Source organism: Sus scrofa, chromosome 1 (genome assembly GCF_054392235.1).
Source record: "Sus scrofa isolate SSC_HxYL_T2T_F1_AM1 chromosome 1, Sscrofa_HxYL_maternal_Yorkshire_Landrace_v2.0, whole genome shotgun sequence".
In the NCBI taxonomy this organism is placed as follows: domain Eukaryota; kingdom Metazoa; phylum Chordata; class Mammalia; order Artiodactyla; family Suidae; genus Sus; species Sus scrofa.
In genome coordinates this window covers 263,615,567-263,821,710 of record NC_139383.1, presented here as the reverse complement: position 1 = coordinate 263,821,710, position 206,144 = coordinate 263,615,567, and the positions used below count along the sequence as shown (strand labels likewise).

The 206,144-nt window shown below is 43.8% G+C and overlaps 1 protein-coding gene across 8 annotated transcripts; it reads left to right on the top strand.

Moving 5' to 3' along the window:
- Window positions 1-8,130: 8,130 nt before the first annotated feature.
- On the top strand, window positions 8,131-157,245 carry SUSD1 (sushi domain containing 1). Of its 8 annotated transcripts, none has more exons than XM_084992207.1 (17): window positions 8,131-8,287; window positions 21,017-21,130; window positions 24,413-24,568; window positions 37,226-37,378; window positions 38,045-38,224; window positions 53,777-53,956; window positions 68,362-68,459; window positions 69,079-69,265; window positions 77,204-77,310; window positions 79,205-79,397; window positions 103,350-103,441; window positions 104,919-105,105; window positions 118,832-118,928; window positions 123,612-123,870; window positions 130,645-130,684; window positions 138,847-138,940; window positions 139,290-141,132. In XM_084992207.1, coding segments are annotated over exons 1-17 (2,256 nt in total). In that variant the 5' UTR covers window positions 8,131-8,169; the 3' UTR covers window positions 139,291-141,132. The 8 variants fall into 8 exon arrangements, 7 of the variants coding, with proteins under 7 accessions (XP_084848333.1, XP_005660388.2, XP_084848323.1 ...); XM_005660331.4 differs by having other exon boundaries at window positions 77,201-77,310; XR_002337296.2 differs by lacking the exon at window positions 130,645-130,684 and having other exon boundaries at window positions 77,201-77,310.
- Window positions 157,246-206,144: the final 48,899 nt, after the last annotated feature.

The window sequence follows — 206,144 nt, the reverse complement described above, 5'->3', positions numbered from 1 at the left end:
ATTAGCATGGCTTCTAGCCCAGCCATATGCAGGAGCCAAGAGTCTGTCTGCTACACAAGCTCCCCAAACTGTCTCCAGGCACAGTGTTTGTTTTGTGTGTGTGTTTGGGAGGAGGGAGAGGCATGTCGAGGAAGGCAGAAGAGTCCTGCTGTTTCCCACATGGCAACAAAGTCCCTGAGAGTCGTTGAGCTTTTAAGAATGACAAGTCTACCTGTACTTGACTTAGAGACAGTCGTCGGCAGGGCATTCCTCCACAGAGGGGGGTCTCTTATCAGTCTGGACAAATCTGCTTCAGATGGTGACTCCATTCCAGGGGGGTCAATGTGGCCCCTTTCAGGTGGCCTCGTGGTGTTCTCAGATGTCTCGATGTGTGACAAATATGTGTGAGTGTAGCATGGGGTGTTATGGGGGACTCTCCTTTTTAGCCACACCCCTGGCACACAGAAGACCAGGGATCAAACCCTTGCCAAAGCAGTGACAACGCTGAGTCCCCAACCACTAGGCCACCAGGGTACTCCCAGGGGGACTCACTTTTATCTGTTTTATGCACAGTTTTTCAACCAACATCATTCAAAGGCTTCAAACATTTAAGTCATGCCTGTTAATGCAAACTTCAAGCAACACCAGAGTATATCAAACTTATTACAATTAGATATTCAAACTGTTCCCGAAATACCCACACACAAGCAATTTATTTACAATTTGCAAGCCTGCTAGTGGTATTCCCAAGCCAGCCTCTGGGAAAAGCAGTATGTCATTTCTGGTCAGGAGTGTGATGACCAAGCAAGGGATTTTTCCAGGAAAGTTCCAGGATATTCGGTGGCCAGACTCTCTGTTCCCTCTTCCTTTCAGCTTTATATTATATCCAGATGGCAAATCCCAAACTGTACATTGTAAGCAGACGCACTGACGGGCAGCCTGGGAGAGACCCCTAGAGATACTGGACCAGAGTTCACCTTCTATCCACCCCCCTTCTCCCCCTACCCCGCACATACCCCTGGCTGCCTCATAGCCCACTCAGGGCTCTCATGGAATCCCATCCACATAGGTCTCAGGAACTGGGGAATGGGGCTTTCCAAAGGACCTCTCCTATAATTCTGGTTCTCCAAGGACCCAAAATTGATTTGAGGAGTCCGATATGTTAATAACTGCCTAGTAAAATAAAAATTGGTATCCACATTTTTTTTCTCATTGAATTTTTTTTCTGGCCACGCTTGTGATATGCAGGAGTTCGCGGGCCAGGGATCAAACCCACACCACAACAGTGACAATGCCAAGTCCTTAACCACTAGGCCACTAGTGAATTCCCTCATTGATTTTCTATAATCAGTTTTAAGTGCCCAGTTCAGTGGCATTAAATACATTCATCTTGTTTTATCACCGTTACCACCATCCAACCTCAGAATTGTTTCATCTTGCAAAACTGAAACTCTTCCCATTAAACATCAAATCCCCATTCTCCTCTTCCCCCAGTTCCTGGCAACCACACTTCTATTTTCTGTCTTTATGAAATTTTTTTTTTTTGGGTCTTTTTGTCTTTTCTATGGTCACACCTGTGGCATACGGAGGTTCCCAGGCTAAGAGTCTAATTGGAGTTGTAGCCACCAGCCTAACACCACAGCCACAGCAACACCAGATCTGAGTGATGTCTGCAACCTACACCACGGCTCATGGCAACGCCAGATCCTTAACCCACTGAAAGAGGCCCAGGATCGAACCCTCAATCTCATGGTTCCTGGCTGCATTCGTTAACCACTGAGCCACAATGCGAACTCCTGTCTTTATGAATTTGACCACTTGATGTTCCACATATAAGTGGAAACTTACTGTACTTGTTCTTTTTTAACTAGCTTATTTCACTTAGCATAATGCCCTCAAGGTTCATCTACAGCGTGGCATGTGCCAGAATTTACTTCCTTTTTCAAGTGGAATAATATTCCATTGTGTGGCTCTACAAATTTTTGTTTATCCATTCATCCTTTGATAAATATTTGGGCTGTTTCCACCCTCTGGCTCTATTTTTTTTTTTTTTTTTTTTTGCTTTTTAGGGCCACACCTGCAGCATATGGAAGTTTGAAGGCTAGGGGTCAAATGAGAGCTGCAGCTGCCGGCCTACACCACAGCCACAGCAATGTGGGATCTGAGCCGAGCTGTGACTACACCACAGCTCATGGCTATGATTTAGTTGGATCCTTAACCCAGTGATCGAGGCCAGGGATCAAACCTGAATCTTCATGGATACTAGTTGGGTTTGTTACCACTGAGCCACAACAGGAACTCTCACCCTCTGGCTCTTGTAAATAATGTGGCTATGAGCAGGGCTGTTTGTTGTTGTTGAATGTTTTGGTTGGTGCAGGAAGATGCATTAAGATAGACCTCAACATTTCCTAACCTCTGACAATGGGCAACAGGAATGAATCAGGAGACTCTGGATTAGATACACCTGCTCAATGGCGTTTAGGGTTCCTTCCATGATATTGGTAATATCAATATTTTAGGTAGGATTTAAATATTTTGTCTAACCACATGAAGGTCCACTAATGAGAAAATTACTATAAAAACTTTTTAAAAAGAAGTCGAGAGTTTTTTTTTTTTTTTTTTTTGGAAAGTGTGGAAATTAAAAACTTTTTCTGGAGAGTCAGGAAACGCATTTGGTGGCCCAAAGCCTGGCGAAGGATCAGATTGGAGTAAACAGTCTGTACACCGATGAGGAAAATAAAATGTTTTGAACTGGTAAGAAGTGCCCTTTGCATTTTTCTCAACAATTCCTACAAGGTGGTTCTGGAGCCAATTTGAAAACATTATGAAAGTTGTGCATTGTTGTAATATGTATAACCTGAAGTGTGCATGTAATTTTTAAAACGTTTAAATGATGTGTGTTTGTATTTTCTATTTTTTTTTTAACCCTTTCTCCCACCTCTTTTAGTGAACATTTTTGGGAAGGGCATGTATGTGGTAAATCTAATTCAATGCAGTTCTCAAAGCTGTCTGGTTCACTGATGTCATTCTTTCCTGTTTGAAAGCACTGTTGCATCCTTAATTGGGCATTTGTATGTCTGTATTTCTGGCCATTTTCCTGGGATTTGGGAAGCAGGGGAAAGAGAACTTTCTGGGCTTATGATGTCATCTTGAACCCAAAAGTCAATTTTTTCTTTGATGAAGTCATGAAAATATTGCTTTCTTGGGAAAAAAAAAAGAAATCTGTCTAAATTCTCTTTTAGAAGATGCTGGTGTATTGGTAGTGCTCTCTTTTTTTTTTTTTGTCTTTTTGCCATTTCTTGGGCCGCTCCCACGGCATATGGAGATTCCCAGTCTAGGGGTCGAATCAGAGCTGTAGCCACCAGCCTACGCCAGAGCCACAGCAATGGGGGATCCGAGCCGTGTCTGCAACCTACACAACAGCTCAGGGCAACGCTGGATCCTTAACCCACTGAGCAAGGCCAGGGCCCGACAACCTCATGGTTCCTAGTCGGATTCATTAACCACTGCGCCACGACGGGAACTCCTGGTAGTGCTCTCTTAAAAGAATAACATTTTTCTTTTTTTTCTTTGTACTTCTTCCTTTTTTTTATTACTCGAATGAATTTATCACATGTGTAGTTGCATAATGATCATAACAATCTGATTTCACAGGATTTCCATCCCACAACTCAAGCACATTCCCCCACCCCCCAAACTGTGTCCTCCGGAGACCATAAGTTTTTCACTGTCTGTGAGTCAGCATCTGTTCTTCTAAGAAGTTCCGTCTGTCCTTTTTTCAGATTCCACATGTCAGTGAAAGTAATAATGTTGATGTCTCATTGTATGGCCGACTTCACTTAGCATGATAGTTTCTAGGTCTATCCATGTTGCTAAAAATGCTGGTATTTCGTTCCTTTTAATGGCTGAGTAATATTCCATTGTGTATATGTACCACATCTTCTTGATCCACTCCTCTGTTGATGGACATTTAGGTTGTTTCCATGTCTTGTCTATTATAAATAGTGCTGCAATGAACATTGGAGTACATGTGTCTTTGCGAGGCATGGTTTTTCTCTGGATAGATGCCCAGGAGTGGGATTGCTGGATCAAATGGTAGTTCTATTTTTAGTTTTCTGAGGAATCTCCATATTGTTTTCCACAGTGGTTGCACCAATTTGCAATACCACCCACAGTGTCATAGGGTTCCCTTTTCTTCACACCCTCTCCAGCACTTATTAAGTTTGTAGACGTTTTGATGATGGCCATTCTGGCTGGTGTACGGTGATACCTCAGAGTGGTTTTGATTTGCATTCCTCTAATACTGAGTGATGTTGAACATCTTTTCATGTGTTTCTTGGCCATCTGTATGTCTTCTTTGGAGAATTGTCTGTTTAGATCTTCTGCCCATTTTTTGATGGGGTTTGTTTTTTTTTTTGGTATGGAGCTGCAGAAGGTGTTTGTAAATTTTGGAGATTAATCCGTTGTCAGTTGATTCACTTGCAAAGATTTTCTCCCATTCTGTGGGTCGTCTTTTCATTTTGTTTAGGGTTTCCTTTGCTGTGCAGAAACTTTTAAGTTTGAGTAGGTCCCATTTGTTTATTTTTGTTTTTATTGTCAAAACTCTAAGAGGTGGATCTGAGAAGATGTTGCTGTGGTTTATGTCAGAGAGTGTTCAGCCTATGTTTTCCTCTAAGAGTTTTATGGTGTCTGGTCTTATACCTAGGTCTTTAATCCATTTTGAGTTTATTTTTGTGTATGGTGTTAGGGAGTGTTCTAATTTCATTCTTTTCCATGAAAAAAGAAGAACATTTTTCTTAAGCTAACTATTTTCTCGGCAAAAATCTCACTGCTCCAATTTTTTTTTGGGTTTTTAGGGCCACACCCATGGCATATGAAGGTTCCCAGTCTAGGGGTCCAGTCAGAGCTACAGCAGCCAGCCTACACCAGAGCCACAGCAACTCGGGACCCAAACAGTGTCTGCAACCTACACCACAGCTCACGGCAACGCCGGATTGTTAACCCACTGAGCAAGGGCAGGGACCGAACCCGAAACCTCATGGTTCCTAGTCGGATTCGTTAACCACTGCGCCACGACGGGAACTCCAATACTCCCTTTTGATTCTAGTGACAAATATTGATGAGGAGATAATTTTTTCTTTCTGTGATTCCATGAACTCACCATTGGGTAGGAGGTGATTTTTTTTTTTAAACAAAAAAAATTAGTTTGAAAGCAAAAAATGAGCCAATAAAAAAAAACTGATGTAGTCACACAACCTAATGTAGAATATAAGAGTCTCATGGATCATACGAATGTAAAATTTTCAAAATATTAAAAACATGGTTTGTGCAAACCTAAGATTTTTTCAACTGATTAATTCATGAGGGACTCAGCAAAATGTTGATTTCAGAGGAGAACTAGTAATAAGGTTCAAAGGACAATTTAAAGAACAGATATATAGGAGTTCCCGTCGTGGCTCAGTGGTTAACGAATCCAACTAGGTACCATGAGGTTGAGGGTTTGATCCCTGGCCTTGCTCAGTGGGTTAAGGATCCAGCATTGCCGTGAGCTGTGGTGTAGGTCGCAGATGTGGCTCGGATCCCGCGTTGCTGTGGCTCTGGCGTAGGCCGGGGGCTGCAGCTCTGATTCGACCCTAGCCTGGGAACCTCCATATGCCGCGGGAGCAGCCCTAGAAAAGGCAAAAAGACAAACAAACAAAACAACAACAAAAAAACAGCTATACAATATAATATATAATATGTACATATGTTTTTATATATATCAGTTAAGAATGAAAAAATGAATTTGCTAATAGATGCAAACCTGGTTACCTGGTTAATATCACATAAGACAAAATCTAATTAGGTTTATCTTACTTTTACCTGGCAGAAATCACCATTATCTGTATTGGAAAAATTAATTTCCATTGCTATGGATAAGCATTTTTTGCATTACCATCAACTTTCTGCAAATTAGCTTTACTACTATAGAGTTATAAATAGCCTATTCAATAGAAAGTCTATCAAAGGTGCAGGACCCTGTAGAATCAGATAATCTCCAGAAGGGCTACTACACAACTGAAAGGACAACCAGTAGTCTCTTTTGCCCATTTCCAGTTTGGGGATATTTTTCCCTGACATCATCGATTTTATTTTTTAATATTTATTTTTTTATTTATTTATCTATCTATCTATGGCTGAAGTTCCCAGGCCAGGAATCGAACCTGCGCCTCAGCATTGACCCAAACCACGGCATGGAGCATGGTAATGTATGAAAATAGAATGTGTACATGTATATGTAACTGAGTTGCCATGCTGTACCATAGAAAAAAAATTGTATTGGGGAAATAACAATAAAAACAAATAATATATGTACATGTACATATTTATATACTTATTTTAATCAATTAATTGATTCTGCAGGGAGGCAAGGCAGAGAAGGAGAGGTATATAGGTGGGCTTAAAAATGTCTTTTTTTTTTTTTTTTTTTTTTTTGACTGTGCCCAATGCATGTGGAAGTTCCTGGGTTAGGGATCAAACTCTTTCCAGAGCAGTGAGCAGTGACCAAGGTGGATCCTTAACCCACTGCGCCACAAGAGAACCCTAACAATGTCTTAAATGAATGTATTTTTGTTGAAACAATTACATTATTTCAAAGTTCATGAAGGTTAACCAAAAACTGTCTAAATACTAGGAGACAGGCTGCAGTCCTGGAACTGTCTATCTCCTGCTCCCCTAAGCAGGCTCCTATCTTTGCTGAGCAAAAAACAATTAGCAAGAAACCTGCTGCAAAAGGGCTTAGGAATTTTATTTTTAACTACTTCTTTTTAAGGCTGCACAACAAGTTTAGCCCTTATATGGGTGTGTTCATGGGTGGTTAGGGTTAGAGCAGGGGGGTGGGTGGCACAGAGAGAAAGCAAGTGAGGATGGGAGTGAAGCAGTGGGGGGCCCTGTTTTGAGGGATCCCCAAGACATCCCAAGCTGAAAGCCTTCAACCTGGAACTTATTTTTCTTCCCCTTGCAGCCTCTCCCTACCTCCTTTGTGTTTCTATTTCAGTGACTATTTCACCATCAACCCAGTTGCCCAAATCAAACGTTTAGGTGACATCTGTAATTTCTCCTTCCTTGTCTACCACATTCTACTGGTCATAAAAGCCAGTGGAGTCCACCCAGTACCACTCTCATTTGTCACTTCTCTTCCCACTCATGGCCAGTGCCCTGCTCCCAGACAAGTGCTCCCTTGCCTGGATCTCTGCAGAAGCTCCAGGCCGACCCCCTGCCTCCCCAACCCAACCCCGATCCCACACAGTGGACCCTGGGAGCCTTTTCTGATGAGGTCACTCTGCTTAAAGCCCCGTGACAGCTTCTCCGCAACCTCCTTTACTTGGTACATGAGGTCTTTATTTCCACAGCTCACTGCCTCTCTCCAAGGGTCCTTCGCACTTTGAGGAGGTCCTGCTCCCCATTTCTAGAATCGCCTTTCACCGCTTAGATTCCTCTCCCGCTCTTCTCACCCTCAGGTCTTCGCTTACTTCTTCCTAAGGCCTCCCTGAGTCCCCAAGCTCAGTGGCCTCTGAGCAGCAGGAACTCCTGCCAGCTCTGTCGCCTCTGACAGTCTTGTCGCTTGGTCGTGCCTGTCGCCCCTGGGTGGCCTGGACCGGCGGCTTCTTGCCCTCTCACTTTGCTCTTCTAGCTCCAGTCACTTCACCTTAGTTCTCTTCCAGCTCCTGGAAAATTCCTCCTCTTTCTGCCCCTCACCCCTCTTCGTTTGCCCCCCAGGGGGTACCTCCCTGAGCCCCCGACCAGCTGGGATCCCTCGATCGTTCCGCACGCTTAGAGTACGGGGCATCTCCTCCTAACACAGTCCGGGACTCTATATTCAGCTGTGTCATTAGGTTGGACCTGCTGGGTGTCCCCGGGCCCCCAGCGCGCCAGACGCGCAGCAGGTGCACTGCCGCCGGGTGTAGGAGTGAGGGAGCCGAACGAGCGTTCCCCCGGCGCGCAGCCTTGGTGGGGGTAGGAAGGCCGCACTCGCAGTCGCCGCCCCCCACCCCCACCCCCACCCCCGGGACCCCGCGGCGCCCTCCGCTCCCCCACGCGGCGCCGGAAGCGGCCCGCCCGTCCCCCTCCCCGGGGCGCCCGCCGCCTTATCTCGGCGCCTCCGGGCCGCAGGAGGAGTCGCGGGCGCGCGGAGTGGGAAGTGGCGGTGGTATGGCCCGGGGGCCCCGGGGCGCGGGCTTCCCGCCTGGCCGCCTGCTGTCGCTCCTGCTGCTGCTGCTGCTGCTGCTCTGCCTGGCCCGCGGCGCGCCCCGGACGCCGGGCGCAGACGGTGAGTGCTGACAGGGAGCGCGCGCGGCGCCGGGGGCGCCCTCGGCCTGGCCCCAGACCAAGCCGGGCGCGCCCCGGACGCTCCTCCGCCCCTGGGCTGGGCGGGCTTGGAGCCTGGGCTTGGGGCGCAGGTCGGGGATCGAGAGGGCGGGGCTCCGACAAGCGGGAGGGCCTCCCGGGCGACTTCCCCGCCCCCGTCCCGGGGCCTCGGGGCCACTGTGGACGACAAGGGCGCGGCGGCCCGGCCTGCTGCCCCGGGAGGACCTGGCTGCCCCGGGACCTGCCCCGGGAGGAACTGGGGCTGGGCGCGAGCTGGGGGCCCCGGGAGAGCCGCACCCACTCAGCGAGGGCGTGGAAGGGCGTTCCGCTTGCACTGTCACGCTTCCGGCCCCGCTGTGGCTTTGAGGGACAAATTCTTGACCCGAAGCAATTTTCTTTCTACCTTTTAAGTTTTTACCTTTGATGAAGAACCAGATGCTAATATGGTGAGAAAGAAGTGTAAGGAACTTTAGGGGAATAAAGCATTCATTAATTAGTTCATGTATTCAACAGATGAATGATCCTTGAATAGTTTCTGTGTGAGGGATGTGAGGTCGCGGTGCTGGCCCTATTCTGGGGAAAACAGACAAGCAAATAATCCATTTCCTGGCAGTTGACGTAGGTTTTTTTTTTTTTTTTTTTTTTTTTTTCCCTCTTTTTAGGACCGCACCCGTGGCATATGGAGATTCCCAGGCTGGAGGTCGAATCCCAGCTGTAGCTGCCGACCTACGCCACAGCCACAGCAACGCAGGAATCCGAGCAGCGTCTGTGACCTACACCATAGGTCTCCTTATGACCAGATCCTTAACCCATTGAGCAAGGCCAGGGATCGAACCTGCGTCCTCATGGATGCTTGTCAGGCTCGTTAACCACTGAGCTACCAGGGGAACTCCTTGATGTAGTTTTTAATGCCCCCTGCAGAATGCAGTGTGGAATGTGGTAGGAGTTACACGGAGGATTTAGACATGGAGGGGAGGTGGCATTTACTTGAATAACTGTGATAAGGGCAGAATGCCAGAAGTGCTCTGAGAAGGTGGGTGGTCACAGGAGGGAAAGGCTACATCTAACTCAGGGAGTCTGGTGGCCTCATGAATGTGGTGACCCTTGAACTGGGCTAGCAAGGATTGGTAATATTTGGATATGGGAAGATGAGGAACGGAATTCTAGCTCATAGCAGAGGGCACAGTCAGCTCTCCACAAATATGTGTAGAATGAATGAATTCCAGATGGAGGGGACAAAGTGAGGAAGCACGCGGAGGCACCAAAGCATGGGCCTGTGGTTCAGTTTGATGGGTATGTAGGAATGAAAGGGAAATGAGGGCAGAAAAGCAGATTGGAATTAACCAGAAGGCAGAATGCTGTGATTGGCAGATCAAGGCATTTAGATCTCACTGTTTCTGGGCAGTGAGTAGCCACGGGAAGTCACTGCAAGTTTTAGTACAGGGAGTTATCCCAGAAAGTGGTTATAAGAAAGCTCTCCAGCTTCCTTGATAAGACCAAGTACTCATCCCGTAGTAGATGGCAAATTTCATGGAGGGAGCTATGGGGGGACTTTGTGGCTCAGACTGCTGTTCCCCCCAATTCTCTTCAGCTCGGAAATTTTACCATCACTGGCAGGTAGTTCTTTTGATGGCTGAACCTTCTAGAGCAGCCAGTACATCAGGTGCTCTGGTGATCTAACTTCCTTCTCTAACTCGGTCTCCCATGGCTGTGCTTAAAATCTTGTAGACACTTGGAGCCTATTTCAAAATCTTTGTGTTAAGACTGTAGCCTAGGAAACTGTCCACTGTGGTCTCACTGACTTGCTGGGCTAAGGTGGTTGAACAAAGTAACTGCCTAGGGTCACCCATCTGCACCTGCTTAAATGCTATGGGGTGAATTTTGGGAAATGGAAGCCAGGGTTGCCTGGCTGAGCCTCCTCTCCCCATGTAGGCATCCTCCCACCATTTACAACCATGGAGAATCTGGTTTGATTAGAGGCACGTTTCCTTGCAGTGGACGCAATGTGGGGACTGACTAGAGGCTTAGGGGCCTTTGAGGAAGTTGTAATATCTCTTCTTGAAGTTCTGAGGCTTGGCAGAAGGACCTAAGAGCTGCATGTAGATGATAAGGTAGAAATGGATTAGAAGGACTTAATGACAAATATTAAGGTGCAAGGAAACAGAAGAGGGAAGATGGAACCCTAAGGGTTTGGGGCTGAAGGATGACTTGGGTAGATGGTTCTAGAGGAGCAGAAAAAAAGATTTGGGAAGAAAAATGACTAGTTGTTTTGGAGATCCTGCTGTTGAACTGCTGTTAGGACTTTTGCAGAAATGAAATCAACAGGGAGTTGAGACTATGGACAAGAAGTGTGTGCAAATGATGGAGACTTGATTGTCACTTGAAGCCTTGAGGTTCATGAGTATGAGGAACAAGGACAGATTTCTTGGAAAGACCATGTTCAGATGGTAGGTGCAAGTAGAGGATAAAGAGCCATGGCCACATAGGTCAGAGGAGGACTGGGCTAGTATAGCATCAAGGAAACCAGGGGAAGGGGAGCCAAGAGAGTAGAGGTTGAGAACAAGGCTTTGGGTTTGGTGACTGGTCAGTGGGAGCCAGAGCCAGCAGAGCAATGAGGGTGAGAGCCAGATGCAGAGAGCTCTGGTGAGTGCAGGACTTTGGCTGCAGAGTAGATGCTCTTTAAAGAAGATAGAAGGATGGAGTTCCCTGGTGGCTTAGCAGCTGAAGGATCTGGCAGTGTCACTGCTGTGACTCAGATTTGATCCCTTGCCTGGGAACTTCTGCATGCCTCTGGTATAACCAAAAAAAAAAAAAAAAAAAAAAAAGAAGATAAAAGGAAAGAGAAGATAGTGTGTAGTTGGTCTGGTCAGGTCAGTGCAAGAATTTTTTTTCCTTTTTAGGGCTGCACCTGCAGCATTTAGAAGTTCTGTGCGAGGGATCGAATTGGAGCTGCAGCGGCTGGCCTGTGCCACGGCTTGTGGCAATGCCAGATCCTTAACCCTCTGAGCAAGGCCAGGGATCCAATCCTCACAGACACTATGTTGGGTTCTTTATCCACTGAGCCACAACGGGAACTCCTAGAATTTTTTTTTTTTTGCTGAAGGTGGTGAGAAAGCAGACTCTGGCACTTTTTAGAATGAGGGGAATTATTTAGTAGAGGGAGAAACTGAAAATGCAAAAATGAGTGAGTTATTTAGTGGAGCAGGTCAAAAGGCAAAGTTGTTTTACAAGTGGGAAAGCTTGGTAGGGAAGAGCGGGGAGGGAGAAGAATGGGGAACGGCTCTGCCCTTCCCCCACAGCTAGCTGCTCAGTGCTGTTTATTTTTCAAAACCAGCCCAATTGCCCTCCCTCCTGGAGGCCCCTTGGAGTTATCCAACACCAGCGACACCACACCCACACTTCTGTACCATATTGTATGGAACCTTACACTCTTACTTATATCCATATATATTTATATGGTACTCTTGCCCTATACACTCACACCATACTGAAATGTAATTGTTTACTAGACCAAGAGCTCCTTGGGAGTAGGGAGCTTATATTAGGCATCTGGTGTGGAACTAAAACAAAGACCACCAAATGAGGAGTTCCTGTTGTGGCTCCGTGGTCAATGAACCCAGCTAGTATCCATGATGATGAGGGTTCGATCCCTGGCCTTGCTCAGTAGGTTAAGGAGCCAGCAGTGCCATGAACTGTGGTGTAGATCACTGATGTGTCTTGGTTGGATCCCACATTGCTGTGGCTGTGGGGTTGGCCAGCAGCTGCAGCTCAGATTCAACCCCTATCCTGGGACCTTCCATATGCTGCAGGTGCGGCCTGAAAAGACACACACGCACAAAAAGACAAAAAAAAGGCCACGAAGCCCATCAAATGAGAATAGGCACAGGCTGTTTATTCAGAGCTCACTCTGTCAATCGGGTCAGCCATCATCACTTACATTTATCAGGGACTTGAAGGCAGGCCTTTGAGTGTGAAAACTTTACAGTGGAACAAAAGGGAAGGCTTCAGGTGTGCCCTGTTGGAGGATGTTGGCGGGGGAAGCTGGAGGTAGCCTCCCTCGAACAGCAGGCATCCCGTGTGATTGGTTAGGGCCGCTTGTTTGGCTTTCACTGATTGGTCCTTAGTTTGAAGCTTGGGGGAAAAATGACAGAAGCTGATGTGGGAAGAGAATAAGAGAAGAAGGAGTGGGTCATTTTGTTGTACAGCAGAAATTATCACAGCCTTGTAAGTCCGCTATACTTCAGTAAAACTCACCAACAACAACACTGCCGAAGCTGCCCGACATGGGCTAAGTCCCGACCTTTTGGGGCTTATTGCTGTAGAGGTTGTGGTTGACTTCCTAGACCGATGCTGCCAAGAGTCCTGGGTTTTTTTTTGTATGGTCTGACCATTGTCTGTTTGGATCTTCAGTCTCTCAGTGGTAACATTGCTGAATTACATGTAATTGTTATCAGAGATGTTTCAGGGAGGAGAGCGTGGAGGAGCTGAAGTCAGATGGAGGAAGGTGTGCGATGGTAGTTGGTGGAGCAGGAAGGTGCTGGTGGGTGGGTGGGGTGCCCAGCCCTAGGGGAATAGAGAGGTTAGGAATGGGCTGGAACCAGTCAGTCCTGTTTCTTAGCCTTTCCCCGGCATGGCTCGGAGTCTGGGAGTGGCTGGGAAACCTGTTGGCCCAGGCCTGGCTGGGGTTTGGGAAGAGGAGAGGATGGGCAGAGGCCTTGAGAGGGATGGTGGGGTGGGTCAGGGAAGTTGTTCCTGTATCAAGTGCACCTGACCTCACAAATCCTGCCTCCCACAGGCGTGGTGTTCACGCTCTCATCATGAGTCACAGCAGTATATTCCCGGTTGAGAGTGAGGAAGAGGAAGAAAGAGGGTGAACTGAGGGAGTGGATTGTTTGGGGGTGACTTGCAGTTGCTCAAAGTAATAGGGCAGGATTAGAGCCGATGAAGACAATCCCTAACCCCTACCGTGGCCTAGGTCTTCCCTCTCTAGGAACTGGGCCCTGGGCACATCCTCAGCTTCGGATCGAATCCTGAAATGGGCTTCTAGGTCTCTGCAGCCCAAGGGAGCAAGTGGCCTATTGGCCTTAGCTCTGCCGAGGAGACAGGGGGGAACAAATTTGCATGGATTAAAAAAAAAGCAAATGGCTTACTCGAGAATGTGAGGCAGCCTGTCAGCGGGTGGCAAGCAGGATAGGAACCTAGGGCATGGCCGCTTTGCTCAGCATGGGTTGCTCCCTGGTCTGAAGGTTAGATGTGGGGGCCCTACTGCAGTGTGGTCTTGGCCACACAGGAAGTGGACAGAAGAGGACAAAAGGGCAAAAACAGCTGGGAGCCCAGTAACTTTTGCACAAGGAAAGGTTATGGGTTCTTTTTTTTTTTGTCTTTTTGCTATTTCTTGGGCTGCTCCCTCGGCATATGGAGGTTCCCAGGCTAGGGGTCGAATCGGAGCTGAAGCCACCAGCCTACGCCAGAGCCACAGCAACGCGGGATCCGAGCCGCGTCTGCAACCTACACCACAGCTCACGGCAACGCCGGATCGTTAACCCACTGAGCAAGGGCAGGGACCGAACCCGCAACCTCATGGTTCCTAGTCGGATTCATTAACCACTGCGCTACTATGGGAACTCCTGGTTATGGGTCCTTGATGGGGATTGGCAACGCTGGGTGGGGGCAGGAAGGGGTGTGGACAGTGGTTCCCACTGCCCCCCAAGGATTATGCTTGAAAGAGTAGAGTGCTCTCTGTCTTAGGGGATTTTTAAAGCAGAGGCTATGTTTTGCTTTCCTATCCGGGTGTTGGAGAGGAGAGACTATGAGGTCTCTCAGGTTCCTTCTGTCCCTGGAATTTGATGCAGTCTCTTACGAGCAGTGCAATTTTCCGTGGTGTTTTGGAAGACGTGGGCATCTTTTCTCTTCCTGAGTTTGGGCCTCCTTTGCTTATTTCCTCGGGTCATTTGATCTGTTTCCATGTGTCTTCATGAGTTTGAGAGGCAGGATCTCATGAGGGTTGTGCGGTGGGTTTGTTTGGTCTGACCGTGAATGGCTGGTGTTAGATTAAGATTTAAATCCAAGCACTCCGAGTGTGCTTTTATTTTTAAATTTTTTTATAGGGCTGCACCATGGCATATGGAAGTTCCCAGGCTAGGGGTCAACTTAGAGCTGTTGCTGCTGACCTACACCACAGCCACAGCAGTGCCAGATCCAAGCCACGTCTGTGACCTACACCACCACTCATGGCAACACCGGATCCTTAACCCCCTGAGCAAGGCTGGGGATCGAACCTGCGTCCTCATGGACACTAATCAGATTTGTTTCTGCTGTGCCACAACAAGAGTGCACATAAGTTGCTGTTTGAATGTTGAAATAATGAGCCAGATGAGCTGGCTCAGGCTGGCAGCCTGCTCCATCCGAAGGTCTCGTTTGCCTTGGTGTGAGGTGGAGAGGAGCGAGGATTGAGCAAGCCTGAGGAAGCTGAACTTCCTACTTCTGAGTAAAGTGTTACCCAGCGGGCTCGGAAGGGTGGGTGAGGCAGGGAGGCAGGGAGTGATCATGGAAATGAGGATATTGGGTACTGTTCCCAGAAATCAGCCCCGTGAAGAGGTTGGCATCTGTCCACACAAAGATAGTGCTTTGGGCTTTCGCATCAATTCAGCTCCCCATCACTCTCTTCATTAGTATAATTGGGAGCTGGCTAGCTGTCAGTACCTTCATGTGTTCATTAACAAAGGGCTGTTGAGTGGTTGTTATAATAATATCTGTCATGTTCTAATTGCTTGCCATGTATTAACCCATTTACTCTTTAATCCTCGAAACCACCATAAAAAGTAGGTTTACTGTTATCCTCCTATTACAGATCGATGGGAAACTGAGGCACAGAAATCATCAAGGGTCACCCAGCGAGCCAGCAGCCGAGCTAGGATCGTGGGCGCAAGTGGTCTCTTAACCCTGCTCTGAAGCACCACGTCTGATACCAGGCGCTGCATCATGCGTGCCTTGTTTTTAACAGCAGTGACCATATCTATGAAGACAGACATAAATATTCATGTAAATTAGCTCTTTGCCTAGCGCTCTGTGGAGCTCATGCATATAGTTCTCATTTAATCCTCGCAACACGATCTCCATTGTACAGCTTAGAACCAGGGTGCTGACCGTTTAACTCGCCTTAGGTCACATAACCGAGGAGCCAGAGAGAAGACTCCAACCCAGAAATGAGACACCAGAACCTGTCTGGTCGCCTCATGGATGGATGTGGTTTTAGCTCGTTTGTCACCGCAGAATAGAGAAGGGAAGTGAATCTAGGGTGGCAGCCCTCAGCTGGGGACACAGTAATAGTTACAGAGGGTACTTGTCAGGCTTTTCCTCTTAGGTTTTTGGTATCCCCACTCTCCTGTTGCTCTCCAGTCATTCTAGGCATCCCTGGGGCCTGCGGAAGGCGGCGGTTGAGGGGGTGGGGTCCCCTCACCCCTATGTAGCCCCCTCAGTTACTGCATGGCAGTCATTTCTCTGCCCTCCCGAACAGAATCACCGAAGACAGAAGTCAGATCATCTTTGACATGGATGGGATGTTGTCCCCTGACACTGTGCCTCCCAGATTACAGTGAGGGCACAGTGATCTCGGCACAGGCTTGGAGAATTCTTCTCCCTTGGGTTATTCTCTCTGACACGTTGGTCCCAAGGCCATGCTGTGCCTCAGTCTAGACTTGGGGAAAGACACCGTTCGTGTGGCCTTTTCTTTCCCCAGGGTGCTGACCCTCGTCCTTGAGATTGAGCTAGACGTTCAGTGCTGCTAGTAGTGTGGTCCCCCTGGGAGCTTCTTAAAAACACAGATTCTCTGGCTGGGCCCACAGCTACTGAAGCAGACTCTCTGGCGATTCTGTTTTAACAAGCTCTTCAAGTCGCCTATCTTGGTTTGCACCAAATTGAGGGGTTTCCTGGGACACGGGACTTTATTAAAGACAAAAATGAAATGTCATGGAGTTCCTGTCATGGTGCAGTGGTTAACGAATCCGACTAGGAACCATGAGGTTGCGGGTTCGGTCCCTGCCCTTGCTCAGTGGGTTAATGATCCGGCGTTGCCGTGAGCTGTGGTGTAGGTTGCAGACGCGGCTCGGATCCCGCGTTGCTGTGGCTCTGGTGTAGGCCAGCGGCTGCAGCTCCGATTCGACCCCTAGCCTGGGAACCTCCATATGCCGAGGGAGCGGCCCAAGAAATAGCAAAAAGACAAAAAGACAAAAAAAAAAAAAAAAAAAAAAAGAAGAGTCAGAACTTGAGAGGGAAGGGATTTTAAGGGCCCTTTAATCCCTGTTACTCAAAATGTGCTCCACCTGGCAGCTTGTTAGAAATGCAAAATGTAGGCCCCACCCCAGACCTACTGAATCAGAGCCTGCGGTTTAGCAAGAGCCCCAGGTAATTTGAATGGACTTTAAACTTTGAGAAGCCTGAAGCCCTTACTTTACAGATGAAAAACTGAAACCCAGAGAGGTTAAAAGATTTGCTAAAAGTCACCATGACTTAGACTTAACTAAAGTTAGGATCAATTCTGACTCAAGTGCAGTGCTTTCCTGTGCCTGGCTGACTTCCTCCAAGGCCATATATTGTTGGTCTGGTTCTATTTATTGCATGAACTTGAACTTAGTTCTATTTATTGAATGAATTTGAACTTAGTTCTGTTTATTTAAAACCTCTTTAGATTCTGTCCCTCACTAATTCAGATTGGACTTTCCTTAGTTTATCTGAGTGGTTGGCACTACTTTGCTTCTTGTTTTGTGTGTGTTTATTAGATTCACTCAACTGTTGACTCACAAAAAAGAAGTCATTTTCTATCTAATGTAAGTTTCTGGAAATGGATGGATGTAAAAATGCTGCCATCTTTATAAAGACAAATATTTTTTGAAACAAAAATCAAACATCTTACCATTTCCTCCTTTATTTCATTACTATAGTGTTTATGTCAATCATATATATACATATATATATATCTGAAACTAAGACAATATTGTTAATCAACTATACTTCCAAAAAAAGCATAGCATTTGATCTATTATGGCTTTTGTGCTACACACACACTGGGCTGAGTGTTCATCATTATACAGGTGACCACAGCTAGCTTTGTGGATGTGCCCCAGGATTTATTATTTAAAGGGTATTTCCAGGATGTGATTATGAATTGGCTGTATCCTTATGGCACTGTTTTAAAATGTTAAAATGTTTAAATAGATCTAGCCCATGTTGATGGACTTTTAGTAGGGGGATTCAGTCTCACTTCAGCTCTGCCTGTTGCCCTTGTAATCAGGTGCCTTCCTGCTCTGTTTTCTCTAGGTTGTAAAACTCCATCTTATGCCAGGATTAGTAAAGGCATCTAACTACTCTGTATTCTCAACCAGTTCCTTGAACGCCCAGCTGCTACCCCTTATGCTTGCCTTCTGAGGCACTCAGTGACCCCATTCCTGAGCCTTTCTAATTTTAATTTTAATTTTAATTACTTTTACTTTGTTCTTCTTTTCTCTCTCTCCCTCTCTCTCTTTTTTTTTTTTTGCAGTTGGCTTTTATTCTTATTATTATTTTCGGCAGTGCCTGCAGCATGTGGAAGTTCCCTGGTCAGGGATTGAACCAGGCCACAGCAGTTACACTGCTGGGTCCTTAACCCACTGAGCCCCTGCGAACTCCTAGACTGGCTTTTAGTTCCTCCTCTCAGGTATTCCCGTATGTCCATCGCTTCCATCTTCTGAAATATTGTCAATACTCTTATTTGCTATCATCTTCTCTCTATGAGTTTATACCTTTCCGGTTCTTAATGTCATTTTAAAATTTGGGGGCTGGGGAGGTTGTGCATGTATTAAATCTGCTATGTTTAACTGAAACTCTTTCATTTATAATTTAAAATTAATCACTTATGTACTTTCTGTTACAAGCTCTTTCTTATTCTTGATGTTGTATGTTTGTGTATGCTCTGTTTTTCCTTCTCTGGTCTTGAGTTTTGACTGTTGGTCTTTATGATGCACTGATTTTGGCAAAAGTTTTTTTTTTCAATGAATTTGAATATATTTTCTAATTCTTTTTTTTTTGTCTTTTTAGGGCCGCACCCATGGCATATGGAGGTTCCCAGGCTAGGGGTCTAATCGGAGCTGTAGCTGCTGGCCTATACCACAGCCACAGCAACACAGGATCTGAGCCGTGTCTGTGACCTACAGCACAGCTCACAGCAATGCTGGATCCTTAACCCACTGAGCGAGGCCACGGATCGAATCTGTGTCCTCATGGTTGCTGGTCGGGTTTGTTAGCCCCTGAGCCATTAAAAAATTTTTTTTTTTTTTGTCTTTTTGGCTTTTTCCAGGGCCGCTCCCACTCGGCATATGGAGGTTCCCAGGCTAGGGGTCCAATCGGAGCCGTAGCCACCGGCCTACGCCAGAGCCACAGCAACGCAGGATCCGAGCCATGTCCGCAACCTACTCCACAGCTCATACAACGCCGGATCCTTGACCCACTGAGCAAGGGCAGGGATCGAACCCGCCACCTCATGGTTCCTAGTCGATTTGTTAACCACTGCGCCACGATGGGAACTCCTAGTCACTGAGCCATGATGGGAACTCCTATATTTGCTAACTCTTTAACATCTTTTTAATCTTTACTGAGCCCTAACGACTGACCCCCTTGCCGTAAACTCCAATTTTGTTTTTTCCTTTTTCAAACTTCTTGCATTAAAATTCTAGTCCCCTTCCCCAGCTGCCTGCTTTTCTTTTTCTCTTTTAAAGTATAACGGCATGTCAAACTCAAGTTTTCTGAGGTAGATAAGATTTTTTTTTTTTTTTTTTTTTTTTTTTTTAGCCGGCCTATGGAGTTCCCAGTCTGTGGATCAGATCCGAGCGACTTTCAACCTTTGGCCGGCTCCTTAACCCACCGTGCTGGGCCAGTGATCCTGTCGCACCACAATGGGAACTCCTAGGGCAGAGAAGCTTTTATGTCTGGTATTAAACATTTCAATGTTGGTATCCTCTTTGCCCTAAGAATTATTTAAGAGAGTGTCCTATAGTTTACAAGTAGGCTTTCTTTTTGAGGATGCAAGTCTTGGGTTTAAATCTTGTTTAATTACATTAGTATTACATGGTAATCAGGTATGACCAACACAATTTCTACTTTTTTTGAAATTTGTTGCATTTTCCTTTCTGGTGTAGGATATAATAAATTTTGTAAATATCCTATGGTTAATTTAGTATTACTTAGTGATTAGCAGGGCTCGTCTCATTTTTGTGTTCTATTTTGTTAAAAAAAAATAAAAAGCAAGCTTAGTTAAGAGTATTTTTATATCTCCCTTTCTCAGTTGGGCTCATGCCTCAAGCAGCCTGAGGGCTAAATCTTTATTACCTGGGCAGTACGGGGGCCAAGAGTAAGATGAAATTCCATGCCGAAATGCTCTCCTTACTAGTCCACTCCTGATATTACGGACACTGGCAGTGCAACACAATATCCCACACAGCCTTGGGTCAAAATTCTTTGATCTTGAGCCATACGTCACTATCTGGTAGATTTGCATGTTTCAGGAATTTTAGCCCCAAACATTTTTGCTGCTTATCTAAGTAATTGGGATCTGGTCATCCTGTTGGGACCTGGCTGTTATCTCACTGACATTTTAAACACATTCACCACCTTTTCCCTAAAAGGAAAGGGGATAGGGCCATAAGCGAGTTCTTCTCCTTTCCATTTGCTTGTTAAGTCCCAGCCACTAGGATTGCAGTTTCTTTTATCCAGTTGGTCCATAAACATATAGCGAATGTTTCTATCGTGCCATAATGATATATGAGCAGATGACATAATCCCTGTCTTTGAGAAGCTCATCCACCATAGCAAGCTGGGAGGACAGAGGTGGAATGGGATATAATGACAGATTAGCATGGCTGATATGGGGATATACAAGGGTTGGGGAGCACAAAGGAAGATTCATTTTCCTTAAGGATGAAGGAATGGGGAAGACCGCAGGGAGAATGTGATGGCTAAGCTGGGTCTTGAAATAGAAACAGGTGCTAGTTGGACAGAGAAGGATAGACATTCTAGATGAAGGGAACAGGGTGAGTATGACATGAAATAAGACAGTGGGGAGTTCCCGTTTCGGCTCAGTGGTAACGAATCTGACTAGCATCCATGAGGATGAAGGTTCAATCCCCGGCCTCGATCAGTGGGTTAAGGATCCGACGTTGCCGTGAGCTGTGGGGTAGGTCACAGATGCGGCTCAGATCTGGTGTGGCTGTGGCTGTGGTATAGGCCGGCGGGGACAGCTCTGATTCAACCCCTAGCCTGGGAACCTCCGTGTGCCGCAGGTGTGGCCCTAAAAAGACAAAAATTAAAATAAAATAAAAAAGAAAGAAAGAAAAAAAGAAATCAAACGGTGGTAGCATGTCAGGGGAAAAGGAGTCGGCCTCTTGCCTGGAGAACACTTGGGTGTGGGAGCAGTGAGGCTGCAGGGGTTAATCCAGGGGCAGACTGTTCAGAGCTTCCATCGCCAGGTAGGGGAATTTGCGCTTTACTCCATGAACAAGGACTGGCCATCGCAGGTTTCTAAGGATAGGATAAGTTCTACCCTTTATAGTTTTGGTATTCAGATTTTGGTTTTCCATTTGAAATGTCTACCACCCAAAATGTGACTCATCTAGAGCAGGTGATTGGAGTATTCTTTTCCTGATATGTGCAATTTATGATTCAGATTCCGATGTCTGTGCCAGTTGCCATAAACATGCTACGTGTGAGCAAAGAGAAGGAAAGAAGATGTGTATTTGCAAATACGGATTTGTGGGCAATGGGAGGACTCACTGTATTGGTAAGTTCTGAATCCTGGGTTCAGTGAAAAAGTTGAATCAAGAAACGAGGTGCTCTAATATTAAAGAATTGTTCTTGGGGGAAAATACTGTTATTTTGTTCACATGTCTTTATCACAAGAAGTTTTATCAGTTATAATAAGTCCTTGTTTTACTGTTTGGATGTATCCATTCTCTAGCATTTCCAAGGAATTATCCCTCACGTTGAGGTCCTTGAACTTGAATGTTTGGACACTATCCTAACACAGATTTGAAATCTGTTTCAAGTCTTGAGTTAACTTAATTCGAGTGAGTATTGCATTTTTAAATTTCTCTGGTTGATAGAAAACTGAAGTTGAGGAAAAGCAAAACACAAATTGCCTATTGAACTTTTTGGCTAATTGGTGAAATACTGTTGCTTTGAGTCTTATGTTTCCCAGATTCCATCTTCCATATTTTTGGTAGTTGTACCCTTTGGGGTCTTGGGTGGCTTAGAGAAATACAGCAACTTTTAGGCTAGAGGCATTTGGGATTTCTTTTTGCCTCATGGCATCCACTGTGCAGTGACAACAGTCAGACAATATCCAGGTTCAAGCCTGATGCAGAGAGAGGGAGAGTTTCATATCAACTTTAGAATAGTGAATGTTAGGATAATCAGCTTCCTCCGAGCAACTGTGGTGCTTGCAATAATACTGTGGATAGTTCTGCCTTGTGGCCGTGGGTTGACAGTATATACAACTTTGTGGTGATATCTTCTTTTTTTCTCCTTAAAGAAAAATAACAATTAAGTCCTGATTTTAAAAAGTCATATTCTGCCTCACAGATAGAAGTTTTTACAACCACACACCATTGCCCATTCCTGCAGGTTGGAGCTGGATCTTCTTGACCCTCTTTCAGATTCTGCCCGTAAGATTCTCCCCCGACTATTTGCCAGCAGGTGTTTGAAAATGAAGTTGGGACTGGGGAGCGTGGACAAGCTTCTTCCACTTCCTCCCCTAGGAAGTCTTCCTCCCCTGAATGCTTACTGCAATTTTTTTTTTTTTTTTTGTCTTTTGTCTTTTTAGGGCCGCACCCGAGACATATGGAGGTTCCCAGGCTAGGGGTTGAATTGGAGCTGTAGCTGCTGGCCTCCACCACAGCAATAGCAACGTGGGATCTGAGCGGTATCTGCAACCTATACCACAGCTCACGGCAATGCCAGATCCTTAACCCACTGAGCAAGGCCAGGGATTGAACCTGCAACCTCGTGGTTCCTAGTCGGATTTGTTTCCGTTGCACCACGACGGGAACTCCCCGCTTGCTGCATCTTGATTGTCCTTTGACTTCTAAACAATAGAAACTTCTCTTAATGGGCAGAAGAGGTTTTATTAATTTATGGGGTACTTGCTCCCAAACACCAGACACTGCATATCCCAGTATGTGGCCTCCAGAGACCATGCCGTAGGTTACAGGTGAGGTCATAGGTGTGCCAGAGATGCTATTACACGGTCAAGGAACCTAGGAATTCTAGAATCTTCCACAAACCCAAATGTCCCTTCTGATGAGGTCTGCAGGGATGACATGCCTCAGAAACAATAGCAAAGGACAGGAATATTGCATCTTTGGGACAGGTGGACTTGTATCTGAAACCCCTGTGCCCTGCTTAGTAATCTGGATGGACCCTGGCCTGGCTATGGCTTGGGGGCCTGTTCTGCCTCTCTGAGCTCTCATGCACATCTTACCACAGATGGTTTTATCAATGACTAGTGTTTCAGGTTTGATCAAATTAAAAAAAAAGATAATAAGAGAAAAATGAAAAACAAAACAAAACAAAACCCCACCAGATTTTGAACGAGGAGGGGTCCTTTTGAGTTAACAGGAGTTGAATGTAATTGTGGGAGGCAGCTGAACTGCTTTGAAAGAACCAGTAGTGTGATAAAACACTGAATAACAGACAGGAAAACTCTGGCTCATGAATTGATGATTTCCTCCTGCCAAAAAACTAGCTGGACAGATCAGCCATTAAAGGCTGCAAAAGAAATAGGTCAGAGGAGTTTCCTGTGATGGTCAAGGCTAGGGCAGAGCCAGCAAACTCTAGCCTGGGGACCAAACCACCACAGTCTGTTTTAATAGTTTTCTCCTTGTTTTGGCCCTACCCACAGTATGCAGAAGTTCCGGGGCCAGGGATTGAACCTGTGCCACAGCTGTAACAGAGCCACAGAAGTGACAATGCCAGGTCCTTAACCCACTGAGCTCCCAGGGAACTCCTGTAATAGAGTTTTACTAGAACACAGCTTGGCTAATTTGTTTACCTATTGCCTGTGGCTGCTATTGGGCGCCGAAGGTAGGGATGAGCGTGTGTTCCCTTGGTGGTTCACTGGGTTATGAATTGGACTAGTATCCATGAGGATGCAGGTTAGATCCCCGTCTTTGCTCAGTGGGTTAAGGATCTGGCATTGCTGTGGCTGTGGTGTAAGCCGGAAGCTGCAGCTCTGATTTGACCCCTAAGGAACTTCCATATGCCATGAGTGGGGCCCTGAAAAGCAAAACAACCCCCCCAAAAAACAAAAGTATTGATGAGCAGTAGTCACCAGAGACTTGTGACTGGCCTTTGACAGAAAAAGTTTGCCAACCCCTGGCCTGGAAGACAGATATGTGCGGGAGATTTACCTTCATTTCACATTGTTATAAAATTATTGAATTAAAAAATACTCAAGGCAGGTTCTGTGGACTCATCAAGCATCCCCTGTCCCAGCCTCTCCTCCCTGGGTGACTAATATTATTCACATGGATCACTGACGATTAGCAGGAGCTGCTTCTGCCACAATATTAGCCCTGCCCCCCCGGATGAAGCTTAAGCACTAATTCCATTGTGTTTCCTGGTAACTCAGAAGTAACAAATTTTCCAGTTAATCACTGGATGTAAAATCATCCTGCTCTGGTTTTCGAGAAAAGCAAGAGAATGGCTGGGCCCGAAAAGTGGGCTTCTGCCCAGTTTGTTCCCCCAGGGCCATGACAAGATCTTTTTAAGTGTGGAGACGTTCAAAAAGCATCTCCTTCTCCCAGTCTTCAAATGAGGTGCAATTATCAGATGGAGATGTTGGGTTTCTCTTGTGGGTTTTGTCTGTACCTGGTGCAAGACCAGGATCTGCCTCTGCCTGTAGTCCAAGAAGCCTCGTGAGAAGGGAAGATGCTGGGGAAATGGATCTTTCAGCTGTTGTCACCGAATATTGATTCCCAGGAGCGCAGGAGAACAGTCTGGGTGGTTGTTCGAGGTTTGGATGGAGGGATAGCCCTTACTGTGCCTTGTCTTAATGTATCGACAGATAAAAACGAGTGCCAGTTTGGAGCCACCGTGGTCTGTGGGAACCACACATCTTGCCACAATACACTTGGAGGCTTTTACTGCATTTGCTTAGAAGGATATCGAGCCACCAACAACAACAAGACGTTCATCCCCAATGATGGCACCTTTTGCACAGGTACTCAAGAAGGGGGATGCAGTGAGGGCAACATGATGATGGCAGAATGGTACTCGGGATGGGGAGGAGGGAGAAGGTGAGGCCCGGGCAGGGTGTGATTTAAGGGAGGGACTCTCCTTTTTTTTTTTTTTTTTTGTCTTTTTGCCTTTTCTAGGGCTGCTTCCCGCGGCATATGGAGGTTCCCAGGCTAGGGGTAGAATCAGAGCTGCAGCTGCTGGCCTACACCACAGCCACAGCAACGCACGATCCAAGCCACATCTGCAACCTACACCACAGCTCACGGCAACGCCAGATCCTTAACGCACTGAGCAAGGCCAGGGATTGAACCTGCAACCTCATGGTTCCTAGTCGGATTCGTTAACCACTGAGCCACGATGGGAACTCCGGGACTCTCCTTTATCTACGAGCGACATGTGGACATGGATCGAATATTAGTTAATATTAGGAAATTATTGTTAATTTTGTTAGGTGGATTACCTATATGGTGGTATTTAGGATAATATTCTTATTTTGGGACATGTGTGCTAAAGTATCTAGGGGTGTTATTATGGAATATCTGGTACTACTTTATCTGTAAGACACCTTAAATGGCAAAATGTGACCAATTGTTGTATCTCGGAAGCAGGCAGGAGTGGGACTAGGGGAGGTTGTAATTATTCTTTTTCTTGTTCTGTGTGTTTGAACATTTTTATAACAAACAACAAGAAGGGACTCTTGGAGATGGTGTGCCATCCGCATTTTCCTTGGAGTGACTCTGGTACTAGCCAGCTCTGTGCACACTGCCCCCCACCCCCTGGGGATGGGAGGAGGGGCCATGGCACTGCACCTGTTAGAGATGTGGGCTTGTCTCCTGGAGGAATAAGCCAAGTGAGGAGTGCAACCTTTTTTTTTTTTTTTTCTTCTTTTTTTGGCTGTACCCTTGGCATATGGAAGTTCCCGGGCCAGGGATGGAATCCAAGCCACAGCTGTGATCTGTGCCACAGCCGTGGTAACTCAAAATCCTTAACCCATTATACCACAGCAGGAACTCTGTGAGGAGTGCAACTTTTAGGGCCTCAGGAGCTTTGAAGGTCAGATGTGGGGGCATATCTTGGTCAAATACTAGAGGTGGGCAAAACCCTCCTCATTTTCAGTGGCTCTGAACCCTGTTTACAGCTTTTGATGACAGTATAGCTCTTAGGTTTTCTAAGAAAAATCTTTGAACAGTAATGAAGGAGAAAGGCAGAAAAAGACGCCTGGTTCTAAGATGGCTTCACATAGACTTACTGACTCTCCTTGAAAGCTTTGCAATATTTAAAGGTTCGGAGGGAAAAGAAAAAGAGAGAAGAGCATGTTTTATCCACTTGGAACCATAGGTTCCGAGGCTCTGATTCATTCTCCCTCTTGACCTTTTCCAGGTAAAAATCCCTCAAAGGGTATATTTGATTTATCCTTGGCATGAATGAACACATTCCCTCTGAGAAAATGTTTTATGATATCTTGTTGTTTTAGGGAGCAAATTACTAGCTATGTGATTGCAGAAGTGCAATGTTGCAGAATTAAATTAGGTGCCTTAAAAAAGATACCAATTTTTTTTTGTTTGTTAGTTTTTTGTATTTTGTCTTTTTTTAGGGCCGCACCCAAAGCATATGGAGATTCCCAGGCTAGGGGTCTAATCGGAGCTGTTGCTGCTGGCCTACGCCAGAGCCACAGCAATGCCAGATCCGAGCTGTGTCTGTGACCTACACCACAACACGAGGCAACACCCACTGGGCAAGGCCAGGGATCGAACCCGAAACCTCATGGTTCCTAGTCGTATTTGTTTCCACTGCGCCATGACAGGAACTCCCAGGATACCAATTTTTAAGAAAAAAAACCTTACAAGATGAAGATCTGGTGTTAAGGTCATTCAAAACTCATTTTTCATGCACTTCCTCTGCCAAGGCTGTGCTAGTGGGAGGTGACGGCAGACAGCTAATTTCAGTGTAAAGTGTCAGCCACAAGTAAGCCAAGCGCGCTTACCAGAATCCGGAGTCTATGGGGGCACTTACCTTGAAGTGGGTGAAGGATGGGGGTACTTTTTGAGGGTGTGATACCTGAAATTGTGTTTTCAAAGTTGTGGGAGTTTGACAGGAAACACTTTTGTAACTGTATAGATGAGTATAGTTTCCAAGGATGGATTCTGTTCATAAGAAGATAGGAAGAAGAAGAAAAAGAGAAAGAAATATTTTATGCAAGGCCCCAGTAGATGTCAGCCTATGAAGAACCAATCTTTCTGCAACAAAATCCTGATCTAGGCTCTGCTTCTATTTATTCTACCCTTTGGAAATATTTAGTGACCTTTCTCTCTCTCTCTCTTTTTTTAAGTTGAACTGTAATTCATATACCATAAATTCGCCCCTTTGAAGGGTACAATTCAGTCATTTTTAGTGTAATTCACAAAGTTATGCAACCATCACCACTATCTAATTTTATTTTATTTATTTGTTGACTTTTGGCTGTGCCCAAGGCATGTGGAAGTTCCCAGGCCAGGGATCAAAACCGAGCCATAGCAGTGGTAATGCCAGATCCTTCACCTGCTGAGCCATCAGGGGACTCCATCCTAATTTTAGAACTTCTCTCTCACCTCAAAAAGGAGCCCCATATCCATTGGTAGCCATTCCCATGAACTTTTTCTCTCTCTCTTTTTTTGAGGTCTCCATTTATCACTTTGCAAAAGTGCATTGATGACTTGTCTTGATGACACTGGGTTTCTTTCAGAAACACAGTTGCTACAGAAACTCTTGACCTTTTCCAGGTAAAAATCCCTCAAAGGGTATATTTGATTTATCCTTGGCATGAATGAACACATTCCCTCTGAGAAAATGTTTTATGATGTCTTGTTGTTTTAGGGAGCAAATTACTAGCTATGTGATTGCAGAAGTGCAATGTTGCAGAATTAAATTAGGTGCCTTAAAAAAGATACCAATTTTTTTTTGTTTGTTAGTTTTTTGTATTTTGTCTTTTTTTAGGGACTTTAGCTGGGGCAGAAACATAGCAAGTTCCGGGGTATCAGTAGTTATCTAGTGTTTGCCTGGAACCAGAAGATTGTAAATCCCAGTTCTTGAATTCGGAGAAATCCCGTGACCTGATGTTTATTGTACTTTGCAGAGTTAAGTCCAGGCGCTGGTTGCAGGTAGGTGCCTGGATGTCAGTGTGTATAGATGAGGAATGCATTGCAGGGGGTCTAGTGCTGAGAGCCTGCAGATGTTCTGGTGCCCAGGCTGCCCCCGGGATGACTCCTGGGCATCATGGAAACTTTGCCACGAGTCACAACCCAGAGGAAGAAGCTCCGTGGCACTTCCAGTGTGGCCTTCACAAAGGCGTGTTGTCCCTCTTCGGAAGTGACGGGGCCGTGCCTGAGTTCCTCCAGCAGTTGATGGTCTGCCGTACTTTCCTCCCGCCGCTTACCTGCCTTTTGACTGAAGTGGTTCAAGAGTACGTGGAGAGAGGAGTTCCTGCTGGGGCACAATGGGATCGGCGGTGGCTCAGGAGCACTGGGACACAGGTTCGATCCATGGCCTGGTGAAGTGGTGCTAAGGATCTGGTGTTGCCGCAGCTTAGTCACAACTGCGGCTCAGATCTGACCCCTGGACCGGGTACTCTGTGTGCCTCAGGGCAGCCAAAAAGGAAAAAGGAAAAAGAAAAAAAAAAAAAAAAAAAAAAAGAGCAAGTGGAGAGATATGAGACTGATGTGGAAATAAGGCCCAGGGCTGTCATCTTCCTCCCAACTCCCAGTGGTCATGGCCCTCGTGGGGTCTGCTGAAAACTGCAAAATACTTTTTCTGTGCTCTTCAACTCAGGACTCCATCCTGACTCTATGGACAACAGCAGCGTTCATTTCCATTAAACTCATTTCCTGCCAGATCAGGGCCTGATGCAGTTTCTTCTAGAGACATGTAGCCACCCTTTAGTTTGGGCGGAGAAACGGGGAAGATGGGGAGTGGGGAAGAGAACCTGGAGGGAGTGGGTGCTTCGCATTCATCTGTTCCTGGGAGCCGCTGCTCAGTACCTGCATCCCGTAGGTCTGCCTGTGGGGACTAAACACCTTCCTTCCCAGATGTCCACCCCTGTCTCAGTGTCGTCTGCCCGTGTCCCTCCCAGGCCAGGGGCCTTGTCCTCCATGTGAACCTTTGCCCACAGGCTTCTCGGCTGCCCTGCTGCTTCAGGTCCTGGGGCAGCCCGCCGTGGCTTCCGACACAAATGCGCAGCTCCCCTGAGATTCTGCTTGCTCTACACCCAGCTGTTGCTCCCTAGGCTGCCTTGCAGCTGTCCTGAGCTTTCTCCCAGTGCTCTCCCCAAGGAGAACTTCGCTGCCCAACCCCCCGTCCTTTGGTTTAGCTGGAGGTATTCCTAGGGTCCTGTTTTACTGCTCTGGAAGAAGGAAGAAGCAAGGAAGGATAAACCCAGGGAAAATCACCCTGAAAGGTTATTGCTCCCGACCGCCCAGAGCAGCGCTCATAACCTTGGGCTCCTTGCCTCGCTTCCCCGGGGAATCCCCTTGACTCCTGCTTAGGTCTCCAACTGTGGTGGGTGATGGCTTCAGACACCTGCTGCCGCCCAAGAGCCTAGGAAGGAGAGAGAGGCCAAAGAGTCTGAATCAAAAGATGGTTAAACCAAAGCTCCATCCCCTCAAATGCCAGAGGCCTTGACGAAGATGCTTCATTGTTGCTCTTGGGGACTGCTGGGGCCATGCCTGAGCTCCCCCTGCAGGTTAACCTCTTCCACCCTTTACTCCTGCCTCCTGCTTGCTCAAGCCCCAGGATATAGATAAGGATATCCTGGTTCTGTCCAGCGGCCCTGTTGAGTATAATAAAATACACACTCAGGGTTCTTTTTGACTCCACTAAATTAAAGTTTGGGGAGAAGTACAAGGGACAGGAGCTGGGCTTAAATTTATTTTTGAACTATCTGTAAAGCAGGCTTTCCTAAGAAAACTATCAATTTATGCAAGAAAGGAAATGTTTAGCCCTTTGAGGTTAGGATCTTTGCTCACGGCCACTGCATCTCCGAACATGAAAATGGTTTGAAAATGGTTCTCCATTTATTCAGCTATTGTCATATGTGAAAAAGGATGGAGCTGTTACCCTAGAATGAAACTCTGGAATAAGGATGAATGGGTCCTTTACTTCTGGTTGTAGTGATTCATGATTGTTCTTCCTCAAAGGAGAGAGAAGACTAAGTCAGTATTTTTCCTCCATAGAAGGAATATAGCTTTATTTTTTCCATTTATTAAAAAAAAGTACTCATGTAGAAACGTCAAACAGTTATGGATAGGTATAAAAAAGAAAGAAAGAAAAAAAATCACCTAACATTAACCCAGGAACAACAACTCAATATTTTGGTTAATCTCTTTTAAGATGCCTCCATGCATATGTAGTGCAACCATAATTTTAGATTAATAACATATATATGTTGTTCCACAACATGATATTTCACTTCTTTAACACATGTTATTTCTCCATATTTGACTTCATAAAGTAAGAGAAGATTTAACCTCACTCCCAACACATGATCTTTTCAATAAAAATAAATATAAAACCTAAGAGAAATGAAAATATATGTTTACAAAAGTCTTATACACACATGTTCGAAATAGCCCAAACCGGAAACACCCCAAATGTCCATCAACGAGAGGATGGATAAATAAATTCCTATAGCAGACTATTAATTGGCAATAAAAATGACTATCTATTGATGTACAACATAGAAGAGTATTGAAAACAGGGAGTTCCCATTGTGGCGCAGTGGAAACAAATCCGCCTAATATCCATATAGGTGCGGGTTTGATCCCTGGCCTTGCTTAGTGGGTCAGGGATCTGGTGTTGCCATGAGCTGTGGTGTAGGTCTCAGATGCAGCTCAGATCCCGAGTTGCTGTGGCTGTGGTGTAAGCCAGCATCTGTAGCTCCAGTTTGATCCCTAGCCTGGGAACTTCCATATGCCATGGGTGTGGCCCTAAAATGCAAAAAAAAAAAAAAAAAAAAAAAAAAAAAAAATTGAAAACATTATGATGAATAAAAGATACCATAAACAAGACATGTATTATAAGAGAGTCCATTTAGGAGTTCCCATCGTGGCACAGTGGAAACAAATCCGACTAGGAACCATGAGCTTGTGGGTTCGATCCCTGGCCTTGCTCCAGTGGGTTAAGGAGCCTGCATTTTGGTGAGCTGTGGTGTAGATCACAGATGCGGCTCGGATCTGGCGTTGCCATGGCTGTGGTGTAGGCCGGCAGCTGTAGCTTCGATTAGACCCCTAGCTTGGGAACCTCCACATGCCACGGTGTGGCTCTAAAAAGACGAAAAAAAAAAGAGTCCATTTATATTAAGTTTGGGCAAAACTAATCATAGAGTGATAGAAATCAAAAAGTGGTTGTTTAGGGGTGGGGTGGGGATCGCCTAAAAGAAACATGAGGGAACTTCTGGGTGGATGGAAATGTTCTGAATCTTGTTTTGATGTTGGCCGCACGGTTGTATGTGACTTTCTCAACTCATGAACCGAGCACTTAAGGTCAATACATTGTATTGGGTCTAAATGATAACTCATTTATAAATTACTATAGGGATAGATATATAATGCCTTTTATTTATTTTATTTTATTTTTTGCTGTGCCCATGGCATGAGGAAGTTCCCAGGGCCAGGGATGGAATTTGAGCCACAGCAGCGACAGTCCAGAACCGTGTGGACCCTACCACTGTGCGGCCACCAGGGAACTCCTATGATATCTTTTAAATTAACTGCATAGAATTTATTAAATGGCTGTATTATGTTACTTAACTGATTATTTTCTCCCCATTGTGATTGTTTTTCTGGCTTTTTGCTATTATAAGAAATGCTGTAATGAACATCCTTGTACTTATATGCTTACACGTAATTATCTCCTTGTTATAAATTCATGGTCAGGTGTGGGTTATGAAGGAGTGGCTTGTGCTCCAGGGAGAACCGAGGCAGTAGAGAGGCGAGGCCCATTCATGTATTAGCTAACTCGCATTGAGGACCAGGGTTCAGTCAAGCACTATGCTAAGTGCTTTCTGCATGTTTTATTTAATCTCCACCAAAAAACCTACTGTAATTAACTTCATTTTACAGAAGTGGTTTGGAAAGGTTAAGGAACAGATATTAGTACAACTAGTGAGTAGCAGCATCAGTTCTCAAACCTGGCTCTGTTTGATTTTCAAATCCATGTTATTAGTTGAAAGGATTAAATATAGAACACCAGGGCCCTGGGACCCAGGTCAGAGTGTCCTGCTCTGTTTTGCTTCTTTCTTTCTTTCTTTCTTTTTTTTTTTTTTTTTTTTTTTTTGCCTTTTTTAGGGCCGCTTCCCGCAGCATATGGAGGTTCCTAGGCTAGGGGTCGAATCAGAGCTGTAGCTACCGGCCTATGCCAGAGCCACAGCAACACCAAATCCGAGCTGCATCTGCAACCCACACCACAGCTCACGGCAACGATGGATCCTTAACCCATTGAGCAAGGTCAGGGATCGAACCTGCCACCTCATGGTTCCTCGTCGGATTCATTAACCACTGAGCCACAATGGGAACTCCCTGTTTTTCTATTTTCTATGATAATAATCCTATATATAGACTGGGGCATAGGGAATTTTCCCCCTTGATTAGTTAAGTATGTTAATAAGGTTGCTCAGAATGTTTTTGATTCCCAAGCAAACAGGTTATAAACTTTGAGACCCCCGTGGAACCTACCACTACGTGGAGTTGTTCTGATGAACTTAACATGTTTATCCAGCCAAGATTCTAGAACTAGAAAAGGGATGGTTTGTGAGCATTCGGAGGTAGCAGGGGATTAAAGGTTGAAACCATGCTATACTATACTCTCAGGGATCCGCGGTAGATACATCCAGATTTTATTCAGGTAATTGATATCTTTGACAATCTCTGTGGACAAGATAGAGAATTATTGATTGGATGGTGGTATAATTCGATGATAAAGAGAGAAATAGTGTGGTGTAATGGTATCTTCTGATCCTGGCTTTTCTATTACTTAACCTGCATGACTTTTGTCTAGTTGCTTAACCATTTTTTAGTTACTCCATCTGTAAAATGGAGATAAGAGTAACATCAACCTCCCAGGATTATTGCGAGGATTAAGTAAGATGAAAATAATCGGTAATAAATAATGAGGTGTTTAGAACAGTGCTTGGCATGTGCATGATGACATGCAGGAGTTTTTGTTATTAACAGTCATTATAACAATTACTGTTATTAGGTTGCTGGATGACTGTGTGCAAAGCAAGCTGATTAATGCCTGTAGTGACCCATATAGAGCTACTCAGTATCTAGAAACCCGGAGTCTTCTCCATGCCGATGTGTTTTGGGCCCATAATACCTGGACTACTTACTTTCAGCAGTCTGCTGAACAATCCATTTATTCCCACTCACTGTCTTTTGAGGAGTCTGGGGCAGGTGGACAGGCTGGAAAATGATTTCTCTGTTAAAGGTGTAGAGATAAAGACATTTTACAAATTCCTCATTGGAATAAAAAAATCTTTTTTTTTTTTTTGGTTTTGTCTTTTTGCCATTTCTTGGGCCGCTCCCGCGGCATATGGAGGTTCCCCGGCTAGGGGTCTAATCGGAGCTGTAGCCACTGGCCTACACCAGAGCCACAGCAACGTGGGATCCGAGCCACATTTGCGACCTACGCCACAGCTCACGGCAACGCCAGATCCTTAACCCAGTGAGCAAGGTCAGGGATCGAACCCGCCACCTCATGGTTCCTAGTCGGATTCGTTAACCACTGCGCCACGACAGGAACTCCAAGGAATAAAAAAATCTTGATGAGCTATAAGGATGGGTTCCAGTTTGGGAACATACGTGGGATCCTATAGTGTTGAAATCATTTCTAAAGGTTTTACTAGATTGAGATTTTATTTATTTACTTATTTAAGGCCACACCCAGGGCATATGGAAGTTCCCAGGCTAGGAGTGGAATTGGAGCTGCAGCTGCAGGCCTACACCACAGCCACAGCAACATGGGATCCATGCCACATTCTGTGACCTACCCTGCAGCTCACGGCGATGGCAACGCCGGATCCTTAACCCACTGAGCAAGGCCCGGGATCGAACCTGCATCCTCATGGAGCCTAGTCGTGTTTGTTTCTGCTACTCCACGAGGGGAACTCCTGATTTTATTTTATTTTATTTTATTTTATATCTGGGATGACGTTTTCATTTTAATAATGCCATCAGGCCTCAAAGCTGGAATTTAAGGTCATGGATTACAGCATGCATTCCACTGTAGTTTTCATCGACATAGGGACATTTTGCTTTGTTGGCAAAGCCATATTCCTATGCCCTGGTGGGGGCAGTGCTAATTTTATAGGGTAAGAAACGAAATCTTTTTGAGGATTCTCATTCTGATTTTATTTTCTATTATTTTTATTTTAAGAATTCTCTCCTAACAATTACCAAAACTTCCATGATGCTGTTATCAACAGTTGTTGAAGTTTTACTGGTTTCATTTCCCACCACTCTTTGTTTTGTTTTATGATGTCTTCCTTCCCCTTTCTTGCCATTATTCATTCTGATGTTTTTCACCGGCTCAAGTATTTCCTCAAAATCTGTTTCAGAAAAGAAATGTCAGTAGTGGAATTCTTGAGATCATTCATATTCTCAAATGCCATTCCTTTGCTTCAATATAGCATGAGGTTTTGCTTCCTTGTCCTTAGAACCTTGGATGCATGACTCCAGTGCATTCAGTGTTTCAGATAAGAAGTTCCTAGATCAGATTGATTCTCTTTTCCTCATAAATTATCATTCCTTTCTTACAGGAGGTTTATAGATTTTTCTTTTATTCCATGAAATTTAGAATTACTCATTTTTCAGTATTCATGTCCATCCCCTCAAAAGACTTCTTTGGATCTGAATACATAAGCTGAGCAATTTTTCTTTTGATGTGAATTCTTATACATTTACTTCATTCTCCATTGAAATTTTTTCTGACCATGCCCACTGTATGCAGAAATTCACAGGCGAGGGGTTGAACCTGTACCATAGCAGTGACCCGAGCCACAGCAGTGACTCATGCCACAGCAGTGACAACACCTGCTTAACCCACTGTGCCCGGCCAGGGATTGAACCTGCATCCCAGTGCTCCAGAGATGCCACTGATTCCGTTGTGCCACAGTGGGAACTCCTTAAATTTTGTTCTTTAAGCCAGTTCCAAGGGGTAGAGTGCAGGGGGACCGCTAATGGACGGAGAGATTTCTTCCTCAGCATCTGAATTATTGTGTGGTTTTTACTCCTGGACCTACTACCACTGGCAATCTTCAGTCAAGGGGAAAAGTCTGCTCAGGAGCAGGTCTTGCCCTTCTTTTTTTTTTTGGTCTCTTTAGGGTCACACCCAGGGCACATGAAGTTTCCCATGCTAGGGGTCAAATTGGACCTGTCGCTGCTGGCCTACACCTCAGCCATAGTAATGCAGGATCTGAGCCGCGTCTGCAATCTACACCACAGCTCATGGCAACGCTGGATTCTTAACCCACTGAGCAAGGCCAGGGATCAAACCTGCGTCCTCATGGATGCTAGTCTGGTTCGTTAACTGCTGAGCCACGACGGGAACTCCAGTTCTCGTCCTTCTTGAAGGCTGTTTTAAGCCCTAATCTTTGTAAAATTAGTGAGACCCTTCTGAGATCTTTTCATTTTTAAAAAATATTTTTTAAATATTATTGAAGTATAGTTGATTTACAATTTTGTGTTAATTTTTGCTGTACAGCAAAGTGACTCAGCTATACACGTATATGTATATATATGTATATATGTATATTCTTTTTCATATTCTTTTCCCTGGTTTATCATAGAATATTGAATATAGTTCCCTGTTCTATGCAATGCGACCTAGTTGTTTATCCATTCTATATATAATAGTTTGCCTCTGCTAATCCCAAACTCCCACTCCTCCCCTCCCCTCCGACCCCCTTGGCAACCAAAAGCCTATTCCCTATGTCTGTGAATCTGCTTTCATTTCATAGATATGTTGATATGTGCGGTATTTTATTTTATTTATTTTTTTGGCATTGCTTTTGGCATGCATAAGTTCCCGGGCCAGGGACTGAACCCACGTCACAGCAGTGACCTGAGCCATAGCAGTGACAACACTGGATCCTTAACCTTCTGCGCCACAAGGGAACTCTTGTGTCAGATTCCACATGTAAGTTATATTGTATGGTATTTTTCTTTCTCTTTCTGATGTACTTCACTTGATGTGATCATCTCTAGGTCCATCCATGTTGCTGCAAGTGGCATTATTTTATGCTTTTTTATGGCTGAGTAATATTCCATATATATATATATATATATATATATATATATATCTCACTTCTTCTGCTGATGGACGTTTAGGTTGTTTCCACATTTTGGCTATTGTGAATAGTGCTGCATGGACATAAGGGTGCATGTATCTTTGAATTATCGCTTTATCTGGTTACATACCCAGGAGTGGGATTGCTGGATCATATGGCAACTCTATTTTCAGTTTTTTAAGGAACCTGCATACATTCTCCATAGTGGCTGCACCAATTTACATTCCCACCAACAGTGTAAGAGGGTTCGCTTTTCTCAACACCCTCTCCAGCGTTTATTATTTGTAAACTTATTATTGATAGCCATTCTGACTGATGTGAGGTGACATCTCATTGTAGTTTTGGTTTGCATTTCTCTAATAATTAGTGATGATGAGCATCTTTTCATGTGCCCATTGGCCATCTATGTCTTCTTTAGAGAAATGTCTATTTAGGTCTTCTGCCCATTTTTCAACTGATTTTTGTTGTCGTTGTTGTTGTTCCTGAATCGTATGAGCTGTTTGTATATTTTGGAAATTAAGCCCTTGTCGGTCATCTCATTTGCAAATATTTTCTCCCAGTCTGTAGGTTGTCTTTTCGTTTTGTTTATGGTTTCCTTTGCTGTGCAGAAGCTGAGTTTCTTAGGTCTAATATTTATTTTGTTTTCTCTCTCTTGTCTTGGGAGACTGATCTAAGAAGATGTTGGTACAATTTATGTCAGAGAATGTTTTGCCTGTCTTCTCTTCTAGAAGTTTTATGGTGTCTTATCTTATGTTTAAGTCTTTAAGCCACTTTGAGTTTATTTTTGTGTGTGGCGTGAGGGTGTGTTCTAACTTGATTTATGTGTGACTGCCCAACTTTCCCACACCACTTGCTACAGATGCTGGCTTCTCCCTGAGTTATCTTCTCTATATCATGTCTCATCATCTTGTACTCATGAGTTGGAAAGCATTTTTCACTGTGGTCTAAATTGTTTTGTGTTAGGAGTTCTACTTCGGCTATTTTAGTTGAGGTTGAAGCCATCCTTATCTTATGGTCATTGAATTTGCTAGCATACGTGTTGCGTTCATTTTGTTGGTGGTTAGAGAGCTGGTATTTTTATAAATTTTCAGAACCCATTGCCAAATATTTATTGAGCCCCTCTTAGTGTCCATGATGTGAAGGCTATAAGAGTAGAGCTCTTAAGGAGTAAAATAAACTTGAGGATGTGGTTGCAAACAAGTGCCATCCGCTTATAAGTGTAAATTGAGAATGTAAGAAATGGCTGTCACCATGTCCCACCTTTTTTTTTTTTTTCCTTTTGCTGTTTTTCTCTCCTGTCTGGCATTTGGGCTGGGTCTCAAGACATAGATGAGTGTGAGGTTTCCGGCCTGTGCAGGCACGGAGGACGGTGTGTGAACACTCATGGGAGCTTTGAATGCTACTGTATGGACGGACACCTGCCGAAGAGCGGGCCTGAGCCTTTCCATCCCACCCGAGATGCCACGTTATGCACAGGTGGGTTTCCGCCAAAGAAGGCAGCATCTGCAGGTGATATTCTGTGGGTGCTGACTCCCTTCTGCTCTGACCCTAGGTCTGTGGGTCTGTGTTGGGGATGTGGGTGGGATCTGTTCCTTTGCACATGTATAACCTATGAAATAAAGTAACCGTCCAGATAAAATGTTGTTAATGTGTAGCTGAGCTATATTAGAAAAGCTAAAATTAGTCAATTTCAGGGATTTTTAGTAGTTAGTAGACATTCAGATATTAACCATTATGGTTGACAGTAAACACAGCTGATCTGGTAAGGACCAGCATCTCAAAAGTGACCCTGAAAATTATAAAGGCCTATATAATTAAGGTATTGTGCAATTGCACTGGCTTAGGCTTCTCTGTAGTTAGCATGAATTAGTAAGGGTTGATTGCCAAGTTCTTTCAGTTTGGTGCATGTATAGATGCTATTACCTGTGGAAGGCCAGTTGATTGAATAGAGATAGTCATTGGAAAGATGCCCAGAAGTCATGTGGAAACAAACCCGCCTATTTAAAATGTGGCTTGTGTGTGTGTGTGTGTGTGTTTTGGGGGGGGGTGTGGGGTGAGGAGAGGGGATAAGGTAGAGGTGGAGAGAGAATATGAATTTTGAAAATTTACATAGTAATGGATTTGACATTCATTTATTTTCAGAAATAGACTGCGGCACCCCTCCTGAGGTCCCAGATGGCCATATCATAGGAAATTATACCTCCAGGTTTGGCAGCCAGGTTCGTTATGCTTGCAAGGAAGGATTTTTCAGTGATCCAGAAGATACAGTTTCAAGCTGCACAGCCTCGGGCACATGGGAGTCCCCAAAATTAAATTGCCAAGGTGAGTTCTCCAAAAGTTCAGATTCCCAGCTTATACCATCTTGAGATTGTTTGCATACTCTCCTCTAAGTCTCTCTTTGGGGTAGTGAATGAATTACCTGAGTCCAGTAAATTGCTATGGTTGCTGCTAGGTTTTCAGTTGACTCTCTGGGCATTTACAGAAATAATATCATCTGCAAATAATGATAACTCCATCTTTCATTTTTCTGTATTTATAAAAGTTACAGTTTTCTCTTGACTGACCACTTAGCTAATGTTTTCATAACAAAAATGTAAATAGTGGTATTGACTTTGAAAAGTCTTTTTTATGCCTGACTCTCATGAGAATGGTTTGTGTTTCATTACTCATTCATGATCTTGGCTTTTCGATGTTACATACATCTACTTATTCTTGCGTCAAGTGCTGTCAAGTGCTGTTCTAAGCACTTTATATATATGTCGACTCATTCAATCCTTGCAGTATCCCTATGAGTGTATAGTGTTATTATCACACCTGAAGTTAAGTAATTTGTTTGAGATTATACAACTAGTTGATGGAGTGAAATTTGAACGTAGAATACTGGTTTCTGAGGTTGTGTGCTTCATCACTCTGTTATACGGCTTCTGTTTTTGTGATGATGCTGACTTTTGGTTTGTTTTTTACATTTGGCTTTCTCTTTCTTCATAATTTACCAGTTTCAGGCTTCTCATATCTAATATTAAGTAAACATTCATCAGATCCCATTTTAAGAATTGCATTCTTTTTATTGTCTTTTGTCTTTTTAGGGCTGCACCTGAAGCATATGGAGGTTCCCAGGATAGGGGTCTAATCAGAGCTACTGCTGCCAGCCTACGCCACAGCCACAGCAACACCAGATCCGAGTCGCATCTGTGACCTACACTGTAGCTCACGGCAATGCCGGATCCTTAACCCACTGAGCAAGGCCAGGGATCGAACCTGCAACCTCATGGTTCCTAGTCGGATTCGTTAACCACTGCACCACGATGGGAACTCCCCGCTTGGGATATTTCTAAAAAAAATTAATACTCACAGGTCTAAATTTCCTGTCCTTTTTTGTAACCATTTTGATAATTTATATAATCTTAGAAAAATCATCTAAATTAAAATTTACTTTCAAATTTATTTGTAGAGAGAAGTGTATGGCACTCACATTTTTTTGTAGCTGTATTTGTTTATAACAGTGAAATATTGGACACAATTCCAAAAGTGTATCAGTAAGGAAATTGTTTAAATAAATAATAGCATATACATACAATGGAATATTTTGTAGCCAACAGCAATTATGTTGGAAAGAATGTTTTTTGACATAGGTAAGTATTAACAGTATATTACTGAATTACAAACTGTATGAATAACATGCTCTTACCTTTGAAAAAGTTCATATATATGTGTATGTTTATGAAAAAGCTTATAAATTTATATATTAAAATGTTAACCGTAGTAATTTCCACTGGGAGGGGTCTTGGGTGATTTTTATATTTTATATATTTTCTGTATTGAAATAATTTTTTACAATGAATTTTAGACAATGTACGAAAGTTGCTCCATTTTGGAAAAAAGCAAAATAATTAGTTTTCATGGATTTTTTTTTTTTTTTTTGCCTTTTCTAGGGGCCGCTCTTGCGGCATAAGGAGGTTCCTAGGCTAGGGGTTGAATCAGAGCTGTAGCCGCTGGCCTACACCACAGCCACAGCAACGCGGGATCCAAGCTGCGTCTCCAGCTCATGGCAACGCTGGATCCTTAACTCACTGAGCAAGGCCAGGGATCGAACCCACAACATCATGGTTTCTAGTCGGATTCGTTAACCACTGCGCCACGACGGGAACTCCTAGTTTTCATGGAATTTATTGCTGAGAAACTTCAGTGATGTGCTTGGCTAAGTTAATCCTTTTTTTTTTGTTTTTGTTTTTTAGGGCCGCACCCGTGACATATGGAGGTTCCCAGGCTAGGGGTCCAATCAGAACTACAGCTGCCAGCCTACACCACAGCCTATGCCACAGCAAGGCAGTTAATCCTTTTGATATTCTGAATTTCAATTCAGGCTCTAAACACATTTTGATAATTATCATTCTGGGGGTTAAGAAATTCTAAAAGTACATTTTAGTTCTAACATTATCTTTCAGTGGACCAGTTAAAATGCAGAACTTACATTAGAAGGCACCATGATGCATATCAAAGAACTCCCTAGAGATTCATATAGGAAACCCTATATAAGACAATTCGTATGCCTTTGAAAAATCAGTAGTCGGGGTGGGATTATTGACCTGAGAATGCAGCAAGTTCATTTAGAGGAGGGTAGGTGTTACATTCCCCGAAGAACTGTGATTTAGCAAGTCTTCACTTCTTTTTTCCCTCCTGTAATAACTGTTCCCCCCTTTGCCTGCTGACACCCTCCCCCTCCTTCTCCCCCGTATCACCACATGGCCACCGGCTTCTCCGGTCTGTGCCTGCTCCCTTTTAAGCACATCCCTTCTTATTTATCCTTCAGTCTTCTTTGGGGCTCCAGAATCTGGGCCACGTGCCAGCTGGCACTGTATTTTTAGCTCCGCGTTATAAAGCCACGGGAATCAGGAATTCCACTAGAAACACTAGCAAACTGTGAACTTGGACGCCGAGGAGCAGGTACTTGTGAAAGGAGCAGCTGTGTGATCCAGATGGCAGCGTATGTGTCCTATGACGGACTTCCCCATCAGAGAAGGGACAGTTGGTGGATCCTGCTGTTTGCCTTCTCCCAATTGCTGCGTCCCCAGAGGCTCTGCTGCTACTTTGGGGTGGGGTGGGGTGGGGGCTTCTCTACACTTTACATCTCCCATCTTTCTCTCCCAACCGGTATGTCAGTCTATCAGCTTCAGGGCCTTTTCTCTCTGCTTGAAATAATTGCCAGCCTGCTTTAAAAATTTGATTGTGGGAGTTCCTGCCATGGCTCAGCAGTTGACGTACCTGACTACTATCCCTGAGGATGCGGGTTTGATCCCTGGCCTCGCTCAGAGGGTTAAGGATCCGGTGTTGCCGTGAGCTATGGTGGAGGGTGCAGACGAGGCTGGGATCCCGCATTGCTGTGGCTCTGGCATAGGCCGGTGGCTACAGCTCCAGTTCCATCCCTAGCCTGGGAACCTCCATAGGCCGTGAATATGCTTCCAAAGAGAAAAAGGAAAAAAAAAAAAAAAAAAAAAAAACAATGTCTAAAACTTTAGTTGGTGTAAAATGCACACATTAATGTTCAGTGGCATTGAGTGCACTCGCCAGGTTGTGCAGCCATCACCGATGTCCGTTTCCAGAACATTTTCATGGTTCCAACTAGAAACACTGTACCTGTCAAATAATAGCTCCCCATGCCTTTCTCCCTCTACCCTGGGGAACCTCTGGTCTGCTTTCTGTCTCTGTGAATTTCTACTTTCGTTACCTCGTATGTGGCCTCCTACAATACTTATCATTTTATGTCTGGCTTATTTGACAGGGCATAATGTTTTCAAGGCTCATCTATGTTATAGCATTTTTAGATCTAAATTCTTTTTTTTCCTTTTAGTTTTATTGAGATGTATTTGACATACAACACTGTATAAGCCTAAGGTGTACAGCGTGATGATCTGACTTACACACACCATGAAATGATCATCGCAGTGAGTTTAGTGAGCATTCCTCATCTCATACTTGCAAAATTAAATAGAGAAACGATATTTCCTCCTTGTGATGAGACCTCTTGGGATTTACTCTTAAACGGTTTTCATATGTAATGTTCTGCCGTGTTGTGTTTACCATGTTGTACATCACATCCCTAGTTCTTATTTGTCTTATAAGTGGAAGTTTGCATCTTTTGAAGAACCTCACTTCTTTTTAAGGCTGAATAATTTTCTACTATATATAAATATATATAAACCCCCCACTATTTTATGTATATATACATACACACACATATATACACACATACCCACTATTATATATATATAGACACACACACACATATATATAAACACATATACACACACCGCATTTTACTTATTCATTCACCTGTTGAGGGAGTCTACTGCTTTTTGTACAGCAAGCTCTTTCAAGTTTCAGCTTCAAGTCGTCTCTGACCTTCTCCTGCTTAGTACCCAATGCATAAGTCTGTTAATTAGAATTATGTTCATAGTTTTTATCTGCCTGCCCTGTTGGCCTTGTCAGTCTGAGGACTCAGCGACCATATAGTCTTCAGCGTCACCTCTCCAGCACCTGCAACAGTGCCTAGCATACTTAAGGCCTATAGAAGCACCCGGAGTCCCCCGAAAGGTGGCACAGACAGTGGCGGGCATAGTGGAACTGGCTTCTGGACAGCGTCTCAGCTTATCCTGTGGCTCAGCCTTGCTGAGACGCTAGCCTCCTCTCTAGTTTCACCCCGCAAGCTTCATGTCCTTTCCAGATTCTATACCTTCTTACTCTGTCTTCTGCACCTTCCTGCTTACTTCTCACTTGGCATATGACATTTCCATGCTTCGATGCAATGGAAGCAAGACCCTGGGGCTGGCTTTTGGTTTCCCCATATCCATGCACGGGAGCCCTCCAGGATGGCTGGCCCAACCCTCTGGGCTGATTGCAGAGACAGTTTCCTCTTCTTCTTTTTAAAAAGATGTTTATTTATTTTAAGATTTTTATTTTTTCCATTATAGATGATTTACAATGTTCTGTCAATTTCTGCTGTATAGCAAAGTGACTCAGTCATACATACATATATATATATATATATATATGCACACACACACATTCTTTTTCTCACATTATCCTCTATCATGTTCCACCACAAGTGACTAGATACAGTTCCCTGTGCTATATAGCAGGATCTCATTGCGTATCCACTCCAAATGCAATTCCTCTTCTTTTAAAAATAATTTTTAAAATTTAATTTTATTTTTTGACCTTGCCTGCAGCATGTAGAAGTTCCTGGGCCAGGGGTCGAACCCCTACCACAGTAGCAACCCAAGCCACTGCAGTGACAATGCCAGATACTTAACCTGCTGAGCCACTCCCAGAGTGTCTTTTTTGAGTTGGCTAACAAGGGCGGGACATGGTTTCTCAAGTCTACTCATAGCAGAGCCTCATTCTCTAGAGTGACCAGCCCTTTAAGGTTTACAAGGTTTTCCATCAGCATTGTCTCATTTGCTCTTTATTTATTTATTTTCTTTTCAAGGCCACACCCTTGGCATACGGAGGTTTCCAGGCGAGGGGTCTAATAGAAGCTACAGCTGCCGGCCTGCACCACAGCCACAGCAATGCCAGATCTGAGCCACTTTTGTGACCTACACCACAGCTCACGGCAACACTGGATCCTTAACCCACTGAAGGAGGCCAGGGATTGAACCTGCAACCTCATGGTTATCAGTTGGATTCGTTTCCGCTGCAGCACAACAGGAACTCCTCATTTGCTCTATAGAAATGACTTTTGAGGTGATTAATAGGTTGGCATATTTCCCACTTCAAAAATATTCTATTTACAATGAATAATGGGTATTCTTCCCCATTAAGAACCAAAGCAAGGAAGTGACTTACCTTTTGTCAGTAGTTTATGTATCAAGTTGAGAACCCAAAGCACTTTTCTAGAAGACAAATTCCATGTAGAAGCAGGCCTGGTGAGCCCTAGAGGTGGGCAAGCTGGACGTGTGTAAGGAGAGGGACACTGGGCCAAACACGCCTTCCTGCACCACGGAATCTTAGAACCACCCAGAAGGATGTCTGTTGTTGCGGAGTCAACGAACCACCCAGAGGATGTCTGTTGTTGCGGAGAATCTTTTGAGATTTTCTCAGTGGAGCCCAGTCTCATCTCTACGGAGTTGGTTGAGGAGGGTTTGAAAAAGTTTTGACCAAAGTTGGAATACAAGAGTGCACTCGGGCAAGGGGCGGCAGGCACGTTTCATTGCCCTGCTGCCTCTGAATGTGCCGAGGCACGCGAAGGTTCTGAGCATACTCGGACTTAGCAGGGTTCAGTGCTGAGATCCGCCCACGGTGTCCACGTGGGTGAGGGAGCGTGGTGTGGCAGCACACTTACCTTGTGTTTCGCATCTGTGTTCCAGGTGATGGGACTTTTTGGTCCTTTGAAATAGATTTTCTGGCACTTCGCTACATACTGCTCTTTTAAAACTATCAACTTGTTGCATGCAACACATCTCTTGTGTCACCCTTTTGCCAAGTAAATGCCATTAAAATATCTTACTTGCAAATGGATTGGAACCACTTGAGTGGGTAAATGCATGGTGACATTGGTTTTAAGATTCAGGATGATGAGACATGCGTTTTAGAAGCAGCAAGCCTCATGTGAGTTTTGGCTGAGCTCACTAGTTCCATAACCCCCTCTAAACTTCTCTAAACTTCTCCAAACTCCAGTTCCTTCTGTGGAAGGGGATAAAATTGCCGCCAGCCTATAGAGTTATTGTGAAGCTTTAATGACATAATGATACAAAGCGCTTGGCATTGTGCTTGATGCAGAGTAGCTTCTGGAGAAGTGTTTGTCATCACCGTAGGAGAGTCAGAGTCTAGCGGGGAGTGGCAGGTAATATTTCTAATAAAAATTTAAGGTCTTTCTGAAACGCCCTACCATCAAGTGGGAAGGTCTAAAATTCTTCAGCTTTCTCTACCTTATTTATTAGTTTTTGACTCAAGTGTTATATTTACAACTAGAACATTACAATGAAGAGATTTTGTGTTTTTTCTTTTTTCTTTTCTTTTTTTGGCTGTCCACAGCATATGGAGTTCCCAGACCAGGGATCAGCTCTGAGCTGCAGTTGTGACCTATACCACAGCTGTGGCAACGCCAGATCCTTTAACCAACTCTGCCAGGCTGGGGATCAAACCTATATGTCCTGGCACTGCAGAGAGGCCGCTGATCCTGTTGTGCCACAGTGGCAACTCCACAATGAAGAGTTTTGAGTTTTAATGTTAGGGGGAAAAGAAAAAGATTCCTATGCAGCGCAAAGCATCAGAAACCATTATCACCTGTACAAATGGAAGATCCTTACAAGAGGTATATTGATATACTCTTTTTTTTCCTTCCAGCACTCATGGTTTTACCTGTCCTATCACTCCCTCTGCAATTTCTGAAGTGTTCAGATTCTACCTATTTCCCTATTAGACACTATTTGTTGACAGTAAATGTTGTTGTTTTTGGTTGTTTTTTTTTTTTGCCACCCCTGTGGCATGTGGAAGTTCCCCGGCCAGGGATTGAACCCGAGCCACAGCAGTGACAATGCCAGATCCTTACCCCACTGCACCACCAGGTGTTTTTATGTGAAACGGAAATTTTTCTTTTTCCTCCAAATGGCCTATGAATACAATCTGAAGGCAATGTATTGTTAGTCGAGGTTAAAGTTCATGGGAGACTTTAGAATACAAAATCCATCAAAAGTAATTTTTCTCTTTCTTCTGCCCTAAGGGCAAGTGGACCTTTTGGTCTTAATGAGCTCATTAGCCTGGTTACAGTAGTTCCTAAGCTGTCTTGTGAATGTGCTTCATGGACTACTCTAGCCCTCCGTTTCCCTCTGATGGTTGGGATAACATTTTTTAAATTCAAGTTGCCACCTTATGAGATGCTAGATTCCAGCCCCCACATCAGTGATGTGTGTAATGTAACATCCAAGGGATCCTGGATTGAGGGTCTGACTATATTTGGCCAAATTCAAAACATGCCATTAAAGTGCATGAAACTTTGTCCTAAGGCTGCACTTTTCAGCCTTGTTCCTGAGGTCATGTTTCTTACATAAGAACTTCACCAGAGTTAATGTTCGTAATAATATTAATAATTCACACAACTGCAGGGGATATTCTTAACATATAGGATATAGACACAGCCTACAAAGAGCTTCCTGTTAAGAGGGGAAGAGAGCGTTTTTACAGATAGAGAAAGTATAGGTATAAGTGCTGAATTATCCAATCTAGAACGTGGGGGTGTGGTGTAGACTCTGCCCTTCATCTGCCTAGATTGTTGGGCCCTTATGACCTACCAATTTCCAGATGTTATGTAAAGCTTCTGGTTTGATCCTAAGGCACAACAGAGATGTATGTCTATTGTTGTTGGGTAAAGATGAAAACTGACTGTAATTTGATTGTCTTCAGTTTTCATACTTGTATCTGCCCTTTTGCTAGAGCTTTCCTCTAGTAGTGAATTTTTCCAGGAAAATCTTTTTTCTTTTCTTTCTTTCTTTTCTTTTTTTTTTGTCAATGTCAATACGTGGAATAAGTCAATCATTCATTCCTCCAGCATTTGGCAAAATGTCTGCCTCAATTTGTAGACCTTATTAGTCATTTTTTTTTTCTTTCTCAGCTTGGTATTTATTGGGTCTCTGAAACAGTCTTAGATTAAGCCTTATGTTACTCTGTTATTTCTGTCATCAGTCACATTATTGTGCCTCTGTGTATAATAAACAGCAGTCGATGTAGCTGACATTGGTGATACAGCCAGTTGTTGATTAGATGCCATAAATTGCCTATACCTCATCAAACGGATTTCCTTCTGGAATATCTTCTTGGGTAGAATATTAAAGCTAGCAGTGCCTTTTGCCTTTGCGATAATAAAACATTTTTACCTTCAAGATATGAAACGGAGTTACAACATCAGGATGGTCCTTGAAACTGGCATGCCGCATTTCCCCCCAGGGAGACCTATTTTGAAGTTGATTATTTGAATAAAAATCACAGATAATAGGATAGGAAGGAAAAATTCCCAGTCACATTCATAATTAGTTGACTGTATTCCTGATGCAGATCCAAACGTTGTTCATAATATAATTAGCCAGAGAAAAGTGTGCTGTAATGAACACCCCTATGCACATGCAATACAAAATTTGTGCTGCTTATTTTTTTTTTTTGCTTTCCTTTAGATAGTAACTATTTTTAAATGGCTTATTTCCTTGTGTTAGCGGTATTTTTAGAACCTAATGCACCCTCTGTTGGATTGATTTTTAAATATATCTTAATAGGGGCCACCTGCTTTTTTGGATACCATTTGTTCTGAGTAGAAGTGGCAGTGGCTGCCAACTCTCTTAAACATGATGGGAAAACTGTGATGGGATTATGTTTCAGGCAAGATCTGGACCAGACCCCTGTATCATGGGGTTAGACATCAGTACTGAGAGGGCTTTGAGGCATCACACTGTCAGAGGGGAAGTCCATTTCCAGGAGCTCTCTTGTTCTGGTAAAGTTCTTGGAGACATGTGGGCGGAGGGAGTTGTCATAGAACTCCTCCAGACTGATCTAAATACTTTTTCATGCAATCTTTTCTTCTGAGGTTTTAGCTAACTGATAAGGTCAGTCCCAGCCAGAGCCTAGAGTGGACCCGTTCAGTGTGATCCTGCCCAGATTTAATGGACCTAGGTCCATTAAATAACAAATCTGTCTTGTTATTTGTACTTAACAATTTATCGATGTGTGTTTCCTTCCTGGTATCATATCAAAGTAATATTTATTACATCTTGATTTTGGGGTCACGCAAACCATGGTCTGAACACTGGTTTGAATGATCTGAATCTTTTAATGGTGGTGTAACTTTTGAAAGTGACAGACTCTTGGGACCTCCATTTTTATGTCTATAAAATACATGAGAAAAAAACCATCCACCTTGCACAGTTTTCTGTGAGAAATAAATGAGATAGTATATATAATAGTATATAGATAGAATTGTATGTATATAAATAATATATATATAATTGACTACCTTGTGTTAGTAGAATTTTGATGAATGCTATCATGATTAAAGTTATTATGATTTAAACAGCTTTCCCAGAATTCACTAGTGTAAGACTGATAGTAGTTTTGTGGGTCTTTTTATCAGCTTTCATCTACTTGGGTAAAAAATACAGATGTACTGTGTCCCTGTCTTGTTATTTGTACTTAACAATTTATCGATGTGTGTTTCCTTCCTGGTATCATATCAAAGTAATATTTATTACATCTTGAATGATGATAAAATAGTAGCAAGCTACCAATGAACAACTATTTATTTATTATTTACTATATAAAACATACTATTTTAAGCAGGCATTGTGGGGATGCAGAGATTATAAGATTCTATCCTTTAGCTGATAAAGGAACTGTCCATAAATTTGGGGAGACATATTCATTAAAAAAACCGCTAAATCTTCAAGCAGGAAACAAAGATGAAATGAATACAACAGATAATTGTTCTTGAGTCTGCCTCTTCTCTCACTCTCACATCTAGTCTATATCAACAAGAGCCTTGTTCTGCTTCCAGGATACGTCTCAAATCCATCCTTTTCTTTTCATCTCCACCGTCACCTCTCAAGTGCATCCAAGACCTCACCTCCCTGTGTTGGCTCCTGCTCTAGACCCTAACCGACCTCTCCTTTCACTCCTGTTCTCTCATCCATTTTCCACTCAACAGTCTAAATGGTCTTTTGAAAAGCAAAGTCAGGTAATTTCATTTCCTTGCTTAAAACCTTCCAGTGGTATTCACCTGCTTTTAAATGATATCCAAGCCCTTTCCTACTGCTTACAAGGCCCTCTTGATCAGGCTCTGCTCTTCTCTCCACCTTCATCTCATGCCACTCTCCCTCTTGCTAGCTATGCTCCAGCCAACAGGTTGCATTTCCCTTTCGGGAACACAAAAAAGAGCTTTGTCACCCCAGGGGCTTTGCTTTGGCTATTTCATTGGATTGAAAGGTTCTTCCTCTGGGTCCTAACATGACTGACCTTCAGGTCCTAACTCAGATGTTGCCTCCTCAGAGAGATCAAACCATTCCTGAGAACTCTAATTAAAAAGTCTTTCTCATTCTGTCACATTATCTTCCTATATTTACCACAATCTACAATTACCTTCTTTCTTTTTCTTGTCCTTCCTTTTTTAGGGCTGCACCTATGGCATATGGAATTTCCCAGGGTAGTGGTTGAATTGGAGCTGCACCTGCCGGCCTATGCCATAGCCACAGCAACCCAGATCTGAGCCAAATCTGTGATCTACACCACCGCTTGTGGCAATGCCAGATCCTTACCCCACTGAGTGAAGCCAGGGATCTAACCTGCATCCTTATGGATACTAGTTGGGTTCTTAACCTGCTGAGCCACAATGAGAACTCCTGCAATTACCTTATTGATTTTTTTTTTTTTTTTTGGGGACTATTCTCTCCTAAGTTCTGTAAGGGCAGTGATCTTACCCGTTTGTTCACTGCTGTGGTGTCTAACATAGTGTCTGGCTTATACTAGGTGCTCAGTAAATATATGAATAAATGAACAAAGGAATAAAGGCCATGAAAGTTCAGAGGAAGGAATCCCTTTATTAACCATGGGGCAGATTGGTCATTGGGAAGGATTTTGCTCAGTATGAGGGAGAAAGAGTATTCCTGGAGGAGAGAGAGTGTGAGCAAGGCAGAAGAGGGTAGGAAGGGGTGTCTACTGTAGGTTTTCAGAGATGGGAGCTGCTCTTGCGGCGCAGCGGGTAGAGGAGAAGGAATCTGACAGATGTGGACGCAGCTCTTCGCCTTCACATGTCACCTATGTGACTTTGGATGTTTTATTTAACCACGTTGAGCCATTTTATCTGTAAAATGGGAGAAATCCTCTCCATCACAGAGGGTTACTATGAGAATTAATGTTATACTCAAGACCCTCTTGGGATGCGTGCAATGATAAATGATAGCCATTCATACCAGTGTTTAATTTAGAGTCTCAGCTGTGGGTGTGCATACAAATCAAATTTTTCACTTTGTATAAATGTGGATGCCAAGAATCCAACTCAGTACTACACATTCAGAAGAGTTATCTCTGGGTAACGGCGGGTAGGTGTGTGGGAGACTCCAGTATGTGTTTTAGCAAAGGCTGCTCAGGTGATTCAGATGTATAGCTGCTGTTTAGAGCCATGGGTTTAATCCAAGCCTTGCTGGAATCTGCTCAAAATATCTCTTGCTAAGGGACTATTCCACTTAATTAGCTCTGTGATGGGAACTACCACCAAACATCTACCTGAGTCCCCAGAAACCAGGCTATTGAATTCTCATCTAGCCCCCAAAGTCATATTAATTAAAAGAAATCTTGTTATTCCAGCTAAAGCCACGATGCCTTTCATTATTCTAGGTCATGCCCAAGGTGGAAGCTGATTTAGTTACTGTCGCTACTCTTATTCTTTTAGTATCTATGCTTCTCCCCTAATCCAACTGTCACCGTGTTCCCTCCCAAACCTCTCCAATGCGTTGTTTAGAATTCCAACTTCAAGGTCCATAGACCTATGTAAACCTATATTCTCAATCATTTCACTGACAAGCCCTCTAATTTCCTGCTGTAACTGAATCCTGGCTTAAACTAGATGTTTTATATGTCAACAGTGACTGGGCAGTCTTATAAAACATTAACTACCTGTTTGGTTGGTTGCTCAGGTACACACAAATAGACTCATGTCTTGGAATGTTTGGGGCCAGTAAACATGTCTAAAGGTTTGATGCTGGGAAAACATGCAGAGGGCCAAGCATGTGTCTGGTAAACATGCCTGAGAAGGGACCAAATCCCTGGGAGCAAATATGGGACTTGAGAGGTAGACAGTGTTGGAAGATTTATTTTAATGACCACCTCATTTTGGTCCCATGATTACTCATGATTTGCATCTGTACTGACCAGAGACTAATCTTTTTAAAAAGAAATCTCAGAACAGGGGTTCCCTTTGTGGCTCAGCAGTTAACGAACCCGACTAGGATTCATGAGGATGCGGGTTCGATCCCTGGTCTTGACAGTGAGTTAAGGATCCAGCATTGCCATGAGCTGTGGTGTAGGTTGCAGATGGGGCTCGGATCTGGCGTTGCTATGGCTGTGGTGTAGGCCAGGGGCTGTAGCTCTGATTCGACCCCTAGCCTGAGAACTTCCATGCGCTGCTGGTGCGGCCCTGAAAAACAAACAACTCAGAACTGAGCAACTGGTCAACTGTTGTATTGAGGGTCTTACGATGGTTCCAAGGACAGCAGATGAAATTCTGCTCCAGGAGGCCTCCCTGGGGAATGAACTCCGCAACAGACAGAACCTTCATAATGGGATGGAGAAGACTACAATTCCATTAAATCTACCAATTCTGTATCATAAGCTCATTTAAGAGAGGCCAAGGATGGTTAGTGGGGAGTTGGGAACAGCTCATATCATTTTCTCTTCTTTGAATGTTTTATCTCCATAAAGAGACTTATGCTTGAAAATACTGAATGTCAGGACTCCTTAATTTTCTTAGCTTTCTACAGATTGGGAAGATAACGAAAAATGAGAACAAATGCCACAAGTTATATATTTTTTCTTTCTGGATTTAGGTATATCTGGACTATTGCTTATATTTGGGATTATTATGCCTACCTTATTTTATATTTATTATGTTTTCTCAGATAAAATATGTCTGTGAGATTCCCACTGCTGTACAGGAAATTTAGCATGTTTTATTTGTTTTCGTTACCTCACTCCTCAGATTTTATTGAAATAATTTGGAATTTAATTTTCAAATTATTAATTTTTCACACTGTTCGTCTTTTAGATCTAGAATCCTTTGCTACTAGTTCTATCAAGCTCTGTAGTCTCCCTTAAATGATTACAGGGACTGTCCTGTACACAGAGCTGTTTTCATTGCACACTCGTATTTCTTCTAAAACCTCCCGTCCTGGAGTTCCCGTCATGGCGCAGTGGTTAACGAATCCGACTAGGAACCAGGAGGTTGTGGGTTCGGTCCCTACCCTTGCTCAGTGGGTTAAGGATCCGGCGCTGCCGTGAGCTGTGGTGTAGGTTGCAGACGCGGCTCGGATCCCGCGTTGCTGTGGCTCTGGCGTAGGCTGGTGGCTGCAGCTCCAACTCGACCCCTAGCCTGGGAACCTCCATATGCTGCGGGAGCGGCCCAAGAAATGGCAAAAAGACAAAAAAAAAAAAAAAAATAAAATAAAATAAAACCCCTATCCTTCTCCTTTCTTAGGGTATTTATTTTGATTCTTTTTTTTTTTTTTTGGTCGGACTAGAGTCATTTTTGAATTTATTTTCAGAAAAGATATACATATAGATTTTTAAAAATTGTAAAATATCTGAAAATTACTCTTATTCTTTTTTTTTTTTTTTGCTTTTTAGGGCCGAACCCGCGGCATATGGAAGTTCTCAGGCTAGGGGGCTAATTGGAGCTACAGCTGCTGGTCTACACCACAGCCACAGCAACACCAGATCCGAGCCACGTCTGTGACCTACACCACAGCTCACAGCGGGATCCTTAACCCAGTGAGTGAGGCCAGGGATTGAACCCGCAACCTCATGGTTCCTAGTCAGATTTGTTTCTGCTGTGCCACGAAGGGAACTCCAACTCTTTTATTCTTATGGGAAGTAGAGTTTGGCTGGGTCTAAAATGGTAGTGTCATAATCCCTTTCCTTGAAATTGTGCTCTGTAAATATTCCAGTGTCTTCTTGTAGTCAGAGTTGTGGAGAAAATATTTCGTATCAATTTTATAATTCCAGGGAGTTCCTGTCCTGGCGCAGCAGAAATGAATCCGACTAAGAACCATGAGGTTGCATGTTCAATCCCTGGCCTCGCTTAGTGGGTTAAGGATCTGGTGTGGCCGTGAGCTGTGGTGTAGGTTGCAGATGAGAATCGGATCTGATGTTGCTGTGGCTGTGGTGTAGGCTGGCAGCTGTAGCTCTGATTAGACCCCTAGCCTGAGAACCTCCATATGCCACGGGTGCGGCCATAAAAATAAAAAAAATAATAAAATAAAAGAAGGTATAATTCCAGGTTTGTCTCCCTCTATGCAACTGCTTTTTATTCTTTGAAAAGTGCATATAAATTGAATGTTTAGATCATAAACACTTTCCCCACTTATTTGCTTGAAAAAGTTCAGAGATTTTTGTTGTTGTTGCACATCTGAAATCAACACAACCTTGTAAAGCAACTAAACTCAAATGAAAAAAAAAAAGAAAAAAAGTTCAGCGATTTTTGTTTCTATTTTATTGACTAGCTGACAACAAAACTACACTTGCATTATCATCTATGCAGGAATTAATAATCTGAAGATACATAGTAAAAGGTAACAGAAGGTCTTAATATTTAAAAAAAACCCAAGATGGATTATTTCATTGACCAAGAAATTCTTTATAGTATAAATCATCTCATAAGTGGGATATTTTCTATGTATACATGTTTATAAATTTAATTAAACTCAGAGATCTCGATTTTCTTTACTCTTTTTTTTTTTTTTTTTTTTTTGTCTTTTTAGGGCCGTACTGGCGGCATATGGACGTTCCCAGGCTAGGGGAAGAATCAGATCTACAGCCATCAGCCTACACCACAGCTCACAGCAACACCGGATCCTTTAACCCACTGAGCAAGGCCAAGGATCGAACCCATGTCCTCATGGATCTGAGTTGGGTTTGTTACCGCTGAGCCACGCTGGGAACTCCCGATTTTCCTTACTTTTGAACGATCTTATTTTATATATGTGCACTTGGGTTATTTGATGGGGTTAATGTTTTCTCTTTTCCCATTGACTGGACTGTATCATTACTAACTGTTTATTTGCAAAAGATGAAAAATGGGGTAGACGTCCTGGGTCATAACTAGTGCTGTGCTACTTCCCATTGCAGAGATCAACTGTGGGCGCCCTCCGGAAGTGCCGCACGCGGTCCTGGTGGGCAATCACAGCTCCAGCCTGGGTGGTGTGGCTCACTACGTCTGTCAAGAGGGCTTTGAGAGCTCTGGAGGAAAGATCACTTCCGTTTGCACAGGGAAAGGCACCTGGAGAGCAAGTGCTTTCACGTGTACAGGTATAGACTCCATTCTGCAGGGCTTCTGGCTCCTGGAAGCAAAACAGCCAGCGGGAGCATACAGCCTAAAGACTTGGATTGCTCACTCTGTGTACTGTGCCTGGCTGTGCCATTTACCTGGGCAGGCACCTGGCTTTGGGTTTGTCAGCTAAATCCTCAAGATTTACAGGGTGGATTGGGAAAATAAGTTGGATCGAAAGTTTTATGTATCCATCTTTTGAAACTCACCTTAAATCACAGTGATTCCTGTCTCTTCCGCTTGGTGGGCTGAGAAATTTTTCTCCATGACTCATATTCTCAAGGGGGCATACTTACAAGTCCTAATTTAGCACATGTTGACAGTTTTTCAGAGGAAAGATGGTATAATGTATAGCAAGATTTTGTCATGTTTATTTTTGATCATGGTAAACTATACATAACATAAAATCTACCATCTCAATGATTTTGCAGTGTGAAGTAGGTTCATGTTGTGCAGCCTGTCGCCAGAACTTTTTCATCTTGAAAAACTGAGACTGTTAGACAGTAACTCCCTACTTTCCCCTCCCCACAGCTTCTGGCACCACCGTTCTGCTTTCTGTTTCTGTGAGGGTTTTTGTGTGTGTGTGTGCATGTGCGTGTTTGTTTTCTTCTAGGGCCGCAGATGTGGCATATGCAAGTTCCCAGGCTAAGGGTCGAATGGGAACTATAGTTGCCAGCTTCCACCGCAGTCACAGCAACGCTAGATCTGAGCCACGTCTGCAACCTACAGCTCACGGCAACACCAGATCCTTAACCCACTGAGTGGGGCCGGGGCTGGAACCTGCATCCTCACGGATACTAGTTGGGTTTATTTCCACTGAGCCACAACGGGAATTCCTCTAGGAGTTTGACTGATTGACCTCATGTAAGCATAATTATGTAGTGTTTGTCTTTTTGTGACTGGTTTATTTCACTTAATGTAATGTACTCCAGGTTTACATTGTCGCAGATGGGGGGATTTCCTTCTTTTCATGGCTGCATACTATTCTGCTGTGTATATACCACATTTTGCTTATCCATTCATCCATTGATGGACAGTTATGTTACTTCCACCTTTTGGTTATTGTGAATAATGCTGCTATGAGCCTGGGCTTACAAATATCTCTTTGAGACCCTGCTTTCAATTCTTTTGGTTATATACCCACAAATGCCATTACTGGGTGAAAAGGAGTTTTGAGACGTCAAATTCTAGCAGTTCCATGTGCTAGCTGTGTGGCACCAGGCAAGGCATTATTCTTCCAGTGCCTCAGTTTCCTCATCTATAAAACGGTGAGAATAAAGTCTGCTTTTCCTACTTAGTTGTTGAGAGAGAATCACATGAGATAATCTATGGGGAGCATTTTGAAAAGCTTAAAGCACTGTGCACATTTTAGGTTTTTTGGTTTGTTTTTTATTTTAGGGCTGCACCCATGGCACATGGAAGTGCCCAGGAGAGGGGATCAGAGCTGTAGCTGCTGGCTTACACCACAGCCTCAGCCACGCCAGATCCGAGCCGAATCTGCGAGCTACACCACAGCTCATGACAATGCCGGATCCTTAACGCACGGAGCAAGGCCAAGGATCGAACCTGCATCCTCACGGATGCTAGTCAGATTCTTTCACTGAAATTATTTTGCTTGAGAGGATGTTCTTGTGAGTCACAAGTGTGCACCTCCACATGTTTTATTTCACATCTCCGCGTCCAAGAACCAAGGTGGGAAAAGGCAATGATTCTTATGTTTGTGATGATTGGCCAGGGGTGTGACAGGTGGTCGTCACCTGGTCTCGAATGCCTCTGGGGATTTATTTCCAGATGTTGACTTGCTTGGCTCTGAAGACAGATCCCTGAAGAGTAAAATCTCAAGGGGGCTTTGGTCTGGGTCTGTGGCTTGTAGCAGAATTATGAAAGAGCGTTTTTGGTCTTGCCGATCAAAGTTTTCCACAGAAAGATCTAGCTGGAGCAAACACAATGCATGGACTCCTGGTGATTATTTGGCCAAGAGGGGATGGTTCATGGCCATTTGGGGGGTAGGAATTTGATGAAATCTATCCATTTCATCAATAGGTATTTATTCAGCATATGCTGTGTATGAGGTACTTCACCGGACACTACCTTCTTGGAATTTACGGGGCAATGGGCTCAAGAGACTTTTCTGCAAAGAAAGGCACATGCACACATACGTGTAATATTTTACAAATTCAAGGTATTTATGAACCTGTGAAGTCCCGGGGTAAAGCATCTCTGGAGTGGATGACAGACTCAGCTCAGCTGCTGTCTGTGCCAAGCTCTTCCCACATTCAGTTATCTCCACCACAAAGGCAACAGGATGTAGGCGAGAGATTGCAATCATAGAAACAAAGTGTGGACATAGTGCAGTGCACGTGACCCGATTGCTGGGTGGGTAGTAGGAGAGGCTTCTGGACCTGGAGTGAGATCCAGTTTGACTATCTCTTAGGTCCATTGACTTGTCCAACTTGCACAGAGAATGACTTGTCCAACTTGCATAGAGAAGCAAGGGCAAACCCGTAACTAACCGGAAGGATGCCCAAGTCCCAGTCTTTATAATGGGGGAAATGGAGAAGAGCCAGTGCCATTTTGAACCAGACGGATAGTGGTTCAAACTGTTCTTGCGCCTCTGAGAGGTATTTGGAGGAAGTGAGGCAGCTGCCTCATGGGTTGCTGAATTCAACATTTGGTGGGAGAGCAGGGCATCGCTTCTGAACCCTCAGGCATTTGCTTCATGGCTCAAGCTGCTGTGCCTTCATCATTCAGAACGATGGGGGTACCAGGATTAGTCCGTCACTCCGTGAACAACCAGGGGATCTGCATGGGGCAGAGTAAGCTATTAATTAGCTGATGCTTGTAGAGCACTTTGAAGAACAAACATGTTATGTAACCGCTAATTATAATTACCGACCTCCGCCTGCCACCTTTCACAACGTCTGTGGCTCCAGCTGCAGCTGTTTCCACGGGCTTATGCAAGCTTTGATTTAAGGAGAAAAAAGGCATTCTCCTTGAGAGCTGTGATCTTTCTGTGACGAGGCCTCTATGCCCTCAATCAAGATTGGCAGCTAAATTCAATTTCCGCCGTTAAAGAAGGTGATTTACATGCTGATTAATTCATGGCACAGTGCACATGATCCGATTGTTGGGTGGGTAGGTAGGAGAGGCTTCTGGAACTGTAGTGAGAGAGGCGGATTACCAGGGCTCTTGCTCAGCTGCCTCTTCCTTCTTTTTTCTGTTTTTCACCCATTTCTTCATAGTTCTCTTTCTCTCCAGCTCTCTGCGCATTTTATATTTATGTTCCTCAGTGTTCACTTCTGGGTTTTCCCCCCATTTTCTTCTTTCTTTCTGTCTGTCTGTCTGACTGTCTGTCTGTCTTTTCTTGGGCTGCACCCGCTGCATACGGAGGTTCCCAGGCTAGGGGTCGAATAGGAGCTACAGCTGCCGGCCCCCACCACAGCCACAGTAATGCCAGATCTGAGCCGTGTCTGTGACCTACACCACAGCTCAGGGCAACGCCGGATCCTTAACCCACTGAGCGAGGTCAGGGATCGAACGCGCAACCTCATGGTTCCTAGCTGGATTTGGGTTTCTGCCACGCCACAATGGGAACTCCGCCTTCTACTGTCCTGCCTAACTTCTGAATGCCTTTTACCCCAGTCCTCTGTTTTCCTTCTGTCTACCCCCTTTTACTACTTGAGTGTTGAGTTCCAAATTGGGTGAAATGATTTATCTTCTTGTTACATGGGGTTTTTTAGTTAAAAATATTTTTGGAGTCCCAATTTCTTTGGCCTCGTATCACAGGTATGTATATGTTTTTAATGGAGTATGAACTCCAGCAAGGTGTTTTTTTTTTTTTTTTTTTTTTTTTTAAGGCTGGTTTAGACTGGAAACTCCAGACAGCTAAGAATTAGGCAATTACTTGAGTGTCTGGAAAAACCCCAGGTGGAAGCTTGATGTTCAGTGAGTCGGTTCACCTCAAGATCAAAGAGACTGATTCATTCTTGATAAGACTGTCCCTGGCTTTCATTCTGCACAGGTCATTTGGCTTTTTGTGTTTAGAATCTGAGTTAATAATTATGAAGTCTACGCTCACTCACTGCAGGCTCTGAGAAGAACCTCGTCTGTATTGAAACACAGACTGTTTGACGGCTGGGATCCTTTCTGAGCCCCCTCACCCGGCTCAGGCACAGAGTCCAAATGCCTCCAGATCTCCTGGTAGCTTTTGTCCCTTCTGGGTTTTTTTCTTGTTGATCTTCCTCTTCAGCTCAGTGGGTGATCACTTGCAGCGAAACCTATTTCAGATAGAAGAGAAAGGTCAGCCAGAATAAATGCCCACATTTATGCAAATAGCCACATGGCTGGGATTTGTTTGAATATGTGTATAATGTTTAGACGTCAAGCATTATAGCTGCCATTGATCAGGTACTGACTGAAACGCCCACGGCTCAGCTAAGAGGCTTGATGCTTGATTTCACTTTGTCCTCAGAAAAACCCTGTGAAGTACTTACTGTCATTTTCATTTCAGAGCTGAGTAATCTGAGACTCATAAAAGTTAAGCAACTTTCACAGAGTCATTGAGCAACTGGCAAACGGCAGAGCCAGAATTTGAATTCAGGTCTTTAAGCCTGGCAAGCCTGCCATCTCTTGCTTACCAGAGTTCCCCGAGCTTGAATTATTTGTAGAACACCCGGGTAATGTTTGCCAGAACAAAAAAGTTATTTATTTTATAAGTTTCTTAAAACAACTTTATTTAAGAACATTTAAAAAAATTAAAGTATAGTTGATTTATATGTTGTATTAGTTTCTGGCGTACAGCAAAGTGATTCAGTTATACATACATATATATATATATACATTCACATGTGTATGAATATATATATATTCTTTTTCATATTTTTTCTTTTCTTTTCTTTTGTCTTTTTAGGGCCATACTCACGGCACATGGGGGTTCCCAGGAGAGGGGTCGAATTGCCAGCCTACACCACAGTCACAGCAACTCGAGCCACGACAGGAACTCCATATTCTTTTTGATTATGGTTTATTACAGGATATTGAATATAATTCCCTGTGCTATACAGTAGGACCTTGTTGTTTATCTATTTTATGTGTAGTATTTTGTATTTACTAACCCCAGACTCCCAACTTATCCCTTCTCTGCCTCCTTTCCATTTTGGTAACTGTAAGTTTGTTTTCTATGTCTGTGAATCTCTTTCTTTTTTGGAAATAAGTTATTTGTATCATATTTTAGATCCCACATATATGTGATATCATATGGTATTTGTCTGTCTCTTTCTGACTTACTTCACTTAGTATGATAATCTCTAGGTCCATCCATGTTGCTGCAAATGGCATTATTTCATTCTTTTTTTTTTTTTTTTTTTTCTAGGGCTGCACCTGCAGCATAGGGAAAGTTCCCAGGCTAGGGGTTGAATCGGAGCGGTAGCTGCCAGCCTAGCCACAGCCATAGCAACTCAGGATCTGAGGCGTTTTGGTGACCTATACCACAGCTGCTGGCAATGCCAGATCCTTAACCCACTGGTCGAGGTCAGGGATTGAACCTGCATCTTCATGGATACTAGTTGGATTCGTTACTGCTTAGCCACCATGGGAACTCCTTTTTAAAACATTCTTTTTATGGTTGAGTAATATTCCATTGTGTATTCATGTGCCACATCCTTTTCATCCATTCCTCTGTGATGGACATTTAGGTTGCTTCCATGTCTTGGCTATTGTATGTAGTGCTGCTGTGGATGTAGGAGTGCATGTATCTTTTCAGATTAGTTTCGTTCAGATATATGCCTGGGAGTGGTGTTGCTGAATCTTATGGCAGCTCTATTTTTAGTTTTTCGAGGTACCTCTACATTGTTTTTCATAGTGGATGCACCAATTTACATTCCCACCAACAGTGTGAGAGGGTTCCCTTTCTCCACATCCTCTTCAGCATTTGTTATTTGTAGACTTTTTAATGATGGCCATTCTGACCTGAAAACAACGTATATTTAAAACTTAAATTTATAATTTAAATTTGTTGATAAAGGACAACTTTCTAATGTATGCGATATCATGAATTTGAGGAACGCCTAGTTTTTTTTTTCAAATACACACAAAAATCAACACAAATTGAACATATAAAAATGTATTCATGTGCCACCAAAAATCACCTTAAAGTGTACAGTGCATTTTAGGAAAGCACTACTCTAAGCCATGCTATTTTATGTGATCCTAAAGCCGTAAAAACAAGAAAAGAAACATAGCAGAACTCTTATGGCTCAACATGCATTTATTCAAAGTTGTCACCTTGGGAAGCCAAACCCTTACTTCAGTGATGCTGCTGTTATCAACGTGTGTCGGTTTTGTAATCTGTTTGAGAAGTGCCTTCAGAGGTGGTTTACGAGTCATATTAGAAGATCGGTCATATCCCTTTTGAAATCAGCTACCTTTTTTTTTTTTTTGTGCTATTTCTTGGGCCACTCCCACGGCATATGGAGGTTCCCAGGCTAGGGGTCGAATCGGAGCTGTAGTCACTGGCCTACACCAGAGCCACAGCAACTCGGAATCTGATCCGCTTCTGCAACCTACACCACAGCTCACGGCAACGCCGGATCCTTAACCCACTGAGCAAGGGCAGGGACCGAACCGGCAACCTCATGGTTCCTAGTCGAATTTGTTAATCACTGCGCCGCAACGGGAACTCCTGTTTTTGACTAGAAGTGACACTGAGCTTGACATTCTCCGAGGGTCTCCTGAATTTATTCTGTAGGACCTTTTACTGTTTTCAGAAATAAAGAAAATGGGTATGCAATGGGAAACTAAGAGTATATGCCAGACTAAGCGGAGCCCACAGTGGGACATTTGAGAGAGCAACGTGTGCTCACTGTCTCTGTCCCCCCCACCCCCTTCTCAGCCTCCTGAAAGAGCATCAGGCATCCAACACCCACCTTCTCTATCGCTCTCTCGCCAAGGTCACTGATGACCTCCCAACTGTCAAATTCATATTCTTGGGTCAATCCTCTTAACCTTCCCACAGCATTTAGCATTGTCGATCCTCTATTTTTATATTCATCCATCTATCCAATCAGTCAACCAAATGATTAGATATTTGAAGAATATCTATGTCTAACCAACTGCATTAATTTCTGGGGGTGGGGAAACACACCTGGTCTTTGAAGTCCTAGAGCTTACATTCAGGGCAGGTAGACATTAAATAACTAATTACAAAACTGTTTAATTATCACTGTGATGTGCACCACAGAGAAATACTGGATGCTAATAGACTACTAAGATACATAGCTTTATATATATGCATGTACATTTATACACTCACACACGCATGTGCGCATGCTCTCTCTCTCTCTCTCTCTCTCTCACACACACACACACACACACACACACACATACACACGCATGCACCATATTCAGATGCTAAAGCAAAGCAAAGGCACTGTATTATCGGAGTTCCTGTTGTGGCTTAGTGGTAGTGAACCGGACTAGTATCCATGAGGATGTGGGTTCGATCCCTGGCCTTGCTCCGTGGATTAAGGATCGGTGTTGCCGTGAGCTGTGGTGTGGGTCAAAGATGGGGGCTCGTATCCCACGTTGCTGTGGCTGTGGCCTAGGCCTGCACCTGCAGCTCCAATTTGACCCCTAGCCTGAAAACTTCCATATGCTGCAGGTGCAGCCCTAAAAAATAGGTACTTTACTACCTACAGAGGCTTCGGTTCGCAAAAGTCCCAAAGTTCACTGCAGAGTTCACTTGGATGCTGTGGGGGCCTCCTTCATTTAAAGCGAGAGAGTCCTAAGCGTCCTGCAGCTGGACAGGCCAGAGACCTGCTCTGCCTCCCTCCATCCAGAGTCAGGCCTCAGATGTAATCATGGCACCCGCTGCCCTCCACGGGGCAGGAAGAGCATCTGAGGGGGGAGAGAGCGTCTGAGCCCCCAGGGCCGAATGTTCTCCAGGCCCGTCTTGGGTGGGGTGAGGAGGCTGGGGAGGGGGGTTGGAGGGAAGGAGGGGCGATCACTTTGGAGGAAGCAGACACCCCTTCAGCTCATCTACTCCCCTGACTCCCGAGGCGTCATGCTCTCCCAGCCAACATCCTTCCTCTTTCTCTTCTTCTTTCCCCTGGGTTTCCGTGTGTCCCAGAGCCCTGCCCTCCTGCCGCTCGGCCTCCACGTCCTACCTGGGGGTTCCACCTGCCCCCAGGGCTTCAGCCGCCATCCATACACGGATGACCTTTGAGACTGTTTTTTCACCTGGATAGATGAACTCAGATGTAGGGCGTTCTAAACACCATGCATCGATCTGTGTCTCACAAAACCAGTCTGCTTCCTCCTGTATTTCTTATGAGAGCAGCAAAAGGCCATCCATTCCGACTCTCAGGCTCAGAGACTGGCGGTCAGCCTAGATTCCTGGCTGTCCCTTATCTCTCGCCTCCTGTTGCTGCTCCTTCAGAATTGCTCATGGTTTTAAATACCGTGCCCTGATTTCATCTTTTCACCTTTTTGCTGGATAACTACGTTAGTGTAAAGGCTCTGGGCTTTGGAGTCTGGCAGGTCTAGTTTTGAGTCCTGACTTGACTGCTTGCTGGCTGTGTGACCTCTGGCAGGTTACTTAACTTCTCGAAGCCTCGGGTCTGTAACATGGACATGATTACGTCAAACGCATGGGGTTATTTTAAAGATTAGATGAATGAGACATTCAAAGTACTGTACATACTATCAGATCCACAGTAACAACTCAATAAATGTTCACTCTTTATTATTATTATTATTATTATTACTTGGCTGCTCCTGGGGCGTACAGAAATTCCCCAGGCTAGGGATCGAACCTGAACCACAGCTGCCACCCAAGCCACAGCAGTGACAATGCTGGGTCCTTAACCTGGTGAGCCACTAGGGAATTCCTCACTCCTTATTGATTTTTTTTTTTTTTTGTCTTTTTAGGGCCGCACTCTCAGCATATGGAGGTTCCCAGGCTAGGGGTCCAATCGGGGCTGTAACTGCCGGTCTATGCCACAGCCACAGCAATGCCAGATCCAAGCTGCGTCTGCAACCTACACCGCAGCTCACGGCAACACCAGATCCTTAACCCACTGAGCAAGGCCAGGGATCGAACCCGCAACCTCCTGGTTCCTAGTCGGATTCGTTTCCTCTGCACCACAACGGGACCTCCAGTCCTTATTGATTTTTTATTGCCTCCTATGATTGCTCTGTGAGCAAATCTATAAGGACCTGTGCATTGGTGTTTGATGTATTATAATTGCCTAGTAAAAGGATGCCACATTCTTTCCCTGTGACCTCCAGTGTCTCCTTCAAAATACGCCAGAGCTTTCTTTCCTTTCTTTTCTTTTTTTTGGCCACACCCATGGAATGTGGAAGCTCCCGGGCTAGGGATTGAACCCGAGCCGTAGCAGGGTCCTGAGCTGCAGCAGTGACAGCAACGGATCCTTAACACACTGTGCCACCTGGGAACTCTTAGAATTATCTTCCTTTAAAAAAAAAAAAGGGCTCCTTGGAGTTCTGGCGCAGTGGGTGAATGTCCTGGCTTGTCTCTGCAGAGGTGCTGGTTCAGTCCTTGGCCCAGTGCAGTGTATTGAGGATCTGGCATTGTCGCAGCTTCAGTGTAGGTCACAGCTCTGGTGTGGATTTGATCCATGGCCTGGAAACTTCCATATGCCATGGGGGGAGGCGGGGAAAAAAAAAAAAAGGGGGGGGTCAGCATCATCTTCCTGCTTTTCTCTCCATGGCTCATAGGAGTAGGTCTGCACTTAGTCTGGGGAGTAGGTCTTCCCAAGACTGGGCTGCTCCTCGCTCTGCAACCTCGCTCCCCCTCTTTCCTCCTCCCCAGCACATCGTCACATATCTCTGTCACCACCCCGAATGTGCCACACCTTTCACCCTTCCAGGCATTGGACCTGCTGCTCCGTCTGCTTAGTTGTCTTCCCCATGCTTCATCCATTCAGCCCTCTCAAGGTCACGGCCTCTCAAGGTCTTCCAGTGAGACGTGGTGGCTTCTTTCTCTGTACCTTATGGTCCTTGTGTGTTGCTTTGTTCTCATATGTATCAAGTTGTAATTTACCTGCTGATACGTGTGCTCCCTCCATCAGACAACATGTTCCCGAGGAAAGGACTTAAGTTCTGAGCTGTGTCACAGCCCAGTGCCTGGCACGGGAGGATGCTGGGCATCCGGTAATTGTTCAGTTAAGGGTGAATGGTGAGTAGGGAGCCCTGGAGCCAGTCCCGAAGAGAACGCCCAGAAATGTTTTCAGTGTTTGGTCCCATTGGGATGAGGGCATAGGCTCCCAAGTCATCTCTTTCAAAGGGACAGCGTGAACATGGATGTTCAATGCCTGACACATTTATAAAGAAGTCTTTCCCGGAGTTCCCGTTGTGGCGCAGTGGTTAACGAATCCAACTAGGAACCATGAGGTTGTGGGTTTGATCCCTGGCCTTGCTCAGTGGGTTAAGGATCCGGCGTTGTCATGAGCTGTGGTGTAGGTCGTAGATGCAGCTCGGATCCCGCCTTGCTGTGGCTGTGGTGTAGGCTGGCGGCTACATCTCTGATTAGACCCCTAGCCTGGGAACCTCCATGTGCCGCAGGAGTGGCCCTAGAAAAGGCAAAAAGAAAAAAAAAAAAAAAAGTCTTTCCAGCTGCCTTGCAGACAGTTGGAGGGAAAAGCAGTTTTGTTAAACTGTTCCTTGGGATGAAATAGCTGACATCCCTCTAGTCGGACCTGGGTCCCATCAGTGCAGGGAGCGTGGCACAAGCTGGAGGCAGATGGCATTTTTGCGATGTCATTTGTGGTTGTCATAGTGAATGAGCAAAAAGGAAGAACAAGGAAGGGAACTTGCATGTCTCCTTTCTTATCTCTGCTTGGGTGGCAAAGGGGTCCTGAGTGGGAAGGAAATGTGCTTTACTGGCAACTCAGGGGAAAGGTGAGGGGGGATGTTTCCTTTTCCTTCTGGACCAAGGGGAGAGTTAGTATCCAAAGGAAGTGGGGATGAGCAGAGGGGTCTAGAAGTCTCGGGCCTTGAAGGATGGTGGAGAGGGAAAGGGCTGGGAATATTTGGGGCTTGTTTGTGCTGATAAATACTGGTGCCAACATCATCTTTATGCTACCCAAGGAAGTGAATAGATAGGATCTTTTTTTTTTTTTTGTTTGTTTGGTTGGGTTGGGTTTTTTTGTTTGTTTTGTTTTTGCTTTTTAGGGACATACCTGTGGCATATGGAAGTTCTGAGGCTAGGGATTGAATCAAAGCTACAGCTGCCAGCCTACGCCACAGCCACAGCAACACCAGATCTGAGCCGTGTCTGCGACTCACACCACAGCTCACGGCAGTGTGGGATTGTGAACCTGCTGAGTGAGGCTAGGGATTGAACCCGCATCCTCATGGATACTAGTTGGATTCATTTCCGCTGGGCCACAAGGGGAACTCTCAGATAGGATCTTTAGATAGGGTCTCTGCATCTCTCAGGATACCTGTGTCCTCACTGGAGTCTGTCTGTCTTTCTGTCTGTCTGTCTGTCTGTCTGTCTCTCTCTCTTTCTTCCTTTCTTTCACTGCCTTGAGGCATATGGAGTTCCTGGGCCAGGGATCAGATCTGAGTTGCAGTTGTGACTTATGTCACAGTTGTGACCTGTTTGTGGCAATGCCAGATCCTTTAACCCACTGTGTCTGGCTGGGAATCAAACGTACATCCTGGTGCTGCAAGGAATTCCTGGAGTATCTCTTTGATTTCAAATTATCTGTGCTCTGGGGAGAAGCGTTGATGTAGAGACCCAGGCGTGTTTAGGTGATCCTCTGGTGTCTCTCCAGTAGTTGGCCTGTTCTCTCTCTGGCCCCATTTGTTCTCGCCCCCAGACAGCCAACCTGGGCTTCCCGGAGCGAGGCCAGGTAATACGTGGCAGGGAATCTCAGTAATACTGCCGATGGGATGATTTAGTAAAGATAAAAAATCTTCCATGGGCCAGGACATCAGTAGGCCAGCGTCTGTCTGAAGGTAGTATTGGTTCTGAGAACCCTACAGGCACCTAAGTTGCAGGCTCCCTTCCCACTTGGAGGCTGAGAGGAGATTTACTAGAAGGGAAGGAAGGGAGCTGAGAGGAAGAGAGACATCTTCTGGGGTGGAAATTATTCTTTCTCACCCTTCCTGATGGGACTCTTACCTTGGGTTTCCCAGAAAACAGGGCCTGAGCAGAGGGCTTCCTTTTTTCCACAATAGGGAGTGACAGCCCGGGAAGCAGGAATGAGGGCTTAGGTGCATGAAACGGGGAAGGAAGGAGAACCAGTGTCAGGGGGCCTCATCGTGCTGGTCTTCCCCCAGTGCAAGGGATTGCTCCACCCGTGCACCTCTCCACCCTGAGAAGTCTTTGTAGATCTGCCCTTCACGGGGAAGACAGGAAAGGGCTGGGTTCACCCCCTACCTCCTGTCCCCATGAGGTGTTAATCACCACCACCCCACCCCGCCCCGTTCTGGATGTGCAATGGGGATGCCCCAGGATGGGCAACAAGACACGGTCACGTTGTCCAAGCTCAGGCAGGCCTGGAACAAGGAGCAGGAGAGACAGATTCTAAAGCATCTGCAAAGTGTGTCTGATTCAGTGGGGAAGCTTGAATTTGGGCCGAGGAATATTCCTGACACTAAGATACTGGTTCCCTCCTTTGCAGGAGAAAGTATGGTAACTTCTGTCTGCAGGGAATTTTGTTCCTTTTGATGCTCTTGGAAGAGAATTTTTTTTTTCTTTTTTTTCTTTTTAAGGCTGCACCCGTAGCATATGGAAGTTCCTGGGCTAGGGAGCTACAGCTGCTGGGCTACACTACAGCCCACAGCAATGTGGGATCCGAGCTGTGTCTGTGACCTACACCTCAGCTCATGGAAACGCCAGATCCTTAACCCACTGAGTGAGGCCAGGAATCGAACCCACATCTTCATGGATACTAGTTGGATTTGTTTGCACTGAGACACAATGGGAACTCCCTGGAAGTGAAAATTTTTAAAAATTTCATTTTGGATTGTTCCTTGCTGGTGTACAGAAATGCAGTTGACTTTGGTACCTTGACCTTGTATCCTGCAACAGGCTGAACTCCTCTTAGCTTTAATAGGTTTTTTTGGTATATATGAGTGAATTCTGTAGGATTTTTATAGATAAGGTTATGTCAACTGGCAATAAAAATAGATTTACTGGAGTTCTCTTGCTGTGCAGCAGGTTAAGGCTCTGGCGTTGTCACTTTAGTGGCTCAGGCCACTGTAGTGGCTCAGGTTGCTGTTGTGTCTCGGGCTTGATCCCCGGCCCAGGAACTTCAACGTGCCCCAGGTTCCGCCAAAAAAATAAAATAAAAATAAATAGATTTACTTACCTGCAGGGAATTTGTTAAACAGATAAAAAGCTAGATTCTTGGCCCCTTCCCATCTGAACGGCTTCCTAGATGGTTTCCTGGGTCCATTGGAAACTGTCACCGCAGAAAGCAAGGCCCTGATATGACTTCCCATACTGTCAATTTTTTTTTTCTTTTTGGTCTTTTTAGGGCTGCACCCATGGCATATGGAAATTCCCAGGCTTGGGGTCAAATTGGAACTACAGCTGCTGGCCTACACCACAGCCCCAGCAACACGGGATCCGAGCTGGGTCTTCAACCTACACCACAGCTCACAGCAATGCCGGATCCCTGACCTACTGAGTGAGGCCAGAATCGAACCCGATACTAGTTCGGTTCTTTAACTGCTGAGCCACAATGGGAACTCCTCAATTTTTTTTTTTACATGAAATACACACAGAATATTTAAAAAAAGCAGAACAACTTAAAGAAATCAGTGGCTTCCTGATAAATCAGGATTAAATAGCTTCACTTAAAGGGGTCCCAGAAATACCTGGGAATCATGTGGAGAATTTATTTAGTTTGCGTCGATGGGCTGCTCCTGAGGAATGGTCCTGTGCAGTGACACACGTCATTTCCCTCTTGGGAACAGTAGTGACCCGGCAATCAGAACGTTCCATCAGCCAGGTGGTGGGATGAGGAAGCCGGAAGCAGATCTTACCTGTGCAGCTGCAGGGAAGACTCGGGGCTCAGTTCTGGGCCGCTTTCCATCTCACAGGAGTGGAACACCAGTGGCATCCAGTGGCCTGTCCGACCAATCACAGGTTGAAGTTGTCACCCATGCTTAACTGGGAATCTTTGCTTTGCCTCCAAATCAGGTAACGGGCCTAGCCCGTTCATGATGCGGTTAGATGCAGTGATGGGCCTGGGTTAGCTTGCATTGCTCATGTGGTTTCTGAATGGTAATCAGCAAAGATCCCAGCTGAGCAGATAAACTAAGTCGTGCCCTCTAACGTGGTGGCCCTTAGGATTTTTCCAGAGCCCCCTGATGCCTTTTTGTGAGTAGACGCTCTCTTTTTCTGTTTTAGAAATAATTATAGAAATTAATGACTTAGCAGTATTTAATAACACCTGCGTGAGATGGCAAAGAAACCCAAGAAGAATAAACTCTGAGCTCGTGTATGAGGTAAGCAAAATGATCTCCTTTTCCCTGCCAGGGCAGAAATGGTTACCATGGGAATATGAGTCGGAGGGACTCGCTTCCAGAAGCGCTTCTCGGTCTCATTGCTTTCCAATCCCATAGTCCTTTTAAAAAGTGAACGGAATCTTTAAGCTATCTGGATTATTGTATTTTACATGTTGTGTTGAATATATTTGCCCTTTTCCAGGGTGTATGTGTGTGGGATGTATTTATATTCAGCGGCATCATTATTGCTTGTTTCCAAGCTCTTGTATTTCACTCCCCCAGAACAAGCCTAGAAGCATCTGCTGCCTCGGTGACAGGATGCAGCGAGTGGGTCTCAGGTTGTGACCGCCGCCATTGATCACTGGTCCTTTGAGTGTCAGACAGCACTCCCTAGCAAGTCTTCTCATTTTATGTCACTTCTCAGGGTTTATGGATCACGGGGCTGATCAGATTTCCTCATCAGATACCTGATAGCAGAGGTCTGCCCTGTTTAATTCCCCTGGGCTGAGCTGTGCGGAATAAAAGGGAGTATTAGCAGAGTGGGTTCCAGCACTGCAAAATCTCTCTTGATTGTTTTAACTGGAGTCATGGGATTCTTTCATCTTTTCTCCTCACAAAGATACACATAAAAGGACAACGGTTGGATCCAATGGAATCAGTTCACGAGGAGACAGTTAATTTGACCACGAACAGCAGGACCCCGGAAGTGTGCCTGGATCTGCACCAGGGCACCAACTACACCGTGAGCATTTCTACCACCCCTCCCAGGCGCTCTGTGCCAGCCGTCATTGCGTTCCAGACAGCTGGTAAGTGGAGGTCTCATCTCCTCCTAGAAAATGCCACGCACCAGATGTGGGGAAATGTGCTTCAGAATCCACAGGCCAGGAGAGTTCACAGTTGCTTTCTGAGTTTGTAGCCGTGGGATTACTTGCCCCGGGGGTCAGAACCAGAGCAGGTCTAGTAGGAGAGATTCCTATCCTATGGATGCCAGGCTGAGCCCACACTGACGTCTTGTTTCTCAGCTGGGTTCTCTTATTGACGTGGAAGGTGATAAGAAGGTATTTAAAAGAGGGGAACATGGAGTTTCTGTTGTGGCTCAGCAGGTTAAGAACCCAACTAGTATCCATGAAGATGTGGGTTTAATCCCTGGCCTTGCTCAGTGGGTTAAGGATCTGGCATTGCCCCAAGCTGCGGCATAGGTCACAGATGCAGCTCAGATCCCCTAGCCTGGAAACTTCCACTTTCACGTGCTATGGGTGCAGCCCTAAAAAGACCAAAACAAACAAAACAAACAAACAAACAAACAAATACCATACCAGAACAGTAGGTGATGATGCAGTCAATTTTAACTACCCAAGGCAATGGGGGTGGGGGGGTAGCCACATGGCTTATCTATGGTGGGAAACTTGAAAGCCATTTCCTATGCTTGCCTATGTGAGAGGAGGAACCAAAGAAGCTGACCCAGGAGCTTTACATCTAGGATGGGAACTGAGCCCCAGGACTGATTGGGGTGGGGAATCAAGTTGAGAGTGAGCAAGTGGAGAGCAGGAGGCAGCCTAGGATGTTGGGTAGAAAGAGGAGTGGACAGGAAGGAGCTTCAAGAAGTTAGGACAACCCCAAGGCATGTAGTTATCACCTGGATTTTTATAGCATCATAACATTACAGTAAGGTTTATTAAAAAATTTTCTCTCATAATTCTGGTTGTGGGGTGTCAGGACTAATTAAATTCCTTATAAACAAACCTTGAGAAGCCGTTGGTGTCGTTCATTATGTTGGATGAGTTAAGGTAGTTCTCAATAGCTACTAGATGTCCTACTCGAGAAAACTCAACCTTCAGGTATTGCTGCCACGAGGAAGTGGGAAGTAACACGGATTTGGCAGAAATAATCGAAAAGTCTGCCAATCTTAACAGTATCAAGCCAAGTATGAATGATATAAAATAGGTTCCAGGGTACTTGTGTATAAGTAAAACAAAGTGATTTCTTTCTAACTAACTACGATGCAGGAAAAGATGTTGTCAAATTAATACGGTCACTAATTAGAGAAAGTTGTTCAAAATGAACAATAAATTACTGTGGATTATTAGGAATATGTCTTGAAAAGATCATCCCAGGACTCCAAACTCATCGGTCACTGTTCAGCCAGAATGACAGCTTGCTATTCAGTGTCAGCTGTTTTTGCTAATATCCAATTACCTCTTCAAGTTAATTTCCACTGGGAAAAGCATGGCCTTTGGGGTCAGACAGACCTGGATGTGCATCTTGACTCTGCCGTTTAGGCGTTGGGTGACTATGGCTGAGCTTTTTTTAACATCTCCAGATATCTTTCCTCTGTCTGAAATTTAAAGTGGAATTGGATGAAATTTGCAAGTTAATCTAGTGAGAATTGGGGTTGGCATTGAATCTTCCCAACTGGGAACAAGGTACGTTTCTGCATTTGCTCAGTATCTGCTCCAGTTTTGTCTTGCCTGTTTATATTTATGCACTCCGGTGAGGATTTGTCATTCTCCTCCTCCAGAGCCTACACGTTTAGCTCTCTGATTTCATTATTAGCATTATGCTAGTTCTCTTTACGTGAATGGGGAAGCGTTCCATATTTTTTATGCTCTGGAAAAGTTTCTATCACGTCGGAATTATTCCTTTCCTTTATCAAGTTGGACACGTTTGCGCATAAGGTCGTTTTTTTGTCTCACGCCTTTGGGAAATAATTCTTGGAGAACTTTGTCCATTTATTCTGTGATTTGGGGGTTCTGTTTATTTTTCCTACATTTTCTTGAGTCAGTTTTTCATAATCTCTATTTTCCTAAGAATGTCCATTTAGTTGTGATTTTAAATATATTGGGAGACTATCACATGGAATATTTGTTTATAACTCCTCTGGGGTTACAGATTATATAACCTCAGGTTATTTGGATTCCTAGTTTTGTGTTTCTTTTTAACACTTGATTTACTTAGGTTGGGTGTCTGTTTTATTACTGTTCTTTTCCCCAAAGAAAAATCTCTCTCTCTCTCTCTCTTTTTTAAAATTGGTTCTTTTTTCTATCTCGTTCATTCCTCCCCTTCCTTTTTTTTTTTTTTTAAATTATTTCCTCCCTGGTTCGCTTAAGTTGGTCATCTTGTTCTATTACTAAATTCTTGAGTTGAATGCATAATTCAGCTTATTTCCATTGTTTTCTGTTTGTTAATAAAAGTCTTCAATGCTTCTTTCTCCCTTCTGGATTTGGGCTTTGACGGAATTCCTCACGCATGAATACTTGCTCTCTTTATCTTTACTTTCAAGACAAGGTATAACTGCTATTCTGAATTTCCTTTGATTGAAGAATTATTTATGAGGATGTTAATATATGTTCTTTTTATTTTTACTATCAAGGCATTGTATATTTGCTGTTTTGGTTTCCCCATTGATCGAAGGATTAATTATGTATGTTGTCAAGTGATGGGTTTAAACATTTTCCAACGTTTACACTTTGTTGTTAATTTCCAGTGTTTTCATATTTGGTATTCACTGGGGGGACTTATTTCCTTGGGGCTTACTCTTTGGCAAGGGTTTGTGATAATAGGTAGAGTGCTTATAAGTAAGGTAAGATCTAGTCTTTTTTTTTTTTTTTTTGTCTTTTTTTGCTATTTCTTGGGCCACTCCTGCAGCATATGGAGGTTCCAAGACTAGGGGTCAAATTGGAGCTGTAGCTGCCGGCCTACACCACAGCCACAGCAACACCAGATCCTTAACCCACTGAGCAAGGCCAGGGATCGAACCTGCAACCTCATGGTTCCTAGTCGGATTCGTTAACCACTGTGCCATGACAGGAACTCCCCAAGATCTAGTCTTAAATTAACTCTAGTAGTTAGGTTTTTCAGGATTTCCGTAGTTGTTTTTCCTCTTACTTGAATTGGCATTTTTCTACTTCTTGTAGAAATTCTTGTAGAAATTTCGCTTCACACATTTTGATGTTGTGATATTTATGTTCATGATTGATTTCTTAATTGTAAGTTCTAACTTCCCCTGTTAATAAGTGGCTCACTTTATCCTGTTTAATATTTTGGGCCTTGAATTATACTTTGATAGTAATATCTGTTTTCTTGATTTCTTTGCGCTCTATTTGCATGGTATGGCTTTGCCCACTTTTGTTCTTCCTTGAAGCTAGCTGGATAACATTGCTACGATCAACTCTAGGAGATGGCTTATGTTGCAAGCCTTTTTGAGGAAAGTAGTCATTAAGCAATTTAGTGTTGCTTGTGATATGATTTTCCTTTCATTCCGACATCTTAATTTTTTCTTTTTTTATGCTACATTGCTATGTCCATTGTTTTCTTTTTCTGCTGTACAGATTTTCTTTTTTCAGTGATTCAGGCAGTATAAGGTTTGCTTTTATTCTACATTGTATTTTAAAAAGCAAAAACAAGGCAATCCTACTTGAATGTGTGTTACTCTTATTACCAGTGTCAAGACTGAAAAATTTTAACTTCTCCCCCAGTAAGAAAAGGAAGTCAGCATTCTTTACTTCCTTTTATTCCTTCCCCTCTTGCTTCCTATATGTTTTTGGTATAATGCAACATTTTATTGCCAGCTTCTTATTTTTAATTATGTTAAACCTGCATTACATCTTAAAAAAATTCATTGTATGTGGATTTATGGCCATTTTTATAATACTTTTTTTAATAGCTGCATCTGCCGGGGAATGAATCTGAGCCACAGCTGTGACCTACACCACAGCGGTGGCAACGCTGGATCCTTTAACCCATCGCGCTGGTTGGGGATCAAACCCTTGCCTTTGCAGCGACCCAAGCCACTGCAGTTGGACTCTTAACCCACTGTGCCACAATGGGAACTCCTGTAATAATTACCTCAACAGATATATGTTTTCATAGTTTCAGAGCTTACTGCCATTCCTTTCATACCAAAGTTTCTCTGTTCTTTTTCTATATTTTTATTTCTCTCTCTGTACAGTGATTTCTGTCTTCTTACTGAGGAGCGAGATATTTCTCTGAGCCCAGGATTGTCTGAGAATGTCCTTTCGTTGCCTTCCCAAGTGAATGGGAGCTTGACTGAAGACAAAATTCTTGGGCCATCAACTCTGTGGTCAGAATTTCTGGAGGCATTTCACATTGGCTTTTGGAATTTAAAAGTTTTGAAAGAGGAATTTGAAGGTGTGATTAAAAAAAAAAACAAAAAAACAAAAAAACCCTATGTAGACAATCTGACTTTTCAGCCTGGATATCATAGAGACTTTTTTTATATGTGAAATTCAAGACTTTAATCACTTACTCATGCACGTGGTAGATGCTTATTAACCACCTCCTTTGTGTGTGACGTTGTTTTAGGCACTGGGAATTCAATAGCGAATGAGATGGAAATCTTTTTGTGAAACTTCAGTCATGGATTATATACATGTTTTTGTTTTTCACCAAGTTTTCCTAGTATCCTGTGCCTTTTTGGATCTTCAGATTTCAGTCTAGCTACACATTAGGAACCGTTTCTTTCATTAAATCTCTGATTATTGGGGTTTTTTGTTTGGTTTTGGTTTTGGGGTTTGTTTTGGTTTTTGCTCTTCGAACACTTCTCTGTGGAATGTCTTGTCTGTCTGCATTGGTCTTCCATTTTCTCTCTTTTTTTTTTTTATTCATGCCTTTTTTCCTCTGCTTTCTGTGAGGACACGGTAGCACTGTTGTTCCTTCTGTGCTTGTGTGCGTACATGCATCGACATTTCTGATACACTTTAAATTCCGTTGTTGCACTTTCATTTCCTTTTGGTTTTTGTCTCTTTTAGTTCCCTTTTTATTTCTGCCTCCCTCAACCAATTTCCTCTCTGCTGTCACATTCTCTTGCCGTCTCATCTTTTATCTGTTTGCATCCATCTCTAACATTTTTTTCTGCAAGTACAAAACAGATGTTGCTGAATTTTGCCATTATTTTGCTGTATTTTTTTCTTTTTTTTGAAAGTGCTCATTCTTTACCTTCTAGGCGCAATCTCCCTCTTCTTCTTTGTAAAATCATTTCATGGACTCCCCCCCCAATTACTTATCCTTGGAAGATAAAGTTTTATCTAGGTTTGATATTTCCCTTGTAATGAGATGGATGACATTCCCTTTGATCTTGCTTTTTATTGGATAGTACTGGGATGCTTATCTCAGATCTCATCTTGAAGGATTTACTGCTGGTCCTTATGATCCTGTGTCCTTTGGGAGGCAGCTGTGAGAAAGCCTACTGCCCTGAACTTTCTTTCTGAGCACTTTGCTGTCCTGATTGGTGAAGCTCTGGCTCTTGGGCCAGCTCAGCACTGCCTGGCTTCATGATGGTGCTGTAGCCTACAGAGGCAGGGAGGAACCCAGTCCCTCCTTCTGCCAACCCAGGCTCTCTGTCAGGTGGAATCTCCAGGTCCCCAGCCTCCCTTTGGAAGTCCTTCCCTGTCAGTAATCTCCTTCGTGCTAAGGAAAGGCTGTTATTATTATTAGGAGTAATAATAGGAGTAGTAAGAGTAATAGCAGTGTATATATCCTGGGCACTTATTAGAGTAGCCTGGTGAATTACAAACACACACACACAAACAAAACAAACACAGATGTCCAAGCTTTACTTCATATCTGCCATGTCTGGGTGATTCTGCTGTGCTTTTAGGCTTGGGAACCACCAGGCTAACTGGCTCCAGATGGAGCAGTCCTGTGGCCTGTGCTTCTAGCCTCCACCTCTGTGGACTCCCGTCTTCCCCCGGTTCCTTCCTTTGCCACTTTGGGACCCTGCTCCTTTGCTTGGAAGGCGTGTTGTATGGTATCTCCTGGCATCTTTCTTTGCCTAGTCTCTTCCGCACTGCTAAGCAGAAATGTCTTCATGTATCTGCCTCATGGGTGGCAATCAACCCTTCCTTCCAACCCAGATGCAAATTTTGACCCATTTTCACTATTCTCAGTCTCTTCTGTCAGGATTGGAGGTGGGAAGTGGGAGCCAGATGCTTTTGTTTTCCCACTATAATGGCTCTAAGTGGGAAAATCATATTGAGATGGAAACTCTGCAGACAGTACTTTTGCTTCATGTTCTGTTTGTGTTCAGACATGTCCTGTATGTGGTATTTCTCATGTGCATATAGTTCATCTGCCTCAAATTCATATGTATACCTGGGGCATCTTTTGTTTCTGACGAACGTTGTGAAGATGAAGAAGAGTGTATATGATAGGTCTTCAAATTCTCTCTCATAACCATATTCTTACATTTTCCAATTAGAACCAAGACTATTTTCTTCCAGCTAATTGCCTGGTGCCGCCTGTGTCAGTAATATTTTTGCTGTGGACAATTTTGATTTCGAATAGAATAATTTATTGTTATCATTATTACTTCCAAGGTAGCAGGGACTCCTGTGGGAGAAATACACATGAAAGGTAGTTATACAAGCTGCTCTCTGCTAGACATTTAAACTTTTTCTCATTTGTAGGAAATGTACAGACTTATCTGTTAGGAAATTTGCTTTTCCTTGAAAATTAGCCGGGGTCCTGGTGGACTCTCTGTGAGTTCTTTATTCATTAGTAACAAACCTCTTTAAAAAAACAACAACAAACTGCATTAAGAAAAATAGAACATTGAGGGAACAAATGAGACTGCGGGAAGCTTAAAATGACTTTCTTTCTTTCTTTCTTTCTTTCTTTCTTTCTTTCTTTCTTTCTTTCTTTCTTTCTTTCTTTCTTTCTGTTGTCTTTTTGTCTTTTTAAGAGCTGCACCTGTGGCATATGGAACTTCCCAGGCTAGGGGTCGAATCGGAGCTACAGCTGCCAGCCTACACCACAGCCACAGCAACACAGGATCCTTAACCCACTGAGCAAGGCCAGGGATCAAACCCACAACCTCATGGTCGCTAATTGGATTTGTTTCCGCTGAGCCACGATGGGAACTCTGACCCTCTCTATACAGTGATGGAAAATAATCTGTTCTCTGATTATTTTACTGCCTTAGTGCTCATCTGAGTAGCTTTTTTTTTTTTTTTTCTTTTTTTCTTTAGGGCCACACTTGAGGCATATAGAAGTTCCTGGGTGACAGGTTGAATCAGAGCTACAGTTGCCAGCCTACACACAGCCACAGCAATACCAGATCCGAGCTGCATCTGCAATCTATGCTGCAACTTGTGGCAACACCAGATCCTTAACCCACTGAGAGAGGCCAGGGATCAAACCCACGTCCTCATGGACACTATGTCATGTTCTTAGCTCGCTGAGCCACCATGGGAACTCCTCATCTGAGTAGCTCTTGTCTGCTCTGAGAACAAACATCTTGCCTGGTCATCTACTTTCTGGTCATTTTCTAGGTTGGAAACACCTCCTCTGAGAATTCTAATCCCTGACCTTTAACTTTTATTTGGCTTTTTCCTTGTTTTCAGACTTTTTGGCTGTTGATAGACTCACCTTCATGACATTCTACTTATGGATCATCCAAGTGATAGAATCACGTTTCTAAAAATCTCACCACTTTATTAGTTTATGACAGTGTTACAATATGCATTATTTCATTTGATTCAATAGCCTGTGGTGTAGAAAAGCAAACCAGATTACTCGATTCCACCCACAAATAAGGAAACCGAGGTTTAAGTGACATAGCCAAGGTCAAGCAGTGAAGAAGTTGGAGGCCCAGGACTTAAAGACAGATTTCATGCTCTTGCCATTAAACACTCTGTTGGCTTTCAGAGCTTCAGCTGCACTTGTCCATGATCTGTTTTGCTAAGATGATGCAACCTTTCTCTGTGTTCTCTCTTATCGTTTAGAAGATGACCTCTTAGAAGATGATGGAATTTTCAATATTTCAATGTTTAATGAAGCTTGTCTGAAATTGCACAGGCATTCTAGGAAAGTTGGATCAGAACAGGTGTACCAAGTAAGACAATCTCTTTGCTATTTGTTAATGAATTGTGTCACTTAAAAATTTGGGTTCTCGCCAAGGCAGGAGCCAGAGTATTTAAAAAACACTAACAGAATAAACTTCTAGACTGTTCGATTTTTTGTTTTTAGAGATGGATAGGAGAAGGATGCAAGTGCCGGACTAAACTGAAGGAAGACACTGTATTTGGCGTGTTGCTGTCTTTCTCTCTGATATTTCACATGTATTTTATTTTGGTGCATTTATAGTTGCAGCTTATTTTGTCATCAAATTCACACTCCGATGTGGGTTTTTAAGAAACTTATTGCGGGGCTGGTGGTCCTCATTTGCCTCGAATAGACACCGCAAATCTCGAGTGAAAATTATGAGTATATTCAGGCAGGAACTGAGATTTGTTATTTTCGTGTCATTTTTTAGTGCCTAGCAAATCATCTGGCAGAGAGTAGACTAAGTATTAAATTAGAATTAGTTAATTCTACCAAAAGAATATCATGTCTTAGGACCTGGAAGTTCTGATTCGAACTAATAAAAACATAGAAGTAAGCAGACAATTATAATATGGTGTAATGGGAGCTTTTTTTTTTAAATTAAAGAATAGTTGATTTCCAGTATGGTGCCCATGTCTGTTGTACAGCTAAGTGACCCAGTCATACACATATATACCTTCCCTTCCTTGTACTATCTTCCATCCCAAGAGACTGGTCTATCCCAAGAGACTGGATATAGTTCCCTGTGCTCTATAGTAGGACCTCATTGCTCACCCACTCTAAATGGAATAGTTTGCATCTGCTCCCCCCAAACTCCCCGTCCATCCCACTCTATAATGGGATCTTGAAGAAGGGCTCTGTGGGCAAATAGAGTAGCTTATTGGGTAAAAGACAACATGGCTTTCTTGGAGTATTATTGGGTTAACGGTGTGTGTGATGACTCCCTGGAGCAAAAACTCTTTACCAGAACTGCAATAGGAAGACTCAAGTGAAGAACCATTGCTCAGTTGCTTAGAATGCATCATTTGGGGTAGTCCCCAGAAAGTTTAAAAAGTCTGTTCCGGAGTTCCCGTCGTGGCGCAGTGGTTAACGAATCCGACTAGGAACCATGAAGTTGAGGGTTCGGTCCCTGCCCTTGCTCAGTGGGTTAACGATCCGGCATTGCCGTGAGCTGTGGTGTAGGTTGCAGACGCGGCTCGGATCCCGAGTTGCTGTGGCTCTGGTGTAGGCCGGTGGCTACGGCTCCGATTCAACCCCTAGCCTGGGAACCTCCATATGCTGCAGGAGCGGCCCAAGAAATAGCAACAACAACAACAACAACAAAAAAAGACAAAAGACAAAAAAAAAAAAAAAAAAAAGTCTGTTCCATGAGGCTTGTCTATGGATTGCTTATGAATAAAAGGAAATGAAAAGAGAACTCCCTGGCGGCAGGTTAAGGATCTGGCGTTGTCTCTGCTGTGGTGCAGGTTTGACCCTAGTCTGTGGTCTGGAAACTTTTGTATGCCACAGGCACAGCCAAAAAACAACAACAACAACCAAAAAACCCTTTAAAATTAAAAAGTAAAAAGACAAGAAATTAAGAGAATTCTGCCCAGAAACTCAGTTCAGTCTCCTTCACTTGAGTTGGCTCAAGGGATTATGTAGAATAGCCTGACATTTCGTCCATCTGAGATGTTACACGTTTTAAGTTTAGTCTTGTAGCTGGTGGAGGGGGAGGTGATCGGATGGGTAGGATAGCTTTGTCAAGTCCTCCCCTAGTTTAGCTTGCTATTGTATTAAAAATAATTCTGTGTGGGTGAGGACAAGTAGAAGCAACCTTTTTGCTGTCTTTCTTTGAGCTTATAGACTATACATTTGGAAACCAGAGAAATTTAAGGCATCCCTTTCTTTTAATCTCATGACAGTTTAAAGTTCTGGGTCAAAGGCAGTATCTGAATAATTTTTATCACTCAACATCATTTAACTTCACAACGAGGGAACGAGCTGCCGTCCTGTGTTTAGATCTGTATCCGGCAACTGATTACACAGTGAATGTCACCCTCCTGGGATCCCCCGAGCGGCACTCAGTGCAAATAACGACAACCACCGCACCAGCAGGTAGGTGTAGATGTCTTTCTGTATCTCAGAACAACGAGTTAAGGGTATGTATTAAACTGCACAATGTGAGGGAGCATCAAGGAGGCTGGTCTTGGAGTCAAGAGACCTGGGTTCTAGTTCTAACAAACTACCAACTTTGTCTGGGGTGCAGGGTGCCTGCATCTCACCACCTACCCCTTTCCCCATAGGGGCTCTGGCTCAGAGAAGGTCTAGACCAGGAGAGGACTGCTCTCTGCAGGACTCCCTGGGAGTGATGGGTTGAGAATCCTGTCCGGCTTCCTATCTCTCACCCCAAATTTTAAGACAGCTGAACCCTAAGCGTAGTCATTACCGACAACTGGAGACAACTTCCAGGAGATCAGAAATGTGAGCTGCACTGAATCGAGCAGGGTAGGACAGAGAGGCTCCTGTGTGGGTTTGTCGGGCACATTCACCTAACACAGAGAACAGTGACGTGGCCCAAAAGCGGGTCAGTCTTCTTCCCCTTTGGTTGGTGAGGAAGCCTTCAGAGGCGGCTGCGTCAACTCCACAGCGCCCCCTAGTGGGGAGGGATGCAGCCGTCTCCCCAGTTTCTTTTGTTCTTTAATCAGTTGGGTTTGACAGGCAAATTTATGGGCAACCAGGCAGAGAGGCTGCCTCCTCTGAAGGAAAACAGTGGAATAGGATAAGTCTTACTTCTGCCTTCCCAAGGCCCTTCTCCTGTTCACCAGTGACCTTCATTGGTCAAGAGTGGGCACTTTGGTCTTTGTACTTGGAAGCCTCTGAAATATAATAGACACTAATGAAGGCCATGCAGCACTAGAGGCTGCAAATCCACTCCATTCTATTTTCCAACCAGATTATGCCTTGTATCAGATCGTGTCTTATATCAGCCGAGGTTGCACAATGAATACCTCATGTCTGCATAAACCTAGCCCCCTACGACACTTCCAGCTACTCGTGATTTGACTGTATTCCCTCCAATGATTAAATCCTCAGAGGAATTAAAGTCTAAAAATAACACCCACCTCCCCATGTAGATTAAAGTGTGAAGGCGCTAATGTCCCGGGTTCTTTCCTCCTCAATGTCTTCTCTGTGAAGCCTGTGTCAGAGGGGCCTCCCTGAGATGGAGAGTGTGTTCTGGCTGTGACAGTCTAGGAATCTTGTTTAGTAATAGATGTTACTCCTGAGATACCGCCAACATTGAATTCCAAGTTTCATTTTGCCATTTCTCAACATGAGTCCCAGAGATATAAAACCGAGAAAAGCAGAAATTATTATTATTATTGTTTTGTCTTTTTTTGCCTTTTCTAGGGCCGCTGCCACAGAGGTTCCCAGACTAGGGGTCGAATCGGAATTGTAGCCGCCAGCCTACACCACAACCACAGCAACACGGGATCCGAGCCGCATCTGCAACCTACACCACAGCTCATGGCAACGCCAGATCCCTAACCCACTGAGCGAGGCCAGGGATCGAACCTGCAACCTCATGATTCCTAGTTGGATTCATTAACCACAACGGGAACTCCGAAAAGCAGAAATTATGTGATAGGTGTACAACATTGTGAATGTACTAAAAATCACTGAATTGTATACTTTGAGTGGTTAACTTTTTTAGCTAAGCGAAATAAGTAATATTTATTTTACAGGACCTTTCTTTTAAAATAATACTGACGTGGTCGCATAAGCCAGTTTCATTTCAGTCACTGTTTTAATTACATATACTAATTAAAGACATATTGGGGGATTTTAGAAACAGTTATCTAGGCATGCCATAAGGTTTTATAGCTGACATAAAGTGGTTCATTTTATGTCGTGAGAATTTCATCTCAATTTGAAAAAAAAAATACGATGGGTTAATATGTTCTCCTTGCACCTGGGCCTCTGTCACCTTCTGAGTGATCCGTTACATGACATAAGGCAAGTAAAATGTTTAAAACAGCTCCTGGCACATAATAATGACGATGACAATGTGAGCTGTGATTATCGAACACTAAAGGTGTCCAGGCATTGTTCAAGGTGCCATCCTTGGGTCAAAGCGCCATCCTCGGGTCAACCCAAACCTACCCAACCTTTTGAGGAAGACATTACTATTATTCCCACTTTACAGATAAGAAGCATGAGGCATAGAGAAGTTAAGCAACTAGCCCAAGATCACACCCCTAGTGAGATGTCCAAGTGGGCGCTGAACCCAGACAGTCTGGCTCCCGGGGCTTCCTTTTGAAGCAGTACGTCTACTGATTTTTACTCTTTAGTTCTTCAAAAGAAAAAAGACCTGCTGTATAGCACAGGGAACTCTACCCAGTATTCTGTGATAACCTATATGGAAAAAGAATCTGAAAAAGAATACATGTGTGTCTATGTGTCACGGCATCACCTTGTTCTACAGCAGAAATGAGCACAACATTGTAAGTCAACTCTACGTCCATAAAACTTGGGAAGAAAAATTATGTTCCCAGAACCTAGTGCATAGTTGGGCCAGATCCATCTTGCTTTTGTCAGCGTTGGACCACGAGCAAAAGCTTCTAATGCCTTAGATGCCTAAATGCATTCATTTAATACATGGTCATTTCTTATCTACTACGTAGCAGGCAGGTTCTGATAGCTGACAATGTAGCAGCAATAAAACAGTCTCAGCTGTCATGCAGTTGGAGTTGGGAGGTTAGAGAGGAGACAGATAAACACATAAGGAAATATATCATATGTTAGGTGGGTTAAGTGGTAAGATGAAGAATAAAGCTTGGCAAAGGGAGTGACAGGGAAGGCCTCTGTTGTAAAGATATGTTTAAGCGCCTATCTGAAGGAAGGGAGGGAGTAAGCCGTGTGTGCAGGGGGGATACCAAGTGACAGGCATGTCCTTGGCATATTCTGGGAACACCAAGGGGAGCCAGCATGGCTGGAGCAGAATGAGCTGGAGAAAGAGGTAGGGGATGAGATCCTAATTCGAGCTCAAGAATAATGCAGGGGCCATGGTGTCAGGTTCGGAAAGTGAGAGTTCTCTTACCTCCTCCTTGGCAATATGGATCCAAATGATGAGCAGGGAGTATCATCTAGCATGTAATGTGTCAGACTGAAGTCCGCCCCTGTGAATTGCAACTTAATTTGGAAAAATCTCTTCTCGTGAGGTTACTTGGATTCCTAGGCTTCCCATATGCTGTGGGAGAAGGAAATCACTTCTTGAAAATTTTGGAATTTTGCAGTAGTGGCTCCAGGTCTTTCTTGGTGCCCCTCCCAAGTATTTAGAATCTTTCATTTTCATTTCTCTCCGAGCCTGGTTTCTACCCACCCTCCATCACTGCTGAAAATGTTAATCTGTTTAGTGAAAGAGCCTCCTTTCTTTCTGAGCAGGGACACACCACGTTTATAGTAGGAAACTCTTTTTTTTTTTTTTTTTTTTTTGCTTTTTTAAAGGCTGAACTTGTGGCATATGGAGGTTCCCAGGTTACGGGTCCAATCTGAGCTGTAGCTGCCGGCCTACACCACAGCCACGGCAAAGCCAGATCTGACCCATGTGTGTGACTTACACCACAGCTTATAGCAACACCGGATCCTTAACCCACTGAGCAAGGCCAGGGATCGAACCCGCATCCTCATGGATGCTAGTCGGGTTTGTTAACCGCTGAGCTATGAAAGGAACTCTCTATAGTAGGAAACTCTTCAAGTGAAATGCCTTGTCTTGCAGGCCCCCTTTACAGTCCCAATTTCCTTCTCTTTTCTCTGAATTTCTCTATCCCCAGAAAGATGCCAAGAATTGCTTTAATTCTGAACAACATAGCTTCCGATTACTGGATGCCTTGTTTCTGAGTCCTGCTTCCTCGTTGGGAGGTGTCCCTTATCTTCCCTGGAGAATTACCCTCAGCTGATCTTGGAATTGCTGTTGAGTTTCTGGAACCTGTGCTCTCATTGGTCTAACAAGGTCCAGGAAGTCCCCCAGGTTAATGGCTTTTCACCCAAGCTCCATTCCTTGGAACTGAATTTCTAAGACTTCAACTGCCTGTGCTTCTTCAATGGGAAGCACACAGCGAAGTGTTACTTCCAGCCACCGTTTCCTTTTCTGCATCAGGAAAGATAGTCCTCCAGGGTTCCAGGTCCTTCTGAGTATTCCTACAGCGCTGGCAGGCCAGCGAGTGGTAAGCTTCAAACTCCCATGCCAGCTCTTTCTTTTCTCTGTCTGCTTTTTTTTTTTTTTTTTTTTTCCCAGGGCCACACCCGGGGCATATGGAGGTTCCCAGGCTAGGGATCGAATCAGAGCTACAGCTGCCAGCCTACACCACAGCCATAGCAACGCAGAACCTGAGCCCCATCTGCAACCTACACCACAGCTCATGGCAAAGCTGGCTCCTTAACCCGCTGAGTGAGGCCAGGGAATCAAACCCACAACCTCCTGGTTACTAGTAGGATTTGTTTCCACTGCACCATAGCAGGAACTCCCATGCTAGCTATTTCTGTTCCTTCTTTATCCTCATGCCAGGCTAATACCTTTTGCTGGGTCTTAGTAATTTCCTTCCCTACAGTTGTTTTTTTTTTTTGTTTGTTTGTTTTCATATTTTTTTTTATAATTTTTTTTATTGTCCCACTGTACAGCAAGGGGGTCAGGTTATCCTTACATGTATACATTACAATTACATTTTTTCCCCCACCCTTTCTTCTGTTGCAACATGAGTATCTAGACAAAGTTCTCATTGCTATTCAGCAGGATCTCCTTGTAAATCTATTCTAAGTTGTGTCTGATAAGCCCAAGCTCCCGATCCCTCCCACTCCCTCCTCCTCCCATCAGGCAGCCACAAGTGTCTTCTCCTATGTTTTCATATTTAGATTTTTGTTCTCTTAACATATTACTTTGGACTCTGCCTGTGAGGTCTCCATAGAGCAAGAATGATGCCGCATTCGCCCAATGTTCACATAAATTCTGCCCACCTTCACTTTAGTTGGGATGTATTTATTTCTATTCAGTTCAGCCTATAACCTAGGCCTGGTCCTGATCAAAGGTCATGTTCTCTGGAGCCTCCTTAATATATCTCTGCTTTTCTGTTCCTTCTTTTCAAGTTCTAACTCCTTGCATTTCTCAGGCAGGCTTCCATAAAGCCTGTGCTCCACCTGCTGTTTCATCTGTAAGAACAGTGCTACCTTGAAACTACCTTAACGATGCCTAGGGAATTCTACACTGATCTTTCTAGTCTTTCTCTCTTTAACTATGTCCATTTGCTGTAACCATGTAGTACCGCAGCTCCAGTTATTGAAGAGTTCCCCATTAACCTTACTCTGGGTTCCCTATTTATAACTTTAAGACCCTTCTTGATAGAATAATACTTACCTCTGGGTACTCTTAGGGGGGGGTGTCCTTTGAGTGTGTTCTCCTACATGGTCCCTTTATTCTTCTCTTTGATGCTTTTGAGCCATTCGCCTGACCTAGTAAATATTCCTATCTTTTGATCTCTAATTTAGAGTAGTGAGGTTTGGATGTTTCTCCTTTTCCTTGTCATATTTTTCTAGCTGGGCTAACATGACTTCAAATTTTCTTCTCCTTCTTTGATTTCCATCATTTCATTCCATTCTCTTCTAGTCTTATCCTTTCTGCAAGACCAAAACCTATTTTGTAAACTGATTTCATCCCTTTTTCAGGGGCTGGGCAAATCTCATATCTAGAAACAGAGAGTTCTAGGCAGACACCTTTTGTGAGTCCTTCTTGGTACCTGAGTTGGTGATAATCCCACCGGATTTTATTGACTTCTGCTCATGAAGAATTCCTGCTGTAGAATCCCCGGTCTGGGTCTCTGTAAAACAAACCTGAGCAATTTGAGAGCCTGTGGTATTGGGGTAGCTCCTGAGCCTGAAGATAAACCATGAATTCAGTCTTTTCTCAGTTCTCTTTCTTCCAAACAAGGTAAGAAGAAACACAATTTGGGGCAGCTCATCTCTTGTTGTCTGCTAATGTCCAGCTCCCCTCAAGGCTCTAAAATCCCTCAGAAATCTCCCACTAATGCTTTCCTTGTGCTTATCAAACTTTGGCGAACATAACAATCACCTGGAGAGCTTATTAAAGCACAGCTGGGGAATTCCCGTCGTGGTGCAGCAGAAATGAATCTGACTAGGAACCATGAGGTTGCAGGTTCGATCCCTGGCCTCGCTCAGTGGGTTAAGGATCTGGTGTTGCCATGAGCTGTTGTGTAGGTTGCAGATGCGGTTTGGATCTGGTGTGGCTATGACTATGGCTGTGGCCGGTAGCTGTAGCTCCAATTAGACCCCCTAGCCTGAGAAGCTACATATGCCATGGGTGTGGCCCTAGAAGGACCAAAAAAAAAAAAAAAAAAAAAAGGCACAGCTCCCAGGGTTGCATTCTAGAGGTTCTGATTGAGCAGACCTAGAGTATGGACCCCAAGTTTTCATTTCTAACAAGTTCCCAGGCCTTGTCGATGCCTCCACATCCGCACCCCCCCCCCCCCGCCCCCTGCATTTTTGGCCACCCTGTGGCATATGGAGTTCCTGGGGCCAGGAATCACATTTTGAGCAGCAGTTTTCTAACCACATAGACCTTAGGTACTTCTGGGTAATATGAAGCCCTCACTTGAAAGAAAAGACATGATAAAAAGAAAGACCAAAAAAAAAAAAAGTAGTAACCAAAATAATTCAAGGTGTTCATGGCTGAGAAACCTGTGTGTTGATATTTTGCCTGATTTGTGAATACATTTTTCTTTTCTTTTCTTTCTTTCTTTTTTTTTTTTTTTTGCCATTTTGTCTTTTCTAGGGCTGCACCCGTGGCGTATGGAGGTTCCCAGGCTAGGGGTCGAATTGGAGCTGCAACTGCTGGCCTACATCACAGCCACAGCAATGCGGGACCTGAGCCACATCTGCAACCTATACCACAGCTCACAGCAACACCAGATCCTTAGCCCACTGAGCGAGGCCAGGGATCGAACCCGCAACCTCATGGTTCCTAGTTGGATTCATTTCCCCTGAGCCACGACAGGAACTCCTGTGAAAAAAATTTTCTGGTAATCAAACATCTATCTCATCCATTCTTGCAGTTCCAGCTATAGAAACCAAGAGCCTCCATCTTCCCTATGGTGCTTTGCTCCCCTGTGGCAGCTCTTGTCTTTATATAAACTCAGAGTGCCAATCAGTGTAGTCACACATTGCAGGTGGGAGAGACTGACTCTTATGCCTCCTTCCTGCTGACTGACAAATGAGAAGTATCCATTTTATTGCCTGAGCAAATTCCCAGGAGCTACTCCCCACCCCTCTCCACATAAAAGCCTGGTTTCTGTAAAAGCTATATTGGAGAATGAGGCTTAGATATGTGGCCAAATGGGTTTCCTCCTGCCTTTCCTCCTGGAAATATGGGCAACTGGATCTGCATGGGGATCTTGCCTGGCTTACCCACTCATTGTTGGGCTGAAAAACCAAGGATATGGAGTGGACAGAGACAGGTTACTTACCTCGTGGAGGAGAGAAATACACATGCACCCTGTTCCTGAGCATAGGCAGGTCCCAGAGAGCAAGAATCTGCATCTTAAACTATTGCTTTTAGAATGGATAAGCCATGAGATCCTGCCGTATAGCACTGGGAACTATATCTAGTCACTTATGATGGAGCATAATGTGAGAAAAAAGAATGTATATATGTATGTGTGACTGGGTCACCTTGCGGTACAGCAGAAAATTGACAGAACACTGTAAGCCAGCTATAATGGGAAAAATAAAAATCATTATAAAGAAAAGAATCTGTATCTTGTTTGGGCAGTGTCCGAACTCCTCCCACTAGGAAATGGGACCCGAGGAAGAGTAGTCTCCTTTTTACTGCCAGATTACCTATTTACTGTTCCTTCTTTGAGGATTGATTCATGTGTAGGGAGTAGAGAGAGGCCAAAGTTGTCCTTTCCTTTATAAAAATGGGAAGACAGGGAAATAGCATCCTTTAACCCACACGAACAAGGTAACTGACCTCTGTCATGTGAGAGTGTTGATCAGGAAAGGTCCATTCTAGCTCTAGGAGTCTTATGTTAGGAAAGCAATTTTAAGTTCCTTCAAATTCTTTGATTTCAACATTCAAATTTCTTTTTTAACTTTTATTTATTATTTTTTCTTTCAGCTTCATTGACATATAATTGACATACATCACTGTGTAAGTTCAAGGTATACAACATAATGAGTTGACTTGCATATATTGTGAAATGATTACCACAGTAAGTTTAGTTAACATCTGTCACCTTATCTATTTACAAAAAAAAGGAAAAAAATTATTCCTCATGATGAGCACTTTAGATCTAGTCTCCTAATAACTTCAAAAATACTATACTGCCGCATTAAGTATAGTCATCATCAAATCCATTTCTTTCTGTCTGTCTGTCTCTCTCTTCCTTCCTTACTTTCCTTTTTTCTTTCTTTCTTTCTTTTTTTTTCTTTTTAGAGCCGCGTTTGTGGCATATGGAAGTTCCCAGACTAGGGGTCCAATCAGAGCTGCAGCTGCCAGCTTACACCACAGCCACAGAAATACAGGATCCCTAACCCACTGAGCGAGGCCAGGGATTGAACTCGTGTTCTTATGGATCCCAGTCAGGTTTGTTAGCTCTGAACCACAATGGGAACTCCAAATCCAGACTTCTTGACTGACTTATTTGCTATCATTATTTCATTTATCTATTCAACTTTATGTTCTTATTGATGTATGTGCAACTTATTAATATAGTAGGAGTTTATTATTTGGGTCAAACTGTCTCAAATATTTCTCCTATTTCTTTTAATTTTGTTTATGGTATTTTTGGCATATAAAATTTTAGATTTCTATGCTGTCAAATCATTGATCTTTTGTGATTTATTACATTAATATTAAATGTAGATTTTTTTAAACAAAATTTGTATTTATATCCCACTTTTTTTTTCTAGGAAGACTTTAACCTTCCTAGAAATAGGTATATAAAATAAAAGAAAATAAGTTAAATAGGTAAGCTAAAAAGGAATGGAAACAAAGTCAAGGTATAAAAAAAGATGTAGAAATAAGATGAAGAATAATTCATGTCCTTATAACCTACCTACTTGTAGGTTCATTAGTATCTCACACATTCAGGTTTAAGTTTCCAACCCATCCAGTCGAGGAAGGAGCCATTACGTTGTCCGTAAGTTTACAACATAGCAATGTTTTGGGGGAGAGGCACAGTTCAACATCATGATCAGATAGGAATTTCTAATTCTGGGGAGTTTCATAAAGTGTACAATGCATGAACCACATTTTATGAGGATTTTATGATGCTCTTTCTTTCTATTGCCTCATTATATTTTAGGAAAGCACGCTTCAGTGTAGGGTGGACAGGGAAAGATGCCTTGGAAATGCCTGTGCTCTGATGATCTGGCTTTGCTTCAGGGGTAGGATTAGGTTATTTTAAGATTATTTGGAGGAATGAATGGAGTCCATGTTTTTCAGGCAATGTTTCCTAAGTATGGTTTCTCTCAACTCAGATTTGATAAATGGTGGGGCCCCTGAGCTTCAGATGATTCTCTCTCATCAGAACCCAGGGAGCAGTTGGTCTGTGTTGCCAGTTGAATAACAAGGATCTATACTTGAAAAGAAAGCTGTCCACCTCCCTTCGAAGGCGGAACCGAGCCTAGGGAGCTGAGCTAAAGGAATTGTTTGGATCTGCTTCCCCATAGAGGACGAATCTCAGTTCCTCTCCATCTAATATGATCCTGTACTTTTAGTCTGAAAAATATCAGGGTAATTGTAACCAGATACCACATTTGTCTTAAGAAAAGTTTCAACAAAATGACAAACTCCCAACTTTGAACAATGTTATAACTCAGAGGAACTATTGGTGAAATGTACATCAAGGACAAGGGAAGGATAATAAAATAATCCCCCTATTTATAGAGCTTTGGAGGGGTTATAAACATAGTAACTTTTCTTTCAGAATACTTGATTTGTAGCCATGCTTTCTGACAAAATTTACCTTGCAAAACCAACCTTCTCTTTAGGCTGTGTCTAATTAGAGGTTTTGAAACCATATCATTTATGACTAAGAGAATGCTGGTTTTTCTGTTCTCTTTAGCAGAAGATTGCATGCATTTAGTTACTTTCTAAAATAGGATTGGTAATTAAAAAAATATATAAAGAAGGGGAACAGATCACTTTTTCCTCTACTCCCTGGTAGAGGAGCTAACTGAGGAGGTGTCTTCTCATAGCAGCTTTTCTAACAGCGTGCACACTTTGAGATCTCTGGAGACCTTATAAAACTCCCCCACAACTGATTCCTGTTTAAAGACTCCAAATCCAAACAAAAGATAATAAGGACCATAAATAATTTAACATTGCTTCTTATATTTTTTTCCACAAAATGATAAATATTGTAACAGTATTCTGTAGTGGAAAAGTTAGGTCTGAAGTCTGCCTGCTTCTCTCTCTCTCTTTTTTTTTTTTTTTTGCTTTTTAGGGCCACACCTGCGGCATATGGAAGTTCACAGCCTAGGGGTCCAATTGGAGCTACAGCTGCTGGCCTACCCCACAGCCACAGCAACATGGGATCTGATCCATGTCTGTGACCTGTTACACCACACAGTTCAAGGCAACGCTGGATCCCTGACCCACTGAGAAAGGCCAGGGATCGAACCTGCATCCTCATGGATACTAGTCAGATTTGTTTCCGCTGTGCCACAATGGGAATTCCCTGCCTGCTTCTCTTATAAACCATCAGCCTGAGAAACTCATGCTTGCAGTTGACCAAGCCAGAAATTGGCATATATTTTGCAGACATCTGTAATATGCCCCAACGGGGAAGAATAAATTGTTCTTCTTTTGAAGATGAGATAATGACTTGCAGATCCAGCTCCGTAGAACAGTACCCATAGGGTAGATAAAGATGAATAAGTTATGTGAATTGGAGCCCATCGCTAAATGGGTTTTAACTGGCTCTGGAGGCAATGGGTTCATTTCACTCTTTTCAGGACTCCTTATTCTAATCATATACAGACAAAGAGGCTCCAGACCCTCTCCTCAGCTGAAATCAGAGAAAAAAACTGCCTCTTACTCTACCCTGTTCATTAATACAGTGCAAAGGAAAGCTAACTCCAAGGTGTTCTTTTTAAATTGTATTTCCTTGTAAGTTTTTAATTTGATATAATTTCAAATTGTTCTCTCTTGTTCTCGCTCTCCCTTCCTGAAATAAATCCCACTTGGTCATGGCGCATTATTTCTTATATGGTGTTGGATCTGTTTCCTAACACTTTCTTTAGTATTTTTGCACCAGGATTCACAATTGATGTGTGTTTATAGTTTTCTTTTTTTTGCACTGTCCTTACCAGATTGGGGCATTAGTATTTTCCTTGTTTTATAAAAAGAATTTCATTATTGCAATTCATGTAGCATTTGGACCATCTGGTCTCAGATGGTTTGGTGGATGCTCCCTGTGGAACAGTCTGGGCCTGGAGGTTTTCTGTGGTGGTTCCCTGATAACCTTCTCAATTTTTTTTCTACGGAAATTGGTCTAAGTTTTTTTTTTTTTTTTTTTTTTTTGTCTTTTTGCTATTTCTTGGGCCACCCCTGCGGCATATGGAGGTTCCCAGGCTAGGGGTCGAATCGGAGCCATAGCCACCGGCCTACGCCAGAGCCACAGCAACGCGGGATCCGAGCCGCGTCTGCAACCTACACCACAGCTCACGGCAACGCCGGATCGTTAACCCACTGAGCAAGGGCAGGGATCGAACCCGCAACCTCATGGTTCCTAGTCGAATTCGTTAACCACTGCGCCACGATGGGAACTCCTGGTCTAACTTTTTTATGTTGAATGGATTGATTTTGGCAAACTTGTAGAAATTACCCATTTAATCTATGCTTTCAAAATTTGTTTACATAGTAGGCTGGGAAGTAGTTTCATTTAAGTTTTTGAATTTTATGTCAATGATTATTTATTCCTTTATTTGATTGTACTCTTTTTTCTAGAATGTTAGTTAGCAGTTTGTCTATTTAATTAGCATTTTTGAAAAGCCAAGATTTTGTTTTATTAATTAGATCTATTTTCCCCCCCAATACATCAGGGATTAGCGCACTTTGGCCAGTGGGCCAAATCTGGCCTGTCTCCTATTGTTGTAATAAAGTTTTATTGGAACACAGCCAAGCCATTCATTTGTGTATTGTCTGTGGCTGCTTCTGTGTCTCGAAGACAGAACTGAGTAATTGTGACAGAACCATCTGGCCCAAGAAACCTAAAACATTTACTGCATGGACCTCTATAGAGAATATTTTCTGACTCTTGCTGTACATCATTAATTTCAGCTTTCATATTTATGATATTCTTTCTTATGCTTTCTTTTGTTTCATAAAGGTGGTCACAGTTTATCTTCGCTGTACGTTGTGACTTTTTGCATTAAGAAGTGTCCTTTGTCATAATGCTTTTTGACTTAAACTCTGCTTATGTCAGTATTACAGCCTCTACTTTCTTATGGTTTCCTTTGGTCTGCTCTACTGTTGTCAACTGCTTTGGTTTAGCCTTTTAGGTCATTTTGTTTCAGGTGTCCCTCTAATCATGCATTGTAATCTTGCATTGTGAAACAAATTGAAAATCTTTTTTTATTTTAATTTTTTAAAATTTATTTCTTTATTTTGGCTTTTTTAGGGTTGTACCTGTGGCATATGGAAGTTCCCAGGCTAGGGGTTGAGTCGGAGGTACAGCCACCGGCCTGTAGCTGTAGATCCGAGCCGTGTCTGCGACCTACACCTCGGCTCACAGCAACGCTGGATCCCAGATCCACTGAGCGAGGCCAGGGATCAAACCTGCATCCTCATGGATACTAGTCAGATTCATTTCTGCTGTGCTACGACAGGAACTCCCTGGTTTGTTAGCTCTTAATGCCATACTTTAACTTCCATTTATTGCCTATTTAGCAGTCAAACTAGACTTTTCTCTTTTTCTTTTTCTCTCTTCCTTCTCTCAATTTTTCAGTTGCCTTATTTCTACTTTGTCAGAATATATACTATTTTTATTTTATTCTTCCACCTTGTCCTACCTTTCTTTTAGTCTTAGATCTACAATTTAATGCGTTAGATGCTCACTGTCAGTCTTTTTACTGACATTTCCCCAGTTAGCTCTTGGATAAGGCTCATCTTATAGTAGAGTCCTCAAGAGAACAGTATCCCTGAATTCTTACATATTTAGAACTGTTTCTTTATGGTCTTGATACTTGAAAGATAACATGGCTGGATATAAAAATCTTGGTTTACACTTTCTTGATTGGAATGTCCTTAAAATTAAGTTCTCGTGTTGCTTTTTTTTAATGTAGCTTTTGAGACATCTCATGCAGCCTTATTCTTTTTTTTTTAGATCTTCTTTACTTCATTGAGTGGAGAGGCTGAGGGTGTTTTCTTTATCTTGGAAGTCTGGTAGTTTTACTTAGCTAAGTCTTAGGGTTGATTGTTCTGGGTGAGCTTTCTCAGGTATCTTTGGGTCCTTTCAGTATTTTTATACAGATCTTTTTATTTTTGTAAGGTTATCTTGGATTATAGTTTTAAATATATAGTCTGTTTTCATGTGTTTTTTTCTTGAGAGACTTTAATGTATTTCATGTCAACCATTTTATTTTTGATCCATTTCACTTCTTTGTAATTTCATTTTTATTCTTTTTGGTTGTTTTCCTGTATTTCTCCAATTTCTTGTAATAGATTTTTATTCTAATCTATCCTTCTTTGGGCACCATGAAATGTAGTCTTTATTTCTCATGTGACTTTTGTCTTTTCCTTTGGCTTTTTACCTGAATTCAGTCACTTGTGTTTCATTTCTTCCCTGCTCTTTGTTCATCTTGTTGTTAGTTTTTGAACTTCTAACTAAAGATGTTTGCTTTACATGCCAAAATGCTTATTTGGGGGTATTTATTTGTTTATTGTCTTACAGGTCCCCCCCCCCCCCGCCATTTTGTGGATTTTTGGAAAAATTGGAGTTCTTCACAAGTGGAAATGTTTTGATTACAATTTCCTATTTTTGCTTTCAAATGAACATTCCTTTTGTTTGTTAATTACACATGCAGAATTGGTCATTGAGGACAGTTCATAAGATTTCTAGGTTAAGAGTGCCCTCTTCTGTCCCTGAATGAAGCACAGTTTCTTTTCAAGGATATTTTTGTGTTTGTGTTTTGGTGAGGGTTGGGGTGAATTGGATGTTCTCCTTAGGGTTCTCTTTTGATCTGTAGGATCTTGCCTGTCCCCCATATTTCTTTTTCCCATCACCGCTTAGTTTCCAAAGGACACCTGTGCCTTCCTTTTTGTCCTCTTTTTTTCCCCAGAAGGAGTGTCTTTCTTGTCCCACTGCCTGAACTCTCATTGACTTTTCATCCTTTGCTGGTAGATAGCACACTGATTGATATACCAAATCTCCTTTTCGGTATTTTCACATTTAAAGTAGATAAAGTGAAATTTCTCCTTCTGAGGTTGACTCTAGCTCACGCTTGGGCCCTTTATTTCCCTCTTCTCTTTCACACGGCTCTTCTAGAGCCCTCTCACTCTCTAGAATGACTTGTGGGAGGTCGAGAGAGAGCTTTGCAGGAATTTGGTATTTATTTTTCTATTAAAGGGCAGTTTAAAGTTTGTGGTATTGTCTGTCTTCCAGTGGTGATAACAGCATTGGTTTTATGCTGTTTAATTGCATTTCCAGTTGATCTGAAGAACATTTTGGAGAATGTGTGGAGATTTAGATTTAAGGGGCCACCATTATCCTTGAACGAATGGGAACTCTAATCTGTAATGAATTCTCAAGTGTAACTTTTCCCCTCCGTATTTCTCCTCCTGCCATTTCTTCTACCTGGAAACCTCCCTCCTCTGCTCTTCTTCAGTTTGTATATTCCCTTCTTTCATGATCCCCTCAACTGAAGGAGAGTTGTCCTCCTTCTGAATTTCCACACTCTCTTTCAGGAGGAAGTCTAGGTGGAAGTTTGGCACAGTTACTCTGAAGCCAGGCTATCTAAATTCAAATCTCAGATCTGCTCTTTCCTGTATCTGTGCTTTTGGGCAAGTTACTTAACCTCTAGGTGCCTAAGCTGCCTTAAACTGCAAAAGTGGGAATAACATCATGGGTTTGTTGTGAGACTAAATGGGTTAATGCATATGGAGAACCAGCACAATACCTGACAAACAATAAGCATCTATCAAATGTTAACTGTTACTTACTTTTACCTGATGACATTTATTATACAATCCCTTATATTTTTGTTATACTGATGTAGGGTATAGCTCCTCTTCTAGATTAAATACCTATTAAGAGCAGAAACCTTGTTTTACTCAAAGTGCCTGTATTCATATTTGGTTAATATGATATGAGTTGCTTAGCTCTCCCCCTATTGCTGATTGTTTATATTTAAAGAACCAAGAGTGCTGTGCCCACCAGTGTCCTGGACCATAGATGTACAAAGATGAATGAGACATGATCTCTCATAATACACACATGCATAATAATACATACCTCATAATACAATGCATAAAGTCTAGTTTGAGATATTTGCAAGGAATTGTGGGAGCACCGGAGAGGTAATGACTGGTTTTGCCCAGAGTTGCTTGCCCATATTAACATGAAGCAGAAACAAAGTTACAAAGAATGTGATGAACTAAGAGACACATTTTCTCTTCTCTGAGGCATTCTTGCAGGTCTGGTTTTTTTGTTGTTTTTGTCTTTTTTTTTGGGTCTTTTTGCCATTTTCTTGGGCCGCTTCTGCAGCATATGGAGGTTCCCAGGCTAGGGGTTGAATCGGAGCTGTAGCCACCGGCCTACGCCAGAGCCACAACAATGCAGGATCCGAGCCGCGTCTGCAACCTACACCACAGCTCACGGCAGCGCCGGATCCTTAACCCACTGAGCAAGGCCAGGGATGGAACCCACAACCTCATGGTTCCTAGTTGGATTCTTTAACCACTGAGCCACGACGGGAACTCCCAGGTCTGGTTTTTTAACTTTGGGCTTCTAGATTAGATTGGCCTTGTGGGTGGGGAAAGGAAAGAGAGGAGGAGGAGTGACCACTGAAATGAAGCAGAGAAAGAATATTGGAATGAGAGATGGGGTGTGTACTTTCCATAGCAAAGGATCAGAGAGCAGCTGGGAAAGAATTTGGGATGGGGATCCTACTGGGGATCCTTCCCCCCAGAGAACTCAGCTTGGGTTCACCCTGCCTGTGGTTCAGACTGTGAGTCCCTTGGATGGAGAGGAGAACTAGAGTGAGAGTCTCTCTCTGACCAAGATGGAGCTGCACTTAACCCGAGAGAGGTTTCCTGTGAGCAGAAGGAGTTATAGACCCCACTACTACTGTAACGTTATGTGTGAATGCGTATGTGTGTATGTATGTATCATATATATACATATATATATATATATCGAGTCATGTACATACCATTTTTCATCTTGCTTTTTTATATTATTTATTTTGGATTTTTGGTTTTACAGTATTCTATGCATCTACTTCCATATCAGTTCCATATAATGTCATCTCATTCTCCGAGGGAAGCATAGTGTTCCATTGCATGCAGGTTCACTAATTTATCAACTTACCCGCTGTGGAAGGATATTTAGGGTTTTTTTTTTCCCTTTTGAATTTTTATTATCGACAATGCTACTATATTATGGAACGCCAGATCCATGAACTATGGTGTAGGTCGCAGACGCAGCTCGAGTCTGGTGTGGCTGTGACTCTGGTGTAGGCCAGTAGCAACAGCTCCGATTAGACCCCTAGCCTGGGAACCCACTAAGCGAGGCCAGGGATTGAACCCACAACCTCATGGTTCCTAGTTGGATTCCTTTCTGCTGTGCCATGATGGGAACTCCTACTTCTGTTTTTCTTTTATGATATGTTCTAATATTTAGTGTCTCTGTAGGTCTGAAAAAACTCTTTCAACCAGTATAAAATAATTCTAAGAGACAGGAAAATAATCATGACAGAATTTACTTGGCAGGATTTTTTCTGTCTTTCTTTTTAAATTTTAGTTGATTTACAGTGTTGTGCCAATTTCTGCTATACAGCAAAAATACAGTTTTTTATATACATATATAGATAAACATTCTTTTTTAATATTCATTTCCATCATGGAGGATTTTTTTCTTAATAAGACAAAATAATTGCAGCTTACAAGAATAGTATCTTAAGTTTGATGAAATGTGCTTTATCTTGCACACTTGGGCAGAGCATTGCTGTAGAATTGAGTCTTAAGAGTGGAATTACTAAGATAAAGAGCCTCATAAATTCCTTTTCACAAAGATCATATCAATTTACACACATGCCTTTCACCAATGATGGATATTCCAGTTTTTTAATATTTCAGAGCCTAATAAGGGAAAGCGTATTTTACTTTGTTTTAATTTGTACCTCTTTGCTTATTGAATGTCCTGGTACAGTTTCCCTATAAATCACTTTTTCTATTTATTGCTCCTTTTCGTGTGTTGGTGGTAGTATTTTTCTTCATAGCAAGTGTTCTTTAGATACTAAGGCCATCACTTTTTCAAATATCTTACAATTTTTTTTACATCTTGTTGTTTGTCTTTCAAACTTAGGTTGTCATATCTTTTGCCGAAAAGAAAATTTAAGATTTTATTGCATCAAATTAAATTTTTTCTAGTTTTCTTATTATTTCTTTCCTAACCAAGATTGCAGAACTATATCTAAATAGTGTGTATGTATGTGTATATATATATATATATTTTTTTTTTTTTCTTCTCTTTTTTGACCACCTTGGGGGTATATGGAGCTCCTGGGCCAAGGCTTGAATCTGCATGGCAGTTGCAACCTATACTATAGCTGTGGCAATGCTGGATCCTTAACCCACTGTGTAGGCCAGAGATTGAACCCGCATCCCTGTTGCTGCAGAGACACTGTTGTTCCCATTGTGCCACAGTGGGAACCCCTCTAGTATATTTTTAAGCTAAAATTTTTAATACAGTTGAAATCATTTTTTGCTTGTTATGTCAAGACAGGAATCTAATATTAGTTTATCTCTGTGCATAACTATTTCCCAACTCAATTTATTTCCCACTGATTTAAAATCCACTTATATATACGTATTCCCATGATAGATTGATTTCTGGTTTCTACCCTTTCCATTGATCTTTTGTTTATTCCTGAGCTAGCAACAAAATTGCAGTTTACTCCAGGGTTCTTAGTTGGGAGTGGGGTGCTCATTACCCCTTGGGGGGCAAAAGTTGGTTCTTGAGAGGTAAAAAATATTACTCTTTTTTTTTTTTTTTTTTTTTTTTTTTTTTTTAGGGTTGCACCCGTGGCATATGGAATTTCCTAGCCTAGGGGTCGAATCAGAGCTGAGGCTGCCAGCCTATACCACAGCCACAGCAACACCAGATCCAAGCATCTGTGACCTATGCTGCAGCTTGTGGCAACGCTGGATCTTTACCCACTGAGCAAGGCCAGGGATTGAATCCACATCTTCATGGATACGAGTTGGGTTCTTAACCCACTGAGCCACAACAGGAACTCCGTATTATTCTTTTTATACATGAGGCATAGATAACCATTAGAGTAAATAAGAAACAAAAGGGTGAAAGACTAGGAAAAAGATGTTTAAAAAGGCTCCAGGTCAGGCTATAATGAAAGAAGCCTGAGAAATGAAAGAAGTGTGGAGAAACACTTGTTGGAACTTTATAATAGGTAATGAAACCTAGTTATGTCCTCTTTGAATATTTTCCAGTTTTTTTTTTTTCTTGCTAGTCTCATTAATCTTCCCCCTTAAAGGTAGCAGTGATTGCCTTCTGTTTATTGCGAGTGCCAAGCTGATTCCTGCATGTGAGACTTTGACCTTGGAGCCCCCTCCGTCTGACCTCTCTTCCTCTACTCTTGGTGGCTCACTCACTCAGCCTTCAGTCTCTGCCCACATATCACCTCCACAGAGGGTCTTCCCGCACCATCCCTTCTATCTTCACAGCATGCTTTTTTTCATAGTCTTCACCAGCACACAAGGTTATAGTTTAAAAAATTTTTTGCTCGTTTACTTTCTTCCTTTCTCACAAGAATGCATTCCATGAGGTGCAGGGACTTTGTTTTCTCACCACGTTATCCTTAGTCCCTAAAGCATGCCTGGCACATGGTGAGAACTTTCTAAATATTCACAGAATGAATGTGTAAACTTAACACATTCCAAGAAGGTCCATTGGCATCACCATTGGGAGAACATTCCCCGTATAGATTAATAGGTGGAGAACTGATACCTTTTCACTTTTCAATCTTTCCATTCAAGGATGTGGCATTTGTCTCTATACTATTTTCTTTTATGTCCTTCGGAGGAAAAAAAAATCTTCATGTAAGTCTTGGGCATTTTGTTAGATTTATTTCTAGGTATTTGAAGTTTGCTCATGGATTCTTCTCTTGGGACTAGAGTTCTTTTCATTGTTCTATTATGTTTTATTTGTTGTTTTACTTTTTTATTGCTGGTATGACAAATTACTGCAAATGTGGTGGCTTAAAAACAGCATGAATTTCCTTATTGTTCTGGAGATCAGAAGTCTTACTCAGTCTCACCAGGTTGAAATGAAGGTGTCAGCAGGTCGGTGTTCCTTCTAGGGGCCCGAGGGGAGAATCCATTTCCTTGTCTTTTCTGGTTTCTGGAACCTGTGTAGGCTCATGGCTCATGGCCCTATCCTCCACCTTTAAAGCATCAGTTTAACCTCTGATTTTGTCCTTAAATTTCTCTATGGCCCTGATCTTCTTGTCTCCCTCTTTAAGGACACCTGTCACTACCTTGGGCCCATCTGGATAATCCAAGATAATCTCCCTATTGTAGCAACATTTGCAAAGTCCTTCCCCCATGTAAGGTCACAGATTCCAGGGACTAGGATGTGGACATCTTTGAGGGACCATTATTCAGCCTATCATACTTGTTCTTGCAGATATTAGTGTGGAAAACGAGTAGTTTTTCTATGTTTTTGTGTTTAGGTGCACTTTGCCAGCCTCCTACTATTTGTATTTGTTTTTCTCTTGTTTTCAAATAATGACGTATTTGTTTTTCAGTTGATTCTCTTACATTTACTGGCAGTTGCATCATTTGTCCCCTTTCTTTCTGGTATTTATAGCTCATTTTCCCCCTTGCCTCATTCTGCATTGTCTGGACTCTCCTAACGCTAACTAACAGCTGTGAAACCATGCATCCTTATATTCTTAAGTTTACTAGAAATTGCTTTATTATTTTTACCACTAAGTATGGTGGTTTCTAATAAACACTTTTAAATCAAGGAGTTCCTATCAAATTAAATCCTAGCTTACTAAGGTTTTTAGTCAGGAATGTACATGAAATGTATTAACCATTATGATTATAAAAGTGACCATATGGTTTTTCTCTTTTAATCTATTAATAGCTTTCTCTATCATGATATCTCTGTATTCCTGGAATAAACCTCCCTTGTTTATAGCGTATTGTTCCTTGAATGTACAGCTGACTTCTGTTTGTTAATATTTTTTTTTCGGAATTGTGCATTTATATGAAATGGGTTTGGCATGGCTTAAAGTGTTTAGTGATTGCTTGTGCCATCCTTGTACAGCGTGGGTGTTATGGATTATTCAGTCATACTGAATGAATTGGGGTGCTTTCTGCCTTTTCGCATGGCCTGGAACTGTTTAAATACTATTGAAGTTATATGGTTTTTAAGAGTTTTATAAATGCAAGTTTCCTTGGATTACTGTTACTTATCTCTAAAACCATCTTCTGTACCCAGTACTGAGGTTCTGTTATCCTGAATCATCTATACTTTCTTCCCAACTCCAACTTCCAACATTTGATGCCTGTGACCTGTGGAACAGGTTTTCTCTGGGCAAAGCTGCCCAGTCCATAAGGAGGGGTCCCGTCTCTCAGCTTGGCTCCATTCACAGGAACCTGTTGGGCCAGCGGCTTACACAATAAAGGTTTGGCTTCCAGGCGACTTTCTTTCTCTCAGGTTCTTTGGGAGTTGCTTTTATCGCTTATTAATCGTCATAGTATTCCTATGAAATTTCTTAGCAGTTGGATATATTATTTTCAGGTTAAGAACAGGGATCCTGGTGGAAGGAAGTAACCTCTGAGTCCAGAGTTTTGAATAACTAATCTTTCTTTTTCTTTTATTTTTTTGCCACCCCACAGCATATGGAGTGTCTGGGCCAGGGATCAGGTCCAAGCTGCAACAGCGACCTGTGCCACAGCCACTGCAACACCGGATCCCCAACCCACAGTGCCTGGCCGGGGATCAAACCTGAATCCCAGCGCTGCAGAGATGCCACCGATCCCATGGTGCCACAGCAGGAACTCCACTAGTCTTTGTTTTGAAAAGCTTGGGGGATGTGCCTCTGTATTTCACGGTACCAGATCTGAACTGTCTTTTGGATTGATTATCATGAAATTGAGCAGAGGCTAACAACTGCTTCTTGATCATAAGAGATGAGGAAGCCCAAACCAAGAAAGTACCACTCCCCCCTTTTCATCATGAAAAACCTGACTGCTTGAGATGGACTTTTTCATTTCCTCAAGGAGCCTCAATTCTCTGCTGAAATGTTGCGCTCAGCTTAGAATTTCAGCCTAATGCTTATTTGTCTAAATGAGGCTGTCCAAAACCAGAACAATGAGTTGCAGTTTTAGCTGGTAAATCAAGGGAATTTACTCAAATAATTTTTAAGAGGGATCCTCTGATTGGGTATCTTTTTTTTTAATTTTTTTTTTTTATTTTCCCACTGTACAGCAAGGGGGTCAGGTTATCCTTACATGTATACATTACAATTACATTTTTTCCCCCACCCTTTCTTCTGCTGCATCATGAGTATCTAGACAAAGTTCTCAATGCTATTCAGCAGGATCTCCTTGTAAATCCATTCTAAGTTGTGTCTGATAAGCCCAAGCTCCCGATCCCTCCCACTCCCTCCACCTCCCGTCAGGCAGCCACAAGTCTCTTCTCCAAGTCCATGATTTTCTTTTCTGAGATATTCATTTGTGCTGGATATTAGATTCCAGTTATAAGTGATATCATATGGTATTTGTCTTTGTCTTTCTGGCTTATTTCACTCAGGATGAGATTCTCTAGTTCCATCCATGTTGCTGCAAATGGCATTATGTCATTCTTTTTTATGGCGAGTAGTATTCCATTGTGTATATATACCACATCTTCCGAATCCAATCATCTGTCGATGGACATTTGGGTTGTTTCCATGTCTTGGCTATTGTGAATAGTGCTGCAATGAACATACGGGTGCATGTGTCTCTTTTAAGTAGAGTTTTGTCCGGATATATGCCCAAGAGTGGGATTGCGGGGTCATATGGAAGTTTTATGTATAGATTTCTAAGGTATCTCCAAACTGTTCTCCATAGTGGCTGTACCAGTTGACATTCCCACCAACAGTGCAGGAGGGTTCCCTTTTCTCCACACTCCCTCCAGCACTTGTTATTTGTGGATTTATTAATGATGGCCATTCTGACTGGTGTGAGGTGATACCTCATGGTAGTTTTGATTTGCATTTCTCTTATAATCAGCGATGTTGAGCATTTTTTCATGTGTTTGTTGGCCATCTGTATATCTTCTCTGGAGAAATGTCTATTCAGGTCTTTTGCCCATTTTTCCATTGATTGATTGGCTTTTTTGCTGTTGGGTTGTATAAGTTGTTTATATATTCTAGAGATTAAGCCCTTGTCGGTTGCATCATTTGAAACTATTTTCTCCCATTCTGTAAGTTGTCTTTTTGTTTTCTTGTTGGTTTCCTTTGCTGTGCAAAAGCTTTTCAGTTTGATGAGGTCCCATGGGTTTATTTTTGCTCTAATTTCTATTGCTTTGGGAGACTGACCTGAGAAAATATTCATGAGGTTGATGTCAGAGAGTGTTTTGCCTATGTTTTCTTCTAGGAGTTTAATGGTGTCCTGTCGTATATTTAAGTCTTTCAGCCATTTGGAGTTTATTTTTGTGCATGGTGTGAGGGTGTGTTCTAGTTTCATTGCTTTGCATGCAGCTGTCCAGGTTTGCCAGCAGTGCTTGCTGAATAGACTTTCTTTTTCCCATTTTATGTTCTTGCCTCCCTTGTCAAAGATTAATTGACCATAGGTGTCAGGGTTGATTTCCGGATTCTCTATTCTGTTCCATTGGTCTGTCTGTCTGTTTTGATCCCAGAACCACACTGTTTTGATGACTGTGGCTTTGTAGTATTTCTTGAAGTCTGGGAGAGTTATGCCTCCTGCTTGGTTTTTGTTTCTCAGGATTGCTTTGGCGGTTCTGGGTCTTTTGTGGTTCCATATAAATGTTTGGATTGTTTGTTCTAGTTCTGTGAAAAATGTCATGGGTCATTTGATAGGGATTGCATTGAATCTGTAGATTGCTTCGGGTGGTATGGCCATTTTTACAATATTGATTTTTCCAATCCATGAACATGGAGTATCTTTCCATTTCTTTACATCTTCTTTGATTTCTTTGATTAAAGTTTTATAGTTCTCGGCATATAGGTCCTTTACCTCATTGGTCAGGTGTATTCCGAGGTATTTGATTTTGTGAGGTGCAATTTTAAAAGGTATCATATTTTTGTATTCCTTTTCTAATATTTCATTGCTGGTATACAGAAATGCGCCTGACTTCTGAATGTTAATCTTATATCCTGCTACTTTGCTGAATTTATTAATCAGTTCAAGTAGTTTTGGGATTGAGTCCTTCGGGTTTTCTATGTATAGTATCATGTCATCTGCATACAGTGACAGTTTGATCTCTTCTCTTCCTATATGGATGCCTTTCATTTCTTTCGTTTGTCTAATTGCTGTGGCTAGGACTTCCAAAACTATGTTGAAGAGCAGTGGTGAGAGTGGGCATCTGACTGGGTATCTTTTGATCTTAAATCTTTCATCAGGACTGAGTCTACAAAAATATAAAAGGGGTGTTTCTTGGACTGCTACTACTAATTTCTAAATTAAAATACTGCTGAAGTCATTCTGTGTAAAATGCTTATCCTTGGAAGATTGTTCAATTAAAAGGTAGTATTTTTGTATAAGACGTGAGTTGACTTCTCATTATTTTCCCCTTGCAGTAAAACAGACCATCAGTAACATTTCAGTATTTAATGAAACCTGCTTGAGATGGAGAAGCATGAAGACAGCTGATATAGAGGAGATGTATTTAGTAAGTTCCTGAAAGTTACTCTATGTACAGGTGTTTGTCTTGTGTGGGATGTACAAAAAATATCGGCAAACCCAAAAAACTGCCTATGTAGCTGCCGTTATCCATGGAAGATTTATAGTGACAGTTGCAATAAAAAGCAAAAGGATGGGCATTTCTGCTGCATATTTGAAGACAGAGATCTCAGGGATTGATGAGAAAGCCATGAGACGTTCTTTGTGCAACATAGCCTGATGCAGAGCCAATGTTCAGCTTGTATCCGTGGGAAGAATCCAGTGGTTTTTGCACATGTGTGTCACTCCACACCAGTGCCTCTGATCAGAATCTGAATGTGTTGCCTTAGAGAGTCAAAGGGAACTTTTGAAGCTATATGCGCTTGTGAGTAAGAAAGGACCATGGGATGAGCTGCTACTAGAAGAAAGTAAGCAGGAAGAAAAGTGTGTCTGTTGGCCCCGATGCCGGGATGTTCCTGGAAAGTATAGGAAATGGCAGAAGTGGGTGGGCAGAGGAGAGAAGCCCTTTCCAGATTTTACCAGACCAGCTAGTGGAACCCTAATGCATGTCCTGCTCTGGAGGAGCGCTAGTTCAGATTCTTAATTTCCTTTCTAGGAAATTGTCCTTTGGTCTTGCTCTTGAAGTTTTGCCACCAGATTTTCCTGTTGGGCATGTGCCATTGTATGCGTGAGAACAAAAAAGAGAAAGTTGTCAGTTGGCACTTTGGCCTTTTGTGCATTTTGATTTGAAAATAGATTTGTGGAGTTCCTGTTGTGGCTCAGTAGTAATGAACTAGTAACCATGAGGATGCGGGTTTGATCCCTGCCCTTGCTCAGTGAGTTGAGGATCCAGCGTTGCCATGAGCTGTGGTGTAGGTCGTAGATGCGGCTCGAGTCTGGGTGTTGCTATGGCTGTGGTGTAGGCCCGCAGCTACAGCTCTGATTCAACCTCTAGCCTGGGAACTTCCACATGCTGCAGATGCAGCCCTAAAAAGATTTAAAAAAATAATAAATAAATTTATTATTCTTATAATATTGTGACTACAATATTTATGGTATGACAGCTCTAATATTTGCTTTCTGCCATATTTCACTTTTGGAAGGAACTTTATTATTATTATTATTATTATTTGTCTTTTCTAGAACTGCTCCCGCGGCATGTGGAGGTTTCCAAGCTAGGGGTCTAATCGGACCTGTAGCCGCTGGCCTACACCAGAGCCACAGCAGCTCGGGATCTGAGCCACATCTGCAACCTACACCACAGCTCATGGCAGCGCCAGATCCTTAACCCACTGAGCAAGGCCAGGGATCGAACCTGCAACCTCATGGTTCCTAGTCAGGTTCATTTCCCCTGCGCCACGACAGGAACTCCTGGAAGGAACTTTAGAATTGAAAGCCGAAGAACTCGCGAGAAAGGGTAAATACCCAGGCATTCAAGCTAGCTTTCAAGCTAGCAGCTCACCTGGTCAACTTTTTCTGTGTTTCAGTTCCGCATTCGAGGCCAGAGATGGTATCAGAAGGCATTTGCCCAGGAAGTGATCTTTAATATCACTGCCAGCAGCCAAACTCCTGAGACGTGTTTGGACCTGAGTCCAGGTACCAACTACAGTATCAGCATCCAGGCTTTGTCTTCTGAACTTCCCGTGGTCATCTCCCTGACAACCCGGATAACAGGTAAATCTTGAATAACAGCATTGGGGCGAATCGAGTCACCGCAGAACTGTGTGGGCTTCAATAAAGAGGAGCCCTATTACTTTCTAGCATTATATAACGAATAGAAACAGAAAGAGGTAGAAGGATGTGGAATTGGAGAGGGCGCTAAGGGGACTGCGACTGAAACTGGGATGCTTTTACTGCTGACACAGTTATCTGAAACAAAACAGGAACAGTGACGACATCTGGGTAGCGTGTATGTGAGTGGTGGTTACATTCCTTCTGGATATTTGAAAGATTTAAAATATGTCACACGTAAAAGGAATGTTCCCTCTTGCTGTTTCTTTCCTAGTAACGTATTTCACCGCTTTTCTCTTAGAGGAAAATGACTAGCAGTCCCACTCTAGTTCACTGGAAAATCTGCTTTCCACTCATTTTTTTCATCTCTCCTTGAATCTGCGATGACTCCCCCCACCCCCTCACACAGACTCTGGGTGAATACTCAGAGTATTAGCTGCTTGTTTCTCTTTTTTTTTTTTAATGACCGCATCCGAGGCACATGGATGTTCCTGTGCCAGAGGTCGAATCAGAGCCGCCCCTCCAACCTATGCACAGCTTGTGGCAATGCTGGATCCTTCACCCAGTGAGGGGGGCCAGGGATCAAACCTGCATCCTCACAGAGATGACATCACATCCTTAACCCGCTGAGCCACGGTGGGGACTCCAGCTTCGTGTTTCTTATTTCACTAAGCAGTTAGATGTAATCAGGGGAGGACTTTCCACTCCCAAATCGCCATGGCCACCTGCATGCAGAACCTATATTTTATCTTCTCTTTTGTCCCCGCTCTTAAGGCACATCCGCTCTCCACCCTGCCACCTCTTCTTGCCGCATCATTGGTCCCCCCAGTACAGAATTAGTCCCAACACTGCACAAGCATATTGTAATATCTCCTTTTTATTTATTCATTTATCTTTTTAGGGTTATTTATTTATTTATTTATCTTTTTAGGGCCGCACCCGTGGCGTATGGAGGTTCCCAGGCTAGGGGTCTAATTGGAGCTGTAGCTGCCGGCCTACGCCACAGCCACAGCAACGCCAGATCTGAGCTGCATCTGCAACCTACACCACAGCTCACAGCAAACCCGGATCCTTAACCCCTGAGTGAGGCAACCTCATGGTTGAACCTGCAACCTCACGGTTCCTAGTCGGAACCATGCTGCACCATGTTGGGAACGCCCCATAATATCTCCTTTTCAAATGGAAGCAAAGAAAAGATAAAGATGCTTTTTTTGATCCCATGTTCCCTCCAACTAATTTGTCTTCTCTCAGCGCCCCCGCCCCTTTTTTCATGTGATGGTTCTCAGGTTAGGGGTCGAATCAGAGCTGTAGCTGCTGGCCTACACCACAGCCACAGAAAGGCAAGATCCAGAACTCAGCTGCGCCTGTGACCTATACCACAGCTCATGGCAACGCCAGATCCTTAACCCACTGAGCAAGGCCAGGGATTGAATCTGTGTCCTCATGGACTCTAGTTGGGTTCATTACTGCTGACCCATGACGGGAACTCCCTCTCAGCCCGTCTTTGTAGTAAAGCTCCTTGAAAGAATGTTGTGAAGGTTCCACTCAGCTCCTCTTCTCTCTTTAACTGGTTCTGGTCCAGAGGAGTTTGTCCTCAAGGCTTTGCTGGAAGTGTCTCCACCTTGCCAAATCCACTGGCTAATTTTGTTCCTATCTGATTTTCTCTACAGCATTTGGCATCCTGTCCTTGAAACAGTTTTTCTCATAACTTTTGGGCCCTTCTACCTTGCCGGCTGCTCCGTCTCAGTCTTTTCACTAGTTCCTTCTACTTTTATTGACACCCTGCCTTCTTCTCTTCCTTTTCCTTTTTATTTTTTGTCTTTTTAGGGTCACACCAGTGGCATACGGAGGTTCCCAGGCTAGGGGCCCAATTGGAGCCGTAGCCGCCGGCTTCAGCCACAACCACAGCAACGCCAGCTCTGAGCTGAGTCTGCAACCTACACCACAGCTCAAGGCAATGCCAATCCTTAACCCACTGAGTGAGGCCAGGGATCGAACCTGCGTCCTCATGGATGCTAGTCAGATTCCTTTCCACTGAGCCAAGACAGGAACTCCTCTTCCTTTTATTTTCATTATGTACCCTTCCTGCCTAGATGGTCTCTGCTAGTCTCGTGGCTATAAACATTCCCTATATGCCGAGCATTCCCATACATGTATCCTAGTCCCAATCTATCCTTTGAGCTCCATTCTCATATATCCACCTGTCTCCTAAACATATCCTACTGAACATCTAATAGGCAAACCCCATAGAACTTTTTGATTTCTCACCTCTTCCCTCACCCCCGAATCCATTTTCCACCCAGGTTTCTCTATCTCAGTTACTGGCATCCCTGTTCACCAATTGCTCAGACCCAAAAGGAATCGTCATTGATTCTACTCCTCCCACCCGATTCTGAAAGTCCATCAACAAGCCCTGTTGGCTCGTTTCTGAAATAACATTCTGAATCCAACCCCTTCTCCCCACTTTCGCCTTTACCACGAGCAACCTAATGTGAGCTGGCCACCTCTCACCTTTCTAACTCTTCTCCCCGCTTTCACCATTGCTTTTCCCACCCCCTCCACTGCCCTAAGTTGTAATCTTCACTATAACTTTAAGAAGATAATGCAAAGTGATCTTTTCAAAATGTGTGTACGAACATGTCATCCCCAGTTCAAAACCATCCAGGGAGTTTGTGTTAGTGTTTGAATAGAATCCACATTCCTTACCATGGAACATGGAACTTGGAGACTGGGCCCTGCTTTCCTCGCTGACTTCATTTCCCTCTGCCCCCGCCGACCTTCTCACTAAGCAACTTCCTTCCTCGCTGTTTCTCAAATGGGTCAAACTTGTTCTTGCATCCAAGTCTTTCCATCTGCTGCTTACTCTTCCTGGACACTCTCTTCACATGGTTTCTTTATAATCACTCAGGTTTCTTCTCACATGCCATTACCTGGAGAGCCTCTCCCTGCTCATCCTTTTAAAAATAACCTCGCCATCTCCACCCCCTCACTTACTGTCCATTTACTTTGCTTGACTTTCTCTCTATTTTTTTGGTGTTTTAGGGCCACACCTGTGGCATATGGAAGTTCCCAGGCTAGAAGTCAAATTGGAGCCTGTGCCACAGCCAGAGCAATGCAGGATCCGAGTCGTGTCTGTGACCTACAACACAGCTCATGGCAACGCTGGACCCCCCAACCCACTGAGCAAGGCCAGGGATCGAACCCACAACCTCGTGGATACTAGTCAGATTTGTTTCTGCTGCGCCACAACAAGAACTTCCTTTACTCTGCTTGACTTTCTTTATAGAAGTTGTTTCCAGAATTTGTATTTTATTTTATTTTTTTATTTAGTTATTTTTGGCTGTGCCCTTGGCAGGTGAGAATTCCCCGGCCAGAGATTGAACTCATGCCACAGCAGTGACCCGGGTCACAGCAGTGGCAATGCCAGATCCTTAATCACTAGGTCCCTAGGGAACTTGTAGAAGTTGTAGTTTATTTTATTTTTTTCACTTTTAAAAGTTTTATTGAAGTGTAGTTGATTTATAATGCAGTGCAAATTTCTGCTGTATAACAAAGTGATTCAATTATAGACATATCCTTTCTTTTTCAGAGTCTTGTCCGATACAGGTTGTCACAGAATATTGGGTAGGGTTCCTTATGCTAAACAGCAGATTCCTATTCAAAATAAAAGTTGAAATTCCTGTTTTCTCTCTATCACCAATTCTTTTTTTTTTTTCCTTTTTTGGTCTTTTTAGGTCTGTACCTGCAACATATGGAGGTTCCCAGGCTAGGGGTCAAATTGGAGCTGCAGCTGCTGGCCTACACCACAGCCACAGCAATGCCAGATCCCAGCCACACCTGCAATCTACATCACAGCTCATGGCAACGCTGGATTCTTAACCTACTGAGCCAGGCCAGGGATGGAACCCACAGCTTCATGGATACTAGTCAGATTCATTATCACTGAGCCACAACAGGAACTCCTTAGAAGTTGTATTTTAAAATTTACTTTTTTTGGAGTTCCCCTCGTGGAGCAGCAGAAACAAATCTGACTAGGAACCATGACATTGTGGGTTCGATCCCTGGACTTGCTTAGTATGTTGAGGATCTGGCATTGCCGTGAGCTGTGGTCATAGACTTGACTCAGATCTGTTGTTGCTGTGGCTGTGGTGTAGGCCAACAGCTGAGGCTCTGATTGGACCCCCAGGCTTGGAACCTCCATATGCCTTTGGTGCAGCCCTAAAAGGAGACAAAAGACAAAAAAAATAAAATAAAATAAAATTTACTTTTAAATTTTCTTTTCCCTTACTAAAATAGGAGCTCTTTGAAGGCAGGGATTTTTGTCTGTATTCCATGTTGAACCTCTAACACCTAAGGACACTGCTAGCACAGCAAAGAAATCTTTTTGTAATGAATGAATATGAGGGCTGACTCTAAAATGGCCAGTGGATGGTATTGGTATTGAGGAAATCCCTGGTTTGTTAATAAAGACCTTAGACCATAAAGAATTCACCAGCTTTGGATCTGGGAAGAGAAGTAATGGGCTTTTCTTCTCACGGTGACCTATTAAAATGAATAGCTGTTCAGTATCCTCCTCTTTGGTCCTTCTCATGTTTGGATAGCTTGCATTGCTGGCTCACGTTAGCATTTGATATTTTTTGAGCTGGGGAGAGGGAGTGATGAGACACTTATGTCTGCCTGCCTTTGTAGGCTAAATAAAGCTCTGCAGCCCAAGCACCCTGTGCCTGTGCTCATGGCCACCAGGGGGCACTGTTGAGCTGTTTGCATTCATTGAGACCTTGACTGCCTCTTTTTCAAATCTGCCCTACCTTAAAGAATTTGCAGTTTTTAAAAAGTGTGCAAATAGGGCGTTCCCATCGTGGCGCAGCGGAAAAGAATCTGACTAGGAACCATGAGGTTTCGGGTTTGATCCCTGGCCTTGCTCAGTGGGTTGGGGATCCAGCGTTGCCATGATAAGTCTTAGATGTGGCTCCGATCTCCCTTGCTGTGGCAGCTACAGCTCTGATTAGACCCATAGTCTGGGAACCTCCATACGCCCCAGGTTCTGCCCTAAAAAGAAAAAAAAAAAGTGAAAATTCAACTTGTTAAGATCTTAGTAAAAGGTAGACAACCAAACAAAACAAGAACAGCGCCCAAGCCCTCTCAAATAAAAGAGCCTTATATATTGATATGAGGAGGTATGCCTAGCTGCCTAAGATGTGGCTTTGTTTTCAGTCAAACGGTGAGCTTTTGAATTTTACCAGAAATGTGAGGCAAGGGATTTGGACCTGGAATCTGCAGTGGCTGATTTTCCAGAAAAAGTGTGAATGGAATTTCCCTCCTGAGTGTCTTACATTCAACTAAATCTTACTGATGGGAAACAGGATGCAAACGAGCACTTTAAATATATTGCTGACCTCAGAGGAGAGTGAAAGTTTTTGGAATGTTGAAGGACAGAGGCAAGTGTTGCCGTGAAAACGGAAGAGGGTGCTGGCGCGAAGGGTGGTGAGATGGAGATGTTATTACCGTGCTTCTGACTCAGGGCTCATGTGCTCCCGAAGGCAGTGCACTGATGGGAATTCTTCAGAATAGCCCTACCAGTTGGACTGTCTTTAGGTCCAGGGGAAGAACAAACAAACCCAAAGGGTCAGAAGCACTGTCGTACACTGGTCATGCTCTCTTCTAGCAAAGTCAAAAAGCCTGTAGGCAAAATTTTCTTCTCATTGAAACTGGGAGAGAAGCAGAGAGGAGGAAATGGGGTGGGGGCGGGTGAGGGCGGGGAGAAGGCACATGCCTGCATGAAGGTAAAGATTAACCACTTTCAGAGTTCCCATCGTGGTGCAGTGGAAACAAATCCGACTAGGACCATGAGGTGGTGTGTTCGATCCCTGGCCTCGCTCAGTGGGTTAAGGATCCGGCGTTGCTGTGACTGTGCTGCAGGCTGGCAGCAACAGCTCTGAATGGACCCCTAGCCTGGAAACCTCCAAAAAAACTTAACCACTTGTTCTGCACAACAGGGTGATTATTTGAGGTTGAAGGTTTCTTCTGGTACCAAGGATGCTGGAGGGAAAAAGGGAAATCAATAAAGTGAAGGAAATCATTCCTTCCCCAGTCTGTCTTCAGTGCCAGGGCTGGCAGCATAGGTGGGAATTTTCCCATTTCAGGAAGGACCGGGACAGGACCAGGTTTCTTGAGTTCTTCTGCTGTGGACCTCTCTTCCACAGACCATCCGAGGACAGGGCTCTGCTGTGTCCTCAGTGAAAATCCTGTCTCCAATGTTTTCCTGCTGGTCCCCCTGGCTCCCAGCAGGCAGAAGCTGTCCCAGAGGTCCGGAGAGGGGCTGGCCTTCATCCCAGCTGCTTCCCTCTTGGTCCAGATGCTCTCAATCTTTCACGGACACAGGTTCTTTGACATTTGAGGACCTAATATTAGTTCAGGCTAGGAGAGAGCCACACGTCCTTCCATCCTACACAGGCTGCCTCTCTCTCTCGTCCCCTGAAATCTCCCAGCTACTTTCCGGCTTCAAATCAAGCCCCAACCCCTCCAGGAAGGGGAGCAGGTGTTGGGGCAGGGGAGCAGATGTCTCCCTGCCCCTCTCATTGAAAGCATCCCACTGCAGGGTGCACTGAGACAAGGTGGTACACCACAGGGCTGCGGTGTTATTTTCTTATATTAATGTTACCTTTTTTTTTTTTTGTTAAAACAAAATATGAATGGGAAAGTTTCTTTATATCAGATGCCTAAAAGCCTGGGTTTCCATGTTGTAGGAGTTGGGGAAGGGTATGCTGTGACTTCACAATTTAATTCAGCAAATATCTATTGATGGGTTATGTACAGAGATGGGTGCTCAGGGCTGAAGGGGAGATAAAGATAAAAAAAAGTCTGGTTCCTCCTCCCTGGGAGGCCAAGTCTCATCACCTTGATAGTGGAGATGTAGCTACCCTTGCCTTACCTGGTGACTTATGGCGTAAGCCCCATTTTCTCTATTGCTATCATTTCCTTCCTTCTTTTCTCTCTCTCTCTCTCTTTCTTTCTTTCCTTCTTTCTTTCTTCCTTCCTTCCTTCCTTCCTTTCTTCCTTCTTTCTCTTTTGTCTTTTTAGGGCTATACCCACAGCATATGGAAGTTCCCACCCTAGGGGGCAGCTGTAGCTGCCAGCCTACACCACAGCCACAGCAACTCAAGATCCGAGTGGTGTCTGCGACCTACGCTAAAGTTCATGGCAATGCTGGATCCCTGACCCACTGAGCAAGGCCAGGGATTGAACCTGCATCCTCCTGAATTCTAGTCGGCTTCGTTAACATCTGAGCCACAACAGGAACTCCTCCACTGGCATCATTTTCAATTTATCCTGCCTTAAATGGGGGTGGGGGAGGCATGGTCTATCTGGGGAGGTGCCCGAGATTAGAAAAGAACCATTAGGGTGTCTTTATTTTTATGTATTTAATCGTGTTAGGCCCTTGCATTTACTTGAAGGTCATAGCATGAGGTCATGGCCTCTGTTTAGATTTGGTTTCAATACAATTCTCTTCTACTTGTGGTCCTTTTTGTTCATTTTAATGGGTTTTAGAGGAATTTTTAACACATTTGAGCTTCTGTTACCTCCTTCTCATCAATTTTAATAGTTTGGCTACATTAATGGATATGAATCTTTTTGATAGACATAATACACACACCCCTGAGGTTATCTACTATTTAATTTTCTTTTCAATATTCCTTTTTTTTTCTTCTTTTTTTTTTCTTTGTTTTTGGCCACCCCAAGGCATATGGAGTTCCTGGGCCAGGGATCAGATCCAAGCCACGGTCATGACTCAAGCCACAGTTGTGACCCGAGCTGAAACTGTAGCAATGCAGGATCCTTGACCCACTGTGCCAGGCTGGTGATCGAACCTACATCCCTGTGCTCCCGAGATGCTGCTGGGTCCACTATACCACAGCAGGAATTCCTCGATATTCTTTTTGACATTTAGACATTTTAGGTTTTCATGTAATCAATTCTATTGATTCTTTTATGGCCTCTGCCCCTGGTCATGCCAAGAAAAGCCTTCCCCAGACTGAAAGCAGATCAGTTCTTATTATTTTCAGTATTTAATATCAATTCTCTGTTATTTTCTAATGCTTAATGGTTTAGCTTTTCTCATTTAAGCTTAGGCCCATTTGGAATTTGTTTAGATGCCTGGAATGAGGCTAAATTTACGTGGTATCCCCCTCCCCCAGGATAAAGCCAGTTTCCCCATCACCTTTGGAAAGACGGTCCGTGTCACACACTGTATTCTCATTTATTCACTTGATCTCTTTCTTGATTGTCCAGCTTCTACCATTGCTTTGCCTCTCCTGTGCGCGTACCTGCCTTTTTCAGTTGTTGTCAGTTTATAATACATTTAATATTTTGCAGAACAAGTTCCGCTTCATTGCTTTCTTCTTTACTCTTCACAGTTTTCTCGGATGGTAGCCTCCATAATTCCCTTTGTCCCTTGCTTCTAGCAGAGAATGGATGTTGTTGACTTCTAGGGATGGTGAAGAGTGTCTGCCTTCTGAATCTCCCCTCATCTCACACGCTCAGGGTGAAAGGACAATATTCTCCAGCCCGGAACCAGCCCATTTCTTGCCTTGAGTCTGATTTGTAATGAGTAATGCGGCGAATGGAGAGAGGAGCAGAGCCGCCAAGGACAGCAGTTTGGGTGACAGCACCTTGGAAAACATGGCTGACGTTAAGATCATTTAACCTCACAAATGTGGCCAAGAATCAGCCTGATGCGAGGTTCAGGCTTTTACCTTAGAGAGAAAAGGCAGGCTCTTTCTTTGACTTGATGTATTTATTTAATTTATTATTATTATTTTTTTGCCTTTTAGGGCTGCACCTGACTGAGGCCTATGGAGGTTCCCAGGCTAGGGGTCCAATCGGAGCTACGGCTGCCCGCCTACACCACAGCCACAGCAATGCGGGATCTGAGCTGCATCTGCGAGCTGCTCCCCAGCTCACGGCAACACCACCAGATCCTTAACCCACTGAGGCCAGGGATTGAACCCGCAACCTCATGGTTTCCTAGTCAGGTTCGTTTCTGCTGTGCCGTGACGGGAACTCCTATTTTATTTTTTTAAATTAAGTTTTCTGGAAGTATAGTTATTTTACAAGATTGTGATCATTTCTGGTGTACAACACAGTGATTCAGTTACACGTAGACACGCATCCATTCTCTCTCAGATTCTTTTCCCACACAGATGATCACAGAATACTGGGTAGAGGTCTCTGTGCTCCTCAGCAGGTCCCCGCTGGCCAGTCATTCCGGACACCTCAGTGTGCATATGCCAACCCCAAACCCCCCTCCCCTCACCTGTCCCCTTCGGTAAGCGTACTTTTTTTTTTTGTCTTTTTGCCATTTCTTGGGCTGCTCCCACGGCATATGGAGGTTCCCAGGCTAGGGGTTGAATCGGAGCTGTAGCCACCAGCCTACGCCAGAGCCACAGCAACGCGGGATCCGAGCCGCGTCTGCAACCTACACCACAGCTCACAGCAAAGCCGGATTCTCAACCCACTGAGCAAGGGCAGGGTTCGAACCCGCCACCTCATGGTTCCTAGTTGGATTCGTTAACCACTGAGCCACGACGGGAACTCCAAGCATACGTTTTTTTGAAGTGTAAGTCTCTTTCTGTTCAAGGCAGGCTGTTTAAAATATAAGATGGAGAAGGCCTTGAGTGGACAAAGCAGTAAGCAGACTAGAGGTAATACATTGATTGAATCAGTCGGTGGTAGCTGCCTGCTTAGAACTGCAGGAATGATGCTTGCACCGGAAAAGGGACACATGGCAGAGAACAAGCAGGGGACAGTCTTCCTGCCCCCGCTGTGAGCCGGCCTTCTCCAAGCTGGGTGTGCACTTCGTTCCGCTGTTACTGGGGTGGGTGAACAACGGAGTGGTTTTAAAAGGTTAGCCAAGAGACTAGAGGAACTGGAGTTATTAATCTCAGAGAAGAGCAAACAAGAATAACTTAAAAGAGCCCGAAGAGAGGTCTCACACAGAAAAGAGTAAACAGTTAATCTCTCTCTGGACTGAAAACCGGAAATGTGTGATAAAAACTACTTATTTGGAGTTCCCGTCGTGGCTCAGTGGTTAACGAATCCGACTAGGAACCATGAGGTGGCGGGTTCGAACCCTGCCCTTGCTCAGTGGGTTAACAATCTGGCGTTGCCATGAGCTGTGGTGTAGGTTGCAGACGCGGCTCGGATCCCGCGTTGCTGTGGCTGTGGCGTAGGCTGGTGGCTACAGCTCCAATTCGACCCCTAGCCTGGGAACCTCCATGTGCCACGGGAGCGGCCCAAGAAATGGCAAAAAGACAAAAAAAGACAAAAAAAAAAAAAACCCCAAAAAAACCCACTTATTTTACTGTGACAACAAAACATCACGGATGACAGGGCATTTCAGTGATAGTGGGACGGGCGGAGTGCAGAAATACTCAAGAGGTCATGGTTCCCCTGGGGGACCTGGTGGGGGCTTTTCAGGCGGCATGTCCCCTCCCCCAACCCCTGCTGCAGGAATGTCTCCCTCGGGAGTGTCACTTATGCCATCTCTTTCTGGACACCTCGCAGAAACACCTTAGTGTGAGGTTTTAACGCTAAGCAGGGGCTGTTCTAAGGTCCCTGCCTAGGGTCCCTGGCAGTCCCCCCATTTATGGAAAGAGTCATCTGTGTGACCATGTCTGGGTGACTCTGGAAGAAATTCTAGACTTAGCCCCGTTTAATAAAAGCGATAGGGGCTCTCACTCATCTGCCTTGTCTTCGAAGCCTGGGTTTCCCAGTGGTCCACGCTGGGCCCTCATCTCTTCTTGGATGCGTGTGTGTACCGTCCGCGGGGGTAGCTGTAGCCTCCGCGCTTGATGACTGACGCCGTATCATCCGCATGGTTTGCTCTGAAGCTCTGGACCCACATTTCGAACTGCCTGCTGGATGAGTTCACAAGCACTTCACGCTTAACAGGTCGAGAAGTGGGCGGCATCTGAACTTCCCTCCAGACTGTGATGAATGGCATCTCTGGGGTCTCAGTGGCCCAAACCCCCAAGCCCAGAGTCCTTCCCCTTCCCCGCCTTCCGCCCCCTTCTGTCATCTCTCCTCCAGTGTGTCTTCCATCTGCTCCCTCTTCTCCATTCTGAGTGCCACCCCTTGCTTCTGACCTCAGGCACATCTTACCTAGATTTTGGACAACCTGTGCTTTTGCTCTTTTCCAATTCATCCTTCAACCGGTGGTCTACATTGCAGTTCTAAAATACACCTCTGGGAGTTCCTATTGTGGCTCAGTGGTTAACGAATCTGACTAGGAACCATGAGGTTGCAGGTTCGATCCCTGTCCTTGCTCAGTGGGTTAAGGATCCGGTGTTGCCATGAGCTGTGGTGTAGGTCGCAGATGCATTTCGGATCTGGTGTTGCTGTGGCTCTGGCGTAGGCTGGTGGCTACAGCTCTGATTGGACCCCTAGCCTGGGAACCTCCATATGCCGTGGGAGTGGCACTAGAAAAGGCAAAAAGACAAAATAAAAATAAAATATACCTCTGGGCGTTCCTGTTGTGGGTCAGCAGTAAAGAGCCTGACTAGTATCCATGAGGACGTGGGTTTGATCCCTGGCCCCACTCAGTTAGTTAAGGAGTAGTGAGCAGTGGTGTAGATCACACACTCGGCTTGGATCCTGCGTTGCAGTGGCTGCAGCTGGCAGCTGCAGTTCCAATTCAATCCCTAGCCTGGGAACTTTCATATGCCATAGGTGCGGCCCTAAAAAGACTAAAATAAAATAAATAAAATAAAATACACCTCTGCTGAGAGTCTCTAGATGATTTCTGCTAATTTCCAGGACCTCGGATCTGACCTGTACCCTCACTTCTCACTTTATCATTTGCCTCTACCCAGATGGGACCCACTCTTTGGACCATACTGAATTACCTGCAGTTCCGTCTCTGTCTGTACTCTCTCTCACCTCCTGCCCCTGCGTTGATCTGTTTCTGTATTAAATAGGCTCACCCCCCTGCCCTTGGTGGGGTGTTCTTTGTCGCCCCTATTAGACTGAGCTCCTGGAAAGCAGAAACTGGGTCTTTCATGGCTGTTTCTTCCAGACTCACATAAAGGTGCATGGAAGTGGCTAAGAAATGTTTGGTGAGAGGCAGTGGATGCATAACATATTCAGTAGAGCTTTAAAAACTATCTAGGTGGGGCTACATTTTCATTTGAATTGAGAATTTCTACCCCAAAGCGATGTCCTAATTGGGTAAATAGAGTCTTGAGGGACTCTTTTGGCCTCCTGGTCCTTCATTTCACAGGGGCAGGGTTCAGGGGGAACGTGGGAGGAGAGAGTCATATTTTATTCTGTCTCCGTCTCTCGTCCTCCCTCCCTCTGTCTATAAATCTCCTCCACTTGGCAGCACTGTTGAGAAGATTAATGGGATGGCACAAGGCAGAGCGGCAGTTGCTACATCTAACTCCCAGTTCAATGCTGAGACACTGGCGTCAACCACTCAGAACGTTCTCCTCCTTGTGGAAATCTGGTTGCTGGGGAGAGCAAGATAAGGACAGAGAACTGTGTGACTGTGTGACTGTAAAGGATCTAGATGTCTGAAATGCTGGGCTGCCCACCAAATAGGTACCTACCTACCAGCTTCGCTGGAATGCCCACAGCATCCACCCTCTGTCAGTGCTGGGGCATCACTCTAAAAAAAGTTTATATAGATATATTAAAATGTGCATTATCTATATTAAAAGTTTATATGCATTAAAATGTATATATATATTAAAAGTTTATATATATATATATATAAATGTACTTTTTTTTTAGGGCCACACCCGAAGCACATGGAGGTTCCTAGGCTAGGGGTCCAGTTGGAGCTGTAGCCACCAGCCTGCACCACAGCCACAGTAACTCAGGATCTGAGCCGCGTCTGTGACCTACATCTCACAGCAACGCCGGATCCTTAACTGGCTGAGCGAGGCCAGGGATCGAACCTGCGTCCTCATGGATGCTAGTCACATTCGTTTCCACTGAGCCATGCCGGGAATGCCATTCTCCATTTTTAAAATGTTTTCATCACCTCAAACAGAAATTCTGTTGACCATTAAGCAGTAACTCCCCATTCCCTACCCACCGCCCTCAACCTTGGCAACTTCTAATCTACTTCTGTCTCTTTGGGTTTACCTGTTCCAGATATTTCGGGTAAGTGGAATCATGTAATAATTTTTCCTTCTGTGTCTGGCCTATTTCACGTCGCCTAATGTTTTCAAGACTCATTCACGTTGGAGCAGGTGTCAGAATGTGCTCATTGCTTTTTTTTTTTTTTTTTTTTTTTCCCGTCTTTTTGCTATTTCTTGGGCTGCTCCTGTGGCATATGGAGGCTCTCAGGCTAGGGGTCCAATCGGAGCTGTAGCCACCGGCCTACGCCAGAGCCACAGCAACGCGGGATCCGAGCCGCATCTGCAACCTACACCACAGCTCAGGGCAGCGCCAGATCCTTAACCCACTGAGCAAGGCCAGGGATCGAACCCGCAACCTCATGGTTCCTAGTTGGATTCGTTAACCACTGAGCCACGACAGGAACTCCAGAATGTGCTCATTGCTTCTTACGTGAAAACTTTCCTTTCGACGCCCCACGGGGACCGCTTTCTTCATGCTTCTGCGTCATCTGATCATACCCCTTTTCTTCTTTTCAACATGTTCGCAGAGCCTCCCCTTCCGGAAATAGACTTTGTCACTGTGCACGGAGGGCCTCTACCGCGTCTGAGACTGAGGAAAGCCGAGGAGATAAACGGGCCTATCAGGTCAGTGGAGGTCCGTCTTCCATGGCTGCCCAGTGGTCCCCAGGGAGTGTTTTGGAAACTTTGAGCGAAGAAGAGACTTTTCCTTGGGTCACTGCCTTTGAATAGCAGAGGCAAGGTAGTCGGGGCCTCTCTTTTTTTTGTTTCCTTGGGCACAGACTGGGCCTTTCATTCCAACCAGCACCCTCCCAATGAATAAAGAGACCATTAAGGGACCGAGACAAGCAGAGCTCAAGAAATCAAATCTGTTCCTTTGGCCAGTGGATGAGCGTTGGTTGAGTGTGTGGGGCAGGTCAGGCACTCTAGCCTTTGCACTTCCGCCTCCAAGTCCATCCGTTAGTGATGGTGGGTCAGGAGCAGCATTTCATTTACCAAAGACAGACTGTATTTCCCTTTATTGAAGGATGATCTGGGAGTTCCCGTCATGGCGCAGCAGAAATGAATCCCACTGGGAACCATGAGGTTGTGGGTTTGATCCCTGACCTTGCTCAGTGGGTTAAGGATCTGCCGTTGCTGTGAGCTTTCTGTGGTGTAGGTCGTAGACGTGGCTCAGATCTGGTGTGGCTGTGGCTGTGGCTGTGGCTGTGGCTCCGATTAGACCTCTAGCCTGGGAACCTCCATATGGGTGCAGCCCTCAAAAAGACGAAAGACCAAAAAAAAAAAAAAAAAGGATGATCTGGTGGGGGTGGTGTCGTGGTTTCTGAAAGTGCCATTTGGAGAGTTCTTTTCATTCATCCATGTGTAGAGATATGGGCAGGTCACTGCATCCTCAGTGACCGCTCCTGGGACTCCAGATAGTATTAGGATGGAATGAATTTACCTCATCAGAGTTGGTGGACTTGGCTGTGTTCAGTTAAGCTTTTTATTTACAAAGGTCCTGGTAGGATTTGGAAAGTGCAATTATCCCCTTTTTAGAGAGGGAGATTGAGGTTCCCCTGAAGAGATGAGCATCTTACCCACAGAAGCAAGTCAAGGAGACGGCGATAACTTGCTCTCTTGTCCTAACCTGCACTGCCCCGTGTCTCTCGGGACCCTTCAGTCTCATGACCCTCCAGGAAGATCATGGTACAGCGGGAGCTGCCACAAAACTGTAAAGAAGAAAGGCTAGCGATATCATCTGTGAGTCAGCTTAGCCTTTTTGTGTCTTTGAGTTTGAGGTCAGTAAATGGTCCAAAGTCTTTCCAGGCATGGACAGGGCCCTGCTTGTTCTGTGTCTTGATTCCTGACAAGTTACTGGAAGGCCCTGTAATTCTGCTGCTGTAAGGAGAACAGAAGCTGTCATGTCACTGCCTGAGAGAATTTGCAAGACAAACGCGGTATGTAGGCCAGATGGTTATGCAAGGCAGAAAGAAAAGCCAAATGACGGCCTACCCTTGTGGCTCTGCCCGGTCAGTGCTTTCAAAACAGGAAGTGCAGATCTGTGAGTCATTCAAGGGAGGGTAGTGGTGAGAAAGAGGGTAGAAGTCCTTCCAGAACAGTCATGCTCTAAACAGCCACCACTGCTTCCCCAACGTCATCAGGGGTCATTACTAGCAGGCGATGGGGGCAGTTTCCTTGACCCAACTGCCTGGTTAGAGCTGGGGGTGGCAGCACAGTCAGTGTGGGGACAGGCCCGAGTCTGCCTTGTGCATTGTTGGGGGTGGGGGGTGGGCAGGGGGGTCAGTGGCTCAGGGCACATGGTGGAGCAGGGGCTCTGGGACTGAGCCTCCCTTCCTTGGCTTGGGGATCGTGGGTGGCTGGTGCAGCCGGGTGCTGGGCCCTCTTAAGGTTGATGTCTTCCACACTTGCCACATCACAGCAATCACCGAGGTGCTTTATCACCATATGAATTTTCAGACTCTACTAGAGATTTATTTTTTATTTAAAAAAAATTAAAAATTTTTTTCTTTGCATTTTATGGCCACACCCATGGCATATGGAGGTTCCCAGGCTAGGGGTCGAATCGGAGCTGCAGCTGCTGGCCCACACCACAGCCACAGTAATGCAGGATCCGAGCTGCATCTGCGACCTACACCACAGCTCACAGCAACTCTGGATCCCTAACCCACTGAGCGAGGCCAGGGATCAAACCCGCATCCTCATGGATCCTAGTTGGGCTCGTTAACCGCTGAGCCATGAAGGGAATGCCTCTCCTGGAGATTTTGATTCAGGAGATCTGGGATGGGGGCTGGAAGTTTGTATAATTAATTATCAAGCAACTTGAGTGATTATGATCATGCTAAATGGGGAGACCCGCTTTATGCCTCATGAATGGGGCCTCTCGTGGGCAACGTACAGAACCAGATGAGTGCAGGTGAGCCTTGAACTTGTACTTGAGCACCACCTCCTACATGGAAAGGGGAGAAGGACTTGAAGATCTGCTTCTGGGCAGCGGGGAGCCTGCTGCACATTTACTTTCTTACCTGTGGCCATGACTCATAGGAACGTCTTCAAGTCCCGGGGAAAGTTTGCCATTATAGGTGTTTCCTTGTAGGCAGTGGCAGCTTAGTCAATGTTTACTGATGGTGGCGGTGACAACGCATTGCCCTGCAGGCTTTACTTTGTCCCTTCTGCAGAAAGCCGTGGCTGAAAGTGAACCCAGAAACTTTGCGGAATGCAGAGGCCTGAGAACCTCTAGGAACTGGGGGAGCAGGAAGTGTATATTTATTGGTGAAATAGAATTATGTGCTCTACCGAGTTTTGGAAATTAGCCTCATCATATTTGGTGCTGATGCGTGTTTTTCCCCTTTACTGAAATTTCGACTCAAGGAACATGTGTGGGGCATCCATCCTAGCCAAAAAGAACTGGGCACAAGGGTTTGCAAAGATACGAGAGTAAATGCCTCAAGTCTCTGCTGTCAGGGCTGATAGAGAACGCAGACCTCACAGCACCTATGACACTAGAAGCCGGAGAGAAGTCCCGAGTGGACGGGAGAGAAAAGGAAGATGTGATTCATTCTCAGAGTGTTTTTATTCTCAACACTTCCTTTCACTGTCAGATTTTCTGTTGGAGGGGGGATAAATTAACACTAAAGTGCATGATACGAGGACACCCGACTGCTCATGTGTTTCTTTGTCCACATCCAGGGAGCACATGAGATGGTCCCTCGAGGGCTGTTTCAGGATATTGTCTGACCAGATACCTCGTGGTGACTCTGCGCTCAGTGTTTCTCTTTCACGTCACAGGAACTTGGGTATCAGTCCGTGAACTGCAGAGAATGTCAATCACATGAGTTCTGTTTTAGGTTCCCCATGTGATTATGTGGAGCCTTTTTTTTGCAGACTTACTGCATTAATGCTTGTAGGCGGTTGGCTTCCATGTGACTGCTAAACCCTTTCCACAGCTGGGCTTTATTCGCCCACGTGAAAATCACTGCTTAGATCAACTTTAAGACGTGTATGCTCAGGGCACCCACGCCTCCCGGCAAAAGAGGGTTTCCTGGGTATCCATCCGCAGCCTGAACTTGGAGAGATCCCTCACCCATTTCCATCTGGCATTAACCCTGTAGGTTCTGACCAGAGTTCCAAGACTGTTGGAGCTGTCAGACTGTCAATCTCACGTGTGCAAGGACTTTTTAAAGATTTTTTTTTTTTTTTTCTTTTTTAAGGGCTGCACTCACGGCATACGGAAGGAAGTTTCCAGGCGAGGGGTCAAATTGGAGCTGCAGCTGCTGGCCTACACCACAGCCACAGCATTATGGGATCTGAGCCATGTCTTCGACCTATACCATGGCGCATGGCAATGCCAGATCTTTAACCCACAGAGTGAGGCCAGGAATTGAACCCACAACCTCGTGGATACTAGTCAGATTCATAACCTGCTGAGCCACAATGGGAACTCCTGAAAAATTTTTTTTTATTGAAGTATAGTTGGTTTACAATATTGTGCAGTTTCAGGCATACCACACAGTGATTCAGTTATGCATATATATTCTTTTTCAGATTCTTTTCCCTTATAGGTTACTACATAGTATTGAGTATAGTTCCCTGTGTTACGTAGTAGGTCCTTGTTGGTTATCTATTTTATGTATAGTGATGTGTATATGTTAATCCCAGCGTCCTAATGCATCCCTCCCTTCACTCCACCCCCCCTTATTCCTTTGGTACCTGTGTATGTGAGTCTCTTTCTGTTTTGAGAATAAGTTCCTTTGTGTTTTTTTCCCCAAATCCCCATGTAAGCAATGTCATAGGATATTTGTCATTCTCTTTCTGACTTACTTAGTAGGATAATCTCTAGGTCCCTCCATGTTGCTGCAGATGGCATTATTTTATTCTTTTTTATGGCTGAGTAGTACTCTGTTGTATATATGTACCACATCTTCATTATCCATTCACCTGTTGATGGACATTTAGGTTGCTTCCATCTCTTGACCATTGTATATGGTGCTGTAGTGAACGCTGAGGTGCATGTATCTTTTCAGTTTATGGTTTTCTCTGGATATATGCCCAGGAGTGGGATTGGAGGATCATATGGCAACTCTGTTTTTAGTTTTCCAAGGAACCTCCACACTATTCTCCCTAGTGGCTGCAGCAGTTTACATTCTCACCAGTATAGGAGGGTTGGGCAAGGATTTCTTCTTATCCAGTGTTGTGTCTCCAGTGTCTAGAAAAGTGTTGCTCTCATAGCAGATGCTCAATAAATATGACTAAGTGAATGAATGAATTACCCAGGCAAGGGTCTGATAGACATTTTCTTTTCTCTTCCAGTTCATATCAGGTGTTAGTGCTTCCCCTGGCCCTCCAAAGCACATTTGTTTGTGATTCTGAAGAGGCTCCCTCCTTCTTTAGCAATGCTTCTGATGCCAAAGGATATGTGACTGCAGAACTGCTGGCCAAAGACATTCCGAATGATGCCATGGAGATATCTATCGGAGACAGGCTATACTATGGGAAATATTATAACGCACCCTTGAAAAAAGGGAATGATTACTGCATTATATTGCGAATCACAAGTGAACTGAATAAGGTATATTTCTTCCTTTTTATTGATGTGTAGTTGATTTACAATGTTGTGTTAATTTCTGCTTTACAGCAAAGTGATTCAATTATACATATGCATTCTTTTTAATATTCTTTTCCATTATGGTTTATTGCAGGATATTGAATATATTTCCCTGTGCTATGTAGTGGGACCTTGTTGTTTATCCATCCTATATATACCAGTTTGCCTCTGCTAATCCCAAACTCCCAATCCATCCCACCCTCCCCCTTGACAACCACAAGTCTGTTCTCTATGTCTGTGAGTCTGTTTCTGTTTTATAGGTAGGTTCATGTGTGTCATAGTTTAGATTCCACATATAAATGATATCATATGGTATTTGTCTTTCTTTTTCTGACTTCACTCAGTATGATTATCTCTAGGTCCATCCAGGTTGCTGCACATGGCAGTATTTTGTTCTTTTTTAAGGCTGCATAGTATTCCATTGTATGTATGTTTAAGGTCTATTTCTTCAAAAACTCTTGTGAGTTCTGTATCTTTCCTCTTCACATGAAATTTAAATATTTAAGCATTGTTTTCTCAATATTTGAGATTAATAGTGCATGTAAGACCCATAAAAATGTGTTGAGTACTTTCACTTTCTAAAACATGGGCAGGTGAAATTTATATGAAGGTTGATATTCTGAACTTCCTGGGGGACCTTCCTATTTGGATTTGTGTTTGGACTGAGTAGTTTTTGTTCTTCTTAAGCTTCATGAATGCCCTCATCCTATCATACTGCTGCCCGAGTTGGAGAGGAACCTCTAGACCTCTCTGTCACTCCCACTGTACTCCTGCCAGGCTTACTGCCTCCCCTCATTCTCCTGGAACTGAGACTCCAGGAGGGTCAGATTAAGCTCAGCACTACTTTCTGGCCCTGTTTTCTGCTTCTTTTACTGCCTATTGAGTAAGTTCTACACCCCCCTCTCCATCCTCAGAAAGTCTATGTTCTTCCAGTGGTGGTTCTTTGTGGAGACACAGAGATTTGTATTCATTACCTAATGAATACATAGAATGAGGTGGGCAAGCAGAATAGCAAGAGCTGGATTAGTTGGTGAGGGGTGGAAGATCTTATGGAAAAACCATGGTGATGGTTGCCCTAGGAGAACTCAAAGTTGGGTATAAATTCCTTATCGGTCGGTAATGGAAACTAGAAAAATTATACGAATATTAGTAGAAACATTTCTTCACTGATGAATTTGAACCCTCTTGTGTGTAATGTGCATCCCATATTTAAGAGCGAAACCTGCTATTAAATTCTGGATAGGACACAAGTCTAATATGCCATTATCATGCTTGATGTACAGCCAAGAATATGTCCAAAATAGGTCTGGGGGTCTTTTGTGGCAGTAGAGTAGGGATGAAGTATTGGAGGACTAAAGTCCGGAATATATTGCCTTGAACTTGTTCAAAGGTGTTTATGACTTAGACAAGGCCTCCTTGCTAGAAAATTACCTGGAGATCCTGACGTGGTGTTTCTAGCCACAGACAGTCCCTGCAGGGCAATATGAGTACCATTTAGAGGTTACGTACTCTGAGAGCTGCTGTCTCAGATGGAGACTTTGGTCTGGGCGGGTGTGTTAGCTTGGGCTTCCGTTTCAAAATATTATGGCCTCAGCGGCTTAAACAACAAATGTTTATTTCTCATGGTTCTGGAGACTGGGACATCTAAGATTAAGATGCAGGCTGACATTAAAAAGAACGAAATACCGGCATTCTTAGCAACATGGATGGACCTAGAAATTATCATGCTAAGTGAAGTCAGCCATACAATGAGACACCAACATCAAATGCTTTCACTGACATGTGGAATCTGAAAAAAAAGGACAAAATGAACTTCTTTGCAGAACAGATGCTGACTCACAGACATTGAAAAACTTATGGTCTCCGGAGGAGACAGTTTGGGGGGTGGGGGATGTGCTTGGGCTGTGGGATGGAAATCCTGTGAAATCAGATTGTTATGATCATTATACAACTACAGGATGTGATAGATTCATTTGAGTAATTTAAAAAAAGTAAATAAAAATAAATAAATAAATTAAAAAAAAAAAAAGATGCAGGCTGATTTGGTTCCCCTGGGAGGGAAGACTTCCTGGCCTATAGACAGCTGCCTTCTTGCTGTGTCCTCATGTGGTAGGGTGTAAGTGAGCTCGGATCAATCTTCCTCATCTTATGGGGACACTAATCTCATCCTGGGGCCCTACCCTCATGACCTCATCTAAACCTAATGACCTTCCAGAGGCACGCCCTCTGAGTAATGTCACAGTGCGCATTAGGGCTTCAGTGTGACTCAGTATCAGTATTGAGGCACAGAGGGAAGGAAGTAGGAGGTTACAATGAGAATTCTGGTGTAAGGAGACTTCCCTATGATGTCATTGATACCTCTTTTTCATTTTTTTATCCTTTTAGGGCCTCACCTAAAGCATATGGAAGTTCCTAGGCTAGGGGTCAGATCAGAGCTGCAGCTGCCAGCCTACACCACAGCCACAGCAATTTGGGATCTGAGCTGCATCTGTGACCTACACCATATCTCAGGGCAATGCTGGATCCTTAAGCCACTGAGTGAGGCCAGGGATCGAACCTGCGTTCTCATGGATACTAGTTGAGTTCTCAACCCACTGAGCCACAGCAGGAACTCCAGATACCACTTTTTCGTAGGCAAAGCAGAACTGTGCTTGTTCTTTGAAAAAAAATTGTTTGGACTTGCATATTTGCATTACTTTTGGGTTTCAAATATATTGCTGTTGCAGTCATTAAAATCAGTAGTGCAAGTTCTCCTGTAGTGCAGAGGGTTAAGGATCTGGCTTTTGCCCCAGCTCTGGCACTGGTTGCAGCTGCAGCTCAGGTTCAATCCCTGGTCCGGGAACTTCTGCATGTCATGGCTGTGGCCAAAAAAAAAAAAAAAAAATCTGTAGTGATTTATTTATTTTTCTTTTGTGAACATCTTTATTGAGACACAGTTCACATATCTAATAAATCTAACGTGTACAGTCACAAAATGGTGGTAATGCAACAGCCACCATCTAATTCTCGAACATTTAGCAGTTATTATTTTTAATGTTGATTTGTTTATATTTTACTTTTTTTCTGTTTTTGACCGCACCTGTTGCATGTGGAAGTTCTCAGGCCAGGGATCAAGTCTGAGCTTCAGCTGTGACCTACTGCACAGCTGCAGCAACGCTGGATCCTTAGCTCACTGCACCGCGCTAGGGATCCAACAGGCAATGACACAGAGACAGGCTAGATCATTAACTCGCTGTGCCACAGTGGGAACTCCTTAACATTTATTTTTAATTGAGGTATAATACACATAACATAAAATGGACCATCTTAATTTTTTAACTAACAGTATACAAGTGCTGAGTACATTTCCATGGTTATGAAACTAATCTTCCAGAATATTTTATCTTGTGAGACTGCAACTCTGTTCCCAGTTAAACAGCTCCCCATTCCTTCCATCTCCCCACCTCCTGGCAACTACCCTGTTACTTTCTGTCTCTATGAATCTGACTACACAAGATACCTTGCGTAAGTCGAATCATACCGGGTTTATGTTTTGCAATTGTCATAGTTAGCATAATGTTTTCAAGGTTAATTCACAATGTAGCATATGTCAGAATTTCCTTTCTTTTGAAGGCTGAATAATATTCCACTGCATGTATATACTACATTTTGTTTACCCCTTCCTCTGTAGATGGACACTTGGGTTGCTTCCATCTCTTGGCTCTTGCAATTAATGCTACCATGGGGAGTTCCTGTTGTGGCCCAGCAGAAACGAATCCGACTAGTGTCCATGAGTTGGGTTTGATCCTTGGCCTCGCTCAGTGGGTCAGGGATCTGGCGTTGCCATGAGCTGTGGTCTAGGTCGCAGATGTGGTTCAGATCCCGTGTTGCTGTGGCTGTGGCTGTGGCTGGCAGCTGTAGCCCCGATTCGACCTCTAGCCTGAGATCTTCTATATGCTGCAAGTGCGGCCCTAAAAAAAAGGCAAAAAAGGGAGTTCCCGTTGTGGCGCAGTGGTTAACGAATCCGACTAGGAACCATGAGGTTGCGGGTTCGGTCCTTGCCCTTGCTCAGTGGGTTAACGATCTGGCATTGCCGTGAGCTGTGGTGTAGGTTGCAGACGCGGCTTGGATCCCGCGTTGCTGTGGCTCTGGCGTAGGCCGGTGGCTACAGCTCCGATTGGACCCCTAGCCTGGGAACCTCCATATGCCGCGGGAGCGGCCCAAGAAATAGCAACAACAACAACAACAACAACAAAAAAAGACAAAAAAAAAAAAATGCTGCTATGAACATGGGTGTACAGATATCTCTTTGAGTCTCTGCTTTCTGTTCTTTTGGGTAAATACCCAGAAGTGGAATTGTTAGGTCATTCGGTAATTTTCTTTTTAATTTTTTTGAAGAATCCCCGTACTATTTTCCGTAGCTACTGCGCTATTTTATCCTCCCACCAGCAGTGCACAAGCGTTCCCTTTTCTCCACCTTCTCCCCAAAGCTTGCTCTTTTCTCTTTTGATAATGGCCATCCTAATGGATGTTAGGTGGTTTCCCATTGTGGTTTTGGTTTGCATTTCCCTAGTAATTTATGATGTTGAACATGTTTTCGTGTACTTTGGACAATTTGTGTATCTTCTTCGGAGAGATGTTTATTCAAGTCCTTTGCCCATTTTTTGAAGTGGTTTCTTTTTTTCTCACTGAGTTTTCAGAGTTCTCTATGTATCCTGGATATGCAATTTACAAATTATTTTTATATAAGTTGCCTTTTTGCTCTGCGTATAGTGTCCTTTGATGTATAAAAGTTTTTAATGTTTATGAAGTCTAATTTATCTATTTTTTCCTTTGGTTGCCTGTATTTTTGGTGTCATATCTATGAAATCATTGCCAAATGCAATTTCCTGAAACTTTTCCTTTGTGTTTTCTTCTAATAGTTTTAGGTCTTATATTTAGGTTTGATCTATTTTGAGTTAATTTTTGTATGTGGTGTTTGGTAAGGATCCCATATCATACTTCCGTCCATTCGTTCTTTCTTTCTTTTGGCTGCACCTGTGCCATATGAAATTTCCTGGGCCAGAACTGCTGCAGTGACAACACTGGATCCTTAACATGCTGCTCCACAAGGGAACTCTCCCACTTCATTCTTTTGCATTTTATTATCCAGTTTTCCCAGCACCATTTCTGGAGAAGATTTCTTTTCCCCATTGAATAGTCTAGGCAGTCTCGTCAAAAAATCCTTTGATAGATATATACAAGAGTTTATTTCTGGGCTTTCTATTCTGTTTCATTGGTTTATATGTTTGTCTTTACGCCCATACCACACTGTTTTGATTACTGTAGCTTTGTAGTAAAATTTGAAATCAGAAAGTGTGAATTTTCCATTTCTCCCTTTCTGTTTTTCCTGCTGTGTATCTGTCCCAATAAATAGCATGACTGTTTCCAGTTGCCAAGACAGAAATCTAGGAATAACTCTTGTCTCTTTTTCTTTTTTTTTCTTCTTTTAAAAGTTTAAAAAATTGTTTTATTAAAGTATAGTTGATTTACAACTATACAGTGTTGTGCCAACTTCTGCTGTACAGAAAAGTGACTCAGCCATATATGTATAACATATGTATAATATATATTATGTATATATATTCCCTTTCTTATATTATCTTCTATCATGGTCTGTCCCAAGAGGCTGGATATAGTTTCTGTGCTATACAGTAGGACCTCATTGCTAATCCATTCTAAATGTTTATAGTTTGCATCTATTCACCCCAAACTCCCAGTCCATCCCACTCCCTCCCACCCCCTGCAACCACAAGTCTCTTCTCTATGTCTGTGAGTCTGTTTCTGTTTGTAGATAAGTTCATTTGTGTCATATTTTAGATTCCACATATTAGTGATGTCATAAGGTATTTATCTTTCTCTTTCTGACTTACTTCACTTAGTACGAGAATCTCTCCCCCTCTTCTTATTTTCTTGAGTGTCCATCATCAAATTGTGTCAGTTTTATCGCTTTAATGCCATTTAAAATCATCCTTTCGTCTTCTTCGTTAGCTCTGTTTAGCCTTTGACATCTCTCATTTAAGCATCAATTTTCTAACTCACCTTCTTGTCTCTTAATCTTCCTATCTCCTTGCTCCATGCCACAGCCATAATGCTTTTTATAAAATGCACATCTGATCAAGGGCCTCCATTTTAATGAGCTCCCTTCTTCACCTGGCCCTGCCAATGTTTCTCCTTTAATATATTCAGCTTCCCGGGGACTGCCTTGCTGTTTGAGGTCCTTTTTCCTCCCCCATGTCTTGAAATGTACTCTTCACTGGTTACTCTTGCACATTATCTTTTCTTAGAGGCGCTTGATGCACTAAGCATCCAGGCAAAATTTAGTCACGTTCAAAACCTTGTGGCCGTTTTAAGGTGACCTCAGAATCCTTTTTGACATAGTTCTGCAGGCCGGGGGTGCCAGCTGCTGAGAGCTGGCAAGGAGAGTGGCACGTGACTCCATTCCTGCTCTTTCCCTGCAGCGGGGGCTTCCTGAGGTCCCCTGGACAGTTTTAGACATGGTCTCTGGGGCCACTTCTGTCCCTGCTCCCCACACCAGTCCCTTTGAACACTCGGTGATCATGAGGCTAAATTGTAAGAGGTTAGAGCTGGATGAGACTTTAAGAGTCTTGGGGTCCAGGATAAGAGATGAAACCCTGCAGCTTGGAGGGCTAAACTGTGTCATTTAAACTGCCATCATGTGCTGCCCGGTTATACACATTGCTGTGTTTTCCTTTTCAGGTGAGAAGAAGCTCCTGTGCGGTTTGGGCTCAGGTCAAAGGTAAAACCATTTTCTGCCTAAAACCACGATCCTTATTTCTCCTCTGTCCAATCTGCAGCAGCAAGTATATGTCATGAAATTTCTTTTCAAATTGTCACAGGGAGTTCCCTGGGGGCTCAACAGGTTAAGGACACAGTGTTGTCACTGCTCGTGGCTTGTGGTTCGGGTCACTGCTGTGGCTCAGGTTTGATCCCTGGTCTGAGAACTTCTACATGCTATGGGCCTGGCCAAAAACCAAACAAAGAAAAATAGTCACAGGTGACAGAAACATATCTCACACTAACCCACAAAAAGCCATAGCTGGAAAGGATGGGAGTGGGAGCTTGTGGTATCAAAACTAGAGGGGTCAGAAGTTCCCGTTGTGGTTCAGTGGTTATGAACCTGAATAGTATCCATGAGGATATGGGTTCGATCCCTGGACTCACTCCGTGGATTGAGGATGTGGTGTTGCCTTGAGATGCAGTGTAGGTTGCAGGTGCGGCTCAGATCCCACATTGCTCTGGCTGTGGCGGAGGTCGGCAGCTGCAACTCTGATTTACCTCCTAGCCAGGGAACTTCCATATGCCGCAGGTGCCCTAAAAACTAAAAAACAAACTAACTAAAGGGACGGTTCCAGGCCTCCAGGACCTGGGACTTGAGACTTAACACCTTAAGTGGAACATAGGACTCTCCCTTTCTTTCTTTCTTCCTTTTTTTTTTTTTTTTTTTTTTTTTTTTTTTTTTTTTTGGCTGTGCCCACGGCATGGGGAAGTTCCTGGGCCAGGGATCAAACCCACACCTGAGCCACAGCAGTGAGAATGCTAATCCTTTACCCACTAGGCTTCCAGGGACTCCGAGAGTCTCCCTTTCTATCTTGCCTCCTCTCTCTGTTTCTCAGTGTGACTTGGCCTCATTTTCTTCTTCTATAAGCTATGTGGCGGGGAAGAATAGGCACCAGCTGCCCCAGCTTAGCCAGTTCAGTGGGAACAGACAGTTTTTCACTTTAGGGAGTCTCATCCCCTAGGTAAGTGACTGTCCATTGGGTGAATCCCTGTTTGGAGGAGATAGGGTCGCATGATCTGCTTCCCTTGGGTTTGGGGCTTCCTGGGATGCCTCATTGGCAAGTGTACCGGGGTTGCACTGAGAAGGGGACTTGATCCCCATCAGGGAAAGAGGCATAGAAAACCCTGCTGGCAGACCCGAGCAAAGAGCTACAAATAGTCCACTCCTCTCAGCCATGCGGCTGCTTAGCATGTGCACACACAGGCACGTACACTGCTGAGAAAAAGACCCTCCGTTAAGAAAGTGGACCTGTCCTCCATATAACCAAAAGTGGAACCCGAGGGGAAGACACCTCAAAGGTGGGTCTGTTACTAAATCCAGTGCCCAGACCAAGGTTCCCAGGGCTGACCCATCCCTCTTGGTCTGATCTAGATGTGCTTCTCATGATGGTCTGGCAGTCCAGACCAAATGGCAAATGTAACCATTCTCAAACCACAGTCTATAAGATGAAAGGGAAAAGTGGATCATCACAAGAAGTACATGCATTTGGAAAGGAGGAAAAGATAAAAGAACCTTGCAGCGGTCCGAGGACCCACAGCAAGAACCACATCCTTCTGGACAGGAAAAGCAAGCATCTCTTGCCCTGCCAGCCAAATGGGTCGCTTGGTCTGTCAGGTTGGTGGCTTCGGGCTCTGCCTGATGGGGCAGCACCTGCGTCCCTTTCCTCCGAGTCTCCCCTGAGAGATGCCGTGGGGAGGAGCCCTGCTTCTGCTTTCCCGGGTGGTGATCCAGGTCGGGGAGCTGCCTTAGGGGTTGAGCAATCACAGGTCCTTGTTTGCCAGGCTGGGATTTCCCTGGCAGCACATTTCTTAAAACCAGCAGGCAACCTGCCACTGGATTTGGTTCATAAGAATTCCATTAATTTGTAGCTAAGACCAGAAATCAGGTCAAGTTTATGACCTTCTGAATCCTGACCTTTTCCTGGTGGTTCATTCCTCCTAGCAACAGCCTGGGGAATTCGGCTCTTAGCCCAGAGTATCACTTTAACTCCTCACATCCTGTCCCTTGCCTCAGAGCAGCAGAAAGCAATGAAAATAGGGGGATGAGGAAAGGCCCACATAACCCAGCTTCCAGGCGGGCGCCAGGGAGTGGGGCCTTACAACTGGGGGCTTGTTACCCTGTCAGGGGAGGGTACCTCGCAGGAAATGTTTGGGAGCAATGTGGAGAACTAGGCTTCCTTCATTCCTTTGCTTATCCCCTAGCATCATTTCTCAGCTGTTTATCTCTACTCCCACCAGCCTCAACAAGGGTAGGGAACATGGCTTTTCAGCTGGTCGAGGGGCGTTCCTGTCAGCCTGTCAGCCATCTTGGATTGCAGACCGCTCGGCGGGGAGCGCGGTGCTCGCGCTCTCTCAGGTGTTTTTGAGAAAATAATTTACACGTAACGTTGGGTGAGTTTAAGAGGTACCACGTGATGATTTGATTCACACGTATATTGCAACATGACTGCCGCAGGAAGATTAATTCATCCTTCCATCTCCTCACATACTCCCCATGCATATGTAATACGCATAAGGTACATGGATATGTGTTTTTGTATATAGTACATGTGCGCATGTGTGAATGTTGACAATCTACTCCCCTGGCAGCTTTTCAGTATACAGTACAGTATCGTTAACTCTAGTCACCACGCTGTACATTAGCTGCCCAGAACCTGTTTGTATTACGACTGGACGTTTGTACACTTTGATCAGCATCTGCCTATTTCCCTCACCCGTTAGTCCCTAGTAACCACCATTGGACTCTCTATTTCTATGAATTCTGCTTTTTTAGATCCCACATGCAAGGGAGGTCGTACAGTCTATGTTTTTCTCTGACGTATTTCACGCAGCACAGTAAGTGAGGGCCTCTCCCACGAAGATGGGTGCTGTTGCGTGTCTGCATACAGATCGGCTAGGCTTCCTTTCTTGGAACTGACTGATGACCGCAAGAAACAGTCACCCATCTGACACTTGGAAATTTTTCTGCCAGTCCATTCCCAAAAGCTTGAAGGGCGGACATGGAGTTCCCACAGGGAAAAGAGGTGCTTTTATCAGAAGAATGGAGAGGTGCAAGCATCCTGGAGAGGCACAGAAACAATAGCTTCCAGAACCCACTGCTTCAGCAGCTGTTTGGTCTGATTAACAAACTCAAATTGGGTAGAAGAAATGGCCCAGGGGCGGACTACAGTCTGTGATTAAGTTCACAGGAAGGACTTTGCTGTGGACATATCCAAGTGGCTTTTGGCGGTGCCTTTCCCCCCTCCTAGTGAAAGAGAGTTTGAACCTTCTGAATTCAAGCTGCTGGAAAGCTCTGAGATAATAGAAAACCCAGTGTTCCATTGGAATTCCGAAGGCAGTTCTAGTATATATGCATCTGTGTACAAAATTCACCTGGGTTGTGTGCTCACCTGGCCGTCTCCTTTGGCAAAAATGTCGGAGTCTGCCTTTCAGAAAGTAATTTGGGCAGAAGTAGGATCCAAATGAGTCCTGAAGTTGTTTCGGGTCACTCGTGCCAAGGAGCAGCCCCATGCTTGTCCTTGCGTGCTGACGAATCGTGCTATTCCAACCTTTTGCACATTTGCCCCCCACAGAGCTGTGTCATCGCGACCAGGGAGCCAGCAGGCCGTCGGTTTGATGGGAAATGCAGAGGCCTGGGCTTCCCTGCCCGAGTCCTACTGCTAATCAGCCGAGGGTCTTGGAAATTATATTTCACTTGGCTGGTTCTCTACTGCCTCCCTCCAGGATCACTGTGATCCCTTCCAGCCACAAGGTACCACGAGTGTGTGCTTTTTTGAGTCCACAGAGCGAGGTCATTTGCTATCCGTGAGATGATGATAAACTCCCGTCAGGAAACATTCGTTAATCACAGGCATGAAACCTCTGAGTCATTAGTGACTCCTTCCCTTTTAGCCCACATCTTGCTCTTGGGCAGGCCTCTCTAATTTTCATTTCTGTGTTCACTCCCTGAGCAGAGGCCTTTATCTGTAGCACGGACAGCTGGTCAGCCCCCTTATCTCCCATGGCAGCGTTCAGGGCATCCCTCTTCACTCCGGCCAACATGGCCTCTGGACGTGGTCTTCCCACAGCGTGTGAAAGTTCCCAGGCCAGGGGTTGAACCCGCGCCACAGCTGTAACCAGAGCCACAGCAGTGACAGTGCTGGATTCTTATCCCACTGAGTCACGAGGGGACACTGGACATGTTTCTCAAGTGCAGCCCTGACTTCATGATTCCCCTGCCAGTCCCTCCAGAGCCACCAGTACTCTTAGTCTGGTTTCTAAGGCATCACTTGGACCCCAGTGTATGCTTCTGATTAACCCTCTCATTCTTCTCCATTCAAACTGGTGTGCTAGCTCTTTGGATACAGCCAGAGGAAGTCCCCCGCTGTCACAAGATCTGAGAGGACAGGTGGGGCCTTTCTAACTGGCTCTGCAGCACCTGTAATATTTGCATTCGTGAAGGGGTTAAAGATAAGGACCCGGAAGCTCTTTCACTCCTGAGCACAATAGCTCTTCAAGGAGCCACCCTACAGAGACTAGTGGAGTTTAAGCCACATGGATTTACTTGCATTAAGAATGAGTCACTGAGACTCTGGGAAATAACACATGATTCACTCCAGTTTCTTAAAAAAAAAAAAAAAAAAAATTCGATAAATGATTTAGAAGAAAAATAAGTATGGTTTCATGGCATGAGACCACGGAAGGGAGGGTAAGCAGAGGGTGTGGCAAAGCTCTAATCAGTGTAATTCACCTTGGCCGGTTGTAAGTTTTCTCAGTCAGGAATTAATGTGGGAAGTCCCTAAAGAAGCATGTGGCTACACCATGAGTTCTCTTGATTGGATCGACTCATGTCCACAGGGTATATATGCAAAGCAGAAAAAGAGTGTATAACCAGAAGCTGTTCTACAGCAAGAATTGTGCCTGGAGCTACAAGCCAGGTTGTGTTTTGCAGAATGAATTAAAAACACTCTGAGTACTTACCTCTAGAGTAAGGGAATAGTTGGGCTTCCTGCTCAGGGTGAAAGAGGGCCTGTGAGTGGATAGTCAAGAGGAAGTCAAGTTCCTCAACTCTTACCTTGGCTTCTCTCCTGTTTGTGAGGGGACATTGGAAAGCAAGCAAAACACTAACTGCCCTCTGTAAGTTGTAGGTTTCTGACCTGATAAGAACATTCTAGAAGGTTCATACAATTTGCAAATGAGATGGATAAACCACTGCAAATGATCTTTGAGAAATCTTTTTTGTGTGTGTCTTTTTAGGGCCACACTCATGACCTCTGAGTGTTCCCAGGCTAAGAGGTGAATTGGAGCTGTAGCTGCCAGCCCATGCCACAGCCACAGCAATGTGGGATCTGAGCCATGTCTGCATCCTACACCACAGCTCATGGCAACACTGGATCCTTAACCCACTGAGCAAAGCCAGGGATCAAACTCGGGTCCTCATAGATACTAGCTGGGTACATTACCCCTGAGCCATCATGGTTACTCCTGATCTTTGAGAAATCTTGATGAAGACTGGGGATGAGCAAAGAACATGGAACTTTGCGTAAAGGAGATAGATTTTGCAAAGCGAGGATGCTGATAACTTGAAGTCAAGGCCAGGCACGATCTTCAAGAGATGGCTCTGTGTGTACCTGGGAGAAGAAGCTGCAGTTCCCAGCAGATTAGGCGAGACTGCTCTTCTTTTTTTTCTGGTACAGAGTCGCTAATTGGTAGGGGAAAGTGGCCAGCACAATGGATTCTGACTTCAGCCAATACTTAGCAATGCCCTGTGTACCGTGTGGGGAGAGGACAGCTGTGTGTGCGCTTAGAAACAGCTTGTTCCTATGTAACTTATTAACGAATGGATGCCAAATCCAGGAACATGCAGAATGTGGGTTAGTGTCCACAGTTATCTTTAGCTCACCGTCTTTATCAATCAATGATTCAAATTATGTAGAAGGTGAAACTATAGAGGAAAAAATGCAGAGAAAACATTGATGGCTAAAGTGTAGAGGAACACTGGGTAGACTGGATGAAATGAGCTGGTTAGGAAAGTACCAGCTTCTTTCCACCGAATCCAGTGATACATCCTCTCTTCAAACAAACAAACAAAAAAACTGGGGAATTTAGTACACAAAATGGCTTCTCAATGTTTTAACTTGCATTTTTACCACTAAGAGAGAGAGCAGTTGATCAAAGGTTTGTCAAGCACCTGTAATCATGTTTTTATTAGTGATGTACCTTTTGATAGACTCTGCTCACTTTGCTATTGGGGTATTAGACTTTTCCTCATTAACTTGTAACACTATAGGTTAACCCCTTGCTTATTAATTATCCTCATTATTTTACCCAGTTCTCCATTTGCCCTTAAAGCTTCCTCCTGGTCGTTTTTGGTGTACAGAGGAATATGCTTTTTAAAAAATATGGTCACATCTCTCATTTTCTTGTTTTAAGGTTTCTGCTTTAATAAATATGCTTAGAAAATTCCTACCTGCTTTAATATTAGATGAATATTCCCTTGCATTTTGTTCCAATTCTTTAAGGTTTCAGCTTCAGTCTTTCATCCATCTGGATTTTTATATTGGCATAAACTCTAATGATCGAAATTACTTTATTCTAAATGATTCGCCAATTTTCTCAACGCTAGTTACGGATAGTGTTATGAATAACATAACATTTCCACAGTGATCTGAAACAGTAACAAAACAGTAATGTTTAACAGTAGCTGTCACTGGCCAATTGCTTACTGTGTGCCAGGCACAGTTTTAACGTGTCGTAGCTCATTTATTTCTGACAATAGCCTTATAAGGTGATATTATACCACCCCTCAGGGGGAAACTGGGGCACAGGATGGCTGAATAACTCATCCAAGTTCATACAATTGGGCGGTGATGGGGTTCAAATATAGCCTTGGACTACCTGACTCCAGTATTCAAGCCTTGAAATTATTTTATACACTTGGGTGTGTTTCTGGGCTTTCTGTTTTATTCCATTGTATTCATTCCTCTGCTGATACTGCCTTGTTTTATTTTTACTTCTATTTATTTATTTTTGGCTGTGCCCACAGCATGCAGACGTTCCCTAGGCCAGGGATCGAGTTGCACCACAGCAGTGACCCAAACACAGCAGTGACAACACCAGATCCTTAACTGCTGGGCTGCCAGGGAACTCCTGTTGCTGCACTGTTTTAATATCTAATAATTTAAGTCAGTCCTCTAATTTTTTCTTTACTAATTTCTAGTTTAACCACAACTCCTCTTCCCATTTTACAACATGGCTTCTTAAAATGCCAATGCTCTTTTCTCCTGAATACCAAAAGCAGCCAAACAACAGAAGCTGTATTTTTCTAAAAAGTCTCTTGACAACACTTTATTTATTTTGCTTTTTAGGGCCACATATGCAGCATATGGAGGTTCCCAGGCTAGGGGTCTAATTGGAGCTATAGCCGCCGGCCTACACCACAGCCACAGCAACACCAGATCAGAGCCGTGTCTGCAACCTTCACCACAGCTCACGGCAATGCCCGCTCTTAACCCACTGAGCGAAGCCAGGGATCAAACCCGCCACCTCACGGTTCCTTGTCAGATTCGTGAACCACTGAGCCATGAGGAGAACTCCTCAAAGAGCTTTTACATCAGTTTCATATTTTATCCTCAGAGCGGCCAGCATCCCTTGTTGATGTGTAGGGAACATGACAGATGACTCTACCCAGCAGAGGATTTGCTGACTATATTTGACCACTGGAGCTAACTATCATTTTTGGAGAAAAATCTATATGATATCAGAAGGATATCTTCCCCAATGCAAAAGAAACATTAAAATCTATCACGTGTGATTGACATGAGAGAGGACCAGCACACACACCCCCCCGCCCCACAGTGTGCCGCATTGGGGTGCTCAACAAGATCGGCTTTTAACCTTTGCAACTCAAATGTATCCGGGTTTTACGCTTCCTTTTCAGAAATGCCACGGAATGGTGTTTTCCTGAGGCCCTTGTCCTCAGGGCCAGCTTGGGGCACTGGGGCACTCTGGGCATGGTTGGAATGGTTTGTTCACTGGGGCCAAGCTCTGGTTACAACAGAGTGTGCACGGGTGGGTCTGCCCCTCCTGGTTGGGCCGGGATTCGGTGTGCCATGGGTTCAGCATGTGGTTTTTGTCCCGCAGATTCATCACTGACGCTGCAGCAGGTGGTGGGCGTTGGGCTGGGCTCCATGGCTGCTGTGATTGTTCTCGCATTCCTCTCCTTCTCAGCAGTGTGGTATGTGAGACTGTCATTTTTGAGAAATGAGTGGAATGGAGGGAGGATGGGGTTGGAATCCGGAAGAACAGCTGCGGTGGAGGAGGGTCAAAGGGGAGATGGGGGGAGGCTGTCCCGGGCTCAGCGGATACTCAGAGGGTGGAAGGCAGGAGTAAGGCTGCATTCAGGGGGAGGGGACTGTTCCCCAGTCCCCGTAAAGGGGCAAGGTCAGTGATGGCGCCCTGGCCGCTCACTGAGTGATGGCTGATCTCCTGTGCTGCTTCCCAGGAAGGATGCACGAGCTGCCCGTAGGGATGCGCACAGGAAACAAAGTGTGTCAGCAAGCTCTCTTTGCCTCCTCCATGTCTAGATCGAGGATGGGTGTGGCGTGAAGAGGATGCACTGCTGCTGGGGTAGATGTTCCGACAGCTTCTCAGGTGCCTGCACAGAGGCCCCGAGCATGTGTGTGTGCGTGTGCGTGTGTGTGTGCGTGCGTGTGTGTGTGTGTGTGCGGGCCTGCACCTTTCTCTACTCCCAGGCTGGCCTCCCTTCCAGATTCAAGCCGGTGACTGTCTCTTTGGAATGTCCCTCAAAGAGGACACTCAGGAGTCGCTGTTGTCTGCCCTGCTACCTGACCAGTTCCGTTTCCATGGACTTGAGAACCTTGATAAACAACGTCATATGGACTCCGGGCTACGGGTCACAGGGGCTGGGTCACTGTTCTCCTCTGAGTGATGCCTGAGCCTCGGCTCCTCTAGGTGCTGAATGCAAGAGTCCCACATCTTCCTCTGTAACATCTCTGGCCTTAATTCAGAATCCATTCTTTTACCATAAGTAACGAGAGAGACTTAACTGTGGGCTAGAATTTGACATTATGAAGGAAGTCATTGAAAAGGAGAGAGATCATTGATATAGACAAACATGACAAACCCTTTAGAAGCCCTTTTCCTACAGTTAGTGGATGCAGTAATTAGAAAGTATGCGCGTCTGGCCACTCGGGTAAATTCCCTGCAGTGTCTGTTAGGCAGCGTTGCTTTGATACAGCTCTGTTTGTCTTATATGCATTCAAAAGCCAGGAGTCTTCATTCCAGTGGAAATGTTTTGTTAGTAAACTAACATTTTTTTTTTCTCACATGAATGTTTATAGCAGCCTAGGCTACTTTTTTTTTTTTTTTTTTTTAATTCCTGAGCATCTCCTAAAGATGCTCTGTGCCTCCCTTTGGATTTGGGGGTTGTGCGGTATCCTTGTGTTGCAACAATATGAAGCCCATGACCAGAGTCTGTGAGTTGACAGGGGAGGGGAACAATGTGGGTGACACAATGGTCCCTTTTATCTACAACACCAGGAATTATGACTGTTCCTTTATCATGAACCATGACATGTTAGCTGTATGCAGTCCCGGGGCCCACTGTCAATATGTGGAATGTACAGGTGGAATGGATTCGCTTTGATTTTTCAAGCCTGAATCAGTGTTCATGAACTTTCCTCCCTAACCAACAGCGTAGCTCCAAGGCTAAGCCAGGGAATGAAGGGAGAAGAAGGACTGGGGCTTGGGGCTTCTCTAAGTGACAGTGGTGTCCTCCTCTGCCTTCTCCCTCCCTCTTAGGCCTAGAGAATAGAGAACAGGTGGAGGTGGGGGGGCAGTGATAGTGCATAGCTCAGGGTGCAGCATCTATGAATGTGGTCCTGGACTTGGCAGCAGCACAGTGTGGAGGAAAAGGGACCGTCTTTCCAACATGGTGGGCTGGCATGTTCTCCGTGGACTCACTGGGCATTGGTGAGGGGTGGATCTGAGCAGCCTGGGCTTGTGGGCAGATGAGGAGACATGAGGAACAGTAGGCACAGGAGGAGGAGATGCTCCATGAAGCTGCCCATCCCTGGGGGATCTGGCCCAAGGCAAATCCTCTCAACTGGGAAGAGTCAGAGACAGGGAAGTGATATACTGACGCTTGGGCATTCGAGGGCAGGTGGCAGCCCTGCCCCTCACCAATACTAGGCAGATTAAGAATAGCTGTCCTCTGTCCTCTGAGGTCCCAACTCAGACTACAACTCAGGATCAACACATGGAACCCTTCCTGCTGTCGTCTTCGATGAATTATTGGGTAGAACTTTCAATGGACTTATACAAAGAGCTTTCTACCTTTAATGTTCATGTGCAACAATTCAAACTCATACTGTTTTCACTGCTCTTGAATTAATTTTTTATTTTTAATTTTTTATTATAGTTGATTTACAATGTGCTATCAATTTCTGCTGTACAGCAAAATGACCCAGTTATATATATGTGTGTGTATATATATATATACACACACACACACATTCTTTTTCTCATATTATCTTCTATCATGTTCTATCACAACTGACTGGATATACAGCAGGACCTCGTTGCTTATCCATTCTAAATGTAATAGTTTGCAAATCTACTAACCCCAAACTCCCAGTCTATCTCACTTCCTCCCCCTTACCCCTGGCAACCACGAGTCTGTTCTGTATGTCCATGAGTTTTTTTCTGTTCTCTCGATAGGTTCTTTTGTGCCATAGTTTAGATTCCACATATAAGGGATATCATAAGGTATCTGTCTTCCTCTTTCTGACTTACTTCACTTAGTACGAGAATCTCTACTTCCATCCATGTTACTGCAAATGGCATTGTTTCCATGGCTTGGCTATTGCTAATAGTGCTACAGTGAACATAGGGGTGCATGTATCTTTTACAATGAAAGTTTTGCCTAAATGTATGCCCAGGAGTGGGATTGCTGGATCACATGGTAGATCTATATTTAGTTTTCTGAGGTGCCTCCATACTGTTTTTTTTTTTTAAATTAAATTTAGAATCATGGGAGTTCCTGTTGTGGTGCAGCAGAAATGAATCTGACTAGGAACCATGAGGTTGCGGGTTCGATCCCTGGCCTCACTTGGTGGGTTAAGGATCCCGCGTTGCTGTGGCTGTGGTGTAGGCTGGCGGGTACAGCTCCAATTAGACCCCCTAGCCTGGGAACATCCATATGTCATGGGTGCGGCCCTATAAAGACAAAAATAAAAAAAATAAAAAAGAATAAATAAATTTAGAATCATTACAAATTATTGTGCTTAGTATTGGGTAGAGTCTTTGATGAGTAAGGATTTTCCTCAAAACCTCCTCTGTCCAAAGAGAGAATGTGAGCCTCTGCCCCTTATTATAGTTTTTCCTGGTTCTATAAACACTATGTTTCTCTAGTTCCCCTAATTTCCAGTTTTAAAATTAATTACCAAAGAAGCTATAGCTTCTCTCCAAAAGTTAGCATAATTGTCATTGAAAGGAAGAAATCCCATTTGCTTGGTATCAAAAGTTTTTGGTTAAAATAATTGACTAAATATTAATAAAGTATATTTCTGGGTATATGCAGAAGTGTAAAAACAGTTCATGAATGAGTTCTGAAATAGCAAAACATAAACTTGTCCCTTTCTCTAAATGGTCCAAGTTATAACACAGAGTTATACAGTGTTTTTTTATTAAAAATTTTTTTTTTTTATGGCCACACCTGTAGCGTATGGATCAAATCTCAGCCATAGTTGTGACCTATGCCACAAATGCTGCAATGCCAGCGCCGGGCTGGGGATTGGATCCGCAGCTCCATATTGACCTGAGCTGCTGCAGATGGGTTCTTAACCACTACACCACAGAGGGAACTCCTTTCAATTTTTTTTTTTTAAACTTTGAACTGTTAGTACTTAACAGAAGCAGGTGCTGAGCATTTGCACCATTTTCCTGCATTTCTTTTCTGTTTGTTTTCTTATGCACATGAAGGCAGCTTTAAGTTCTGTGAAGTTGCCCAGTAGCTTGACCTCAATGCTGTTCTTTTTCTTTTCCAAGTGGATTCCTGGTTAAGGCAGGGAGAGCATCTCTGGAGACCAATAGTGGGTCTCCCTAGGAGCAGGCAGGGTACCTCTGTTGAAGGACTGATCAGGCAGCATTTGAAGTTGGGTTTTGAGTGCTGCTAAATAAAGCTAGAGCCTCAGGTGGTGGTGGAGGATGGACCTTTTCCTAATTAACTGTCTTGGGGACAGTGTGAAGAGGTGAGTCTAAGATCTGGTCTTGAGCTCCCTTCTAGAATAGGGAACCAAACTGGGAGGTTGTCCAGATATGGGGCAGATTGTTCCCTGGTGGATTTCTTTTTTTAAAATCTCCACCATAGTTTTCATTTATATTTGTTCTTTCATTCCATCCTTATGGTTGTTCTGTGTGATGGGAAGTTTAGGGGTTGTCATTTCCCTATTTTAGAATGGAGAGATGGGTTCAGACAGATACATAACTTTATTTTTCCTTTTTTTTTTAGGGCCGCGCCCACAGCATATGGAAAGTCCCAGGCTAGGGGTCGAATCAGAGCTGCAACTGCTGGCCTGCACCATAGCCATAGCAATGCAGGATCCGAGCTATGTACCACAGCTCCTGGCAATGCCAGATCCTTAACCCACTGAGTGAGGCCAGGGATTCAACCTGCATCCTCATGGATCCTAGTCGGGTTTGTTACCACTGAGCCACGATGGGAACTCCCAGAAAGATACGTAACTTAAATGATGGGGCCAAGTATTTTGCCTGCAAGTTCAGTTCTCATTCCTGGGATTTGACAGGATTCTTTTGGTTCTTAGGAGAGTCAGGCCTTTACTTTTCCAAATTATATATATTTTAAAGCATCGCATTTATTCTTCCAGCACCTCTGTCTTTTTATACTTCTTTTTTCACGGTAATGTACCTTCCCCCATCACTTCTAGAAAGAGCCACAGACAACCCAAATAGATGGAGGTTAATTAGGGAAAATAAGTGTAATCTGTCCATGACTCCAGACCTAAAATTGCAGCTGGGCCCTTAAGATTAAGACCAGAGCAGAAGTATTTATCTTGAAATACCACAGTAGCTTGGAATAAAGTTAATATTTAAATTGATTTTAAAGGAAGTAAAAAAAAACAATTCTCAATGCTCCCTTTTTATTGCTAATCTCATATTCTGATTTTCTTAACCTTTTATTTTTCCATTCTCTAACAAAGAGAGAACCCGTGGTAGTAGCAGTCACAAGTGTTTTGAGGACCTTTTGTCCACCACAGCCATTGCTGGTTAAACTTAAGTGCCCAGTTTTGGCATGGCTTTTCCGTGCCCAATTGCGGGTAGGCGATGCGGTGAGCCAAATCAATTAAAAGGGCAGTGTATACCCATTGTATTAGGTGGGAGAGAAAGAGAATGAATGAGTGATTTTGTGTGTGTGTGTCCATATCCATACTTTTGGGGCACAACTCAGGGTTACCAAAACGGGGTCCCACTAGGCATGTAGTTTGTAACACATTTCTTTTCATCCATCAACCTACCTTGGACACATTCTTCATGTCAGTAATGACAGCATTAGGAGTTCCCGTTGTGGCGCAGTGGAAACGAATCCGACTAGGAACCCTGAGGTTGCAGATTTGATCCCTGGCCTCGCTCAGTGGGTTGAGGATCTGGCTTTGCCGTGAGCTGTGGTGTAGGTCGCAGATACGGCTCGGATCTGGCATGGCTGTGGCTGTGGCATAGGCCGGTGGCTACAGCTCCGATTAGACCCCTAGCCTGGGAACCTCCATATGCAGTGGGTGTGGCTCTAAAAAGATAAAAAAAAAAAAAAGACAGCATTAAAAGTTTGCATCACAATTTATTTAACCAGTACTCTATTGTGCATTGTGCCTTTTGCGTGTTTCCAGAAGTTTATTCTCCGTGTACACATCTGTATAATTGTATGCAATTATCACTTAGGCTAAATTCCTAGATGCGAAGCTGTTGAGATGAAAACTATATGATTCTAGATTTTCTACATAATGTCAGAGGAATCTCACAGAAAGTTTATGCCAGTTTATCAGTTTATGCTGTCACAGGTAGGAAGCCTCAGCACTGCTGGGCTTGTTGAGATCTTTAATCTTGATTAATCTGGCAGGTGAAAAATGACTTTTCAGTGTTTAGTGTGCATTTCTCTATTTGGCCCGCCAGTTGGCCATTTGTAATTCTGTTTTTGGTGAATTGCCGTTTTTCTTAGTACTTGGCATGTCTTACATTGATATGAAAAAGCTTTTTGTGTTATAGTAATTTTCACTCCTAGCTGTCACATTTTTTTTGTTGTTGTTGCCTTTTAGGGCCTTACCCTCAGCATATGAAAGTCCCCAGGCTAGGGGTCAAATAGGAGCTATAGATGCTGGCCTACACCACAGCCATAGCAACACGGGATCTGAGCCACATCTGTGACCTACACCACAGCTCACAGCAACGCCAGGTCCTTAACCCACTGAGCAAGGCCAGGGATCGAACCCACAACCTCATGGTTCCTAGTCAGATTCGTTTCCACTGTGCCACAATGGGAACTCCCAGTCATATATTTTGTAAACAAATTTTCTACCTTATCATTTCCCTTTAGGCCTTGTTTGTGTCATACGTTGCCACATGAAAACTTTATATAGTCAAATGCATTGGTTTTTTCCTTTTTTCCTTTGGCTCCATGCCACCTGCTGTAAGTTTAAAAAGGTTTTTTTTTTTTTTTTTTTTTTTTTTTTTTTTACTACCAGGTAAAAGTAAGTTACCACTCTTTCTCGGTGAATTCTTAGGTTTTACTATGTATTTATTCAGATATACATATTTATTATACATAAACTAAAGGATGAATTGGTCAAGCTTCCCCCAAAAAATCTTTATAGTTTTCTTGGGGATGTATTAATTAAAAAGTGCTCCTATCCTAGAACGTGATATGTGTTTCTACTTTTTATCTTTTTTTTTGCTTTTTATGGCCACACCTGCGGCATATGGAAATTCCCAAGCTACAGGTTGAATCGGAGCTACAGCTGCCAGCCTACGCCACAGCCACAGCAACGTAGGATCTGAGCCGCATCTGCGATGGCAACTGCCGATCCTTAACCCACTGAACGAGGCCAGGGATCGAACCCGCAACCTCATGGATACTGGTTGAGTTTGTTACCACTGAGCCACAATGGGACCTTCTTTCTTTATTTTTATTTTCTATTGAAGCATAGTTGATTTACCATGTTGTGTTAATAGCTATACAGCAAAGTGATACAATTATACATATGCATAGATACACTTTTTTTTTTTTTTTTTGGCTGCACGTGAGGCATGCAGAAGTTCTCCAGCCAAGAATTGAACCTGCACCACAGCAGTGACCCAAGCCACATCAGTGACAAGTCCAGATCCGTAGCCACTAGGCTACCAGGGAATTCCTATATACTCTTTTATAAAAAATGGTGTTTCCATTACGGTTTGTCACAGGGTATTGAATGTAGTTCTCCGTGTTATATGGTAGGACCTTGTTATTTATCCTCTCCGCATATAATTGCTTACCTCTGCTAACTCCACCCTCCCAGTCCATCCCTCCTCCAACCCCCTCCCCCTTGGCAACCACACATCTGTCCTCTATGTCTATGCGGCGATTTCTCTTTGGTAGATGAGTTCATTTGTGTCATATTTTAGATCCCACGATACGTGTCTTCCTTTAACGTGGATGTATGTCCCGATCTGGTTTTCAACATTCAGGGGAGTTCATGCTTATTTTTTTGTGGTGTACATCTAGGTATGTTCTATCTTGTTATCTTGAACTCTTGAATCCTTACCTTAGCTCCTGCCCTGGAAAGTGCATCGCACAGACTCTTCCTGCTGGCATTGCTGGAGTTCTCTTGCCCCCGTGATCCCCCTTTTATGGGAAATGTCACATCCGGATGGCTCCTCCAGGAGTCCCCATTGTGGCGCAGCAGAAACAAATCTGACTAACATCCATGAGGACGCAGGTTGCATCCCTGGCCTCGCTCAGTAGGTTAAGGAGCTGTGCTGTGAGCTGTGGTGTAGGTCGAAGACGTGATGCAGATCCCGTGTTGCTGTGGCTGTGGTGCAGGCTGGCAACTACAGCTCCAATTCGACCTCTAGCCTGGGAACTTCCATATGCCACAGATGCAGCCCTCAAAAGACAAAAAAAAAAAAAAAAAAAAAAAAAAGATGGCTCCTCCAGCTCAGTTACTTTCCTGGGTATCTAGTTGATTCACAGGGACTCACAGATCCTTGCCATGCCAGATGTGGGGTTGCTGCACCATCTCAGAGAGCTCCGAACACAGACTTTGGTCTTCTGCCCCTTAGACACTTTGTCTTCCCTTACTGGAGGTGTAGCTTCCGCTCCATTTCAGTGTAGCTCCGACTGTTTCCACCTGCTGCTGGCCTGACAGCCTCAGCGTCTTGACTTTGGGTGTCTTATCCTTGGAATCAGACACCAGGCCAGGTGTCCTCTGAAGTTTTGGAGGACCCCTGAAGCTCCTCTTTCCAGGTTTGCACTGAAGAAGGTCCCTCCCACCCATACCACGGGGGTGGATAGGAATGTTCGGCATACCGGCGTCTTTCCCCAAAGAACTATTTTCTTTGGCCTTTTTCATTTTAAACGACTTTATATTCTGGATGTTGGGCTAAGCGTCCCAACACCATTTGAAATCCTTACTTTAGAAAATGGGAGTGCTCGCAGCCTATTATTTTCAATTTTTGTGGAACTGGTCAAAACAAAAAGTGTCCAATTTTGGGCCAAAGGATATGAAAATATAGTTCACAGAAAAAGAAATGCAAATGACTCCCAAACATAAGAAAAGGTGCTCAACCTTACTTTTAAGAAAAGTGCAAATTAGTGAGATATGTCTTACCTGTCAGTTTTGGGGGAAATCCAGAAATTTAACAACACACTCTCTTTTGAGGCTGTGAGGAAATAGGCACTCAGGAGTTCCCGTTGTGGCTCAGCAGTAACCCAACTGGTATCCATGAGGATGCGGGTTCGATCCCTGGCCTCACTCATTGGGTTGGGGATCCGGCATTGCCATGAGCTATGGTGTGGGTTGCAGATGTGGATCTGGTGTGGCTGTGGCTGTGGCATAGGCCAGCAGCTGTAGCTCTGATTCAGTCCCTAGCCTGGAAACATCCACAAGTGTGGCCCTAAAAATAAAAAAATTAAAAAAGAGAAAGAAATAGGCACTCAAATGTTAGAATACAGAATGGTACGACCCTTATGGATAGAAGTCTGGTGATGTTGCTATTGCCTTTGTCCAGGTACCTTAGTCCTTTAACCCAGCAGTCCTACTTTTGGGACCTAGCCTATGGGTTCACCTGCGTGTGTTTAAAAATGACACACGAACAGGGTTGTGCTGTGTGATGATGTTTATAATAGCAAAAGCTTAGAAAAAAGCCAGATGCCTCTCAGGAAGAAACAAGTTAAATGAACTGTGATACCTCTGTGTACACAATGAGTTATAAAAAAGGAATGAGGAAGAAATCTGTGCACTGATATGGAGAGATATTTAAGCTCTATTGTTTTAAATAGAAAAACAAGAAGGGGGAATACCTGTTGTGATGCAGCGGGTTAAGAACCCGACACAGTCTCCATGAGGATGTGGATTTGATTCCCAGCCTTACTCAGTGCATTAAGGATCCAGCAGTGCTGCAAGCTTCAGCATAGGTCACAGAGGCAGCTCAGATCTGCCTTTAGCTGCAGCTCTGATTTGACCCTTAGCCTGGGAACTTCCATACGTCTTGGTTGCAGCCCTAAAAAGAAAAACAAACAAACAAAAACAAAAAGACAAAACAAAAAACAGGATGAGTCGTTAAGGTCTGCTTTTTTGTAAGAAAGAAGGGGAAGGAGAATATTTATGAAATTTTGCATAAAGCAATACTGAAACGATAGCAATGAATCAATGAAAATGGTTACAAATGGAGCAAGAGAGAATGGGGTGGAGGTAGACAGGGTGAGAGTGTGCCTTTGAAGTGATCTTATTTTGTTTGGATTTTAAACATGGAAGCATACTGTTCTGCAAAAGCATCGAAACACAATTTCATAACAAAAAGGAAGTGTTCCACTTTCATCCATTTAACACGTTAAATCAAATTCTGATGGGTACTGCTTGGCTTCCTTCTCAATGTAAACCCAAGACACTTAAGATTTGGATTAGATTGGTTTAATTCTCCATTTCGAAACTAGTCGGGCATGCATGCACTGCTGTCTTTTAAGATTTCTGAAAATTCCATTAGGTGGGAAAAGGCAGAGAGTCCCATGAGCAACTCTAGGGCCTTCTTTCAGTTTCCTATGAATTAGTTTAGTTGATGGATCCGCTCACCTTCCTGCGTGCGGATATTAGTTATCCCTGTTCTTCAAAGTTCCCTTCCTGTCTTCATTCTTCATCAATTAAATTAAATTCCTGAAATGCAGAACAATTTAACTGTCTTTAAATTCTTTTGCTAGTTTATCACCTAAGCATCCACCTTCACCCAAATAGTTAACCAAAGCAATTTTAAAAATAATTTCCTCACGAAGAATTCTGTTGCCAGCTGTTAATTTAAAAAAGTATATATATATACTTGCATATATATATATATGCACATATACGCACACATACATATATATATATTTTTTCTTTTTTTTGGCTGCACCTACAGCATATGGAAGTTCCCAGGCCAGGGACTGAATCCGAGCTGCAGCACAGCTGCAGCAACCAGATCATTAACCCACTATGCCACAGCAGATACTCCCTAAACTTTATATTTTTGACCTTCTGAAAATTTCCCAAGGTTTCTGATTGCTGAATGCATTCTTCCTTGTTGTGCAGCGCTGGCTCAGATATCTTAAATTTTTTGGTGACTCTTTAATAACATGAATCTGGGGGACACTTAGAAACTAGAAGATGAAATATTTGGGAGAGAATTATAGCAAAGACTATATAGGCTTTTTAATTTTTCCTGCTATGTAGCGAATGACCACAAACTTAGTGGCTTAAAACAGTGCACATTTATTATCCCTCCGTTTCTATGCATCAGGGATCCAGGTTTAGCTTAGCTGGGTTCTCTGCTCAAAGTGCTGGCTAGGTTGCATCTTCATCTGGAGGCTGGATGGGGATGACTCTTCTTCCATACGTATTCAGGTTGTGGCAGAGTTCATTTCCTTGTGGTTTTATGACTGAACGTCCCAACTTGTTGCTGGCTGTCAGCTGGAAGCTGTTCTCAGGTCTGAGATGCCAGCCATGGTTCCTAGAGGCCATCTGTAGTTTGCCATGGCACCCTAAACAGACTGCCCAATTTATCAAGTCAGCAAGGAGGATCTCTGAATGCAGGGAGGCCCCAGTCCTTTTAAAGGTCAGCTCTACCCAGGATAATCTCCCTTTAAATACCCCCAAATTAATTATTTGGAACCTTAATTACATATGCAAAATCTTTTCACTTTGCCATATTGTATTGGTTAGAAGTAGGTCACACGCAAGGGGTAAAGATTACATATGCTCTGGACACAAAGGGGGAAGGGATTATCAGGGCTATTTTAGAATTTGCCTACTATCAATTACTTACAGAAAAAGTTAGTTATAACTTTTAAACTCTACCACAATATTTCCTGGGTGCTCCTGACAGGGCTACTTGACTTGATAGCAAAAGCCTAGCAATACTTCTATTTTCTCTGTGGAGAGATGCCAGCACTGCCAGGGGTGGAAGTGACCAATGGCCAGAGGTTTTAGGAAGGTAACTGGATCTGGAACGCTGTTTTCTCACCTTGAACTGGATGCATTCACTTGAGTGAGGCACAGAGATTTAGGGGAGGGAAAGGACACCACTTCTCTGGGTCCATGATCCTGTGTCCCATCTCTTGGTCCTTGGGATAGCAAGATTCAGAATTCGTGAGCTTAGCCTGCCCATCTCTGGGGAGCCGAATATGTGGCCTGAAGGGTTAGCTATGCCCTGTAGTCCCTGGAAGTGGTTGTCCTGGGTCTTGGCGGGTTGGGTAGGGTAAGGCCACATTGACCAGATTCAAGGCTTCAGAGAGTGATGAGAGGGCCAGAGACTGGCACTGTAGGGCAAGACCCTCTGTAACCATGGACTTGACAATAGCTTGTGCCACTGAGAATGGCTGAGATTGAGGGGAACGCTCTTACAGCTCTTGGCCACACGCCGTGATCCCTTTTGTCCAAGGTGCCTGCCAGTGAAGAGGGCCCAAAAGAGGGCTCAGCTCCAAGAACCAGAGGGAACCTGGGTTGTCCTGGGATGATTGCTGTGAACTGAGATCTCACCGAGATGAACCAGATGACGCAGACTGCTGGATCGTGTGGCCTTTGCAATGCTGGGATGGTCAGGGACCATGCTGCCGTCTTGCTAAAGAGGGGCAGAGCCTAGGAAGGGGGAATGGTCATCACAGAGCCTAGGAAGGGGCGGCAGCTGGGCAGTGCAACATCTGCATTGAACAAGGAAGACTGTGTCTTGGTCCTGGCCAGAGAGTATAAATGTCCATACTGCGTATAATCCTGTAAGGGAGATGCTGCACAGAACTAACTGCCAGGCTGGAAGACTAGCATGTCTCCAGCTTGCCATCAAGGGCGCAAAACAGCTGATCTGCCTGCCCGTGATCTGCATTCATAAGCATTCTTACTGGCTTGCTTTGTTTTCTTTTTTCTTTTTCTTTTTTCCTGCTTGAAATATTTTTTAAAAATTTGTATACAATTTTTAAAGGTTATATTCCTTGTACAGTTATTTCAAAATATTGGCTATATTCTCCATGTTGTAAATACATCCTTATGGCCTAGATTACATCTGATAATTTGTACCTCCCACTCCCCTGCCCCTGTATTACCTCTTCTCCACCTCCCCACTGGTAACCCCTACTTTGTTCTCTGTATCTGTGAACTTGCTTCTTTTTGTTATGTTCACTAGTTTGTGGTATTTTTTAGATTCCACATATAAGTGATGTCATCCAGTATCTGTCTTTCTCTGCTTACTGGATTTCTGGTAAATAATTAATACACAGTGGTACCTAGTCAGTTGTACAATTAATACATAGTACAATTAATACATATTCTGGTCTGAATGTCAGTCTGAGTTTGGTGCCTCTGGAAGAGCTCGCAGGATTAGATGGAGGCTGAAGGAACTCCCCAGAGGCAAAAGGACCAGCCCCCATCGTGACCTCGAAAGATAGCATCTCTTAGTCTCCAGCTGTTAACACACATCTGGTGTCAGCCACCTTCCTCCACTTCCTCTCACCTCTTCAGCCACTTCTGTGGCTTCCTCGCCCTTAACCTACAGGCTGCTGCTGCAGACCCCCAGGGGCCTCTTAAAGGGGTTGGGGCAAGATGCAGAGCTGGAACCCACGCTGGAGATATGACTGGGAGAGTGCATGAGTCTTACTTAGAGCCAGGCATGGGAAGGCCGAGGCTTGTCACTGAATGAAACAGAAGAAACAAAGACCCACTTCTGGAAGCCAGGGGGCTGTCTGGCTTCCTGGAGGGGCACGCAGTGCTGATCAGACTTGGGGAGTTGCCTGTGTGCCTCAGAGGCTGCCTAGGTGCGATGGAGGGATAGTTGTGTTTATGCTACTCTTGGCCCAGGACTGTGGTCTGCACTGATTGCATTGCACACTTAGCTTTCAAAGGTTGACCAGCCAGGTCTTTGTCGTCAGCCTCTGCTTGCAGGTGGGTTGCCAACTGGCCCTTCATTGCCCACCCAGCTTTCATCGGCTTTTTTGTCACCCAGGTCATTGCCCTTAATTCCTGGGACTTCACCAGTTTTCCAAGAACAAATGATTCATACTACTTCTAGTCTCCTGCTGTGTATTAGCCTGCATTTTTGCAAACGCTGACAAAGTGTGTGGATAGACCTAACCTTTTTAGGCTCTATGACTTGGGCTTTGCATAATCGTTTGCATACTGTGCTGCATTCTGGTAAACTGAAAGAAAAAGATACTGTTGGGACTAAGCCTCAGCAAAAACAGCTTATTTTGTGCAGATACTTTCTGGGGGGAATGAGACCCTAAGACTTGAGTCTGAAAGACAGAATGCCCGGCTGTACTGAACTCTTAAGCACTTCAACCCAGAAGCTCCCAAATTCCCTGATCTTAGTGAATTCCTCTCTAATTCTGAGGAGGTTCCTTGAGAACCCTACTCTGAGGGTGGTGATAGACCACTAGAATCACTTAAATCTCTATTTATAAGACATGATAAACACTTACAGTGAAAGAAAAGCTTTTTGGAAAAACAATCCTCCATAGCACATTGGGATGGCACTGGACCCCCCCCCCCCCCATAAAAGAAACCATAGCTTAAGTCTGTCTGAGTTAGATTTTGTTTTGGAAATCCTCTGAACTCAATACCCAGGCCGCATACTCTATGCCACATACTTTAAGCCCAAAGAGAATTTTAAAATTATTATTATTCTCAGGAATAAACTTGCTGAACCACCACGGTTTTTGTTTTAACTACTAGTTTGCTGAATATCACTCTCCAGTTGGCTTGGAGTTGCCCTGGATGCACCCTTGAGCCCATCTTCTGAGCCCGTCCATCACTTGGAGAAGTGCATTATGGGTAGACCTCCCTGCTAACTATAAAGCCTTGGTAGCAATTTCAAATTAGTGGGGAGTGAGAGACCACTATGAAAGTATGGGAATAAATGTCCAATCGTTTGGGGGACAAGTTGTTTGCAATAAGTATGATTAATAAAGTGTTAATAGGCTTAGGTAAAAGCTTTATACATCAATAGCAAACATTGTAAGAGCCTCCTGCAAGGGGGAAGCATGATCAGATATCTCACAATAAGTTCTGCTGATATTTGCCTTGGAAGTCACACCTGTCTTTTAATTTTTCTCATACCAACAAAAACGGAGCAGCAGATGAAGAACGTGAGAATGTGGGAGTAAGAAGTCAGATTGGACATCAACTGACCCAAACGTCCACTGTCCAAAGGCCAGGTGGATTTCCATCCCGCTTGCACAGCCTGTGTCTTTGACCTTTGAATTCCCAGATAACACTTTTTTCTTTTCTGGCCTAATACTACTCTTCTCTAATTGATGGGTTCTGATGGATTGCATCTGTCTAAAACATGTTTCTTTTTTCCTCTCTCTCTTTTTTTTTAGGGCCGCCCCCATGGCATATAGAAGTTCCCAGGCTAGGGGTCAAATTGGAGCTAGAGCTGCTGGCCTATACAAAGCTCATGGCAACGCTGGATCCTTAACCCACTTAGTTGGGCCAGGGATTGAACCCACATCCTCATGGATACTCTTTGGTTTCATTACCACTGAGGCACAGTGGGAACTCATGTTTCTTTTTCCTTTTTTTTTTTTTGCCACACCTACAGCATTCAGAAGTTTCCAGGCCAGGGATTGACTCCATACCACAGCAGTGACAACACCAGATCCTTAATAGCTAGGCCACCAGGGAACTCCTAAGGCATGTTTCTTAAACCCAAAGTAGGACTAGATGAGTGTCCTCTATCTGGAGTGTAGCCAAGAAACTTCCCAAGACAATTCCAAAGGAATGAACCTGGAAGTGTAAAATTCAGTTCCTTCTGCTATTAGTTTCACTTTGGTTATGAGGAGGTTAGACTCTTGCCTGATTGAAAAGAACTGATGTCATGTGCTTTCATTTTGGCCCCAAATTTCCCCCGTGATTGAGAAATCAGTCCAACCTTCATTGCACGACACCCAGCAAGTATTTTACTAAGTGCCTTCAGTGATGGACAGTGGTCAGGAGGGATGAGCAGAATGACAGCGGGAAGGAAAGGATGCAGGAAGAAGAGGAGGGAAGGGGTAGCAAAGGCAGGTGGAGTCTGAGCTGGACCTTGAAGGATGAATAGGGTTTTGTCAGGTGGAAAAGACTAGCAGGGAAATTCCAGTAATGGGAGGCGGAGGGGTATAAAACACGAACAAAGGCAGGAAATTTCATAGACACATTAAGGACCACAAGAGAGGCACCGTCCAACGGAAGAGAGAGGTGACCAAAGTGAAACATGAAGGAGTGGATGGTGCATGGGTTTGGGGGAGTGCTGGAGGGAGGCAGAGAGCCCATGTTGGAAGGGGAAGCTGTGCTGACTAAGCCTTCGAAAACAACATTTACGAAGAAGACAACATCTGCCAGACAAATTGTGACTCTGATGAGACTTGCCCAAAACATACTAGATCTTCATCTAAATTATACTTCTCCTTCTAAGGAGTTACTGTGAAAAACTCAATAAACACTTATTCCAGGGATGCTATTAGTGTTTAAAAAAGTCTGTAGACATCCCCTTTGGGAAGTGCATATGTTTGTGAGCTACCAAAAAACACCAAGTGGCTTTATGACCTCACAGCTTTCTGTCTCTGTTTCTCTGCAGATGGTGTGAAAACCTTCTCTGCAGATGCATATAAAATATATATCATTAAAACTCAGCCAGTTGGACATTTATAAACTAGAACATGTGGCAAACAGTGTTACCTAATTCCCCAAAGCCAATACAATCTGAAAAGGATTTCACTTATGGACTCAGATTACCAAAGAAATGTGCTGCAGGCTGTGATGGGGTCTTTTTTTTTTTTTTTCTCTTTTTTTCTTAGGGCTGTACCTGTGGCATAGGGAAGGTTCCAGGCTAGGGACTGAACCAGAGCTGCAGCTGCGGCAACACCAGATCCTTAACCCACGAAGCGAGGCCAGGATGGAACCTGCATCCTCATGGTTACTAGTTGAGTTCTTCACTTACTGAGCCACAACAGGAACTCCCGTGATGATAGCCTTTAAGGAGGGGGTCCCACAGTATTTTGAGTGGCCACAACATGGGAGTCAGTATGGACCTCCACAGGTGGCCTCTACAGGTGACCGTTGCCACAGGGACCCTGTCCCACCACTATATCCATTCTGGGGAATTTTCATCATTGTGCTTGGGCAAGTTGTCACATGACAATTTATGGACCACGGTGGCCTGTCATGCATTCTGTGAATCCCCCGGGAAGACCTTACCAGAACTGGGGAGGGAAGGGGATTTCCTAAAACCATCAGAAACTAAGACAGACAACGTAACGGCAGAATCTGAGGAGGACTGGGCTTCAGCTCACTGCACATCCTGGCTTTGTTTCAGAAAAAGAGTCCTTTTGTAAAAGGAGGAAAGGCCTTTCCCGCGAGCAGCATCTGGAAATAGGCTGCTGTGCTCCTCTGAGCCCTGAGACTACTCTGGGGGCCAGCAGGACATGCCCCCTCATAGACGAGGGCAATGTTTTGGATCCAGAAAGAAGGCAAAGCTGAGAAAGAGCTGAATAGTAGTCCTGGAAGCTACACGCTACGAACATGCAGATGTGATTCCTCAATAAATTGCCCGAGGGTCCTGTGTGTGTGTGTGTGTGTGTGTGTGTGTGGTACATGTGTGCATATGTGTGTTGTCTGTTGTGTGTGCTGTGTGGTGTATGTGTGTATGGTATGTTCATACCGTGTGTGTGTGTGTGTGTGTGTGTGTGTGTGTGTGATGGGTGCTGGGACAATTCTAGCAGGAGATAGGAGCTGCCACTGGTCATCCTTCTCCTTTCGCCTTCAGAGTCTGGGGGAACAAGTCAATAAAGACAAGAGACAAATGCTATCAGCTGAAGAACCAATGCTTTTCCCTCCCGAGGAGGAAAGACTTGTTCTCAATGACTACACAAGACAAGAGGCTGTCTGTCATTGGCCTTGAATGCATTTTCCCACGTTTGTCCTTTGTCTTTTAGAGTCTCTTTGTGGGCCTTTTGTTTGTTTTTGCCATTGGAAAGCTTCCACTTGTACATAGTTGAGGTTCTCAGTCTTCTGTGTGGGATCACTGGCTGTCATGACGTGCGCAGAAAGATCTTCCACCCATGGTTATAAAAATATTTGTCCAGGATCTCTTCTCCTCCTTATGAAATTTTGGGTTTTCCTTTAGAAACTTTATTGGTTTTGGAATTTATTTATTGTGTTTGGAAGTTATTTTGTGTAATGAATGAAACAAGAGCCCTATAAACCTTTCACACCAATCTGTCCTTTTCTTTCACGCTAGTGCTATTATAGCTGAAGCATACTGTCAGACTTTGGTTTTAAGAGCACAGCTGTGGATGTGACTCTCCTTCCACACTCACCATTGATTTGAAATACTGCCTTTTTATCGTACAGTTGGAATACTTTTAAAAATGCTTCCTCCCACAAATGCTATATGGAGGTTTTGGCCAGAGATGGGATGATTTTCTAAATTATTTTGGAAGAGTGTATATTTGTATTACACTAGACTGAATATTTCTGTCCATGCACAAGGGGATGCCTTTTCACTGAGTCATGGTACTTCTATTTCTTGATAATTTTGGTTTTTCCCCATAATTCAGATTTATTTGTATAATGTTTATGTTTCTGTGCTTTTAAAATGGATTAGATTAGGGTTATATTTCTAATACATTATAAGATGTGATTTTTGAATATTAAGTCGTGAAAACTTTCTCAACTCTCCTTTTCTCTTTTCAACACTTTTGTGCTGAATTTTAGGCTTTCTGTTATCTGCAAATAAAGATAATTTTTGTCTTCTTTGTTCTAACATTCGATTCTCTTATTTTTTTTTGTCTAATTGCAATGTCTGACACATGAAAGCAATGTCATATTGTAGAAATTGTAAGCACTTGATTGCTAAGCATATTGGGTTTTCGTATAAGAAAAGTTTTGAGGAGTTTCCACTGTGATGAGATAGAATCGATGGTGTCTCTGTCTGGCCAAGACACAGGTTCGATCCCTGGCTGGCATAGTTACTGAAAGGATCTGGAGTTGCTACCTCTGTGGTGTAGGTGACAACTGTGGCTCAGATCTGTCCTTGGCCCAGGAACTTCATGTGCAGCAGAGCAGCAAAAAAAGAAGGAAGAAACAAAGAAAGAAAGAAAGGAAGAGAAAGAAGGAAAAGAAAGGAAAGAAATATTTACCTGTTTCCATTTTTTTTTTTTTTTCTTTTTAGGGCTGTACTTGTGGCATATGGAAATTCCCAGGCTAGGGGTCAAATCAGAGTGGCAGTTGCTGGCCTATGCCACAGCCACAGCAACGCCAGATCTGAGCCATATCTGCAACCTACACCACAGGTGAGAGCAATGCCAGATCCTTAACCCACTGACCAAGGCCAAGGATTTAACTCTCATCTGCATGGATACTAGTAGTGTTTGCTACTGCTGGGCCACAATGGGAACTCCCACTTAGTCCCATTTTATAAAGAGCATGTATCAAGAATGGACATTAAATTTTACAAACATTCTATCTAAATCTACCGTAGGATCATATGCTTTCCCCCCTTTGATCAACATTAATATGCATTTTCTAACATTTAGCCACTTTTGCATTAGGATACGCAGTCATAGTCATGGTGCATTGCTATTTAGATCTGCAAATACAATTTTTAGAACCTTAAAAAGCAATCAATTTTTTTTTTTTTTTTTTTGGCCTTTTTGTCTTTTTAGGGCCGCACCCATGGCATATGGAGGTTCCCAGGCTAGGGGTCGAATTGGAGCTGTAGCCACCAGCCTACACCAGAGCCACAGCAACACAGGATCCGAGCTACATCTGCGATCTATGCCACAGCTCATGGCAACGCCAGATCCTTAACCCACAGGGATCCTTAACCCACAGGGATCAAACCCGTGTCCTCATGGATGCCAGTCACTGAGGCACAATGGGAACTCCAGAAATCAATCTTGATACCTCTAGTTTTCTCTTGCGCATTATCTATTCCAAAGAGCAGTACACTGATGTTTGTTAATTGGCAAAAATTCCTTCTTTCTCTGACCTAGGACATTTTAAATATGCCGTTTAGCTATTTAGAGAAATAGGAATTATCTCTCTCTATCTAGTTTTCCAAATATGCCAGCATAGTATTATCCAATGTTCTCTGTGATTGTGAAGTAGTTTTTGCCTCTAGACTCTGCCCCAAGAAATGATGGCAGAGGAAAAATGGTGTGCTTGGCAGGGCAGTATCTCTCTCTCTCTCTCTTTTTTTTTTTTTTGTCTTTTGTCTTTTGTCTTTTTATGGCTGCACCCAGGGCATTTGGAGGTTCCCAGGCTAGGGGTCTAATTGGAGCTGTAGCCACTGGCCTACACCACAGCCAGAGCAACGCCAGATCCGAGCCACATCTGTGACCTACACCACAGCTCACAGCAGCGACGGATCCTTAGCTCACTGAGGGAGGCCAGGGATCAAACCCGAAACCTCACGGCTCCTAGTTGGATTCATTTCTGCTCGCCACGATGGGAACTTCCAGGGCAGTGTCTCTTGCAACACCATGTCCTTCCTTAATCAATGATGGGCCAGTGGGCCCCAAGGGGAAGTGCTGCTTCTTCTTCCAGCAGCTTGTCCCTGTCCCCAGGACTCACACTGGTGGGAATGTTCAGAATTGCCTCCACTTACGACCTGTGGCCCTGCACTGTGGTCATGCGTTAGAAACTGATATCAGGTCATGGGACTCTCAGTTTGTTCCAGACGGAATTATAAAGCCTGCATTGTTCACAGAGTATAGTGTTGGGGCCTTTCCTAGCTACAGCTTACTTAAAGGACTTTTTCTTGCTGTTGGTTCTTTTTCATTCCTGCTTGCGTTGGCAGAGAGTTTGTGGTTAACAGGTACACTGCTGTCCTTTTCTTGATAAGTCCTCATGGATCGTTTCACTTTAGAAAAGTCCATGAGTGGCAGAAACAAATCTGACTAGTATCCACGAGGATGCAAGTTTGATCCCTGGCCTTGCTCGGTGGCTCGGGGATTCTGCATTGCCATGAGCTGTGGTGTAGGTCGCAGATGTGGCTCGGATCTCTCGTTGCTGTGGCTGTGGGGTAGGCCAGTGGCTGTACCTCTGGCTCAACCCCCTCGGAACCTCCAGGTGCCACAGGTGTGGCCCTAAAAAGCACACACACACACAAAAGAAAGAAAGAGAAAAAAAAAAAAGTTCCATGAGCAAATAATTTAAAAGATCATTTGGGAAAATAAATGACTGTAGAAAACCTGGACTATTTTGAAAAAGGAAGTGTTTTCCCTACCAGATAGTCAACTATTGTAAGGCTGGGGTAAGGAAATTAGTACCTGCTCTTAAAGAGATAGATCAACTAAATGCAAGTCCAGAAACACATCCAGGAAAAGCCCTGTCAGTGTTTCTCTGGAGGCCTAAATGTTGGTCCTGATGTGTGGGGCAGGGGGGACTGAATGAAAAATGTAGATTAAATGGAAGATCCTGGGACAGTGCTGCAGTTACTATAGGCCAATAACAATAGCCCTTGCCCTCTAGTACCTGGCAGAAACCAGTGCAAATCCTTCCTGGAGGAAAGCATCTTCAATTTATTTTTTTATTATTATTATTTTTTTTTTAGTTTTCTTCTTTTATTGCTTGATGTATTTTTTATTTTTTATTTTCCCACTGTATAGCCAGGGGATCGGGTTATCCTTACATGTATACATTACAATTACATTTTTTTCCCCTCCCTTTGTTCAGCATCTTCAATTTAGATCCTCAGCCTCCCCATTAGTTATTAGGAAGTATATCTCCAAGATCACCAAATATTCAAGGAAACAAGGCACTATGACTGAAAACCGAATCTGTAAGTATGGTGTAGAGACTTCAGGTACTTCAGATACTGGACTTATTAGGCACAGAAGGTAAGATACCTATGCATGGAATATTGATGGAAATGAAGGAATTTTAAAAATAAGGAAGTAATCGGAGATTATTCACTGTGCCTGGGAAGGCTGAAGATAACTACGTTGCAACCTTTTCCTAGATATACTTTAAAATTTTTATTTTATTTTATTTTATTATTTTATTTTATTTTCTTTTTGCCTTTTCTAGGCCCGCTCCTGTGGCATATGGATGTTCCCAGACTAGGGGTCGAATCAGAGCTGTAGCTGCCAGCCTATGCCAGAGCCACAGCAACGCCGGATACTTTAACCCACTGAGCAAGGCCAGGGATCGAACCCGCAACCTCATGGTTCCTAGTCGGATTCGTTAACCACTGTGCCACGACGGGAACTCCTATTTTATTTTATTTTACTTGGAGGTTCTCCTTTTTTTCAGATATACTTTTAAGTGAAAAAATTGATAATAAATTGATAATTGCATATTTGGTATGCTAATTTTTTTGTAAGAAAGAGACAAATACGAAGGCATATACGCATTCTGCATAAAGACACACTGAACACACATACAACCTACACCACAGCTCACGGCAACGCTGGATCCTTAACCCACTGAGGGAGGCCAGGGATCGAACCCTCGTCCTCATGGACACTAGGAACTCCGTAGATTTTTTAATCATGTAGCTTTTTTATCCATTCAAGAAATAAAATTTAAAAAGAATCATATAGGAGTCCCATCGTGGTGCAGTGGGTTAAGGATCTGGTGTTGTCATTACAGTGGCTCAGGTGATTGCTGTGGCATGGGAACTTTCACATGCTCTGAAGGTGGCCAAAAAATTTTTAAAAAGATGACAAAAATAAATAAATAAAAAGAATCAAATAGAATTTTGGCAATGAAACACATACATATTTTTTAAAAAACCTTTCTCACAATATTAAGTACAGCTGAAGATAAAATTAGTATGCCAGGAAGACCAATCCAAAAAAATTAGTCAGACTAAAGCACAGTCAGAAAAGGATGTGTAACATATAAAGAAAGTCTGAGATACAGAGGATGGAATGTGGAAGTCTGAAATAAGAGTTCCCGCCGTGGCTCAGTGGAAACGAATCCAACCAGGAACCATGAGGTTGTGTGTTCCATCCCTGGTCTCGCTCAGTGGATTAAGGATCCAGCATTTCTGTGAGCTGTGGTGTAGGTCACAGATACAGCTTGGATCCTGTGTTGCTGTGGCTGTGGTGTAGGCCAGCAGCTGCAGCTCTGATTTGACCCCTAGCCTGGGAGCCTCCATATGCCTCAGGTGTGGCCCTGCAAAGCAAATAATAACAATAATAATAATAAATAAAAAATAAATAAAAGCAAGAAAGTCTGAAATACATATAATCAGAATTTCAGAAGAAAGAATAGGGAGAATGGAGGAGAGGCACTATTGGGAAAATTTGAGATTTAGGAATTTACAAAGTCCTAGGGATGTCTTTACTAGCTTATGAGTGAGTGATTAAAATGAAATAATGATGGGGGTTCTCGTATTTGTGAGTATGAAAAACTATTAGAAAGGCCATGAATTGATGGAGGAGACTGGGACAGAAAGAAAGGCTATGAAAATAAATCAATAGTTTATACTCTGTTCACTTAGTGTATTTTTAGTTTTTCACTGGTGATAGAGCACTAGGGTAACTCAAAGAGAGGAGCAGTGTTTCAGAAGGAGAGTAGTCCCAGCTGAGGGGTCAGAATCAAGAATGAAGATTCAGGAGTTCCCTGGTGGCCTAGTGGTTAAGGACTCAGCATTGTCACTGCTGTGACTCAGGCTACTGCTGTGGCTCGGGTTTGATCCTTGGCCTGGGAACTTCTGCATGCCCCAGGGGCAGGCCAAAGGAAAAAAAAAAACAAGATTCGTAATAGTACATCTCTTATAGAGATGGTTGCCACAGTGGAGGGTGTGGGGGGGGGTTTAGGGGGGAGGGATTGGGAGCTGGGATTAGCAGCTGCAAACTATTATACATAGAATGGATTAAAAAAACCAATGTCCTACTGTATAGCACAGGGGACTATATTCAATATCCTGTGATAAACCATAAGGGAAAAAAATATGAAAGAGTGTATATTGCAGATCAACTATACTTCAATAAAATGCATTTAAAAAATGAAAAGACTCACGCCAGTCAGAATGGCCATCATTAATAAGTCCACAAATAACAAGTGCTGGAGAGAAAGGGAACCCTCTTGCACTGTTGGTGGGAACGGAAGCTGGTACAACCACTATGGAAAAGAATATGGAGGTACCTTAGAAAAGTATATATAGAATTACCCTATGACCCGGCAATCCTACTCTTGGGCATATATCCGGACAAAACTTTCCTTGAAAAAGGCACATGCACCCCCATGTTCACTGGAGCAATATTCACAATAGCCAAGACATGGAAACAACCTAAATGTCCATCAACAGATGCATGGATTAAGATGTGGTATATATACACAATGGAATACCACTCAGCCATAAAAAAGAACAAGATAATACCATTTGCAGCAACATGGATGAACTAGAGACTCTCATACTAAGTGAAGTCAGAAAGAGAAAGACAAATACCATATGATATCACTAATATCTGGAGTCTAATATAGGGCACAAACAAACCGTTCCACAGAAAAGAAACTCATGGACTTGGAGAACAGACTTGTGGTTGCCAAGGGGAAAGGGAGGGAGTGGGATGGATTGGGGACTTGGGGTTAATAGTTGCAAACTACTGCTTTTGGAATGGATAGGCAATGAGATCCTGCTTAACCTGGGATCTATATCTAGTCAATTATGATGGAGCATAATAATGTGAGAAAAAAGAATGTATACATGTATGTATGACTGGGTCACCTTGCTGTACAGTAGAAAATTGACAGAACACTGTAAGCCAGCTATAATGGAAAAGATAAAAATTATTATAAAAAATAAAAAATAAAAATGGTGCATCTCTAAATGAAGCCACGTGGGGTTTGTTTTTTTTCCTGCAATCACCCTCTTTATTACTTTATTTGTGCTAATCTTCACACCAAACCATGAGTCCCAAGGGAGAGCCCAGCTCACTGCTCTGTCTGTTCAGGTGATTGCACCTGACTGCTCTTGCCCCCAAATCCCAGAAGGCCAAGGGGACAGGAGTCAGGATCACTTTAGTAAACATTTCCAACAACTACTTTTTAAAATTTCCATTAAAAGGACAGGCAGCTGGGTGACCCACGTCCCCTGCTAATCTACCCCACCAGCCCCAAGACATGTCTTTTATTAATGGCCAAACCTTTCAGTTGTTTCTGTATGAGCTTTATATAGCAGGTAGTGACAGATAGGGACATTTCTCTGAGTCTCTTAGTTTATAAATAGGATGTGGCTAGAGGGATGATCACCATTTATTGAATGCTTATCTGATGCTAGGCATGGAGCTATGCACTCTGTAAACAACCTACGTCATAGGTATTAAGTATCATGGTCATAATCGTTATCCTGATATATTTTATTTTATTTTATTTTATTGGCCCTGCCTATGGCATATGGAAGTTTTCAGGCCAGGGGTCCAACCCGTGCCATAGCAGCGACCCAAGCTGCTGCAGTGACAGTGCCAGATCCTTACCCCGCTGCACCACAAGAGAACTTCTCACTATCCCTACTTTAAAGGTAAAACTGAGGTTTAGAAGCAGCTAAGTCACCACCCAAGGTCATTAATTGATACCTTGAAGAACTGAAATTCTAACCCAGGTCCTTGTCCTCTAAATCTTACATTTGGAATTTTTTGGTACACACAATTACGGACAAGCAAAAAATTATTTCCTTTATAGAGGAGCCTCTGGATGATAAACTCAATTTCCTATTCTCTTGTTAAGAGATCACAAAAGGACTGACCCCTAGGAATGAAAATCAAACACTAGCAACTACTTCTTTTTTGCTTCTCAGCTGACACCTAAGTGTTCCATTTTTTTTTTTTTTTCAGGTTTCAGTATGACTCCTTTTGTTTCCCAATAAATATATTTTAGTTTTGGAAACTTTGATTTTAAGGTGGGTGTGAAGTTTGTTCTAGGTGCTTATCTATCCAAACAATTTGGAGTACAGTTAATTTTTAAATGCCTCTTGGCAATTGTTTTAAACAGCATTCCAACCGCTGAGAAAATTGAAAGATAAATGAGTTTGCTTCCTAGGAAACTACTAAAAGAATGACTCCTTTCTTGTTCATGGTAATTAAATTCTCGCATTCAATTCCACATCAGAAGTAGCTTCCCTTTCATTTCCTATGATATTTTAACCATTTTTTCCCCTGCACAGTGACCAAAGCACCTCATTATGCAAACGCTCTTGTGCTTTTCTGATTCCTGTCCTTGTTAGACACCCCTCACCACCCCCCAATATTCAAAGTATCAATAACATTTTATTTGGAAGGACATTCTAAGTAAACGGGTTTGCAGAGACCATATTCCATCCCATGACAGAGTCTTGGTCATCTGCCTCTAATATTTCTTCACACAAGAACTTGCCAAAGCTCACGTGTCCCAATTTCAGAAAACAGCATGACCTTGTCACCTGATTCTGAAGCCCCAGATCAGTGATCCGCAATCTTTACTGCACATTGAAATCATCTGGGAAGCTTTTACAAATACGGAGGCTGAAGTCTCTCATGACTCTGATTTAAGTGACATGGCATGCCACCTGGGCTTTGAGATTTTTTTTTAAAACGTCCTCAGGTAACTCTAATGTGCAGCCAAGTTTGAAATTCACTGCCCCAGAGCCCCAGGGTGCAGGTTTAGCCATAATCCTCTCTGAAGCAGAATAAAAGGGAAGAGGCAAAGGTTAGGTAGAATCATCGGTCCTATCTTTTTTTTTTTTTTTTTTTTTTTGTCTTTTTGCCATTTCTTGGGCTGCTCCTGCGGCATATGGAGGTTCCCAGGCTAGGGGTCCAATCGGAGCTGTAGCTGCCAAGCCTATGCCAGAGCCACAGCAACTCGGGATCCAAGCCGCATCTGCAACTTACACCACAGCTCATGGCAACGCGCCCGCCGGATCCTTAACCCGCTGAGCTAGGCCAGGGATTGAACCCGCAACCTCGTGGTTCCTAATCGTATTCGTTTCCACTGCGCCACGATGGGAACTCCAGACCACAGCAAGTCTCAATGGCAATACAACATTGCATAGTGCCTGAAACTAATTCTGATAATTGCATTATTTTCTAATAGTTGTGTTATTTTAGTTCTTTTGGGAAGAATTTAATGGATGTTTGTAAGCCTTTGGTAGATGTGGATTTCAATTGTCAGTCTCTTTCCACTGACTCCTTCATTTTGGTTACAAACATGCAAATCTTCTCTGGGCTTTAAGACATTTTCCTTTGTCCTGCTTCCCACTCAATTACCAGATTAAAGATATCAACGATGCCCAGTAGGGTTGAGGCTCCCTGCCGGGAAGAGCATCAGCTTGGAAAAGGGGAGAAATCAGAAAGCCTAGAATTTATAACAGAAATCATCAGTGTGGTAGACTACCTTAAAAATATTGTTTTGTATATTGAAAAACATCCAAACCAAAGTGAAAGACGACTCAAAGTCACAAGTCAAAATCAAAGTCACAAACGACAGTTTGAGCAAAATGTTAGTAATACATAATAATAGAGATTTAAAGCTCTAATAGACACGGAGAGAAAAAATTATAGAAGATTTAATGTATATAATTAAATTATAGGGGGAGAAAACCCACAAGAAGCCAAATTTTATTTTATTTTGTGTCTTTCGTCTTTTAGGGCTGCACCCTCAGCATATGGAGATTCCCAGGCTAGATGTCTAATCGGATCTGTAGCTGTGGGCCTACACCACAGCCACAGTCACGCCAGATTCGAGCCCTGTCTGCGAGCTACACCACAGGTCATGGCAACGCCAGATCCTTAACCCACTGAGCGAGGCCAGGGATTAAACCTGCAACCTCATGGTTCCTAGTCGGATTCGTTTCCACTGCACCACGACGAGAACTCCCAAGCAGCCAAATTTTAAGTGAGTGAGGACACGAACGGGCAATTTATAGAAAAAGCAATGCAAATGACCAATATGTATGCAAGACAGAGTAACACGAATTAAGGCAATTATGAGATACCATTTCTCCCATAGGTTGGCAAAACATAGAAGCACCAATGATGTAGCAGGAACGTGAGTTGCTGAGGTCTGTAGGAATGCAATCCGATGATACCTGTTACAACTAAAGATGTTATTTATCTTTCACTTTGAAATCTTGCATTTGATAATCCACTGCCAAGAAATAAGGATGCCAACATGTGGGTACATGTGTGCAAGGATCTTTGCTGCAGCGTTGCTTGTGTTAAACACCAGACAGGAGAGCCATGGGGTCTATCAGTTAGACTTGGGGAGATGGGCCCCCACACAAATCTCATAGACAACACACTCTGCTGAACTGATTCTCATCTTATTATTATTCAGTCCCTCTTTTCCTTGCATTGCAGGTTTGATTTGCCCCTTGATAGAAATACTTAAAAATCTCTCATTTTTCATTATGTTTTTGTCATGTTTTCCTTAGTTTCCAGCAATTTTTACTTTATACATGTTGATGTCATGTTATTTGATAACATAAAAGAGAATGGCTACTCAATGCCATTTATATTTCGTGGCTTTTCCCAATTTAATTCTTTCTTCTTGATTCTACTTTAAAATAATAACTACAGGCTTCACTTGCATTTAGTTTGCATTTGCCTCAGATTTCTTTGTCCATCTTTTTATTTTGGTCTTTTTAGGGCTGCACACACAGCATATAGAGGTTCCCAGGCTAGGGGTTGAGTCAGAGCTGCAGCTACCGGGCTGTACCAGAGCCGCAGCAATGCAGGATCTGAGCCACAGCTACAACCTACACTGCAGCTTGCAGCAACACCAAATGCTTAATCCACTGAGCAGGAGGCCAGGAATCATACTCGTATCCTCATTGATTCTAGTCCTCTTCTTAACCCGCTGAGCCACAATGGGAACTCTGATCACATTGTAAGTTCTGCTTATGATTTCCTCTAAGATTTTTAAAAGTATTCTTCAAGCTATAATTCTCTATTTGTCAATGATGGAATTTAAGTACGGAAATTTGCTTTCTTTATTGAATGTGAGGAATTTAAAAAACATTTGCTCTGCCTTGTTCTTTTTTTAAATTGAAGTATCGTTGATTTATAATATTGTGTTAGTTTCAGGTGTACAACAAAGAGATTCAGTTATACATATTTTTTCAAATTATTTTCCTTTATAGCTTATTACAAGATATTGAATACAGTTTCCTGTGATGGATAGTAAATCTTGAGGCTTATCTATTTTATGTACAGTAGTTTGTTCATCCCATACCCCTAATTTATCCCTCTCCCCCTCATTTTCCCCTTTGGTAACCCTAAGTTTGTTTTCTATGTTTGTGAGTCTGTTTCTGCCTTGTATATAAATTCATTTGGCTTATTTTTTGGATTCCACATATAAGTGACAGAGTATTATATTTGTCTTTGTCTGACTTACTTCACTTAGTATGATAATCTCTCAGTCCATACATACTTTTGTAAATGGTAATATGTGATTCTTTTTTATGGCTGAGTAGTATTCTGATCAATCTTCTTAGACCACCTTCTTAGACCCAAAGTCTGTTGCTGGGCACTTGGGTTGTTTCCATGTCTTGGCTATTGCAAATAGTGCTGCTATGAACTTTGGGGTGCATGTATCATTTCAAATTAGAGCTTTCATCTTTTTTTGGATATATGCCCAGGAGTGGGATTGCTGGATTGGATGGTAACTCTGTTTTTAAGGAACCTCCATACCGTTTTCCATAGTGGCTGCCCTATTCTTGACAGAGCACTTGAAGCACTGTAATTCTGGGTAGATCCTGAATGTAGCAGTGGTCCTTGTTTTCACACAAGCAGGTGTTTTTTATTAACCTCTGAGCTGGAAGGAGGCGGGAAATGGGGATAGGTAAGCTCACAAGCTCTCGTTCCAGAGAGAACCATCTCTGCTGCTGTCTAGCTCCTGTCTCTCACTGCCTGCTATGGCTCTGCCAAAGGAAATGGGGCAAAGGTTAGGAACATGCGCTCTGGGGTCTCTCCACCAAGGCTTGCAACCTGGGATCATCACTTACTAGCTGGGTGGCCTTGGGCGATGAACTTAACACACTCCGCTTCCTCATCTGAAAAAAGAAAACAAAACAAAAACTGGTAACAGCAGAATTTTGAATCCCCAGGGGAGGTTTTGAGGATTAAATTGCATAATTCTAATGTTGGCATATACTAAATGCTCATGCAATGTTAGCTGCTATTATTATTATTATTATCATCCTCATCGTTATTAGTCTTTCTAGGGCTGTATCTGTGGCATATGGAAGTTCCCAGGCTAGGGGTTGAATCAGAACTGTAGCCACCAACCTATGCCACAGCCACTCGGGATCTGAGCCACATTTGTGACCTACACCACAGCTTACGGCAACGCCAGATCCTTTAACCCATTGAGTGAGGCCAGGGATTGGTGATGTCTTCGGAGCACTGGGACACAGGTTTGATCCCCGGCTCAACACAGTGGGTTAAGAAATCAGCAATGCTGCGGCTGAGGCTGGGAACTGCTCCCTGGCCTGGGAACTCCATATTCTGTGGGGCAGAAAACAAACAAAAAAAATCATATATGAATTGTTTAAATATATACAAGGATCTGGGCTAATTCCTTCTTTTCTAGGCACTTCTGTCAAATCCTGTATGTGCCACTGTGATTTTCTTCCTGTGGTTTTATAATATATTTTAGTAGAGAACAGAGCTAGTTTCTCCTTTGGTGCTTTTATTTTTCAAAATCGTTTAGCTCTTTGTGGCAGAATTTCCGGTCGAATCCATCTATATCCATCCAAATCCTCTTTCTCCTGTTTATTAGAGCCTGGAGAAGCTGAACCCTCAAGTTCCCAGCCTCCTTTGTTGCCCCAGGTGAACAGAGGGTACATTTCTAGCTGATTAGGCTACAAGGAGGATTTTTATTTTATTGATAAAGGGTTCAGTTAGGGCTGTTGCCTCTCCTTTCTCCCTCTTCCCGTCTTGAAAGCAGATGTATGGCAGCTGTCTTGAACTTAAGAATCCTTTTGTCAAGTTAAAAAAAAAAATGGAGTTCCCCTTGTGGCTCAGCAGGTTCAGAACCCAACTGGCATCCATGAGGACTCGGGTTTGATTCCTGGCCTCACGCAGTGGGTTAAGGATCCGGCATTGTTGTGAGCTGTGGTGGAGTTTGCAGATGCAACTCGGATCCCATGTTGCTGTGGCTCTGGTGTAGGCTGGCAGCGGCAGCTCTGATTCAACCTCTAGCCTGGGAACCTCCATATGCCCCAGGAGTGGCCCTAGAAAGAAAAAAAAAGAAAAAAAGTAAAGTCAATTAAGCCAGGGGGCTTCCTACAGGTCTGTGGAATGATAGGGCTACTTTATAAAATGTCCTTTCTCTAGAGCTATGGGGGAAATTAGGCCAATATTAACCAACTCCTGAAAGGGAGTTTCATTAATTCATCCATTTCCTGAGGCTTGATTGAGTCTTTCCTGTATTGTGCGTGGGCATAAAAAATGACCTCCTCAGCCAAGGTTGATGATGCACAGATATGGAGCAAGAAATAAACCTGGAGGAGTTCCTGTGGTGGCTCAGTGGTTAATGAACCCACCTAGTATCCATGAGGACGCGAGTTCGATCCCTGGCCTCGCTCAATGGGTTAAGGATCTGGCATTGCCGAGAGCTGTGGTGTAGGTTGCAGACGTGGCTTGGATCCCATGTTGCTGTGGCTCTGGTGTAGGCTTGCAGCTGCAGCTCTGATTCGACCCTTAGCCTGGCAGCCTCCATATGCCACGGGTTTCGGCCCTAAAAAGACAACAAAAACAACAAAACACAAAACAAAACAAAAATAAGAAATAAACCTGGACGATGGTTTGCATTTGAGAGAACAGCATCCGAGGCTAGGCAGTAGATGTCTGCCTCCTGTGGACTCTTTACAAGAGTGATTTCCCAGCAAACTGCTTGCATTTTGGGGGCTTGGTTGTCCATCTGATCCCTATCCACTGAGGATAACTCTTCCTATCTCAAATTGCCTTGCATGGGGAACATTCTTTTCCGGTAAGCCTGGCTGTCTTACTGGGGAGCAGGTGGCTACAGGAACCATGGTGGAAGCCAGTTCTGCTATCACAGGGGCCTGAGATAAGCTATGGGTACAATGATGACCTGGACACAGGCACTGCTGAATGTCTGCTTTAAGGTCAGGAGGAAAGACGCCCTTTAGGCTGGAGGATTGGAGATGATTCCAGAGCCAAAATGGCATGTGACCTCTCCTTGAAATTACTGCTAAAGTTCCATAGACCTTAAGCAATTTACAAAAAACGTCTGAGGGACCTCGTGGTGCAACGGTAGTGCATCTGACTCCAGAAACAAAAACTTCTGTTGGGAAAGTGGAAATTGGCTGGTGGTTGTTCTTTTTTTTTTGTCTTTTTGCTATTTCTTTGGGCCGCTCCATCGGCATATGGAGGTTCCCAGGCTAGGGGTCGAATCAGAGCTGTAGCCACTGGCCTACGCCAGAGCCACAGCAACGCGGGATCCGAGCCGTGTCTGCAACCTACACCACAGCTCACGGCAACGCCGGATCCTTAACCCACTGAGCAAGGGCAGGGACCAAACCCGCAACCTCATGGTTCCTAGTCGGATTCGTTAACCACTGCGCCACGACGGGAACTCCTGGTGGTTGTTCTTTGTAGTGCAGATATGCTAGGACTTCTTGAAGCAGGCAGCTGGCAGGATCAGTGGTTAGTCAGAGTGATGGCTAAGTGGCTTCCAAGCCAAGACCTTGAGTCACCTTCAGTGGAGCCCGGTGTCCTGGGGAAGCAGAATCACCTACTTCTCTTTGTCACCAGAACCTGCCTTCCCTTCAGAGGTTTGCTGAGGGTACCCACGACTGGTACCCATTAAGGTGTCGCAGGGACAGCCTGATCTCTTAAGCTTGGAATGTGGACGCCTGAACTTGCTCCCAGGCTAGGAAGCTCTGGCTCTAGGCAGGATCATTTTTTAAGAGACTTGTTTTTGTTTTTTTTGTGCATTACTCAACATTCCAGCAGATGCCCAAGTCTTTGTGCTGCCATGCCTCAGGGCCTAAGAAAGAAGAAGTCTGCAGGCCACCTTCTGGGGTCACCCAACTTTAAGGATCTATGTAAACTTGGTCTACAGGCCTCTTGGTGGAAATCATGCAGAGAGAGGTTTGGCTCCTAGTTCAGAGCTGGCCCGCCATCTGTTTCTGTATGACCTGCAAGCTAAAAACATTTTTTATATTTTTTAAATGTTTGAAAGCCATCACAAGAAGAAGAATATTTTATGGCATGTAAAATGATATGAAGTTCACATTTCAGTGTCCATAAATAAAGTCTCATTGGAGTACAACCAAACGCATTCATTTGATCTATTGTCTGCGGCTGCCTTCAAGCAACAATGGTAGAGCCGAGCAGCTGTGACAGTGCCATCTGGCCTGCAGAGCCTGAAATACTTACTCTGTGGTCCTTTACAGAAAAAGTTTGCTGGGCCCCGAGGCACCCCAGTGACCAGAGATGATCCTGAAAGTTTTGCTGCCTGTCATGTCACCTGGTCATTAGCTCTAGGGGTGGGGGGATGGGACTGGGTGGTGAGAAGAAGAGAAACCTTCTCAATCTCTGAAATTAAATTTCCTGGAGGGTCTGCTGTAGCTCAGTGGGTTAAGAACCCAACATAGTGTCTGTGAGGATGTGGGTTTAATCCCTGACCTCGTTTAGTGGGTTAAGGATCTGGCATTGTGGCAAGCCGTGGTGTAGGTCACAGGTACGGCTCAGATCCATTGTTTTGCCCTGGCTGTGGTGGAGGGTGGCAGTTGTAGCTCTGATTCAACCCCAGCCCGGGGAACTTCCGTATGCTGCAGGTGTGGCTGTAAAAAGGAAAAAAAACATTCCTGCCAGCTTAATGCCATGAGGCTCAAAGTCATCCCTGCAGTAATTTTACATAAAGTAGATGAACAGTGTGCTCTTTCTTGCACCTTCAGATTTGTGTTACAAATTCATTCGTATCAAGCTTTCCTGCCTTTTTTTCACTGCTCCTGTTTTGGAAGTAATACCCATAGATCTCTTCCATCTCTGCACATTCAAACTCCTACCATCGGAAGTCCACTTAAATGTTTACCTTCCTGGGAGTTCCCAGCGTGGCGCAGCAGAAACGAATCCGACTAGGAACCATGAGGTTGCGGGTTCGATCCCTGGCCTCGCTCCGTGGGTTAAGGATCCGGCGTTGCCGTGAGCTGTGGTGTAGGTCACAGACACGGCTCGGATCTGGTGTTGTTGTGGCTGTGGTGTAGGCCGGCAGATGTAGCTCCGATTTGACCCCTAGGCTTAACCTCCATATGCCAGGGGTGCAGCCCTAAAAAGGATAAAAAGACAAAAAAAAATAATAATAAAGTTTACATTCCTGTCCAGCCCTGGCAATCTAACTTTGCTGTTTCGGCTTGAAGATCTACCTAATAAGATTTTTCAGAACAAACCTGTTTTCAAATATCCTGACTGGTTTTCTTCAGACAGCTGGGCCATTTCTCCCAAATTAACATTTTGATGTGATTTCACCAGCTTGTAAATCCCCATTGGACTCTAATTCACATGATCACATTGTGGTCATTTGTGTGCATTTCTTGTGAGTCTTCGGAGTGCAGGGACTGCGTCTCAGGCCACTAAGCCATCCTGGACAAGAACTGGCTTGTCCAGGTTCAGATTCTGGCTCCACCACCATATGACCACAGACATATCATCAGCATCTACGAGCTTCAGCTTTATCATCTGTAAGATTCCAGTAGTACTCTCTGTGTCCCTAGAGATGTGAAGATTCAATGAGACGGTGCCCTGAATGTGGTTTTTAGGAATCAGTCACCCAAAGGAAACTAGAGGGAAGGGGGCAGGGCATAACCTTTAAAAGAATGACAGAGATGTTGAGGATAGGACAAAAACTGGTTAGAACCAACTAGATCCAAGACATCGGACGATGCGACTTCCAGGGGACCTTGAGCCTTATTACACGCACCTTGTCACACATTAGCATTAGCTGAATGACATGCCCACAGGTGCCATGACAGTTCTGAGTCTGACCATAAAAAGCCAAAAATGAGCCAGAAAGACAAAGACAAATACCATATGATATCACTTATAACTGGAATCTAATATCCAGCACAAATGAACATCTCCTTAGAAAAGAAAATCATGGACTTGGAGAAAAGACTTGTGGCTGCCTGATGGGAGGGGGAGGGAGTGGGAGGGATCAGGAGCTTGGGCTTATCAGACACAACTTAGAATAGATTTACAAGGAGATCCTGCTGAATAGCATTGAGAACTTTGTCTAGATACTCATGTTGCAACAGAAGAAAGGCTGGGGGGAAAATGTAATTGTAATGTATACATGTAAGGATAACCTGACCCCCTTGCTGTACAGTGGGAAAAAAAAAAAAAATCCAAAAATGGGGTGGTGGTCCAATCCTGGAAATCCTTGTCCCTTCCCCGAAATGGTTGGAATAATTCTCCCATTCATTAGCCTATGAAATTACTCAGCCCATAGAAACTCACCACCCGTATTTGAGGACCTCTCACCTTCTGAGATGGCCCACACTTTGTCTCTCCCAATAAATCTCTTTCTTCCTATCACTTTGCTTCTCACTGAATTCCTTCGGCTCTGAGACTGAGAACCGGAACGTCAGTACTTCTTGAGACCAGGTGTGGGATTTTTAATTAAAAGACAGTGGGGGAGTTCCTGTCACGGCTCAGCAGTAACGAACCCAAGTAGTATCCATGAGGGTGAGGGTTCGATCCCTGGCCTTACTCAGTGGGTTAAGGATCCGGTGTTGCCCTGAGCTGTGGTGTAGGTCACAGACACGGCTTGGATCTCACGTTGCCATGGCTGTGGTGTAGGCTGACAGCTACAGCTCCAATTTGACCTCTATGCTGGGAACCTCCATATGCTACAGATGTGGCCCTGAAAAGACCCCCTCACCCAAAAAAGAGGGTGTGTTCAACTATCTATAGGAAAGAAACAGACTCACAGGCATGGAGAACAGACCTGTGTTTGACAAGGGGGAGGGGGAGGGAGAGGGAGTGGGATGGACTGGGAGTCTGGGGTTAATAGATGCAAAAAACTCTTGCCTTTGGAATGGATAACAATGAGATCCTGCTGTATAGCACTGGGAACTATATCTAGTCAATTGGGAGGGAACATGATGGGAGATAATATGAGAAAAAGAATGTATATATATGTATAACTGGGTCACTTTGCTGTGAAGTGAAAATTGGCAGAACCATGTAAATCAACTAGAATTTTTAAAAGAAAGAAATAAAAAGAAAAAAATGCTCAAGACAGTGGGTTCGAGTTCTGAGTCATGGCTGGGTTTGAGTCCCAGCAGATGTGTTCAAGTTGCAGTCTGAGTTGGGCGGTGTCACCAGTATGCTTTCCTCTCCAGCCCAGAACCTGAAGCACAGGAGACCCGAAAAATTGCTGAAATGCTATTAGTGCAATAGCATGGTGAGCGGGGTGGGGGTGAGTGAGATGGTGAGATAGCCCCACATTTCCTCCTTCTGAGGGTTATGACTAATCCTGAGAAGCAGCAGCATTCCCTTGATACCCCCTTGACCCCCTAGTGGGGCTGACAATTCCAGCACCACCACATGACCTTGGCTGTGGTGGGGCCACCCCAGGGGAGGAGAAGGGAGAGTTTGAACTGGATCAGGAAGGACCGTAAATGCCAGGGCGAGGCAAGGGCTTGGAGGGGCTCCAAGCAGAGGTGGGTTGAACAGAGCTGATGTGCAGCCACCTCTCAGCCCTTTCTGAACACTCCAGCTTCTGGCGTCCAGTCCCCAGTGTCACAGCTGATAAGGTGACAATTCCCTCTCTGCTCCCCCTTGGCTCTGACTTTTGTGTAATCTCATTAGAAAAGACACCAACTTTCCTGGAGAGGCCAAACAAACAGGATGTACATCCTGCAGAGACAGGATAATTCAGAATCTAAAAAACCTCCAGATTTATTTATTTTAAATCACAGAGATATTGTTTGTACTTCCTGTGAACCACGCTCTGTGTCTTTGAAACTGAGTCCCCCGAAACAGACGAGTTCCACTGTTGAGTTTTGTGATAAGCTCTCGGTCCAGAACACAATTTCCTTTCTTGTCTGACACCTGTTCCTCTCAAGACTGAGGAATATCAAAGAGAAGGTGAGACGGAAACCGAGCGGGGTCCCGCAGGACCCTCGTGGATGCAGAAGCCTTCCTGTATCCCCCATTTTTTTCTTTTGTCTTTTTAGACCCGCGGCATAAGGAGGTTCCCTGGCTAGGGGTCCAACTGGAGCTGCAGCTGCCAGCCACAGCCACAGCAACGCCAGATTCAAACGGTATCTGTGACCTACACCCACAGCTCGGGGCAACACTGGAGCCTTAACCCACTGAGTGAGGCCGGGGATCGAACCTGCAACCTCATGGTTCCCAGTCGGCTTCGTTTCCACTGCGCCACGCCAGGAACTCCTCCCTGTTTCTTGTTTGCAGGAAAAAGGCTTTCAGCCTCCTAGACCTTCCCTGGGCTCCAAAGGACAGATTCAAACAGTTATTAATTAGAGAAGTGAGGGAAGGCAGAATCAAAAGAAAGGCAGTCAAGAAACAATAGTGCAGTGATGGGGCAGGGTCTGGGTTCCTCCTCAAGGGCTATGCAGAATCTGATACAAATCTCCATTCTTGGGCAGGAGCTCAGGCCCCCCCCCCCCCCCCCCCGCTCCCTGGGGGGGGTGGGGGATGGGAACTTCAGGCTGAGTGTAAGCACTGGACCCCAGACTGCTTGGAACCAGAAGGCTGATGATTGAGATTCCTGGACCACCAACCTGTTGCCTCCCCTCCAATCAATTAGAGAAGGGTCACCCCCCCTGCAGCCCCCCCCCCAACTTTTGCCTATTAAAACTCTTCCCCAAAAACCATCAGGGAGTTCAGGCTTTTTTGAGCAAGAGTTATCTGTTCTGCTTGCTTGGCGCCTTCAATGAATCTTTCTCTGCTCCAAACTCTGACATGTAGTTTCGTGTGCTGGGCACATGAACTTGGATTCATCAACACACTTGCTCTGATCACCTCCTTTGTCGGCTTAGTTGGGCCACCTCTGAGAAGAGCCCACTCTAGCTGAAGGATGTCCTGTCTGGTGGGAATTCAAGGTTGGGAGTCAGGACTCCTATTTTCTGGCTCTTGCTCTAATCCATCTTGTCCGCTCATTACTGTCTCTTCACACAATGTGAGCCTCTCACAGAGAGGCTTTGTCTGCCTGTAGGACAGCTGGGAGGGAGTCCCTGGTGGCCGAGGGGGGTGGCATGGACAGGAGCCGGGCTGGCTCTGCACACAATCCGAGGTCCTTTTCATGTGAGGACAGGCTGGTCCAGGGAGAATCCCACCTGCCATTTTCTGCTCCTCCAAGGGTCGTGCCAGGGATGTTTCTGCTTCCATAAATGTATGTGTGTGTGTGTGTGTGTGTGTGTGTGTGTGTGTGTGTATAATTTTTAAATAAGTTTTTTTGTGTGTGTGCGTGTGTTTTGCTTTTCAGGGCTACACTTGCAGCATATGGAAGTTCCCAAGCTAGGGGTCAAACCCAACCAGATCTACAGGCCACAGGCACAGCAATGAAGGCTCCTTAACCCACTAAGCGAGGCCAGGGTTCCATCCTGCACCCTCCTGGATACTAGTCGGGTTCATCATCTGCTGAGCCACAATGGGAACTCCCTGTTTCCACTTGTATTTGACAGACTATGTGCCTGGGTCTTCTCCCCAGACTCTCAAGGCTGGGGCAGATCCACTCTTGGGGGCTCTGTATCTGGCCCCATCTTATGCCTTCTGAGGACCACAGCGTGTGGTTCCTCTGTCTCTTGTATCTTAAGTCTCTACTCTCTGGGAGACTCCTGTCAATATGAAAATATGCTCTTTCCTTCCATGCTCCCAAACAAAAACTAAACCCCTGCAACTGAAACTGACAATAGTGACAGCCTGAACCTAGCCAGAACCCAGACTGGGACTTGAGCCCATGGTTTTAAATGAGAATCACTCACCCTGCCTCTGGACTCACTGAGGTTCAGGTTCTTCATGTCTCCACACAGAAGGAATTCAGTGAGAGACAACGTGATAGGCAAGAAATAGATTTATTAGGATAGGACCCTTGTGAGAGATGCAAGCGGGCAGGCAAGGAAGCTCTGCCCAGAGGATCCCTGAGGGCTACAGTTTTACCATCCAAGGGGAGTGGGGCTCGGAAAACCCTGCCTCTCCCTTTCTGGCAATAGCAGCTCCTCCTAGGTATCTGGTAAGGTGTGTATTCAAAGCCGCAGAAGGGTGGTCCTCAAACTCTTGCCCCTGGTCTGAATATGCATGCAGCCCTCACCCCTTCCCCACCCAACGACCTGAGGCAATTCTCAAGGCTCCACTAATGAAGCAAGCCTGCCTTGTGCTGATGATTTTCTTGAGCAATTTATGAACTTACAGTGATCTCCCAATGTCCCCTAAGTTTCCCTCTTTCAATATGGTCCTTTATGGGGACTTCTACAACTACCTGAGCCTCCCCCATCCCTATCACAACAATCCTCCTTAGACACCTCCCCCCACCACCCCCAGCCCTCATGCTCCTCTTTATTATTATTATTATTATTATTATTATTTTTGTCTTTTTGCCTTTTCCGGGGCCTCTCCCGAGGCATATGGAGGTTCAGTCAGAGCTGTAGCCACTGGCCTACGCCAGAGCCACAGCAACGCGGGATCCAAGCCACGTCTGTGACCTACACCACAGCTCACGGCAACGCCGGATCCTCAACCCACTGGGCAAGGTCGGGGATGGAACCTGCAACCTCATGGTTCCTAGTGGGATTCGTTAACCACTGCGCCACGACGGGAACTCCCTCATGCTCCTCTTTAGAGGCAACTCCTTTTCTGTCCTTTGCAGCCAAAATTCTTGGAAGTATTGATTATCCCTGCTGTCTCTCCTCACTTCCTCTGTTTCCTTTGCAGCCCGCAGCGATCTGGTTTCTAGCTGAGGCACCAGAACTGCTCTTGTGAAGCAGCTGATTTGATCTCCTTTGATTCCTCCTTCTTGAAACATGCTTTCCTTTGGTCTCTGTGGCATCTCCCAGGGCTGGGGTTTTTTGTTTGTTTTTTGTTCTTTGAGGGTCGCACCCACAGCATATGGAAGTTCCCAGGCTAGGGGTTGAATCAGAGCTGTAGCCGCCGGCCTACACCAGAGCCACAGCAACACGGGTCTGAGCCGCGTCTGCAACCTACACCACAGCTCACGGCAACACCGGATCCTTAACCCACTGAGCAAGGCCAGGGATGGAACCTGCAATCTCATGGTTCCTAGTCGGAATCACTTCTGCTGCGCCACGATGGGAACTCCCCAGTCCTGTTTTTTTTTTTTTTTTTTTTTTTTTCCTTACGTCCCTGAACACTTTTCCCTAGGCTCCTTTATCAGTGACTCCTCCAGCCAGTCCTTTGGTTGGAGTTCTTCAGAGTTCTGTCCTAGACCCTCTTCTCATCCTATACTCGTTCCTTAAGAAATTGCATCTACTTCTTTGGCTTTAAATACCACAAGAGGAGTTCCCATTGTGGTACAGTGGGAACAAATCCAACTAGTAACCATGAGGATGTGGGTTCGATCCCTGGCCTCGCTCAGTGGGTTAAGGATCCGGTGTTGCCAGCAGCTGTATGTTGCAGATGCAGCTCGGATCTGGCGTTGCTGTGGCGTAGGCCACAGAGGTTCTGATTTGACCCCTAGCTTGAGAACTTCCATATGCCATGGGTGCGGCCCTAAAAAGCCAAAATAAAATACAATAAAATGAAACTAAATAAATAAAATTAAAAAAAAAATACCATGAGAGAGCTCACATCTTACAGCAGAACGGCCCTGTTGTGGTACTAGAGCTGCTGGCTTTGATGTGTAAGATCAGCTTGGGTCAGGAGAGGCCCAGAAAAGAGAGAAACCTGTGTTTCAAGCCACAGAATCACTAAAGAAGTAACCCACTTAAATATCTTTCCTCATCTGAGAAAGTCACTCACTGGGGGCAGTAAGGTGGGCTAGACCATGATGGGACCAGTGAGCCTAGAGACCCTTAATTGGCCTCCTAGCTGGGAGCTCTCAGTCAGATGGGTTAACCTTGGCTCTTAAAGATATGTTATCTGGGGAAATTCTACTGTGGTGCAGTGAGTTAAGAATCCACTGCAGAGCTCCTGTCGTGGCTCAGAGGTTGACAAACCCAACGAAGATCCATGAGGATGCAGATTGGATCCCTGGCTTCACTCAGTAGGTTATTCGACCCTGAGCCTAGGATTTTCCATATACCACAAATATGGCCCTAAAAAAAAAAAAAAAAAAAAAGAATCTGATTGCCATGGCTCAGGTCACTGTGAAGTCATGGGTTCGACCCCTGGCCTGGTGCAGTGGGTTAAAGGATCCAGTGTTACCGCAGCTACAGCTTGGGTCCAATCCCTGGCCAGGGAACTTTCATATGTCATGGGTGCCTCCATTAAATAAAAAAAAGACACATCATCTCTATGATTCTGTTTATATGAAATATCGAGAAGAGGCAAATCTATAGAAACAGGAAGCAAATTAGTAGCGGCCAGGATCTAGGCAGAGGGGAAACAGAGATTGCCTGTGTAATGGGTTCAAGGCTTTTTTTGGGGGGGGGGTGATAAAAATGCTCTACAGCTAGACAGTGGCGCTGGTTGCACAACAGTGTAAGTATATGAAATGTCACTAGAGGCAGAAAAAAAAAAATATCTTTTGATACGTATTTTTGAGTTCAGAAGAAGAACCCTTGCAGCTGAACCAAACCACATCGACCGGGGGTGCCATCAAGGGCAGCTGGTACAAGTAGATAAACAACTGGAAATTGCAAGTAACCCTCCCCACCAAAACGATTAAGAACCACACCTTCCCCTGAGAGTGTACACGATGTGAGCCATCCACTAGACCACCAGACACTCTCTAACTGTGTTAATTCTCAGTGAACCCCAGGTGTGTAGTCTGAACGTAGACTGCAGGTCTAAATTTGAATTATACACCTTTTTTTTTTTTTCACATCTGTATTTCTGTGACGATGATGAAGTCAGATCCGATGGTTCAGTGGAGCGTTCTGAGACTGGGGAAGGAAGCTGGTGTGAACTATTTAAGGGCTGAAGAGCTGGCCGGACTCTGTAACCATGTGGAGAAGTCTCGAATTATACCCTTGACCAGTGAAGTGAGGGGACACTGCCCTGGGTTGGTCCTTTACTGATGTTGTCCTATTGGATTCCTCGCTAAAACACAGAGGGGACAGAGTGGCACCAAGATTTGAACCAGATGTGTCAACCTCCAGAATCTATTCAACCCTTCTGAGCCCGTGGACCTACAGGAGCCCTTGAGTCAGAAAGGGAGGGATTGGCCGGAGGGGGTTGGTGGTGGTGGTGGTGGGGAGCTGCTGGTGTCTCGTGGTCCCGCTTCAGGTTGCTGAGCCAGCAGGCTTGATGGCGTCCCTTTTAAGATGCTTGCGGGCTAGCCTCCACCCTCGTCTTGGCTGTGACCTTGACATCGTCTCTGCCCTTGCTGACAACCAAATGTCAGAGTACCATTACTGCTGAGTGAAACTTCTAGAGTTTGCTAGCTTGTCAATTTCGCCCTCAGGCTCACCATCCCCGCTGCATTTCCTGACTTGTAAACAGGCAGGGGAGCAGAGACCTCTGCTGTGCTCAGCACATCCTGTTATTGTGGATCTCAAGTTCTGCTTTGGCATCTGCTGTCCTATTCTCCCTCCTTCTTCTGGCCTGTGCTTAGGGGCACAATTGGATTTATGGAGAGGGACATTTTTATTTTTCGCCTGGAAGGTACCCAAAAGATCACAAGCCTTGGGTTCGAGGTGTTGGATTCAAATTCCAGGTCCAATACGAACCCTCAGTTTCCTATGCTACCTGGAAATGAATAAAAATATGGAACCCAGCATCAACTTTCAGGGCTGTATGAGAAAATGGGAAAGGACTCAGCTCTTTTCCTGACATTTAGAGGTATACAAGAAACACTGTTTCTTAAAAAAAAAAAAAAAAATGAAAGGAGTGCCTGTCATGGCTCAGCAGAAACGAATCCGACTAGGATCCATGTGGATGTAGGTTCAATCCCTGGCCTCGATCAGTGGGTTAAGGATCTGGTGTTGCTGTGAGCTGTGGTGTAGGTCGAAGATGCAGCTCAGATCTGGCATTGCAATGGCTGTGGTGTAGGCCGGCAGTGAGAGCTCTGATTCAACTCCTAGCCTAGGATCCTCCATATGCCCTGGGTTTGGCCCTAAAAAGACCAAAAAAAAAAAAAAAAAAAAAAAAAAAGAAAGAAAGAAAAAGAAAAAGAAATACTATTCTTTCACCTTCTCCTACCACCCTCCCCAGTTTCAGTTTTAGCACCAAATCCAGACTAAGCATTTGGCCATGACACTGTCTCCATAGGTTGTGGTGCTCAGCGTGAACAGGATTGGATAAGTCATTGAGAATGTGAGATTCAGCAGGAAACCAGGGAGGCTGCCCCTGACCCGCCCTCACTGAGTGAAGCAGGAAGATTCAAGGACTCTACAAAGAACATTCTGCCCCCCTCCCCCGCCCCTTCTCTTCCAAAGCTCACCCCTGGCCCAGCATCCCAAGCCTGAGTCTCTGCAGACACAAGTTACCTTACAGGCCTTGCCCCTCTTGAACCACGACTGAGGGCAGGTGGGGCCCAGGCTTGGGAGAAATGATAAAATAAGTGGCTGGTCTCTGGTGCAGCTAAGAGCCTACATTGGTCCTTTCTCTCCTTAGAGGTAGCTTTCCTTGCAGGACTCCCGATCTCTCCTCTCCATCGTCCCCTCCACCCACACAGAGCTACTCCTAAACCTCAGCTTCCAGAAGGTATGTGGATCAGGCCACGCCCCTCCTGGGGCAGCCTCAGTCCTGACACAGCACCTTAGGACATGCTTGCCCAGGAAATGCCCAGCAGAACAGAGTGAACCCAAAGATATTTCCTCGCTTTCACTTCTGAATCTGAATAAAGAAAGTCAGCTTGGGGAGTTACTGTTGTAGCTCAGTGGTTTAAAGACCTGATATTGTCTCCGAGAGGATGAAGGTTCAACCCCTGGCCTCACTCCAGCGTTGCCACAAATGCAGCTTGGATCCCGTGTTGCTGTGACTGTGGCATAGGCCCCAGCTGTAGCTCTGATTCTGTCCCTGCCCTGGAAATTTCCTTTTGCTGCAGGTATGGCCTTAAAAAAGAAAAAAGACTTGTGGTTGCCAAGGGGGAGGGGGAGGGAGTGGGATGGATTGGGAGCTTGTGGTTAACAGATGCAAACTATTGCCTTTGGAATGGATTAGCAGTGACATCCTGCTGTGTAGCACTGAGAACTATGTCTGGTCACTTATGATGGAGCATGATAATGTGAGAAAAAAGAATGTATGCATGTATGTGTAACTGGGTCACCATGCTGTACAGTAGAAAAAAAATTGTACTGGGGAAATAACAATAAAAAAATTTTTTAAAAAAGAAAGAAAGCTTGATACTTGCATGTTGATATGACATTTCTCTATTTCTTCCTTTCCTTCCTTCTATATCAGCCACTTCAGAACACCCAGAATAATATCAGATGCCCTATGTTAAGCATATATGTTTCAGAGCTATTCTAAGTTATTTAGAATAACTTAGTTCAGTGAATTACTGAATTAGTACACATAAATAACTTATGTGTAATACACATAAATAACAGTATGAATTCAACTCTATGAGTTAGAAACCATTATTATTCTCATTTTACAAATAAAGAAATAGAGGAACAGAAAGGTCAAGTCATTTCTCCAAGGTCATTCAATTAGTTCATGGTAAACCAAGAATCGAACCCTGGTAATGAAACTCTGCATCCTGGACTTTTAACATGTTGCTACTGCAGGATATAACATGACTTTAAGGGTTAAGGTCTGATTTTGAGGTCATGACTTAAAGATCAGTACTTACTGGGATGCAATCAGTATCTTTTGGGGGTGGGGGATGCACAGGTGTGGCATACGGAAGTTCCTAGGCTAGGGGTCGAATCAGAGCTACAGCTGCCAGCCTACGTCACAGCCACAGCAACACCAGATCCGAGCTGTCTTCAACCTACACCACAGCTCAAGGCAACGCCAGATCTTTAACCCAATGAGCAAGGGCAGGGATCAAACCTGTGTCCTCATGGATACTAGTCGAGTTTGGTTCCCCTGTGCCGCAGTGGGAACTCCTGAAGCCAGTATCTTTTGACTGGAACTTATTTGCACATTTTTAAAAAATTTATCGATTGATTGAGGTAACATTGGTTTGTAAGATTATGTAAGTTTCATGTGTATTTCCACTTCAGTACACACTACAGCGTGCTCACCACACCAAGTTTAGTTTCCGTTCATCACCTTATAGTTGATGACCCATTTTGCCCTCCCCCCCAGTCCTTCTATCTGATAACCACTAATTTGTTTGCTCTATGTACATGTTTGTTTTTCTTTGATTCGTTCATTTATTTTTTTGAATCCTTATATGAACGAAGTCAATGTGTCCTTCTTTGTCAAACATTTCACTGTGCATAATACGCTCAAGGTCCGTGCATGTTGTCATAAGTGGCAGGATTTCATCTTTTCCTATGGCTGAATAGTATTCCATTGTATACGTATACCATATCTTTATCCATGCATCTCCTCGGATGGGCATTTAGATTGTTTTCATATCTTGGCTACTGTAAAGAATGTTAGCATGGGGAGTTCCCGTCGTGGCGCAGTGGTTAATGAATCCGACTAGGAACCATGAAGTTGCGGGTTCGGTCCCTGCCCTTGCTCAGTGGGTTAACGATCCGGCGTTGCCGTGAGCTGTGGTGTAGATTGCAGACGCGGCTCGGATCCCGCGTTGCTGTGGCTCTGGCGTAGGCCGGTGGCTACAGCTCCGATTCGACCCCTAGCCTGGGAACCTCCATATGCCGAGGGAGCGGCCCAAGAAATAGCAACAACAACAACAACAAAAAGACAAAAAAATAAAAAAAAATAAAAAATAATGTTAGCATGAACATAGGGGTGCATATATCTTTTCGAATTAGAGTTTTTGTATTCTTTGGGTAAATACCCAGAAGTGGGATGGCTGGATCAGATGGTAGTTCTATTCTTACTTTCTGAGGAATCTGCACACTGATTCCCACAGTGGCAGCACCAGTTTACATTCCCACAAATAGCCCAGGAAGGTTCCCTTTTCTCCACATCCTCACCAAAACTGGTTATTTCTTGCTTTTTTGATAAGAGCCATTCTAACAGGCCATGAGGTAAAGGTGGGAAATTTCAGATGTCAAATGATAGAGGTACAAGTTTTTTTCAAAAAAAATGTTTCATGAAAAAAGGAGCAAAGAATGTTTAAAGACTATTGATTTAAGTAAGCCACACTCCATGATTGCTAACTATTCTTCCATTGCAATCCCTTCATTTACTGTGCATTTGCAGTTTGCTCTGTCAATTTTCATTTTTGGGGGGACTGTTTTGAATTGTGATCTGGGTTCTTAAAGAAGCAGTAAGTCCTCGTCTTTGGATATAATCACACTTAACCACTTCTTAGCGTAGTCTTCTTTAAATTGGTATTAACATGTGCTTTCCGGGGCAAAGTGTTAATCCCTGGTAGACATATGCAGCTATTAACCATTGTCCCTTGTCGCTGAAGAAGATGTGAAATGGGAAGAGGTGGCTTATGCAAACAGCCTCAGGTTTTTAGAAAATTGAGGGCATATTTGCACATTTCTATAATGGGAGCATGTGGGTTGAGTTATATATTGGTGTAGCTATCTTTGGAAAATATAATTTGCCTCAAAATCTTTTAGGATGTTATAAAAAGCAGGACCTTTATATAAAATATTAAAGTTTATTCTACAAATAAAAACTGAAACCCACAAAATATCCTTCTTACTCTGGGTTCCACTTATACCTTCAAAACATCCCCTACCTAGGGGATGGGATGGCCCCAAGCTCTATACAATAGAAATTAAAAACACTACATAAAAACCTTCTGCTTTCAGGGAGTTCCCTTCGTGGCTCAGCAGAAACAAATCTGACTAGCATCCATGAGGACGTAGGTTCAATCCCTGGCCTCGCTCAGTGGGTTAAGGATCCGGTGTTGCAGTGAGCTGTGGTGCAAGTCACAGGCGAAGCTTGGGTCTGGTGTTGCTGTGGCTGTGATGCAGGCGGGCAGCTGTAGCTCCGATCTGAACTCTAGCCTAGGAACTTCCATATGCCATGGGTGCAGCCCTAAAGACAAAACAAAACAAAACAAAACAAAACAAAACAAAACAACAAAAAACCCCAAAAACCTTCTGCTTTAAACTTACATATTCTTCCAAGTAAAGGATGCATTCCAATCCCTTTGTTGGTTTTTAAAAACCCAGATGAGGGTGAGGGGTGGAGGAGATTAATTTCAACCTTAAGATGTAGAGAGAGCAGTCAAACCGTTTTGGGTATCCCCATGTGTAGCTGAGGCAGCAGTAATGATGAGCAGAGCTGTATAGCTGTCTCCACATTGTCCCGGATTTTTCTGGGCTGGATTTGCTATTACTGCCTGGCAGCCTGCCAAGAGCATTCTTGGCCACATTCCTGTGCAACCTAAAAACTCTTCTTATCACAGGCTCTGTGATGACATGGACCGAGCAGAGGTGGGGGCTCCAAAATTATTTCTCCCCATCAATACAAGTGTCACGGAGCATATATCCTTGCTTGGTTTATTAGAGAAACAGACTGACTGGCAGGAATGTTAAAACCTGAAATTTACACTAGCCTTAGAAAACAATCAGTTCTAACCACAAAGGTAATGAAAGTCAATTTGAAAGCATAATGCAGTGTGGTCGAAAGAAAAATATAATGACATTAGTTCATGATTATTGAACGCTTTGTACGGTGTATTTTATTTCATTTCTGCAACGAGCCCTATGCACTGGGTGTTAAAATTATCTCCATTTTAAACACTACTCAGCCATAAAAAAGAATGAACTAATGCCATTTGCAGCAACAGAGGTGGACCTAGAGTTGATTACACTAAGTGAAGTCAAACAATGACAAATACCATGTGATATCACTCATGTGGAGTCTAAAATATGATACAAATGAACTTATTTACAAAGCAGAAACAGACTCACAGACATAGGAGACAAATTTATGGTTATCAAAGGGGAAGGATGAGGGAGGGCCAAATTAGGAATTTGGGATTAGCAGATACAAACTGCTGTGTATAAAATAGGTAATGTCTAGCACAAGGAACTATGTTCAATATCCTGTAACAAACCATAATGGAAAAGAATATTAAAAAAATATGTAAACTGAACCAATTTGTTGTACACCGGAGACTAATACATGGTATTATCAACTATACTTCAACCAGATAATATTTTAAAAAGTATCTCCATTTTCCATGGATGGGGCAACTGAGGATTTTTTTTTTCCTTTTTAGGGCTGCAGCTGCAGGATGTGGGAGTTTCCTAGGCTAGGGGTCGAATCAGAGCTACAGCTGCCAGCCTACACCACAGCCACAGCAACACAGGATCTGAGCTGCATCTGTGATGTACACCACAGCTCATGGCAACACCGGATCCTTAACACACTGAGTGAGGCCAGGAATCAAACCTGTGTCGTCGTGGATACTAGTCGGGTTTGTTACCACTGAGACATGAACGGAAATCTAACGGAGGCTTTGAAGGTTGAAAACCTGGCGCAGTCACACAGATGGTCAGTGGGGGAGCTAAAATGCAAATCCAGACAGCTTAACTTTATTTTTATTTTATTTTTTGTCTTTTTAGGACCACACCCATGGCATATGGAGGTTCCCAGACGAGGGCTGAATCAGAGCTATAACCGCTGGCCTATACCACAGCCACAGCAATGCCAGATCCAAGCCACGTCTGTGACCTACACCACAGCTCATGGCAACGCTGGAGTCTTAACCCACTGAATGAGGCCAGGGCTTGAACCTGTATCCTCACGGATCCGTTTCCTCTGAGCTACAATGGCAACTCCAGACAGACAGTCTAACTTTATTTTATTTTTAAAAATGTGTCTTCAACGAGGACTGACTGTATAGCACAGGGAACTATACTCAGTATTTTGCAAAAACCTATATGGAAAAAGAACCTAAAAGAGAATATATATGTATAATCAAATCCCATTACTATAAATCTGAAACTAACACAACATCGTAAATCAACTATACTTCAATAAATTTTTTTAAAATGTACTTAAAAATTAAAATAAATAAAAAATAAATAAAAAGTAAAAAAAGTAAAATAAAAATGTGTCTATTTTATTTTAATTTTATTTATTTGTCTTGTTGTTATTTTACGGCCACACCCATGGCATATGGAGGTTACCAGGCCAGGGGTTGAATTGGAGCAGTTGCCGCTTGCCTACCTCACAGCCACCACAACTCAGGATCCAAGCCACGTCTGCGACCTTCACCACAGCTCATGGCCACACCAGATCCTTAACCCACTGAGCAAGGCCAGGGATCGAACTCAAGTCCTCATGTATACTTGTCAGGTTTTTTAACCACTGAGACACTACGGGAACTCCCCAGTCTAACTTTAATGTTCACATTCTTAACTGCTAAGCAATGCTTCTGAGTCCTCCACACCTGCTGTTAAGCTTCTGAAGCCTGGTTGAGTTAATGATATCACCTCCCAACTGGTCACCCAGACTTTGGAGTCATCCTTCACCAGGTCTTCTCCATTTCCTTCACAGCCACCATTTGTTTAACTTTTTTTTTTTTTTGTCTTTTTTAGGGCTGTATGCATTGCAGGCTAGGAGTCTAATCAGAGCTACAGCCACCGGCCTACGCCACAGCCACAGCAACGCCAGATCCGAGCCATGTCTGTGACCTACACCACAGTTCAGGGCAACACCGGATGCTTAACCCACTGAGAGAGGCCAGGGATCGAACCCACAACCTCATGGTTCCTAGTCGGATTTTTTTCCGCTGCTCCATGACGGGAACTCCTTGTTTAACATGTTTATCCAGGCTCTGCCATGTGCCAGCCACTGCGGATACAATGGGGGGACAATGCAGTCCCGATTCCTGCCCACCTGAAACAGGGAGATGCCAGGCTGGGGAGCACCTTGCAGCAGTGTTTCCTGTTGAGTGGAGAAATCCTGAACAAAGAAAGCTGACATTCAGAGAGAAGCAGAAGTGACAGGTGGTCCAGGCAGAGCATCTAAGATTCGGTTTCCATGTTTCTGAGGCTAGCTGCCCCTTGCTCTCAGTGCATTTTTGTTAGCCTTTTGATAATTTCTGCTTTGGTTCGGATGGTTAGAGTTGTGTTTCTGTCACTTGCAACTAAACCTGTCCCCCGCCCCCCTTTTTAGGGCTGCAGCCACAGTGTATGGAAGTTCCCAGGCTAGGGGTCCAATCGGAGCTGTAGCTGCTGGCCTACACTTGAGGCAACACCAGATCCTTAACACACTGAGCAAGGCCAGGGATCAAACCTGCATCCTCAGGGACACTGTATCAGGTTCTTAACCCCCTGAGCCACAGCGGGAACTCTGCAACTAAATCATTGCTGAATGATACAACCCCAAACAAAAAAAACATCTCCAAACTCACCCCCAGAGATGACCCCTTTTCACATTGTAGGGGGTATTCTCATAGTAGCATCTCTTGGAGCAGCTGCCCGGCTCTCCAAGAGTCTCTCTTCCTGGCCATGGCCCCAGATTCATAGGGAAAAAAGACCACCAGTTGCCATGTCAACACTTACTTGGCTCTACCCATTTCGCCATAGTCTCTTAATCCAAAGAGTCACTCCTGGTCCAAGTTGGGCCAATTGGAAGCTTTCTTCTTGAAATTTTACACTTGGACTTTATAGGCATTGCTTAGGTGGGAATCATTTTATCAAAGCTGTAGAGGAAGAAGTTCTTCAAATCCTTCTATTAAGAAGATATTCACATGGTGTTCTTGGTCTACATCCAACCATATTTTCAAGGTACGACTCTCAATTTCATGAGACGGTCTAGTGTTTTCTCAATAAATTCGTCCCCTCTTGGAGTTCTCGTTGTAGCGCAGTGGTTAACGAATCCGACTAGGAAGCATGAGGTTTCAGGTTCGATCCCTTGCCTTGCTCAGTGGGTTAACGATCTGGCGTTGCTGTGAGCTGTGGGTGTAGGTTGCAGACTCGGCTCGGATCCCGCGTTGCTGTGGCTCTGGTGTAGGCCGGTGGCTACAGCTCCGATTCGACCCCTGGCCTGGGAACCTCCATATGCTGTGGGAGCGGCCCAAAGAAATAGCAAAAAGACAAAAAAAAAAAAAAAAAAAATTCATCCCCTCTTTTCTTTCGTTTCTTAAGTCGGCCTTAGTGTCTTGCAAGCAAAAGAACTTTAACTCATGAATGCTTCCAAGCATTGTGTGTGTGTGCAAAATAATATAGTATACTATAATAAAAAATAAAAAAAATCATACTCTATAAATTGTTTCATAATATACCATGATGTATAATATATCATGAGTATTTTTTCGAAGACAATGCATAATTATTTTTATCACATGTATTTTTATTGTAACATTTATATGTACCATTATTTATTTAACCTAGTTTTAATTTTTGGTCATTTAGGGAATTTAACATTTTTTTTTCTATTATAAAAAATTCTGGTCCTTACTTAGGATAGATAAATTCCTGAAAGTCACATTTCTGGACAAAGTAACTGCATTTTAAAGATTTTAAAATTTATGCCATATAGTTTCTTCAGAAAATGTGTGCTGGAGTTCCCGTCGTGGCGCAGTGGTTAACGAATCCGACTAGGAACCATGAGGTTTCGGGTTCGGTCCCTGGCCTTGCTCAGTGGGTTAACGATCCGGCGTTGCCGTGAGCTGTGGTGTAGGTTGCAGACGCGGCTCGGATCTGGCGTTGCTGTGGCTCTGGCGTAGGCCGGTGGCTACAGCTCCAATTCAACCCCTAGCCTGGGAACCTCCATATGCCGTGGGAGCGGCCCAAGAAATAGCAACAACAACAACAAAAGACAAAAGACAAAAAAAAAAAAAAAAAAAAAAAAAAAAAAAGTGTGCTAATTTACATTTTTATCCTTGATAAATAAGAGCAGTTTCCTCATATGATCAACAGCACTAGGCATTAAAGTTATTTTGTATCTTTGTCAATCTGGTAAACAAAATGATATTCCCTTTGTTTGAATTTACATTTCTTTGATAGCTCTAAGTTTGAATCATTTTTTTCCTCCCATAACGCCATTTCTAAAATGACTATTTAGATCACTTATCCATTTTTCTGTTGGAATTTTCAGATTTTTGGTTTTATTTATTTTTCCTTTTTTTCCAAGAAATTATTTAGCTTTTAGTGCTAAATCCTGTCATTTAGACTTCTTGATTTAGCCGTATCTTTGGTTTTAATTTGTAAGAAATCTTTGCATATAATACACACATACATTTGTTTTTCAAACTACTTTTGATGTTAGAGAAAATGGTTTTGTTGCGGTATTCTCCCAGTTTCATGTTTGTCTTTTATTTATGCTGTTACTGTTTTTATTGTTTTACAGCAATGCTTACCATTAGCTTTATTATTCGTTTCCTTTGTGGTTTCTGATTTTTGTGTTACGCATCTAAAGCCTGCCTTTTTTTTTTTTTTTTTTTTTTTTTTTTTTGTCTTTTTGCCTTTTCTAGGGCCACTCTCATGGCATATGGAGGTTCCCAGGCTAGGAGTCTAATTGGAGCTGTAGCCACCAGCCTACGCCAGAGCCACAGCAATGTGGGATCCAAGCCTTGTCTGTGACCTACACCACAGCTCAGGACAATGCTGGATCCTTAACCCACTGAGGAGGGCCAGGGATCGAACCCGCAACCTCCTGGTTCTTAGTTGGATTCGTTAACCACTGAGCCACAACGGGAACTCCTCTAAAGCCTTTTTATATGCCAAGATTATATGAATATTTACCTACATAAACTACTGTTTTTTTTTTTTTTTTTACATTTAAGTCTCTATTTTATCTGAATGCATTTTGGTGTAAAATAAAGATCCATTATTTCCTCTGAAAAGATTGGTCAGTCTATGGCTGTCCCCAAATGGTTAACTGTATCTGTGGAATAACCCCTCCTTTCAGTGATACAAAACGAGCCTTTCTCAGGATCTTAAGCCACATAGTACTATGGTCTGTTACAGGAATGTCCACCTCCAAGCGCAGCCTCTGGTTTTGCTCTCGTGGCACCAAGATTCAAGTCTATGTTGAATCATAAAAGAAGGGAGGGGTGGGAGGACTGGGGGGTTGGGACTGGCATATGCACACTGATGTATACGGAACGATGGCCACCGGGGCCCTGCTGTGTAGCACAGAGAACTCTACCCAGTATTCTGTGATAACCTATGTGGGAGAAGACTCTGAGAGAATGGACGTGTGTATATGTATGACTGGCTCACTTTGTCACACAGAAGAAACGATCATAGCCTTGTACTTGAACTATACTTCCATAAAACTTTGAAAACTAAGATGGAATGTTGGAGTTCCCTGGTGGCTCAGTGGGTTAAAGATCTGGCATTGTCCCTGCAGCACTTCAGGTCATTGCTGTGGCATGGATTCAATCCCTGGCCCTTGACGTCTATTCGCTGTGGGGAAAAAAAAAAAAAGAAGATGAAGTGTTGATGACACTTGCCAGTAATATCTACATCTGAAATTTCAGAAATGCGTATATCACTCTCCCCCAGATACTCTATGCTCCTCCTTAGAAGTTCCTATAGAGCTAGACATAAGAAACACTCGTCAAATGGGAATTAAAATATCATTGTATTAATAGCTGAGCTGGTTCTTGATAATGTTCAGTGAGAAACTCTGGAGAAGCTAGAATGGGGCACAGAACTCAGGGTCAGCCCTACCAGAGGTCCTGCTCTAACATTTGAAACCGAATATTCAGGCCTCCTGAGGGGACAGCTGGCTAGGCTCCAGGAGGTGCCCTGATTATTGCTACCTGGGCACCACAGGGCCCCCAGGCACACAGAACTGGAAGATGATGAGGAAGCGAGCAGAGATGCTATAAAGCCACTTGGCCTGGGGGAAGAGTGTGAGGCAGGAAGCGAGTGGGCAGAGAAGCATGTGGCATGGGGACATGCCACTACAAGTTCCCTTCCTATATATAGTAGAGATCTTATCTCTGTGTCACCTGTGTTTTGTTATTAATGTCTACTTAACGCTTTGCGGTCAGAGAATAAGGTCTGAAAAAGTTCTGAGTTTCAGAACTTAATGTGGTTTTCTTGCTAAGTGCTTTCTCTGTGCAGCTGTTCTTTGACACTTAAAAAGAAAGAGTCTTATGTTATTTAATATGTCTACTAGTTCATAGGTATTAGTCAGCATTTTAACAAATGTATTTATCATTCATTTGCTGATGGACCAATAGAAACCGTCACAAACATTCTGCTGCAATTGCATATTTAGAAAATACCAATATGACCAGCTCTGATATTTCCTCATTCTTCTTTTTTTGGGGGGCCATATCTGCAGCAGTTCCTGGGCCAGGGATGGAACATGAATCACAGCAGTGACCCAAGCTCTTAACACCAGGTCTTTAACCCACTGCACCACCAGGGAACTCCAATATTTCATCATTCATTTTTTACCTCTTATTCATATAAAACGATAGAGTTCCCATTGTGGCTCAGAGGGTGAAGAAACTGACATAGTCTCTGTGAGGATGTGGGTTCAATTCCTGCCCTTGCTCAGTGGGTTGAGGATCCGGTGATGCTGCAAGCCTTGGCATAGTTCGCAGATGCAGCTCAGATCCGGTGTTGCCGTGGCTGCGGTGCAGGCCTGCGGCTGCGGCTCTGATTTAACCCATAGCCTGGGAACTTCCATGTGGTGCAGGTGCGCCTGTAAAAACAAACAAACAAACAAAACTACTCTTTGTCTTGTTGAAGGTTTAAGCCTTGCATTCCACTTTTCTGCTATGAGTCTATTGCCAGTGCTTTTCTTCTTTAATTCAGTAAAATTTGCTTACAATACTACATTAGTTTTAGACATACATCATGATTCAACATTTTTATCCTTTACAAAATGACCACCAGGATAAGTCAAGTTACCGTCTGTCACCATACAAAGATAGTACAATATTACTCTTTTCCCTATGGTGTACCATAGCTGCCAGGCCATTTCGTGTTTGGGGGATGTATCTGCCCATATTTTAAGTATGGGCATTGACTATGTCTAAGTATCTTCCATTAGCTTTGTCTCCATCTGAAACTTTTGTGCTGTGTCTGGCACCTCGTTTTATATTTCCTGGTTTTAAAAATACTCCTTTGTGTTTCCATTCTTTTCTCCCCCCTCTTTTTCCCTCTCTTCCTTTCCCCTTCCCTCCTCTCTCTTCACCCACCTTTCACTAATCCAAAACACACGCTTCAACAATTTTTAGTAAATTTATCAAGCTGTGCAGTCACGACCACGATCCAGTTTTAGAACTTTCTCATCATCCCCAGGCAACCAATGATGTATTGTCTGTCTCTATAAATTTGCCTTTTCTGAAAAATTCACTCAAGAGAAATCATACAATAGGCAGTCTTTTGGGTCTGGCTTTTTTTTTTTTCACTTTGCATAATGTTTTTTAAATTTTTTTAAATTTTTTATTGTCCTTTTAGTAATATAATTTTTTCCCCTACTGTACAGCATGGTGACCCAGTTACACATACATGTATACATTCTTTTTTCTCACATGATCATGCTCCATCATAAGGGACGAGACATAGTTCCCAGGGCTACACAGCAGGATCTCATTGCTAATCCATTCCAAAGGCAATAGTTTGCATCTGCATAAAGTTTCTGAAGTATTTTTCGTATCATCATTTGTTTTCCACAATGTGAATATACCACATTTTGTCTTCCACTCACCCGTTGGTGGACCAGTTCTTGGCTACTGCGAATAATGCTTCTATGTGTGTAATTTCCATGTAATTCTTTCTTTTTTTTGGTCTTTTGGCCATTTCTAGGGCCGCACCCGAGGCATATGGAGGTTCCCAGCTAGGGGTCGTCGAATCAGAGCTGTAGACGCTGGCCTACGCCACAGCCGCCACAGCAACGTGAGATCCGAGCTGCATCTGCGACCTATACCGCAGCTCAGGGCAACGCCGGATCTTCAACCCATTCAGCAAGGCCAGGGATCGAACCCTCAATCTCATGGTTCCTAGTTGGATTCATTAACTACTGAGCCACGACGGGAACTCCCCTAATTATTTCTGTGAATATATTTTCATTTCCTTTGAGTAGGTTCTCGGGGGTGAAATCTATGGTACGATTTACGGTAAATTTTCTGTTAGGCTTTTTTTGTTTGTTTGCAAAAACACAAGTAGCACAATAAGTCATTTCCCCAGATATGATTGGTCTTTCTATTTCTTTCCATTTCCCTCTTTTCCGAATGGAGAAAAATGTCCTTTTTATAATCAAATATATCAATACAGGGTTGTTGCTTTAGGTTAGACTCTTTGCAATGGGGAACTCAGTGCTTTTAATTTAATTTGTTTTAGTAGAGATAATTCATATAACACAAAATTCACCATTTAAAAAGGTACAGTTCTGGAGTTCCCGTCGTGGCTCAGGGGAAACAAATCTGACTAGCATCCATGAAGATGCCGATTGGATCCCTGGCCTCACTCAGTGGGTTAAGGATCTGGCCTTGCCCTGAGCTGTGGTGTGGGTCACAGATGCAGCTTGGATCTGGCATTGCTATGGCTGTGGTGTAGGTCCTCGGCTATAGCTCCGATTCGACCCCTAGCCTGGGAACCTCCATATGCCGCAGGTGTGGCCCTGAAAAGTAAAAAATAAAAATAAATAAGTACAGGTCCATGATTCTTAGACTGTTCACTATGTCGTGTCACCATCACACCACCTAATTCCAGAGTATTTCCATCACCCCAAAAGAGCCCCTACCTATTTATTAGCTATCAGTCCCAATTCCTCTCTCATCCCACCCCCTGAGAAGTGCTAATCTACTTTCTATACATCTGGGTTTGCCTATTCTAGAAATTTCATAAATATGGAACCATACAATATGTGGTCTTCTGTGTTTTGCCTCTGTCACTTAGTCTAATATGTTTGGCTTAAAAAAAAAAAAGCAAAAAACACCTTATAAGGTGTTCCTGCTGTGCAGGTGCAGTGGGTCAAGGGTCTGGCATCGCTGCAGCTGTGGCATAGGTCAAAGCTTCGGCTCGGGTTTGATTCCTGTCCCAGGAATTTCCATTTGCTGGGGGTGTGGCCAAAAAGTCACCTTGTACCCTTCTGCATTCCCATCAGCAGTATATGACGGTTCCAGTTCCTCTGGAGAGTACGCTAATGATGACCATTCTGTTATTATCATGAAATTGAAACAGAAGGGATGTGCCTGGCTCAGCAGCAAACACACCCCTCTGAGCTGTGTCCCTGTGGCAGGGAGCAGGAACAACAGGCTGGGGGAAGGAGACTCATCCTATGTCAACAGCAACTTTGTTCTGGGCTTTCTAGAGAAGCCGACATGCTGCCAACTCATTTTTTCAGGAACTGCTTCTTTAGGGAAGCCTGTTTGGCTCTTCCCACATTCTGGACTGAAGTAGGGAAAGAAATGGGACAGAGGCTAATTTAGGAGATTTAAAAAGACAACATGAAATAACATCACTCGCCAGGGTGCCTTTTCCTTTCTTTTCTTCCTCCTGGAAATACCCAACTAAGTTTGCAAAAGTGGTTTTTGTGATTACTTGATTATAGGAGCTCATCTGAAAAGAGAAACCTCGCCGTTCTGAGAACCACAGCTCAACCCCACTCCACGGCTCTTGTGCAACCTGCCAGGCACATCCCAGGAGAATGGTGGCAGCACAGAGTCGCAGGAAGAACTCTGAGTTAGCAGCCAGATTGCGTTTGGGGACTGATTTCAAAAGGCACCTTGGAAAGTTACTTCACTCAATGTCATTGCTGCTAAAGTCAGTTCTGATAGGTGCTGGAAGAACAAATATAACACAGCAGAGGGAGGAAAGGTATTAAAAACTGTGGTTTGTTACAGGAAAACAGAAAAACACACACACACCACAAAAAGGCATGCCAAAATGTAGGTCTTCTGTTCCGTGCCTTAGGGCACAGAGAGTTGGATGGGTTTCCTTACACGATGAAAGAACAAATATCTCTGATGCGAAAACACAGTGACAGTGTCCCTTCTCAAAAACTCACAGGGACAAAACTCACATCCCCTTCTCAGCTATTGGCTATTGCATATCAGCTGTTGAGGGTGTTTCTTTTTTCTTTTTTCTTTTTCAGCTGAACCCTTGGCATATGGAGGTTCCCAGGTTAGGGGTCGAATAGGAGCTGCAGCTGTTGGCCTACGCCACAGCCACAGCAAGGTCAGATCCAAGCAGAGTCTGTGATCTACACCACAACTGATGGCAATGTCAGATCCCCCACCCACTGAGCGAGGCCAGGGATTGAACCTGCATCCTCGTGGATACTAGGACTTTTTCTCAGCTGCACAATGCGAACTGCGGGCTGGCCCTTCTTATATCACTATTTCTCTCTCTTATGTATTCTTTAGGCTTGGGCATAAAAAGCAGTTTGAGAATATGCTCAATAACCCAGTGCAATTCCCAACATGTGGGATAAAAATAATTATTCAGAAGGCTACTTTCTTAGTAAAAGAAATGGGGCTTAGAAGGAGGCTTGGTCTTCTCTCTAATATCTTTATTTTATTTATTTTTTTTAATTTTTTGTCTTTTCTAGGGCCGCACCCATGGCATAAGGAGGTTCCCAGGCTAGGGGCCGAATCGGATTTGTAGCTGCCAGCCTACACCAGAGCCATAGCCAGATCCGAGCCTCGTCTGCGACCTACACCACAGCTCACGGCAATGTGGGATCCTTAACCCACTGAGCAAGGGCAGGGATCAAACCCGAAACCTCATGGTTCCTAGTCGGATTCGTTAACCATGCCATGAGGGGAACTCCATCTAATATCTGTATTTTAAACTCAAAGTAATTCTCATGTATTTGGGTATATTAATATATGCATTTTGAAAATCTGCATCTCTCTGGGAATTTTTTGGATGGCCACACCCTCAGCACATGGAGCTTCCCAGGCCAGGGATCGAATTCACGTCACAGCTGTAACCAGAGCTACAGCAGGGACAACACCAGATCCTTAACCCACTGAGCCCTGAGGGAACTCCTCTCCAGGAATTTTATGGGGTCCTTCCTCCTAATAATTATACATAACAATTTGCAGAAATATTTACATATGATTGAGGAGAAGAAGGTCAGCTTTAAAGTTTTAAGTCAGGCAATTCTTCTTTTTTTTTTTTTTAATAGTTATTTCCCCCATACATTTTTTTCTACTGTACAGCATGGTGACCCAGTTACATGTACATGTACACATTCTATTTTTGCATCATAAGTTACTGGACAAAGTTCCCAGGGCCATACAGCAGGATCTCATTGCTAATCCATTCCAAGGCAATAGTTTGTATCTATTAACCCCAAGCTCCCCAACCACCCCCTCCTGCTTGGCAACCACAATTCTCTTCTCCAAGTCCATGGTTTTCTTTGCTGTGGAAAGGTTCATTTGTGCCTTATATTAGATTCCATATATCAGTGATATCATATGGTATTTGTCTCTCTCTGACTTACTTCACTCAGTATAAGAGTCTCTAGTTCCATCCATGTTGCTGCAAATGGCATTATTTCATTCTTTTTTATGGCTGAGTAGTATTCCATTGTGTATATATACCACATCTTCCTAATCCAATCCTTTGTCAATGGACATTTGGGTTGTTTCTGTCTTGGCTATTGTGAATAGAGCTGCATTGAACATGTGGGTGCATGTGTCTTTTTTAAGGAATGTTTTGTCCGGATATATGCCCAAGAGTGGGATTGCTGGGTCATATGGTAATTCTATGTATAGATTTCTAAGGTATCTCCATACTGATCTCCATAGTGGTTGTACCAGCTTCCACTCCCACCAGCAGTGCAGGAGGGTTCCCTTTTCTCCAGACCCCCTCCAGCATTTGTTTTTGTGGACTTATTAATGATGGCCATTCTGACTGGTGTGAGGTGGTAACTTGTGGTCGTTTTGATTTGCATTTTTCTAATAATCAGGCATGTCGAGCATTTTTTCATGTGCTTGTTGGCCATCTGCACATCTTCCTTGGAAAAATGTCTATTCAGGTCTTTTGCCCATTTTTCCATTGGGTTGTTGGCTTTTTTGCTGTTGAGTTGTATAAGTTGCCTGTATACTCTAGAGATGAAGCCCTTGTCGGTTGCATCATTTGAAACCATTTTCTCCCATTCTGTAAGTTGTCTTTTTGTTTTCTTCTTGGTTTCCTTTGCTGTGCAAAAGCTTGTTGATTTCATTAGGTCCCATTGGTTTATTTTTGCTCTTATTTAAGTCAGGCAATTTTTAACTGTGTTCAATGCCTTGCTGCCTTGAACATCAATACTTGAGCATTTTCCAAGTCATCATTTCAGAGATTCATATCATTACAGGTGGTTAATAGCCTCTGGTTCAATTTCTGTTTCTTTAATCAATATCCTTCCCTGGGGCTAATGGTGTTGTCTGGTCTGATTTCTGTTTCTTTAATCGATATTCATCCCTGAAATATGGAATATTTGAGAGCTTTTAGGAGCACATAGAGTGAACATAGATTATACTAGTGGAAATCAGATGAATGCTCTGGTGAGTGAATTGTCTAAAGGTTTATTACCTGGTTAAGCAGCACTTTTTATTATTTATCACTTGTATTATTGACTTATCTTCACAATTGATGGCTGATTAAAGGTAAAGCATAAGAACCCCTGATGTTGAAATACATGCCACAAACTCATGAAGGCTATAAAATAATTCTGCAGATTTGCCTCCAGTGGATCTTCATTGTATCATATTGCATTCATCCATTCCAAAATCTCATGCAGCATAACAAAGAGTTCCTTGTAGTTAGAAAATTAATATCCAAAAATATGGTGACATTTACCTTTTTCATTTCTTGGGAATAAAGAGTATCTATATCTAGATTGTTTTGTATGCAGAGAAAGCCTCCAGTTAGCTGCCCAGAACTTTCTTTCTAATCTTGAAACAAAACACAAAAATTAAAACAGTAAGCCAATTGATTTTTAATGTTCAGAATTTTTAAAAATTTAAAACAGTAATGAAAATGGGTTTTCTTTTTAAAATTATTTTTTATTTTGTATTACTCAATGAATGTATTACATTTATAGCTGTACAATGATCATCACAATCCAGTTTTATAGGATTTCCATCCCACACCCCCAAGCGCATCCCCCAGCCCCCCAAACTGTCTCCTTTGGAAACCATAAGTTTTTCAATGTCTGTGAGTCAGTATCTGTTCTGCAAAGAAGTTCATTGTGTCCTTTTTTTCAGACTCCACATGTCAGTGAAAGCATTTGATGTTGGTGTCTCATTGTCTGACTGACTTCAGTTTTGTTTATTTCTAATGGCATATACACTTTTTTATTTCTGGCTACACCCATGGCATATGGAAGTTGCCAGGCAGGGGACTGAACCTGTGCCACCACAGAGACAACGCCAGATCCTTAACCTGCTGCACTGCAGCAGGAAGTCCTAATGGTATATACACTCTTGACTTAGTTCATCATTGTAGTGTATGTTGATCCCCAAACCAAACTCAACATTTCATTTAAATTTTTTGTTGAAAATTATGATTTTTTTGAGTTCCCACTGTGGCATGGTGGGTTAAGAATCTGGAGTTCCCGTTGTGGCGCAGTGGTTAACAAATCCGACTAGGAACCATGAGGTTGCGGGTTCGGTCCCTGCCCTTGCTCAGTGGGTTAACGATCCGGCGTTGCCCTGAGCTGTGGTGTAGGTTGCAGACGTGGCTCGGATCCCGCGTTGCTGTGGCTCTGGTGTAGGCTGGTGGCTACAGCTTCCATTAGACCCCTAGCCTGGGAACCTCCTTATGCCGCGGGTGCGGTCCAAGAAATGGCAAAAAGACAAAAAAAAAAAAAAAAAAAAGAATCTTATGGCAGCAGCTCTGGCATCACCTTTGTGGCAGTGTGGGTTCAGTCCCTGGCCTGGTGCAGTGGGTTAAGGATCCAGTGGTGTTGCTGCAGCTGTGGTGGAGATCACAGCTGCACCTAGGATTTGACCCCTGGCCTGGGAACTTGCACATGCTGCATGTGCAGCCAAAAAAAAGTATGATTTTTTTTCACATAATTTAAAGAACGTTAGATTGTGCCATTTGTTAATAAGAAAAAGAGTTTTGCCTTTATAGATTATGAAAATTATGAGTGTATCCTAAAATGAATTTACAGTATACTGATAAGATTGATCTAAAACATTTTACATTTAAAATTGCTTCTTGGGAGTTCCTGTCATGGCGCAGTGGTTAAAGAATCCGACTAGGAACCATGAGGTTGCGGGTTCGGTCCCTGCCCTTGCTCAGTGGGTTAAGGATCCGGCGTTGCCATGAGCTGTGGTGTAGGTTGCAGACGCGGCTCGGATCCTGTGTTGCTGTGACTCTGCCGTAGGCGGGTGGCTACAGCTCCAATTAGACCCCTAGCCTGGGAACCTCCATATGCCGCAGGAGCGGCCCAAGAAATAGCAAAAAAAAAAAAAAAAAAAAAAAAAAAAAAATTGCTTCTTTATTATATCATGCAAAAATGACGACTTTTCTAATTCCTAAGACATGGGACACATATATGAGTAATTAATAGACTGTATTAAATGAAATTTATAACTTTATATGGAAAGCTATAGGTCGATGTGAAATTAAATTTATACACAGATAGAAAAGTTGAGCTCCAAAGGAATAATTTTGACTGGAAATCACTTGTGAATACATAGTTTATATCTGATGGGGAAAATGGAAGAGAAGGAGAAAGGAATGAAATACTGGCAGAAAAAAACATCCTTAGTTATATCACAAAACCATTAGTCCACACATCTTCTTTCAGAAAATTTACCTCTTTTCCAGGTGGCTCCACCCACATCCTCAAGAGTGTGGGATACACGCATGTGTCCCAATTCCTCTACAGTTTTGTTTTGTTTTTTTTTTTCCCCAGGACTAACGGAAGTAAGTCTCAAATAAGTCACCCTATTTGAGAAGAGTTTCGTGGTGACATAACTTCTCCAGACCTTTCAAGGGTCAAGGGAGTAGGACTTAATATTGGTTAGTTTTCCCTCTGTCTCACACTAGCTTTTTCTTTCTTCCACCACCTTCTGGAGGGTGAATCACACAGGCAAGCGGGCAAAATGTTTCCAGAGTCTGGCAAGCCTCCAGTATGCACTGCCTCACCAGAAAGCAAGCAGCTGTCTTTGCCATACAGACCAGCAGGTCCGTCGTTGGCATGTGGAACCTGGGCTGGTTTTCTGACGTGGCTCTCTTGACTTACTTCTTGACTCTCAGATTGATTTTTCTCTCCCCAGCCTTTGGGTTCTAGAGTTTGGGAGTTAGCTTCCTGCTTACGGTTGCCCAGAATAAATAGCCATTCACAAAGCATTCATTATGCAAGTGGCTAGTTCACCCCCTAATCCGTAGTCTTGTGTCAGTTCCCAGACGTCTGGTATGAGAGAGGAAACAGATGCCATCACCATCTGGCCTCTGTGAGATAAGAGGCCATCATTTCAGTTCCTCTCTGGTTTCCTGAGACAGCCTTCTCCTTGCTTCGATTACCAGATGTGCCTCCACTTTTGCATGGCCAGCTCTAAGATCTCTTTGTGAGCGAGGACAACCTTGGGCTGTTCCTTGTTCCCATAAGCCACGCAAAGAGAAGATTTGTTCCTTAGAGCAATTCAAGCTCGGGGGGTCTTAGAACCATGGCCCCTTTCACAACTGAGCCATGCTTTCTAAAACTTTGCTGAGAAGTTTCATCTTTTCTAACCCACAGCCTTGCCCCAAGACCACTCTCTCTAACAGTAGAAAATGCAAGATGTTAACACCATGTCAATTCCTGGTATCATGCTCAACTGCCCTGGTATCGTCCACTGCTTGCCTCTTAGAAGCTCCAGGTAAGAGGTGTGACCACCCAGAGGACGAGCTGTGAGAAGCCCAGGGCCTTGGAGAGGCTATGGGATGGCAGATGGCGTGTGAAGAGAAAGAGATTGAGGGCTACCGAGGTGTATCACTCACCGTGAGTGAAGAAACATCTTGAAAGGATGTCCCCTCCTGCAGATGTCCCAGCTGATAACCACATAGATCAGAGATGAACTGCTTAGCTGAGCCCTTTGTGAGTTCTGAGCCACGACATCATGAGTCAAATAAATTGCTGTTTTTAGCTGCGATGCTTTGAGAATAATTCATTATGCAACAATGGATAACCAGAACAGTGAGGGAGAGGGGAAGGCATAATAGGAAGGCCAAGTTTATGGGGTTTGTGGTGATGCCTTTCTCGGAGATGGAATATGGTTAGGAAGATGATGGAATCAGGTGGGTTCAATTCATCAATGAGAAACCCTTGTTGAGTTCTCATAGGTACAGAAAGAGTTGGTACAGTGGGCAGAGTGAGATGAGAACAACACAGAATCTCCAGAAAACCAACATTTAAGAGAGCGGAAAGGGAAGAGCTTGGGAAGAAGGCCAGGAAGGAGAAGCCGGACCCCAGAAGAGTGTGGCAATTCAGAAACCAAAGGCAGAAGAGGGTCTCAAGGAGTTCCCGTCGTGGCGCAGTGGTTAACGAATCCGACTAGGAACCATGAGGTTGCGGGTTCGGTCCCTGCCCTTGCTCAGTGGGTTAAGGATCCGGCGTTGCCGTGAGCTGTGGTGTAGGTTGCAGACACGGCTCGGATCCCGAGTTGCTGTGGCTCTGGCGTAGGCCAGTGGCCACAGCTCCGATTCGACCCCTAGCCTGGGAACCTCCATATGCCGCGGGAGCGGCCCAAGAAATAGCAAAAAGACAAAAAAAAAAAAAAAAGAAGAAGAGGGTCTCAAGAAGGAGACAAAGATGGGAGTTCCCTGGTGGCCTCATAGTTATGAATCTAGCATTGTCACTGCTGTGGCACGGGTTCAGTCCCTAGCCTGGGAACTTCCTCATGCCAGAGGCACAGCCAAGAAAAAAGTAAAAGAAAAAGAAAGAGACAAAGGTGAACCAAAGAAAGAAAGGAAAAGCAAGCAAGAAAGGAAGGAAGGGACAAAGGTAACAATGTCACAGGCTGAAGGGAGCTCAAGTCTCAGATGGACCCAGGGTGCTCACCGGATTAGCAAGAGGAGCTTAGGGATGTGATGGGAGAGAAGAGTGGCCTATGGCTCCTTCAGGAAAGGAGGGAGGTAAGGACCCAAGACAGGGAATACAGATGCTGTTTAAGATCAGTTTGATTATAGAAGAGAAGACAAATGTGGATACATCTTGAAGATGACAGAGGTTGATTAAGTGATGCTTTTATTTCCCCTTAAGATGACAGAGACAAGCTTTTCTCTTAAAAAAAAAAAATTGGAGTTCCCATCCTGGCTTAGTGGTTAATGAATCCGACTAGGAACCATGAGGTGGCGGGTTCGATCCCTGGCTTTGCTCAGTGGGTAAAGGATCCAGCATTGCCATGAGCTGTAGTGTAGGTTGCAGACGCAGCTTGGATCCCGCTTGCTGTGGCTCTAGCATAGGCAGGTGCCCATAGCTCCAATTCGACCCCTAGCCTGGGAACCTCCATTTGCTGTGGGAGCAGCCCAAGAAATGGCAAAAAAAAAAAAAAAAAAAGTTACATTTTGGATGCTCCTAGAGATTATCATGCTAGGTGAAATCAGGCAGAGAAGGATGGAAATCTAAAAATAGGGTACATATGAACTTGTTTGCAAAACAGACATAGACTCACAGACTTTGAAGACAAACTTATGGTTACCAAGAGGGACCAGTTGGCAGAGGGACGGATTGGGGGTTTGGGATTGGCATTTGCACACTGAGGTATACGGAGTAGTATGGGGACTTGCTGCATAGCCTAGGGAAGTCTCCCCAATACTCTGTGATGATCTATGTGGGAGGAGAATCTGAAAAAGAATGGATGTGTGTACCCGTATAACTGAATCACTTCGTCGTTCAGTAGAAATTATTACAACATGGTAAATCAACTACACTTAAATAAAACTTTAATTTTTAAAAATGTTACTTTTTGTCTGCTATTGTTCAATTGTCCTCTGGCTTCTTGTGTTGCCGTAAGAGGTCCTAGTGTTGCCAACCCTAAGCCCTCCTTATGTAGGAATCGTTTTGCTTCTTCTTGGCTTCCCCCTGTAGTCTCCCACCTTCCTCCTAGCTCACATGTTTACTATCTGCTTTCCATTTCAAAAATAATACTGTACAGGAGTTCCCATCGTGGCTCAGCAGTTAACTTATCCGACTAGGAACCATAGGTTGTGGGTTCGGTCCCTGCCCTTGCTCAGTGGGTTAACGATCCGGCGTTGCCGTGAGCTGTGGTGTAGGTTGCAGACTGGGCTCAATCCTGCGTTGCTGTGGCTCTGGTGTAGGCCGGTGGCTACAGCTCCGATTCGACCCCTAGCCCGGGAACCTCCATATGCTGTGGGAGCGGCCCAAAGAAATAGCAAAAAGACAAAAAAAAAAAAAAATAATAATAATAATACTGTACAGGAGTTCCCATCATGGTTCAGCAGTTAACTTATCTGACTAGGAACCATAAGGTTGTGGGTTCGATCCCTGGCCTTGCTCCGTGAGTTAAGGAGCCGGCGTGGTCGTGAGCTGTGGTATAGGTTGCAGACTGGGCTCAGACCTGCGTTGCTGTGGCTCTGGAGTAGGCCAGCAGCTACAGCTCCGATTAGACCCCTAGCCTGGGAACCTCTATATGTCGTGGGTGCAGCCCTAGAAAAATACAAAAAGACCAAAAAAAAAAAAAAATACTGTACAGCACAGGGTTCTATACTCAATATTTTATGATAACCTATCAGGGAAAAGAATCTGAAATCATAATAGATATATATGTATGTATAACTGGATCACTTCGCTGTACTCCTGAAACTAACACAACATTGTAAATGAACTATTCTTCAATTTAAAAAAAAAAACGAAAAAAACACCCAGCTGCTAAAGTGTTATCTGAAAAAGCATATATACGCACACAGACATAGGTATAACTGAATCACTGTGCTGTACACCTGAAACTAACATGGCACTGTAAACCAACTATACTTCAATTTTAAAATTAGTTAATATTTAAAATGGTTATAAAATTAAAAAAATAATACTGACTCCAAATCTGCCATTATTTCCTCTATAATTCTTTGTTTCTTTCTTTGGGAGAACGTCCCTTTTACCATTATTTTAGTGGGGATTTTTTTTTTTATTTTAAAAAGTTTTATTGAAGTATAGTTGATTTACAATGTTATATTTAGTTTTTTGGGTTTTTTTTTTTTTTTTTTTTTTTTTGTCTTTTTAGGGCCACACCTGCAGCATATGGAGGTTCCCAGCCTAGGAGTTGAATCAGAGCTGTAGCCACTGGCCTACGCCAGAGCCACGGCAACATCAGATCCAAGCCTCACCTGCGATCTACACCACAGCTCACGGCCATGCCGGATCCTTAACCCACTGAGCAAGGCCAGGGATCAAACCTGCATCCTCATGGATACTAGTCAGATTCGTTTCAGCTGAGCCACAATGGAAATGCCCTGTTTAGTGGGTTTTTAATGAAGAGAGATGAATATGTGTTCGACTCACCTTGTTTCATTGGAATCCCTTGCCCATGGAATATTAATAACACCTTTATTTGGCCAGAGAGAAATTAATCATAATTCCTCAAAGCAAAATTCTTACAGGTCACATTGACCAACAGCAAGAGGAGAAATGAAAATAGGGATATGAGACACGGGGTGTTTGCCACCACGCTTAACAGGACTCAGCTGTGACCTGGACA

Bases quoted from the DNA above. Each gene is read 5' to 3' on its own strand.
- SUSD1 (XM_084992187.1), top strand. From the start codon at position 8,170: ATGGCCCGGGGGCCCCGGGGCGCGGGCTTCCCGCCTGGCCGCCTGCTG. The intron at 38,225-53,776 runs GTGAGTTCTCCA...TTCCCATTGCAG, and splicing joins CCCAAAATTAAATTGCCAAG to AGATCAACTGTGGGCGCCCT. The intron at 79,398-103,349 runs GTAGGTGTAGAT...TTCCCCTTGCAG, and splicing joins GACAACCACCGCACCAGCAG to TAAAACAGACCATCAGTAAC.